The sequence below is a fragment of the Lemur catta genome, chromosome 17, assembly GCF_020740605.2.
Source record: "Lemur catta isolate mLemCat1 chromosome 17, mLemCat1.pri, whole genome shotgun sequence".
NCBI classification, from domain to species: domain Eukaryota; kingdom Metazoa; phylum Chordata; class Mammalia; order Primates; family Lemuridae; genus Lemur; species Lemur catta.
Window position 1 is genome coordinate 1,332,057 of NC_059144.1, and position 288,358 is coordinate 1,620,414.

Here is a 288,358-nt window from a genome sequence, read left to right on the forward strand (position 1 = left end):
GTCATGCTGGAGTAGGGTGGGCCCCTAATGTGACAGGTGTCCTTATAAAACAGGGAAATTTGGTCAGAGACGTGCACACAGGGAGAAAGTCATGCAAACATGCAAGCGAAGATGGAGTGTTGCTTCCCCAAGCCAAGGGGACCAAGGAGGGCCAGCAAAGCACCAGGTGGGGACAGGGGACTGGCACAGATTCTCCCTCGCAGCCCTCAAAAGGAACCAACGCGAGACACCCCGATCTCAGATTTGTAGCCTCCGCAGCTCTGGGAGCATAAATTCCTCTTTCTGAGCCACTGTGCCTATGACACTTCGTTACAGCAGCCCTGGCAGAGTAATGAGGTCACTCATGTTTGAAGGCCCCCAGTGCAATGTAGCCAGGTCCTGACATGTAATCCACACCATACCTGGGGCTGCAGATAATTCTATCTTCTTAGTTCTGAGACAAGGAAGTACAGAAAAATAAATAAAATGATCCAGTTGCAAGCATGGGGGTGTGAAGTCAGCCCCTCAGGAAAGTGCTCACTCTCTTAGCACCACCCCCCTTGGCAGTCCCCCTAATGTGGCATCAGGTAATGGGGACCTGTGGCTTCTCCATGCTGGCAGGAGTCAGGGTCCCTGGACCCCTGCTGGCACCTGCTCATGTCTGCAGCAGGGAGATCTCTCCGTGGGGCCTCTCAGTGTGCTCAGAGCTGAGGACCCCTGGTGTGGCTGCATCTTGTCCCCACCAGCTGCAGGCCCCGGAGTTACCATATCCTCCACCAGCCCCTGGCCTGTCATGACTCTGCACACTTTGATGAGCCCACCCTGTCCAGTGGGCTCCCACTTCAGCACCCACAGGGCAGCGGCACCGGGGCCCCTGCTGCTCGGTGCCAGCAGTGGACGCTGAGCCACCCCGTGAATGAAGCTGCCTGTAATTCTCAAATCCTAGAGTCCAAGTCAGTGAGGCCCAGGACAGACAAACCTGATCACTAAAGGAAGTTGGTCATTTTACTTACGGTATCTCAGATTCTCAAGTTACCAAGCGATTTTATGGGGCCCTTTGCTGCAGACTGCCTGACCACTGACTGTAGGGGGGGATGGAGAATGGAGTGTCAGCTTTGGGGAGAGACACTTCTTCCTGCTGGCTGACTTGGTGGTTTTGGTTGAGCTGCAGAGTTTTCAGACAATCTCAGCTGCGGGACTTGTACCCAGGACTTGTTCTATTGGAAGCTCGATCCACAGAGCAGAAAAAATCAAGACACGCTGGTTGGCAGAGTCCTGGGGGCCCAGCACCCTGCGTGCCTGGCCTTCATCCCTTCATCCCCCCGCCAGTCTTGGGCCCTCAGGGGGCTCCAGGAGACCCCCTGGGACTCCAAGGAGAGCAGTGAAACCAACAACCTGTGGGACAGAAGAGATTACCAGAAATAAACAATCAGTCATGGGGTTCCTGTCATTTGGGCTTCTATACATCAGCTCAGGACAGTGTCACTATTTTGTTATTTATAAAGACCTGCCTTGCTCCAAGAAGACTATAGAAATACAAATATCTTGGTATGTTTAAGGAGCCTGGGACAAAGGGAAAACAGTGGCATGTGGTGAATACAACCAGGGGTATGGTTGCTATACAGCAATGCACACCTTACTGTTACTGGTTGTCATGGGCCAAATGCTTGTGTTCCCCAAAATTCATATGGTGAAACCCTAACGCCCAGTATGGCTGTATTTGGAGATAGGTCCTTAAGGAAGTAACTAAAGTTAAATGAGGTCATAAGGGTGAGACCAAGATCCAACAGGATTAGTGCCCTTATAAGAAGAGACACCAGGAGCCAGCTTGCTCTCTCCGTGATCACATCCCAAGAAAGGGCCATGTGAGGCCGCAGCAAGAAGGTGGCCATGTCCCACAAAAATTCACGTTAAGCTTCAACTCCCAGTACCTTAGAATGTGTCCTTATTTGGAAATAGGGTCCTTCAGATATAATTAGTCAAGTTAAGATGAGGTCACACTGGAATAGGATGGACACCTAATCCAATATGATTGATGTCCTTATAAAAAGGGGAAATTTGGGCACAAATACGCAGAGAAAGAACACCATGTGAAGACTGGAGTCATGCTATCACAAGCCAAGAAGCTAGGAGAGATGCCTGGGGAAGAAGACCCTTCCCTAGTGCCTTATCTTAATCTCAGGCTTCTGGCCTCCAGAACTGTGAGAATGTCAATTTCTGTTGTTTAAGCCCCTCAGTTTGTGGTAGTTTATCAGGGCAACCCCAGCAAACGAATACACATATAATCCTGCCAATTAACACATGTGAGTTCCACCTTTGGTCATGAGATTCCTGGTGGCCAAAGCAAAGAAAGGAATTTGTTACTGGAGTCTCAGCATTTCACACAGGCTAAGCTGGCCACCTCAACAGTACTAATAGAGCCAGAGTGACTAACACGGTGCCTGACACCCAGGCAGTGCTTAAAAATAAATGTTACTTTGCATTTTTCTTGTTTTGAATTTTTTCTTATTTTTTATTAACCACAGAATTTTTTTCTCCATGAAATCATCACTTTGGAAATCAGTAGACTAGAAACTATTGAAATCTAGGTTTCCCTTCAGCCTGTGGTTTTAAGATTTTACAAACCTCTTTCAGTGGCTACTGTTGGTTTTCATCCCACTGAAATAGCTGATAAGGGAAGCCATAGGCTGTGGGCTCCAGCCAAACCACAGGGCCAGGGCCAGCCCTGTTCCCCAGGCGTGTGCTGCAGAAACCATCCCCAGTGTTGGCAGATGTGGCCGGCAAGGACAGCCACAAAGCAGGGAGACCCCCCTCCTGTGCTCTGGGCTCACTTTCCCATTTGGCTGAGAGAAGGTTCAGTGGGGACTTGTGTTCTGCCCCTTCCTGCTCTGCGGCCTTGGGGAGAGCCCGCACCCTCCCTGGGCCTTGCTTTTCTCCTTCACAGAAGACACCTCTGCTCTTCATGACCTACACTCCTGGTGACCTTGTTCTTCAGTGACAGGTTGGCTTCACGACCCTCCTTACCACTGTGCTGCTGGCAGCCATTTTTAACTAGACCAACTGCACCAAGAGGAAGATCTTTGACATCCCTGGACTAAATAACTTCAAAGGCTCCTTCAGGAGGGAATGTTCTAGAATGCCACTGTTCCTTTTATGGGCCTCCAGACCTTGGTTCTTACACCAAGAGCCAAGCTCATGGCACCATCCCTGGCTCACTCCCCCGCTTGTCGTGGGAAGATGCCCTCTGGGCCCCGGAGGTCTCAGGCAGAGACCCAGAGAAGGGGGAGCCTTTCTGTGCTCGCAGCGGAGCACGGCTCGCTCCCCTCTCATCCCGCCTGCCCTGGGCACCCTCTGGGCCTTTGCACGCAGTAAGTGCTCAGAAATATTTACTGATTTTGTCAAATAAAAAGCAAATCTGATGTCACACCCATTACAGTGGCAACTATCATAACCCCCCCCCAAAAAACTGGAAAATAACAGTGTTAGCAAAACTGTGGAAAAATCAGGACACTTGAGCACCGCTGGCGGGAATGTCAAATGGCACAGCCACTGTAGAAGATGGTGTTCCTTGAAAGGTTTTTTTTTTAATTATAAATTAATTTTAAAAATTAAAATTAAAAATTAGAAATTGAACCAGTGTGAACTATAATAAAATCTTAAGCCTCCCTAGCCAACTCAATGGACCCCCTCTTGGCCAAGGGGACCCCCCAAAAAAACCTTAAAGCTCAGTTGCCAGCCATAAGGAACAGGGAGGTCAGACACGCGTAGCTTTGCCCTGTCCCTCACGGACTTACTCTTTGTAACAATAAGCTACAAAATCGTTAATAGGCCTAAGACCGAGTAAAGCAAAGGTTAAACCACACCTGCAGGCCAACAATTTACTTAACAGGTCACTTGATTCTTCATATATGTCTGGTGGTTCGTCTCGGATTAACAGACATCCTTATCTTAAAATGTTCCAAGCCTTTAGACGAAGCTTCATTTCTTGAACCAAGTGCAAATCAAAGAATCTTTAAACCCACCTATAACCTGTAGTTCCCCACTTTGAGATGTCCTACCTTTTCAGGCCAAACCGATGTACACCTTCCACATATTGATTTATGATGTTATGTGTAGTCCCTGCCTCCCTGCAATGCATAAAGCCACACTGTAACCCAACCATGACAAGACCACTCGCTCAAGGCTTCTTGGGTGTGGCTCTCTAGGCCATGGTCACACATATTCAGCTCAGAATAAATCTCTTTAAATTATTTTACAGATTTTGGGTTCTTTTTTATTGACAGTTGAGTGTGTGAGTAGAAAGAAAAAATAGCCTTATTCTTTACAGGTCCTGTGGGGTGGGAGGTCACAACCTAGAAATTATACCCCAAGACAAGGAGCACTTGAAAAGAAATGAGATTTTGGAGCATTTCAGGACAGGACCACAAGTGCCCCCAGACCCCCACACCTCGCAGTGCTCTCCTGTCCCCCGCCCCCGCCTCCACCCCCGCACTGCAGGCAGAGTGAGCTTTCCAGCAGACAAGCCCAATCAGCTCGCTCCCATGCCACAAAACTTTCAATAGCTCCCATTGATGGCAGAATAAATCCAAGCCCACATTAGAAGGCGAGGCCCTTTCCCAGCCAGGTTACAATCCCTCGCCCCTGCCTCCCACTTTCCCCAGCCACATGCTCTCTCTCTGCCCCCAATCCACTTCCTTCTCATTTCCTCCTAGAAAACTGTTATGCATCCTTCAAAACGCAATTCAGTTGCCACCTACTCTGTGAGCCTTTTTCTAATTGCCCCCAAGTGAGTTGGAGGTTCCCTCCTCTGCTCAAATAATGTTGTTTCCTTTTTTTTTTTTTTTTTTTTTTTTCACTGTTGAGACGGTCTTGCTCTGTCACCTTGGGTAGAGTGCAATGATGTCATCATAGCTCACTGCAACCTCCAACTCCTGGGCTCAAGCGATCCTCCTTCCTCAACCTCCAGAGTAGCTGGGGCTATAGGTGCACACCACCATGCCTGGCTGATTTTTCTATTTTTAGTAGAGATGGGGTCTCACTCTTGCTCAGGTTGGTCTCGAACTCCTGAGCTTAAGCAATCCTTCCACCTTGGCCACCCAGAGTGCTGGGATGACAGGTGTGAGCCACTGCACCCGGCCTTGAATAATGTTGTATCCCCCATCCCAGGGCTCACCTGCATACACCAGGTCAACTGAAGAATCAGAAAGTTCATAAATTTGGAAAAGAAAGCTTTATTCATTATACAGAGGCAGCCTGCAGGCTGGCCTTTCAGCAGGCTGGGAAGTAGAACCTGTGGCAGAAACTGAAGGTCCAGACACTTGGAGGGAGGGAGCAATGAGACGGGAATTTAAGCTGAACAGGTTGGCCAAGTATACATATATAATAGGTTACAGGGGGAGCTATGAATATTCATGAGGGGGGGTGCATGTATGTGTAGTAAGTAAACATACGTGTTTCATGTGTCTCATGTTCACTTCGGGGTGGAGACTTAGCATTTGAATGTATAATTAATACAATTAGGTTCTGTGCTTCAGACAGGAGAACAGAGGACACAGAGCCTCTTGTGTTCAGCCTCTGTAGACGGGCCAGAGCCGGTCCCTGCTCAGCAGGTGGTTCCCGGGAAGGAAAGCTGCCCGGCCACCGTGTGGCCCGCAGTGGCGCACGGCTTCCCCAGGGCTGCTGCTGCCCAGCTCTCAGCAGGGAGAGCCTGACAGAGGTTAGTGAGGCAGGGCAGGTACGGAGGCGTGTCCACGCTCTGCCCGTCACGGCTGGGACTCAGCGTTCAAGGCTTCTCTGGAGTCCCCTTGGCCAAAGGAGCACCCTATCAGGCAGTTGGGCAGGGTTTAGGATATTATTTTTATTTCTCAGCTGTAATGATTTGTTTAGCAGCCTGTTTCCTCCAGGCAGTGAATTCATGAAATGCAGGGACAGTCCCTTCTTCACCTTGTGCTCCTAGAGCCCAGCACAGAGCCAGCCCATAATAAAGGCCCATTGGTCATTTGTTGAGCATGATTACTTGTGGCTGACCACATTCCACATGAATTTGCTCATTAGAATGACTGTCAGTGGTAGGAATTAGGATCCCTGTTCAATACATGGGGAAACTGAGGCTATTGGGCTTAAGGAATCTAGCCCAGACAGCAAGAGGCAAAGCTGGTGTTGTCTGAATCCAAATGTGTTATGTTCTTTCTACTAAACCTGCATCAGTGTCCCGTGGCTGCTATAACAAATTATCACAAACCTGGTGGCTTAAAACAGCAGAAATTTATTCTTGCACAGTTTTGGAAGCCAGAAGTCAGAAATCAAGTATTTTGCAGGGTCAAACTCCTGTGAAATTATATAATTCAAACTTAAAGTGATTCAAACTTAGAGCTGTTGGAAATTTAAATTACCCTGAGCCTTCAGTGGCATGTGGCCACGAAACCCGAGTTATGTGGCACGCAGCTGCAACTTCTGCCTTTTTTTCCCGTTAATAATGGAGAAGGGCCTGTTGTTATGACAGGGCACCTGTTCTTCGTCTGTGGCAAATGTTTTTAAAAATAAAATAAAACAAATAATACATAATTAAGAAGACCAGGGCTGGGTATGGTGGCTCACACCTGTAATCCCAGCACTTTGGGAGGCCAAGGTGGGAGGATTGCTAGAGGCCAGGAGTTCAAGGCCAGCCTGAGCAACCTAGCAAGACCGTGTTTCCACCAAAAAAAAAAAAAAAAAGACAGAAAGACAGAAAGAAAGAAGACCAAGCAGAACCAGAGATAAGACTCCCTTAGATCATTGTTCGTCCTCATGGAATAATAAATTAATCTTTCTTGGGATGTAGCAATCTGTAACCAGTCAAATTGCTGTGGTGTATGTACCCAGACTTCTATGGAAAATGTTGTAATCCTTGAATCCTTTGCGACTTCTCTGTCTCTGCCTATTTAATCGAAACCGTATCTTTTCCACTTCGGAAATGTTGACACATTCATCTGGAGTTGGTGCTTTCCTGGGTGGGCCATCCTCAAGCCTTGTGCTCCAGTAAACTCTATACTTCATCACATTTTCTGAATCTCATGATTTAAGGTTGACATTCCGGCAACCACAAAGGGACCCGAAGGGGACCTCCAATGATCCCTGTCACTCTGCCAGCAGCTGGAGCCCTGGTTCCTTGCTGGCGTCGGTGGGGGTCTCTGGCGAGGCCCCTCCCGGGAGACCCCCCGCGCCGCTGCGGAGTCAGACTTCACGGAGGCTCCACGCGCCCCTAAGGCTCTGCTGAAGGGCAGGAGTTTTGTTTCTTATTCTCCAGAGACTCTGCTGGTCTTGGGGTTGTGGTCTTCGCTTTCTCTGAGGTTAAGGTTCGGTTCGGAATTATTCCTTAGAGTTTTCTCTCGTTCAAACTTTTGTTCAGGGAGAAAACAGTTTCTCCCTAAACAGAGAAAGTGAATCTTTGTGGCTTAAGCAAAAAGAATTATAATTTTAAAAACTGGCCAGGTTGTTTAACTGACAAATCTAAACTTTCTTCTTGAACGACCAAAATTATAAAAGGCTCTATGAGGATGAGGTAAGTCCCGAGGACACCCCGGGGGCTGAGGTCTTACCCCTCAGGCTGTGGGATGTTCTCCCGGGGATCCCGAGAGACACACGCGTGGCGAGCCCTGCTCCCTCGGTCCCCCGGGCGGGCGCCGGTGACCGCCCCCCGCCCCGGCCTCGGCGCTGTGTCCTGGGATCAGCAAGACGCACAGAGGGAAGAAACGACTCCACCCCGGCGTGTCAGTCTCAGCCACTTCCCACTGTGTTTCGGGTTCTTCGGGAAGGAAAAGCTAAATGACTGGCAATTGTGCCTCTAAAACAGAGTCTTCCTCCTTAAGGAAAAATCCACCTTTAGAAACACCACCTGCATTTTGTTTAATGCTTACAGCAACTCTTCATGCCAATATTTAGAAAAATGGTCTCATGTAACTCACGGAGACCCCAAATTACAGTGGCCCAAATGGATTACCTTTGAAATACCTAAGCTAGTTTATCTGTATACTCACTTAGAGAAAGCCAGCTCTAACATAAAATAACTGGGAGAGTTATTTTCAATGGTACTTAGAAGCTTCTAAAAGAGGTTCTGACAAAGTCATTTCTTTGCAAGAGGAAAACAAAAGCTTGTCTACAACAGTTTCTGAATTGAAACAGACTGCTGAAATCCCTCCCCCTCCTTGGGCTGCCTGTTTTCCTTTGGCAAAATTGCTCGTCCCGACTTACCTGCCCTTCCTCCTCCTCCCCTTGCTGTTCTGGCCCATTTTGGGAACACCCTGTGTCAGGCAGAGGACAACCTGCCTTGGTTTATCAACCATGGTCAAAAGCAGAACTTTTAAGAATTAAAGAATTCCTGGATCCTCTTCAGGGCCCTCCCGGATTTGCTAGAGGTTCAGGTTAAACATTCAAACCTGTGCCCTTGGACGCCCCGCTTTATGTCATTTGGTTCACATGTCGGTGTCGGACAGTGAAGCCCAGGAGTGGAGCACGAAGGGAAGCTGCACGAGTGCTCTGGGGACGCCCACAACTGTCCTGGAGCAGACTGTGAACAGACCCGTGACACCGCCGGATCTTTACTAGACGACAATCCTTCAGTTTCCAAAGAGTAACGGATTGGGACAAAATACAGCGATGCCGAACAAATCTTGAGGAGCCTGTAATGCCACACTACGGATGGTTTGAAAAAAACATTTAAATACTATTCAGGCCTCTCAGAAGAAAGTTATACTAATCACCAAAATGATACTCTCCTTAACTCAAACTTTATACACAGATAAAGAATTGGCAATTATAAGCATTGGCTACCTCACGGAATCATGCCCCAGGATGATCTTGCCAGTTGTGTGTCCCACGCCCTCACCAAGGAAGAAAAGGAGAGGAAGCTAAACACAGAGGAGGAGCACCTCAGACCATGAGTTTACAACTAAAGCTATTGTGCAACCGATTTGTAACCCCTAAACAGCATAGTAAGCCCCCAAACCAACCCGCTTCCTCACTTTGCAATTATTGCAAAAAGCCTGGACATTTCAAAAGGGATTGTGGAAAGCTAAAGTGGAAAAAACAACAGCAGGCCAAGGAAAAAGAACAGGGAGGCTTTGAGGGGACCATAGGGACATTCTGTTTTCCCCTCACCGACACCTTAGTGTTCATTAAGCGAGGAATGAACTCAAGCTCCTGGTGACACTGGGGCTGCCTCATCAGTGACAAATCCCACCTATTACAAGGTCCGCTCCTCAGAGTAAGACAATAATATAGTGGGTGTAACAAATACTCCTATATCCATATAGAAATCTCAACCTACAGTTTTCCAGTATGTCTTCTGCAGGGAGCACCTGTTTTCCTCTTGCTTCTCTCAGCCCCCAGCCATTTGATTAGAAGAGACTTTTTAGAGTTACACGACATGCACATCTCTCTCAAAAGAGGGAAATGTATTTAGAATTAGAAGATGAAATAGAATTATTGGGGTCAAAAATTTTTAAAAATATGATCCTTTTAATTCACAAATTGCAATTTATATTGCCATGAAAGAAACTAAATTGTTAAATAATAAAGAATTACAAGAGCTGTTAAAAATAGTACCTGATCCCTAGCACTCTGGGAGGCCGAGGTGGGTGGATCATTTGAGCTCAGGAGTTTGAGACCAGCCTGAGCAAGAGTGAGACCCTGTCTCTACTAAAAATAGAAAGAAAATTAGCTGGACAACTAAAAAATATATAGAAAAAAAATTAGCCGGGCATGGTGGCACATGCCTGTAGTCTCAGCTACTTGGGAGGCTGAGGCAGGAGGATCGTTTGAGCCCAGGAGTTTGAGGTTGCTGTGAGCTAGGCTGACACCATGGCACTCTAGCCTGGGCAACAGAGTGAGACTCTGTCTCAAAAATAAATAAATAAATAAAGGAAGAAAGAAAGAAGAAAAAAATAGTACCTGATCAATTATGGTCAAAATTATCTGCTGATATTGGGAAAATTATCTTGGCTGTGCCAATTAAAATCCATATAGATTCATCAAAACCTCTTCTGAACTTCAAACAATACCATCTAACATCAGAGGCCGTGGAAGGGTTGAGCCCTATAATTTTGGAGTATGTAAAAAGAGGCTTGATCATTCCTCTACAAGCCCATGTAACACTCCATCCTCCCCACAGAAAAACCAAGTGGTATAGGGTGGAGCTTTGCAGAGGACCTCAGAACAGTTAATAATAACACAGTCATCCCTCAATATCTGGTAGTATTAATACCAAACCCCTGCACGCTGTAGACTGTCATCCTACCTGGAGGCGAGTTCTGTACTGTGCTGGACCTACGTAGTTCATTCTTTAACATTCCTTAGGATAAAGAGAGTCAATTTCTCTTTGCCTTCACTTGGGAAGACGCACAATACACAGGGACCTCAGGGATATACTGAGAGCCCAATTTATTTTTCACAAATATTAAAAGCAAGCCTCTTGGATGTCAACTTCCCTAAGAAATCCACCCTGATGCATCACATAGATAGATGATTTACTTCTCTGCTCAGGATGAGCAAGCCTCCGTAGAGGATGAAATGTATTTACCACAGCAATTGGCTTCAAAGGGACACAAGGTCTCAAAATAAAAACTTCAATTTTGTCAGAAACAAGTAAGATATTTAGGTCACCAATATGAAATGAAGGCCTTTTTAAAATCAATGTGCATGCAATAAAAGGAATATTGGCCTTCCCTACCCTCATAACTAAGAAACAACCAAGAGGATCTTTGAGATTGGCAGGATACTGTGGAAATTGGGTTCCAAACTTCTTAAAAACCCAATGTTTGGCCAGGCAAGGTGGCTTATACCTGTGATACCAGCACTTTGGGAGGCTGAGGGAGGAGGATCACTTGAGGCCAGGAGTGGAAGACCAGCCTAGATAACATAGCCAGACCTCATCTCTACAAAAAAGAAAAAAAAAATTTTAAAGTTGGCTGGGCACAGTGATGCATCCCTGTAGTCCTAGCTACTCAGGAGGCTGAGGCAGGAGGATCGCTTGAGCCCAGGAGTTTGGGGAGTGAACTGTGATTACCCCACTGCATGCCAGCCTGGGCAACAAAAACTTCAAATTTATATGCTTTTTAAAAACCAGATAAACCAGATCCCCTGGAATGGACAGAGGAAAAATCAGTTGACATTGGAAGAAATTAAAGAATCTTATAAGCTCCCCGGCATTAGGACATCCAAATTATAATATTTCATTTTCATTTTGTTCATGAAAATCAGGGAAAAGCCTTAGGCATTCTGACTCAAAAGCATGGAGATCAAAGCAGACCTGTAGGATACTGCGGTTAGCAGCTGGGCCCTGTGGCTAAAGGATTGCCACGGTGCGCGAGAACAGCCGCTGCTACTGCCTGTGAATCTCCCCTCGCTGCCTCCACTCCACGTTCTGCGGAAGCGCTTCCAAAGCCGCTCCACACGCAACGCTCCTCAGCTAGCAGACTGGCTCCTCGGGAAGCTCTTCTGTCTGCTCCTGTTAGAGCCGGTTCCCCTCGGCCCCGGGAACAGAAAGACAGAGTCACTGAGGCTGCAAAAGGCAAAGGAGTTTTTTTATTGACTAGCTCGAGCTAGGGTCCAAGCCCCGAGCACCAACGCAGTGGTCTCTTTTATGGGCAGGGACCCCACACAGCGGGGGTGCATGTCTTTTATATTCTTTGCTGGAGCCCGTTGCAGATAAGAGATTCCGCCCCCCTCCCCAGGGCTCCAGGAACATACGCATACGCCCTGCACAAGCTGTTCACGTGCTGATGACGCCTTGGCCTTGGTCTTTTTATCAGGAAGTTACTTGCAGTTGTGTTTTTTACATTGGAGCATGTTTTTAGCTCTTATCATAACCAAGCGTTAAGCAAGCAAGCCTTGTTTACAGAAGGGGAATTTGGCTGTTAGCTAAAAGCAAAAACAAGTCACCATCACATAAACTAAAACATTGTTTTAGTTCTGCCCTACACTCCCATATGATAATCTGCAGACGTCACACTCCCAGTCCCGCCACTCTTCTGCCGGTCTTCAGATGAAACACTGCGTGATCACGTAACCTAATTGACCAGCGTCTCTTTCCGAGAACAGACCTTCGAGAAAGCCCCCTTAATGAACGCTGGTGTTATTTGGTTTACAAATGGATCTTACTTAAAAGATGAATCTGGAATTTGTCATGCAGGTTGTGCCATGGCATCTTCGACTGAACGAGAACGTGCTTATCTTCTCGACAAGCAGAGTCAACAGCATTAATCAGAGCCTGCCAGTTGGCAAAAGGAGCAACTGCTAACACTTACACAGATAGCAGTACACTTCCTGCGTAGCTCCCACCCGAATGCCATGGTCACAAAGAGGACTGACTTTTTGCTTCTTCCCATCAGTCCATGAACAATGGATGCCGCATTTCAGAGTTACTGGAAGTCATGTTATTGCCAAATCAGTAGCCGTTATGGGATTCCAGGTCGCTCAGAGTGAGACACTACAGAGAGCAAGGGAAATCAATTAGCAGTGAGTGTAGCAAAAGGGCTGCCCTAAACATTACAAGAAAATTAACCCATTTTAGCTTTTAAGGAAGCACTTGATTTTGATATAGAATCAGTTCAATTCAAAGCTCCAAAAACAGAACAAGAAAATTGGGAAACAAAAGAGGGAATGCACTCCTCCAAGACTGGGCTCTGGTATGGACCAAATGGTCTACCCATAGTTGTAACCAAATGATTGTTATCTTCTTTTGTATGTGATTTGACCCACTGGTGCCCTGACAAGATGATTGTGTAGGGAAAACAATATTTTTGAAAGCCTTCTCCAACTACAGCTCATACAGTCTTTGCCACATCTGTGGTATTCAGCTTTCTGGGAAATGGCATCTTTTAAAGGACTCTCTCCAACCAAAGTGGAAGGGACATTATCAGGTGTTTCTAACCAATTGTACTTCTAAGCTAAGAAGAATCACTTCTAGGATACACATCACCGATTTAAAGAATGCTGCTTCACCAAATTGGACTTCATCTTAAACTGGTGATCTAAAATTGAATTCTCAGAGCCACAAAGGGTGAGAAGATGACGACATCTCAGGCAGTCAGCATTCCCAAGACACTGGATCCAGCTGTATCTAAATGAATGCTTAATATCAATAATCACTAATAGATGGGGAAGGTTTTCCTTTGCAAGTTCTCACTAAATTTCTTTCTTTTCACCCCTGGGGCACGTGTTTTACTGCTACCATCACCAGCCGTTGCCCACGAAGCAAACCTCTTCTAGCAGTGGGCTCAGGCAATGCTGATAGATTGGAGAAAATACATGCTGGGTCTGCAGCCTCGCGCCCTGGTCCGGTGGATCTGGCCTGCCATGGTGGGTGTCTCCTCGCCAAGGGCAGATTATCACAAATATATCTCAGCCATCAGTGCGTAACACTAAGGATATCGTGTGTTACTGGTTACCATTATACTTTCCAAAAAGAAGGGAAGAGCTTTATGGTTAAAGAAACCAGTTTGTTAGCTTTGACATTGGCACTATCCCAACTGAGAGATAAGAACACAATTTTGGGATGGTTTTACCCGGCTTGCCACCTACTTTGGCCGGCTTAGTCAGCTCACCCCTATGTGGGTGCTACATGGCCCAGGAGCACTAGAGGCATGGGATGGATACCCAGGGAAGAGCACATCCACACCATTATGTTACAAAGTACAGACTGGCGTTCCACTGCATGGGCCCAGCGACTGGGTATTTGTTGGCTCCAAATGAAGTGTCTTGGCTGCATGGCACCAAGCTATCCCCTGGCTGGTTAGGATGGTGCTCTTAGGGTTATGCCTGTGCACAAGGTCAAATAGTACCCTTTCAAAGCCTGCACCTCTTCCTCATTTACAGTCTTGCTGGGGTCATTCTGTATTCCATTCATATGATCATTTAGCTTCCATCTTTCTGCCACCACTGGGTATGGAGGGTATCATTTGTAATATAGAGGCCCTAAACAATTATACAAAAAGGCAGTAAATGATAGCTACATGTGTGTCTCATTATTAAACAATGAAGTTGTCTTATGAGAAAGGCTGTATTACAGAACCACATGGATCTAGACATAGACATATTCACTACAGCCTGGGGGGTGGGGAATCTGCACTATCATAAAAACTGAGTGTTGTGTCTATATCCCAGATGAATCAGATAACATCCCTAGATTAATGGCTGATATGAAAACCCAAATAACCCTTCAGATCCAATGCTGTCTCTAAACAACTGACTAAGCTGCTGGTTTGGATCTTGGGGAACTTGGTGGCAAAAGCTGTTACTCATTCTAGAAAGTATAGTCATTTGTTATGTTTTGTCCTGTTTTTGACTTCATTGCTGCTATGGCATCTGTTTGCAATAAAGTCCATGTGCAACTGAAGAAACAAAATTAATAGTTGTTTAAAGAATTGCATTAATTGAAAATGCAGCCATGTAGCCTGACCCAGTTCACAAAGTCACTTCCCTCATGTTGCTATAAATTCAGCCTGCACCACCAACTTTGTAGCCTGACAACCCCTCTCCCCGCAACGTGGGGCATGACACTCTACCAAAGAGCCTTCCTAGTGAGGCAGGACTAAGTTCCTGAGCATAAAAGGAGCCAAAACCACTTGAGTTCATCTATGACGCTTTCTTCAAAAGAGCCTGATGAAAAGGGGGAAATGTGAAATTAAATAATTCAAACTTAAAGCTGTTGGAACTTTAAATTATCCTGAGCCTTGAGAGGAATGTGGCCATGCAGCCTGAGTCCTGTGGCATACAGCTGCAACTTCTGCTTCTTTTCTTCTGTTAATAAAGAAGACCAAGCAGTGCTAAGATCCCCTTAGATCGTTGTTCCTCCACACATAGCAATAAAGGAATTGGCCTTGGAATGTCTGTAACTAATCACATCACTGTGATGTGTGCACCTGGTCTTGTGTGTAAAAGCTGTGATCCTGCTGGAACTTCTGTCTCTGCCTAAATCATCGAAACCTTAACTTCTCCACTTTGGACGTGCAGACACCGTTCATTTGGAGTCAGTGCTTTCCTGAGTGGCCATCCTCAAGCTCTGGACTCGATTAAACTCTAGACTTTATCATATTTTCTGAAGCTCATTATTTAAGGCTGACACTCCCTTCAAAGGCTCTAGATGAGAATCCTTCTTTGCCTCTTCCAACCTCTGGTAGCTCCAGGCATTTCTTGGCTTGTAGCTGCATCACTCCAATCTGCCTGCATGTCACGTGGCCTTCTGCGCTGTCTCTGTTCTGTGTGTCTCATAAGGACACTGTCACTGGATTGAGGGTCCACTTGACTAATCCAGGACAATCTCATCTCAAGATCCTCCACTTAATTACATCTGCAGGGACCTTTTTTATTCCAAATAAAGTCACATTCACAGTTTCCAGGGGTTAGGACGTGGACTTTTCTTTTTGGAGGTTATCTTTCAACTCATTACGTACACCTGTAGCCAGTGTACTTGTAATTCCTTCCAATTAATCTCAGTTCTCTTTGGTGTTTCATTTTAATCCATTTCACTCCAATCAATATTGATTTTATACCTGCCATGTACCAGGGCTGACAAGTTCCAGAGGAGACTGGCATGGTTCCCTCTCTCACCAGGTGGGCATAGTAGAGAGACAGCGACGGGGAGAAGGGGGCAGCTAACTCTCCCTGTGGGCCAGTGTGGGGTTTCCAGAAGGGGTGACACAGGGGTGCAGTGGAGGAGGAGGAGCCTGCACTTTAGGAAGCCACGGGAACACCCCGTGGACAGCTCAGCCTGTGGCCGGTCACCCTCCCCCGCGGTGGAGGATGCTGGGAGCAACGCAGACACGTGGGCCACTGGGCACGGCTCGGGAGGACCAGGGTAGATGGGCAATCCCAGGGCCTCAGAGGGTCCATGGCCAAGCCCTGTCCACCCCGACACTCCTCACCCACACACGGTGACTGTTTGGTGACAGTCCCAGGGCCTCAGGAATATGCAGAATGTGGGAGGACGCTGTCTCTCCGTACAATTAGGAAAAATGGCCGCCCAGCCTGTGGCACCAGGTTAGTGAGGTCAAAGGTGACGTTGTTAATAGGTCTCAATGGCCTGCAGTGGCCTCTACTCCCCCCGGCCCCGAGCCTTTATGGTTCAGAAATGGGCAATCTGAGCAGATGAAGGCAAAACCACAAACATCCCTCCCTGACTTTTGGGTAAGAGCTCGTTCTGCCAGGAACAATTTCCCCAAGTATAAATTGGGTCCTTCCTGGAAAGCCAAGTTCATGGCCCCACACACATACAGCCACCCCCAGTCCCACACTGAGCTCTCCAGGTCCTGGTCCCCATGCTCCCTGCCCCTCGCGGCCTTGGCCCGTCTGCTGCCCAGCGCTCTCCCAGCGCTCTGGTCTACTTGGAGCTGCAGAGACCTTTCTGACGGAGACAGGTGTGCTCTGCAGGGTGGGGCACTGTGTGGCCTTGGGCACGTTACCCTTCAGGGCCTCCGTGTGTGCACATCCACAAAATAGGGATAACAATCGATTTTATTCCATTGGGTGTTCTTAATTGAGGTAAAATGTATACAACATAAAAGTTGCCATTTTAACCATTTGAAGCGTCTGACTCGTCAGCATGCATTTCATTCACAGTGCTGTGCAATCATCATGGCTGTCTGGAAGGGGTTTTGGAGTGGCCGGCGCCAGAGAAAGAAGGACGAGCAGAGTTGAAAGGGATAAGTAAAGAGGCTTTATTGGAGCGCTCCCGGGTGGGGGTAACGCGTCCCCAAGAGAGGGACCCGGGCGAGCCTCACGGGACCCAGGAGTGGACCAGAGAAGCCGCCCCGCCCAGAGGTCTGAGTGGGCTTATATATGTTTTTAGGGCTGGGGATGGGAGTTTCTCCGCAGGGAAGGTTTCAGCTCAAAGAGTGAGGAATTTCTTTGTTTCAGCTTTGGGGCGGGTATTGAGGAATAGGAGGGGCTTCTTCTTTTTCCATTAGGGAAGGGAGGGGTACCTGCCACCAGCCCTACATTCCGGCCTTTTAGTGATAATAGGGCTCTGCGGTCTTTCTGGCTACTTCCTGCTTTTGAGGGGCGTAGTGGGGGCTATGGGCCGGAGTCGGCTGGTGGAGGGGTGACTGGAAGAGGAAAGTAGGGGTGAAGAAGTATCTGATTTACTGCCACTCTGGATAATTCCTGCAGGCGACGTTGGACAAACTGTAAAAGACAGGGGGCAAAGAGAAAGCTTAGGTAAATGATGATACGGAGTTGCCGGGCTGTATACCAGTGTGAGAGACATTAGAGTTCGGTTCCAGCAGCTGAGGCAGATATCGGTCCACATGGGCACGGAGAAGTTGCCTGAGGAGAGAGAGATATGGGAGATAGGAGGCCAAAGTTGGGGGCTGGGCTGGAAGATGATGGTCAATGAGAAAAGGCCAGCTGTACAAGAGTTTGAAATGTCTGTGAGGTGGCATATGAGTGAAATTGACCTGTCAGTCTTGTCCGGGGAGGAGACCATGTATCTGATAGGTGGACACGGGAGGTTTGAGGCCTCCTTGAGGGTTAACAGAGGCACAAATGTCACAGTCCTGTAAATGGAGGGTGGAGAAGGCATGTAAGTCCTGTCCCAGGGAGAGTTTCAGGGCCTCCCTGGTGAGAGTAGTGGCCGCAGCTAAGGCGTGGAGACAGGGTGGCCGGCCACAGACCGTGGTGTCCAGCTGTTTGGATAAGTAGGCCACTGGGGTGGAAATGGGAGTAGGTCCCAGAGGTTGGGTGAGGACACCGAGGGGCAGGCCCTGGCGCTCATCCATGTAGAGGTTAAAGGGTTTTTCAGGGGTTAAAGGGTTTTTTAGAGGGGGTGCTTGTAGGAGAGAGTCGCGAAGTTTTAGGAACACGGGACAGACAGCCTGAGGGTTTAAGAGAGGGGCCAGCAGAGGCATCATGTGCTGCCTCATAGAGGGGTTTGGCAGGGAGAGAAAAGTTGGGGGTCCAGTGTCAGAAGAAACCAACGAACCCGAGGAAGGATAGAATTTGTTTAGCAGTGGTGGGAGGCTGGAGGTCGCGGAGGGCCTGCTGGCGATCAACAGTGAGATGATGAGAAGTGGGGGTGAGACTAAGTCCAAGGTAAGTGACAGTAGGCTTGGACAGCTGAACTTTGGAGGGGGACACCTGGTAGCCCTTAGAGGCTAGGAAGTTCAGTAGAGAGGCAGTTTGTGTGCGGCTGTCGGAGTATGAGGGGCTGCAGAGTAATAAATCATCCACATATTGGAGGACAGTGCTTGGTCGTAAGGGGCATTGAAGAAGATCTTGGGCGAGAGCCTGACCAAAGAGGTGGGGGCTGTCCCTGAACCCCTGGGGCAGGACAGTCCAAGTGAGTTGTCGAGACATGTTCGTGTCAGGATCTTCCCACGTAAAGGCAAAGAGATTGTAGCTGGCTGGGTCTAGAGGAATGGTAAAGAAAGCGTCCTTGAGGTCCAGGACAGAAAAGTAGGTAGTGGAGGGCGGAATATGAGAAAGTAAAGTATAGGGATTAGGCACTACAGGGTGTATGGGGACAACCGCCTCGTTAATGAGTCTGAGGTCCTAGACTAGCCAGTAGGAACCATTTGGCTTCTTTACCAGGAGAATGGGTGTGTTATAGGGAGAGTCGGTTGCAATTAAAAGTTTTTCACGCAGAAGAAATGGGTTTTAGACCTCTGCGATGGGTTGGTGAAGTAGGGAACTGTGGCCGGGAAGGGAAGGATGAGGGGTCTTTGAGTCGAATGAGGATGGGGGTGTGGTGTGTAGCCACCACTGGGGTGGAGGTGTCCCAAACCTGGGGGTCTATGAGTTCTGGCGGGAGGGGGTACGTAGGACTCGGTAAGGTGGGAGAGGCTGTGGGTGGAGCTGAGGAATCTAGAGAGAGAGAGAGAAGAAGCAGGGCGGAAGTTCCGGAGGAAAAGTGGAGGGTGGTGCTCAGCTTGGTTAATAAGTCCCTTCCCAATAGTGGAGTGGGACAGGAGGGCATGATAAGGAAGGAATGGGTGATGGGACAGTCATCTATTAGACAAAGGGGACCGGTGGTGGGAGGTCGAGAGGGATTGCCATCAGTACCCACGACTGACACCTGGGAAGGATAAGTAGGGCCTGAAAAGGAAGGCAGGACAGAGTAGGTAGCCCCCGTGTCAACCATAAAGGACACTGCCTTACCCGCTACCTTGATTGTTACCCTGGGCTTGGTGAGGGTGATCGGGGTCACCGAGTCGAGGCCTCTTCAGTCTTCAGCAGCCAGACCCAAAGCCGCCATCGGCAGGTCTAGGGATGGAAGGACTGACCCTCCAGACTTCTGTCCCAAGGGGCAGTCACTTTTCCAGTGTTCCTCTTGACCACATGCCAGGCAAGGATTGGTGGGTGGACGTGGCTGCGGACACTGTTTGTCCCAGTGGCCTCCTTACCACACTTGAAGCAGGTGCCTGGTGGAGCGAGGCTGGTCGCCTTAGACGAGGTTGATGATTTCGCAGGTCCCGCTGGCCTCAGGGCTGCCACCAAGGCTTGGGCCTGCAGGTGTGCCTTTTGGTGGACACGGGCCTCCTCTTGGGCCTCTGCCTGCTCGTCCCAGGAATTGAAGACTTTAAATGCCATATTCACCAGGTCTCGGATAGGGGTCTGAGGGCCCTCCTCTGCCTTTTTGAGTTTCTTTCTGATGTGAGGGAAGGACTGAGTAATAAAGTGGATTGCAAGGACAGTAGTCCCCACAGGGGAGGTAGGATCTAGGCAGGTATATTGGATAAGGGCATCTGTAAGGAGGCTGAGAAAGGCCAGGGGGGTTTTCATCTGCGCTTTGAGTGATTTCCCTGAGTTTGTCATAGTTTACAGGACGGTGGGCGGCAGCCTGGAGGCCGGCAAGGACACACTGCAACATGCGGTCCTGTTGTTTCCTGCCCTCCTGGCCGGCCGGGGTGTCAGGTTGGTATTCCCACTCCGGCTCTTTTCGAGGGACAGCCTCGGCCCCCACTGGCATAGAGCGGTCTGTAAGATGGGCGTTGTCAGTATGTTCCTGGGCCGCTGTCCAGACGCGCTCCCTTTCATCAGTAGCAAGGGTAGAGGACAGTATAACAAAAATACCATGCCAGGCAAGGTCATATGCCTGTGTCAAGCAGTGGAACTCTTTGGTGTAGGCTACAGGGTCATTAGAAAACGAATCCAGGTGCTTTTCAATCTGAGAAAGGTCAGAAAGGGAGAAGGGAGCATGTACCTGCACAAGCCCTTCGGCGCCTGCCACCTCCCGGAACGGACAGAGGAGGGGCTGGTCCGAGGGGTTTGCGTGAGAGCGCGGGTGCAGACTGACTGGAGACGGCAGGGGTGAGTGGCTGGGTGGTGTGGGAGGGTGAGGGGGTGCATCCGGGTACGGTGGAGGTCCAGTGGGGGGAGGGCTGAGGGAGTCGGGTGGATCGGAGAAAGCAGAAGGGGCCTCTGAAGAGACATACAGTGGAGAGTTAGAGGGAGAAGAGGCAGAGAGGGGTGGGGGATCCAGCACAAGGAGGACTTGTGCGGGGTGGCAGGTCAGACAGAGAGAAGGACAGGAGCGCAGACAGAAAAAGGCTTGGACCTACGGGATCTCCAACCATTTGTCATTTCTGCGACAAAAGTTATCAAGGTCTTGTAGAATATTGAAACTGAAAGTCCCATTTTCAGGCCATTGGGAGCCATTGTCTAATTTATACATTGGCCAGGCAGTATTGTAGTAAAGAATGAGGCACTTGGGCTGGATGCCTAAATCCAGGGCCTTCAGATTGGCCAGCAGACACCCCAGGGGTGTCTCGCGGGGAATTTTGGAATTTTGGTTACCCACGTCACCTCAACCCGGATGGGGAAACAGCCAGGAACAGCTTCATGGCTACAGAGGCAGCAAAAGTCTGGGGGGACACCTCTGCCCGAGACTAGAGTGCCGGCATGGAAAGGGGTGAGAGGAATTCAGGCGTCCCCGAATAGCCTCAGCCCCTGGAACGGGGGAGCCTCCGATGTGGGCCCGTGGTTGAACGGACAGGGAACAGCTTCCTGGAAGGAACGGAGGCTCCCAGGGGGGGATCTGGGTTGGGAGAACACGGGGTGACTCACCCAGGCCGAGGTCGTCAATCAGGGACTCGAAGGCAGTCAGCAGAGGTCCTGGTTCGGAATGGGAGAGTTTGCGGAAGAGGGTTGTACAGCCAAGGCCCCAGAGCGGGCCGGTGCAGCCAAACACTCCTCCTGGGTTTCGGCACCAAATGTAAGGTTTTTTGGAGTGGCCGGCGCCAGAGAAAGAAAGACGAGCAGAATTGAAAGGGATAAGTAAAGAGGCTTTATTGGGGCGCTCCCGGGTGAGGGTAATGAGTCCCAAGAGAGGGACCCGGGCGAGCTTCACGGGACCCAGGAGTGGACCAGAGAAGCCGCCCCACCCAGAAGTCTGAGTGGGCTTATATATGTTTTTAGGGCTGGGGATGGGAGTTTCTCCGCAGGGAAGGTTTCAGCTCAAAGAGTGAGGAATTTCTTTGTTTCAGCTTTGGGGCGGGTATTGAGGAATAGGAGGGGCTTCTTCTTTTTCCATTAGGGAAGGGAGGGGTACCTGCCACCAGCCTTACACTATCTATTTCCAAAATTTTCATATTACCCCAAACAGAAACTCTGTGCACATGAGGCAATAACTCCCCAAGATTTCCCCGACCCCTCTAACCCTAATCTTCTTTCTGTCTGTACATATTTGACTTGTAGGTACCTCACATGAGTGGAATCATAGGCTATGTGTCCTTTGTGACTGGCTTATTTCACTTAGCAGAATGTCCTCAAGGTGCATCGATGTAGCCATGTCAGAATTCCCTTCCTTTGTTTACCCCTCCATCTGCAGATTGCCACCTGGGCTGCTTCCACCTCTTGGCTACTGTGCGTAGTGCTGCTGTGAACACGGGTGTGCAGGTGTCTGTTTGAGTCCCTGCTTGCAATTCTCTGGGGTGCACACCCAGGAGCAGAATTGCTGGAACATGTGGTAACTGTGCTTAATGCTTGATGCTTTGCCAAACTGCCAGGCTGCTTCCCACAGCAGCTGCACATGTTACCTCCGACTGCGCTGGGCTTTATGGGAGAATTGGAACTGCTGAGGAGGTCAATGCTTAGTGCGAGGAACAGGTGAGTAGACGTTAGCTACAATCACCTCATCATTTCAACGTCTGGGGGCTCCCATCGTGGGGGGGAAGCCAAGCTCCTAACCCGGAGTTCAAGGGCCCCAAAGTGATTCTGCCTCCATGAAAGAATCACAAAATGAATAGCCAGTTCAGCCCCGGGTAAGAGCAGGAACTCTGGAGCAGGCCACCTGGGTCCCCTTGCTGCCACACTGGCTGTACAACCTTGGCCAAATAACCTTCGTGTGCCTCAGTTTCTTCTCAGTAAAATGGGGATAATTGTTCTCCCTTATAGGGTATTAGAGGACTAAATGAATTGTGCAAAAATGTGGTTCAAAATCTAAGCTGTTGGAACTCTAAATTATTTTGAGCCTTAAAGGAATGTGAATTATGGAGCTTAAGTCATGGGACAGGTGGCTGTAAGATTCTCACTGTCTGAATTAAGGCTTTTGCTTCACCTGTATGCTTGGTAAAATGCTGCACAGGGTGAAGGGCCCCAGGGAAGACCCCCCCCCCTGCCACTGGCTTCCGGTATGGATCAGCCTCCTCTCACCCTTCTCACACAGACCTTGGGGCTATCACAGTGCCTTAGATGGGATGTTAAATAGACTCTTTCAAATTGGAAAGGAAATGAAAACCAGCTATAAAGAAAAGAAAACAAAACACACAGAAAAGAAAACAAACTGTAAGTAATTTGTCGTAATTTGTAGACCAGCGTTGTATAGAGAATGCTGTGATCCTGTTAAATTTCTTTGTCTTCTCCCTACATAAGCAAGAATTTAGCCTGTAACTCTGGAGCACTGCCCCATTTCTCCCAGAACGGCCATTCCCAGCTTTTTGCTTGAATAAACTCTTTAAAATTGGAATCTGACCCTTTTTAATTATTTCAGGTTGAGGGAACTAATCTTTGTAAAGTGCTCGAGGGTAGTGCTATCTCAGTGTTGCCAGATAAACCAACATGCAGGTCACTGCCTCCTGAACTGCCCCGCACCCCATGATCTTTCTTCGCTGGGACCCTCGCTGTCCCTGCGTTGGGACCTTCCACCATCCCCCCATCTGCCATCGCCCCTGGTTATTCATAATCAAGGACACTTTGTTTCACAGCTCACAGAAGCTGAGGCCTTTGCACATGACTAGAGTCCAATGCCAATTTTGTGGTTTAAAGACCCTAATTTATTGTGTGTGTGGCATTAACACTGTGGGATACTGCGGAGGGGGAGAGCCTGCTTGCAGAAACACAGGGCTCACAGCAGGGAAGAGACCCCAGCCTCAGCCTGCCGACCCACTGTGCAAAATTGACACAAATTGTAGCAGGGGGAATGGCCTGGAAACGGGTAAAAATGTTTTCTGTTTCCCTAAAACCTCCCCCACTCCTTTTGGGAATTAAGACCTGCATCCTTGCCCCAGGCCAGGGGTCAGGAGGGGCAGGGGACTGTCCCTGGTCCTTTGTGCCACGGGAGCTGGCTGCAGGGAAGGTACCAGTAGAGGGCGGAGACTGTCTTAGCTGAAGATGGGCTGAATCAGAACCATCAACTGCAGCTGAACAGCAAGAGCCTGAAGCTGAAAACCTCCCCTCTAAAACCTCTGCTTTTCTGCTCAAAGGCAGGACGTTGACACTTTTTTTTTTTTTTTTTGAGACAGAGTTTCACTCTGTTGCCCGGGGTAGAGTGCCGTGGTATCAGCCTAGCTCACAGCAACCTCAAACCCCTGGGCTCCAGTGATCCTTCTGCCTCAGCCTCCCCAGTATCTGGGACTATAGGCATGCACCACCATGCCCGGCTAATTTTTTCTATATATTTTTAGTTGTCCAGCTAATTTCTTTATATTTTTAGTAGAGACGGGGTCTCGCTCTTGCTCAGGCTGGTCTCGAACTCCTGAGCTCAAACAATCCACCCACCTCGGCCTCCCAGAGTGCTAGGATTACAGACGTGAGCCACTGCACCCGCCCAAGGACGTTGACACTTTAAGATGGGAGTTTGCCAACCTCCTCATTTGCCGGCAAATTATTACATTTCTCTCTCTTCTCCTCAAACCACTTGTTCTCATTCTTCTGAAGTGGACTTGGGGAAAAGTGCCAAGCTTTCGGTAACAAAATCATCCCCCAGGAGTGTGGATGTCCTGTGACTTTGACGCTTAATCTCAAACGTGGGCAGCATGCCCAGCCCCGCACACCTGAGCAGTCTGAACATTGGAGCTCTGTACTGTTGTCACCTTCTCCACGACAGTCTTTCCAGGCCTCTGCCCACCCCCTCCTCTCCGCCAGCATAAAGAGTAAAGGGGCATATGTTCCAAACCCGCTTTCACCATTTGCAGCTGTGTGGCCTTGGCCAAGTGATTTAGCCTCTCTGAACCATTCTCTTCTTCCTTAAAATGGGAATAAGAATACTTTTTGCAAAGGAGCACTGAGGGGATTTGGTGAGGTCAAGAGGAAACGAGGTGCTGGTTCTTGCTCTGGGAGTGGTTTCCCTCAGATTTCTCACTCACTTCTCCTGCTGTGACCACCTCTGCCTGGATTGCACTGATTCTGTGCGTGTTGCCAAAACCGCAGAGTACTTTCTATCCAGGTCCAGTTGCTCATCACGCAAAGATCCAATTATTGAGACAAGGAGGATGGCCAAGGAAGAAAGGAGTTTTTTAATATGACAGATGCCTTGTTGGGAGAAGCTGCCTCAAGTCTGTCTCCCACTAACGGAGACCATGGGCTTTTTAAGGAGGGGCCCGTGCCTTGGGGCAGGTCGTGGGGGACAGTGAGTCTTGGCGGCTGCCCAGGGGTCTTCAGCACCTTGGCTCCTTTGTCTTGCAGAAAATCCATTTCTGGAAACAACTCAAAATGTCAAGTAGTTAGTTAAGGGAGATGATTATAAAAAAACATATAAGGGTCATTGAAATTAGCTCATGGGGCCGGTTACATGCACGCCCCTCACAAGCCTAGTGCCCACGTCAGGAATCAGCCAGCCCGGGTGTTGTGTCCTCTCCAAGAGCCAGCGCGTGGGAGCTGCCCGGTCAAGGCTCTGCCAGCGAGAGATTCGTGCCCCTGTCAGCACGAGCCTTCCCACGGTGGTGGTCAGAGGCGTTTCATAGGAAGCAGTGAATGTTTTTCTTTAGACTTGTTTTATGCAGAGAAATCAAAGACGTAAGAAAAACCTTCCGGTGTCTAGTGTACGTGTGGAGAAATACCTGGAAGAGTGAGGGAGAGGCTGCTGGGTGATTTGAGGTCTGGGTCTTGCATGTGCCCACAGCCAAGTCCACACACACGTGGGCGCCTGGCAGGTGTTACAGGAGCACAGCGCAAGGCAGGTGTGAAAGCACATTCTACCCAAGCCCCAGCATTATGGCTCTGAGTGTGGGCGCAGGCGTCTGACATCCTGGGTTCAAAACCCAGCGACACCTCCTATGAGCTGTAGGGGGTTGAATGGTGGCCCCTAAAAAGATGTGTCCACATCCTAACCCTTCAGACCTGTCAGTGCCACTTTATTGGCAATAGGGTTTTTGCAGATACTATTCAGTTGAAGGAAAAGTGGTGCCATTGAGAATCTTCAGATGAGATAATCCTGTGTTATCCAGGTGGGTCCCAATACAGCGACAAGTGTCTTCATGAGAAGCGCGGTGGGGGACCTGGGAGAGAAGAGGAGAAGCCCACGTGAAGATGGAGGCAGAGACTGGAGAGAAGCCCACAAAGCAAGGGCGCCAGGATTGCCGCCACCACCGCAGGCCGGAGAGGGGAGGAGCAATTCTCTCCCGCAGCCTTCAAGGCGGGTGGCCCAGCTGACACTCTGACTCCGTCCGGACTTCTGGCCTTTGGAACTGTGGGACTGTTGAGGTATTTGTCACGCGGCCATACGTTTGTCGGGGCCCTCGTTACCTACCGCAGGTGTTTGTTATGGCAAGAAACTAACACATGAGCTTCGTGACTTTGAGTGAATTCCCAAATCGTCTAAGTTTCAGTTTCCTCACTTGTAGAGAGTACATAACATGTACAATTATTTTAAGCATTAACTGAAGGATTGAAGTCGAACCATATTAAGTTGCCGTTTTCGTAAGTCGCAGTGACTGGATGTTGGTGGCTGCGCTGGCACCGACCGCTGACCTGTGCGTGCGGCATGCGGTGCGTGAGCAGCTAGAGCCCGGAGAGCCCTTCGGCTGGTGCTGGGGCGACTGCTCGGAGGGCAGAGTGGCATTGGCACGGGGTCCCCAGGGGTGGGCGGGGGCTCTCGTGGAAGGAAATGGGCCGGGGGTGCCCACTAGAGAAAAGTGTGAGCAGCAACACGGGGCGGGGAGAGGTGGCTTTGGAAGGTGCTGGGGGCGCAAAGGAGCTTTCCTGGCCAGAGGAGGTGCAGGGGTGATGGACGCACCACTGAATATGGAGCCGCCTGTGCCCGCTCAGCCACGAGCGGGTCCCTCCTGCACCCCACTGGCACCACACTCCTGCTGGGACATGCCCGGATGCGTCACACCCAGTGTTCCCCATGTTTGTAGCTTCTGTGGTTGTGATGCTTTAGCACCTGCCCTCCACACCTGTGCTGGATGGCCCTTGTTCTGGGCAACCTGGTGACATGCCTGAGTCGCTGTGCCTGGCCTCCTGACACCCTCATCACCGCCCCGCTCCTCAGAGGACTCCTCCTCCTGGCAGATGCCCTTTTCAAATACAGACCAACCACTCCAGAGTCCACACTCGACCCACCTCCTCTATGGGGTTCTCACCCTCCGGCCATGTCGCCTACCCCGGTCACCCCAGGGCCAGGTGCCAGACAGCGCCCTGCCCTGCCTCTCCCATTCCTTCTGGCAGAGGCCGTAGTGGAAGCTCCCGCCCGCAGCTCTGCCTGCCGCCTGCTGGCGAGCCTGCGGTGGCCGGCGTGGCCCGGCTGCCTCCTTCTCTTGGGAACTGTGAGTGACAAACCACCTTTCAGTGGCACTTGTCTCCTGATCTGTTGGCCCTACTGCACCTCAGGTCTCCTATTAACACACCGTGGTTTCAAACATACCACTGCTCAGAACTTCACCGGGAGAAAGTTGAAAACTCCTTAGCCTGGGGCGTCGGTTTCCGGTGGCTGCGGGAACATGTTACCAAAGACTCAGTGGCTTAAAATAAGAGAAATGTATTGTCTTGCAGTTCTGGAGGTCAGAGACCTGTGACGAGTTCATGGGGCCCAAATCAAAGTGTCGGCAGAGTGGTGCCCCTTCCGGAGGCTGTGGGAGAGACCCCACTTCCTGCCTGCTCCAGCTCTGGGAGCTGCCCTCCTTGCATGACTCGGTGGCGACCCTTCCTCCATCCGTAAGGACAGCAGCTAAGCATCTCACTTCAGCAGTCACATAGGCGTTTTCTTCTGTGTCAAAGATCCCTTATAAGGACACCTGTGATCACATTTAGGGCCCACCTGGGGAGCCTAGAACATGCTCTCCATCTAAAGATGCTCAACTTAGTCACAGCTACAAAGTCCTTTTGTCATTAAGGTAGCATTCATAGGCCCCAGGCATTAGGACCCGGATGCCCTTGGGGGCCGAGATTCCGCCGGCCCCTCCTGGTTTGGCCTCTGCTTCCCTCGGCAGCGTTAGCTCCTCACCTTCCCGCATGCCCCACCTAGCCCTGCTCGGATGTGCCAATGACCTGCTCCTTCCAGAATGTTCTCCCTGCTCTTCCTCAAGGCTCCTTTGTCTGGAGGGTTCATGAGCAACCTCGCCTGTGACGATTCCCAAGCACCCCAGAGCACCGTGTTTGCACACCTCTCATGCAGAATCCAAATGCAGAGTCAGTCGGGACCCACACTGGGAGGGGATATTAACAAACAGGCACAGGTGCTGGTGGGGGGTTGAAGGTAAGAGGTTAGCAAGGAAGGGACAAGGTAGGTGAAAGCAGTTGGAGATTCTGAGAACGCCGAGAAAAGAGAAATGTCAGGGGCAGACGAAGCACACTTTCTAATGGGTTTCTACTAGACTAATATTTACCGTCTGGGCGTGGTGGCTCACGCCTGTAATCCTAGCACTCTGGGAGGCCAAGGTGGGTGCATCACTTGAGGTCAGGAGTTCGAGACCAGCCTGAGCAAGAGAGACACCATCTCTACCAAAAATAGAAAAAATTAGCGGGGCATGGTAGCACATGCCTGTAGTCCCAGCTACTCAGGAGGCTGAATCAGGAGGATCGCTTGAGCCCAGGAGTTTGAGGCTGCAGTGAGCTAGGCTGACGCCACGGCACTCTAGCGTGTGCTACATAGTGAGGCTCTGTCTCAACAACAACAGGAAAACAAAAAAACACTTACCTTAAAATGCATCATAAGCTTAAATGTAAAATGTAAAACTATGAAAAGGTTAGGAGAAAGCATAGGAGAAAATCCTTGTGACCTCAGGTTGAACAGTGAGCTCTTAGGTATGACACCAAATGCAATCAATAAACAAATTGAGAAATTGAACTTTATCAAAATTAAAAACTTTTGCTCTTGAAAGATCCTTTTACATAAATGAAAAAACAAACTGTAGACTGGGAGAAAATATTTGCAAATCACACATCCGACAAGGGATATGTGTCTAGAATATAAAAAACGGACTCTCAAAAATTAAAAAGAAAACAAGCAACCGAATTTCAAAAATGGGCAAAATGTTAACAGACACTTTGCCAAGGAAAATGGCAGACACCACAGAGCTCGATGCCCTTCCCCACTGGCTGCCGGGGGGCGTGGTGAGCAGGCGCCATCCGCAAGCCACGAAGAGAGCCCTCAGCAGGAACCACATCGGCCAGAACCTGATCTCGGGGTTCCAGCTTCTATGACCGTGGGAAAATCAATGTCTGTTGTTTAAGCACAGTCTGTGGCTAATGCTCTCACTGCTTCCACTTAGATGACCTCCTGGAGCAGCTAAGTCACGGGGCACGGGGTAGACCTGTGGTTGCCAAGGGGTTGGGGACAGAGAGGATTTAACTACAAGGGGCAAAGAGAGGGGCTTGTTGGAGCTGACGGTGCTGTCTCTGCATTCTGATTGTGGTGGTGGTTACACAGCTCAGAGAATGGTACCCCCTAGAAAAGTGAACTTTCTTGTATATAAATTTTAAAAGAAACAAAAGGCATGCTTTATATCACAGGAACAAAGAGCACTCGGCTGCATTCCGAGAATGGACCGCAGAGGCTGGAGTGCACACAGGTGGGCATCGCCAGCTGGGAAGCAGTGACGACCATGGCAAGGCGTGGCTGGCATGGGCCCTGTTGGGAGGCAGGGGTGACAGGACTTGCTGATGGGCTGGCTGGGCCACAGCTGAGAGAATGGAGGAGTCGAGGGTGATTCTTAGGTCTTGACTTGGACGTGCCTGGGCGGAGCAGAGGGAGAGGCGCGGGACAACTCGCTCTGCTTGGTCAGGCACAGGGCAATGCAAAATAGGGAATCAGAAGCAGACGCAATTGTCTGAACGGCCCAGGGAGCAGGAGTGACTTCAGGAACAGCACTGCTGAACTGGGCCACTGCAAAACCACTCTAGCCACAGCCTGGGAGACAGTATGGAAGATACTTGTCCAGCCAGTGGCTCCGGGAACACACTGCGCTGCAAAGCGAAGACCTCAGGAGTGTTGCCTCTTTCTCCACTGAGTCCAAACCCAGGTCTCCAGGAGGTGCATCTGGCCGACAGGGTCGGGCTGCCATAGCAAAGAACCACACACCGGGCAGCTTAAATAACAGAAATTTATTGTCTCACAGTATTGGAGACCAGAAGTCCCAAGTGGAGGCATCCACAGGGTTGGTTGCTCCTGAGGCTTCTCCCTGTGTCCTTACATGATTGTCCCTCTTTGTGTCTCTTTGTCCTAATCTCCTCTTCTTATAAGGATTCCAGTCATATTGGGTTAGGGCCCACCCTGATGACCTCATTTTACCTTAATCACCTCTTTAAAGACCGTATCTCCAAATACATTCTGAGTTGCTGGGCTACGACTTCAACACACGAATTTTGGATGGACACAATGCAGCCCCAACACTGACGGAATACAAGTCACATCTGGAACCTTAGCTGCAAGGGGCAAGTTGCCTAGATCCTGTCTCAGGCCATGCAAGGAGAGCACATGAGAAGGAGGTCGGCACAGAAGTGAGACCAGATAATCTGCTATTTTGGCCACAGGCAGGGTTGGAGTAGGGACAAGAGGGGACATCGAGAGTTCTGTCTGGACACTTGGCTTACAGTGCACATGTTGTGGGTGGAATCGTGTCGGTTCTAACATTTGGCACAGTGAATGTGACTGTGGTGTTATTATACGTATACTGGTTTTCATCCACTGCTCCTATGAGTTTTATAGCTCCCATAGTCCTTGTTATGATGTTGGGGCACTTTAGGCTTCAGGAGTTAGAAGATGAGGACGCTACACCTGCTCACCATCGGGAAGTCAGTGGATCGTGCATCTGGGGTTGAGTTCAGGCCTGTCTAATTCCCATCACGCTTCCCAGTGCCCCCAGAGGTGTATGGGGTGGCAGTCCATAGACTTCCAAGTCAGGGTCCTATTTTCTGCATAACTGCAGTCATCCAACTCATGGAAACATAAAAATCTGTGCTATTTCTACAAAATTACAGCTACTAGTAATTTTAAAAAAGCCAGTGTTCTTATGGTTTCATGCCTTACATTTAAGACTTTTAACCATCTTGAATTACTTTTTGTGAGTCGTAAGAGATAGGGGTCCTGTTTCATCCTTCTGCATGTGGCTATCCAATTTTCCCAGCACCATTTATTGAACAGGGCCTCTTTTCCCCAGTGTACATTGTTGTCTGTGTCATCAAAGATCAGTTGGCTATAGGTAGATGGTTTTATATCTAGGCTCTCTATTCTGGAAGTCATTCTATCAAAAAGACACTTGCACTCGAATGTTCATTGTACCACAATTTACAACTGCAAAGAACTGGAATCAACCCAAGTGCCCATCAATTCATGAGTGGATTAACAAAATGTGGTGTATGTATACCATGGAGGAGTACTCAGCCATAAAAAGGATGAATTAATGCCTTTTGCAACAATTTGGATGGAACTGGAGACCATTCTCCTAAGTGAAGTATCTCAAGAATGGAAAAACAAGCAGCACACGCGCTCTCTAATGAATTGGAAGTAACCAGCAGGCACAAAAGTGCACAGAGGGAAGCTAAAGTCATTGGAAATCAAGCGGGGGGGGGGGGGGGGGGCGGGGTGGGATGGGAAGGGAAAAAACCCACCCCACGGGTACCATGAACGCTATTCAGGTGATGGGCACATTTATAGCCCTGACTCAAATCGTGTAACAAAACATCTGTACCCCCTTAATAGTTTGGGGGGAAAAGCCCAGTGTGTTAGTTTGTGAGGGTGGCCGGATCACAGCACTGCAGACTGGGTGGCCCACACGACAGGAATGTTTTCTCGCAGTTCTGGAGGCTGCAAGCTCCACATCGCGCTCTGGCAGCATCCACTTCTGGTGTGGGCTCTTCCTGGCTTGCGGACGGCCACCTCCACGGTGTCCCCACATGGCAGGGAGAGTGAGCTCTGGTGTCTCTGCCTGTTTGCAGTGGCACAACCCTATCAGATCGGGGCCCAACCCTGATGACCTCATTTAACCTTTATCACTTCCCTGCAGGCTCTGTTTCCAAATACCATCACTTGGGGGGTTAGGGCTTCAACATGTGAATATGGGGGAAGGACACGAACATGTTCATAAGAGTGAGTTGTTCTGAACAATGTCCCCCCAAATATGTTTACTCCCTAACACCCAGATCCTATGAACAGCACCTCAGATGGGAAGAGGACTTTGCATATGTGATTCTGCCAAGAATCTTGGGCTGGGGAGACCATCTGGGATTGCCAGGGGGTGGGGGCTGATGTCATCACCGTGTCCTTATGAGACAGAGGCAGGAGAAACCGGCGGAGGAAAGAACACCATGATGAGGGAAACAGAAATTGGAGGGTGCGTGTGGAAGGTGGAGGGAGGGCCACAGAGTAAGGCGTGCAGGTGACCACTAGACGGTGAAAAAGCAAGAAAATTCTCCTCCCCTGAGACCCTCCGGAAGGAACCAGCAGTGCCAACACCTTGTCTTAAGCCCAGTGGAACTGATTTCAGGCTTCTGAGCCCCACAGCTGTAAAAGAATACACTGGTGTTATTGTAAGCCACTCAATTTGTGGCAATTTGTTACAGCAGCAATAGGAGACTAACATAGTTGGAATTAGGTTTGACTATGAGTGACAAAATCCCAAACAGTGGCTGAAAGAAGACAGTTGGATACAAAGTCTGGAAGTGAGTGGTCCAGGGCTGTGGAGGGAGGGGCTCTGCCCCTGTGAGTCCTCAGGGCCCAGCGCCTCCCCGCTCCCTGCCACACCGTCCGAGGCAGGCCCTTACCCTCATGGCCAAGATGCTATCCACAAAGCAGCAGGAGGGGGAGGGACAAGAAGACAGGGGTGAGGAGTGTGCACCAACTGGCCTTTTCAGAAGGTCACTAGAAGCGGTCACATACTTCTGTTCTCTTCCCTCCTGTCAGAACTAGTTACAGGGCCACACCTAGCTGCAAGGGAGGCAGGACAATGAGATTTCTATTCTGAGCAGACAGGCACCTGGAGGAAATGTTTATTACAGCAGAAGAAGGGGCGAATGGAGGTTTGGGATTGCTACACTTCACCTGTCTGAGCCAATCTCAGGAATGTGCTCAGCTTCAAGAAACAGAAATCCTGCCCTGACGGGCTTAAGCAAACAGGGCTTTACTTTTCTCACAGAGCAAGAAGTGTCTGGTTGCTGGTATAGCACAGTCAGCTCAAAGACGACCACACTTTTGAGGACTGGTTTCCATTCTCAGATTTGTAGCTTCACGGACAGAAAGCAGCTGTGGTTCCAAACGTCAGTTGTGCATTTCAGGCAGGAAGAAAGATGAAGCGTGCCACCAGACGTGCGTGTCCCTCTTCAAGAAGAAAACAAAAGCTTTGCCATAAACACCCCCAGAAGACTTACAAATAGTGCCCATCAGCCAGGATGGCATCTCCTGGAACCCCTCTCTGCAAGGGAGGCTGGAAAACCAAAAATTTAGCTTTGTAGCTTGTCTGAGATAATCGTTGAAAAGCATTATTCCCTTTGTACACTGATTTCATTTCTGGGAATTCCTATACCAACAGTTAGCATCAGATAACTGCCCAGAGATATTCATCACAGGGTTACTCATCATTGCGAAAAATCATAAACAGCCTAAATGCTCAACATGCCTTGCTGGGTCGCAGTGGACGAACCAATCACTCAGTGTCTGGCCCCAGCACCTTCGTTACTTTCCCTGGAAGACAGAAGAAAATGTGACTTACCCATTAGGATGGTGGTGAGGACCAGAGATACGAAACAGAGGTTGTGTGGCCCATAGCTGATGCTCAGTTAGGGGTCTCCAACCTTTCCTCCACCACCTGCCCCATCTTCTACCAACCAAAAAAAAGTAGGAAACTAACAAAAGTCAATGTGTTGGATGCATCTTATTAGAAGGGCGCATCTTTTATCTTTAGGATCAAGAGAGAGTGAAACTCCACCCTCTAATTCTCCAAACCCTGGGGTGAGAGTTGCCCATGCGATGGGGTGGGGACAGCATTGGCTATAGAGCAAATTGTTCTGGGTTCAAATTGGTGGTTAGAGGACTTCCTGCTCTACTGTCCTGCAGAGGTGACACCCAGCCTTCTCAGCTGCGTGATGGGCTGACAGTCCTGACCTCCAGACTGTGCTGTGAGGTTTCACACACACACCATGCTCCCCGCACAGTGTCTGGAGCCTAGTAGACCCCAAACACAGACCCTCTCACTCCTGACAGCAGATGATGGCGAAGCCCACTTCTGCCCTGACACGGAGACAGCAGCAGGGAGAACACTGCGACAGGCTGAGGGTTTCCGTTCCAACTGGAAGTTTCCTTGGCCTGAGGCATGCAAGGGCTCCTGGCTAAAAGGTGACCTAATTATTAATGAAAGCTCCAGAGAGGAAAGCTAAGACATGATCCACCCCTGAGTGGATTCAGAAGGAGTGGATAATGGGACAATAAAATTAATCTTGTAGAAAAATACAATTAGCTGTATCATTTATAAATCTCGTCTCCTTCCACATGGGGCAAAGCAGGGAGCACCATGAGCCTGAGCGTTCACAGCTCAGCCTCCCATTTCGCACGGACGGATGCATTTTTTGCTGGGAAAACATTTTCATTTCACATTTAAGGGTCATTGTTGGAGGTTTAAAAACAATCTTCGGAAGTCGAGATGACCCAGAGAACAAAATGAGCAGTGCAGCCCGTGTCCCCCCACGTCCTACACATTTCGTGTCCTCGGTGCAGTTGAGGGAACAGGTGGGGAGTGGGAGGGGGGACAGGCCCCGGGCCAGGCCTGGGGATGGGAGGACGAATGAGCCCCTTTCTGCCCTGCCAGAGTTCCCAAGCCAGACGAGAGGATGGAGCAGGGACGGGGAACTGGAGGCAGACCAACCCAACCCCAGCTCCTTTTCCCAGCTGTGCGACCTTGAGCCAGTCCTTGATCTTCCTGAGCCTCAGTTTACCTACAGGCACCATGCAGTGAATGAGGTGAGGGTGCCTCGCTCCCGCCCCCTGCTGTCGGTGCAGGCCCGGCCCAGGGCAGGCTGGGTGCTAGGGCCCAGAGGCGTCCTTGCCCTGCCCTCCTTGTCACTGGCCTTCCCCCATTGCCCACACCCCACCCTTTCCCCCCACATCATCTGTTTAAAATACTGAAATACAGTAATTCACAGGCCATAAAACAGTCACCATTTCAAAGTATCAAAGTCACTCATTTTTTAGTGCATTCAGAGTTGTGCAACTGTCACCACTATTTAATTCTAGGATACTTTCACTGTCCCCATGAGAAACCCACGTCCATTAGCCGTCACCTCCCCCCCAGCCCCTGGCAACCACTGATTTGTTTTTTGTCCCTGTGGATTTGCCTCTTCTGGACATTTCATATAAACAGAGTCACACAACATGTGGCTTTCGGTGTCTGGCTTCTTGCACTGAGCCGACGTTTCAAGGTTCGTTTGTGCTGCGGTGGGTGCCAGTGCCCCTGTCCCTTCCGTGGCTGAGTGACACTCCATCACACGGACAGGCTGCACTGGCCGATCCGTCTGACAGCGGGCAGGCATTTGGATTCTTTCCGCCTCTGGCTACCATGACGAATGCTGCTACAAATATTCACGGACACATTTTTGTGGACGTATATTTTAATCCTCTTAATTGCTGGCTTGTAGGGTGAGTCTATGTCAACTTTCTGAAGAACTGCCATGCTGTTTCCCGCAGTGGCCACCACATCTTACCTTCCCATCAACACCGTGTGTGTGCGTGTGCGCGCGCGTGTGTGTGTGTGTGTGTGCATGTGTGTGTGTGTGCGTGTGTGTGTGTGTGTGCGTGTGTGTGTGCGTGTGTGTGCGTGCACGTGTGTGTGTGTGTGTGTGCGTGCGTGTGTGTGTGCGTGTGTGTGTGTGTGTGTGTGAGAGTTCCAATCTCTCGTATCCTTGTCCACACTTGTTGTTGTCTGGTGTTTTCCACGGCTGTCCTCTGACCCTCTCTTGCGGCTCTCCCTCCTGTCCTTCTCCATGGCCTTGGCCTTGTTCCACCCTCACCTTCTCCTGCTTGGACAGTGGCCCCACCAGAGGTTCCCAATTCCAGAGCCGAGCTCCTCAGCACGGGACCCGCTGTGAGCTTCTTGTGCTTGTGCCGAGCACCTGCAAAGGCTTCCGAGCTGCCAGAATCACCGGCAGATGGTGTCGTTGCAGGGCCCCAGGAAGCTGTTCATTGCCTTGGGTCTTCCTCAGTTTCTCCTGCCTGTCAAATGAGGTATTGGACTAGATTAGGGTCTCAAACCCAAGTACCTACAGGGCCAGGCAGGTTAGGTACCCCAGGTGAGTGCAGCCCAGACCCCTCTGAGGCAGGGGTGAGGGAACAGAGGGTGTGGGAGGTGGGCAGCCATTGTCCTTGCACAACTGATTTTTGCCACATGACAATGTTTTTGTCAGATCTCTTAATTTTTTAGAAGAAAGCAGGCAATCTGGATGTTTTATGAAATCTGTGTTTTTGTTTTTTGTTTTTTCGTTTTTTTGGGGGGATAGTGTCTCACTCTGTTGCCCAGGCTACAGTACAGTGGTTCCATCATAACTCACTGTAACCTTGAACTCCTGGGCTCAAGGGATCCTCCTGCCTCAGTATCCCGAGTAGCTGGCACTACAGGCACGTGCCACAACACCGAGCTTGAAATCTGGTTTTTAAATGTTTCCAGTAAAGGGATTTTCTAAAGGGTCGCCTGGCACGCAGAATCCCAGTTTGTAAACCCAGAATCAGTGATTCTAAAACAGGATGTGCATCAGAACACCCAGAAGCCTTGTCAGAAGACAGGGTTTCTGATGCAGCAGGTCAGGATCTCTAGCCGGTCCCAGTATGGAGGTGCTGCTGGTCCCAAGACTCCGGGACCCACAGCCCTGGACTCCACCCTGGCTCTAAACGCATGTTTATGATCCTAAAACCCAAAATAGAGGTGCTCCACTCAAGGGAGAAGCTCATGTCACAGACAGAGGTCTGGGCAAGCAGACGTCAAGCCCTAATCCTGCCTTGTCCTACAAAGGCCAACAGCTTTGAGCAGGTCCCCTGTCTTCACTCTGTTGAGCTTTAATCACAGAAATTCACACTTGCAAAATACTTTGAAAAGTCTCTACAATGCCTGTGATGTCCACATATGAAATATATAAAACATAAAGTGTAAAATAACACATCAAAGAGCATCTATATTAGTTTCCTAGCGCTGTCATAGTCAATTACCATAAACTGGGAGGCTTAAAACCATAGAAATCTGTTGCCCTACAGTTCTGGAGGCTGGAAGTCCAAAATCAAGGTGGCAGCAGGGCCACACCCCCTCTGAAGGCTCCGGCTGCTGGCTCTTTCCTGGTGTCTGGCAGCTCCGGCAAGCCGGGCATTCCTGGGTTGTGGCCATGGCACTCCAGTCTCTGCCTCTCTTGTCACGCAGCCTTCTCTGTGTTTCCCTTTGTTCCTTCTTGTAAGGACACCAATTATTGGATTCAGGGCCCACGCTACATCCAGGATGATCTCCCCCCAGATCTGTACCTTTTTATATCTACAAAGACCCTATTTCTAACTAAGGTCTCACTCTGCGGTTCCAGGTGGTCAGTAGTCTGGCAGGGCACACTATTCCCCCACTACAGCATCCCTACTCCTTTTCTCCGATCTCATGCTAGTAAGTTTGGCTTTTTGGATCCTCTGCTCACAGCAGATTAGAAGCAGCAAATTGGGAAGGGCGAGGGGGTGAGTAGTGAGGATCCTGGCTGCAGCCCCCGACGGGGACAGTGGCCACAACAAAAGCAGACCTGAGCACTGCCCAAGCCCAGCAACCCGGGGACACTGAGTGCGGGCAGGAGGCCCCAGCCTCTCGCACCTGGCCCGGCTCGAAAGTAGATATGCTTAAAGCTAACCTGATTCTTCAGGAAGAGGTTAAATTTTTTCCACTGTCCTCTGTTTTGGAAGGCAGGACAATGTGCCTTGCATTTCAGAATGACTCTGGTCCAAAATGAGAAAAGCTAGAGCTAGAGCGATCAAAATTCAATCTCTGGAAAACCCGCTCCTCAGGAGCCCACCCCATGCCCCAGCTGGGCCAGAGAAAAGAGGAGAGAAAAAGTTACAAATTATGGGTGTTAAAAGAATCACACCACGGCCAGAAGTGGGAGGGCAGCCCAGGGCCTGTGGGGCAGGGCTGGCCAGGAGGCCGCATGCTAATTTCACTGCACTGCAACCACAAAAGCCTCAGCCCCAGAGTGAGACAGCCAGAAATGCCCCATTCGGTCATCGCCGGGCTGCCCGCAAGGCAGCTCAGCCGTGCGCTGTGTATCTCCAGTGCTCCGGGAGCCTGTGAATTTCAGACACTCTCCCGGGGACCTTGGCTCCACAAGGCATGAAATGAATTGCATTCATCCATCTGTGGGCTTTTTAAAATTCAATAATTAATTCAAGTGTACGGTGGTATTACTGTTATTAGAATTTGGCCTTTCTGTGGTTCTTTACTTTGGCAAAGTGCTTTTATAATCATTTGCCGGCTAAATAATTTAATAGGAGTTAGTGCTACAAGGCAGCAACCGGGACTCAGCGGGCGCTGGGGCACCCTGGGAGGCCGTGCAGTGAGCGGGGTGGGGGCGGGGGGCTGCATGGAATTCTTGGGCCCTTGGAGTTCGTTCCCCAGGTCTCGTGCTCGACCTCCATGTGCCCTCACTGACTTTGGCCCTGATGTAGCCTGGGCCTTTCTTGTCATGGTGACAGCGAGCAAAATGAAAGAGGGACTTCTGGGTGAGAGGAGAATTAAGTTATCCTTCTAGCCCAAGCCCCTCATTTTGTGGAAGGGGAAACCGAGGTGGGAGGGTGTGCTCTGCCAAGGCCACAGGGCTGGCATGACTCTCTCGCCAAGGAGGAAGGGGAGTGAAGACTGGCACAAACTCAGGGCCAGAGGGGGCTTACCGGTTTAGGGGGTCCCCCTTCCCCCTTTACTAGAGTCAAGAGGGGAGCAGAAGCACAGCCAGGCCTCCTGACAGCTGGCGTGACAGCAGCGCCAGGCCTGGGGGGTGCGGGGCTGCCTCTGCCGGGCTCGGCCCTTCCGCCGCGCTCTTGAAGGGTCTGGTTTCCTCTCTTCTGCCAACATCTCCCCAGCGTCCTCTTAACAAGCACATGTCACCCAAGCCTTGGGGGCCTCATCTGAGAGGCGGAACAACAGAACCACCCTGGAATGTGGAGTGGGGGGACTGAGAGAAGCACCTAGAAAGCACTTTGGTGCTTGTCAGGTTTCACGGAGCATTAGCTATCATTATTAATACGCTCATTTCAACCAGTTACTATTATTCCTTTAGCTGTAACATGGGTGTAACGATACCTGCTCAGAATTTTTGTGAAGCTAAAAACAAAAAGGTAACGGAGGGGACAGTACTCCGTCACGTCATCATCTAATTCTCCCCCGGAGGAGGTCAGAGAAGGGTTTCCCTCCTGGGGCTCTAGGAGCAAGAAACGTTCTCCTTGGCATTTGTATCAGTCAAGATGCCAGGAGGTCACAGGGGACAGCTGAAATTGGGTCATGCGAGGAGGTTTATTTCAAAGCGTTGTTTGCGAAGGCGTGGCCAGCGTGCCGGGGCTCAGGGGGTGTCTGGGGCCTGCGCTTGCGGTGGGGGAGGGCGTGCCAGGGTCCAGGAAGAGCTGAGGCTGCCTTGGAAGAGGAGTGAACTTCTTCAAGGAACAGAGGCAGCCTGAAGGAGCCAGGGGAGCAAAGCCTAACTGGCCAGAGGGCGTGGGAGTCCACTGCGCAGGCCACAGTCCGTACGGGTCAGCATCTGTCCCGGAGGCAGGGGCTGCGGGCCTGAGGCAGACGGGCGCACGGCACTGCTGGTGCACCCGGGTTGCCAGGTGCCCAGGGCAGGGGGCTGAGCGCCGTGGGAGGAGGTTGGCCTGGTCTGAGGGCTCCCGGGCATTGCTCACTGCGGGGAGCTGAACAGGCCACATACCCAGGACAGGCTCCAATTCCCCCTTTTTTAAAAAAATTAATTTACTTTTTAGAGACAGGATCTCACTCTGTCACCCAAGATAGAGTGTAGAGGCCCGATCATAGCTCACTGCAACCTCGAATTCCTGGGCTCAAGCCGTCGTCCTGCCTCGGCCTCCCATAGTGCGAGAGCCACGCGCCCAGCTCCGCTTCCCTTCTGAGAGCCCCAGGTAGTGTTGGCCGCGTCGGATCCCTGCGGCCCACGTGTAAACTGTGGGTGTGGAACTACGGCATTACTCGACCTCTGAAAAACCCTTGACCCACAGACAATTTTTCACTCAATCTGCACTCCACACCCTGCCCCCGAGGACTCTGTAGAGTTTTATGCTCTGAATTTGATGCCCCCTCAAGAGAGATCTTGGAGGTGCTCTCTGGTAGTACGCTCTGCTCCCTCCCGACCGGCCTATGCAGTGGGGGGGCTGCTTCTCCTGCTCCCCCCTCCCCCCTCCCTGATGGAAAATGTCAGGGTCACCGGATGTCCTTTCAGATTCCTTCTAGCTAGATAGGGAAACGCTTCTTGTCCTAAATATTTTCCTATTCTAATGGCCCTGATTTTCAGGTTGGACAGGTTTGCACACTGGAAAATAGCCTGTGTCATGAGAGAGGAAAACAGACAGGCAGCAGGAATCTGGAGCTACCAGCATCTTGGAGGTGACGATCCAACTGGAAAGAAGTCAACTTCTGCTGACTCCACGCCCGTGGGCCGCTCCAGCTGCAGCGCTCTGATTCTGAATCCAAAAATGAGAACCAAGTGAGGAGCGTTTTTAAGATCGTTTCTTACATATCAAGTCTTGGGGCAAAGAAAGAAAACCTATGTAATCATTCCTGTCAGTTTACATACGAGGAAACTGAGGTCCACAGAGGGCCACTCAGCAGAGCCCTTGGCCATCTTGTTTTCACTCACAAGCCCTCACATTCCTCCAAGGGCAAGGGCTTCACAGCCAAAGCAAAACGGATCTTAGAAATAACTTGGAGAAGGTATGAATTGCTGAGCGGTTCATGAATACCCTAGGGCAAAGCCTCAGCAACTACAAACAACCCTCCCCCAAAAACCAAAACAAAACACAGGCACGCAGTTCCATCTAAATATATAACAGGTCATCAAATGACTTTGAGTCCCATAATAGTATTTACTCAGTTTCTATGAGTATAAGCAAAGAAAAAAACACACGGTCTTTCCATTCCTTATCCATTTACTGAGCACCTCATGTGTCCAAGTGCTGGGAAGTCCAGAGAGGAGTAAGACGCTGGAGACCATTAGCGGTTGTGTTTATGATTTCATTTATATAGCGTGTATTTTAAACATTAATGTTTGGAGTTTTCCACAAATGAGCATTTTGCAGTAAACTTAAATCTAGGAGCAAGAACGTCACAATGATGTCACGGGCAACCCTGCCTTCAGTGTGAATTAGGCCATGAATTTTCTTACTACACGCTTGAACTTGGCTTTACACTTTAAATGTCTGCATGTATTGGGAGTGTGAAATAAGTGGATGCCTATGCAATGGAACAAACATCTCTTGATTATTTAGGGTATACTGGGCCCTGTTTTAGACGTGCAGGGTATAGAAATGAAGGATCACGTTGTTCTGCCTGGATTTACTCATGATCTAGAAAGAGATGTAAATCCCTGGACCCCAGGACAGAGAAGCATAAAGAAAGGCCAGGCTTCAGAGAGGAGGCGACACTGGGTCTGGGCTTTGGACGATCAATACGAGTTTGCCGAAAGGACAAGTGGCTGGGGAAGGCGGTCCAGGCAAAGGAGACGGCCGTTCACAAAGGTGGGTGCTTGGGGACCGGGGAGTTTGGATAGAGTGTGGGGCTCAGGGAGAGACAGGGATGACTCCACCCAGATGGGCTGATTCTTCATATTGCAAATGGGTTTTCCCACGTGCAGAAAGATGGAGTCTAATTTCCCTCCCTGGTCCATGTCAGTGTGCTGGTTGACTCCGTGAATTGAGAAGCAGACCAGAGAAACTCACAACCATCAGAAATGAGGATGAGTATAGAACAGACAAATCCACAGAGAGCAGATTAGGAGCTGGCAGAGACTGGGTCAGGGGAAAGTGGGGAGTGACTGTTCTTGGGTACAGGGTATCTTCATGGGGTGACGAAATGTTCTGGAATTAGTGGTGATGGTTGCAGAACTTTGTGAGTATACTAAAAACTGTGAAGTGTACACTAAAATGGTGATATTTGTGACATGTGAATCATATCTCAGGTTTTAAAATAGACATTTGGATGAAGCACATCTGGATCAACATGGCTGGCTACAGACACACGGCTGTAAAAGTCTGGCTGATTCCTGCAGTTACCACCGGATCTCCCTGTGCCGAGGGCCCTGGGTGGCCACCCACCCCGCGCGGTACTCACCTGTGCCAGGTGTTAGGCAGCTTGTGGGGAAGCCTGACTGGAGTCTGCAGCCTGTCCTGCCTCTGCGGGGAACTCTGGGGCCTGCGACTAGTCACTGGACTTCTCTGCGCTACAAAGAGGCTCACTGGACTCTGGGGAATAGAGTCACCTTTGTCACTCTGAGCACTAACCATATAACCACGAAACGTGTTGATCACCTTGCCCTGGCTCCAGTATAGGCTGCTAAGAATAGAGTACCCTGCTAAGAATTCTGTACCCTGGGGTACAGAATTAGAGGTCAAAGTAATAGTAAAAGCCAAAACAGGCACTGTTTTTGAAAAAAATATGATAATAACTCATTTGAGTTTTACAACACCACTATGATGAAGGTATTATTATCTCCATTTCATAGATGGGAAAACTGAGGCACAGAAAGGTTAAGCAATTTGCCCAAAGTCACACAGTCAAGAAGAGGGACAGAGGATTCAAAATCAGGCCATGGACCAGGCATGACAGCTCTCTGGGAGGCCGAGGCGGGAGGATCGCTGGAGGCCAGGAGTTCGAGACCAGCCTGAGCAAGAGTGAGACCCCGTCTCTACATTAAATAGAAAAATTGGCTGGGCATGGGAGTGTGTGCTTGTAGTTCCAGCTACTTGGGAGGCTGAGGCAGGAGGATTGCTTGAGCCCAGGAGTTTGAGGTTGTTGTGAGCTATGATGACGCCACGGCACTCTAGCCTGGGTGACAGAGCAAGACTCTGTCTCAAAAAAAAAAAAAATAAAAATAAAAAAAAACCCAAAAAACAAAACCAAAATCTGTCTCAAAAAAAAATCAGGCCATAGTTTAGCCACTGCGTCACATTGCCTCTTGCTGTGACAGTCTGGACTTCGACCAGTGGGACAAGAGAAGTTGCTAAAAGTCTTAGACTTTGAAATGACAGGGTTGGCCTTGCGTGTCACCAAGCAGCATCTGGCTGCCCTGTGGAGGGGAGTCAGGGCAGGAGTTACTCCAATTATCCAAGCAGTGATGGGCTTGTCCCTGCGATCTCTAACCCTGGAAGTATCCCTAAAAGAGTCATTTACAAAGAATGAATACGTGTCAAAAATCCTTTGTGACACTTGGAATCAAACTGTTGGTGTTAGGATGAAACTCGGGTCCAGTGGGGAGACCAAGTCCTGATGATTTCACTTTTTGTGCACATTTGTATTTGTGCAAATACCTGACACCTTTGTGTCCACAACCATTGTCACAGCTTCAGCCTTCCCATTTATGTGACTGTGGCCTCTTCAACCTCATCTCTGCAGCCCCCTGTCAATTACTTGGGTTCCCTGAATCACCACGCCATGGCAGCCTTAATGCCTGTAGGGAGCTGAACGGTGGCCCCCAAAAGACATGGCCATTTCCTAATCCCGGGAACCTGTTACCTTACATGGTGAAACAGTGGATGTTATCTTATATGGCAAAAATGTGATTAAGTTAAAGATTTTGAGAAAGGGATCTTATCCTGGGTTATCCAAGTAGGCTCTAAATCCAGTGATGAGAGTCCTTGTAAGAGACACAGAGACACACAGAGAAGAGAAAGAGACGATGCAGTTAGAGTAGTGTGAGGGCAGAGATCAGAGTGATGCAGCCACTAGCCAAGGAATGCCTGGGGCCACCAGAAGTGGAACGGGAAGGAACAGGCTCTCCCCTACAGCCTCTAGAGGGAGTGAGGCCCTGCTGACTCCTGATTTTGGACTTCTGGCCCCCAGAACTGTGAGAGAACACATTTCTTTTGTTTTAAGCCTCCTAGTTTGTGGTTACTTGTTCTAGCAGCGACAGGAAGCTAATACAATTTGCATGCTCTGTTCCCACACCTTTCTCAGGCCTCCCTGTGGGAGGTGCACACTGCACCCACAGCCTCCTGGTGCTCTCCCTACTAGCGGTGGCCTTTCCCTCCCAGGCCCACTGCTCGGCCCAGAGACTTGCCGTCTTATTTCCCTCAGCCCTGAGCTCCTTGCGGGTAGGCAGTGTGTCTGGTGCACTCTGCTTGCCCGTGCCCTTCCCAGGGCCCAGACATAATCAGCAGAGGAAGAAAACCACACAGAATGAAACAGCGGCGTCCCGGCGACCAGCACCAGTCAGAATCCAAGAGAGCACAAACCAGTGAGCAGGCAGAACCTGGACCTCCCACTGTCTGCCTCGCACAGCCTGGGTCCTCCTGCCTTTGTCCTCCTCAGTTGGTGGAGCCTTGAGGGAGAGGGAGAGGCCCCAGATTGCTCCTCCCTGTGTGTGTGTGTGTGTGTGTGTGTGTTGGGTTCTGGAAAATGCTCGGGTCTGAGATGGGAAAAAGCCATTCCCTTGCCTAAGCCTGCAGGGCTTCTTTCTCCTGCCCCTTCTGCAGGTCACCCGCACACCGGTGCCTGGGCAGATTTCTAACTACTCTTCTTCCCTGCTGCAGGAAGGTACCAAAGTGCCAGAGAGGTGGCTTCAGTGGTTCCCCAAGGCCTGTGGCAGGGGCCAGAGCCTGAGACAACTGCCCTCCTGGTCTCACCCAGGGTGGCCACAACCCTGGGCCCTGGCCCGGCTGACCTGCTGCCCAAAGGCGGCTTAGACCCTGCTGGGGGGGTTAAGAGGCGCTGTTCAGGCTCCTGTCAAAAGGAGCTGGCCCTCCTGAGGATTTTAAAATCAGGGCACTCATGGCAAATCCCTAGAGTGGGCCTGGGGCTGGCTCAGGCTCTGCAGCGGCTGCTCGGCTTTCTCGGCTCATTCCCCGCATTCTCCTGATTCTCAGTTGGCTGATGGAAAACGCTTGGCCTCAGTGCAAAGGGGAAACCTGCGCAAACGGTGTGACAATAACGACTTCGGAGGACGCCTCCTCTGCCCTGGCGGGGCCCAGCGCGTGGCCCAGGTGCGCGGGCAGCGTCCGCCGTCCCCGGGCGCAGGCCACGCGCGTCTCGCCTCCCTGCCACACGCCTTTCACCGGTGAGTCCTGCAGGCAGGGCGGCTTGGAGGGCCCCCAAACGGGCCCTCATCTGGGCAGCTACGACAGCGGCCGCGCTCAGCTGGTGGGTGAGGGGCGCAGGTCAGGCTAGAACGACCCGCCGCCTTTCCGGGTCCCGGTATCGCCCGAGCGATTCCCTCTGTGCTTGGGCGGCGGCCGCAGAGGGGGGGGTCTCTCCTTCTCTTCGGACCAGCCCCGAGCGCCCTGTCTGCCCCGAACGCGGCCCGCCCCCCGGGCAGCCCCTCCCGGCTCTCAGGGCGCCGCTCCCGCAGCCCGAGGAGCCCCGTCCTCCCTGTCCGCGCGGGCCCCCTCCCAGGGACGCGCCCTCCCGGCCGCGCGCCCAGGCACGCTCGGAGCCCCGCCGCCCGCTGCCTCCAGGCCGCCTGGAGGACCCCCAGGTGGGCGCGGCGCGGCTGCGGGCCGCACCTCTCTCCACTCCGCCTCGGGGGTCGCTCGGTCCCTAGGGCCCCGTTCCCGTCCCCCTGCGCCCCGTCCCTCCCCGGCCCCGCGCTCCTTTGTGCGGCCGCTGCGGCAGGGCGCAGGCGCCCCCGCTCTTTCCCCGCGCGCGGAGCCCCCGGGGGCGGCGGGAGGGAGGCTGCCACGCGGGGAGGAGGGGGCGGCCGCCCAGCCCGGCTCCCTGCCCCGCCCGGCGCCGCCTGCGCCATTGCTGCGAGCGGGAGCGGGCGGCGCGGAGGCTCGGAGCGCGCAGCCAGACCTGCCGGCGCCGGCGCGGGTGAGTGCGGCCGGCCGAGCCGCGCGGGGCCGGGGCCTTCCCGCCGGGGAGCGGGCCTGGGGGCGATGCGCATCTCCCCGAGCAGGGGCACGGGGTGGACGGGCGGGTCACCGGGGCGCAGCGGCCCCGGGACGACGGGCGCGTCTAGTCGGGCTGTGCAGGGGCGGCGCCCCCTTCCCCAGCTGCGGAGCTCCCCTGCGCCCGGGCGACGAGAGTCGTCTGCAGACCCTCTGCTTCCTCCCCCACCCATATGGCCGTGACCGCCACGTCCTCACGACCCTCCGCGGAGACTAGCTCGGGACACTGGAGGGTGTGGGGAGCCCGCCTGCGAACGCCCCGCCCGGGTCCCGCTCCCGGTGACTCCCGCCCGGCCCTCCGTCCGCAGGCTGCAGCCTCGGGTCCCCGCAACCATGGTGAAGTTGGGGAACAATTTCGCGGAGAAGGGCGCCAAGCAGCCGCTGCTGGAGGATGGCTTCGACACCATTCCTCTGATGACGCCCCTCGATGTCAATCAACTGCAGTTCCCGCCCCCAGATAAGGTAAGGGCCCCTCGTGCCTCCGCCCCTCCGGGTGCGCACCCCTAAATCTTGGACCGAAACCGCAACAAAAGGAACGCGCCGCGTGCTCTGGGGACGCGAAGTGGGGGTGCGCTCGGGCAGCAGGAGGAAGCCGGGCGAGGACAATGTGCCTGCGCGGGATTCTGGATCGGGTGACGTTGGAGGCCCCTGCCCTAGACGACAGCCTCGTCCTGACAATGGAACGCGGTGGGGAAAGGTCCCTTCTGGATTTCTGTGGGAGTCCTGTCCACGAGTGGCCCGCCCCCCAGCCCCCCGCTCCTCCCTTGCTCCGCGGCACCAGGGGCTCTGGGTCTGGGTGAGCCCGGGTGAGCCCGGGGGTGCGTAGGTGGCCCTTGGGCCTCCCCGGGGGGTGCATTTCCACCCAGTTTGCCCCACCGAGGCTGCAAGCCCCTTCCTTGGCCAGACGGGCCCTCCTTCCGGGCTCAGTTGTCCTCCCGGTCCTTTCTGCCCACCCCTGCCGACCGCGCTGGGTGCAGGAGGGTGTGGGCTCTTCCGCGGCCTCCTTCTCTTTGTTCCTTCTGCGAAATCTCCAAATAAAGCGCCTGGGCTCGCTCGGGACTACTGTGACCAGGACCAGCCATTCATCAGCCTTCCCCAAAGCGTTTTTTTTTTTTTTTGCTGGATTTAAAGAATCTCATCTTTTCTTGACTGCAGCTTCCAATCAAGTAGTTTCTATCCATTAAGAATAATATTTTCAAGAGTTAACACTTAAAACACTTAAAAAGGCAAATACATCTTTGGAAGTCTAGACAATTGTACTGTAAAACTCAGATCTCAAACCACAAACACAAAGCATCCATTCTGACCCTCTTGTTGCTCAAAAACCTTAAAAACCACCCTGGCCACGAACAAGCTCACTTTATTGCCCAAAGTGCTTTTACATCTATTGTCTCATTGGTCCCTGGTGAAGAGGTCTGAGTCAGGCTCTGTGTCCATTCTGGCAAGTTGGTGGTTGCTGGCCAGGGGCAGGGGGCAGTGAGAGGAGCCCTGCGGTGGGTCCTGTGTTCCCAGGGTGGACCCTTGAGAGGCTGGCTCAGCTCCCAACTCTATTGTCTGTGTTTTGGGTGGGAGGAGGCAGGGGAGGGAAGAGGCTGGCAGCATTTAGAGAAAGGGGGTTCAGCTGGTCACATAATGCCCCCCAGGCCTTGATGGGGTCCCTCTGGGACACTATGGTCCAGTCTGGGCTTTGCAGAAGGGGCAGGGCTGCCCGAGGCCTACCCTCCCTGTCCAGGCATAGAGACTTGTCCTGTTGGCGAGCCTGGCCCCGAGGCCCCCACCTCCCCCTCCTGCCTTGGCCCCTCAGCTTCTCAGCTGCGGAGTGTGGTGCCTGTGCCAGGAATTCTGTGTTCGGAGGTGGCACCTCTGTCAGGTGATTCCCACTGCTTGGCCTGAGCCTCCTCTTTCGTCCTCAGTCTGTTCCATTCCAGAACCGTCTGCACCGTGAGTTTATGCAAGGTGGAGGGATTTGGGCAGGTATGAAACCCTGGCCAAGCAGGGGTAGTCTAGGCAGCCCCAAAAGGTAATGAGTGTCCTGTCCCTGGAAATATTCAAACAAAGGGGCCATCCGGCAGGATGTTCCAGAGAAGGGAATTCCAGCAGGGACTGATGGTTGGGCTAGAAGGTTTCTGAGATCACAGATAAGGAAACTGAGTCTCAGAGAGTTTATGGGCCATGCCCAAGGTCACTTGGCTGAAGGTTACAGTCCACCAGGATGCAGAAGTTTCTGGCAGTGCCTCACTCCGCCCTGCTTGGAGCCAGACGTCTCTCACACAAAACATCTCAGCCTGAACAACAGCAGCGTGTTGCTAACAGCCAGGGTTCAGGGAGGAGAAGTCACCTGTCCCAGGTGGCATGGCTCCTGAGGGGTTGTAAACAGAATCCATTCTGAGAATGTGCACCAAGTGTCGAGGTGCTGGGGGCGCGACAGCAGCAGTGGTCCCAGAGCAAGCAGCAGCACCAGGGATCTCCCCTAATGTTTGGGGGTGCGTGTTTATTCTGAACCAGGAGCTTTCTAGGAGCTTTCCAGGTTTAAATTCCTTTAATTTGCTGACAACACTGAGGCAACTACCAGCATGACCCCCAGCATACAGATGTGGACATGGAGGCACAGAGAGTTGAAGGGACCTGCCAGGGCCACCCAGCCAGTTAGTGACAGATGCAGATAGAATCCATATCAACAGAATATTGACCAAGTCCCCATGCTGGGCTGAGGGTTCCAAGGCTTCCTTATCCTCACAGTAGCCCGAGGAAATAGCCTTGTTCCCACTTTGTAAGCGACTGAAGTGGCTCCAGGTGGCCAGTGTGTGCTCATTCAGCTAGTTGGGGACAGCTGGGATCTGAGGATGACAAAGTGCCACTCAAGTACTGCCTCAAGACACTGGCGCTTCGAAGGGTGGGCACCCCTCCTCCAGCATGGGCAAGCCCGTGGAAAGGATCGAGGCCAGGAGTGTGGTTACAAGGGTTCTGGCTCTTGGGACCATTTTTCAGTGACAGCTGGCATGGGCCACTCCCCCTGTTGCTGCTCCCTGAAGCTGCTGCCCGGGACTGACCATCTGAGTGTCTGGATTCCCTTTGCCTTAGAGAGCAGGTGTCCCCTCCAAACTGTGTGCACCCACTGCGGGGCATCTTCACTGGGGATGAAGAGAGTGGGGGTGGCTGGTCCTCCCCGTCCAGCAGCCCCTCTTGGCACTTACTCTGGGGAGTGGGGTTTGGGGATCAGAGCTATGTCACCCCTTAACACTGCTCTGAACACCTCCCTCTCCAGTGGGGACAGAGAAGTTAACAGTTCCTATCAATAGGGTGTGACAGGGGCACTGCCAGCGAGGCCAGGGCCAGGAGTGTCCCAGGGAGGAGGCCACACGGGCATCATGGTCCATCTGGAGCTGGTGGGGACACAGGCCTGGGGTCTGTGCGGAGCAGAGGTGAGAGTCAGTTTCCATATTGGAAAAGCAGCTCCCACCTGGCAGTGGGGGTGGGCGAGTGAGGGCAAGGAGACACTTTGGGGGCAGTTGCTGGGGCAGAGGAGAGAGGATGGGGCGTGTAGGCGAGGAGGCCAACTCCAGATCTCCTTCCTGATGGGCTGGTGGCCTGCTCCTTCAGCCAAGTCCTGCAGGGATGTGGTGGCGTGCTCCGAGCTTCTGTCCTTATGCCCATGGCAGCACATAAAGACCAAAACACAGTAGGTGTGCCTCCGACTGCCCGGGCTGCAGCTCTGCTGGGTGGAGGGAGCTCTGCTGGGTCAGGAGTCAGAGGCCACACTGAATTCAGGCCCTGCCACCCATTAGCTGTGTGACCTTGGCCAGTGAGCTTAGCTTCTCTGCCCCTCCGTTATATTTCCCTCCTGGGGCTGCTGTCAGGATTATTAATGGGTAATTTCTCCGAAAAGTCCTGGCACAGGGAGAGGAGAGCTCCAATAGGTAGGGCCTGTTCTCATTCCTTTTGTGAATTACTTCCTGGCGAAATGGTGACCTTGAACATAAGAGTGCGCGGACCCCCTCTTGGGGCAGATGTGTCCTAATGCATCTGGCTGTGCCACTGACCTTTTGCTTCTCTGTTTCCTGGGAAAGGTGGTCGTGAAAACCAAGACTGAATATGAACCTGACCGCAAGAAAGGGAAAGCGCATGCTCCCAAAATAGCTGAGTTCACCGTCAGCATCACTGAGGGTGTCACCGAGAGGTTTAAGGTGAGTGGCCGTGGGGGTGGGGGGTGAGATGCTGCTCTTGCCCCCAGGAGGGGTCCGCGGAGCTGCGGAGATGACCTACAGAAAACGGTGTGGCTGCGCTCCTCTGGGCTGACCCCAGCTGCACAAACCGGGCGGCTTCCGGCTACTCACCAAGATGTCATCCATGTGGTTTTCTAAAATTTCTTTTTTCTTTTCATCTTCCAAAATGATCACTTATTACTTATTTTTATAACAGGGAAAACCTACCCATAACCTTTCTTTTAGACAAAGGTTATAAACACTTACCAAACATTAAAATATTTACCTAGCAGTTCTAGGAAGGAAGCAGACAATGACGAAACGTTAACGCACAGCACTTGCTACTTGCTGCACAGGCTTCTGGGCCCTTTCCCTATGTGAGCTCATCCAAACAGTGCTCCCCAGGGTCGGGGGTCGGTGTGAACCATACAACCCATCTTACAGAGGGGGAAGCGGAGGCAGAGTGGTCACAGCTCTCGTGGCAGAGCCAGGACCCAGAGGTGGCCTGGCTCAGAGCCCTGTGTGCACCCCCCACCTGTCCCCTGCTGACGGGACTGCGGGGACTGCGGGAAGGGCCCTGGCTCCAGTCGGCCCCGGGTGGGGGGAGCCTTCCCCCACAGCGGGGTGGCCTCTGAGGCGGCACTGGGTGAAGAACCAGTTGGATATTCATCTTCTGGAAACTCATCCTTTGGGAAACATCAGAAAGAAGGTAAAATGGTGGCCCTCACCTAGGTTTAAAGGGGTGAGTCGAGAGACATGAGAGGGTCTCCAGGCCTCGAAGAGTGGCCCTGGCTGGCTCTCTGGTCACACTCCACTTGGATGTGCGAGCAGTTTGCTCACACCATGGTGCACGGGGGCTCTCACCCCCCCATGCCCTGCAGTTTCCAAAGCACCTTGTCTTTGTGACAACCTTGTCAGGTACAGAAGGCGGCCTGGGGACCATCCTGGTTAACAGATGAGTGGAGCGGGGGCTGAGGCCTCCATGGAGCGCCAGGGAACGTGGGGCGTAGTCTGACCCACGGTCCCTGCTCCTTCCCGCAGCGCCACGCTGCCTCTCAGGGTCTGCCTGGCACAGTGGACCCCACGAGCGTGTTGTCTTCTCTCTCTGGCGGGGTTTACTTGTGTCAGCTCATCTCATCCTCCTAGCAATGCTCCACCTCCTGCCTACTGAGAGTAGTGACTATTCGTAGTGCCCATCTTGCAGAGGGGAAGTTGAGGCACAGGGCAGTCCCTGCCCGTGGTCTCTGCTGCTTGCGAGGACACTGTGCCGAGCGCTCTGGGTGGCCGCTGGCTCAGCAGTTCACGTGTGTTTGAGGTTCACGGCCCGGACCCAGGCAGACCCCAGGTCAGCACCTCTCTTCCCCTCTGCCCAGTGGGGTCAGCGTGTGCCTCGGCTGCTGCCAGGCCTGTCCTGCCCCGTCCACGCCCTGAGATCAGCTGCTGTCCCCAGCTGAGGAAGGAGTGACCTCGATTTCAAGGTCACCCTGGCCTCCAATCTGCTGGCTGGGCACCATCTGGACGTCTGCATGTGTCTGGGTTTCTCACGCCTGCTCTGACCTTTGCTTCCCGCAGCCCTGGCATTTCAGGCCCCCACAGAGCAGGGAGCCGAGTGGTACTGGAATGGCTATTCCTTTATCTGTTGAGTGTGTGTCGTGTGCTAGGCTCTGTCCCCCACCTCTGGCAGTTTCCAAAGCACCGTGGCATCCTCCATTTGTGCTTTTCCTGCACGATCACCTCAAGCAGGTGCCCAGGTCTCTCTAAGGCTTAGATGACGCATATTTGTCACCAGGGCTTTCTGCAGCTGCAGCTGGGACCCAGACCCCAAGGGCTCAGAAGACCTCAGACACCTGTGCCTGTCCCTGTAGACTGGCTGCTGGTGGCAGTCCTGCCTTGCCTCTCCTCTGGCTGTCTGAGAGAGCAATGTATACAGTAGTTGCTCACCAGATGGTTGCCCTGGAATGCACCATTTCCCTAGTCTTGCACACAGACCTGCAGGGCGTGTGTCTGTGCTTAGTTTCCATGGCCTCCTCTGTGATTTGTGACCACCCTGAAGGGGCTGTCACTGGCCCTTTTAACAGGTGAGGCTGTTGAGTCCAAGTGGTCCCGGGGGGCTGGTTGCAAAGCCAGCACCTTCTGCCATGCCTCCTACCGTGCACATCTCCCCACACCCCTTCCCCCCCCCCCCGCAGGGCTGGCTCAGACAGAACCTCCCGGGGAAGCCTCCTGGGTCCCCCTTGGTTGTGACCAGCCTCCCCCTGGCTGCGCGTCCACTGCCCTTTGTCTCGAGGCAGTCACAGCCTCTGAGAGTCAGGGAGTGTGCCAGCCCGTTGTGCTTATTGTCTCGCTGAATCTTTGTGAACACCGCACGAGACAGGCACCGTTATTATCTATTTCCATTTTATAATCGAGGGGAAACTGAGGCAGGGAGCTTGAGCCAGGCAGCCTGCTCTTCACTGTGGCACCAGAGCAGGTTTGCACGAGGAGTCTCAGCCACAGGTGACCCACCCGCTGCTGTTGGATTGTTCTGCTCCTACAAATCCTTTCCTTCTGCTAATTCAAAACCCTTCCCAGGAACTGCCACCCTGTGGCCCTCGATCTGCTGCCTTGAGTCACTCAGAGCACGCGACACCCTCCTTCCCCATCCCACAGCCTTTGGGTACTCTGGAGCCCTGCCCCGTGTAAGCACTCTTTTCTCGTGTCTTCCATGTAAGCCCCGGTCTCTAGCCTCCGACCCCACGATGCTCTCTTCTGAGGGTCTGGGATGGCCCATGCTTCTCTTTGGGCATGAGGCCTGTGGCAGGTGTCTTGGCGAAGTCCAGTGGGGTGGCCTTTTGAAGCAAAGGCCCCTCAACCTGAGTTGGTGACCCAGGGAAGGGAACCAAGCCACGGCGACCCCCTGAGCCAAGAATGTCAGCCAAAAATGAAGGTGCAGGGACTCTTTGTGCAGACAGAGCTTACTCATGGGCTGCTCTGTGCCAGCTACGATAAGAGCTGCGTGGTGGCTTTTCCTCTCTGGTGCTCAGTGCACGCTCCGTAACAGTTCGACAAGAAAATGCATGACTAATCGTGCCGCCAGACTCCCGCGCGTGGGGGACCTGGCCAGCTTTCCTGGGTCTGCCTGTGGGTCCCTCGCTTGCTGAGCAAGGTCACTGGCGTAAGCCGTCTCTCTGGGCCACAGGTGGGTGTGAGTCCTGGACAGGTGATATTTGTCGATTCTGACTAAGGCAGGAGACCTGCCCAAGGCCACACGTCTGCGAACGGCAGAGGCAGGCTGGGAGCCAGGGCAGCCCGGCTGCAGGAGCCCATCGCCGTGGCCTGTGGGCGCCCCGGTTCAGCCGGCCAGCTCGACCAGGGCACCCACAGGCCGCACTCTTGCCACGAACAGCCGCATTCTGAGGGCGCCTCTTGCCTTCGCCTGCTCCAAGGCTCTTTGGGAAGGACATTTACCTGCTCCTGGCCCACCTGCTGTGAAGTAAGTGTGTGTGTGTGTGTGTGTGTGTGAAGGGCAGCCTCCAAAGTGCTGTTTCCCCAAGTGCCTGGGGCCACCTGAGTCAGAGTCATCCAAGTTCGATTTTAACACAGGGACCCTGGACCCTGGGAACATGCGTTTTAACAAGCTCTCCAGGGGATTCGAATGTACTCTGAGTTCCCACCCTTTCTGGGTGGGGGTGCATTCTAGCACAGTGCAGGAAGGATCAGAAGGGCTGGCGCCTTTTGGGAATGCTAAGAGTGCGTGCTCTTCTGGAATGTTCTTCCAGCCTTTTACTGCCCAGTTATGTCTGGCCCTTGAGTGCATGCACCATGAGGCGCGCCGCTGTCCTGCGACGCTTCCGCTGGTCGGGGGGCGCTCGTGGAGCAGGCTGTGCCGGGGGTGGGGGTGGGGTGGCGCGCGGAGCAGACTGTATTGGGGGGCGCGCGCGGAGCAGGCTGTGCCGGGGGGGGGGGGGGGGGGCGCGGAGCAGACTGTATTGGGGGGGCGCGCGCGGAGCAGGCTGTGCCTGGGGGGGTGGGGTGGCGCGCGGAGCAGACTGTATTGGGGGGCGCGCGCGGAGCAGGCTGTGCCGGGGGGGGGGCGCGCGGAGCAGACTGTATTGGGGGGCACGCGCGGAGCAGGCTGTGCGGGGGGGGGGGCGCGCGGAGCAGACTGTATTGGGGGCGCGCGCGGAGCAGGCTGTGCGGGGGGGGGGCGCGGAGCAGGCTGTGCCGGGGGGGCGCGCGCGGAGCAGGCTGTGCGGGGGCGCGCGAGGAGCAGACTGTATTGGGGGGCGCGCGCGGAGCAGGCTGTGCCGGGGGGGGGGGGCGCGCGCGGAGCAGGCTGTGCGGGGGGGGCGCGGAGCAGGCTGTATTGGAGGGGCCCGGAGCAGGCTGTGCTGGGGGGCGCGCGCGGAGCAGGCTGTGCGGGGGGCGCGCGCGGAGCAGACTGTATTGGGGGGCGCGCGCGGAGCAGGCTGTGCGGGGGGGGGCGCGGAGCAGACTGTATTGGGGGGGCGCGCGCGGAGCAGGCTGTGCCGGGGGGGGGGCGCGCGCGGAGCAGGCTGTGCCGGGGGGGCGCGGAGCAGGCTGTATTGAGGGGGCGCGGAGCAGGCTGTGCCGGGGGGGGCGCGGAGCAGGCTGTATTGAGGGGGCGCGGAGCAGACTGTATTGGGGGGCGCAGAGCAGGCTGAATTGGGGGGGGCGCGCGCGGAGCAGGCTGTGCCGGGGGGGGCGCGCGCGGAGCAGGCTGTGCCGGGGGGGGGGCGCGGAGCAGGCTGTATTGGGGGGGGCGCGGAGCAGGCTGTGCCGGGGGGGCGCGCGCGGAGCAGGCTGTATTGGGGGGGCGCGGAGCAGGCTGTATTGGGGGGCGCGCGCGGAGCAGGCTGTATTGGGGGGGCGCGGAGCAGGCTGTGCTGGGGGGCGCGCGCAGGGGAAGGTCAGGCGGAGGATGTGGCCTCCCTGGCCGTGCGGACCCCTCCCACCAGGGCTCAGTCACAGCTGTGGTTGGGACAGGGTCTTCCTCGTCCCGTTGGTGACTGCACAGCTTCCGAGAGGCTCCCTAGCCCAGCGTCAGCTTAGTCCTTTCCAGCCCTGCGTGTGAGTCTCAGGAATGAGCTCTCGCCTGTCATTTGTTGAAGCAGCACGTAAACAATCCGTCCCCCCGCGTCTCGTTTGAGGAGTTCAGGAGCTCCTCATCCTCATCGGCCTCTGGGTGGCTCCCCTGAAAGGAAATGTCTCTGTGGCGTTCCCTCCTGATTCCCACTCGGGGCTGATCTCTTGGCTGCCGGTTGCTAGGCTGGTTGCTAGGCGACTGCTGGCTGGGGGAGGGCTCCGGAGGGCGCGGGGACGCCGGACGCGCGGGCTTCCCGAGGGCGGCGTCGCCGGGAAAGCGGGCTGTTAGTTGACGCAGGTGTGTCGATGCCGAGAGTAGACGCGGCCGAGGCGGTTCTCAATTCACGAACCTGAACACGCCTAGGCCGCGCCCGCCCGCCGCCGTGCAGGGCCGTGTCAGCTGCGGGCGCCGCGTCCTCGCGCTGTCCTCCCCATCGGGCGGGCGGAGGGGCCACGACTAGGCCCGTGACAGGCAAGTTCCCCCAGGGCTCATTCCCGCCCTCTGTGCTTGGTGGCTACGAGGACGACGAAGCGCCGCTGAGACCTGAGGGGCCGCACGGCCTCTCTGCGCGTGCGCGGAAGGTGTGGGCTGCGCGGCCGCCGCCCCGCCTGGCTCCGAGCTGCCCCGGGGCCTGCGACGTCCGGGTCGGCCTCGCGCGTCGCTCGTGGGCGGCCCAGAGAGGGGGGACGTCTGCGGAGCAGAGACCCGAGTGGCCATTCCGGCAGGCAGTTGATACTCCAGTGGGGGGTGTCTCTTTGTGTCCTGCCTGTCGCAAACGCTCCTGAGGGTGGGTGTCTCTTTGTGTCCTGCTTGTCGCAAATACTCTTGAGGGTGGTTTGTATTTTCTTCTCACATCCTTAATGACCTTGTGCTGCCTGTGCCCGTCTGTTTTCCAGTCTCCAGTAATCTGGTGTGTTTCAATTGTTAAATATTTATGAATGGTGACACCGTGTCCTTGGCACTGGGGGGTCTTCACGCAGGGAGATGCTGGAGACCCTAGAAATGTGTCCGGACACCCCCTGTGACCTTCAGCCGCGCGAGCGTCCTGCCGGATTCCGGCGCTTCGCGGCCCAGCTGCAGGGGGGGGCTTCACCCAGAACCGGGTCCCACGTGGGCTGAGTCATCTCGGGGTCTGCGTGTCTGTGTGTGCACTTGTGTGGGGTGCCTAAAATATTTAGCGCTGTAAACGCTTTAAGATGTCAAGATTTGTCTTCTTTCTCCAAGATTTTTTTTTTACTGCATTGCTCAGCAGAAATGCTCATTTCCTTTTCCCTCCTGTTGAGGTTGGGAGGCAGGAGAGGGCCGAGGGAGAGCCACCCAGCGCCATCGACCCAGCGCCCGCTTGAGCTCCGAGCTTCCCAACTGTCATTCCTTTCACTCTCACTTACAGTCTCTGAAGGGTGACCTTACTGTCCTGATTTTGTAGGTGGCTAATTAAGGCCAGAGCAGCTAAGGAGCAGGCCAAGGTCAGCCAGATAATGAGGGGTGGAAGTGGGACGTAGAGCCACGTCCATCTGTCACAGCAAAGCCCACCACATGCTGTCCTCAGTGCCGGGGGGCAGGGGGTGACTCTCCCCTCTGCAGACATCCTGGTACTGCCACCTCCCGTCTGGGCAGTGGCCCGGGAGGACCCCGGCAGGAGAGCAGATGGGAGCACAGTGAACCCAAATGCCGCTCAGGTATTGTCTGTCAGGTGGGATTTTGCTGACCCTGTCTCATGTGAGCGGGCAGAGAACTAGTTCGTGGGCAGCTGAGCGACCATATAATTCACGGCCCCAATGGGACACTTTTGTGAGTGGCAGTGGATGGACAAAGCAGTCCGGATGCCAGGCCGTAGCCATCAGCCAGGACTGTGCTGGGCATCCTCGAGGCACGGTCCCTCCTTATGATATACCGCCCCCCTCAGGCCTGTACCCTGTTGTGCTTGTCTGTTCCTACTGTGCTTTCCAGAAAACACTCCTCAGATCCCTCTCCCCTCTCGCACAGGGCAACTCTGGCCTGGGCTCCCCATCTCTCATCAGGACCCCCCCAGTAGTCTGACACCCTATCTCCTGCCTCCCTCCTCTGGCCCATTTAAAAAAAAAATTTTTTGTTTTTATGTTTTAGAGACAGGGTCTTGCTGTGTCGTCCAGGCTGGAGTGCAGTGGCGTGATCACAGCTCAATGCAGCCTCCAACTCCTGGCCTCAGCCTCTCAGAGTGCTGGGATTACAGGCGTGAGCCACCATGCCAGGCCACTGGACCATTTTTTTAAAAAAATTGTTGTAAAATATACAAAATACAAAATTTACCATTTGAAAGTGTACAATTCAGTGCCACTTAATACATTGACCATGTTGTCCAACCATCATCACTACCTAGTTCCAGGACATTTTTATCTCCCCCAAAGAAGACTCCATACCCGTTAAGCAGTCACTCTCGTTCCCTCTTTCCTCCCCTACCCCTGGGAACCACTAATCTGTTTTCTGTCCCTGTAGATGTACCTATTCTACACATGTCCTACAAATGGAGTGATAGCATGTGTGACCTGCCTGGCTTCTTTCTTAGTGCTGATATTTCCAAGGCTTGCCTGGGTTGTAGCATGTATCAGTACTTAATTCCTTTCTATGGCTGAGTAGTATTCTGTTGTATGGCCAGACTACGTTTTGTTTATGCATTATTGGTTGATGGACATTTGTGTTGTTTCCACATTTTGGCTATTATGAGTAGCTGCTGTGAACATTCATGTACAAGTTTTTTTTGTTTTTTTTTAACACCTGTTTTAAATTCTTTTGGGTATACCCCCAGGAGTAGAATTGCTGGGTCATGTAGTAATTTTATATTTACCATATTGTGGAATCGCCAAACTGTTTTCCATAGAGATGTACCATTTTACATTCTCATCAGCAGTGTACAAGGGTTCCAATTTCTCCAAATTTTCACCAACTCTTGTTATTATTTTTTTTATTATAGCCATCTTAGTGGGTGTGAACTGGTATCTCATTGTTGTTTTGACCTGTATTTACCTAATGGCTAGTGATGTTAAACATCTTTTCATGTGCCTGTTGGCCATTTGTATATCTTCTTTAGAGAGATATCTATTCAAGTCCTTTCCCATTTTTAATTAGGTGTTTGCCTTTTTGTTGTTGAGTTGTTTGAGTTCCTTACATATTTTGGATACTAAGCCTTTATATGATTTGCAAATATTTTCTACCATTCTGTAGGTTCTCTTTTCACTTTCTGGATAGTTTCTTTGATGCACAAAAATTTAAAATTTTGGTGAAGTACCATTTAGTTTTTCTTTTGTTGCTTGTGCTTTTGGTGTCATATCTAAGACACTGTTGCCAAATCCAATGTCAAGAAGATTTTCCACTGTGTTTTCTTCTAAGAGTTTTATGGCTTAGCTTTTATATTTAGGTCTTTGATCCTTTTTGAGTTATTTTTTGTATATCATGTGAGGTAAGAGTCCAACACCATTTTTTTGCATATGGTCCCAACCACACTTATTGAAGAGACTGTTCTTGTCCCATTGAATGAATGATCTTAGTACCCTTATTGAAAATCGGTTGGCCATGGACATATAATTTTATTTCTGGACTCAGTGCTATTCCATTGATTTATATGTCTGTTCTTATGCTAGTACCACTCTATTTTGATTACTGTAGCTTTGTAGTTTTAAGTTTTAAAATTGGGAAGATGAGTCCTCTAATTTAGTCTTTGTTTTCAAGACTGTTTTGGCTCTTCAGGGTCCCTTGAAATTCCATTTCTGCAAAATAAATAAATAAATAAATAAAAATAAAAAGACTGTTAAGATTTTGATAGAGATTGTGTTTGGGAAGTATTCCCATCTTAACAATATTAACATAATATAATTACTATTTAAGTTTTCCAATCCTTGAACACAGGGTATCTTTCCCTTTATTTAGGTCTTCTTTAATTTCTTTCAGCAATGTTTTATAGTTTTCAGTGTACAAGTTCCTTCACTTTTTAACGTAGGCAATAAACTGCAGAGGTGTCAGGTGCTGCTGTACCTGCACCTGCGTTGCCCCGCAGATCACAGGCCTTTTCATATCCTGCTGAACTGGGTGCCAAGATCTTGGGGTAGTGTTTCCACTCACTGGTCCTTTGAAATCAGTATTTACAAGATTTTGTTGTTTAGTGTGTTAATAAATAAACACGTGTATATTATTACATCACAAATTTATATTTTTGCAACATTTTCATAACAGTATTTCATATAATTAGTTTGCAAGCCTACGTGTAGTGTTTTATGCACTGAAAACATCATTCTGAGGAGGATTTGTGGCTTCGCCAGGGGGTCCAGGCAGTCAATGGCACAACTATGGCAGAACCCTGCGCCAGGCTTGCCCCACCTCCAGGCCCTGGTGCACTCAGTGCCTCATGGCCCATCTCCTGCAGGACATGTGATGCTTCAGCCACGCTGGCCTAGCACACCATGTTTTTTGGCATCTCAGGCCTTTGGCACAAAGCCCTGCTCCCTGTTGGGCTCCCTATTGCCTTGCTTCCCTGATGAGCTCCTCCTCCTCGAGGGCCAGACGCCCCTCTCAGCAGCCTTCCCAAGCAAGGTTAGGGGCTGCTCTGCGTTCTCGCCCTGTGTGGTGAAGACGTGACGCCAGGGTGACGCCACAGGACCATACAACCCTACAGGCTTCTCAGCCAACTCCTGAGACGCGCCCTCCACGGGGGCCACGGTCAGATCACCTGCGAGTGTCCACTGGCCACGTGGGGGTCCCTGAGATGGAGGAAAGCAGGGCCTGTGGGCCGGGGGGCACTCGGCCTTCGTGGCCCTTTCTTCATTAAAGAGAGAATTGCGGCAGTCTTGTCTAAAGACGGATACCGTCCAGCCTGTCCTTATTACATATTCATTATCATTATAGCATTTTTTCCTTCTAATTCTGAAACAGAATTAAAATCAAAACATTTTTATGGGTTCCTGCAAGCATGGGAGGCCCAGGCACTGAGCCTGCTGTGCCTGACGGAGACACGGCCCTGGAACACAGGCCCTGCTTCCCAGGAAATACCCTCTCCCTGTCGGGACCCCCCTGGCCGGTCCCTGGCTCACAGGCCCAGCCCGGCCGGGTGGAGGGGCAGGCCCTGTCTGTCAACCTCAGCTTTCTGGGCCTGGAGCAGCGGAGGGAACAGCTGCCCTGGGTCCCACCTCCTTCCAGGCGGATTGTTTGCTTAAGAAATGGCTTTACTTAAGCAAAGCCTTCACCTAGACAGCCAGCAGCTCCTGCAGACTAACCGCCTGCTCTGTGTGACTGAGGCGTTATTCTGGGGGTGCCCAGCAGCCAGGGGTTGCGGTCGGTGCTTGTTGGGAGATGGGTTGTCTGCAACTGGATTCGCTCACTCTCGCACTCATGCACATGTGGGACGCATTTTCTTTGTGCCAGGTGTGTGACACAGCCCTGCCCGCAGTGGCCCCGTTTGAGGGGAGATGAACTTGAAAGGAGATATAAAAGTTTCTTGGGGCTTTTGTAACAAATTAGCACAGTGTGGCAGCTTAACGCAGCATGCAGCCGTCTCGCAGTTCTGCAGTCAGGGGTCCTGAACCAGTGTCACCAGGCCACAGTCAAGGTGTCTGCAGTGCCCTGCTCTGTGTGGAGGCTCTCGTGGAAGCCTTTTCTGTCTTCCAGAACTGCATTCCTTGGCTTGTGGCCCCCTTCTCCACCTCCAGATCCTACAGGGTAGCATCTTCCGGTTTCTCTCTGCTCAGGTCACCTCTCCTCTGCGGTAGAATCTCCCTCTGCCGCCCTCTTAGGACATCTAGGGCTCACCTGAACAACCCGGGACAATTTCCCCATCTCAAGACCCTTGGCTAGATCACACCTGCCAAGTCCCTTACCCAACAAGATTCCAGGGATTAGGACCTGGGTATCCTTGGGGACCATTACTCAGCCAACCACAGCCAGCTTGCCTTGGGCCAGTCATTTATATCTGAGCCTCAGCTTCCCTGTTTGTAAAATGTAGTAGTCTACCTCGCAGGTAGGTGCTGATGTAAGGAGTCCACAGAATTCATTTCAACTGCCTACCGTGGTGCAGATGATGGCAGAAGTCATAGTCAAGTTTGTCCTGAGAGTGTAGCATCTGGCTTGGTGGTTCAGTAGTGCTCAGGCTGCAGAACCTGCCGAGACGTGGGGGCCTCTGTGTACCCCTCAGTTCCAGCGTAGGCAGCACATGAGGAGCATCTGGACAGTTTTCCACAACACTGATGTCTGGATCCCAGCCCCGATATTTCAGTCCCTACTCTGGGTGGGTCCAGACCTGGGGATCTTCCGAAGCTCCCACGACCCTCACAGGCAGCCACAGTGGAGGCGTTTTGCGCCCAGGCTGGGGCCACTGCGAATGGCCGCTGCTTCTCCTCTTACTCTGGGTCACCTGGGTGTCCTGTCGGCCGACTTGAGGGCGCTGAGAAAGGTGTCGGATGGACAGTCTCCGGGCTTCTTGCCTGCTGGGAGGCGGCGCTGTGTGGGAACAGGGCTCACAGTGCCCTGCCGCCTGCCGGCCACGGGGTCTGCTGCGTGCCCCCCGCACCCCTCGCGCAGACGAGAGGGAACCGGGGCCCGGGGAGGCACACGGCCCTTCCAGGCTTGTGTGTGTGGCCGAGCAGGCCTGAACCCAGGGCTGTCTGACTCTTAGTCCCAGGCAGTGAACGGCTAATGCATCTTTTTTGACCCCAGCATTTTCGAGCTGGTTGAAAGGTGGAGCCACTGGTGGTCATGGCTCCCCCTACACTTATGGTCCTGGTGGGTCATTGTAGAGAAAGCCTAAGAGGTACTTCAAGGTTCTCAAGGAAACACACGTGTCTGCCTCAGTAATTTCACCCTGTGTTCTCAAATATTCCTAATTATCTCATGGGGTCAGGGGAGCAGACGCTCATGAGTCTCCAAACTGGGACAGACTTATTTCACTTGAATTAGGAAAAAATAGATGTTGGGTCATTTAGTGCCCACATGTGTGATTGGCGTCCAGAGAGAGGCTGGGATGTTCCAGATCCTTCCTGGAGGCCCGGGGGCTGGCCAGGGCTTTGAGGGGCAAGGAGGAGAGAAGGCAGCGCAGGCTGGCCTGCTGGGGAAGGAACAGGGACGATGGCAGACGGAGATCTTCAGTGGAGGGGAGCAGGCCCGGCCCCCCACATGTAGCCCTGGTCTTTGGGGCTGCCCAACAAAGTGCCCCAGCCGGGGACTCGCACGACAGAAATGTGTCCCACAGTTCTGGAGACCAGAAGTCCGAAGTTAAGGTGTGCAAGAAACCCGTGGGGAAGACTCCTGCCTAGTCTCTGGGGGTGGCTGGCCAGCCGTGGCGTTGCATGGCGTGTGTCACCTTCAATCTTCACGTGGCCTCCCCCTGCATGCCTGTTGGTCTCTGTGTCCAGACTTCCCCTTTGTATAAAGACACAGAGTCCCTGGATTCGATGAGGGCCCACCTCATGACCTCATCTTAACTCGATTACATTTGCAGAGACCCTGCGTCCAAATCAGGGCCCACTCACAGGTCCTGGGGGTTGGATGTCAGCATATCTTTCCGAGGGGGACAGGATTCAGGCCCCAGCAGGGTCCCAGCATGCGCGCGGCCCTCGGTCTCTGTCATTCTCCTGATAGATGCATCAGGGTGGGACGTACCGTCCCCCCACTGCAGAGAGGCCAGAGGACCTGCCCAAGGTCACACAGTCAGCAGCTTGCAGAGCCATGTTTCAACTCTTAGCCAGTTGGGGATCTTTCTAGAAAGGCCTGTGGTCACCATGGGGGGATGCCATGCCACAGAGTGGCCAAGGAGAGGCCAGGCCCGGTCTGCACCGGGCTGGGGAGAGGACAGCTGAGCCCCAGGAGTGGTCAGGGCTGTGGCTGTCAGGACAGGCCCTGCCCGGCTGTGCTCCTGGGACAGCGGCCCCTTCTTTCTCTGGCAAACTCTGTCTTCCTTCGTCATCCAGCTCCATGCTCGGCTGCCAGGTCCAGGTGCTGATGTGCTGGCCCGTGTGCTGCGGCCGCCACGGTCACCGTGGCCCTGGGAGGCAGCCCTGGCTCCATCCTGTGTCCCCACATGAGGCACAGGCTCCGTGGGCAATACAGGCTGTCCAGACAGACTGAGGAGGGTGGTGGCCTGGGAAGGGCTGGCTGCCTTGTGGAGGGGGACAATCCCAGTGAAGGGTTGCAGAGGCTGGGCCGGGGTGGGGATGGAGGCAAGGGACGTGATCGAGAAACCAGCAGGACTTAGAGACATAGGAAGCGCCTCCTCAGAGGTGGCAGGGTTGTCTGCCTGCCTGGGTGAGGGGACACAGTGGAGACAGGTGTCATTCAGGCTGCAGTGGGTATGAACTGGGGGAGGGGAGGGGAGGTCTGGAGATGGGTGTGGCAAGTGACCGGTGGTGGCTGTGCAGGGAGGCGGGAGGGAGCAGCCCGGGCTGGAGTCACTAGGTCCTGGTGCTGCCCCTCGTCCCGCCCTGGGACGCTTAGTGAGAGTGCTGGGGGACCAGCTGAGTTGGCAGCACAGTGGACAGGAAACCAATGACAGAGAGGCCACATCCCTCAGCCCTGAGCTACCCCATCCGGCTGGCCCTGTGGCCTGGGGTAGCCAAGACGCAGGCTTGGGAACAACTCTGCACTCTGCAGATGCAGAGCCCAGGAGGTGGGAGCAGGGGACTGACCAGCTGTAGTGACCACTGTGACACTTCATGGGCATTTGCAGCCACTGGGGGGTGCTGGCGCCGTTGTCCCCGTCAGTCACGGAGACAGTGGCCCCGAGAGGCTCTGGGTTTCCAGGCTGGCACGGCTGGCACAACTGGTGAGCTGCAGGCGGAACTCAGCGCCGGGCCCTGGGCTGGTGCCTGGGGCCCCCAAAGAGAAGAGTCATCCAGGGGCCTCAGCGTTCCCAGCGGTGGCCTCTGTCCTCCAGGTGACCGTGCTTTGTGGCTTGTAATGCACTTTCTCACTCCATCTTCTCCTGCCTCCCCAGGACCCGGTGCCGCTGGGGCTCTTGTTCCCCTTCACAGATGGGCCCTGAGCCCAGGGGTCCTGAGGCAGCGCCGGGCCCACCGCAGACCAGCGGGGGGGCTTCAGCCTCAGGAAGCCGCGGGGTTCTCTGTGTGGCCAGGGAGGGGGTCCCCGCTGCCCTGCGGCTCGCAGGCTGCCGGGTGGGCAGGTGGGAGCCAGCGGTTCTGCTCGTGTTCACACGCACGTGACAGAGCCCCTGCCGCACGCCGGTACCCAGTGCCCCGGGGCCTGCTTCCCTCCCACGGTCCAGGGAGCCTAGGAGCTGTCCCTCTGCTTACCTGGGCTGGGGCAGGGCCACCTGTGTGCCCTCTTAGCCTTGGGACGTGTTCTCGCCCTGCCAGCCTCCCCTGTGGCCGGGTAAGCACCTTCCAGGTCCAGAGTCAGTGTCAGCAGCTGGGGCAGGGCTCCCGCCTCTGTGCAGCGTCACACGTGCTGTCATTAGCTCCCTGGAAACACGAGCTGAGCACCTGTCAGGCGAGTCTGGCACTCGGCACGGCACAGTGAAGAAACCGCATGCCCGTCCTCCGGGACCCTGCCTCGACGCACACGCACGGGAAGCCGCAGAGGTTCTGTCTTTCCTGCTCAGCTGGTCCTGGGCACGGGCAGGCTGGTGTCTGTGTGACACTGCGTCCCGGCTCCGAGCGGGGGGCTGATGCATCACCTCGGGGACGGGCAGGGTGGCAGCCAGGCCCTGCTCCAGCCGTGCGTGCCAGTGGCCCGCGAGCCCTGGCGAGACGGAGGCTCCCTCGTGTTGCAGCCCGGGCGCTGTGAGCAGCTGGAACACTAACAATAACCAGTTTAAAATGAAGGTGAAACACGGCTATGGTGAAAAATTAAAATGATACAAAAAGTTGCCCAGTGAAAAGTGATCCCCTGGCCTCCGGTCCCCAGCTGCCCTGCCCAGGTTCTTGGTGGCTTGTCCAGAGGCAGTCTGCACATGCGGGCACGTCCGTCCCGTTGCCTTTCCTGCCGCCCCTGACGTCCCTGCTCTGCCCGCAGGTCTCCGTGCTGGTCCTCTTCGCCCTGGCCTTCCTCACCTGTGTCGTCTTCCTGGTCGTCTACAAGGTGTACAAGTATGACCGCACCTGCCCCGACGGGTTCGTCCTCAAGGTAAAGCTCCGTCTCCCTGGAGGCCCCGGGACGCTTTGCCCCTCGCTGTTCTCTCCCTGAGCGCCAGGCCGCCCCTGCCGGCTCTCCCAGCTGGCGCGGGGACAGGCGCTAGAGCAGCAGGGCCCTGTGCCCTGTGGATGGCGACGGGAGGGGCCTTGCTGGAGGCCCTGCCTGGAGAGCAGGGCGGGCAGGCAGAGGGCACGGTGGGACCAGCTGGAAGGAGACTCTCGGGCTCGACCCCTGGCACTGACCTCGGCAGCCTGGGGAGGGGCGCTGCTGGCCGAGGCCCAGCCAGGGCTGCCGTGGGAGACGCCCAGGAGCCGTTTCCCTCCCGACACCTTGCTCGGGGGAGAGGGAAGGGACCGTGTCGGCCACACGACAGAGGGCAGGACACGCTGGGGGAAGCCCTTGTCCAGGCAACACCGGGGTCTGGGAGCTGCTCGCTTGCTCACGGGGCCGCCTCCAACGCCCGCCCCGCATGGGGCTCAGCAGGATTCAAGAAAGAGAAGGAAAGGGAGGGGAGATGAGGTGGAGGGAGGGGCGCGGAGAGAGAGGACGAAGCCTGCAGGAAGCATGGTCACTGTCCCTTAGCGATGGGGACACATCTGAGGGATGCCTTGCCAGGGGCTTGCTTCCCTGTACGGCACACCTGTTGCCCTCAGCTACCTGCACAGAGGTGGCCCGCTGAGTGCTGACTGGAGACGGCTGTCATGCAGCGGCAAGTGTCTGTGCGTCTAAGCAACCCTGGACGCGACAAGGGACAGTACAAACGCCGTGTGAACGGTGCACAGTGGCGCACTGTGTAGGGCCCGGCCACGGTCAGAGCTCGGGGGACGGCGGTCGCCCCCGGGCACTGCTGCACACGCCAGAGACGCGGGACACCAAGGCCACACTCAATTTACATAAAAAATTTCCCCTCTTCAGTAAGTTAACCCTAACTGTAACTTTTCTACTTCATAAACTTTTTAATTCTTAAAAACTTGTCGTTTTGGTAATAACACTTAGCTTAAAACGCAAACACATTGTACAGCTGTACAAAAATATTTTCTTTCCTTATGTCCTTATTCTATGAGCATTTTCTATTTTCAAATTTTTTTACTTTTATTTTTTACTTTTTAAAACATTTTTAAAAAACTAAGACACAAAAACACACATCAGCCTGGACCTCCCTACGCAGAGTCAGGCTCCTCAGTGCACTGTCTTCCACCTCCACGTCTTGTCCCACTGGAAGGGCTCAGGGGCAGTGACAGGCGTGCAGCTGCCGTCCCCTGTGCTAACGAGGCCCCTGGGCCCCTGAAGCACCTGCTGGGCCGTGTTACGGATATTTTTACACAAATACAAGGAGTACACTCTAAAATACCAAGGAAAAGTATAGTATAGCAAATACATAAACCAGTGACGTAGTCACATATTGTCACTGTCAAGTACCGTGCACCGGAACTAACTGTGTAACACGTGCTAGACTCTCGTCCACCTGGAAGAGCGGTAGGTCTGTTGCATTTCCATGTGATGACGGCATCGGTGACAGGGATGTTTCAGCTCAGTTGTGATGGAGCTCCATGTGTCATGGGATCACCACTGTGCCTTCGCCTGTCGTTGACCAAAGTGTCATTGTGCAGCCCTGACAGATAACGCCCTTGCTGTGGACTCCCATTCCCTGCACTCGGTATCTGGTTCTGAACTTTCCAGAGCCAACATGAAATGGTTATTTCCAAGGTTTGGCACTAATTAAAATAAACCAGGAGCAACCAGCTGCTTCCAGCGCCGAGCACATGCACACGCCAGCTCCGCTTGTCCGTGTTGCTGGGTGGGTGGGTTTGGGCTTTGCTTTCGCCCATGTGAAGGTGCAGAGCAGAAAAGGCTGGAATTCACGTTTCCCCTCCCAGGGCCCTTCTCCTCCCGTGTCGTGCCGTCCTTCGGGGCTCTGGCGCCTCAGCCCTTCCTTCACTGGCCGGCAGCTACTTGGTGCCCCCCAAGTGCCAGGCGCCCACTGCCGTCCTTGGTGCTGGAGCACAGCCGGGGGCCACCAGGTCCAGCCCCGGCCTCGGGAGACTCCCTTGCATTCTCAGAGGCACGAAGTCAGTCGTGAACAGAAAAGAAGGCCGAGGGGAGTGGGCACGCAGCGTAGGGGCTGTTGTTTCTAGAAGGGTGGCCGGTGTTGGCGCCAAGTCTCATGGGGGGTGAGTGAGGGGGTCTGCAGGTCTCTGGGAAGGGCACCTGGCAGAGGGCAGCCCACACCCCTTCGCTGGTGCCATTTGGCAAGCCCTGTGCCTGCCCTGGGCTGGGGCTGAAGAGCTTAATTCTGTCCCAGGCAGCCAAGCGGAGGGGGAGGGCTGGGGGAGGGGAGCGGGGGAGGGGAGCGGGGGGAGGGCTGGGGGAGGGGGGAGGGGAGCGGGGGAGAGGAGCGGGGGGAGGGCTGGCCCAGACCCAGCGAGCTGGAAGCAGAGGGCGCAGATGGGGGCCGTGGCGACAGGGAGGCAGTGCACGGTGGGCCAGCTTGTGGCCAGCCTGTGGCATCCTGAGTGCCACAAAGGCCCTGCGGGAGGGAAAGTGATGCCGTCCCTTGGGCCACCTGGGGAGGCTGGAGATTGGAAGGGGGAGAGGGGGCAGTGAGATGACCTGGGAGAGAAGGTCAAAGTGCGGGGGTGGACTGGGGACCGATGTGGCAGCACGCTGGGAGGTTGATTGGATCGGGGAGGCAGGGGAGGGGCAAAGGGGAAGGACCTGGTCTAGTGTGGCGACCAAGAGAGGCTGATGTCACGGAGAGGGAGCAGAGCCACACGCAGGAGCAGTATCCTGTGTGGGGTGTGCAGAGGACAGCTACCTGGGGGCCGGGAGTCCCCTCCCAAACCGACTGCTCCCGAGTAACAGGCGCCTTCCTGGCTCTGCCCCGCTGGGCCTGGGGCGAGTTCCCTGCGTGCAGGAGGGGGCAGCTGAGTCCTGCTAAATGGCCTGGTCCCGGTGGGTGACGGCCTAGGAGGTGACCCTGGCCCCAGCCGGGCTGCAGATCATGTCTGCTGTGGAAAAGGCCCGGCGGGTGTCTGGCGCAAGCCAGCCTCGGGGGCTTAGAGTCCCGCACGGCCGTGCCGGAGTGGCGTCTCACGGGACTTGGGCATTTTCCACGAGTGTTTGGTGGGGGTCCTTCCTGAGCACGCAGCCGGCAGGGCCGGGGAGCTGCTGGGCTGTGCAGAGGGGGGAGGCGTGAGCTCACCCTGCGTCCTTCCCTGCCTCCTCCCGCGTCTCTTGCAAGGGGCTTTAGGCCAAGGGCTCCTGGCGCGCCCAGAACCCCCGGGAGGGGAGGGGACCGCTGTCCCCGTTTCCTAGCGGGCAGTGGAGCACAGCGAGGCAGGGCCCCCACTGTGCCTGCTCGGCCCGGGCTGGGAGAGGGGGCCTTGCTGGGCGGCTGCTCCTGCTGCCACCCCTGAGTGGCCCCCGGCTGAGGGGTGTCATGAAGGGATTTAAAAGGCAGACTCGGGCTGGGGAGGACACACTGAGTTTCTACCTCTGCTTTTTAAAAAAAAAAAAACAAACCACAAAGTCATTATGTATCATTGGAAAGTTTTAAACATAATGGCGGAAACTGCCCTGCCCCTCCCCCTCCCCCGCCGTGTTTTCACACTGGCCGCTCTTTCCCACGGTGGCGCCGCCCAGGGCAGGCCCTGTTGGCTTCACTGCGGGGGGCACGGAGTGAGGCCCTGAGAAGTCTGGGACCCTCCCCAAGCCCAGCATCCAGGCCCAGGTGACACGGGCTCAGGGTTAGAGTCCCTCTGAGGAAGGGCTGAGTTGGGGCCGGGTGGGAGCTGCTCAGGAAGCCTTGGCTGTCCCGCGTTCCTTCCCTCGGCAGAGCCCGTGCGTCTGTGTCACTGGGCTCCACGCGTGAGCCCTGCGGTGCCTGCGCCCTCAGCCCTCGGGACGCCTTCCCAGCACGGTCTCCTTGCAGTCACGTTGTGGTGACACACCTGTCCTGCCCCCTGGGCCGGGCACTGTGCTTCTGAGCCGTCTCCGATGCCAGCCCAGACAGGGCCGTGCTCCACAGGTGTGGCCGAACCCAGGCTCGCAGGGCCCCGTGCCGGGCACTGGGGTGGGACGGTAGCGCGTGGCCCAGCCGTGGCTGAGGGGTGGCGAGTGGCAGGCGGAGGGGGTGTGCAGGGGACGGCAGTGGGGCTGGCGGAGCTCAGCTGGCCAGGGATGTCCGTGGGAGTCTGAGTGGCCATTTGCTGTGCAGAGTGTTGGGGGCCTCCCAGCGTCCAGGCGGGGCTGGGACCAAGACGCTGGTGACTAGCGGGGGCCCTTCTGGGCTTGGCTTTTCTGCCTGATGCGCAACATCCTGGCCTCTCACCTGAGCCACCTGCGGCGCCTTCTGTCCTCGCAGCAGCCCGGCAGCCCGACTCACGTGCCCATTTACAGACGAGGGAACCGAGGTGCAGAAAGGCCCACAGGTGAGCTCAGCTGAGCGGGGGGCCTGGCTCCGACGCTGGGCTGCTCTTCAGCACCAACTCCTGAAATGCTGCGCAAGTGGCAGTGCCAGTGACAAGCACGTTCCGTTCCTTTGTCACTTCTCTTCTGAACACAGTCCTGGGCTCACAGGGGCTTTCAGGTGTTCTGCTTTCTCCACTGCAGGGCTCAGGGAGCTGGCAAGAAGGAGAACTAGTTCTCCCCGGGGCAGGTTGGCCTTGGGCTGATCCCTTTACAGCGTCACTAAGCTGGTGGCCTCGGAGGAGAGGCGGAGCTACAGCGACTCACGTGGGGACAACACCCAGGGCACCGCCTGAGCCATGGGGAACGGGCCGTGTGGATGTGCAGCCGGGGTCCACTTGTCGTCAGGCCTCGGCCAGGTCCTGGGTGCTCCATGCCACCCCAACCCGCGTCCCGCCTCCACCACTGGCCGTCTTCCCAGACCCCAGGAGTGACAGCCAGGCCGCCGTGTGTGCTGGGCGCCGGGCCACGAGCCGTCCCAGCGGTCTGCCGACACAGACAGGTCCCCGCCTCCCTCTGCAGGGACACACACGCCTGCACTTCCTGGTGCCGGCTCAGCACAAGCCCGGGTTTTCCCAGTGGAGGCCACAGACAAGGCAGGGGACAGCAGGGCCACGGACAAGGCAGGGGACAGCAGGGCCACGGACAAGGCAGGGGACAGTAGTGCCGCGTGGCCTGGGCGGGTCATGCTGTCTGGGAAGCCGTGGTGCCTCGCACGGAACCGGGACATGCTTGGGGGTAAAGCTGACAGGCAGCCCCCGCCCACCCCACCCTGGGGCGCCTTTTCCTAGACGCGGCAGGCACCATGCGAGTGGAGCGAGAGCTCGCTCAGAGAAGGAACAGACACCCCAGTCACACTCAGGCCTCTAAATCTGCTCAGACGGAAGCTTTTCTGTGGCCGAGAGCCCCTTCTCTCTCTCAGCCAACTGCCTGCTCAGCCTGTCCTCTGCTGCGGACACCGTGCAGCAGCCAGCAGCCCTGAACGAATCTGCACATCCGAGCAGCCTCTGGGTCCCGAGAGTGCGCAGGGCGCCTGGGCCCAGTAAAGAGGACCTTGCGCAGGTTGTGGCCTCAGCCCTGGTCCCGGCTGCAGCTCTGACTCGTGCTGGGCAGGTCTAAGCCCCCTGGCGCTCAGTCTCCCTCTATAAAGTGAGCCTTCGAGGGTACTGAAGGGGGGAACCCCAGGAACCCACAGTCGGAGATGGAGGTCAGGACACACTGGGGTCCGCTCCTGAGGTCCGTGTGCGCCAGAGCAGGGACTTGGTGAGCTCCGGCTGAACTGGAGACTGCCAGGGGTCGATTCTGGAAAAAGGACGATTCTGACCCATCGCCCCGTCGGCGGAGCGCCTTGCAAGGCCGTCCTTCGCTCACCTGGTCACTGGGTCGGGCGGGAAGTGTCGGATCAGGACCCTGGAGGTGGCACGGTGTAAGGTGTGCGGGGCTCGACTGCAGGCCCGGGCTGCAGCTGTGGTTCTCACCGTTGTGACCCTGGGCAGCAACTTCATCTCTCTGGGTCTCACCTCTCCACCTATAAAATGGGAGTAATGGAACTCACCTCACAGTGAGAGAATGTACCCGAAAAGCATCTTACAAACTGTTGGGTACCGTGAGAACGTTGGGGGGCGGGGGGCGTGGGTGTGGGAAAGAAGCCCGGTCCTTCCTCACTGCCAGGAAAGGGCAGACAGGCCTGGGACCCACAGGACAACCTAGGAGCAGGCCCTCAGCTGGGGCCTTTAGCTTTCAGAGACTGAGAAAAACCTGAGCTCAGGCGAGGAGGAGGAAGGGGAGGAGGAGGAGCAATTCCCTGGTGTGCCCTGGGCCAGGCCGAGTGTCCCCCAGCAGCCCCTCCACTGGTACAGCAGCCACCACGGACCATCCCAGTGACGGCCTGGGGTGCCCCAAGACGCTGAGTCATCAAAGGAAGCTTCTGTCGCTTTCCCCAGGACGGGGAAGGTGCCTGAACCCATTCAGCAGCAAGGTGCAAAGCCCCGAAGGACCGGGCGTTGGTCGGCGCACTGTGGAGTCTGCCACCCACCGGCAAGGGGCCTTGGGCGAGCTGCTGGATCCGGAGCTGAGCCTCAGGCTTACCGGGAGACACTTCACACCACCGATGACTGCAGCACAGACCTGCTCGGACTTTTAGGGGGGAGGCCCTGAGAACCTGGAGTTTTAAAACTTCCCAGGTGCTGTGATGGTGGCTAAGCCCAGAGACCCTGCCTCAACGGCAGTCTCACTTTCCTATCTGATAAAGAGACCCTGGGCCTGAGTGAAATGCTTTGGTCACTTGGCTTGGACGGGACGGCAGGTTTATTACTCTTGCACTCGAGTCCAGGCTGGAAGGCAGTGCAGGGTCCCTGAAGTCATCCTGGAGTCCTGATTCCGTGTCTCTTGTTCTCCAGCCAGCCCCCAGCATTTCGTCCTCTGCTGGTCAGAGCTGGCCAAGAAGGGGGAATGGGAAGTGGAGGGCAGGCAGCTCCCCCTTAAGGGCCCAGTCCGGAACCTGCTCCTGTTATATCCACCCGAATCCCACTGGCCAGAAATCAGCACCGGCCTCACCTGCCACAGGGCAGGCTGGGAAACGTAGTCTTCAGCTGGGCACACGTGCCCTGCTCAGCTCCAGGCAAACGGTAGTGGAAGACCATTAGCAGTCTCTGCTCCCCTTCCCGGGGGGCCGACAAGCAGGGTCTCCAAGCTGTGTGAGCACGTGGACTGCGGTGCCTGTTAGTGCTCCGCCAGCCCCAGCCGTGACTGCGGGGCAGGGGACAAGGAGCCAGGCCTGGGTGCAGGATCTTAACCTTTTTTGGGTCCTAGACTGCCATGGACTGGTCTCCCTCCAAAAAGCCCATCCAGCAGAATTTCACATGCAATCTTAGGGGTCTGTGGCCTCCCCAGGTTTTGTGGCTCCCAGCATAGCCCCCACCCACCCCTCGGGAGACCCCGCAGCAGCCCTCTGGTGCTCTGCGGGTCACGCCTCCTCCCAGGACCTCAGGGCTGTGTTGAGGCCTGGTCCCTCTGACGCCTGTGTCTTCCAGCCCTGGCATTGGGCTCCAGGTCCTGCATTCAGTCCTGCAGTCATTTTGTCGTCCTGCCCCAAGACTCCTCCACTCATCGTCCCTTTGCCTTGAGTGCTTCCCTGTCTCTCACCTAAGGCCACTGGGAACCTGGCTCGAGAAAAGACTTTCTCACCTCCTTTCCATCCTCATTTGAATTAGTTGTTTCTGGACATGTCAGAAGTGTCACTGTTTTCTAGTAGATTAAAAATAAATGACAACTAGTGCAAGATCTTTAGTGAAGGCCTGTCCTATTACAGACACCTGCTTTGAGCCCGAGTACCAGTTTGCCGTGGCATCTGTTAGGGTCTATCCTGTGAATGTTTAGTCGAGGCCAGGCTTCCCCTGGGCTGTGCACTCTGAGGGCAGGATCCACGCTGGCTTTTGCACACCACTGTGTTTGTTGCTCCAAGCTCAGGGAAGGAGCTCAGTGAGTATCTGTTGGCTGTTTGTTACTTGGAGACACAGACTGGCACCCCTCCTGCATCGATGCATGGTCTCAGTGGCTTCTTGTCTTTCAGAACACCCAGTGCATTCCAGAAGGCTTGGAGAGCTACTATGAGGAGCAAGACTCCAGTGCCAGGGAGAAATTTTACACGGTCATAAACCACTACAACCTGGCCAAGCAGAGCATCACCCGCGCAGTGTCGCCATGGATGTCGGTTCTGTCGGAAGAGAAGCTGTCTGAGCAGGAGACTGAAGCAGCTGAGAAATCAGCTTAGCAGGATGGGCAAGTTCCGTACAATGTGTCACTTGAAGGTAACAAAGGAACTTTGAGGGACATTTCATTAAATATAACTACTGGTAATTTAGAGGTTACTCATTTACGGTGCAATTGCTTCTGTTTGCTAATGCTGCTTTGCAAATAAAACTTGCTGCCGACCACCCATGGGCATAAAATGAAGTGCATATCAGCATTGCCTAAAGAGCTCTGACTCCACTTTTCATGTTAAGATCTTAATTTAGCTCCTTTACTGGGATTTATTGGATGCTGTCAAAAAAATAAATTTACACTGGATATGCCAAGGGTTTGGACTTCCGATAAATAATGCATTTTCTGGAATTGATTTTTTTAAGCCACCTTGCTGTCTGCAGACCTTACTCCATAGCTGTATCTACAGTGATCTCTTGTTCTGCTAAGAGCAGGAGGCACTTGGTGTTTCTCCCCGTCTGCCCTGGGCTGGAGCAGTGCCGACTGCCAAGGCGCCGTGCAGTGAATGGTGCTGGCGCCGTGCAGTGAATGGTGCTGCCTCCACAGTGGGAGACCCTGCGACAGGCGTGCTTGGTGTGGATGTGTTACCGCCCCCCCACGGCTCTGTCCCCTTGGGCTCTGGCGTGTTGGTAAGGGGGGCACTCCGGTGTGCAGACTGTGGTGGAGCACGAGAGGGAGGGGGCTGGGCAAGGGATGGCCCTGGGCCACGAGGCTGCAGAACTGCCTCCTCCCCAGGTAGGGAGGCTGTCTGCTCTGGGATGTGCCCAGTAGGAAAGAAGCCCCACTGGCCTTTCCTTCACTTCTGTTATGAATAAATTTGCACCGGCAGCCTTGTTAGCAAGTTAGTTTTTAAAAAAGGAGCTGCGAGGCAAAAGTGAAAATGTAATTGCTGGTAAGCCAGGGCTACTTTCGTTTTTACTGTGTGGAACAGAGCTAACTCCCTTGGGGGGAGCAGCAGGCAGGAAGGGCTGGCGTGGCCCCGTGCAAATGCCACCACGACATTGCAGTTCACAACCTTTGTACGAAAATTATGTTTCCAGTTGAATCTTGACATTGAAGTATATGTTTACAAAATTGCCAGTTAGATAAACTAAGTGTGTGAGACAATTAAATACAAAAAAGACATTCCCAGGCGTTTCTTCCATGTTATTTGAATGTGTTGTTTCTGGCCGACATGTCAGAAGTGTCACTGTTTTTTCAGCAGCTCAGAAATAAATGACAAGTGGTGCAGATTGGTTGCGAACAAGCGCGGTGATCATGGTCACCTCCACAACACGTGAGAGAGTTTATTACCAAGGGCGTTTTGAAGCCAAGACCTTGGCCTCCGCACAGTGATGGGCATCGCAGAGGCAGGCGCCACGAAGGCCGTGGCTGAGCTGTGGGAAACGCCCGAGGAGCCGTGAACAAGTGCCAGAACCTTCCCTGCCTATCTGAATACAAACAAGCGAAGGCCATGTAAGCACAGTTCACAGGCAACCCCATTTGTGTTCTCTAGTAGACATGTGCTTTACTGACTGTAAATTCATTCACATGGAACTTCTGACATGTCACTCTGTGCAAATAAAGAACACAGGGACACCTGTGTCTGTACACGCACACGTTTTGCCGGGAGCAGCGCGAACGCCCGCACAGCGGGGCGGACACCAGGGTGCTGCCGCCACCGCCGCAGGTCTCAAGCTCTCAGTCACAAACAGCCGTTCCTGCTTACACTTCCGAGGGCTCAGGTGTGCGGGCACGAGAGCAACACCCCATTCTTCTGGGGTCCCTTCTTTCTTTGAACAAAACCTGCTTGGGCCCAGTGGCAGGACACCGGGCCTCCCACAGCCCTGCCCACCCTGCGGGCTGCCCTCTCCCGGCCAGCGCCGACCCCGCACTTCTTCCCGGACCTGAGGTGGGTGGGCGCCCACTGGCTTTCTCAACTTAGACTCGCTGGCAATACGCGAAATGGCTGCAGTAGTATTTATTAGGTTAACAAGGCAAACGTGAGCTTTCTTTTCTGTGACACAATGAGTCTGTGTATTGGTTGACTCAGGCAGACAAGAAGCCACAAGGAAACAAAGTAATAATCTGTGGAGAGACATTATTAACCATGTTCTTCCCCGAGGCTGCGGGGCCAGGGAGGGCCAGTGACTTCCTCTGAGCCCTGAGATGCTGTCTCCTGGGGCGAGCCCTGCCCGGCAGCCCCGCCTCACGCCGCTCCGCAGACCTCTCTCCTCTGCCAGGGCACCCTCTGTGGGAGTGCGTGTGTCCGTCTCAGCCCCTCTTCCTCACATGGCTCCGTGATGAGATCTGGTCGCCACCACCCCCACACCGGAGACGCAGGAGAGCGCGGGCTGCGGGTGCGGCCACGCTAGCCGTCATACCAGTCGAGGAAGAGCAAGGAGAAGGAGCACATCACGAGGAAGAAGAGGATCCACACGCGGAAGCCAGCGTTGTTTTTAATGGCCTGGGCAGGGACAGAAGCACAGGTGTTTTTGTTGACAGGATTTGGGTTTTAAAAGCCCCGAAATGCTCCACTATTATCACATCCTCTCCCAGTCTAGGCTGTGGCCGTGTGTGTTGCTCAGTCCTATGCTTACATTGAATAGATGACTTCATTATTACGCAAAACCAAATGGTGGGTTTAAAATCCATCAGAAGACAAATGGGTTGTACCTCCCTTGCTGTTTAGCCGTAATTCGGAGTCCTACACAATTCTCCCAGGAAACACGACACTCCAGAAATCACTCACTTCCGTCCCAGGCTTAAAGTCTCAGCGCAGAGTACGGCCCTGGGCTTTGTGTTTTCTAGTAATGCAACGTCAGAGGACTGAGCTCTGGAAACAGAGTCCACTCAGCAGAGGGGGCCTGTGGTATCCGCCACAGATAGCAGACAGTCTCTGGCCCCTTGGTGGGGGCCAAAAAGCTTGTCCAGTGGTGCCCAGCCCTGGATTTAGGGAGCTGGCCTGACCCTTGCCGAGAGTACCCCCACTGGCCCCAAATTGCTCCCTGGAGCATGGTGAGCCTTGGCCTCTCAACAGCAGCCGGAGGTGGGCCAGGGGGTCTCAGGAACACGTGTGGCTCGGCTGGGCCTGCCCACGGCCTCAGCTGTGTGACTGGCCCTATGAGCTCTGCTGGTGAGGCTAACACTCTGCTAAAGCCCGGACACCCAGAGCGCACCCACCTCTCTGATGTCTTCATTGCCCTCCTTGATGTTCTCGGTTGCCCCTACAACTAACTGGTGGATGCTGTCAATCTCGGCCTCCTGTTGAAGAAAAGAGTGTCAGCTAAATACAGGTTGACAACCCCTTATCTGCAAATCTGAAATCCAAAATGTTCCAGTGAGCATTTCCTTTGAGGGCCGTATTGGAACTCAAAAGGTTTCAGATTTTAGAGCATTTAGGATCTCGCGTTTCCAGATTAGGGACATTCAACCTGCATAGCCACCTCCCCCCACCCCAGCATACATCAGGATACAAACAGCAGCTGCCCCTTCCTGAGAGCCAGGGCTTACCTGCACAGCACCCCGAGAAGTAGGTTTCACCCCTTTTTTATAAAAAGGAAACTTATGGCTCAGAGAAGTTTACCAACTTGCCCAAAGTCACGCAGCAACTAAGTGGCAGGACTGGGATGAGACCCCAGGGCCTGGACTCCTTCCACCCCACCTGCCATCTCTCCTGTGTCACAGGCCTGACGGCAAAAGGACAAAAACCTAAAAGTTGCTGTTTGTGGGGCAGCCACCGCATGCCAGGGGCTTTCCCTGTAGTCTCTCATTGATTCTTTCTGAAGTCCCCAGAAGGCAGCTTCAAAACCTGTGCTTCCAAACACACATGCTAGCTTCAAAAGCAGTGCTTTGTGTTTTACCATTACGTCTCTAAAAAATAGGCCAAAACTAAAAAGTACAAACAGGATTTTTTGCTTGCAGAAAATATAAGCATCTGAATCACTCCACACCCTTGGAAAGCTGCTTAAGGGCTCCGGGCCTAACACATGGACGCTGGCCGATGACCCTCACCACCCTGCAGGAGTGCGGGCCAGGCGAGCCAGCCGCAGAGGCCGGCACGGCTGTTTCTCCCTCGCTTCAGCAGTTGCAAGAGGAAGCTACGCCGTGTGCGCCGCATGTACACTGTGGCTGCCGGGCAGGTCAGGGAGAAGAACGTACACAGTGTGGGTTTTTAGAGAAACCTGACTAATACAACACTGCAGGGAGAAAAGCCACCTTTGGCCACTTGGTTCCCAGAGATCAGTATTACTGGGATGGCTCTGCTCTGTAATCACACCTTTTTAAAGAATCTCAAAGTAGGGGCTGAGTGACCACTGCCAACGTTCCCTTGAGAGAACTGATATGAACCACTATGCAAAACTGGCAGGAAAGACGAGACAGATACCCATTCCTCAGGCCTCAGAAGCTCCGGAGAAGCCAAGCAAGGCTCTGGCCTGTGCTGTGCACACCCCTTCCCAAGGCAAGCGCGGGGGTGGTCTGAGGCAGGGCAGTGACCCCAGCTGCTCTTTCCGACCCCGCTGGCCTGCTCTGTCCCAGGACTCTGCAGCAGCTACTTACAAAGCACAACCACGGAGCTAATAGCAGCCGGCCCTCCGTGGTAGCTGGGCTCACTCTAGGAACCTTAGAAATGCTACAAGTCTGACCTTTAGTGCATTTCAGTGCACGTAAGATACTCTGTGGCAACATCCCCTTTGCCCGCGGCCACTGGTCGCACTGATAAGGCAGGACACTGCCTGTGCTTGTCAACAGCAGTCCGCACACGTCAGGAGCCTGACACGGGCCAGGTGTGTGTCAGGCAACTTCCTACTCACTGGCTCTGACCACGAGGTGGGTGACTCGAGGCCTGTTTCACAGGCAGGAATGGGGCTCAGGAGCAGCAGTCCGGGTCCAACTCCACCTGGACCCCGAGCATTTGCTACCCCTGGGCCCAAGTCTGTGCTCTGAGAGGAGACGTCTGATTTAATTGTTTTCTGTGTAACGAGGCTGAACTGAGGAGCATCAGACTGAAGAGTCTACACCAAGCCAACCACCAGGCTTCTCAGTTAAGGCTCAGCTCGCGTATGCGTGAGGGATTCCTTTAAGGCGCTGTTTAAAAGGTCAACTCCTATGAGCCCGAATTTCCAGCCTGTTGTTAGACTGAGTGTGCCTCACTTACAAGGATTTTACTCCGGCTGCGTGGTTTAGGAGAGCTGCTTTGTGAGTGAAGCATCTTAAGCCAAGAAGCCCACGTGAACACGCTGGAGAAAAGTGATTTTGTCTTTCAAACCCTTCTACAGGCTTTGGGTGCTGAAAACAAAAAGGTAAATTTCTCAGGCCTTTAAAATTTTTGCCAGTCATTGGCTGGAAGAATTTCAGAACTGTAGGCAGGCAGAAATAACACGAAAATTCACAAAAGAGAACAAGCCTGTTTCCCACGAAGACGCCATACACGAGCTGGCACGGACCCGGCACTCTGAGAGGGCCGAATGTGAGCTCCGGTAGCACTACTGGCTGCAAAGCTGCGACCCAGGAACAGCGTGCCGGGCTCCGCAGCTCATCTCCGGGCCGAACCAGAATCCTGCAAGAGTCACTCCACCTCGTAGATGGGAGGCTGCATCTCAGAGGGCCTCGTGGTCACCCTGACTCCCAGGCCTGCAGTGTGCTCCCGGGTCCCGCTGTGCTCTGCCACACAGGGTGGCCACCTCCCCCTCCACCAGATGCGCAAAGGCTGCTCTGGGGTAACCGGAGGCCTCCCCTGAGGAGCCCTGCAAACGCGCACTTGCTGACAACAGTGCTCTGCTCCCAGTCAGAGATCATCAGATGCCTTCAGAAGAAATGCCCTGAGTTCTTATATATTCCCCCTTTAAGTAAAAACCCAAAACTACTTTTTTTTTTTTTTACCTGTTGCAAAACCTTTTCTGTGAATATCTCTTGGAGTCTGGAAATTTCCACCACTTTTCCTTCAATTTGCCTTCGTAAAAAGAAGAATCAGTAGATTACATATTCACTATTAGTACTTGGTAATCTGACTGGAACATTACACGCTTCTATAGAGATCACCTCTGCTAAGTGAAGGCGGGAGAGGAGCAGGGGCCGCACCGTGGCGGGTGGGGCAGAGGAGGTGGGCAGACGAAGGTGATCTACTTACTAGTTTGGCTTTTCTGCCTCCCAGCTTGGTCCAGTGCACTGGGCTTTTTGGAAATACGCTGTACCACGTAAGCGGACCCTCAGTTGCCAGAGGCGGGCGTGTACAGTGCCCCTTGCACTCTGAGTCACCGCATGAGGATCAGGGAGCACCTGGCCATGTCCCAGTTGCAAAACACAAAGTCCCCAGTAAGTCCTATGCCTCGCCTAGTAACCACAGTGATGTGGTGGGATTCAAAAGACAGCATCAGAATGCCTGATGACCGGACTCTGTTACTGCTCAACAGGTCAAAGAAAAGAGTGTGTATTTACCCCTTAAGCCAACTCCCTGTCACAAGGAAAAAACTCTGATTCAGGTTGAAAATAACACATTTGGGTTTCGTAACTGAGTGCCTGTCCAACTTGAAACACTTGAATGAGCCATCTTCCCTGTGTCAGGGCCAGCATGGCTCACCCTTGGGGGCGGGCTGGGGGCTTGCACATGTCTGGGGACAGAAGCTCGCACGGGCTGAAGTCCTGCTCTAGCGCAAACCAGCAACAGGAAGTGGCAGGAGCTTAAATGTGCCGGGGCAGTGAGCTGAGGTTCCAGGGGCGTCACGGTGGAGGTGAGGGAAGGGAGGAGGTGCCAAAAGAAAAGGAGCGCGTGTCCAGGCTTGGGGAAGGCACAGCCAGGTGGGGCTGGGCTGGTCAGAGAGAGGGCCAAGATATTCCTCTCTGAGGGCAAAATGCCAGAGCCCCTGGGGGGCTGTCACCTGCGTGGAGAAGTCTCCAGGCTGTGGGTGCATCAGGCCCTGTTTTGGGGACATGCCCACACTGCAGCAAGGCTTTGCAAAGACCCAGGCCTTATTTCCGGAATGCTCCATACATTCCCACAGAACCCGAGGCCTCTGAGTGCCTTCCCTGGGGGGCCAACAGTCGCACACGTGTGGCCAGGGCCTTGCTTTCTGCATTCCTGACTCCCTGTTGGATGAGGGAGAAGGCAGACTCCAGTGGAGCCGTCCACAGGAAGGGGTTTCCCTTCCATTCTCAGGGCCCCCCCATTTCATTTTTATTACATGTAAACAGCCCAAATGGGGGTGTTAATTGTGTCCAGGTAATTGGCAATCACTAATTGATCCTCTGGGGATGTGAGTCCCTGGGAGCCCTGCAGCTGCAGGCAGGCGGTCACTTGCCAAAGGCCCGCAAGCCAAGGGCGGTGGGGTTCAGCAGCTTCCGCGCCAAGCTGGCTCTGGTGGGCTGCATGTGGATTCCAGGCACCACGGTCAATAAATAAAGTTCCTACTTCCTGGAGAAGCTGTAAAGTAGGCTGTCAGCTCACAAGGAGCTACATACATACCTTACTTCATCAAACAAGCTGTTCATTTCGCCAATGAGTCGCTGATTTTCTTGTTCAAACTGTGAGGATGAGGAGACAAACACATTCAAGATGACATCACACTGAACTTAGGCAAGAGCTTGGCAAGAAAACTTTGATCTACCCTCCAGGAATCACTACCAAGCCCCTCGTTTCCAGCACGGGACGACATAGCATCGCTGGAAGACTGTGACCATTAGTGTGAAAAATATCCCTGCTTTAGGAAGAATAAAAACCAAAGAACAGCTGTGCTGCCTATGGCTTGCCTTTTCCATCTCACTCATTTGCACTCAAAGTATGCAGGCTGACTTCAATGACTGCAGTTGTGACAGCAGCAGAACTCGTGTCTCGGCCCCAGTTATCTATCCACGCTCTGTCCCCTGGGCTCCCACGGCCTGTCTCTGCCTCCTCCACTATTTTTTACTTTTTTTTTTTTTTTTGAGACAGAGTCTCACTCTGTTGCCCGGGCTAGAGTGCTGTGGTGTCAGCCTGGCTCACAGCAACCTCCAACTCCTGGGCTCAAGTGATCCTCCTGCCTCAGCCTCCTGAGTAGCTGGGACTACAGGCATGTGCCACCATGCCCGGCTAATTTTTTCTATGTATATTTTTAGTTGTCCAGATAATTGCTTTGTATTTTTAGTAGAGACGGGGTCTCGCTCTTGCTCAGGCTGGTCTCGAACTCCTGACCTCAAACAATCTACCCACCTCGGCCTCCCAGAGGGCTAGGATTACAGGCGGGAGCCACCGCGCCTGGCCGCCTCCATTATGTTTTAACGGGAGAAGGATGTGGTGTGGGGAGTCTGGACAGGAACGGGGACATCAGTGGCATTGCAGAGCTGGCCCTGGGACCTTTGGACTTCCTAGCCGTGCTCTCGGCCACGCCACTGCTCTACAGAGACAGAGGCTCCAGAGCCAGAGGAGTCGCTTCTCCCAGTGCTCAGGCTGAGTGAGGATGGCCCCCGTGCCACCAGGGACACCCAAGGAGCCCCTCATGGATGAGTGAACTCAGCAGAGCCAACAGCTGTTCTCCCAGCCATTCTTGCCTACTTGAATCGGCTGCAGGCAAGGAAGGACGCCTTGGAAACACCATGGAGTGCAGCCGGGAGGATCTCGTCGCCCCAACTGCAAGCCCAAGAACTCTGTCCCAGTGTGTCCACTCAACTCCGAGGGCACAGGCAGTCAGGTGTCCCCCTTCCCTTCCCCTGCATGTCCCACAGGCCTAGTCTCCCCATGAGACTGACCCTGGCCCCTGAGTTCAAGTTATTTCTCATTTTCCTATCTGTGGCCTTGCATTTTCTGAAAATATCCTAGGAGAGTCATCATTTTCTGCCTTGTAATAAACTGTGCACGGCCCAAACTCCCTGTATGACTCTGAGCTTCTTAAGGGTGGGAACTGTGTGGAACCCAACTTTGAAAAAAACATTCTATTTTTTCTTTCTCTCACATCTATTATAGCTGCCATCGAGTCCACGGATATTTTGAGGCCCTCTGTGCCAGAAACTGTGGGGGCGCAGGACAAATATACAAGCAAGCCCTTGCCTTCCAGGGGCTTTGCAATTGGTTGAATATCTGGTTTATCACCCATTTAGGAAATCAAGAATAAAGGGAAAAATAGTTATGGGAATCATGACACCATGGGCTCTGCTGGCACTTCCTGTGTACAGAATCCTGCGACACCCCACCTTGTTCCTCTTCCCCAGGGAGGAAACTGCTCCGGGGACAGGGCCTGCCCACAGCCTTCTTAGGGCTCCGGGCACCGCGCCCTCCGGGCACCACACTGGCGCTCCTCACACAGCCCTTCCCGTGGCCGCCGCTCTCGCCCACCACTGCCCACATTCCGCCCGCATCTCTCACTGCCTCCACCCCGTCCTCCACCCCTTGGTCAGAAGGATCTCGCGTGCCCGTCACGTAAGGCTGCTCACGAAGGCCTGCCCCAGCGCAGCCTCCAGACCGCGGGCGCGGCCCGGCCACCCGTCTCCCGCCTGACTCCTCCTGTGCAGGCGGGTGCTCTGCCTGGCTGGGGACCCCGAGCTGTCCCTCAGAACACAGCCTAGGCCGTTGCTTAGTGAAACGACACCCAGGGCAGACTGGACCACTTTGTCTTGTTTCCTCGCCCTTGTGAAAGCTCCCCTGTATTCCAGCCCATCTCAGCATTTCTCACACTTGCCAGGGGCCTGTCCTCCCTCCGGGGGGGCGGGGGGGGGGCTGTCTCTCTCCTCCGGACCCTGAGCCGGCACAGGGCCTCACCCTCCAGGGCACCAGCTCTCCGCACAGATGCTCGTCCCAGACCCAAACCGCAGCTGGCTGCCTTGCTGGCTGCGGACGCAGTACTGCTTATGGCCCTTTAAATTCAGCATCAACAAGGGTATTTAAGAGAATCGATATTTCACTTTTGAGTTTGAAAGTATCAGCTCTGTTAAATGTCAACTCAACAGTTACTTAAGAGTCCAGTATTTAAGGAAAACATGTAATTACTTCCATATGTAGGTGATAATTCACTCTGATTCAGGTACTACTTGGGGGGCTATTTTGGGAGAAGGGGGAGCATTTTTTTCCCTGCTATCTTCTTCCTTCAGAAGGAGGAGCATTTTTTTAAATTTTTCTCATGACAAAATATGGCCCTGCCCTTTTAAATCCACAGTCCTTTTGTGCTTTGAAACTATCCCTAAACAAAATCAACTGGTGGTTTGAGGTGATTTATTACTAGAATGTTGCTTAGGAGCGAAGGTGTTTTTGTTCCCTCCTCAGTTTGCGGGCGGGTGTACGGCGCTGCGCCTCCTCGCGGGCCTCCCTGCAGAGGCTGCTGATGGCCCCAGGCCAGCCCTTCACGCGGTCAGGAGTGGGCTGACTCTGGCTTTGCATTCCTTCTACCCACGGGTTCTTGATGCCACCCAACAAATACCCAGTCCCTAGAGGAAGAGAGAGAAACACGTGCCTCGTGGGATCAAACGCGAGAAGGGCTGAAGAGAGGTCTGCCGAAGGCCGGGGAGCTCTAATGGAGTGTTCGAAACAAAAGGCCTGTCTCCTGACAAGCGTGGCGTCCTGCCAGGGCCCAGGATGAGCAGGTAACAGCAAGCTTGCTGACAACACTGACTAGCACCAGGTGTCGGGATGGCTTCCAGTGTTGTCCAAAGGACAAACCTGTGTGCGTGCCTTCTCATCTGCTGCTGGGACGCAGGGCCAGGTGGTGGCTGTGCCAGGTGGACATAGGAGCCAGTTTCTGGGGCCTCCTGGAAAGCCTGGGGCGACCCTGGGCCAGACACTGGCTTTGGGGGGCCTGTCAATTTCTTATGGACAGATGTGGTGATTCTTATCCTTCCTGCCTGATGCTGAGGGTGCAGAGCCAGGGCTGGGCTTCCAGCTCCTTCACCTTCTAAGCAGTATGATGTTGGGCATTTAACTTAATCTGTCTTTGTCTTTGTCACTAAAATGGAGATAAAAGTACTTCAGTAGTAGGGTTGGTAGAAGGAACACCTGAGCTAAAACATGTAAGTCGTTTACCAAAGTGCACAGCACACAGTAAGCTCTCAATAAATGCTAATTATCGTGATTTAATCTCTGGGAGACTCTGGATATGCAAAATGAGTGGCTAGATGCTTTGAAGGCCCCTTCTACCTCTCAGGTCTCAAATTCCAGAAGACGGCTATGGCTCCCACCATTGTACTCTCTCAGGCGCTGGGAAATGCACAGGCAGCATCTTCTTCCAGAGCTCGCTGAGCTGCAGCAGCTGGTGTCTGTCTGTGCATGGCCGCGTCACCTCCCCACACAGACAGGGACTCTGAAAGGTGCCGTGCTGAACCAAAGGCCTGGTCTCCACAGCCAGCACAGCAGACAGGGGGTCTGTGCACCTGTGCAGACAACCCTGAACCCCATCTAAGACATACTGCACCCATCCATGTCAGTGGCTACAAAGGCAGAGGACAGGCCTAGACCACGGGTAAGGTGGGCAAGTGGGGCCCTCCAAGCATGACAGCAGCCAGCTTCTGTCTGGGCCGCCCGCCCCGGGCCATCTGCTCTGTACTGTTTAGGTCTCTCACCAAAGTACAATGCTGTCTTTCAGCCCAACCAGCCACCCCCCCCCCCCGCCCCGCCCATCGGGCCATAGTGGTACAGCATCACGTTAAAAAGTCTGGGACTTAGGACTTGGGAGCTATGTGACCTTGGGCCAGTAACTTAAGCTCTCTGTAAAATGGGGCCAGCAACAACCCCTCCCACATAGGGTTGCACAAATTATTATATGCTGAAGTGCTCAGCGTGGTACTTGACACATGCAGCGTGTTACATGTGTGTTAGGCAGTATCAGTATTTAATTGCTCTATTCCATTTAGAAGTCAGTTAGACTTTCCAATAAAGCCCTGTTAAACAGTTTCTCATCTGGTTTAAAGGATACAAATCCACATGGTGAATATACTGTTACAGAAATCCTTACTAATCTAATCCTTTTATTATAGTTTTTAAAAGAAAATCACTCTACAAAGGCCTTTGGGTATAAAATAAGGCCAGGAGAAGCATTTGCATCGCAAAGAGCCATGCACAGCCAACTGGAGCCCACAGTGGGATCGTCCTAGAAAGCAGTCTGGCCCCTGGGACTCTGGGGCCCACTGCCTGGGCCCTTTCTGGGCTCTTCCAGACATGCTTTCTCTGTGCCAAACCCCTTCACACTCCTGTGCTAGGACCCTCACCTCGATCCCCACCTGTGCCTGTGTGAACCTGGAACCTCCCCAGGGTCTGCACGCAGCTCTTCCATGTGGTGCTCAGAATCTACCAATAACTCCTGTGTTCTCGATGCGTGAGCTGTGCTTGGCCGCAGACCGCAAGCCCTGCCAGCTGGCCACCAGGCCCTTCCATGAGCCTATTTCAGGGGACAGGGCCATGACACTTTCATGTGGATTTAAGAAACAGAAGTCACATTCATGTCTTTAAAAATTATCCCAAACAATACATCAATAAACGTAGGTGGCTTTACATGAGGCAAATAAAAGGAACTTTTTGCTTAGAAAAGGAGGAATTTTCTCAATGTAACATCAGAAAACAATTTGGTTCTACTCAGCTCGACCACAAAACATCGCTAACTCAAAGGCATTAATATACCTATATCATGAGTTATAAATGGAAATTTATTGTGCAAATCATACAATACCCTGAAACAATTTTGGAATATGTAACAACTGTTCCTTTGGGTGAAATAATGAATTGAATTGCCATTATGGGGTTTAATTCATTATTTTACCCTGAGGAAAAATTCCAAAACAGTGATTATGAATTATGACCACAATTTGCCACAGTACTTTCCAATTTAAAACCAATAGTGTGGTATTTTTCTTTCTCTTTGTTTAGGGTTAAGCCTTTTAAATAAGATTTGGGTTAGTCAGACTACAAGATATAGTACTTAGCTATTATTCCCAATTAAGAAAGAAGTTAACGGAACATTAAACAGCCTGTCATTAAAGTTCTGAACATTATGGCCTTCTGCCCAAACCTCTGGCAGCGACACAGTAACAGTCAGGAAGCTCTGCTGATTCTGATTGCATTAGTCACTGATGCTACGATGCTGAAATGGCCAGTGCTACTGGGAACGGTCACGGGAGTTTTCAGACAGTGATTCAGTTAGGTCAGCGGAATGAAACGGAAGCATGGTGCATCCGCAGTCATTACGGGAAGAAGATGCTAACTCTGTGAACACTTACTTTTCTCCTGCAGTTGCTCAATCACATGCCACATGTGTGCAGGGTGTGCAGTGATGCAGAGACTCACGGCCTCTCTCTGCTGGGCAGAGCCAGCGCTTGCTGTGCCCTGCCTCCTGCCTGTGCTCTGCATCACTGCCTGCGACAGGGCTGCAGGGTACTGATTCTGACCGAGCTGAAGTCAATGAAGCTAATTTTCTCGCCACAACTTAAGACAGTAAGTGGTATAAAGAGGAATCATGGCCAACTCTGTCCAGTCCCAAAGCTCGGGTTCTTTCACCATGTCTTAGTGGCACTGTAGCATGAGGCCATCATAGACATCCTTGCTGCCACCTTCCTCTGGTCCACTTTCCGTGGCCGGTAAGTCATGTCTACAAAGGTTAATACCTTTGCTGCTAACCAGTGCCTACAGGAGAAAGGCAAAATCCTCGGACAAGCAATTGACTCTGTTATTATTCTAGCTAGTTTCTTTATGCAGAGTGGTGGAGTGCATTTAAAAAAAGCCCACCACAGAAAGGTAAATTCTCCTTAAATATAAATATATTCTTTCTTAATGAAGAGACAGGGCTACACACATTTTTATCTCTAGCAAAGAAATGGGGCAATGTTATAATATTTTGGGGAACATGATTCATCATTTCCATTAATAAAATTATTTTGTATAAACTAATGAAAAAACTGAGATTCTAAGAAACTTTTGCTATCATTTGGCTATAAGAAGGGAATATGATCCAACTGTACTTTCACCTGTCGGCTTTTCTGCCTCAGCCTGCCCTCCAGTGGGGTGTCCCCCAGGGTGGTGGGGTGTCCCCAAGGTGGAGTCCATACCCCTTTTTTCTCCCCTGTATGTGTTGTTTCTAGGGAACCTCATCCAAGCCCATGCTTTAAACACCAGACGTAAGACATCTCCTACACACGCGTCTCTAGCCCAACCCCTAGATCCCATGCCCACAGCCACCTTCCATGAATGTCCCACAGGTACCTCATCCCCTGGGATGAAATTCATCATCCCCTGTCCAGGCCTGGCCTGCCTACCTCCCTCTCTTGATTACCCAAGTCAGAAAGCTCAAGGCTCCTTGCCCCCTCGCAGCTGTCTCCAACGGACCCCAGAGTCCAGCCCACTTCCCCCAACAGAGCTCTCAACATGGCCTTCATTGCGCCCCTGGTCAAGGGCCTCTCTGTCACTCGACTGGACTGGACAGCAACGGCTGACTGGAACCCTTGCTGCCATCGACATGCCATGCACACTGGGTTTGGTGAGCACTGAATGAAAGTCAGACGGTGTGTTCTGGAACATGAAAGAGGCTAGAGAGGAAGGCAGGGGCCTCACAGCATACTTTAAAGCGTTTGAGTTACTTCCTTAGCTCAGAATTATTTTTGCCTATGAAGGACAAAGACAGCTCTGCTTATTATTCCAAAGAACTACTATAGGTACCGCAGGAGCACCCCCAAAGCAAGTCCCAGGAAAGCCACAGCTAACAGCACCATCACTGGAATCAGTTTCACATTTCAGAGGGAATAAGCGGCTGTGAAACTGTATCATGGATGAAATGCCCGTGAAATTCGGCCGAGTTCCAGCTGCCCCCTGCGTGACCTGCACGCCACAGCCTTCCCTGCGTGTGGGCAGACGCCACCCCAGAGCCCGAGCACCACTGTCTCTACTGCACAGGGAGAGGCCGTCCTGCCTCTTTGTCATAACCTGTCACCCACTAGAGGAAAGGCAGGGGAGGCCAGTCTTACAAGCACCCGTGTGTCTGGCACTGTGTTGCACGCCATTTGCTGCGCTCACTGTCATTAGTCCCACCTGTGAGGTGGCCATTTCACGGATGAGGAAATGGAAGCCGAGAGCAGTGGGAGGGCTCAGGTGACAGCCACGAGGCTGGGTGTGGGTCCCAGCTGGACAACTGCAGGGCTTGTATTCTTCCCACTAGGCTGTGCTACCTCTTGGCTTCTGGGTTTTTTGTCTTCACTTTTTCGTGCCTTTTTAGGAAAGAGAAACCTGCCTCAGTCCTTTACTTCAGGCCTGGAGAAGAAACAGTCAGTGTGGAGAGCAAGAGGATCCCAAGCCAGTCCTCTGCCCTGGGCAGCCGACACTCACGAGGGCACATGAGGACCTGGCAACCCCTGCAGGTTCTAGGCCTGCATACATGTGTTTGTCCATCCCCGCACGCTCCAGGCCTGCACACCTGTGCCTGTCCATCCCCGCAGGTTCCAGGCCTGCGCACCTGTGCCCGTCCATCCCCGCAGGTTCCAGGCCTGCGCACCTGTGCCCGTCCATCCCCGCACGCTCCAGGCCTGCGCACCTGTGCTCGTCCATCCCCGCAGGCTCCAGGCCTGCGCACCTGTGCCTGTCCATCCCCGCAGGCTCCAGGCCTGCGCACCTGTGCTCGTCCATCCCCGCAGGTTCCAGGCCTGCGCACCTGTGCTCGTCCATCCCCGCAGGCTCCAGGCCTGCGCACCTGTGCTCGTCCATCCCCGCAGGTTCCCGGCCTGCACACCTGTGCTCGTCCATCCCCGCAGGCTCCCGGCCTGCGTACCTGTGCTCGTCCATCCCCGCAGGTTCCCGGCCTGCGCACCTGTGCTTGTCCATCCCTGCAGGCTCCCAGCCTGCGCACCTGTGCTTGTCCATCCCTGCAGGTTCCAGGCCTGCACACCTGTGCTTGTCCATCCCTGCAGGTTCCAGGCCTGCGCACCTGTGCTTGTCCATCCCTGCAGGTTCCAGGCCTGCACACCTGTGCCTGCGACAACACTTCAGTGTACCTGGGTGGCTGTTTGGACTCCTTTGCAGGCTGGCCCGTGTCAGTCTGCCTCGCTGTTCCCGTGAGGCTCTGCTGACCTAGTGCACCAGCGTCAACCGGGGACACAAGTGAGCTATGACATAGCAAGAGAAGCACAGGGTCTGGAGCCAGGGCTTGTGGTACAGAGCTTGGCTCAGCTGCTCTCCCAGTTCCCTGACCTTGGGCAGGGCTTTGGAGTTTTTGTGCCTCGTTTTCTTTAACTGCATAACATGACAGCTCCTACTTCACTCGATTGTTATGAAGATTAAACAAGATAGCGTAACACAAAAGACTTGGCATACAGAAGACATTCACAAGTATAAGTAGTAATACTAATACTAACTTAACACTAGAGCATTCTGCTAGTTACTACTCATGATCCTGCTTTACCATTTAAAACCACCTTAAACTTTCCTATTGTATTCAAAGTCATTCATCCATTCAACTAGTAATTCCCAAACACTGTTCTAGGCTCTGGGAATATGGCAGTGAAAGCAAGACAAGATTCCGCTCTCAAGCCAGGCGTGGTGGCTCACGCCTGTAATCCCAGCACTCTGGGAGGCCGAGGCGGGAGGATCACTTCAGCTCAGGAGTTTGAGACCAGCCTGAGCAAGAGCGAGACCCTGTCTCTACTAAAAATAGAAAAATTAGCTGGGTGTGGTGACTCGCGCCTATAGTCCCAGCTACTCGGGAGGCTGAGGCAGGAGGATTGCTTGAGCCCAGGAGTTTGAGGTTGCTGTGAGCTAGGCTGACGCCACGGCACTCTAGTCGGGGCAACAGAGTGAGACTCTGTCTCAAAAAAAAAAAAAAATTCTGCTCTTATGGAGTTTGTGCTCTAGTGGAGGGCAAGGGAATAAAGCAGGATAATGGGACAGAGTGGCTGGGAGCCACCTCAGGTGGGGTGGCCAGGGAAGGCCTCTCTGAGGACATAACATCTGAGACCTGTGCAACATGACAGTAGGGAGAGAAAGCGCTTTCCAGGTGCAGCCATCAGCACCACCGACGCCTCCGTCCGAGGCCCAGGGCTGGGAAAAGCGGGATCCCACTCTCCCCCTGCAGAGCTGCGCGGCAGGCCCCATTGCTTATCTTCTGGAGCGGCCGTGCCCAACCCCCAGTCCCCGGGCCAGTACCAGCCTGCGGCCGGTTAGGAACCAGGCCACACACTCCACCTCCTGTGGGGTCAGCGGTGGCATTAGACTCTCAGAGGAGCGTGCCTGCGAGGGACCTGGGCTGAGCTCCTTAGGAGAATCTGATGCCTGGTGGTCTGAGGCGGAGCTGAGGCGGTGATGAGAGCTCTGGGGTGGGGGTGGGGGCTGCAAATAGATTCTCCTTAGCAGCGAGGTCTGACTGCACAGTAAATGCAACGTGCTTGAATCATCCCGAAACATCCCCCACCATCTGAGGAAAAACTGTCTTCCAGCTCCACCTGATTAGGGGGTTTTAGGCAAGATCCTTTCTTGTTTTTTTGCCAGTGTTAAGGAGATGAGATCTGATTTTACCCTGAGCGAGCAAGCGAGTGAGCAAGCAAATAAATAAATAAATAAGTAAATAAATAAAAGGAGATGGGAGTGCCCCACCACCTCTTGGTGCGATTATTAAGAAATCATGGAGAAAAGGGGTACCAAAAAGGTTTGTCAACTGTCAACGGCTGCACAAATTAAGATGCTGTCATTTGCCAGGGACAGCCGCTGCAAAGCATGCTGTGTGTGCACCGTGCTCTCCACCCTTCAGGCAGAGGACAGTGTTGATCAGGGCAGCTCTGGGAAGCACCCGCTCGGGACAGGAGTGTACTCCCTCTGGCTTCCACCACGCCGATATCCAGATGAGCTGTACACACACACTACTGGACACCAGCTGGCAGGAGCCCCTGCCAAACCTATCAGTTTCGTTTTGAAACGCACCCAGAGATGATTAACTATAGCAGTCAGCAACTAGGGGACAGGTCACTAAAAGGCAGTGATATTAGTAAAGGCGTCACTCTTTTGATTCTGCAGTCCTGACTTGCACTGTCTTCGCGTTACCATAACACTAGCTATTCAAACACTTAAAAAGCACCATAGTGGCAATTATGAAAGATCCATTTAGTCTAGGAGACTATCTTACTGCTGTTGAAAAGACAACTATTATTAGTAAAATTATTCCAAGATAGTTTCTTCTTTAATTATGCTACCTTAAATTTAAAACATGTGTAAAGCATACTACGAATTATAAAATATATATTTATAATTTTAAAAACTCAGTATAAAAATCAAGGGCTGCCTATTCAAGGAAATGATATTACAGAATCCAGTTGGAAATAAATGATCAGGCAGAAAGAGCATTACCATTTGTATTTCTTCTGGGGATAATTCATCTTCACCTTTGGCCTCTCCCCAGGTTCCCAATTCAGGTTGTGCTTCGGGTGAAATCTTTTCTGTTGAAAAAATATTGAAAATAGATAGAAGACCAAATATTCACTTTAGAATAGGTTGGATTAGGATGCAAGCACATTAAAATCACGAGATGGAACAGAATCTTACAGCTGTCCGTATTTGATTATCCATTGGCTAATATTTAGGCATTGCAAGTGTGATTCTTCCACAATGTTTAGGCCTTGAATTGCTTTTATGCATGCACATGTGTGTGCATGTGTGTGATGGGGAAGGGGACCTATGCACGGTTTCAACATCGCTCTGATGTCAGCAATGGCCGCAAACTAAATGGACATTCTTCAGAACCAGTTTAAAGTGTTTTACTTCAAGACACACATATGCTTATACTCCTCCCTCTACTTTTAACGACTGCAGAGACATGAATATTTTCATTGTAAAAATATATATAAGTATATATGAATATAAATAAATAAATACAGGAAGTGATATACCATTCCCCAAATCCTATTCCTCTCTTAGAAGTTAATTGCTTTGATGTAGCTTCATAGACTTTATTCGAGCATATTCACATACAAAGATACGCAAGTCCCTGCTCACTCCTGAAAATCAGAAATAGTACATAGTTTTGTGTGTATAATGGCTTGTTTTTCACAAAGAGCTCACTGTCTCCAACTTGTCCTCACTATGGTACCCACTACAAGCTTTTACTGTTGTTGATTTTACTAAGGATAAAAACACCAAAATTAGGAACACAGAAACCTTATTCATATCTGAACCAAGCACAGATTAACTCTGAGTTAGAACGAGAAAGTTCTGTTAGCAGAACTCATACTCTACAACATGCTCAAGTCTGTGGCCATCTGAAGCCTTCTTGACTGGTTGTTCTCAGAATCTGCTAGAAGCACAGCGCTCATCACTCCAGACTGCCAGTGCCCCGGTGCCAACACAGCCAAGTCCAGACTCTGTGGTCAGGCATTCAAGGACTTCTGTGCCCTGGCCCCGGTCCAGCTTTCCAACCTTAACCCCCTTCTCCGCCCCTTTCCTCTGCATCACCAAGCCCCAGATGTCCTCTTCCCTGACTCCATGCCAGTCTCCCTGCGTTCTGGCCTCTGGGCACTTGCCTGTGCCGCTCCCTCTGTCTAGAGCAGACTCCCTTCTCAGTGCTGCCTCCCTTGAAGTCGCCCTGACACTCTGCCTGAACTCTGAACTCTGTCCTCTCACCTCTGCTCCCCACTTAGGGCACTACTTCCTTTCTGCCAGGGGCTGGCATCTTATCCTTCTCCTCAACTGTGAGCTCTCTGAGTGCAGGAACCACGAGTCACTTGAGAAAAAAGATGATAAAGATTCACAGACAACCACACCCATCCTAGTGCTAGGGGAAATTGATGTCAGGAAACAAATTACAAATGGGTACGAGAAGATCTCATCCTGGCTGGGCAGGAATGCTGAAGACAAAGGCCTAAACATTGGATATGGACAGGAGGTCAGTTGTGACCACAGAGTTGCTTAACATTGCTAACTCAATGAAAAAAATAACAAATGTAGTGGTTTTTAAAATAGGAGTATGACAGGCAAGACAACTGTTCTCTGCCTGGAACTAAACCACTTCATCCTATGCCAAAATATATTTTGTCTAAGATACTTTGCAAGTTTCCAAAGAAAAATGAAAAACTAAAACACAAAGATAAATAAAAGAACACCGTCCACACAGCCCAGGTTAAAAACATCTTTTTGGTAACTGTAGATAAACTTAGAAAAATGTCCGTACAGGACGAAAGCACAAAGGAAAGGGCAGATACACAGCACGTTAAAGAGGTTTACCTGCCACTGCCAAGGCTGGGATGGAGAGGGAACGTCAAAGGCCTAGGAAGCAGGGCAGCGCCATGGAAGTCAGTGCAGGCCTCTCCCCTGGGGCTGGCCCTGGGCCTGCAGCTCCCTTCCTATACCTTCTTCTCAGGGGACACACCCAGGGTCACAGCTCTAAACTGCCTATTTCCAGCCTTGAGTTCTTCCTGTTCACGCCAACACTGACTCATCGTTTCCACCTGCATATCAAACAGGCGTCTCAGACCTGACAGGTGTAAGTCAGAACTGCAATTCCATTCCCTGCCCACTCCTCCCAGCTTGCTGCCAAACCTCCAGCCATCCTTGGCTCAGGCAGCGATCCCACCTTCCATCCAGTGGCTCCAGCCCCAAACCTCCCATTGTCCTTGCTTACTCTCTGCCCCACACATCTCATGGCCTACCGCTAGCTCATCTCAGGCTCCAGAGCACAAGCTGAGCTGCACACATCTACTTCCAGCTGGGCCCTGCCTCCCTCACTGCAGACGCCTCACCCCGTCTGGGCTGCTGCAGGAGGTGCCTGCCATGTCTAGCTGCCTCTCTTCCAACTCCTCACAGCAGTCACAGGGTTTTAAATGTGGACCAGACCGAGTCTCTCCCCAGCTTAAAAACCTCCAGGGGCTTTTCACTGCACTTAGGACCAGGCCTCTCCCTGCCTCCTGTCTTTTCTCATCCACCCTCCCCGTGCCCTGCCCTAACCCTTCCTCCTGAGTGTGTGTGCACAAGCGTCCGTGTGAATGTACGTGTGCTTAAATACACTGAGCTCATTTCTCCCTCCTGTGGCTTTTCACTGCCTGGAGAGCTTTCGTGTGTGTGAGGCTCTGATTTCTCCACATCTTCGCTAAGGCTTGGTATCATTGGCCCTCTTCATTCTAGCCGCCCTCGGGGTGTGAACTGGTGTTTCACTGTGGTTGTGGTTTGTAATTCCCTGATGACTAATGATGTTGAACATCTTTTCATGTGCTTATTGATCATTTGTATATCTTCCCTGGAGAAAATTTTACTTAGATCCTTTGTCCATTTGTCAATTGGTCTGTCTTTTTATCATTGAGTTACAAGTTTTTTCTATATTCTGGATATAAGTCCCTTACTAGACGATTTGTAAGTATTTTCTCCCATTCTGTGGACTTTTTACTTGCTTCATGGTGTCGTTTGAAGCAGAAGTTTTTAACCCCAATGACTACCATTTATCCTCCCCACATCCTTCAAGGTGGGTATAATCACCCCCATTTTTAAAACGGGCAAACAGGTGCTCAGAAGTGCCGGGAAGAGCTGGGGGTGGGATCCAGACAGCCCCCAAAGAGGCCCCTTCACTCTGCCACCTGCCTGCACGTGCTGGGCAGCGTAACCTGAGCACTCTCCTCAGCACCGCGTGGGCTGCTTCAGTCAGGAGATGACCTTGTGATTATAAAGTATCTAAATAATGACTTTAAGGTAAAAACGTAAGCCGCGAAGAACAACATTCCTTCACTCTGACCACTTGCTTTCTACCATCCAGAAGCAATAGGTTTCTCTAACATCAGGCAATGCTTCCACAGCAACAAAGAGCAATCAGTGATCCACACAGGGTCTCCAGTCAGTCACGTGCTTTTTCAACAAATACTGACTGAGGGCCTCCTATGTGCCAGGCATTGTTCTGGGTACCAGCACTATGGTAGTAAACAGATACAGAAATTCCTGTCCTCACGGAACTCACTTTTTAATAGGAGAGACAGATAATAAAGGTTAATTAATACAAAATTTATAAAAATTAATAAAACACATAGAAGGTTAGTGACAAGTGCCAGGGAGAAAGAGAAAGCAGGGAGACAGGAAGTATCAGGAAGGCTCAGTCCTTCTTCTTCTTTCCAGCTACCTTCACTCCTCGGGGATCTCAGCCTGTCTCAAGGGTTCTGTGCTGCCTGCAGACCCGTCTCCTGGCCGCTAGACTCCCTCGTGGATCCAACTCCCTGCTCGGCATCTCTGCCGGGTGTCTCGACATTCAGCCCCCGCACTGAGCTCTAGACCCACCTGGGCCCCAGCCTGCTCCCACAGCCTTCCGCGTCTCAGCAAAGGCTGCTCCTTCCTTCCAGCTCCCAGAGACACAGCGGCCCTCCCTGACTCTTCTCCTTCTCATCCCCCACTCAGAGAGCAAATTTTGTAGCTCTACTTTCACATGCTGTCCAGCACTCTGCCACTTCCCCCACCTCTGCTACCATGCTTGGTGCAGCCCACCATTACGCTGTTTTTGGGTGACGCTATTTCTCTCTGTGTTCCCCTAACAATCCATCTCAACAGAGCAACCCGAGGGATCCTGCTAACACGTGGTCAGGTAACAGTGCCCTGTGCACACCTGCCCATGGTTCCCATCTCACGCAGAGGGAAAGTCGCAGTCCTTCTGTGGCCTGGAGGGTCCCCAGGACCTCATGCCTGGTGCCTCCCAGCCCTGTGGCCTTCTGCTCACGCTGCTCTCCAGCCTCTGCCCCTGCCTGCAGCCTCTGCACTGCTTGCTCCCTCCGCCTGGAAACTCCTCCCCAGGTGGCCACGTGGCTCACACCCTTACTTCCCTCAAGTCTTTACTACAATATCTGGGTTACTACCTCTGTTACAGGCCAAAGCTCTCATATTACCACGAAACTCTTTCACAGCTTGTAGTATAACTGCATAGCCACCTGCAGAATCATTTAACGCGTCTCCCCAGTGGACTGTAAGCAGAGGTGCCTATTTTCTGCTTACTACTGTGTCCCTAGCACCTAGCACAGTGCTTGGCACAGTGGTATTCAGCGTGGGTGTGGGGCCCAAGCAAGCGCAGGCTGGCTAAAATATCTTCACATGCAATTTACCCTCAGCTGGGCCCAAGAATCTGTACTGGCTTCTCCCCACTCCCATCAGCCCTAATGCCGTTTCTGGAATGAATGAATGGATGCGTATGTTGTGTCTGGCATGGGTGGATTTAGTTACAATACCCTGACGTACTGTCTTCTGAGAAACAGTGCCCATTACTTTGTGGGTGATGCTGGGTGTCCCTCCGTGGGGACTGGGGACAAGAGGTGTGCCAAGCCCTGGCCTGTGGGATTGTGGCAGCTGCCACAGAGCAAGGTGCTCAGGCTCTGCAGACTGAATGCCCCACACGGAATCTCAGTGCTGTCCCTTTCTTGCTGTTGGACTTCGAACAGGTCACCTGTCTCTTCAGACCTGTTTCCTCACATACAAAATGCGGACAGATACACCTCAAAAGACTCCGCACGAATCAGATCTGTGAATGCAGCCAGGACGTGCCCAGCACAGGGGAGGGGCTCCACCAATGCACCTTTCCTTGCCAGTCAGTACTGAAGTTGCTTTGAACTACAGAAAGGGCCTCTGACATCTTTCAGGCTTATAAATACAGGTTTCAGAGTTAAACAGACCCAAGTATAAATCCTGGGTCCACCATTCATGAGCCTTTAACTTAGACAAGTTACCCAGCCTCTCTGAGCCTGCAGATGGTTCATCTACAATAAAAAAATGTCCATGAAGCCCACTTGCAGAGGGCTGCTTGTAAGGACGGTGATACAGGTCAAGCACCTCTGATCTGAGAATCCAAAATCTGAAACTTTTTGAGTACCAACATGACGCTCAAAGGAAATGCTCACTGGAGCATTTTGGATTTTGGATTTTCGGATTAGGGATGCTCAACTAGTAAGTATAATGCAAACATTCCAAAATCCAAAAAGATCAGAAATCTAAAACACTTCTGGTCCCAAGCATTTGGATAAGGGATACTCAGCCGTAATTTCTGTGACACATCCAGGGCGTGCCAGGCATCTGGAAGGAGTGAACGAGAGCTGCTATGAGACCACGGGAGGGGATGCTCAAGACGACTCTCAGGTCTCTCCTGGCTTCAGCTGTCACCCTGGGATTCAAGCAAAGCAAAGCCCCGCCCGCCACACCTCGGAGACACAGCAGGCTAAGCGGGCATCCCTACGTGGGGCAGGGCACTGGCTGGACGCACAGATCAAAGACATCCAAGACCACGTCATGCAAGTCCCCTGCACGTGCAGACTTTATGGAGATCCTGTATTTCTTCAGCGTCTACTGTGTGTCAGGAACTGTCCTAAGTCATGGGACATCTCGTATCCGTGATGACAGGAAGCACATAAATCCAGACTGGCATTTTGTTCCACTGGCTTGACTGGCTGTGGAAGGCCACTAAGATGGCCCCCGCACCTTGGAGCAGGCCTGGCGGCTCCACACGGGAGCAGTGCTGATGACACGGGCACTGCTGCCAAGGAGGACTACTCCAGCGGCAGCTCCGATATTTCCTCCTGAGTCTGGGGCTCCAGCCCCCAGGCAGCCTGTGCACAGCGCCAGCAGGCCCTTTCTTCTGGACGCTGCCAGCTCCCAGGTGACTGGAGAATCCTCCCATCCTGCCTCTGCAGCAGTCACTAAGCTCTGTGACAGAAAAAAGGCTGCCACCTCCTTACACTTCCTTTGCTTTATGCAAATACAAACACCCCAACATGCCTGGGACTGTGTTCCTTTTTCCCTACGTTGTATTCTTGCAAACACATCATAAGGAAGAAATTCAAGGCAGTATTTTTATTTTAATTCATACCTGGATATTCTTCAGTGGTAGGTTTTTCTTCAGAGTCTTTTGAAGGATTCTGTGACACTTTCTCAGAAGATGTGGATTCTCTTGTTTTTGTATTTGGTTCTGGTTCCAGCTTAGATCTAGAAATGAATAATCAGCAGTCAACTACTTTACCTCCATAACATGGATCCCTTTTTGACAACAGAAAGGAGTCAAATGTGACCCTGCACTTACGCTCTGTGCCTCTCTACAAGGGAGTAGAGTTGCTGCCTCTGGGCCCAGTGGCCACCTGGGCCCACCTCCACCGGGGCACTCACTGCAAGGTACTGGCATTGCTGCATGCAGGGCAGAGACTGTGCACCCCTCTCTGAATTCCCAGCCAGGGCACAGTGACCAGCACACAGGGGAGGGTGCAGTCAGTACGTGCTGCATACACCCCGCAGATTGACTGGACACTCCACGCAACATGCGGGCAGTGAAAGCTGACTGTCCCATGTTTAGCAAACCCAGGAAACTGGATTTACACTAATCCAGTAGTTTACACTAATGCAAAAGTACTGCTGAATATATATATACACACACACATCAATATATGCCCATACATATATATAAGCAATATGTTAAAACAATGTAACTATAAAAGCACACGTCCTTAAATAAACATCCCCCTGCCTCTTTCCCCACTGGGCTCCTTCCCATGCTATCTCTCCTTGTTCACCTATAGGGCTCGGCACAATCTCACCTACTCAGAGAAGCCTTCTCTGACTTTCCTATCCAAGAAAGGCCCCTCCCGTTCCTCCTTTACCTGTTTTCTCCACAACAGTTATCACAGTTTCTAACACCTTGTTAATTATTTGTTGACTGTCAGCCTTGCTCCACTGAGCATACATTCTGTAAGGAGGGTCTTTGCCTTTATGAGCTGTGCTTGTTGCTTAGCCCTAGATCCTGGATCAGTGCCTGGCATTCAGTGTTTAATAAATATATGTTGAATGAATTAATGCATTATAAATACTAGTAAATGGCTAATAAGAGAAAAAAATTTAGTTATGAAACAGGCCTTGTAACAGCTTTACTAGAATCTACATAACTACGAAAATTATAAACAGAGTGCTAAAAACATCTAGGATAAATTCCACATTGTTAGGCAGACAGACTATAATTAAAAGAACAATGTAAATACACATTAGATGATACTACTAGTGGCAGCTGGCATTTATTGAGGGTTTATGTACTGGACATTTTTCTAAGCACTTTATATGGATAGATTTGTTTAATTCCAAAGCATCCCCATAAGGTAGGTGCTAGTATTAAAGACCTTTTTACAAAGGAGGAAACGAGGTATGTAGAAGTTAGAAAACTTGTCCTGTTCATATTATAGTCAGCAAATGGCTGGGCTGGGACATGACCTCAGGGAATCCAGCTCTGGACCCCTCACTCTTATCAACTGCTCCATGCAGGGTATATGCTAACCATCACGTTCCATGGGAAAGGACTTCTGTGCTCAAGTAGGTCTGCGAGAATTATTTGGCTATTTCTAAGACAGAATTATTTTATATTTCCACTAGCCCTGTGTGAGAGTTCCAGTTGCTCCACACCCTCCCCAACATCTGCCATTTTTAATTTAGCTAATCTAGTAAGCGTGAACTGGTATTTTGTGGGTTTTTATTTACTTTATTGTGAAACAATCACGCAAAGTCAAGTCTATAGTACAAAGAACCCTTTTTTCCTGAACCATTGGAGAGCAAGTTGCCAACCTGATCCCCTTTACCTTCAAATATTCTCTATTCTCTAAAAATAAGAGCATTCTTGGACGTGGCAAGAATATAACCATCAAAAGCAGGAAATTTATATTCCTACAATACTTCCATCTTCTCCTCACACTCCACTCTATTTTGACCAGTTATCTCAGTAACATCCTTTATAACAGTAAGATCCAGTTCAGAATCACACATTGCATCTAATTGTTATTTTTCCTCAGTCTCCTTCATTTGGAACAATTGTTCAGTCTTCTTGAGCTTCATAGCCTGATACACAATAATGTGCCAGTTATTCGGCAAGAGGTCTCTCATGTTGAGTTTGATGTTTCTTTACTGTTGGATTCAGGTTATGCGTCTTTGGCGGAAATCACAAAAGCAATACTGCTTCCCTTTTTTGGCTGCATTCTATCAGGTTGTTTGTGATTTCACTTTCCCCATTTGACAGAGGTGGTGGCTCCCAGGCTCTCCCACGGGAAAGTTATCTTTTCCACTTTGTAATTAATAGTATGGGGGAGGGCTTTGACACTATGTATCTACTTCAAACTTTCAATTTATTTATTCATTTATTTATTCCTATCTAAACTCATAATGTCCTGTTTCAGTCAATGGATTATAATCTGCTACCATCATTTATTTTTATGCTCAGATTGTCTCCAATTTGGCTAGTAGAAGTCCCTTCAAATTGACTGCTGTGTCCTTTAGATGAGTCTCCATCATTATCATAGCCCTTCTTTACATTGCGATGTAACTAGATGTTCTAGGCTCCTTTTACATGTTCTCTGCCACAGCCTAAGATCAGCCATTTCTCCAAGAGGCCTGGGTCTCCAGGGGTGAAACTGGTATTCGGGACCCAAGACCTTGGTGGAAGTCCGCTTACTGCTATTGAGGTAGTGCTTCCAGGCCTTCGCAGTGGCCAGAGCTTCTGAATGCATGCATTTTCACACACAGACATACACACACTTACAACCATATTTATTGCTGTGTTGATCTTAGCAACTGAAAACCATGACTTCACACCAGTATCTTTCATTCCAATGCGCGACCACAGGGTTCATTCTGGCTTTTCACCTTTCACTTCTCCTATAGTGAGAAACCTGGCTTCTAGTATATTTACTACCTGCTCAGTTCCCATATATGCAACCCACTCCCCATCTCCACCAGGACTCTTCCCTGATGCCGATCCGCCCCGCTCCTTGCCTGGACTCTGCCTGCCCCTGGGAGCCCCCTTCCCCCCCAGGGCTGGGCGCTGGTGCGGTCCTGTGAGAGCGAGAGCGCTGCCCCCCACCACTGCAGATGCCTCCTCACCACCCCACCTCATGGCTGCAGGACTGAATTGTTCAGGAAAGCAGGGGGCTCAGCTGACTTTTAAATAAGGGCTCCTTTAATGTCTGTCATCCTTTGTGTCCAGACTATGCTAATGTGCCAGTTTTCAATTTAAAATGACTACAAGACTGTAGTACAGCAGGCTTAGACAAAGTTGAGTGGGTTTTTGTTTTTAAGTGATAAAAACAGACTAATTACACACAGAATGTCTACTGAAATCCTCAGAGAAATTACAAATTAGCTAGTTGAAGACAATTAGAAAAAGAGCAATTTTTTAAAACTCATCAAAAGATCTGTTTATGCCCCATGATTTATTTAAATTCATTTCTCCAACTGAAGGCTGAGCATTTCAGAACTGCAATCAACACAGTTTCTACCTGGCCAACATCTGTTTCCAGGTCCCTATTTGAAAACCCTCAGGATTCTATTCAAAATTTTAAAAGAACAGGAGATGGAAAAGAGAAGGAGAGACAGATTTTTTAGTATTGAAACAAGAAAATACGTGGGAGGTCTTTGCAAACCTTAAATGAAGTCCTATGCAAATATCAGACAGAAGTGACTATTTAAGATGTAAGTGCAGCTCTCACACAGCACACCTTGTTTTACTGCACTTGGCTTTGTTGCCTCCCAGATACTGTGTCCTTTTTTTCCTCCCAAAAAACAGATGGAAGGTTTGTGGCAGCCCTGCACTGAACAAATCCATTGGCGCCACTTTTCCAACAGCACGTGCTCACTCTGTATCTCTGTGTCACATTTTGGTAATTCTTGCAATATTTACAACTTTATTATTATTATTATTATTATATCTGTTATGGTGATCTATGATCAGTGATTTTTGATGTTACTAATGTATTTGTTTTGGGGTACCATGAACCACAACCAGACAAGACAACGAACTTAATCAAAAAATGTATGTGTTCTGACTGCTCCTCTGACTAGCTGTTATGCTCCTCCTCTGGCTGCCTTAGTCCCTGAGACATAACAGTATTAAAATTAGGCCAATTAATAACCCGACAATGGCCTTTTAGTGTTCATATGAAAGGAAGAGTCATACCCTCTCTCACTTTAAATCAAAAGCCAGAAATGATGAAACTTCTTGAGGAAAGCATGTCAAAGCTGATATGGGCTGAAAACCAGGCCTCTTGCACCAAACAGTTAGCCAGATTGTGAATCCAAAGAAAAAGTTCTTGAAGGAAATTAAAAGTGCTATTCTAGTGAGCACACGAATGATAAGAAAGCAAAACAGTCTTATTGCTGATATGGAGAAAGTATTAGTGGTCTGGATAGCAGATCAAACCACAATATTCCCTTAATCCAAAACCTAATCCAGAGCAAGGTCCTAATTCTTTTCAAATTCTGTGATGGCTGAGAGAGGGGAGGAAGCTGCAGAAGAGAACTGTGAAGCCAGCAGAGGTTGGTTCACGGGGTTTAAGAGAAGAAGCCTCTCTATAACATACAAGTGCAAGGCGAAGCAGCAAGTGCTGATGGAGAAGCTGCAGCAAGCTACCCAGAAGATCAAGCTAAGATCATTGGTGAAGGTGGCTACACCAAACAACAATTTTTCAATGGAGACAAATAACTTTATATAGGAAGAGGATGCCCTCTAGGCCTTTTATAGCTAGAGAGGAGAAGTCAGTGCCTGGTTTCCAAGCTTCAAAGGACAGGCTGACTCTCTTGTTAGGGGATAATGCAGCTGGTGTCTTCAAGTTGAAGCCAATGCCATTTATCATTCCAAAAATCCTAGGGCTCTTAAGAATGACACTAAATCTAATCTATCTGCTCTATAAATGGAACAACAAAACCTGAATGACAAAACATCTGTTTATAGCGTGGTTAATTACTGAGACTTACTGCTCAGAAAAAGATTCTTTTCAAAATATTACTGCACATGGACGATGCACCTGGTTATCCAAGAGCTCTGATTTAGACTTATAAAGAGGTTAATGTTTTCATGCCTGCTAACACAACATTCATTCTTCAGCCCATGGATCAAGGGGTAATTTTGACTTTCAGGTTTTATAATTTAAGAAATATATTTCATAAGGCTATAGCTGCCATAGATAGTAATTCCTCTGATGGATCTGGGCAAAGTAAATTAAAACTATCTGGAAAGATTCATCACCCTAGATGCCATTAAGAACATTCACAATTCATGGGAGGAGATCAAAATATCAATCTTAACAAGGGTTTGGAAGAAGTGGATTCCAAACCTCATGAATAACTTGGGGGTGGCAGGTTCAAGACTTCAGTGGAGGAAGTAACTGCATTTGTGGTAGAAATAGCAAGAGAATTAGAGTTAGAAGTGGAGCCTGAAGATGTGACTGAATTGCTGCAATCTCATGATAAAACTTGAACAGATGAGGAATTGTTTCTTATGGATGAGGCAAGAAAGTGGTTTCCTGAGACACAGTTTCCTCCTTCACTTTGGTGAAGATCCTGTGAACATTATTGAAATGACAAGAAAGGTTTAGACCATTACTTAAATTTTGTTGATAAAGTAGCATCAAGGTTTGAAAGGACTGACTGAAGTCTGAAAGAAGTTCTACTGTGGGTAAAATGCTATCAAACACCATTGCATGCTACACAGGACTCTTTCGTGAAAGGTAGAGTCAACCGCTGTGGCAAACTTTATTGTCTTATTTTATGAAATTGCCACGGCCACCCCAACCTTCAGCAACTGCTACCCTGATCTGTCAGCACCATCAACACTGAAGCAAGACCCTCCACTGGTGCAAACATTATGACTCATTAAGGCTCAGATGATTATTAGCATTTTTTAACAATAAAATATTTTTTAATTAAGGTATACACCTTGTTTTTTATAGACATAATGCTCTTGCACACTTAATAGACTATAGTATAGTGTAACACAGCCTATACATGCACTGGGAAACCAAAACATTTGTGTGACTTACTTTATTATGATATTTGCTTTATTGTGGTATCTGAAACCAAACCTGCAACACCTCTGACGTATGCCTGTACTTCTTTCATGCCCCCAACAAGGGCTCTAGGTAGAAAGAAGATATTTTTGATATATAATATCAAAGCACTATAATTTCAAAACTGCCTTTCAGACTACGGTATCCACTCAGGCACAAGTACTGTATACTGCAAAGAACAAGCAATGTCTCACACCACCTTGATTAAACCATCTTCATCATTACTCAGTCACTCATTCAACAGATATTTAATGGGGATCTACTACATACTAGTGATTTTCTAAGCCAGAGCTACTCAAAATATGGGCCATGCACTGGTACCAGACCACATACTGTTTATTATTATTGGTCTGCTTATAAGGTAAGAGCTAAAATGAAGAGTAATCATTTAGAAACATTTACAGCAATCTGACGTTGCCATCAGTGGTCTCCTCTGACTGGACAGGGCATAGACCAGCTCAGATGTTATCAGACTACTGTGGCGAGTTATCTGTGGCATAAGCTGTGAACTTGCCATGCGCTGTAGAATACACATCAGTCCATGATGGACTGTAAAAAAAACACAATAAAGAAGTGGTCCTTCAACCTCAGGGAGTCTGTTCTAAGCCAGGGGTCAACACACTTTTTCTGTAAAGGCCCAGATGCTAAATATTTTAGGCTTTGTAGACCATATATGGTCTCTGTCATATATTCTTATTCTTTTATCTTTTTTTTAAATTAACACAAATCTTTACGAGTATAACAACCATGCTTACTCAAAGGTTGTACAAAAACAGGCCAAGGGCTGGCTTTGGCTCACAGGTGACAGTTTGCTCATCCCTTTTCTTGGCAATGAACAAGACCCCTGATCCAGCCAGTGAATAAGAGAAAACCACTGCTATGGATCCAATATCACACTGTATCATTTTTCCCCTCATCTTTATCATCATCATCATCCTTAATTATTGGCAACATTTATTGAGTTCTTACTACATGCAGAATAATGGGTTAGGGGCTTAGGGTAAAAAGAGGTAAAAGATGCAATCCTACCCTCACCAAGCTTACAATCTAGTTGGGTGAGAGGACTGAATCATGCATGATAATGTAAGTGTACATTCTTCAAGTACCAAGTAAGTATGGCGACAGTATGTGTTACAAAAGAACCAATGTTTTCTTAAAGAGCAGGAAGAGAAGAAACAAAATGCAGCAAAATTTTGATCTTCCGTCCCAACGTAAGGGAATAAGGAATAACTAACTCAAGGTCACATACCTGGCCGTGGGATTAAGGCAGTACTTTCTCAAGCATGTCTGCCAGGTGTTTGAAGAGAAAGGGCTCCACAGTCAGCACGGCTGGGGACAGTCCTCCTGCTCCCTCTTGGGAAGACATGACCAAGGCATAGTGGCAATGGAAAGACTCTGAGAACCCTGAGCATTGTTTCTCAAACTGATGGACTGTTTTCATAGTACACCTTATTGAGATCACCAGGATTTCCTCAGAATATCTTAGGAAACTCTCACTTATATTACCTTTTAGAATTTACAGTAGGATGGGCTAATATTCTGGTAATAAACTGTAAGCTACACTGATAAACTGAGAAGGTGCTATGAAGTTGCCCAGCCTTATGATCTGGTTGTTTTGTAATCTACCCAATGTTAGAAGAAACCATTATCATTCAGACTAATAAATTTTATTCTTCTCACCCTCCTTCAAGACAGAGAAAAAAACAGCCCATAGTTTCTACTTCTAAGAACATCAATGTACAAGTCGAGGTGATGTGTTGGAATGATGGACCAAATCCAGCAGACTTTAAAGCAAGCTTAGCCATGGGTAGAAACAGGCTCAGATGTCACCAACCCCCCACCCCCCACACACACCAGAGAAGTAAGAAAGAGCCATTTGGAGGGAAAGGCCTTATATTGTTAGTTGGATTTGTCCCTGGGCTTCTGTCTCGTTTATTATGCCTTCGGAAAGAAAATCCTCTGAGCCCTTGGGAAACAGCATCAGAGGTTACTCCCAATTTCCAGATTCCACCTTGAACCTCTTCTCTAAGAAAAAAGCCCGTGATATACAACCTGGTCACATTCTGGAAAGGGAAAATGTTTCTGATTAATTCAGATGGTTTTTAATTAGAGTATATGCCCAGAAGGCCATCTGAGGGCTATTTCAACTTAAATCATAAACCAAATAGTAGTGCTTTAAGGTGGTCAGAAGACTAAGAGGGCATATTTCCAACCCTTTGGTGATGCCAGGGCCACTTGTGCCCAGTGTGTATCTGTTACTGGCCCAAACATTTCCAATGTATAGGTGTTCCCTATGTGGAGCTGATGAACCAGGGGTAAGCAACTGTACCTCATTCATTCTTTCCTTCATTCAAGAACCATTAATTGAGCACCTATTTTGTGGCGGACTCTGAACAACAAACTAGGACCAGAGGGATAAAAGATGCAGTGAGGGCTGGGCATGGTGGCTCATGCCTATAATCCTAGCACTTTGGGAGGCCGAGGTGGGAGGATTGCTTGAGACCAGGAGTCCCAGACCAGCCTGAGCTGGTGAAACCCTGTCTCTACAAAAAAATAGAAAATTAAGCTGGGCATGGTGGTGTGCACCTATAGTCCTAGCTACTAGGGAGGCTGAGGCAGGAAGATTGCTTGAGTCTAGGAGTTTGAAGTTGCAGTGAGCTATGATGACGCCACTGCACTCTAGCTTGGGTGACAGAGCAAGATCCTGTGTCCAAAAAAAAAAAAAAAAAAGATACAGTGGTCCCTGCTGTCAAAGGACTCCTAGTCTTATTACAAGAAAAAGAGACCTCAATAATATTTATCAACATCCCTCATATCCAGCTCGAGACAACTTGCAGCAGGTGCCAGTGTTCAAACAGTGAAATGCCTAGGAGATGGGTGAAAAGAGTTACATTTAATGAGGGTACTATCATTGTAATAAAACATAGTCACGGTAGGAAAAATGCAGAAAGGTCAGCTTAGACTATTTCCGGCTTAACGAACAAAACATTTTACCCAGTTTGGAATAAGAACCCTTTAGTGGGATCGATTAATAGGATATCATCATTCCACGAAAATAAAATCCAGCAGAGAATATCTTTATTTCTATACTGTTAAAAGATTTAAAGTAAACAATTAGGCTGCTCCTTAACTAACAAATGTTTTTCTTTCACCAAAAACAAAACAAACATGATAGTAACAACAATGTATAAAACATGAGCACTTGGGTTTCTCAAATCAGTTTGTAAGAAATACTTTTAATAATAAATCACCAACTAAAACATAGTAATACAAAAACAAATACAAAACTCACCAATCCAACCTGACAATGAATACACTCACTCCACTTACTGTCAAACTGTCTTCAGGAAACTTGCTGTTCACTCATTCAACAGTCCTTCCTGAGTGGCTCCCACAGACGGGACGGGCACTGTGCTACACGACGGGCTGGGGTGGTGTAAGGGACAACTAAGCCAATAGCAGCTGTATTAGAATATGTACGTGTCACACTTGACCATGAACAACGTGCGGGGAGCCCACTAAGAGAAGAGCCCCTGACACTGCCTGCAGGAGCTGGAAGAGACTTTACAGAGAAGCAACATGTTAACTGGGGCTGGAAACAGGAACAAGACTTAGTTTGCCAGATGAATGGGGCAAGAGTGGGGTGAGGGAAGAAGAGAAACAAGTGTGTGTGAAAGGCACTCTGGGCAGAGAAGGCAGCAAGGGTTAAGGCACAAGAGCTTCCGAGAGCAAAGCCTCTTTAGGACAAAAAGTAGTCGTGTACTGCCTGGCCAGAGCATAAGTCACTGAGAAACTAAGGCTGTGGTCCACGCATTATGGGCCTTGAATGCCATGCAATGTTTAACCGTTCTGAGACACGGGAAGAAAGGGAGTGATAAAAATGCATGTACATTTTAGGCAGATGCCTTCTGCCTAAAGGTGAGGAAAACACTAAAAGGAGAGAGCTGGACTACATTGTGAAAGGTCACATAGTTATTTCCCTTGAGACCTTTTGCTCAAAGTAATTGGCACAGGGCAGCTATTTGGCAGGAGACAAGGCTCTACTTCACTGTCTAAATGAGAACAATTCCCACCTGACTGATCTAAATTTGTATTTTAGTCAAAACCTCTGCTGAGAACCAGGAACTAAGGAAGTAGCAACAAAAGTCTCTTCTTCCTTTACTTGGGTACCTGTAAAGCCTTGAGTGTCCTAAATGAAGCATAAATTTGCATCTCTCTCCCCTCGTGAGTGTGAGGCCCAGGGACCACCAAGCCATTGTGGTGGTAAATCACACGTCATCAGAGTTCTGCCTTCTCCTCCATGACTTGCTCGGGGCAAACTGGTCCCACTGTGTCTGAGACACTCAGCTCAAACTCCTCCCTGAGCCTGGACTGTTTTCTGTCTGTCTAACCCACTTAGATATTTCTCTGTCTACAGCCAACACCAATCCCATTGCTGGAGAAATCTGCTCCGATTACACTGAGGTTCACATCTTAGCGCAGCTGTGACACTGTATGGCTAACTCAAATTTGCTGAGTCCTGATTTACTCATTTATACAATGGGATACTAATATGTATTAATAAGGTGGTTGTGAGGATTAAATGAAATAAATTAACATACTGCCTGACACAGGGTAAGTGCTTAATGGTATTCGAGATAATAGCACAAGTTATCATTTATTAACTCACTACAAGTGTTTTCAGCATTGGACTACATTGTTTGCACAAACAATTCAGGCACAGTGAGCTGCTCTTATCAGTTAGGATGGCATGAACCCTCCTGACATCGAAGTTCTCAGACGCCAGGCAAGGGTTAACCTTGCAAGCAGATCTTCTTAAAGATAGCAGTCTCAGGCCTGCTATGTGATCTCCTTCCTACACACCTGCGAAACAGATCTGAAATTATAAATGGCAACAAACAGAAGCGTTTGTGGAAGATGGTAAGTAAATCAGTCAAGTTATCTACCAGCAAATAGTTACTATTTACTAATGCACTGAGGGGTAAGTTTGAGAGAAGCACTTGATGAAGTCTCTTTTCACAGGAAGCTTGGAGACAGGCTGTGTTACTGTATAAACATGAAAAAGTAGCCACCTTAGCCAGAATATGTCAAAATCAGTGAGATCTGTAGTGAGCTCAGAGGGGAAACAGCACAATCAAGGGGCACAGCATAGTGCCTGAGAGCGCGGATGCTGCAGCCAGACAGCCTGTTTTGGAATCCTGGCTCTGCCACTTACAAGCTGTGTGACTCTGAGCAGCTTGCCTAATTTCTCTGTGCCTTAGTTTCCTTGCTTATAAAATGGGAAAATTAACAGTACCTACCTTATAGGGTGGTTGTGGGAATGAAATGAGTTGATTTATTCACTCTCCAGGTCGCTGCAAGGGAAGCGACCATGTGAACAGTCCCTGTGCTCTAGGAGCTCACATGCAGCCCCAAAAGGAAGACAGGTCAAGAGGCAGGTGCCATGGGAAATACTGAAGTCTGGCTCTGCTGCTGCCTGGCTGTGTGGTCTTGGGCGAGTCATTTAACCTGCTGGCGTGTCAGAGTCCTCACCTGTCTGCTCGAAGTGGGCGGTAGGGTTGGAGTATAGTACACACCCAGAGCACGTGGCAGCTTGCAAGTCTCTGTCCGAGTAGGGGGGCAGTGGGAGGGTAGGTAACATGCCACTGGTGACATGAGCAAAGCCTCATGGGGGCATGGTGGCTGTGCCCTCGCCCTCCCCTCAGGAATAATAAGGAAGGGTGTGGAGGGGCGAAGAGACAGAGGTAAAACAGCTCCAGTGTAGCAGCCTCACACAGTTATGAGGAAACAAAATGGGCAAGAGCACAGATGTGCTCTTGTTTTGGACCAGCAGCCTAGGCTCAAATCCCAGCACTGCTACCTCCAGACTGCGAGGCCTCATGTGAGTTATCAAACCTGTTCCTCAGCTTCCCCAGCTGTAAAATGAGGGTGTTAACAGCACGGCCTGGCACTGCAGTGCTCCGTAAGCACCAGCTATGGCATTCTGTGAAGAAATTTCAAGCATGGTACATTGCATAGGCCAAGTGTACTGTAAACTTTAGTTGCCATTATTATGATATTATTACTATTATTATAATTAAGAAACATCAATGAAGGCAATACTTACAGTCTTTTCTTATCCACCACTCTTTTAACTCGGATGGCTCTTTGTTCTGAGTAAAGTTTACACACTCCTGTGCCAGGGGAAAATACCAGAACAGAGACCATTTAAAATGGCTTCACAGGCAAAGGTATCATTAAATATAATGAGGTACCATCATCTGCACCTAGCAAAGCTAAATTCTGTATCACATCTATTGTGAAATGCCACATTTGACCTTTAAGAAGAAAATGAAATACTTTTTAAGTAATCTTCAATGAAATCCAAAACAGCCGTCCTGTGCTCCTTCACTTGCTGGGAGTGCATCTCCTTGTGGGCTGGAACAGAAAGGGACAGCGTTGAGGTCTTCTGGGCAATCATTCTGGAGCTAACAATTTATCAGCTTCCTTAGAACAGTTTCTTTATTGGAAGTATTTTTAAAAACACAGCTATAAAATGAGTCAGTGTCAAGTGAGATTTAAAGGAGTGAGATTTATTAGGCTTTACAAGAGTAAAAGATTAAAGCCATAGAAAACTATAGTCAAATACTTTATGGCTTACTACAGCACTTAGGGACAGTATTTGACGCAGCACTTCTGGAGTGCTGACCCCATCTGTAGTAACAGCATCCACCACTCAAGCTGACCTTCAAGAAGCATGTTTAAATCACAATGCAATCACACACTCCTCCCTGCCTGAGCTTGCACAGCTTTTCAGCTTGAAGGGCCCTGTCCTCTCCCCTGGGCACCAAGCCAAACTCTCCTTCTCCAGGAAACCTTCCACGACTCCTGGCCACAAGGATGCCTTTCTTCTGCGAACTATGTGTAGGCACTCTGCTAGTACTTTCTAATAATCTAAACAACAGTTCTGATTATGCCTGTTTTACACATGAAGAAACTAAGGTTCAGAGGCAATAAGTAGCCCAAGGTCACATAGTTTCATATTTAACTGCTGGCTTTATTAATGTTCTTGTGTATTTTCTAGGAATCTCGATGAACATATATGCCCCTGAAGCTGGGGGCACAATTTATGTCTTTACCATAGGACTGCTTCACCTAAGATTCATGTGAGGGATCAGGGACTCTGTGAAATTGCACATACAATTTTGCATGTGTGTACATTTTTCTGGCAAGAATGTCTACAGCTTTCATCAGACTCTCCAAGTGGTCTATCATGGTTCTAATGTAAGCTTCCCAAACAAAAGTCAGTGTCAAAGTCTGACAACTTTGAGCTCTATATACTATTTGATGTACTCTGTATCTGCCTAAGCAAATTGAAAAAGAGTCAAGAAAGAGACGAGACTTGGGAAGCCATCTCAGTGTCTCAAGGAGAACTGAGCATCAATGAAAGCAAGACGATAATAACCACCAGACATGGTTCTAAGCATGCTGTAGGAATTTCCTTTAATTCTCATAACAACCCTAAGAGATACATCCTATAATTGTCTGCATTTCACAGATGAGGAAACTGAGGTCCAGGGAGTTTAAGTGACTTGCCCAGGGCCACATGGCTAGAACATGCAGAGCAGAGCTGGGGTGCATACGTAAGCAGTCATGGCTCCAGAGCCTTCCTTCTAACCATGGCAGTTTGATATGAAAGTTTACTTTAATACTACAAGTAGAAAGCCCAGTATCCTCTTCCACCCTATCCACAAGCTACTAGTCCCCGCTCCACTAAATGCCACACAGAATGCAGACAGACAGACACACATACACACATGAACTTACAATTCTTCTCTGTCCCTGATCCCTTGGTAAATTTTTGGTTCTGTTTAGAAAGTCTCTTTTCATCTCCCTCCTCTGAACATCCCAATTGTTTAACTTGAGTAATGGCCTTTCATTACTTTTAACAGATTAGGTTAAAACTATGATCAGGAAAGGAATGATTTTAAAGTTTTAAAGCTTAACTCTAAATAAGAACATAAGAGGGAATTTTAACTGGTTGTGCCATATGATTCTTGTTTAACCACTTGATATATTCATGGTTGTCTCTTTGCATCTTTCAGAGCACTTTACCTTCTGTTCTTAGTTGTTGAATTGCTTCAGAACAGGTCCTCATGAATATCTGAGCATCTTGGTCTATCTGGTCTCGTTCTGTGTCTGTCATCCTCCCATATTCAGACACAATATGGCTAAAGAGAGAGAGAGAGAGAGAAAAGGAAGAGGCAGCAAATGACAACATAATATAGTTTGGGTGGGTGGGGAGGGAAGAAAAGGCTCCCTGATAAAATGACATTTGAGCTGATGCTTGAAGGATTCGGAAGAACTGGCCCAGCTAAGAGGCAGGAGAGCGATCTAGATAGCAGAACCAACACATATGAAGGCCCAGACGCAACTGAAGCAGGTCCAGAGTTAAGAGAGAAGGAGAGAGAGAGAAGAGAAGAGAGAGGGAGAGAGGGAGGGACCTGGAGGTGCTGTTAGAGGCTGGGCACACAAGGCTCATTAAGGACATAGGCTCTGCCTTTGAGGACAGTGGGACTGCTACTGCTGGACTCACACCACACAATGACTGAATTAGACTTACACTAGAATCTCACCCTGGGTGCTGCATGGAGAATAATGCAGGGATACAATCTGCAAGCTCTTGAGATATACGTAAGAAGCTGTTTTAGGCTGCCATTTTTCAATGTTGACAAGTAGTCTTCAAAACTCACAATAAAAGAGCTTTTAGAAACAAATTTCATTTCCCTTAATACTAAGTTAAACAACCCTAAAGTGACTGAGCTAGTAAGGGTGTTCACTTTCAGTAAGACACCACCTTAAAGCTCCAAATAGGACAGTTCTATGACCGTGCTCATCTTGATTTGAGAATCACATGCTACCAAGGCAAAAGGGACTTTACAGAACGCACAGGCTCAAACCATCCCATCTTCTCCCCCGAGCCTGGCTGGCCACCTACTCTCACTGAGAGTGAAATGCAAGGCCCTCCATGCTCCCACACACATTCCTGCCATAACCTCACTCCGGCCACACTGGCCTCCTCGCTGTCCCCCCAGTCAGCTGAGCACACTCCCACCTCAGCCGGGACTGCTCCCCCAGCAGATGTCCACTCTTCCTCTTCATTCCACCTCTGCCAGGGGCCCACTCAGGGCTGGCTTCCTCTGACTACCGCTGGCTTGCCTGGCCCCCCAGCACTTGCCCACCACTGCTTTCTAGCACCTGTGCTAGTTCGTAGGCCATCGTCTCTCCGCTCCAAAGCTGCCCCTCCCTGCTTTGTGATAGGGGAGCTGGGCCTCTCCAAATCCTACTGGTACTCTGCTACTCTCTATTCCTTAACCTGCTTTCTTTTTCTTTACAGTACTTATTATTTCCCAAATAGTAAATGTTTGCATCTATCTCCTCCCAGTAGAATGCAAACTTAATGCAAGTAGGGACTCTGTCTTGTTCATTTTTGCTTCCCAGTACCTAAAATGGTGCCGAGCCCACAGCAGGTACACTTACATTAGCTGAGCACCCAGTACATGTCAGATACTACAGAATTTCCAGCGCCTTTATGTGTATTTTATTTACTTATTTTATCCTCACAATTCATTCATTCACTCACTTATATACTGAACTCCTTCCTATATATCAGGCATAGGGCCAGGGGTTGGGGACTCATAGTTGAATAAAGCTCATTTCGGATCCCCACAGAGGGAACTGACTATAGGGGAGACTGACACAGAGACAGGAGCACAAGGAACTGGTGAATGCTGTTGGTACAAAAGTTGACAGTGGGACCCAAAGTGGTGAGTGGTCAGTTTGCACAGGGAAGGTGCGGGGCAGGCAGAGAGGAGGGCACTCCACACAGAGGACAGTGGCAGAACAGGCACAAATTCCTAACCTGTGTGTCATAGTTAGAATGACCCCATGATGTGTGGTCCACCCCAGGGGATGTCTGGGAGCGAAGGGGGAAAGGAGTCACAGGCTGGTCCCATGCACACCGAGCAGCCTGGCTGCAGCCGCTGGGGTTCACTGGAGTCCTTCAAGAGGGCAGCATGTCATGTACACACGGTCACTGTCCGCCCTGGGTTTTAAATGAATGTGGATGTCTGAGTGGAAAAAACACAAACTGCTTTTCCTCCACTCTCACCCTACCACAATGAACACTGAAGACTTCTGCTACCAAACGTGTGCGGGATTTTCCCTCACACACCAAATAAGCAAGCAGTTCTGCAGCGGACGCCCGCTGGGTGTCCTCTAATTCACATCAATCCTGACCCCACCTGCCTGAGGGCTCCCACAAGACTGTCCCCGCTTCCCCTGCCACTAATTGCAAGCCCCAGGGTGTTGCGCTTGTCTTGTGACTAACGGGCTAAAAAATCGGGAATCCCATGACCTCCTCCTCAGGTTTGATTAATGTGTTAGACTGGCTCACAGAACTCCATACATATAACTCACTTATATTTACTGGTTTGTTATAAATGATATTACAAAGGATGAAGAAGAACACAGAGCAACACACAGGGAAGGGGTGTGGAGCTCCCATGTCTTCTCCAGGCATACCATCCTCCAGAACCTCCACACGTTCAGCTATCTGGAAGTGCCTCAAACACTGTCTTTCTAGGTTTTTATGAAGGCTTCATTATTAGGCATGACAGATTACATCATTGGACATTGGTGACCAAATTTAACCTTCATCCCTTCTCCTCTCCTTGGAGGTCAGGGGTGGGGCTGAAAGTCCTAACCCTCTAATCCTGCCTGGTCTTTGGGGTGACCAGCCCCATCCTGAAGCCCTAACTCCTTAGCATACAAAAGACATCACTTTGGAGAATCCAAGGATTTTAGGAGTGGTATGCCAGGAAACTGGACTAAGACTAAATATGTGTTTCATAATATCACAGGATGGTATTATGATAAATACACATTTATCTAAAATTGTTACTGACCCTGTGATAGCTGTCTCTCCAACACCAATAGGTTTTCCAAAAATATAATGATCATACAAAATACCGGTATTTCATTATCAGTTGGAATGAGGTCCTGGCAGTAAAAAGTTGGGGATCACTGGTACAGTCAATGGGGACAGCAACTAGAGGATTTTAAACAGAGGATGCACATTCTGCCTGTGTTTCTCTGTAGTGGGTGGCCTGGGGGCAGATGGAACTAGACCCTAGGGGACTTCAACCACAGCTAAGAGACCTCTGTCAGAGTCCAGGAAGAGAAGAAGACAGCCTGGGCCAAGGCAGTGCCTGTGAGGAGGGAGGGAACATGACTGAGAGACATCTATAGGTAGCAGACTGACCAGGTGGGCAGGTAAATGAGGAGAAGCCCAGGATGAGTTTCTGGTTTACATGCGCGCACATCAAGGCACAGAACACAGAAAGTGGCATAGGTCTGAAAGGAGAGATGTTAAAACACTGGTCCAAGATGGCATGCAAAGTTTAGTGGACTATAGATGAGATGGAGCAACTGAAGAAGGGTCCAAACCCTTATTTTTCTCTGATACTTTCAGAACAGCACGAGATATATAATGGGCATTTGAAAAAGTCATTTTTGAAAAGGTTACCTATTTGGCAAATAATTAAAAAAAATCCTCATAGGACATGCATATATAAATTTATCAAATTTTATTTTTATTTCTTTTATAACATACAGAAGAATACTTTTATTACAGATTTCAATTTATCTAAATATTAGATTCAATTAAAGAAGACTATGTTAGGTATGGGTTTGGATTTGTCAATTTACTTCAGGGAGAAAGGAAAAAAAACTGAGTAGTAAAGTTTATTCACTGGTTCAGAAATACTTATTTTTATTATTTAGTTGATTAGTATATTGAGAAAGGACAAAACATTACATTCCTCTATTAATTTAATATACAACTAGATACTTGCTGAGGACAGAGAAGAGAGAGTAACAATGTTTCACATTCTGTAGTAAAGGTTACTGAGAAGGTACAGACAAAACTTACAGACTACAATCTTATCTTTGGTATAAATATTAAAGTAACAGACTGATTTCATAATGTATGCTGGGCATGTACTACGGTAAAGCACAGTACCTTGTCCACTGTGTATGCCCCACATACACTGTGCAACCCATCTGTCCAACGCACGTTTAACTGTGAATGGCCTGGGCTGCCGATACGAACAAAATACAGACCCTGGTTTCAATAACTCACATCACAGCAGGTGACACCCAAAGGCTTATGTACATGTTCATATATCATAAAACAAAGGCTAACAGCTATATAACACTTTCTGTGCATTAACACTTATCACTGTTCTAAGCATTTCATGTATATTTACCCACTTAATTCTCAAAATTCTATGAGGTAGGTAATATTATGATGCCTATTTTACACATTAAACAACTCAGGCACAGAGAGGTTAAGTAACTTGCCAAGGCCACACAGCCAATAATAAGCAAAGCTGGGATGTGAACCAAGCCAGCCTGCTCTGGAGGCCAGGCTGTTCTCCACTGCCCTAGGGCACCTCTAATTTCCTACAAGGCAGGAGGGTTCAGAAGAGGGGAGGCTTACTTCCCACAGCTGACAGGGAGGAAGGTGATCTATGAATTAAATCTTGAGAGGCAGGATGTGGCTGTGGGAGCAAGAGCAGATGCTCTCAGTAAGCAACAATGGAAACGGGAGGGGCCTGTTTGAAGAACAGTGAGCGAGCACAGCGTAAGTGGAAGGCATGAGTCTACGTGGGCCTCCAGCGCCAAAGGAGTTTTATTCTGGAGCCAAGAGAAAGGCTGAGCTGGATGGAGATAAAGGTAGCCATACCCTGTTGCATGGAACAGGGAAGGAAAGATCAGGTCCTGGGGCACTGAAATCAGGCAGAGCATCTTAGCTCGTTCACCTTTGCATTCCCCAGCACCATGTAACACGTAGATGCTCAGTAAATTTTTGTTGAGCTGAAATTTAAGAAGGGTAATGGCAGAGCTTGGATGGTGGCAGGGGAATGGAAAGAGGGGAAGGGGCTGTAAAACCATCAGGAACAGCCTTGTGTTGGAGGCAAAGCATCATCAGACCCTGGAACCTTGGCCTGGGCGAGCAAGAGGCATGAATAGAAACAAAGAACACAGAAGGAAGAGTACAAAGGACTGGAAATATGAAAGAGAGAAATCACTATTAACACTTGTCTTTATAATGCAATTTAAAAAGACAAGAAGTAATGCTCTCAAGACAAATGTTCCATGAACAACACTTTGTTTTGAAAAACAAAACCAGGGCAAATGGTCTTATAACTATTTTGTGACAAAATCTTGAGAAACTAAAAATGATCGCTTTCTGAAGTTCTACAATTTATTAAGGGCAAAGGAAAAAGTCACTGTGAAACTTAGTACAATGGCCACAACCCTGAGCTGGGCTGAGGATAGTTCCAAATGCTCACCATGGCCCAATAAAGTAAGTAAAGAATTAAATTGGGCACGATGGTGCACACCTGTAGTCCCAGCTACTCAGGAGGCTGAGGCCGGAGGATCACTCGAGCCCAGGAGTCCAGGTTGCAGTGAGCTATGATTGTGCGCCTGGGCGACAACAGAGCAAGACTCTGTCTCTAAAAAAAAAAAAAAAAAAAGAAAAGAAAAGAAAGCAAAAAATTGGTGCAGTCTAAAAATTGTAATAACAGACAGCTTTCATATATTGTCTCAAAAGTATGATTGCTTGGTTCTCACTTAATTTATCTGACTGTTTTCATCCTAATCTTCCAAGACCCACTGTTTGGCCCCTGGGAGAAGTTCAGGAGTGAGAAGCAATGAGAGAAGAACCATTTGGAGTCAGAGGCAGAGACCAGGGAGGCTGGTGGCACACCAAGAAGCAAAAACAAACAGCTCTCTATTTAGCTGAGTTTAGGATCTCGTGGGAATCATACAGATGGAGATTAAAACATCGGCTTTATCGCAGTTACTAATCGCAAGGGACCCGATGGTGCCTGGTAATGATGCCACATGTCCTGTGCACTCACTCTCCCCTTCTCCCGACAACCATTTCATACCTTCTCCACTCGCCTCAAGCTGCCAACACCTCCTTCCCCATCTTTAGCGTTAGTGAACATGTTGCTTCCTGTTTTCTGAGAACTCTGATAAGCTCTCACCTCCCCACTTCTCCACCTCTGGACACACAGACTCCACCTTCTCTCCTGCTTCTATGGAAGAACTGTCCATCTCCCAGGTACAGCCACTCCCCCTACCTGGGCACCAGACTGGCCCTGGCCATTCTCCTTTCTCTTTGCTGCACCTTAAATGAATTAATATGTGTGTATAGTGCTTAGATAGTAAACACTATATGTATTATTATTAGTTACTCATGTCAATTATTCCCACCTATTAGATCTTTCCTAACTACATAAAACCTGGTGTCATTTCTCCCAATTTAAAAAAAGAAACCAAACCTCTCAATTCTATTCCATGTCTCCTATCAGCTACTGCTCAATTTCTGCCCTTTTCAGTAACACTTCTCTCAGAAACGTTTCCACTTCGGTCTCCTTTGTCCTGATCCTTCCTGAGCTCAGACAGGCACTGATCCTCATCACTCCACTGCTGTCAGCGCTCGCCAAGGTCACCCATGACCTCCACAGGGGCTCCATCCTCACCTTAGTCACTTTCCCTACATTTGATGGAGCTGATCATTTCCCTCCTTGATTCGTTTTCTTCCCCTGTCCTGCTTGATGCCACCTCACCAGCTGGGTGTCTTCAGCCTTTCTGTTGGTCCCTCTGAGCTCCCTGACCACTTTGTGACGGACAATTCGTGGCTCAGTGTCCGAGTCTCTCTGCTGTCTACACTTGCTGGCTTGCTAAGAGACTTCATCTAGTCTCATGGCTTTAACCATCTGCTTTACACTGACAAGCCCCAGGTTTATATTTCCAGACTGGACATCTCCTTGAACTTGAGATATACATATCTACCTACCTGTTCAACATCTCCACTCAGATTAATCTGCATTGCAAATGTGTCCAAAACTGAGCTCCTGACGGCTCTCCTCACATATGTGCCTCCTGCAGCCTTCCCCATCTGTGCTGGTGGTGATTCCAATCCTGTAGTTGCTCAGGCCCCAAACCCTGGAGTCATCTGTAACTTCCTTTTCTCTTTCAGCTCACATGGAATCCATCAACAAATCTTGTTCACCCTACTTTCAAAATATTTCCAGAATCTGACCCCTTCTTGTCACAGCCACTGCCCCCACCCCCTGGCCCAGGCCAGCAGTATCTCCACCTGGACTGCAACTGTCGCCTCCTAATTGCTCTGCTGCTTCTGCCTGGCGTCTCTGCAGTCTATTCCAACACGCTAGCCACACTGACCCTAAGTGAGTCAGATCGCATCAATCCTCGCACAAGACCTTCCCATGGTTCCCAGCTAAGAGTAAAAGCCAAGGGCCTTACAAGAACTAGAAGATCCTTAATAGGAACCGTAAGACCGGTGCCCTGCTCTCTCTCTGAGTTCCTCTTCCCCTGTGCTCCTCCCTCCTGCTCCAGGCACTCTGGCTTCCTGCTGCTCCTTAAACACCCAGGCACACTCCCACCTCAGACCTGACCTGTGCTGGCTGTCTCCTCTTAGAACCTTCTTTCCCCAGACATCTGCATAAACTGACCCCTTACTTCTTTTAGGGTGTGTACTCAATGCTGCCCCCTTAACAAGGCCTTCCCTCACCCACCTTTATAAAATTACACTCTACCTGACATTTCCTCTACCCTTTCCCACTTCCCCTCCCCACAAAGATACTTACCCAACTCTAACATTCTATATATTTTACTTATTTATTTTATTTCTTGTCTGTTCCCCTCTTCAAAAATTTAAGTTTCACAAAGGCAAGGACTTTTGCCTGTCTGTTCACTGCTGTTTCCTCATCATCAAGAGCAATACCTAGCATTTAATAGGCTAATAAATCAATAAATCAATACACAAATACTTTTGAATAAACTGAATCAATGAATGACCCTGAACTGGAGAGTGTGGCTCACTGTACAGTTACAATTGTGCTCTCTAGTAAGTTCCTCCTGAAATTCTATACCCCCAGCCCCAAGACAGGCAGGCATCCCGCTTCTAGAGCCTTCTCTAGAAAGCTCAGGGCTCAGATAAACAGGGAATGCATCCATAATGAGGACAGGCCCCTCTAAAAGAGAAAAGGGATGCATTTGGCATGGGGCTTTTCTCAGCCCCAACCATCAAACACCCTCCCTTCCCTTGGTGTGGCCCCTTTCCCTTCCCCTACCCCACTTCCACATTTTCTGGGGGAGAGCTGGAAAAAGAAGGAATCCCACAGCCTCCTAGGGAATGGATGTTCTTTCCCTCAGTGGAACTTGAAGAGTAAGAGGGAAGTATTTATCTATCCCAGCACTCCTTAGCATCTTGTTCCATTAACTCATTTTGCTTAACATGGTAACTACAAGACTGAGGCAGAAGACCCAGAAATGAGACAAAGGGGCCAGGTGAGCAAGCTCAGTTCCTCCTCCCAACTGCCCAGCAGGTGAGGGCTCTGCTTCTGGGAGGAGCGAGAGCGGTAAGCATTATGCTCATCCCTGCTAGAAACCATCTCATGGGAAATAGAGGCTACAGGGGTCAGGACGGATGAGTCAGAAAGGTATTCACTGCTAAGTGAATGTGTGTCCTGCAGACAGAGCAGACCCAGAAATGACTAATCCCAAGAACATTAGATTAACATCCTCCTACTCTATATTTTGATTTAATGGAAACTCAGCTCAGTGAAATTGGAAAGGTCTAAAGGTTAATTTGATTAAACTGATTACTCAATTAAAAGGTAATGTTTGTTTAGGATACATTATATGTATACATTAATCTTCTGAATTGAAAATTGACAGTATGGTTATTCTATTAGTAACAATAAAAACAAAGAAAGTTTTTCTCCCAAGTGGTATTGTTTTGTTGCCGGGATATTATGGAAATGATACATCTATCAGAAGTAGAGACATTATTTTTATTTATTTATTTATTTATTTTTTTGAGACAGAGTCTCACTTTGTTGCCTGGGCTAGAGTGTCAGCCTAGCTCACAGCAACCTCAAATTCCTGGGCTTAAGCGATCCTCCTGCCTCAGCCTCCCGAGTAGCTGGGACTACAGGCATGCGCCACCATGCCCGGCTAATTTTTTCTATATATATTTTTAGTTGTCCAGATAATTTTTATTTCTATTTTTAGTAGAGACGGGGTCTCGCTCAAGCTGGTCTCAAACTCCTGACCTCGAGCGATCCACCCACCTCGGCCTCCCAGAGGGCTAGGATTACAGGCGTGAGCCCCCACACCCAGCCGAGACATTATTTTTAATTAAAGTCATTCAGAGATCTAGCCAGAGGCTATCTAGGTTGTATGTTGTTCTGCTCCAGTAAAATGTCATTATTAAAAAAAATTAAATGGGTCAATAAAGTCTGAGCTCTACATTCTGGAAAAAATTACAGCTTCCTAATTATGTCAAACTAACAAAGCCTCAGAGGTCTGAAGGCAATATTTCTACACATATTCTTTCAATTCCATGATCACACTGCATATAAAATGTTCCCAGAAGCGGGCTGAGGCCAGCACACTGCATCGGGAGGGAGGAGGAGTGACAAAGAAAGGCTGTGAGCAAGAGCCCACCACCTCTGAGAGGCACTACTTGATGGGAGACGATGAGCACAGCCTTCCTCCATCTGGAGAAGATGTGGGGCACTGGGGGATGCTTATTCCCGAGTCCCCGTGTTTCTACGTGAACTTACTTCCCCAGAGTGACACCTCCTGCCTCCGGGATCCTGGCAGAAGGCACGGGGCATGCATCTAGCTGACACTCCTTTCTCACTCTCTCTCTCTCTCCCTCCTGTCTTTGGGATGTGCCTACTTACAGACAGCAGAGGTTCTGCTCTGTTTCTCTCTCATACGCTGCACGCTGCCCTGCTGTCTGTGCTCCAGGGACGGTGACTGTTCAGTGGCACTAACGGCTGAGTAAGTCTGTCTAATTCAGGAGCAGAGTGTCAGCAAGGGCACTCGCCTGGAGACTTGTGCTCTGCCTGCCAACCTAGATTTTACCAATGACAAAGCTGGCAAGATGTCGGTCTTCGTGTTGATCAACTCCTGCTTCCTGAGTCTGTCTGTCTCCCTCCCCATCCCTCCCCCCTCCCTCTGGCAGGAAACAGAGGTGGGCTTTGTTTCCACCACCCCCCACCTTCCACAGCATCACAGGTCAAATCGGGTACAAGCTCAATTCACCAAGGGACTCCTGTGTGCCAGGAACTCTCCCACACATCTCATTTAGTCCTAACAAGGACATCATCCACATTTTATACAAAAGAAACCAAGTACAGTGGTTAAGTGAGTTGTACATACTTACATGACTAATACATGGCAGAACTGGAACTTAGCTGTGACTGACCCCAAAGCCCATGTTTTTTCAAAGGGACCAAAACAAAGGTAGGAGTGGAGTTCAGAGTATAGGCAACAGGTGCCATAGTTCTACCTGATGCTCAAAGAGGGGATAAGTGAGATGCTTGAGGCACACAGCTAGTAAGTGGCAGAGTGGGACTAGACCCCACGGATTCTAGTCCTTGCTCCCAGCATTTGCTGCCATCATAGCTGGGAAAGGGAAAGTTTAGGTCCTGCACCTGCTGTACTGAGAGGCAGCAGTCCGTGCTGCAGTAGTCTGGGAATGCTGAAAAGTAGTTCGCAGGACCTTGCTCCACCGTTTGAGGATAACTGCCTTAATATCACTATTACAATCAAAAACTTAAAACTATTGCAAAGTTACAGAAGGGCACCCTGATACAATTGCATTGATTTTTTGCATTGTATTTCAATTATATTGTCTTCTTCGAACCCCTAAACTACTTCCTGAGTGATTATCACTCCCGTTGTTGGCTCTGTAAACTTTTTTTGAAAAAGACCAGATAATAAGTATGTTGGACTTTGTGGGCCTTACAGTCTGTCATGGCTACTCCACTCTGCTGTTGTGGTACAAGAGCAGCCACAGGCAATATATAAATGAATAGGTGTGATTGTGTGCCCATAAAACTTCTTATGGACACTGAAATTTGAATATCATATAATTTTCACATGCGATAAATCTTTTTTCCCCCTAACATTTAAAAATGTAAATTTAAATGTACACTTAAAAATATATAAATCTGGGTGCCATGGCACGTGCCTGTAGGCCCAGCTACTCAGGAGGCTGAGGTAGGAAGCCAGCTTGGGCCCAGGAGTTTGAGGCCAGCCTGAGTAACAGAGAGAGATACTGTCTCTAAAAAAATAAAAGAAAAATTTTTTAAAAGTAAAGCAATTTTTAGCTAACAGGCTATACAAAAATAAGCAATAGGCTGGATTTGGCCCACAGGCTATAGTTTGCTGACCTCTGGTTTAGAGGCAGACACCAAGTTTCACAGATTAAATGGCTTTCTCAGATTCATATGGCTTATAAAGAATGGCTTGAACCAAACCAACATTCACAGCATTTGCCTTGCTGGATGCCTCTTCAAGGCAAATGGATGTTAACAACAGATTTCTATGAAAGATCTCTATAAGCACATCTTTAACCAAAGTTGTCAGATACCACAGAAAGGAGCTGGAAATTGATAGGTTTGTATCAGTTTTATAAACTTTTCCAAAATCACGGTAGCTTCCATTTTTACGGCCTATCAAATTAGTATTTGATACACATATAAGCCTTTAGAAATAAAATATACACTGCCATCTAGTGTTAACCAACAATTTTAACTGAGAACTTAAAAGTAAGGTTTTCTTGGTACCAAGCATCAGAATAATTATTTTAGTATATTCCAGAATAATACAAATGAAATGCACTTAAAAGTATAAAACTTCCCCCCACGTTAAGTATAAGCAGACAATGCATCAGGGATTCAGATTCACCTGGGTTTTAATTATTTTTCTCTGTTGAATAATTTATGTGAACCATTTCCATTTTTGCATATATTGACAAAGTTCTTTAAAAAGTTGAGGATTTCTTTTATATTATTAACTTTGTGAGAGGAAGGCTTCTGAAATACAAACACCCCTTATTTTATAAAGATGACATCCCAAAAAGATGCTCCTAATTTCATCTCTGTCAAATCTAACTTTCCCATTAATTTACACAATACCTTTGAAGATGAGTCCCGCAGTAAGACGCCACCTTAAAGCCAGGCGTGAACGGAGCTGCGGGAAGACCAGCAGACAAGACAGCTGGACCGCAACGCGCCTGTGTCTGGGCACAGCTGGAGTCCATTCCAGAAACCACTTTGCAAGTTTTGGTCAAAATGCTTTCTCTCTTTTTAAAAATCAAAACCTCTTTCCAAATGGTATTTTAGATGACTCAAATCATTCCTTCACCTGTTCGATAAATGTTTATGAGTGAGAAGCTGTGTTTTTCACCTCAGCATGTTTCACAGCAGGGCAGACACTGTCTGCAGGGTGTTTCAATCCTTTTGCATTTGAATTTTCTTCCTTCCTTTTTTACCTAGGTAACTCCTACTCTTTCAGATCTCAGCTCAAGTGTCACTTCTTCAAGGATACTTTCCCTGACAAGGCTGAATTCCTCAAAAGCTATTTGTACTCTATTTCTGCCGTACCTGTCACATCTGCAGTGTTACCTGTTTGCATGAATCCTTTAACAGCTCCACAAAGGCAAGGACAACCATGTTTGCCTTTGCTCACTGTTTTATACTCCACGCCTAGCATGGTGTGCAGCACATGGTAGGCACTCAATAATGTCTGCAGAATGAATGAACTGATGAGTGAATCAACTGTGAAACATGCAGAGACGAGTAAGATAGTTTCTCATTTCAAGAAACTTGATGGAACAGATTACGGACAAACTACTGTACCAGGCACATCTGAGAAATACCAAAAGAAAAGCACAGAAAAGGAGCTGTCAGAGTTCAAAGGCAGGGGAGATGGCTTTTGGATAGGAAGGTGGAGCCAGAACAGCCTCTGTGAGAAGGTGGTGGTGGGAAGTGGGTCTTTTAGAAAGGAAGCATGTGAACATGTGACATGTACAGACTGGAGTCAAGAGCAACAGGCCAAGCAGACAGTGTGATTAGAGGCCTGGAGGTGGAACAAATGTCTGTTCTGAATGCAGCTACAGGGCACGTGAAGGGCGAGAGAGGATGGAAGAGTGGATGAAGTCAGTGAAAAGTCTTGCTTATCTAGGAAGTACAGATGGGTCACATCCTGTAGTCAGAGGAGGGATCTGAGGAGGGGAAGCATGTGATCACATCCAGGGTGACAAGGACAGGGTGACAGCTGTGCCTTTAAGACAGATGGGGAGGGGGGGCAACAAGGAGCAGGGAGTTGAGAACCAGGAGATCAGGCCAGTGACAAAGACTGCATGACACACTCTCCAGGGAAGGAAGGAGTGGGCCGAGCGGTGTGTGGAGACTGTGCTGCTTGCATGCACTGAGCAGGCAGGACAGTGGCAACAGGGAACTAAGGGCACGCACTGTAGTCCATGGCACACACTGAGGAACTGTTGGCATAGTGGAGAGAGAGAACTGTGACAATGTGCCGGAGTGTGTGGTGGGGAAGGGCGTGGAGTCCGCGGTCAGACCGCCGAGCCCTGGCTCAGCAGCTCACCAGCTGTGTCTGCAGCAGGTCACTCCATCTCTACACTCCATTTCCTACTGTCACGCAGGCTTAAGAGCAGTGTCTCCCACCTGCGGCTGCTGTGAGGACCGATTAAGACAAAATATTAATTAGTGCTTATCAGAGTACCTAACGTGGAGGAGGCTTTGAGATGGACAGAGAAGGGGGTAGGTAGATAGGTAATGACGGACAGAAATTTTTTTCTAAGCAAAGTCGAGACAAATAAGACAAAAGGGCCCCAAACACAACACTGGAGTTCTTATGGGGTAGATGAAGGACAAAGAGGCAACACGAGGAGTGTGAGCGGAGCCCAGAGATGCTGTAATGGAGGTTAAGGGAGCAGGAAATTCCAAGAAACTCACGGTGATCAACAGGGCAAAGGCTGGAGCAAAGAAGAAGAACTGAGAAGGCCATGCATGTTCACCAGCATTGTCACTAGGGAAAGACAAGTGTAACACAGTGAGATACCCTTGCACACTTTCTTATCATGGTTAAAATGAAAGACTAGCCACACCAAATGCTGGCAAGGGTATGGAGCAACTGCAGGAGGATAAAACAGTAAAGCCGCTTTGGAAAATTGATTGGTAGTTTAGTTTGAAGCTAGGCACACACCTACTACTACTATATGCATGACCTGGCAATTTCACTTCTAGGTACTTATTCAAGGGAAATGAATACATATGTCCACAAAAAGACTCATAGAGATGCTACTCATAGCAGCTTTATTCGTGGTAGCCCTAAACTGGAAACAACCCAATATTCTCTATTCGATAAATGGATAAACATATGGTGGTCATTTCACACAATGGAATATTACAAATAATAGATAAAGCAATAAAAAGGAACAAACTACTGTACACACAAAAACATGGATGAACCTCAAAAAGATGTCTAGTGAAAGAAGGTAGACACACAGGAGTGTGTACCATATGATTCCACATATATTCAGGTTTGAGGAAAAGGCACCGGATTTGGTGACTGGGAAGTCGCCACAGATGAGCTCCAGGAGAAAAGTTTCAGAAGTGAAGGAACCCGAGCCAGACTTGACACTGAGTAGGCTACTGAGTAGAAACTGGACTTAGCTCCCAGGAGGAATGTCCCCATGAGTTACATTAGGGGATGAATAAAAAGATTCATCAAAAGTGCCCTAAGGGGCCAGGCACAGAGGCTCACGCCTGTAATCCTAGCACTCTGGGAGGCCGAGGTGGGAGGATCGCTTGAGCTCAGGAGTTTGAGCCCAGCCTGAGCAAGAGCAAGACCCTGTCTCTACTAAAAACAGAAAAAATTATCTGGGCATGGTGGCACATGCCCATAGTCCCAGCTACTCGGGAGGCTGAGGCAGGAGGATCACTGGAGCCCAGGAGTTTGAGGTTGCTGTGAGCTAGGCTAACGCCATGGCACTCACCTGGGCCACAGAGTGAGACTCTGTCTCAAAAAAAAAAAAAAAAAGCGCCCTAAGAAATGAAAGCCATGCCAACATGCCCAAGTGGGCTTGTGGCTGTCTCTAGCAAGTGTCAAAAGGCCCAGAAGGACAGAAAGAGATGGCCATCAGAATTAAGGACTGGGAATTGGCAAGGAAGACGTGACCTAGTGACATGAGGGTGAGGACTGAAAAATCCTCATGAGAACATCACTACAACAACAAAACTGGTGTCACAGGCTGAGACAATGAGATATAGGCAAAAATAGCTAGCAGAGCCATGAAAACTTAATTCCTCCACAAGTTCAGGTGATACAAATATATGGGTCCCTAACTTCATACACTGCTCTAGTCAGTATTCATGGAGTGAACTTCATTTGATAGGAAATAATGGTACACAGAGAGGTACAAGCAAACTAGAAGATATTGCTGCTGTGATGTCATGACTTTGAAGACACAGAGTATTCTTCCACTGCCAAACCAATCTTCCCCATTACAACTCCAAGTTATTAAGTAAAAAGTAAAGACAAAAAGCTCAGAAGAAATATAGGCATGGAACAGAACACAGCCACCAAAGTCATGGTAAAAAATGTACACTTACCTATAAGCATTAATATAATCTTTCCTGTGTTCCAGAAGAAAATCTCTCAGTTTGCCAATGTGAGATATCTAAAATTCAAAAAAAAAGCAATCAGTTTATATAGATAGATATGTTATACTCATGTGATGAATTTTAAATTAACAGAGAATGGAATGCAGGTTGCAGAAAGATTTTGAAGCTACAACTGAGCAACTTAATTTTATACTCTTGCACAGTCACCAACTTGTTAATATTGCTGGGCCTTGGTGTTATTGATGGCTCCTTCTACCTCTGATTATCCTGATCTATAACATTATGAATAGATGATCTCTAAAGAACTTAGAGATTAAATGAGATAATGCATGTCTGGTAATTACACAGGACGTGCTCAGTAAGGTCAATTCCTTTCTTTATGTGTCTTACATCAAAAATTTTACAGACAAGTTTTCCTTCTTCCACATGGTCTAGGGGACTGAGTCTAAGGCTGAAGCCATCAGCTTTATAAACACGGCACATGCAGAGCAGCAGAGTTAAAAAAAAAAAATTCAGGGAGCAACTGATTATCCCTACACAGCAAATTCCCATCTTCCCTATGGCCTGCATCCATGGATGAGCACAAAAAATCTGAAGACACAGGTACAAAGCACTGTACTTGTGATGGCTCATTCCTAGTACAATAAAACCCTACTCTAAAGCACCTTCCACGTGTTAAGTACCATACATGAAGCTAGGGATTCAAAAATAAAAAAATAAAATAAAGAGGAAGGAATAAAACCTCAGATCATAGTTAACAGGGACAAAAGTACTTCCAGAGGAGACAGTACTAACTAGCAGTGGCCTGCTCCTGTCCTCTGGCCACTGCTCCCTCTGGCTTCCTACTCGAGCCCTTTGTGCTCATTCCAAACATGTGGTGCCAGCCTTGAAAACTTTGCTGAACTTTCATCTCTTCATAAAAGTTTTTCTGTCAAGGCCAACACAGGCTGATTTTTACTCTTGCTATAAACTTAAAAGGACTTCTGCATACCACCCACTTGGCACTCAATTATTCATGTCCATGTACTCTGACTTAACTGTATTTTTTTTTTTCTTTGAGACGGAGTCTCACTATGTCACCCCAATTGGAGTGCAGTGGCGTCAGCCTAGCTCACTGCAACCTCAAATTCCTGGGCTTATGTGATCCTCCTGCCCCAGCCTCCCGAGTAGCTGAGACTACAGGCATGCGCCACCACTCCTGGCTGATTTTTTCTATTTTTAGTAGAGACGAGGTCTTGCTCTTGCTCAGGCTGGTCTCGAACTCCTGGGCTCAAGCAATCCTCCCACCTCGGCCTCCCAGAGTGCTAGGATTACAGGCGTGAGACACCGTGCCCGGCCTTGACTTAACTTTTATATACATGCTTCTTTGTCAGTGGCATTTTGAACTACGCAAGGAGGGGCTGTCCAGCTTTCCCTACAGTTCTAAGCACAGGAAGCACAAATGGTAATCAATAAACAATTGCAGAATGAGTACCTGCCTAAACACAAAATAGTGTTTATCACCAAAGAAACATTCAGGTTTGTCTGGAGATAGATCAGTAAGGGTTCAGTTAAATTTCCCACATAGTCTGGACTATTATTATAAATGCAATTCAGAAAAACACCCTAAGGCATTTTAAGAGCATAAACAAAAGAAAAAAGATTAAGTATGGCCACGATATATTTATTTAATACATAACAATAATTGAGAGTCTCCCCTATATCCCTGGCACTGGTAGGCACTTTCACATGCTCAGTCTCTTTCTCTCTCTCTCTCTCCCTGACAGCCCTGCCATGGGCATGAATTATCAGTGTTCTCAGTAACCAGCTTGGGAAAGCGAACCTTGCAGAAGCTAAGTGCCCTGTCTAAGGTTACATATTTAGTACATGAGCTCAGATTTAAGCTCAGGACTGTCTGAGTCCAAATTCAGCATGTTTCCAGTACACCACAGCTGTCTTCCTCACATTCTTGTTCCTATTTTCCACTTAACCTACATCATGAAATTGGACTTTTAAGTCTGTTGAGAAAAAAAAAATTTTTTTTGAGACAGAGTCTCACTCTTTTGCCGGGGCTAGAGTGCCGTGGCGTCAGCCAAGCTCACAGCAACCTCAAACTCCCAGGCTCAAGCGATCCTCCTGCCTCAGCCTCCCGAGTAGCTAGGACTACAGGCATACACCACCATGCCTGGCTAATTTTTTCTATATATATTTTTAGTTGTCCAGATAATTTCTTTCTATTTTTAGTAGAGACAGGGTCTCGCTCTTGCTCAGGCTGGTCTCGAACTCCTGACCTTGAGCGATCCTCCCACCTCAGCCTCCCAGAGTGCTAGGATTACAGGTGTGAGCCACCGTACCCGGCAGAGAAAAATTTTAAAAGATGTGCAAGCAAGGCGTTTATTGCATCACATACAAGATTTGATCAAGTTACTCTTCTGTTTCAAAACCTTCAATGGTTTCCATCTCCTTACCCCAACCCTTACCTACCAGGGGTCACAGACTCAGCTGCCCTTAGGGGACATGTAAACAGTATAAGCCACTAAAGCAGAGGAAGTGGATGGGTAGAATACATTTGGCTGTGGTGAATTCTGGTTTTAAAATACACTGCAGCCAAAGGAGGCAGCTTTGCAGGCTGATTTGAAAAAGGGCAGCCAATGCATCATTGCAGGATCTAACCAATGGGAATAAGTCCTAACTCCCAAATACAGCACTCAAGCTGTAGTTTGAGCTTCATAATTCAGCCCCAAAAGCCCTGCCACACTCCCCTCAGGCTTTAGGCTCCAAGTCCCAAGGCCTCCAGTCACCTGCACACTCATGGTTCTCCTTGTCCCTGGAATGTCCTACCCACCATTCCCTCCAGGTCAAATTCTTCCTTCTCATTCAAGATTCTCCTTTCCTTCTTACCCATTCCACACTCTTAGCCACAGCCAGATCCCATTCCCTCATAAAATGCTGCACATGCATCTATTTTAGCACCTACTCCTTCTTGATGACCACAAGGACTAGTTCACAGACTGATTTCCCTTCACCAGACTGCAATCCCCTAGAGGGTAGAGAGTCCTCTCTCTTTTCCCAGAGCATGGAAAGACACAGTTCCTGGTGCAAAGCAGAGCCTCACAACTTTTATTAAATATTGAATAAATAGTGGGTCTTGAATAATCCCAGAAGGATTACACTTGCTGTGGTGGGCAGAATGATGCCTTCCTCGCCCCATTCCCCCTCTGCATCTCCTGCCAGCTATCCAACTCCTAATTCCTGGAGCTTGTGAATATGTTAGGTCACATGGCAAGGGGGAATTAACGTAGCAGATGAATTAAGGTTGCTGATCAGATGACCTTAAAATAGGGAGATTATCCTGGGTTACTCAGGTCGGCCCAACATAATCACAAAGGTCCTTAAATGTAGAGGGCGGAGGCAGAAGAGAGAGTCAGGGTGACGCAGTTTGAGAAAGGCTCAGGCCAACATGGCTGGATGTGAAGGTGGAGGAAGGGAGCCGAGGAATGTGGGCAGCCTCCAGAATCTGGAGAGGGCAAGGTAATGGATCTGCCCTGGAGCCTCCAGAAGAGAACAGACCTGCCAACACCTTGATTTTTTTTTTTTTTTTTGAGACAGAGTCTCACTTTGTTGCCCGGGCTAGAGTGAGTGCCATGGCGTCAGCCTAGCTCACAGCAACCTCAAACTCCTGGGCTTAAGCGATCCTCCTGCCTCAGCCTCCCGAGTAGCTGGGTCTACAGGCATGCACCACCATGCTCGGCTAATATTTTCTATATATATTTTTAGTTGTCCAGATAATTTATTTCTATTTTTAGTAGAGACGGGGTCTCGCTCAGGCTGGTCTCAAACTCCTGACCTTGAGCGATCCACCCGCCTCGGCCTCCCAGAGGGCTAGGATTACAGGCGTGAGCCACCGCGCCCGGCCCAACACCTTGATTTTAAGCCCAGTGAGTCCCATTTTGGACACCTGACTTACAGAACTGTAAAATAATAAATCTGTGTTGCTTTAAGCCACAGGTTTGTGGTAATTTGTTACAGCAGCAAAAAGAAACTAATATTCCTTGTAAGAGCCTTAATATCCACAGCAGTTTTTTTTAGAAGTCATAAAGTTTTCCATAAAAAGTTTTTAAAAGTCCAGGGGAATCTACTACACAGGCTAGATCCAGCTGCCTACCCCCACTTTTAGCTCACGCTGTCTGTAAGGGTAGAATGGGCCTGGGGCTGAGTGCCAAGAGCAAGCAGACCCCTCAGGCAGCTCACAAGAACATAATTACAAGACTTTCCTTAAAGTCTAACAAAGGTGATCCCAACTTCACATCCCCTGTAATGGCAAATTTCTATAAAATGAGTTTATTAAAACAGAGTAAAGCCTGTTCAGGATTAAATGGAATTCTTCAGAAATTAAGAGGTGTTAATTATTGCCTTAATAAATAACAGTATAATAACTCAATACTTAACACAAGCACAATGTATAAAATCATATTTCAAATGCCAAGAATGAAAATAAAGGAATAATAAGATTTCTTTAAACATTTGAGAGTTCTGAAATTTCTATTAATTCCTAAAAAAAAATAACAAACCTATAGCAATGAAAAAAATTCAATAGGTCTGCCTATGATTTATCTAAATCGGCATACTTAAGTCTCCCAATAACATTTTATGGTAAGATTATCTTTGTGAAGAATGATGCGACAGTCAGGTGACATGACTAACCATCATCTTTATAAAGATTCTCAGCCAGGCTCTGATCTGTTTACTGTCAGGCTTAGTCTTATTTTTGTGAATAAATTGCCAAAGACAGTATATTATAGTTCATACAATTCTGGCATGCCCCTCACATTTTGAAAATTTTGAAGTTAAGTAGTCATAGGCTTTGGATTTTTAATGTTTCTATAATATATATAGTGCTAATTTTTAAAGAGTTATTTATGTGATAAAGTAGGAATATGCATATACCTACAGAGAATGAAAATGCCTCTTACTTCTAAAAAGAGAAAGGCCATTCCAGTATAAAGTTTGATTAAAAAAAAAGAGTAAAATAAGTGAATTTGCCCTTTAAGATCTAAAACTAGTTCTAATTTCTTACAGTCTTGATCCCACCAAAAGTATTGGGAAGGGGTATAGGGAAAAGGGCATGAGAGGAAGGAAGAGATCCCTGGTGAAGTCTCTGAGGGACCAGGTAGGCGACAAGACGTAACGGCTAAAAAGAGGAGTGGTTTCGGGGTCAAACGTATGTTGTGAGGCATCTCACAGGCCTGGACAGCAGAAGGGACACACCATCCTCACTGCTCCATACCTTTGTGACTGCTCTTCCTCTGCCTGGAAGCCTTTAATACACTCAAAGAAGCCCTGCTTGTCCTCCCAGGTTCTGCTTAAATGGCACTTCCTCTATGAAGCCTTCACATTATCTATAAACTCCCTCAGTACTTTATAGATACTTGTTCGCTTTTTCTGTATTACATGAGAAGTGTTTATCTGTGACCCCCACTAGACTTCTGTTAAGTTCCTTGAAGTCAGCATCTCTGTCCTATTCATTTTTGTATCTCAGTTGTGCCTGTATGTTGGAAAGGGCTAAAGTGATTGAGGGTGGGAGGGAGAAAGGAGGGAAAAGGAAATCCAACAGAAAAGGCTTCAAGATCTGATAAACCCCGATGTACTAGTTGTATCAAAAAGGTATCAAAGGCATCACACATCCTGCACTTAGGTAACTGAGTGAATAGAAAAATGAAGAAGGACAAGCCAGCTATTTGTGCAAATAAATAGTTCTCCTAGAAAAGTCAGTAAGGTACATTCAGAAGGCACAGAATCACCAAAATCTACTGAGACTGGGCAACCTAATGTGCTTCACAAGAAGATCATCTGTTCCCCACGGAGTGGATAACCTGCCTTCTGACTGATACCTGCCATGGAAAAGAGCTGCTACCAGTCAGCTATGGTTTGATCATACGGCCATATTGTCTTAATTATGTCTCTGCCAGAGAGGGTGGGTATGGATAAAGAATAGAGGATCCTATATTTCTATCATAAACTGTAGTTTAAAACAAGAATTGAACTGTAGCCAAAAGAGAAAAGGAAAAACGGAAAGGAATGCAATATTTATTTAATGTCTTCTTTGTGCTAGTAAGTGGGTTATTTTATTTAATTCTGACAACAATCTGTGGAAATAGTTATTTTTCTTAGTGGAAAGAAACCAAAGTTCTGAGAGGAGACATTACCAACAGAGCTGGAACTGGAAGCCCTAATTATGCTGAACTGGCACGGGCTCCCTCAGCACTGGTAAACTAAGGAGTACGTTCTCTAGTTTCATTTGACATTAAAGTCATTTTAATGTCCACTGTATATTATTGTTATTTTACTGGTTAGAGAATCTCCCACTTAATACTTAATGATATTAAGGAATTAAAATGAATTTTCTTAGGCATGATAATGATATTATATATTATGATTATGTTTTTTTTAAAGAATCTTTATCTTTTACAGAGATGTACTGAACAATTTACAAATGAATTATATTAATAAAATACCTGGGATTTGCTTCAAAGTAATAAAGAGGTTGGGAGGGAACAGAAGAAACAGGATTAGTCATGAGTTGATAATGGTTAAGGATGGGTATGTGCATACATGGGGGTTCCTTACATTATTCTGTATAATTTAGTATATATTTAAAATTTTCCATAATAAAAATGTGGGTTTTTTTTGTTTTTTAACAATAAACACCAAGCTTAGTTTATTACAAATGTGCCAGGCAAGGGAGACAATGACCAAATGAAATCAGTCAAATGAACCAATAAAATGTTATTTTTAAAAATCTCGGCCAGGCACATTGGCTCATGCCTATAATTCTAGCACTCTGGGAGGCCGAGGCAGGAGGATCACTTGAGGCCAGGAGTTTGAAACCAGTCTGAGCAAGAGGGAGACCCTGTCTCTACAAAAAAATTAGAAAAATTAGCCAGGCGTGGTAATGTGTGCCTGTACTCCCAGCTACTCAGGAGGCTGAGGCAGGAGGATCGCTTGAGCCCAGGAGCTTGAGGTTGCTAGCCCAGAGTGAGACATTGTCTTTAAAAAAAACCAAAGAACCTCCTCCTATTTAGTACTTTCTTCTAATAGCAGATTTTCTGCTATTAAACTGGTAATAACTCACACTTAAACCAACAACTAAATCCCAACGATCTCTGGCTACTTTGTTTCTAAGTACTTGCAATCTGCTTAAATTCCATTTTACAGGATCAATGCTGCTTAAAAAAATCAACAACAACAAAAACTTCGTTGAGAGCTTACTCTGAGCCAGGCAGAATTCCAAGAGCTACATGTGCATTGGCTCATCTATTTCTCCCAGCAACCCCTAGAATGTAGTATTAGCATGTCTGTTCTATAGATGAGAAAACTGAGTCAGAGAGAGGATAAGTAATTTCCTCAGCAACACATGGGTTGACCTGGATTAAGCTCAACCACTATAACTATGAGGCTTGAGTTCTTAACCAGCAAAGTTAAACACATCTTTCTGGCAGGTCACAATTATAGTTTTCTAGGACTAAACTCACAAGGAGGATGCCTGGAAATTGAGAAAAGCAAACCAAGTAAGCAATATCAACTATCAACCTGTCCTCTTCTTCTTGTATTATATCTATATTCAACCATGTACTACACACTTGATTTTGTCCAGTACAGATCAGTACTTACCAAGCACCAGCCACGTGTGTCCCAGGCAGTACACAACTGCTTAACATGTGCTCTGTTACTCCTACCCCCATAACAATTCTATGAATTAGACCAATGGTCCCCAAACTTTTTGCACCAGGGAATGGTTTCATGGAAGACAATTTTTCCACGGATCAGGGTGGAGGGGATGGTTTCGGTATGATTCAAGCACATTACATTTATTGTGCAGTCAAACCTCTGTACTAATGATAATCTGTATTCGCAGCTGCTCTCCAATGCTAGCATCACCACCTCAGCTCCACCTCGGATCATCAGGCATCAGATTCTCATAAGGAGCTGCAACCTAGATCCCTCCCATGCGCAGTTTACAGCAGGGTTTGTGCACTTACCAGAATCTAATGCTGCTGCTGATCCGACAGGAAGTGGTCAGGCGGTGATGCGAGCAATGAGGACCGGCTGTAAATACAGACAGAGCTTCACTCGATTGCCCACCACTCATCTCCTGCTGTGTGGCCTGGTTCCTAACAAGCCACAGACCTGTACCAGTCCTTGGCCCAGGGGTCAGAGACCACAGAATTGGACAACACCTCTCCCCCTACACAAATACACTTAAGCATGGAAACTGAGGCCTAGGCAAGGTCACAGGCTAATACATGGCAGAACTGGGACTGATCATAGACCTGTATGACTCAAAGGCTATGTTATTTATTCTACACTATACTGTCAAAAGACTAATAAACTATTAATACTAATAGTTGGCTTAACTACGTTTGAGTTTTTCTTCATAGAAATATAAGCTAGGTTTCATGTGAGAGTATTTGTGCATGTTAATTTTAAAAAAGTTTTTTAACTACCCTAGATACAGGAAGATCTGCAAGAAAGGTATGTTTTCACTGACGGTGTCTGCTCGGAAGCTGGCTGCTGTTCCCCGTGTTCGTGACACGGGAGGCTCAGAACTGGTGAGGGCAGAGGAATATTGACAGGAAGGTCCACAAACATGAGCAGGGACTAAGGATGGTTGGCAGGACTGGCAGTGTGACGGTGACCAGCTCATCCGAGTGTCAGTCGTCAAGCCACCTCAAAACATGGTTTGAACAAGTAACTAAACCAGCGTCTAGGATTAGTTTCTCCCCATCCACCCTTTAGCTTAGGATAGGGTACAGGGCAGAGGAGAAACTCTGGGCAAAAGACTGTGTGGGATTTGGGTGAACCAGCACAGACAAGAGGAAGATGGCTGAGAAACCCAGGGAGTTGGCCACAATTCTTGAGTTCTAACCCCTGCTTGGCCACTTCCTATGAAGGAAATCCTTACCCCCCACCCCTATGCCTTGACTCATATTCCTGGCCTATCTCCCAGCCTTTACTCATTCTTCTCAGAGGGGAGAAGAGTGACTTACCTGATTCGTGACTTGGAGAAGGGAATGAGCGTGCCGCCCTGTGCTCTCCTCTTTTCAGATCAGCCAGCAGAGGGCACGCTCTGACCCATGCTCCACCCATATTTGGCCATAAATCTAAAGCCAGGCTCTCCACTTGGCTTTTCCTTGCTCTGACTCCTGTATTTTTCTTTCAGGTAGTTCCAAAACTCGGCTGGGAGGAAAGAGGTATATTTTATAAGTTCCCCTAAACTTTTAACCTTTGCTAGCTGAAATTTTGAACAAGATGCTGAATCTCCCTGGGCTTTACTACAAAGGGAGGGGGATAAAAACTATTTTTAAAAAATAGTAGTAGCATAAGTTAATAGGCAACTTTTATTGAATACTACATACTATGGTACCGATCCAAATGCTATGCATCCATTTATCTCCTTTACTTTTCCTAGCAACCCTTTGGGGTAGGTACCATTATTATCCAATTTTACAGATGAGAAGACAGTAAGGTAACACATTCCATATAAACGGTTCAAAATAAATGGAAAACTGTCTGGTGTATCCCAAACCAAGCACCTGTGGGCCTTCAGCCCCCACAACTGTACCCACAAAGGTGACTCTGCTGTCTCAGCTGAGCACGTTAAGTTTCTGAGGGTCCCATTTCCCAGAAGTGTAGATGGGACATATTGAGACCTAACTTGGTCTGGTGAAAGGGACTGTCTAACAGCCACACTCCAGGATCAGTCAGGATCTCACTGCTTCACTAGGCTAATACTTAACCAAACAAGTTATTTAACTCCATTCCAGAACTACAAGCATTTATATGACTCCTCCCTTTCTTTCTGCAAAGATAAATCAAGTTTACTTTTAACTGGCTATATTTTAATAAGGCTAATTCACCAAATCACCAAGACATTGAAATTCTCCACACAACTCATCTACCATGAAAGCAAATTGATTATAAAACAGTAGCAGTGTGGTCCCTATATTAGATGCATTTGATAAGGAATAAGAAGGGTCTCTTATATTACCTGTCTTTGCACATATAAAGATTTTGCTAGGAAAGACCAAACAACAACAACAAAAAATCCCAATATGTCAACCTGTGAGATCTGGTCCTATGGGTGAATTTATACCGTTGACATGGACTCAACACCAGGGACTACTGACACGGATAGTTCTCCCACAAACACATCGTTGAATGGGGAAGAACTGAGGCAAAACCAAAGTTGCTCAAAGCATGTACATCATGATCAATTTATGTGGAACATACGAAATGCACACCTAATGCAGCACACATATACAGCAAGGAGTCTGAAAGACTGCTCATCAAAATACTGACAGTTGTCTGTGTGGTAAGATTTGGAGACTTTGCTTTCTTAACACCTTTTGCACTTTAAAAATTTTCTATAATTAGTATGTATGATCTCTGTAATCAGACAAAACATGTTTTTAAACAAACCAACAAAAAAGGGTGAATGTTCCCATATATTCCTTGGCTAAAAAACTGCACATCAACTTCCCCATGACCTCACTGCCTTCTCCAGATCCACTTCCCAATCCGAAGCATCCCCTCCTGACACACCCTGCTCAGGAGACTGCTCGGGTGTCTCACCTCCTAAAAGTCTTCTCTGAGGCTTCCAGGCCAGGTTAAGGATCCCTCTTGCACGCATATCTCTTTCAGATGTCACCGTCTTGTTTAGAATTGTTTTCATGTCTATCTGATGTAAGCTGCTCAGGCATATGCCTGATGGCCCTAGCCCAAAGTGGCTCCTCAATAATTATTTAATGCTCCAAATTGAATTGATTTTCTACCTCCTTCAAGAATTAGAAATAGGGTAAAATAAGCTCCAAACATAGTAAGGCAGCGATATACTTCCCACTGTCCACTAGACGGCAACACAAGTATTATAGCAGCAGTCATAACAGGACCTCTTTCAAAAATATCACTATTTTTTTTCCCAAGGGCTTTTAAAATTTCTCTGGTTCTTTTTGATCTGAAATCAAAGGTCTAATAAAGGTTCACTATTCTATGCAGGCTGAAGATGAAATGACATTGTTTTTAAACATACATGTGCACTTTGGATGAGACTAGGAAGATTTTAAAATACTGCACTCTGGGCAGATTCAGACACAAAGAGCGCTGGGGAGCACGGCTGCCAGCTGCCATCCCAGGCGGCAGGCCCAGCTTTCTTCTTCATGTGTCACCCACAGAACAGCCTTGCTAGCTGCTCCTTCATGGGTGTTTTGTAAATTATCAAAAGCAAGATAAACTGTAAAACAAAAACCCTGGTACAAAATGGTGGGATTCTTCTCAAAGAACGACTGCATTTTAACTGTAGGGAGAGTTCAAAGCTGTTGACAAGTGTCCTTTGCTGATCACAGCAGAGGTCTGGCTTGCAACACCCCCTCCCTTCCCAGGACTACAGAAATTCTGTTCTGCTGCACCAACACTTCCAACAAAGACCTGATTGATTATGAAACACTAAGTACCGATTTGCATAATTTGCCTCTGCAAAAAACAAGCATTGTTCAAGATTAAAGAGACTCCAGTAGGTCCCTCTGGCATATTGTAAAAAGTTCCCTGTAACACAAAATCATTATTTTTTTTCATTCAATCAGTGGACACAGCTTGCTGTTCAGTTTAGTATGCAGCCAGAGGCACAGCCAGAACAACCACTGTTGTATAAATGTTTGCCAACTACTGATAAGCTAAAATGATTTTTCACAAGGATCATGTTTCCAAGTTTAATTTAGAGCCCACTAACTAAATTCCGACTCCACTCCCTTCAGCCTGAATTAAAAAATGCATCAATACCAATTACTAAGTCTGAGCTAAAAGTTAAGAACTAACAGCTCTGGAGCGCACGGACCCTCCTGAAGTCACAGTGGGGGCTGTCTGAGTCCTGTCCCCTTGGGGGAGAAACTTCCCAGTGACTTAGTACCCACAAAAGAGCATGGCATTGCCACAGACATTGGCATTCTACTGTGCTCTGGGCCACAGCAGCAAGTTTGCTAAGGGACTACACGTATATGAACTGTTCCTTTCTTGCTTTCTTGTCTTTCAGCAATCGTTTAGGAAGCCAGTCCTAGGGGCGGGGCCTATCTCCTATGCTTTCCCCCTAATTCCTGCTGAGGGGTGGCAGTCATTGCGGGAGCCTCTGGCCACGCTCCTCTCCAGGCCTCACCAAGCTCACTTTCCCAGTCTCCTCCTGAAGCGCTAGCCTCCTGTGGCTTCCAGAACACCACTCCCTCCAGGTTCCTTCTGAAACCTCTGACAGCTTTTGTTCGCCTTTGCTCATTCCCTCTCTGCCTTTGCTACCCTTGGAAATTTATGTCTTGTAAGTTCAGCCCTTCCATGGCTCTTTTCTCCACACATTCTTGCCAGGCCCTCTCATTGCAATCACAGCTTTATTCACTATCCACATGAAATGTTCACCCCGTCCTGCCTCTCTCCTGAGTTCCTGCTGAGTGTACACAGTTGTCTCCTGGACATTGCCACTTTTTGCTAATGGCACCTCAAAAGCAACACATCCCAACAGCATCCTCACTCAGCCACTCACACTCACTCTCTGGCTCACTCCCAGTCCCTCCTGTCCCAATGGCCCCAAAGAGAAAGCTTTGATCCTCTCTCTCTGGAATCCTCAAGTTAGAAAATCTCAGCCATTTTAGACTCTTCCCTCTTTTTCACCTCACAAATGAAATCAGTCAGCCAGTCCCTGTTACCCACTGGCCACAGGAGCTGGCCCCCAGCCCCCAGCTCCTCCCTGCATTTCCTGCACGCACTGAGCACGCCAGCCTTCAGAGCCTTTCCTCAGCAAGCCTCTGCCCTGCACTTGGCACCTGCCCCTCGCAGCCTGGAATGTCTTCTTTCCCACTGGCCAACTTCCACTCAAAGGTGCTGGACCCAAGGAGGCTTTAGAGTTCGAGACCAGCCTGAGCAAGAGCGAGACCCCGTCTCTACTAAAAATAGAAAGAAATTATCTGGCCAACTAAAATATATATATAGAAAAAATTAGCCAGGCATGGTGGCGCATGCCTGTAGTCCCAGCTACTCGGGAGGCTGAGGCAGTAGGATCGCTTGAGCCCAGGAGTTTGAGGTTGCTGTGAGCTAGGCTGACGCCATGGCACTCACTCTAGCCCGGGCAACAAAGCAAGACTCTGTCTCAAAAAAAAAAACAAACAAACAAAAATACGGCATTCTGGGTTCACTTCCCGCCTTCCCTGCATGAAGCCTTCCCTGAGGCATGCTGTAAGTGTCTGATAAATGTTAGTTGGATAGATAAAGTACTCTATCCCATCTGTCTGAAAATCTCAGAAGAAAAAAATATATAAGACCATCTTGATCTAAGGAAAATTGTAATCAGTAGCTAAATAACTTGTTCTGGATTTTTGTTGAGAACCAATACCAATCTTACTGGACTATAGTTTCCAGAATTCAGTATATGTTTTTTTAAGAGAGAAAGAGAGAAAACATGCATATAAAGAGGAGATTGATTTTTCTAGTTCTGCCCTTTTAACTTCATAGTCTTGAGTAGCAGATAGCAGAGCCGGTTAAACAGGAGAACAAGGGTGATTAACACTAGATAGATGAATTTAGCAGTCTAATTTCTGATATCAGCAATCAACTTTAGAACAAGCTGAAAAGTACTGCTTCCTTTCTAATATAATGCTCCCATCCTCTTTAACGAAATTCAGAAATTAAAAAAATAAAATTGTAGATCCTTAGTGTTTAATGACACAACCAAACAACTCATGATTGAATTTCAAAAGTTGAGTAGCACTATATGGAGCTTAAGTTACTCATTAAGCTCAATGCAACTTCCATTTTAAAACAGGTCTAGGATTTTTACACCTGAAGCAAATGCCTATCGTGCACTAACTCTTCCTTCTCACTCCTTCCACCCTCAACTTTCTCTTATAGCTTTAATCTAATTAAAAAATTTAGTCCTATTCTTCTAGCTCCCCAAACTGCAAATTATTTGGTGTTACTCAATGCATTCTTTCTGTCTCCAGAGTTCTATCTACTCCTCCACTCCTAGTTTATCTGACCTTTCTCTTTCCCCAGCATACCCTAGATGGCATACAGGGTATAAAGCAAGTAAGTATCTCCCGGCCTGAATTCTCGAGACAAGCAAGAGTCTGGAAGACACCTGCTTTGCCTGAAGAGCAGCATGGTGGGGCATCCTCTGCCTTTCTCCAGCCTCACATAGCAAAGTTCTTTGCTACTCTGAATTGAGGTAAGCTGTTATGTTCCCCCATCTGAGTCTTCTCTCCTCTCTGAGCTAAACATTCCCATTCTCTCAAGAATTCTTTACGTGGAATACATCTGTGGCTCCTGGCCATACTTATTACCAGTGAATATAGCAGCTCAGGGGCCTCACAAAGCAAATGTGGTTCCCTGAATGGACTTACTACTCTGTGTGTCAGCAGGAAGTGCAGAGAGCAGAACCACTGCCTCCCTTATTCCAGACTCTGAGCTTCTAGTTACTCCATATAAGGGCATGCTTACTTTCACGTCACTGAGTCTTTTCCATGAGTGCTGCTGATAACTAGGTCTTCACTATATTCATATTTTTCCTGGCCTCTTGTTACGTGTAATTCCAATCATTCTGCCATTAAAGACATCTACGATTAAAAACCATCATGAATTTAAAAAAATGTGATGAAAATAGGACTGAGAAAAGAAGCACAGAGCTATAGTTGGTGGACAGCCAGCTCAACTAGTCATGATGCCTCAACACTCTATTTTAAAAAAGGTTTTCTCCACAAAAGTCTCATGGAGAAACTCTGCTAACTACTGCCTTCTGGAATCAAATATTCTCCTCTCCTACCTGCCTAGCAACACAATCCGAAAGTACACAATGATGCTGGGAGGACACGGTTTAGGCTTCCTGAATCTATGCTGGTTAATCATCACTGCTTTCCTTTCTGTGTGCTTGGAAACCTTTCTTTCATTTGTTCACTTGACAAATATGTAAGACCCAGTATCGGCCAGGCACATTAAGGAAGGAGGGAATGAAGAAGTGAGGAAGGGAGGAGAGGGAACAGAACAAGAAGTTCCATTCCAAGGATCTGACATGGCTCCACACTGCTTTCCAGATTCAGTCCAAACGCTGTTGAGTCTGGAGGCTGTGTGTGGCCAACGCTCCTCAGTGCTGTGCTCTTCCCAGTCTCGGCATCGCAGAGGATGGACTATAGAGTCAAACAGACCTGGGTTCAGATCCCAGCTCTGCCACTCACTAGTGATACGGCCTTGTGCCAGTTACCCTCTTTCAGCCTTCATCTCTGGGGCAGAAACTTGAGACAATAATAACTGAAGGTGACTACAAGTTGTTAATGAAAATGTCTGTAAAGAATCTGACACTGTATCTGGCACATAGTAGGTGCTCAATCATTCTAAGTTTTTTTTTCCTTCCCTTCATCACTGTCTGGCTCTCACCCATGAGGGAAGGTGCACCTTTTTTTTTTTTTTTTTGAGACAGAGTCTCACTCTCTTGCCTGGGCTAGAGTGCCGTGGCGTCAGCCTAGCTCACAGTAACCTTGAACTCCTGGGCTCAAGCAATCCACCTATCTCAGCTTCCCAGGTAGCTGGGACTACAGGCACGTGCCACCGTGCACGGCTAATTTTTTCTATTTTTAGTTGTTTGGCTAATTTCTTTCTATTTATAGTAGAGACGGGGTTTCACTCTTGCTCAGGCTGGTCTCGAAGCTCAAGCTGGTCCTGAGCTCAAGCAATCCTCCCGCCTCGGCCTCCCAGAGTGCTAGGATTACAGGTGTGAGTCACTGTGCCCGGCCACAAGGTGCACCTTAAAGCAAGCTGAACTTTAGCACATAAGGTGAAAAGCACACACAATTCAAATGACACCTAAGAAAGGCCACACTGGACTCCTACCGACTCTTATAATAAGTTCAAAGCAGCTACCCCACCCCTGCAGTGTTGGAATAGATTGCTGTTTTTTCAGTTGAGCATCAGGGGAAGTGACTGGTTTAAGTTCAGGAGACATGATGAGAGTGAAAATACATATTCTTAAACGCTAGAATCTTAGGCAGTCACTAGAAAGGGCCCTAGGGAAACAAAACCAATGAAGGGACCAGCAGACTCACAAGCCCCATCTCCCCCTCTCCCCAGAACCTGCACAGGCTGGCTAGACAAAAGGCACTGATGAAACAGGTGTTTCTTCCTGCCAAGCACACCGTTAGCCTCCTACCAGCTGGGCATCTGCAGGACGTGCCTGCGCTGTGCGGCGTGTCCCCTCCCTGCACGCCAGCGCACTCACCTATCTTTTCTGCTGCTCGCAACGCCTTCCTTTTTCTCAATACTCTCTCCCTGGAACAGTCTTTTGATTCACCACACACTTTCTGGGCCCACTGCTCATACTTGAACTCCATGGGCAATCTATATCCCTTTCGCTGTCGGAGATAGAAGGAGTAGCGGACAGTCAGCATGCAGGCCAGGAACAGGGACGCCAGCTCCAGGCACGTGGTGACCTCAGAGTCACTGCTCTGTGCCCCGATTCCTCACTTGCCTGCATGCTGTGAAGTTCAGATGAGAAGATCCCCAAGGACTTTTCTAGCTCAGAAATTTCAAGATAACTTTTTGGTGTTTGATCAACTGGAAAGATTCTATGATCAAACCCTTTCAGTTTCTTTCCACTTCTCTTTTATGCTTTCCAAAGTTTCCAGCATCATTGTAAGGCTCCAGGTACTTTGCATTCTCATTTATTAAGTTACCTGACTTAGAGCAATTCAGCCACAGGACTTTGGAAAGTCTGGTCATGAAATATTTGTAATTGTTCACATGTCAATAAGGTATAGGTAAAACAGACAATAAAAGAATTACCTTTACAATTATAATAAGCAAATTTGAATATATTGTTTTTGAGAAGTGCTAATAGCAAACACTTATTATATAGTTATTATATATTAGTAAGTACTAATATATAGTACTTACTGTATGCCAAGAAGAATTTTAAGAGCTTTCTACAGATTGGTCCATTTAATCCTCATTATAATCTTATGATATAGGTACCATTATTATTCCCATTTTACAGATGAGAGAAACAGAGTCACTGGCTCAAGGTCTCACTAGTAAGTGGCAGACCTATACTTGAAATTAGGGAAAGCTACTCTAGAGCCTGTATTCTTAACTTTTCCTTGCTCTTGAAATTCTTCAGAGCTTTGATAAGAGGAATGAGAGGAAAAAAACATTTCACTCATATTTGAGTTCCTCGAATTAAAATCTCAATTCTATCCTTAAAATTATTCATACATCTTAAATAAATAGTGTAAAATTCATATTTGAGTTTCACTTTCTGGGGGGGGTTATATTTTTAGTTTCTCAAGTGGCCTTACAGAAAGAGTCATGAACATCTAAAGTATAGTTCTTAACCTTTTTATGGGGTACAGATGCTTTTGAGACTCTGACAAAAACTATGAATCTGATCTCTTCCTTAAAAAAAACAAATGAAAATATGCACAGGCAAAAAAACCTGCCTATCGTTTCAAGCTTCAGAGGCTCTTGGCTCACTGGAGCTCAGGTTAAGAACCGCTGATCATAACTATGGTTCAAGACACACACACACACACACACACACACACACACACACACACACACACACGAGGATACACCCTTCCTGTAAACATCATCTGCCTCAGGAAGAACTTTCCAGCTCAGCACCTGCAGACAGCTGGTGGCCATCAGTGGTGGAGTGCACCTGCATGGTCACACTAACCAGTCACTAGGGGGGCTCTGGGGCCTGCAGGTGTGAAGGGTGAGACTGAACACACCCTGAGGACCACCCGTAGTCTGCCTTACAATGCAGAATAGGGGAGAGACGGACAACCACCTCCAGATCATCATCACAATAAACCACAGTGGACATTTAGTGTCTCCTACGTGTCAGGCACTGTGTTAAGCCTGTTGTACAGATTATCTCATGAATCCTCACAACAAACGGGAAAGCAAATGAGGAGACTTGTCCAAGATCATACAGCAAGTTGAAAAGCCAGGGTCCATACTCTAAACAGACTCCAGAGCCTGTGCTCCTAAATTCTTCACTCTATACCTGTGTGTGTGCGTGTGCGTGTGCGTGTGCGTGTGTGTGTGTGTGTTTGGAGCTCTCCAAGGATAAAACTTGAGCTGAAGAACCAAACCAAAGGGCAGCCTTCTACAATCTCACACACACCAAACTTATTAAAACAAACCCATCAACTTTATCAGTCTCTTAAAAAGCATTTGCTGAGTGTCTTTTAAATTCTTCTAATCCATGGCAAAAAATACTAAGCAAATAAACACATTTACACTCTATCATAGTGCGTTCTACATCCAAGGAATATGTTCATTTCCCTTTGTGGTGAAGAATTTTTTAAAAAAACTTTAAGTCCACAAAGAGCTACGTCTTATTCATTTTGGATTCCCAAAGCCTGGCATAGGTTCCTAGCTCCACAAGTATCTAGGAACATTCAAGAAATGAATGAGTGATACATTTTATCAAGAATTTGCCATTTTAAAATAAACATTAAAGAACAGCTCTACCTAAAAACTGGTAGTTATGAAGTGTTAAAGTTTTTTTTAAAATATGGAATTGTTTCACCTAATTTTTGCAACTATTTTCATATACACTAAAGGCACACAGTCCCTATAACAAGCAGCCAACAATTTATGACCTACAGTTTATGATCAGCAGCAACTCCTCCCCTTGTGAACGATTAGCAGTACAGTATAAATAAAGTTTATGGCAGCAAATAGGTTCTATCCAAAGTAATCTCCTAATATTGAACTCAGGTTTAAACAAAAGCACTTAAAAACAAGAAGTACTCCAAAGACTGAATACTGTCCCACGGTCATTTAAAAAAAATCATTTTATATGAATTACAGTGTCAGCTATAAGTAAAAGAGGTTTGTGGAAAAGGCAAGGACCAACACAAACACCTACAGCAGTAGGAAAACCACAGGTAAAACTGAAATATCACGACTGCTCTCAATCTCATTCTCCTGGAATTCTAGACCTGGGTTCAAATTATGTTTGAGAAACAACATAAAAACTCATTTCCGTGCACGCCTAAGGCAAGAGCTACACCGACACAGCCTTCTGCTCAGCGCAGCGAGTATAGGACCCGTCCCCTAGGTGGCGCTCTTCGCCCACACGTCCTCAGAGAACAGTACAGTCCATCAAAATGACAACAGCCTGGTTTTAAGATGATTTGTCTCTTGAGGATAGACATTTGGTTTAGGTTTCCACTGCAAAGTTAAGGTTCTTAAGATAGGTCATGCAGATCAATTGCTCCTGTAATCTGAAACTCCAAAGAGCAAGTAATATCTAAACACGGGGAGGGGGTGGCCCTGAGCTTACAAGGGTCTCTAAAAGCCAGGAGACAGTCAGCCTGGCTACCTCTAATCTCACCATCAAAACTGTTACCTTGTTCAGTTTCTGCTTCACATCAGCAAAGAGAATAGCAAAAGCAACTTCGAGTGGCACAAAGTGAGAATATACATTCAACTTCTATAATGCTTGATAGATACCAATAATTTACTTTGAACAGAGAACACTGCTTTGATAACATCCAAACCCGAAAAGTAGAAGTGTTTTTACTCTATTAAAACTTATTTTTTCTCTTTTAGTAAGAACAGAAGCAAAGGAAGGAATGCTCATTTTATCATGAAGCTCCGAGAAAGAGGATTCGGTAACAAGATACACAGCCTTGCCTCCAAAGTCATCTTTCAACTGAGTGAATGGGAATAAAATGCAGACTACGCTGGCCTCAACCAATAATACGGATGTCCAAATTCCAAGCAAAATCCAGGGCCTTGTTTCATCACTCCCTGTCTTCAAAAATATAGATTCTTTTCCCTCATTATGGTCTTCTTTGGAATAAATTAGGCATAAGTCAAAGTACTTCAGTACACATGCAGAAAAACCCAGAAAATGTTATCTCAAGGAATAAGTTACAAAACATTCTAACATACTCTTTGCTTGAAAACAATTAAAATGTAAAACTCAGTGGTTTCTAGAATTTTAAGGAAACTATAGAAAATTGCCAACTAAGTTTTACAAAATAAGGATCTGTTTGATAAAAATTTATTGTTACTTAAATGTTCAAAATAGCATAAAAGAACTAGTTCATGATATAACATTTGCTAGAAAAAAAAATCTGTGTGTAAAATCAACTAGAAAAATAATGGTTAGGTCATGAACAGTATATTACAGATCTTGATTTTGAGAATCAAATTATATCTTTTCATTCTACTTTTAAGAGTTATTGTTTTTCTTGGACACAGAAAATTTTAGGTCCTGTATTTGAATTCAGAGAGCTTTAAATGTAAAACCAGCATACACAATTTAAATCCCTTTTAACAGTTTTTCAGATCATTAATTAGGTAAACCATTTAAAACACCACACATAAAAATTTCCTTTCCTATCACAGCAATGAATTTCACTTAAAATCACATATTAATTTGTAAGAAAAACTGTCATCAAGATGTAACACCACTCCCCCCCAACCCAAGCAAATATACATACACTTTTAAGGGATAGACATAGTTGTGTACCAAAGGAAAGGAAAAGTTTACAATGTTCAAGAAATCCTTTGAAAGCTCTACAATACCAGTCAGTATCTGATCAGTGTTAGCTGGGCTACTATTTCAAAAGTGCCTATATGTAAGAACTGGTAAAGAGATATCTTTCTACACTTATAGTATTACTACAGTAGAAAACAGACAAATTTCCCCAAGAATTGGAGTATAAGCAACTGAACATAAAGTGCCAATTTGCAATTGTGAGGTTAATCTTACAACAATGAGATTTAAAGCGAATTTCAGATTAAAGTTTTAAAACTTTATTTATACTCTATATTGTGGTATGTTTCAGCAATAAAACAAACTAAAATTTTCTCCCTCCTATTTTTTTCTCCAAAAAAGAGAATCTCTATATGTGCTTATTTTGTTAAAAATAAAAGTTATTGGAAACTAAGCATTTTGTTTTTTAAATGAAATCTATAAATACATACATAATTTCTGTGCCCATAATTGGAAAGGAGCATTTTGGAAACTCCCACAACAATCACTAAAGATCTTAAAAACAAAAACAAAAAATCTCATCCATGTTGAAGAATTCACATTTAACCTTTATTTTAAATTACAGCCAAAGCCTTTGTTCCATATCTACATAAATCACTGTTCTTTCTGAAAATAAGTTTTTAGAGAAAACATTATTAGATGTTACATCTGACTTTAATAGAGTTTCCCATTTGTTTTTATATGTTTATTATCAAACTCTAATCATGATTTTCCCAAACTTATTTATACTTTCACACGAACTTCCAAAGTTTTCCCAACTTAAATAAAAACCCACAAAAACTGTGGGAAATGTTTCGCTTGAAAGATGAAAGCAAATTTGTCGAAATGCACATTTGCAATAATCAGTGTTTACTTTTGTTGTTCAAACATTCAGCTTATAGCACTTTGAATATCTGCATTCAACTTAATTTTTGTCTCTCAAAAAAAGAGGAGGAAAAGTAGTTTTCTTCTTTTCCCCTGTTTTGTTCTCAAAATATAAACTCATTTAATGCAAAGCATTCCTAGGATCAGGCACGTTTTAAACTACAAGCACATCTAGTCTCAACAGCATTCATATTACATACGAAATGCCATTCTTTCAAAACTTGAGTCTGAATATTTTATAAATCTAATTTCACCTTTCCTAATAAAATGAGGATGTTTTACTATGTTAAGCCCAATTAAGAATTTAGTAAATGCAAACAGTGAAAGAAATGGTACCATAATACTAATGTGAGAAAGAGGATAAGTATTAATTTCATTTACTACAAAAGTTGAGGATTTTTTTTCTTGAAGTGTCTCTACTGTAGATTTTACACTACATTTATGAAAATATGACAAACCTTTAACCTGGTAACAATTTACCAGTTAACATTATCTACTGAAAGAGGAAGTATACTTTGGGGTAAGTAAAACACTGGAAACTATTTATGCTGCCCTTGTTCAAAGCTACTTAGAAAACTGGGCTATGTATTTTTTAAAACAGTCATTAAAAACAGCCTGGAGAGTATCTGTAATATGGTTAATCCACAAGCCCAGTGATGCTGTCTAATTCTAGAGACTGAACTGTGTCCTCAAAGGGGATCTAAGGCAACCATATGAGTTAAAGGTAATGAAACTAAGAGGAAATATTTCCTAATAGAATGAACATAAAGTTTGTATGACTGACAACAGAAAAGAATTTTTTGACCATTAAAGAAAAAGTCTCCTGACAAGAGATTCTGGTTTTGAAGTATGTCACACCCCAGCTCCCCAGCCATGAATCCTAGTTCATTTTCTAAAATGAGGTCTATTTCCTGTAATTTTAGATATTTTAGAGTACAATTATTTTACATTTTTATGATGCCTTTGGGGTATCATTGTAAATATTTTTATGTGTTTAAACTTAGGAAAGTAAAATTAAGTAATAGCTTCTCTTTAAAGGAGCTGTCAACTTTCTTCTGAACAAAAATTTTTGTTTTAAAGCAATCTAGAAATTTATATCCCTAGTAACCATAGAAATTAATCTTAAGCTTTGGGAAAAAATTGCATAAAATGCTCTTTATTTAATTAAAATCAGAGCTCTGTTCTCAGAAATAAGGAACTTTTTTGAACAGAAAGAATTTTCCACAGAGTAGAATTGTTTTAATTCAAGGTGCACTCTTTGTGATAAATTAATCAAACACATTTGACTCTTGGATCTGTATGCATAGAAAGTTAAATACTTTGTTGGAAAAGATTTGCTCCAGGACGATATCCACTCAAAACTTTTCGTAAGAAAAGAAAGTGAAACACACAGCATCCAAACAGTATTTGTAGATTATCTAAGCTTGAGCAAGAAAAAAACGGCAAAGAAGAGAATTTAACAATAACAATTAGGAGAATCACAGTGGAACTCACTTTGTTTCTACTAGGAAACTGAAAATACCATTCACCGTGCCTTAATATGAAGATCCATCAACACATTATAAATCAAATCTCATTTTATGATGACTATCACCTTCTATTTCACATGCACTAAAATGGAGACACGTTCTCAACTGTGCTTATCACCAGAAGACTACGAAGTTTATTTCAGACTTAGAAACCAGGGGGACGTCTGAATCTACTGTGCTCTGCTCAGCGGCTCTCCTCCCCGTGCTCTGAAAGAATTGAAAGAATGTGCACATTTGAGGTATGGTAAAGACAAACTGCTCAAACATTTGTAAAATGTCAAAGTTTTCAAGGCTTAGGAAATTCAGAATCTGAGGAAATCTGTGTACTACCAAATCTGATTAACTTTCATGAGATTTAAAATTTGTAGCTTCAGGCTTTTCTCTTCATAATAAATAATTTAAAAAGTTAGCCACATTCTGATTCCCTGATTTTTTAAAAACTCTCATATTTAGAAACAAAGAAATTGCTGATTGTGTCATAAAATAAATATTAAATATCTGTAAAGTGCTCAGACAGCATATTGTAAACACCAAGTAAAGGCCAAACTGCAAATATTTCTGCTTTCAAACAATCAAAGTCTTTGGAGAGACCTAAAATAGGTGTTTCTCCACACAAGTGTGGGCAATTTTAAAAATGTAAGCGTTCATTTCACCTTCTCTGAGCAACGCCACTTTTTGGAAAAAGCACAGGCATTTCCTCCTCGCGCTGTCCATGGCTAGCTTCACGGTCCTACAAAGGAAAGATGTACTAAGCCTAAGAGAATGAGGACATCTTGGTATATGTAATGAGTTGCAGGATTTCGGACAGGAAGTGATGAGGAACTGTAAAGGGTGAGAATAGGTAGTTCTGTGACTCATGGCTGTCATCCCAGCACTCTGGGAGGCCAAGGTGGGAGGATCGCTCCGGTTCAGGAGTTCAAGACCAGCCAGAGCAAGAGCAAGACCCCATCTCTACTAAAAATAGAAAAATTAGCCGGACATGGTGGCACACTCCTTGTAGTCCCAGCTACTTGGGAGGCTGAGGCAGGAGGATCACTTGAGCCCAAGAGTTGGGGCTTGCAGTGAGCTATAATGATGCCACTGCACTCTAGCTGGGGCAACAGAGAGAGAGACTCTGTCTCAAAACAAACAAACAAACAAAAAAGGTAGTTCCCACTGTATTTAACTGACAGCACAGCATGTTCACGTGGTAGTCCTAAAAACTATTCCTCTATGGTCAAAAAAAAAAAAAAAAATCAAACATTTTTTTGTTGGGTTGGGAGACAGGAATCAAGAATTTTGATTCAAATGATGCATCTTATCTTCATTGTAGGCTGCACACTTTCATAGTAATTCGTCCTCAAATTAAACAATACATAAGATATGTCAATAAATTTTCACTTTTAATTCAAATTATAATAATAATGCTCAAAATCTAAAAATCTATGCCAATGCATTAATAGAAAATAATGTTAATAATGGTTTAAAAATAATCTCAAAACATAATGCCATTTGGACAATTTTACAATATGATAGTAAAAACAAAATGTTAATGTTCCCTCTGCTTCTGACCTTACACATACAAGAACTTGTGAAAGATACGGAAGCCTCATTTTCACAGGAAACAAAAGAACTAGAAAGAGGTTTGTGGGCTTTCAACCACACATGGTTTGAGTGTTTTTAACTCTTTTCCCTCTTGTGCAAGAAAAATCAATGAGGTAAATATATATTCTTTTCCTATACCTCCTTAACCCCATATCCCATGCTGGTCTTCTTTAGGATTTATCTCAAAAGCTTTACATGGGGGTCAGGTAATCTTGGCCTGCAGAGTTCTTTTGAGGGTTAAATAACATATCCATGAGTGCACTGAGGTGACAGAGAATGCAAATGCTAAGAAGTAAAATCTAATAATAATCACAGTGGTAAGTGGTATTTATTAACCATCTATTTGTACATGGTATAGAATGGGTTTCTGTATAAAGACTACATCTGGGCTCAAAGTATGCCCTTGGGCAAGTCACTTCTCTATGCTCCAATCCTTGCTTATAAAACAAAGGGATTGCATTCCCTAATCCCTAGGGTCTAGGCCAGCTCCAAGAATTCCATTGCTTCTTGCATTTTACTGAAAACTGAATGTTGTATTTTCAAGTGATTTTTCATTTCCAAGTCTTATGAATACTGTACTTCATTTACAAGGGAAAGGATTTAGCATTTATTTCTGATTACCTACTATATTACAGAGCATATGCCATATTTCAAATCTCATTTAATCTTTACAACAGTCCTCTAATATTATCACTTCTCCCATTTTATAGGTAAGAAAACTGAGGCACAGACATGCTAGCATTAGTATTCAAACCTAGATCTGTCCAGTTAACCACCCATGTTCTTTCCACACATCATGGGCTTGTCCCTGATGCAAGATAACAAGAATACATTGAATCAAGCGCCGCGCCAAGGGTACAACACCGCACTGCGCACTGGGCAGGATGCGCACAGGGAGGGAGTGCCTTCCCGTGTCCGTGGTGCCTGTCTTACAGGGCTACACCAGAGAGCTGTGTGTCTTCAACTGCCAAAGGTCATTAGGAGCCCCACATGTGCCATGAAATCAAGGAAAGGAGACTTTTGACCTTGGAAGCAGGAGAAGTGGTAACATTTGATTAATCTCATGTAGGGCCCTGTAAAATTTATTTATCTCCCCTGCCCAGCTCTAAAAGCTCCCCAGATGATTCTAATACAGTGGTCCCCGAGCTTTTTGGCACCAGGCACTGGTTTCATGGAAGACAATTTTTCCATGGCGGGGATGCAGGGCAGAGGCGCAGCTCGGGACAGGGGTTTGGGGACCACTGTTCTAATATGCAACCAGGGTTGACAACCAGTGACGTAGGTGGCAGAGGAAAGTGGCTGAGCATGGACTTTGGACTCAGACTGCCTGGATCTAACACAGGCTGATATTCATGAGCTATTTGGTATCTTTGCCTCAGTTTCCTCATTTGTAAAATGGGAGGGATAATAGTACATACCTCATCATGTATGTGAGAGTGAAAGGGCCTAGAAAAGTGACTGGCATACTCAGTAAGTACTATGCTAATGTTGAAAGGTCTCACATGCCCAGTGAAGCAATTTCTGTAAGCCAATGATATTAAAATGTTCTCTTACAAATGGTGACACAAGATGGCAGCTTTTCTTCTTTCTTTCTTTCTTTTATATTTAAATTGCACAGTTAAATGCAAAAAAAAAGAAAAGAAAAAAAGGATAATCTTATGTTAGTTCATCTCCAGACCAATTTTTTCTATTTTTTTTTTTTTTTTTTTTTGAGACAGAGTTTTGCTCTGTCACCCTGGCTAGAGTGCTCTGGTGTCATCATAGCTCACTGTAACCTCAACCCCCTGGGTTCAAGTGATCCTCCTGCCTCAGCCTCCCAGTAGCTGGGACGACAGGTGGTGCCACCATGCCTGGCTAATTTTTCTATTTTTAGTAGAGATGGTGTCTTGCTCTTGCTCAGGCTGGTCTCAAACTCCTGGTCTCAAGCGATCCTCTCACCTCGGCTTCCCACAGTGCTAGGATTACAGGCGTGAGCCACCACGGCCGGCCCCCAGACCACATTTTTAAACAGGAAAATGACATAATAAAATTCATTTTTAGGCCGGGCGTGTTGGCCTAAAAGTTAAGTTGTTTTTTTTTTTAAAGAGGTTCTTACAGTATCCTAGTGAAAAGGAATGGAATAAGTTAAAATGCACATGAGGGTTCAAAATAGAATGGCAGAGCAATGGTACTATCTGTCCATATTCATACTAAGGGTTCTAAAAATTATTCATGTCTGAAATATTGGGAAAGTAAATGAGAACATCTATGATTATCAGAGAATGCACTTTTTTATCCTATAGTTGAATTATATTTCCTTAAATAATGTACCTTCATCAAGAGATCTTTGCCATATACACTTTTGAAAACAAGATTTCTCTTTCTTCATTTATTCTTTACATTCCTAAGAGAAAGGTAAAGCAAATAATAAGATTTTCCATTTATTTTTCATTTTAATTTTTTTTAACAGATCCACCTGACCAAGCCAAGGATTTTCCACTTAAAAATGAAGAAACTGAGAGTCAGAGGGACTTGCCCCAAGGCCACCACTCAGGTGAGATAAACACTGACTGATTTCCTAAGTAGCAACCCCAGTGGTGAGGTGAGAGAAAGAGGAGAGGCCTCGGCAGCAAAATGAATCAGCCTCCAAAAATCACTACAGCCTCTTACATCCTGATAACCCCGTCTCTAAACACGGCCCAGCAAGATCCCGTGGCTACAGTGCCTGTGTCTTGGTTATGGGGACATCACTGTCTTCTCGGGCTCAGACCTCACAGTTGATCACTGCCTCCTGCCGAACCACCACAGCCAGTCCACCGTCAGGTCCTACGGAGTCCACGCCTTAAGGGCTCCTAAATCTACCCCTCTGCTATCCCAGCAGGCTCACCCTTGGATTCCTCACTTGGTGCCCCTTTCTGATCCAACATCCACCCTCCCACGCCACCCACCAAGCTTACACAACCCTTAGCACTAGGGAGGAAAAGCTGAGGCCTGGGATATTTGTGCTATTTTTAAATCAGCAGCTTCTGCATGTCATTCTCAAGCCTCAATCAGGATGCTGCCCTATCCAACTGTGGTAGAAAGACTGACACTTTCTCTTTAATCCTTTCCATGCTAAATAACTATTGCACCATGAGTTAGTGAAGAAAAAAAAACTACCACCAGTCACGTTACACCATGGTGCCATGCAGGAGACTAAAATCTTGTGAGCCTTAAGTACTTAGGATGCAAAAAAGAACAGATGCCTGAAATAGCTAGAGGAAGTGTGTGGGAAGCATTGACTTACATGCCTTTTCCAGCAGGCAGAAAGAAGGTTCTTTTATAATGTCACGATAAACTAGCCTGTATCCAAAGAGGACTTAACAAGAATGCTTAGACAATGTAAGGATTGGCTTCTGCGTGTTTTTCACAGAAATGAATTCCACAAAACCAGCATTTCAACTAGAGCAGTTTCTGAAGATGATGGCTCAGAATCTAGGCCCTAGATCGGCTGTACAAGCAGGTAATCCCTGACACTGATTTGAGAGGACATTGCCCGGACTCCCCTCAGGCTCCAGAGCCAAAGCAACTGTGAAGACAAGATGACTTCCCCAGATCCCAGTTTCTGCACAAGAAGACTCCTAGGTAGGGCTTCGGGACGACTTGACCTCCGATTTACTCTCAGACGCTCAAGCTGAATTCCCAAGATTATCAGACAATATGCCGATGAGGAGCACAAACTTCCGTTTTCTAAAATGTTTATAATGCACCATCAGTAGAGAGAGATGAGAAGAAAAAATGTCATCATTCAACTCAATAAGTACTGACTGACCAGGTCTGAGAACTATAACATGTTACTTTATTATTCTGTGATTAAAACCAAAAACATCAATGGATAAACACTTATTTGCTCATTCAACAGCATTCATGTAACACTATGCACCAGGCACGGCCTTACACTATCCTACCAATATTAACTCATTTCATTCTCATTAATGACCTTATAAGGTTGTTATTATTTTACACGTTGTTATTTTACACCCATTACCCCTATTTTACACATGAAGAAACCGAGGCTCAAAAAAGTTAAGTACTATACCCAATGTCACTTAGCTAATAAGTAGCAGAACTGGATTAAAACTCAGTTAATCTGGCTCCACAATCTTTGCTCCTAACTACTGTCTACATTGCTTATCATGCTATCACTGTCTTGAATACAAATTATAAGATCTGCCAATTAAAACATGTGTTCACTGGTCCTCAGAATCACCTTGTCAGTTCTTCCTAAGATATATCAACTATAACTAGAACAAATTTGTCCTGTTCCTGCAGAGGTAAACTAACATCAACTTTATCTTCTAAGACACAAGAATGTAAGAAAATAATATGTTTCTGCCCAGCGGTAGTATATTCACAGGTGCTAACATCTGAAGGTATACGGTATCCGTCAAAGAGAGGTATGATTACTAATGACAGTAAGTGGGTAGATGCTGTGTTTTCCTACTTACTAAAAAATACCACATAAGACTTAATAACAATATTAATCAGGAAACTCAAACTTAATCACTCTTTTCTAGAAAAGGGGAATTATTCCACAGAACCTCAGTGCATACTGTTGTTCACCAGAAATTTACAGTTTATTTACGTATGTCTTCCCTAAAGTTGGAAGTTTTTGTTTTTAGAACAATTTTTTTCTGGAGGGAAGCACTCCCAGCAAAAAGCAGCAAATAGATTTGCAGTGACTCTTCTACTTCTTTGTAAAACAGTACCAGATAACGAGGCCAATGATGAGAATGAACCCCAAATAATGACATCACTGCCAATATATCAGAAAGCTTTCCCTATTGGCCTTGCTATACCGGAAAACACCTAATCTGTGTTTTTTTTCTTTAATCCTTAGCACAATGACTGGCACATAGTGGATATTCCACAAATGTTTGTTGAATAGGTATATAAAAGTACATGTGATTGTACTATCTATATCATTGGTCCAATCCAAAATCAAACACTTCATAATCTCTTCAAAGAAAACAGTTCCATGATACCAATTTACAAGTATACAAGATCATTGTCAGAGCAAAACTGTCAGCTATTAATACAGGCAAGTCGGGATATTTAAGGAGTATAATAAAAAGTTGGATTATATCCATATAAGCATAAATTAATAGCCCAAAATATTAGGCAAATAGCAAAGAAGTTTAAGTTTTAAGAAAAAGATCTGGGTTTCCTATTAGACATGAGAGAGAGAGAGAGAGAGAAATGTGGACAGTGAAAGAGGCTAAACACTTCCTATAGGAAGACTACAGAATTTTCTTCTCTGAAGGCCTCTAAGACATCACCTGTTTCATAGAGTCTAGGATTATTTTTGCAAGAAGACAGAAAATTCACCTAGACAGCATAACCTAAGCTCTGCAATTCCTTGGTTATAGCATATGAAACAAAATATATAACTAAGCCAAAAAGCCAAATGAAGAAGCTGAAAGTGCCACTTCTTAGCAGGGGAATAACAATTTGAGGGTGCATGAATTTACAGAAGACAAACATCTCAAAAATTTATCCCAGTGCCTAACAAACTTCCCTTAAAAGATCTTTTCTTTGAAATTAAAAACAGTAGCTTTATTAATGCACAACCCATTTCAAATTTGAAACACAACTCTAAGTCATACCTTGTGGAATGGAAAGCCATAATTGTAATGTGGAACGAGACCAACTGAAATCAATATAAGAAATTTGAAGTAAGTAAATACATTTTTTTTTCTTAGGGGTAGTATAAAACATATGAAATTACAGTAGTAAGAAGTTATTAATTTGAAATTATAAAGTAGAATTGAGGATTTCAAAAACCTCATAGATTTTTCAAAGAATTCTGAAAGCAAAGAAAACCATCCTGTGCTCTGGAAAAGCTTACCTTTTAGAAAAACAGCATTTAACTGGCACAGCTGCCTGGCCGTGCTGCACTGCACAGAAACAGCAGTACGCATCCCGCCAAGCCCAACACTGATTAAAGTATTTTCAGGTTGACCAGTATGCACTTGCTGGCTTCTATACAGATATTCATTATTTAAAGCTAACCCAACTTAATTATTAAGCCTGAAACAGTGAGAACAAGAACTGTGTCAAGTTACCGATAGAACAGAATACTCTGGCAAGCATTTATGAAAATTTCAACAATCACTGGACAGAATATTACCTTCAAGTCAGAGGAACTAGTTAGTAGGCACTCTAAAATGTTTGCTAAATGAAAGAATAGGGGAAAGTTCATTCAAAAGGGGAAAATGGCTTTTCAAATTTATTTTTTTCCAAATAAAATGACTGCTGATTAAAACAGCTACTGGTGGATTCTACCCCACTGCTCAGCATCCACGTGGGTCACTGTCCCCCACACGGGGATCATCACCATGGGGGTAGGGGTGGGGCAGCTGTGTTTCACTATGTGAGCGCAGGCATCAGAGAATATGTATCTATGATCCTATTATCAATGGGATTTTAAAATGCATTTTCTATCATTTTGTGTTATGAAAAAATTTACCTCTCCAATTACATTTAAAATTTCTTTTTTATAACCTTATTTTTTGCTTCTGGTGGAAAGTTTATGAAATATGCAAAATGTAAAGGAAATAAAATCAGCTCACAATAACATCTCAAAGTAAACTTTTTATCACTGTGATGTATTACTTTCCATTTTATGTATATATAGTCAGCCCTCCACATCCACGGGTTCCGCATCTGTGCCTGTGGATACACCAACCTCAGACGGAAAACTATAAAAAGAAAATATGGATGGTTGCATCTGTACTGAACATGTACAGACATTTTTCTTGACATTATTCCTTAAACAATACAGTATAACAATTGTTTACATCGCATTTATATTGTATTAGGTATTATAAGTGATCTAGAGATGACTTACGGGAGGATGTGTAGGTTATGTGCAAATTCTACACCATTTTACATCAGGGGCTTGAGTATCTGTGGACTTTGGTATCCACAAGGAGTCCTGAGCCAATCCCTGACAGATACCGAGGAACAACAGTATATCCTTCATATAAGTGAAACCATATTATATGTGCTTTCTATATTCCACTTATTTTACTTAACACCATGATGAGTACTTCCTTGCGTAATTAAAAATTCTTCTAAAATATTGCCTTTAATGGCTATGTAACAACTCATTGTTTAAACTTACCATAATTTAACTATTTCTCTATTGTTAGACAGCTAGGTTGTTTCTTATGGTCTTTCACAAGAAAAAATTATGCTGTAATGAACATCTTTTTGCTAAACCATAACAGAGTACTTTTGTACATCAAACCTTTGTCTGATTTTGTGATTTCTTAAGATAAAGTCTTTATTATTATTTGGCCTCACATAGTCAAACACAGCTAGAAAGATAAAGTCTTAAAAGAGGAATTACAAAGTAAAAAGTTGGAAACATTGTAAAATCTTGACACATGTTGCCACATGGCTTCCTGTCTGCCTCACAGCACAGCTCCCAGCCTCCTAGGCTGGCAACCACACTCACCAACAGAGCTGCCAATCCTACCTCCCCCTCTGCCTGTTTAGAATGACTGCATTTTAAAACAATAAACAACATGATTATCCTAACACAATTAAACCCAATCCTTTCACTTCAAGTTAGTGATCTTTTTCTCTCTACAGGGCAAAACAAGACCTCCGTTTCCTCATCTGGAAAATCAGGGGAGCCAGAATAAAGGACCTCTCCGGCCGTTTCGAGTTCTTCTAGCATTTTCTGACTCTTATCTTTCACTGCGAAGACACCAAGTGTTTAGGTTCACAGGCCACTAAGAGAAGAATAAAACTGAACCTATTTACTTAAAGCTGTTCAGCTGTTATTCAATCTTGTTTCTCCAGGAGCAGATCATGAACAGTAACTCTGTAAACTAGAAATACTAAAATACAATTGCCATACTGCTTTATAAAAAGAAAGATAACATTTCACTTCTGGTATTTAAATAAATAGCCTAGTTTCTGATTCTCAATTCAGGCTCCATAAAACTAGATGAAACAGCTGGAAATTCTGATTCAAAATTATGACTTCACAGAAAACCAGATGCTATATTAAAGATAAGGTTTCCTGGAGAAGTGAAGCATTTTAAAAGGCGATCTAAAATCTGTATTCGATTTTCAGAAAGACAGAAACCTTCAGCATAGTCCTAAGCATTAAGAATCTGCACATTAACAGAAAGATGAAGCTGCCAATCTGTAGTTAATATTTCTTACCAGCAATATAACCTACTTACTGGTACACACACGAAGACCTCAATTAGGTATAATATATATATACCTAAAAGTATCTGCCAGATACCTCAAAAGCACTGTAGGCAAAAAGAAAATACATGACAACACTATTGTTTTTTAATCTTGTGAAAATAATATTAGTATGAAAAGTGCTAAAAATACCTTTAGCACTGTTTTAGCTGAGAATTTGAGCAGAACCTTATTACTTGAAAAATATAAAAGTTACTTAAAACAATGTAAATGGGAAAACAGAGAAAAAGAATTTAGGGAACGTGGCCATTATTATTAAGTTAGCAAGAAGCTGCTGAGTCAATAAAAACTTTACTTGTAAAAGAATATTTTTGTTCTTGAAAATTAACTTCATAGCATAAAAGACTATTCAAGAATAATAACATTTTCCCTTTTATATCTTTTCATAGGAAACTGAAAAGGTTCATAGATTTGGAGTCAAATTTTACACAAATTTTTCCCTGTATTCAATATCAATAAAGGAAAAAAACTTCATTGAGTTCTTACTAGTTGCCTTGAGCTGAGAAAACTGGTTGAAAAAACAAACCCACAGCTCTCTGCCCTGTTGTACATTTCGGCAGCAGCCCACACAGTGGAGGGATGGGAACCCCCAGGAAGAGGAAGCTCAGGTGCTCCAGGCACACGAAATGCTAAGGGAACGGATGTCTAGATCCTCAACTTCCACCTATCCTCTTCCCAAAGCAGATACGCATGAGAACCTGCCATGACCCACCTCTCCCTGGTTCCCTTTTCTTCACGCCCCACACAATCCCCTTCCCTACTTCAGAGAAGAAAAACAGCTCTCACCAAACCTGACTCTTCCTATGCTGCAATGTCTGGATATAAAAAGCTCTAACAAAGAGACTCTTGGAAATCCTGAGTAAGCTGAGAAACTGAGTGATTCTAATGACTGGACAACAAATCCTTTCACAAGTCAGGGGCTCTCAATTTTTTCCATTCAACAAAATTAACAGAGGATCTGAGTTGTCATCTGACAGATGACTAAAATAAAATGTTGATGACAGTTTTGTCATGTAACTCGGAGGAAGTTCTATGAACTAAGTGGAATGGCCGTGGTATAACAAAACTTCCTTTCTTATCTACTTATTTACGTAAACAAGTTTTCTTAGCTCTTACATCTATAGAAAATGAAAACTAAGAATGTAATTGATATCGAACCCGCTCACATTCTAGAAGAAGGTAATAGTCATCAACTTGCACACAACCTATATAGGATAAAAATGAACCTCTCTATTGTTTTGAGTGGGTTTTCTGATAAAATAATGTATTTTTTGTTTTAATCCATGTACACAAATAATAATTGCAAAGGTAACCTAACACAGAACAACTCAACACACAACACTTAGAATCTTATGGTCACCACTGGAAATTTTTTAAAAATTAAATTTCAACTTGCATCCCTATTTTTGTTGTATAGAAGTACGTTAGAATGACCAATAAAAGATTTCCAAGCATAAATAGAGACAGGATGTTATGTTGGGAAAGTGAAATGGAAATATGAGTTCAAGGAGAAAAAGAAAGGTTGTAAAATTCACGACTATGAAGTTTTTTCAAGGATTTTTTTCAACAAACAATGATGGACATAAAACATGGTATTCAGATTCCATGGGATACATTTAAAAGAGCAACTAAGTTTCACTTTAAAATGTCAAGTTTTGTAGTACACTGGAAATTATATCCTTTGCAACTATTTAAACTTATGATTAAAATTTATATTAATAGATGTCAGCTTGAAATACATATGTGAGAAGATAACTGGTTTTTTCAAAATTCTTTTAGAGGATACATGAACAAAAATGTTTAAAGGTCATGTGTTTACAGTCTTGATAAGAAGAAAAACACTAAACATGCATTTACATATAAAGTCTTATGAAACAAAAACAGGGATACTATGAGAGCACAAATAGAGGTGTCCAACCTAGTCTGGGGGAGGAGCCGGAGAGTTTTTGCCACTAAGCTAACCTGAAGAGGGTAAGGACTGCTTCTGTCCTGTTCATTCTTATATCCCAGGATACAGAAGACACGAATGAAGTGATGTTTGAGCTAATAAATAAATAAATAAGTTGCCCCAGCAAACAGGGTAGGGAAAAGTGTTTCAGACAGAGGGAACAGCACATATAAAGGCTATGGAGTAGGAGGAAAACATAAAATGTTCAAAGAATCTGCTATATCATACCATGTTTTATAATCTATTATATATTAGAGATTTATTTATTTTTCCTAAAGAGATAACTGGAAGGAAATGTTTTAATCAGGGAAGTGACAAAATCAGGTTTACTTTTGATATTTGTTATCTTTCAGAAAAAAAAATATGTTAACTAATCAGTAAGAAGAATTAATTCATCCATCCATCCACTAAATATTGACTAAATATCTGTTATGTGTCAGATACTCTATTAGGCACTTAGGATATAGGAGTAAATAGATAATAAATCTATGATAACAAGTTGTAACTCACCAAGAGGTATTTAAGAGTATGAAAAGATAGTCTAAATAGGAGACTAAGAAGAAATATCTGCAAATCACATATGTGACAAAGGACTTGTATACAGATTATATAAAGAAGTCTCAACTCAAAACTAAGAAAACAACTCAATTTAAAATGGTGTTCAACACCATCAGCTGTTAGAGAAATGCTAGTTAACAATGACATTAACTTATCACCTATTAAAATAGCTAAAATAAAAATTACTCACAATACAAAGTACTGGTGAGGATGTGGAGCAACTAGAACTCCCATATTGCTGTTGGGAATACAAAATGGTACACTTTGGAAAACAAGTTAGCAATTGTTATTTTTAAACAACAGCCTATTGAGATCTAATTCACATAACACACAGTTCACCGTCTAAAGTGCACAATTCCATGGTTTTTTTAGTATATTCGCAAGTTGTGTAATCATCACTCCAGTCAATTTTAGAACATTTTCATCACCCCCAAAACCCCATACCTATTAGCAGTCAGTCCCCATTTCCCCCAACCCTCCCAGAACTAGGCAACCAATCTACTTTGTGACTCTATGGATTTGCATATTCTGGACATTTCATGCACAGCTGCTCCTTGACTTACAATGGGGTTATGTCCCAATAAACCCATTGTTAAATGAAATTTTGATAAGTTGAAAATGCATTAACTGCATTTAATACAGCAGACTAAGCCTAGCCTACCTTAAATGTGCTCAGAACACTTATATTAGCCCACAGTTGGGCAAAATCATATCCAAAAAATGCTTGCAACACAGTACATCATGGAGTATAGGTTGTTTACCCCGTGATCATATGGCTGCCTGGGAGCTGATGGCCAGCACCAGGAGAGAGCATTGTACTGTGTAACACTAGCCTGGGAAAAGATCAAATTCAAAATTTGAAGTACAGTTTCTAGTGAATGCAGATCATTTTCGCAGCACTGTAAAGTTAAAAAGTTGTGCCTTGAACCTGTGTAAGCTGGAGACTATCTGTAAATGGAATCATACAATATGTGGTGCTATGTGACTGGTTTTTTTGACTTAGCATGTTTTCGAGGTTTATCCACATTGTAACAAGTATTAGTACTTCATTTCTTTTTATCGCCAGATAATATTCCATTGTAGGGATATACATTTTATTTATCCATTTATCAGTTGACAGACACAGATTATTTTCACTATTTAATTGTTATGAATAATACTGGTATTAACATTTACATATAGGCAGTTGCTTATTTTTTTTTTTTTGAGACAGAGTGTCACTTTGTTGCCCTGGCTAGAGTGAGTGCTATGGCGTCAGCCTAGCTCACAGCAACCTCAAACTCCTGGGCTTAAGCGATCCTCCTGCCTCAGCCTCCCAAGTAGCTGGGACTACAGGCATGTGCCACCATGCCCGGCTAATTTTTTCTATATATATTTTTAGTTGGCCAGTTAATTTCTTTCTATTTTTAGTAGAGACGGGGTCTCACTCAGGCTGGTCTCGAACTCCTGACCTCGAGCGATCCACCCGCCTCGGCCTCCCAGAGTGCTAGGATTACAGGCGTGAGCCACCGTGCCCAGCCAGCAGTTGCTTATAACATTAAACATACCCTTACCATATAACCTAACAATCTTACTCCTGGGTATCTTCCCTAGAGAAATGAAATTTTATGCTTACACAAAAACCTGTATACAAAAATTTGTAGCAGCTCTATTCATAATTGCCAAAAACTGGACACAACCCAAATGTCCTTCAACCAGTGACTAATAACCGTAGTACCTTCACATAATGGAATGCCACTTACTAATAAAGAAGGCCAAGATTACTGATACACATACATCATGAATGAATCTCAAAGGCATTATTCTGACTAAAAGAAGTCACTTCCAAAGGGTTACATACTATATAATTCCATTTATATGACATTCTTAAAACAAAATTATAGCAATGGAAAACAGTTTGTGGGGTCAGGGGAAAGGGTACAGCTACAAAAGGACAACATAAAGGAGTTTTTGTGAGTGATGGAACTGTTCTGTACCCTAATTGTGGAATGGTTATACACACACACACACACACACACACACAAAGTAGTCTCCTCCCTTAAGAGCAGGGAATACATTCCAAGACTCCCAGTGGATGCCTGAAACCACAGATAGTACTGAATCCTATATATACTATGCTGATTCCTATACATGTACATACCTATGATAAAGTATAATTTATAAATTAGGCACAGTAAGAGATTAACAACAATAATAATACAATAGAACTCGTTAACAATATACCATAATACAAGTTACATGAATGTGGTCTCTCTCTCAAAATATCTTACCACACTGTACTCACCCTTCTTCTTGTGATGATGTGAATGATAAAATTCAAACTACAGTTGAACAACAGGTAACTGAAACCATGGAAAACAAAACCACAGATAAGGAGAGACTACTGTACACGAAATGTTCAATTCACAGAACTGTATCCGAGAAGAAAAGACTGCTTTTGTTGTATGTCAATTTATAAATAACATTTATATTTTTTAAAAAAGCTAACTAAAAAGATGCACAATGAGTCTTCTAGCACTTTATGTTCCAGCCTAGAAAGTCAGCATTCCATAGTTAGCATGTGCTTACCAGCCACTGTGCCAAAGACCTGACCTCAGAACAAGACTTGGCCATCCTAACACAAAAGTAAAAGGTATTTTGAGTCCAAATATAGGACGTTTTTATTTAAATACTAGCTGGCCTTCCATTACCGCTCAGGAGAATTTTTAATCATCATTAAATAATGGATCATGCTGACATTCCCTCTGGTGCATAAGACACAGAAGTGCCCGTGTGAAAAACACCTGCTTTTAGGACTTTCAACTTGGGGCTCATATCTTAAAACAACTGTTATTTTGTTTTTGGTTTTTGCCTGATTGTTGTGTCTTAATTATGTCATATGGGCCTCACCATATTCCCCACTTATGCTTCTCTGGAATATAACAGCTTATCTCTTTGGACTGAAACTTCTTGCCTCCAGCTTATGCTACAGAGCCTATATTTTACTTGAGATCATCCCAAAAATTTGGTGAAAATTTTGGAGTTTTTGTGCTACCGTCAGAAACACAAAGAAATGTCACTTTAATTATTTATACACACACACACACACACACACACACACACACACACATACTCACATATATAGTCTGTTACTCTGAAGCAAAGACTGAGCCCAGAGCATAAGGAGATCAGGGTGGTAGATCCCAAAATGTCAGGATTATTCTCAAGTCAACAAGAAGGAGATGGTGTGTAACAAAAACTGAATTGAACTTGCAGTCAGAAGACTGCAATTTGAATCATCAAGACTCTGCTTACAATCTCACGAGATTCTAGATAAATAATAAACAGAAAATACATGAAATATGTTAAAAATAACATATAGTAATAAACAATAATATGTGTGTTAATAAAGTATGCTACATGGTGGTAAGTGTTATGGGAAAAAAAGCAAAAGTAGAGCAAGGTAAGGGAAATCTAGGTAGAGTGTGGAAAAAGAGGTGAATTCTAATTTTCAATAGGGTGGTCAGGATGGCCTCACTGAGAAGATGACATATACGAAAATGTTTGAAGGAAGGGATGTAAGAATTAGCCAGGCAGATATCTGGGGAAAAGCATTCCAAGAAGAGGGAAGAGTGAGTACAAAGTCCCTAAGGCAGGTGTGCACCTAGCACCTGTGACGAACAGCAAGTAGACTGTGTCTAGCAGACATCCAAGCAGAAATGTTAGGTAGGTAGACATCTGCAGATGTCTCTAAGTGTAGAGTGTGAAAGAGAAGTCTGAGCTGGAAATATAAATGTGGCAGTTACTGGACTACGGCTATTGTTAATAGAGTTATGGGGCTGGAGGAAATCACCACTCATCATTTTGTGAACATTTTCATGAGTGTCTTCAATGTGTCAACTGTATGCCAAGGAAAGAGAGAAAGAAAGAGAAACTCGGCCTCACAAAATACTCTGCTAGTTTAACCAGAGCAATGAGGGAAGGCAGGGGAAAGAAACTAAGAAATCACCCCCAGTCACAGTTTTTAAAAAATTAGTCAAAGAAAGTTAGAAAAATATAAAAGATTTTGTGTAAAATACAGATAATCTTAACTCTGGTTCTTAATCTAGGTGATTACCTGCAGGCCCCTGCTAAATGTCTCAGATCCTCATTGTCAAGTCATTGACTAACATTCTTTTCATCAATTTGTCCATCCAGAAATCCATGCCACAGTTTGAATCTGGGTTGGGAGATGAATCAAAGGTGCAATGCATTCTTGCAGCTTCAAAGAAAAGCTCTGCTTGCCCAGCCCACATTACAGCACACTTGGCAGCTCCCTGGGTCAGCAACATTTTATCAAGGCCTTGAATAAGAATATTGTTTTGTTCCATGTAGTTGAACACTTGATTTTTATCATAGTTATTCCTAAAAATGGTGTTTTCATCCCTGATATACAAGTTGAATGTAGATCTTACAAGAAGTCTTAGGAAGGGCAGCATAATTTTGACACAATTCTAGTAGCAATTTTTTTTTTTTTTTTTGAGACAGAGTCTCACGTTGTTGCCCGGGCTAGAGTGAGTGCCATGGCGTCAGCCTAGCTCACAGCAACCTCAAACTCCTGGGCTTAAGCGATCTTACTGCCTCAGCCTCCCGAGTAGCTGGGACTACAGGCATGCACCACCATGCCTGGCTAATTTTTTCTATATATATTTTTAGTTGTCCAGATAATTTATTTCTATTTTTAGTAGAGACGGGGTCTCGCTCAGGCTGGTCTCGAACTCCTGACCTCGAGCGATCCACCCGCCTCGGCCTCCCAGAGGGCTAGGATTACAGGCGTGAGCCACCGCGCCCGGCCCCTAGTAGCAATTTATGAATAGCCTTTGCTTCAAAAGTTTAGAATATGTGTTGTTTAGTTACCCAAGACAGCCTACAAATGTCTATTTTGAACCTGTATGGTGGGCAAACCAAAAGTCCCTCTAAATCTAAGTGGTGGGATATCTGTATGCTACGTCAGTTATAAGCTGAAAAGTCTTACATATGTACCAATTACCAAACAACACTCACAATTAGTTTATGTATGTATCCCTAGGTTAGTTAAGGTCCTCTTGAACAGAAACAAATTCTAGCTAGCTTTCCAAAAAAGGGGGAGGAAGTATTTGAATGGACACCAAGGTAATATATGAAGGATGGGTTAAAATTCAGTTTATCAACTTAAGCCCTATTGACATTTTAGGACAGATAATTTTTAGGGGGGTGTCTAAGGGAAAGCTGTCCTGTACATTTGAAGATATTTTGCAGCATCCCTGGCCCCCACCCACTAGATGCCAGTAGCAGCCCTCTAGCTATGACAACCAAAAATGTCTCCAAACATTGGCAAATATCTCCTGGAGGCAAAACGGCCCCCCGTTGAGAGCCACTGGCTTAAATGATCAAAACATGGGAAGGGCAAAGATACAGCTGGGCCTTTGAAACAACTGAAACCAGATATTTAAAACTCCTCTTGGAAGGTCACATGAAGGCAGAGATTGGAGTCATATAGCCAACAGAAGCTGGAAGAGTCAAGGCAGGACTGTACCCTAGAGCCTCCAGAGGAGTATGGCCCTGATAACCAGCACCTTGATTTTGAACTCCTGGCTTCCAGAAATATAAGAGAATAAGCTTCTGTTGTTTAGAAATAAAGTAAAAATAAAACTCCTCTAGAACTCCCTTAATTTCTAATCCTTATTTTCTCTGCAATTTTAGCTTTAATTCTCTCATTGCAGCTTAGCAAAGAAGACTGGCCACCAACAGCTCCTGAGTTTTGTTTGTTGAAATCCAGGCCTCTGGACAAAGAATGACTCTTTTTCCTAATTCCAATTAAAAAAAAATCCTAGGGCAGGACGCTGATTGGCCTGTTTGAGTCTGGTATCTGCCCCTGGTCTGTGACCTGCAGGGTAGATGATGTCAGGGAAACACAGCAGCTTCTGCTGAAACCACCTGCTGGAAGTCAGAGGCAGAATTCGTTTCCAAAAGGAGGAAAATGCTATTGCTGACAGAAGGGTGGTTTGGGGACAAAGAATAATAAGTATCCACAACCATTTAATACTGACTAATGAGAGAGGACCCAAAGGGTCTCTCAAGTTCCTAGTTAGGAACGTTAATCTTTCACCTCTGTGAAGATCCTAAGAAGCATTCAATAAAGTTTAATAATGACAATACTTCCAATATGGGGACAAGAAGAAGGTAAGGCACAACATACTGCAAATAGCCAGGACATTAACAGTTCTTCATAATATTGAACTGGATTTGCTTTTTTACATTTGAGGCCTGTTTGTGAGTTAGCTATTCTGAGAAGCATTTGAGTCCATTGGGAGACCACTATTAATTTTTGGATAAAGGGGCAGAGTACATATCTATGCTTGGAGGTTTTTTCACTGATGAATTTAATGTGAATTTCTAGATGACACATTTAAGCAATCCACAGATGAAATCTGGGAATATTATCACCATATATTGCTCACAGTCACATACGACAAAGGACTGACAGTTGGTATGCTTTGTGGGCTACTAATAAAATATACTTTTAACACGAGACTCTGCCTCAGTCAACCGAAGACCATAATTGAATAACCATTGCCCAATTTGTGGGCTAACAGAAAACCAAATGTTTGCCTTGAAACTCTCCAACTGGGCTCAAGAATAAAATCTAGGAATATGATAATATACATATCAAATGGACATAAATATATCCAATTCAGAATTTAAAGAAAGCAGCAATCTAATTTAAGAATTTTTAAAACTTTGCAAAGACTAAGTGGAGGTAGTAGACAGGAAATCCTTCCCTGGTTCTTTCTTTGGCAAATCCCAGAAATTATGTTTTATGTTAATTAAAGCAGCACCTGTACTTTGACCCTGGAGATCAGACAGAGGGTGAGCTTTGACCTGGATCTTAACTCTCAGCTTTGCCTCAGGCCAGCTAGAACTCACAGGCATTTCCCAACCAGGAGCAGTGGAAAGCAGACTCAAGCACCTGATTACAGCTTTATCCCAGAGGCAGCACTCCTTTATCCGGTTAGGAGCCAATCGTAATCAAAGGACGGAGAAAAATGTTTGAAGAAGTAAAGGAAAGTGGGAAAGATTTCAACCTGCACAGTCATCTCAATCTGCTTCATGGGGGGCTTGGGTTTAACGGTCATGGCCCTCACTGCTCTGTTCTTGGCCCCCATGGTGTTATGGTTGGTTTTAGGAGCCACAATCCCCAGTAAGCAACATACAGGCACAGCAATGTTTTAAAAGCCCATACGTAGATAACTTAAATGTGGCACACTGAAAATCTCTAAAATCCCAAAGTTAGTAAAAATCACATTCCTACATTTTAAACAGACACCTGACAAAAAGGAATGACCGATGAGATTCTTAATGCTAAGTAAAAAGTACTCCAGCACTCCGTTTTCACAGCAAAGCCAGAGGTCTGGGATGTCTCCTTGCTAATGCAATAATAGCTTATGAGTTGACTGCAATTAAACACCATAAACTTCAATTTTTTCTTATAAATGAAATGATGTTCCATCATTGCTTTTATTAATATAAATGACATGATTTATTTCTCTTTTAACCTCAGGGCAGGGGTGTGATAAAGACATTGAGGGCCTGGGGTGGGAGAACCATACAAATGCATTAAGAGTCAACAGTGGAGAAAAAACTATGAGACTCCACCTTCCACTGCAGCAGAGAGTCCGGCCTAAAAGGAGACATGATGACCAGTCCCACACTTCAAAATCCACAAGGCCAGGACCTGTTTGTGATGGTTTCACTGCACCAAGCAGCACCTTTAAAGCAGTAAGTGCTCAATACTGTTTGTTGATTATTTCTGCAAGGCTTCTCTATGAATCAGCAAGACTTATTGATATGCAAATCAGAGGAGTGTTTCTCAATCTCACTGGGAATGGGGAAAGCAGCTGCATAACAGTTGTCATAAATTAAGCAATCAATTTGTCCAATATAATAGATAATGTAGCTTCAATTTGTCAAATACAATAGATAATGTAGCTTCTTTATTCACAAACCTCATGAATAAAATTTACTCTATCATTGTTCTTATTTTTAAAAATTTAGAGTGAGAAATAAAAATAAAGTTCTATCTTTTAGTTATTTGGATATGGCAAGAAAAAGAGAGAGGTATGTGTTATTTAGATGAGATTTCTATTAACTTTTAAGGATCCTTCACTCCTATCTTTCAATACTAAGAATCTGTAATGGATGAGCTACTTTGATTCCGTTAAGTCAACATGGAGCAAGTGCCTGCCACAAGCTAGGCACTGTGTTTGACCCTGGAATACAATGGGAGAATATAACACCCCTCTAGCCTTTGATCTGAAGGAGATTATAGTCCAGTGGAAGTGGCATAAACAGATTAATCAACCAATATAAAAATTCAAACCATGGAAGGCGGTACCCACACATTAGATAATGAAAGCAGGAATCAGAAAGGAGCTCTGGTCTGTGAAACAGGGTAGAGAAAGAATCAAGAACACTTTCTATGGATTAGACAAGGGGGTGAATAAGAGAGGATCCAAAGGATCTCTCAAGTTCTTAGTTAGGAAGATCCTAAGAAACAACCATTGGAGGCTAATTATGATAATAGTTTCACAAAATATGGGGACAGAAAGGAGGCAAGGAAATCATATTATCCAAGTATTCTTGAGCAAATGTCTCATGGAAACATTCAACATAAAGTACTTGTAATCCTCTTTAAGTTTCATTTTCCCCATATAATTCTCAGAAAGTATATTCATGGAATCAAATAAAACTGCTTCTCCCCAACAATAGAGTCCTTAAAACTTCCAAACGATGGTGAGACCTAAATGAATACAACTTTTAAAAACAATATAACATAATAGGAATAGTTGTAAAGTTTCTAGAAAAATTCATGGTTTAATATGCAATGATTACTTTCAATAAATACCTCAAAATATTTGTTTCTAATACTAATTAGAATGTGAATGACTGTGAATACTAAATATCAGGGGAGAAAAGGTTTTGACTATTGCATAAGTGATTCTAAAAATTGTGTTAATCTTTTGTTTGCTTTGTGTTTTAAGAAAAACTTGAATTTCCAAGGTTCCTGGATAAAATTTAAATATTTTGAACTGGCTATGGCAATTCATGGTAATTATCACTTAAAGATTCATCAGATCATAAATTGACTTTACCAAGAGAAATGGTTTGAAATGGATTTTGAGTACTATACACTGTATTAATATCTTATAATAGATACCAATCTGATTAGCAAATGCAATAAAAATGTGTAAAGAGAAAAAAACTAAGACATACTTGACAAAAGAGAGAAAGGTTTGTTTCAGCAGTCTACAAGTATTTTTAAAAACATCTTATTAGGTGTACAAATCACTGAAAATCTGAAAATTAAACTATAGTTTTCTAAGTTTAAGAGGCAAATAAATTATTTTTCCCTAGTACATTAAAAAAAAAGACTTATAGTCAGCAGCAACACTTTAAAGGCTACCTTAAAAAACACTACTCATTGGTAAAATCCACGCCCTCCCCCATGCAGTCTTTTCTCCAGTGCAAATTATCGATTTTGCAGACAAGAGTAAGTATTCAGAAAACAAACATCTGATTATAGCATAAACTATAGCTGATACAAAAGCTTTCGTGATGAGAAAAGGCAAATCTCAAATCTAAGAAGGTAAAACACCAAGTAGCAAAAATGAATCCTTTAAGAACTATCAAATGAAACAAAAAATAAAATTAGATATAAATTCAAGTTTTAGACTGTGGTCAATTGAGGTCTAGACAAAACCCTATGTTTGTTCACTGCCTAGTCTCCAGTCTGCTCCAAGTTTGAAAAGGTAATTGAACACAGTCTATAATTACTGGATTAGACACAGATGGGCTCTGTACATTTCAGGGGGAAAAAAGCACTGTTTTGATTCATTTTATGATTGCCTGTAAGGTCAGACTTTTCAAAATGTACTTTCATCTGTTAAATGGTTTCTCAAATTCCCTGGGGTATATCTTCAATAACTGTGATGTTTTAAGCAATTTGGGCCTATCAGATCCTGTCTTTGAATGTAACTAGCTGCCCATTTTCTAGTATTATAAATGTGCATGTAGGTTAATTGTTACATCTCTTACATATTTTCTGAAGTTGCAGTTTGGGAAGAAAAAATTGAAAAATTATGCCTCTTTTCCAACAGGAGTTGGTAATATTGATGAAGATTTTCACGTAAGAAAAAAATTAGCTATGTAATAACAAATGATGTAGTGTCATCTAGTCCATGAAAAATATTTTCTAAATTATTTAAGTGAAAAACAGAAACATTCTGGATATAAAGTTGTAAGCAAAATAAATTTAGATATCTTGTAACTGAATAATTCATAAAACATTATAACATATTCTTTGCTAAAATCCTGTGCGTTTTTATTTAATAACTATAAATTATTTTGTCTACTAACACAAAAAAGTAAAACTATTTCACAATCTAAAAAAAGAAAAATGCTAAACACAGCATTTATACACTTTATAATAATGATGATGTCATTATATAGCAATGTATTTACATTCATAGTGGAAAATAATATCTAACTTGCAGAATTCAGTATTTGGTCCCTTCAGTGTAGTACCTATCCTATTTTCAAACTTCCTATATTAAAACAATCTATGCAATGATGTTATTCACAGAGTTTTTAATTATGAAAATTTGTGACGTACTCAATAGCATCATTAAAATGACATACAAATCGTCTTTGCTTAGTATACTTAACCGCAGAAAGGTGGTTCTCAGGCTAAAGACTTGGTCCACATCTTTAGTTCCCAACTCTATCAAACAGTCCTCCGGAGAACAGCTGTTCTGCACTAGCGGGGGTGGCCAGGATCCTCAGCACATTCTTCCTCTCATTCCCACCCACAGCATGACATTAGGTGCTTCTATTTTTTTTTAAATCTCCTTTCTAATTATAGCTTTAGAGTTTCAATTCCCAAAATTCACTTCAGTTATTTACTATACCTCAATACCAAAAAAATTAAAATAGCATAGAATAAGGAATAATTCCAAAAAGTTTTTATATTTTAGAAAGTTGGTTTTTTGTGTGTATCATGTTTTCACACATAAGGAAAAGGGGAATTTATAGTAACATAATAAAACCTAAGTTGATATTCTTCATGAAATCACACATGCGTGTAGAAAGTTATACTTTAAACAGAAAAATATTTACAGCCATGTTCAAGAAAATTTAGCAATTTTACTGGCTCTCTTTACAAGATGTAAAAATGTGATCTACTTATAACTTCTTATCACAAAACCAAGGAGTTTCTAAACCACACAAATAATCTTGTGTTTTTTAAAACACACTAATCTGAGTAGAACATTTTGCAGAGACAAATGTTTATATCACTATCTACATGAATATAGCAATCCTCATTTCCTTTATAAGTGTTCCTATAAAATGCTGTTTTGTACTAAGAAAGTAGTTTTTAAAATTAAGTCCATTATAAATGTGTTATATCTTTATGCAAAATGAACTGCCCCAATTTTATATTTCACACATATATGGATTTTCTTGTTTGCTAAACGTAAGATACACTTGTATTAAGTGACTAAAAGCACATAGTACCATGTAAATGCTGTACAAAATTATTAACAATTTCCGTCCTTGCTCTCTATAGAACTCATGCACAGTCAAGATAATATCAAAATAAGGCATTTGTATAGAAACCGTGACAGAACTTTGGCCTTGTTATTGTGCCGTTCTGTGCTTTCTTCCTGTGGTTGTACATAAACTAAGCTCAACAAGCCAACCAAAATCGTAAAACTGCTACGGGAGGGGAGTTTCTTCAGGTAAATCTATTTGTGAATTTCAATGTTTCAAAAGACTGGTTACCAAAAATTATCCCTTTATGTAGATTATAAACACACAACTACTTAAGAGAGCATAAGGTTTTTTTTAAAAAAGATATATATGCTATAAATTAATTCTTTTCTTCCTTCCTTACTCATCCCCCCTTCCCACCCTCTCTCCTTTCCTTTCTTCCTTAATTTCTTTAGTTTCATTTCCAAAGTCACAGAAAACATGTCTTAAAAGATAATAATATAATGAATTTGACATTTATTATCTGCATCAACACCCAGTTTTCGCCCAGCTGTAGCTCACATCTTTACTTATACACACATGTACTTTATGACCTTAATGCTCTAAATAAATTGTGAGCTTAAAATCACGAAACTGACTATAGAAACAAAAGAAAGGCTAGAAAGATTTCTTCTTAGCCTCTCTCAGAAAAGGTCTTTCCATTTTTAAACAATTTACATGCTGTTTTATGGTCCTTTTAGAAGAGAATTATTGTAAATAGCACTCCAAGTGGGTTGTGTGAACCCACAAACCACTCCTCATAAAACTGCTATAATTTTCTAGGACAGGGACAATAAAATATCATACATAAGCCAATGCTAAATCATGGTGTGACCACAGTAACAAACACATTATTTTCTTGAAAATTAAGCATGATAAAGATGACAAAGAGAAAAATCCTGACAGAGTTTTGTCGCTTTACTTAGCACACAAGCATTTACACAATTTTCCTCCATTTCCTAAATGACTTGAAATACAGGTGCTAATCTAGTACCCAAATTTTTATATGTAGTTCGCCTGTTTTTTATGAGATTAAGAAAATTATTAACTTCAACTGTAGCTCAAAGAACACCTTAAATAAGCCAATCAACCTACCTAAAATTATTAACATTTTTGTTTCTAATCCAATGTTAAGTTTTATGGAAGGTTCTAACGAAATTTTCAGGAAATGCATTTCCCATTTCAGACCACTAGGGACCAATAAGTGCCTTCCATTCCCAAATCAGTAACTGAATAGTTAATAGAACGAACATGAGGCAAAAATGAGCACATATTCCCTTCTCCCTAATAGAACCAAATTCATTATCTGCAAAACAGTTGAGAAGATCCAAACACTATATAGAGAAAAAGGGATGAGCAAATGAAATTTTAAAAAGACAAAAGTAGTTCAGAGGGTATAACTAACTGTTGAATCATCATCTATTCTGAAAAACTTCCTACTTTTCCTTCCCTGAGGTAACATTACTGAACAATAAAAATGAAAGGCAATACTAAAAACATGCTTTTCTAACTTGTGGGTGGAAGAAACTGCAATACCACACTGATACAGAAAATAAAGCCTGCCTAATACAATTCCCTGTAGCTGATCACAGCAGCTTATTGCTAAGTCAGGCATAATACTGAAATTAGGATCGGTGAGCCAAGCCAAAATATCTATAAAAGAATATCATTTATCTTATGATGCAGTAATAATGGTAAAATGAAACAGCATTTTCTACTTAAATCTGTTCATAATTACTAATTCTGGTTAGAGGGAACTATTTAAAATATTTGCAACACTCCTTCATGGTAAAACATCGGAATAGAACTGGAATGAAATAACATAAAGCCCTGAAAGAAGCTGACACAAACTTTAACAGGTATATTTACTGCTTTTCAGATTCTTAAGTTAAAATGGATGGCTCTTTCTAGAGTAACAAATTATGCTGAATTTACACAGTATCTTTACATAGCTCAAAGTTCCCGATTCTTTGCAAGAGGTGTTGATTAGCATCTCAAATTTCCAGAATATGGTAGCGATTCAATTAAATCTGTTAAGACATCATACACAGAAATTTGCTTTCCTTCCTTCCACACACACAAAATATAAAATAATAACAGTAATCCTAAAATAGTGAGAAAACAAAAGTTGAAGACTTGAAATGTATACTCATCAAATCCTTTCAAATAAGAATTTACTTTACATATTCTTGCTTCTAAATCAGACTTTAAGAAATAGGACACCTAAGAAACTTTTTATACTAGTAGATAAGAACAAATAGCCACATTAAAAATGAATTCATTATTCTTAAGGTTAAATATGGTTTTGTATGATAAAATACATTGTTATATCTATTCATCTAGCAGGTTTTTGTTTGTGTTTATTGAAAATGCCTTCCATATACTTAAGACCCCAAATCAAAGCTTCCTGAATGGAATCTACAGAGCAAAAAATACTGATTCCCAAAAGAAGACTGTGCAAACAGTACATAGTTGCAAGATAAATAAATCTACCCAAAGCAACAAAACTTCGTCTAGGTTAATCAACGACTCCTGCCTAGTGAAATATATCTTTCAGAAAACACAAGATGCCCACATGTCACAGACTTAAAATTGAAATGGTCTTTAGAATCTAAAAAAATTTCAACAGCTTAAACACAATGCACAATTTATCTAGTCTTGCAAAAAAAGAATTGAAGAATCTTCGAAGACACAAAATATTTTCACCTCATCCTACAAAATCCAACCTGACTTCTCCTCCATTTACCAAAGTCCACCCACCCAACCTCTACCTCACCCCACCCCACCCCACCCCACCGCCCTTATTAGACTCTGTTATTTGCCCATTAGAATGCAAAGGTCTGCCTATGGCAAAATTCTTGTAAGCAAAAAGAAAAGTTTACTGAATCTCTTTTCACTCCATGGCCTGGTTTCCTTTAGCTCCCCTCACTGACATTTCTTTGGCCCCACAGCGTGGGGTACAGGCTGATCTGCATGGCTGGCCATATAGATGTATTATGAAGCCTTTACAATTGACCACACAAACACAATACCACAATGTAGGTCAACTTGTGCGCTCAAATGCCAAAGTGAAGCTTATATGGAAGTAAACTACAGACATAAATCTGCAAGGGTAGAATTCCACCCAGTGATCCTAAAATTATTTCAAGGAATCAATTTCCAAGAATGCATCATGAAATCAGAAGAGCCCAGTTAGGCTTTAAGAAGTGGGGGTGGGAAGAAGAAAGAAAGAAAATGAAAGACTTTAGAAGAGGGAGCGAAGGTTTCACCAATCATTATTATCATTGAGAGGGCTCAAACTACAGATTAAGTTAGAATAAAGAAGATTGTAGAAAGGGCACTTAAAATTATTAACTGATCAAAAATTTGTAGTTGTCATTAAAAAAAATACAACTTAGCAATTCAGTTCAGAAAGAAGAATATCCCCAGGAACATACACATCTGTTTAATATTACAAGCCAACTGTCAACATCCTAAGTGAAGTTTTAATTTAATATTTTTTCTTTCTTGATGTTTTACCTTTAATCAATGCCTCATGAGAGTATCAACTTTCTATAAGAAACTGTTAAATATAAAGAAATGTTATTGTAGCATGTTTATAAAATCATAGTTCGAGAACTTTTTATTTTTCCAAAGCCTGACCACAACTTAATTATCTGCAGGACATTCCAGGCTCACAATTGCAAGCTCCAGTTCCCAAGCAATTTTAAACAATATCTACTGTACAGGACAGAGGGTACACAAAAGACCACAACATGGTTGTATTTCCAAAAGTCAGCATTAGGCCCTTTAGACATGGTTTTTATTTTCATTAAGCAATATTTGTTTCCTCACTAATCATTAAATGGTTTTCATCACTATTGCCTGCTTTCCTTTCACATGTCAGTTGTTAGCATCAGTGTTTGTGTTCATAATAAATAAAAAAGTGACCCACCCAGTTATTTAAAAATGAGCACACACGATGTCTGGTTCAACAAGTGTTAAGAGATTCAGCAACATACTCACATCCTGAATATTGTTCTATTTTAATCTAGACTAAAAAAAAAATTTAATGGAGTAATAGACTCTACAATAATCTCCTCAAAATCAGATTTAAGCTTCATGCCAGCTCATGTTCTTGTGGGCACACAGATCTAATCAGTGGTTCAAGACATTTACTTGGGAAAATAAAAGAGGAAGAAAAGACAGCAAGTTCATATTCCTGACCATGACGGAGAGGAGTTGAAAATATTGCCAGTTCTACAGTTGGATGAGGAAAGTAGCCTGATTAAAAGTAACGTGCCAGAAGCTGACTGAAACATACGGGAACAACTTACAGAGAATTCCAGAACTTTAGGAATGATTCTGGGAAAGTAAATTTTATATATATTATTTGATTTTATTTTATTTGAGACAGGGTCTCCCTCTGTCAGCAGGCTGGAGGGCAGTGGCGCAATCATAGCTCACTGCAGCCTTGAACTCCCCGGCTCAAGCGAACCTCTCACCTCAGCCTCCCAAGTAGCTGGGACTACAAGTGTGCACCACCACACCTGGCTAGGACAGTAAATAAAGAAAGGAAAAGAAAGCTGTATGCTATGAAATATTAGGAACAATTTAAAAATATGTGAAGTGTAGATGAAACAAAGCGTATCACAAAGTCAGAGATAAAATTAATAGTCAATAGAAAAAAACAATCAAACAAATAATCTAGGCAACCTTCCAGAAGTCAGATACTTGCACTGCTGCACTGGAACCACTAGAGTTTTCAGAAGAGCAAATTATTTAAGTCCAAATAAATTAATTGTGGGTTTCAATTAACTGGCTAGTAGGTTTGAGCACAGAGAGACAGAAATGCATAAATGCTGAGCAGGCACATGCATTTATTCATTTATGTATTTATTTATCAAAACACGTTATAGCACTTATGTGCCAAGAACTTGTAAAATGTTTTACTCATTTGAACCCTTCAAAATTAGGTATTACTTTAATCCTATTACACAGATGAGGAAATGAAGTTAGGCAACTTGCCCACAGATTACCCACCAGAAGGTGGTAGAGCCCAGAATTCACCTTCTTAACCACCATGTCACAAACCATCCTAGGTGACATTACTTTTATCAAGGTAAGAATAAGTGTTACTTGGAAGGACCCTCAGGCCTAACTTCTCCACAGTTGCCTCTTCTGGCTTCTTATCCTCTGCCAGCCTCTCAAATGCTGTCTTTCCCCAGGAATTACTGGAGGCCTCCTTTCCTTTCCAGCTGAAATGCCCCTCAGGCCACCTCACTCTTTCCTCAAGGCATCAACCTCCACACTTACACTCTGACATCTCCACTGTCTACACCCCTGGCTGAGAAACATTTCCTCCAGTCCGTTTCCATTTCTGTATTTACAACCTCCTGGTAAACATGTGTCCCTTGAGTGTTTAGCAGGCACCTCAAATAACTACAAAACTGGACTCATCTTAACCACCCACCTAGTCACCCACAATTGAAACCTCAAAGTCATCACAACCACTGATTTTCACCTCCTAGCCTGTACAAGTTCCAGTTCCTGTCAGATATATCTTGAATCCATCCTCCATCCCTATAGCCATTGGCTTAGTTCAGGCCCTCCCTGTGACTTTCTAGACCTGATTACTGCAAGAGCAACTGGTCTGCCTCCGTGCTGCCAGTCTTTCTCACCTCCACGGAACCCACCACTGGCCAGCAGAATCAATACACACCCGATCGTGTCAGTGCCCTGTTGAAAACTTTTTATGGTTTATCATGGCCTTCAGGATAATGCCATTCCTTTCCCATTCTAGGGGAATCTGTTTTTATCCTTAAAGGCTCAGTTCAAAATTCACCTCTCCTGTGATTCCCTCCCCCTTTAACTCCTCCCACTGAGTTCTTTACTTCTACCTATTCCACTTTGATAGCAGCACTTATTGCAACATCCTTAAAGTATTTGCCTACAAGTCTGTCTTTTCACTAGACTGAGTTTCTCAAAGTCAGAGATTGTCTCACTTATGTTAGCAATGCCCAATACCTAGTTGCACGCCTGGCATACAGTGGATGCTCAATAAATTGTGAGTGATTATAAGTGAATTAAGAATTCATTCTCAGAGATACTCTCAGCTCAAAGTGATATTAAGGATCTGTCTAAAGCAGAGTGAAGGGGTACAGTTTTCACTGCAAGATATATCTCTTGTTGGCCACCCACATGCATTGCTCCCCTCCTTCTGGTAACAGCTCCCCAAATTTCCTTCAGAAACCATTCTTCCCTGAGTCTCAGCCAGGCATATTGGGTGGAAGTTGGAGCAGTGTGTCACTTCCATCCAATACCTCACTTCCATCCAATACCAAGTGGACCAAGCTAAGCAGTCTATCCTTTCTCTGGAGACAGGGGTGGATTTAAGGATATGTCTTAATTTGAGCCAGTGAGAATGACTGAATCCCAAGATTTTTGGTGGGTACTACAAGGAAAGAGCCTCTCTCTTCCTCTGGATGGGGCAGTGAGGGAAAGTGGGGTCTGCAAGGCTACAGCTCTCTGGTGACATTGTTTGGTCCACTGAGCCTACCCATGAAGGAGGTTAAGTCATACCATTAGACTTTTAGTGATATAAATCAATATAGTCCTTTGATCATTTAAGCTAATTTGCTTAAATTAAGTTCTCTGTAACTTATAACCATAAGACTCCTGATCAAGCAAGTTAGTGTTTGTAGGAAGAAAATCAAGCTACACATTTTTAGAAATGCGTAGAGAAAGGAAACAAAAGGAAACAAACAGAGAGAGAGTGAGAGTGGACCACAAGTTAAATCTGACAGGATATGAAATTAAAAAAAAAAAAAAAGCAAACAGGATACTCCAAAACACAAATAGGGGAATGGGATTCCAGATGTGGAAAGAAGCCTTCCATTCCAGACAGCATCCATGAGGCCCACATACGGGTATCCTGGGGTATATTTATGAAAAGAATAAAGTTTTATAAAGAGCTAGAAAAAGAAATTAAAAAATAACGAATGATTCTTTTGAAAAGGACTTTATGAGAAAAAAGAAAAGGCTTTGGGATAATTTAATCGGGAGAAAGCAAGTCCTAGAGGCAATTTAACTTATCGAAAGGTTATTTCAAAGGAGGTGACTGAGCAGCTGTTCTCCAGTTTCACAGGGAATAGAATGAGAGGAAATTGATTTAAGTTTCAGTATGAAGCTGAAGGCAGGCAAAAGAGAAGCACTTGAGGGAGAACTATTAATGATGGAAAAATAGATTTTTATGTCTTTGAGAAGATGGAAAATCACCTATGTTGATTCTTTTAGCCTGGGGTCAAACTACTGAACAAATATTTGAGAAGCGCCTTCTATACACTCATGCAAATACCAGGTATCGAGTCTCTGCTGCGAGCCAGGTGCTATGCTAGACACTAGGAACACAAAGACAAGTAAGAGAGGGTGTCTGTCCTGTCTATGGCAGTAGAACTAGACACAAGACCCACTGTGGGAGATACAAAGCAGCATCAAAACAGAGTCCTACTTTCTCCTTTTCCATCCCCCATACCCAAAAGAAAGACCCAAAGTACACAGTATCATTTGGGAGACAACACAACAGCAGTTAGAAAGAAGCAACAGGCCAGGCGCGGTGGCTCACGCCTGTAATCCTAGCATTCTGGGAGGCCAAGGCGGGTGGATCGCTTGAGGTCAGGAGTTCGAGACCAGCCTGAGCAAGAGCGAGACCCCGTCTGTACTAAAAATAGAAAGAAATTATATGGACAGCTAAAATATATATATAGAAAAAGTTAGCCGGGCATGGTGGCACATGCCTGTAGTCCCAGCTACTCGGGAGGCTGAGGCAGGAGGATTGCTTGAGTCTGGGAGTTTCAGGTTGCTGTGAGCTAGGATGATGCCACGGCACTCTAGCCTGGACAACAGAGCGAGACTCTGTCTCAAAAAAAAAAAAAAAAGAAGCTGGTGGCTTGATCCAGAGAAGGGTGGGATGTAACACTGGAAAAGTGGGTAGGCTAGCTTTGTAAAGACCTCTGAACACCAACCAAATAACTGAGAATTCATCTCACGGGGAATGAGCAGTACTGACTGCTTCTTAGCCAAACTAATGATGAAAACAACATTTTCTGCCTAGTGGCTTTGGCTCAGACAGAGACTAAGGGCTGAACGTTACTGTGTCAGCTCAGACTCAAGATGGTGAAGGTGTGAATCCACGTGGTCACCATGGATTAGACGAGAAAGAGTCATTTCCAAAGCCCATGTGCTGAACTGTGCTCCATGCTGAAGGGAAGTGGAACATAGCTCCCGTCTTCTTGGGCCGATAAGTAACTGGATAAGGGAGTTCAGGAAAAAGGGATACAATAGCAAAAATGGCAGTCAGTGAGCAGGAGCTGTTTGGTCAGCTCTGATTCCTAGAATTTTATTTACATAAGCTGGAACAACAACAAAATGGCAAAATGTAAACAGAAAAACCAATTCTCCCAAAATATCACTTCATATTCATCATGAGAGATACTGATTTTATCACCAGCTGGGTCAACAGAAAAGTATAGAAGCAAATATGCCTGTAGTAATTGAATTATACCTATTAAATGAGTAATTAAAAAGACTTCCGAAGCCAGGCATGGCGGTGTGTGCCTGCAGTCCCAGCTACTAGGGAGGCTGTGGTGGGAGGATCGCTTGAGCCCAGGAGTTTGAGACTAGCCTGGGCAACACAGTGAGACCCTATCTCTAAAAAATAAATAAATAATACTTCTAAAAAACAGAGAAATAAGGTCTTTTTTAGGACTGAAATGTTTTCAGATTTCATCTCTTGACATAAGTGAGATATATCACAGATTTCCAGTCACTTCCCCATAGCTAAGTATTTAGAAGCTTTCAGAAAATTCATCACCTCTCCTTGGTAGCTCTTCTTTTTTCTTCCTTGTCTTAATTTAATTTTGATTTAACTTTTTCTTGTCACTGCTTGCTTACAAATCACTGCCTCTGTGTCTGGAGTCAATCAAGCCTATAAAGTACCCTCCACATCTTCATCTGGGGACCCATTTATATATATTTTCTTATTTCAAGAGGTAGAGCTAAAAGCCTATAACTCCGAAAGTTTCCAATCAACCATCACATTCTATTCTTTGGGAAAGTATGCTTCTCTCCACAGTTAAGAAGAAGATATCAAACTACATATTTTGCAAGAATATTTCCTTTCTACTTACATAAATATAAATTATGCTTTGGGAATTCACTTGCAAAAAAGGGTTGAGTATGGGTAATAAATGCTTAATAGCAATAACATTAAAAAATCTTTCTACTATTTAAAATTAAATGTAATTTCCTTATTACTTTAATGGAATCCCTTGGAGTTGAAGTATTTAACTAGTCTCTTTCACATCAAGAAATTCCCTTTTAATATTAGGTATGTAAACTATTCATTGACAGAATAAAAACATACATTTCCACTGGGAAAAAACTGGAGAAGGACAAGGCAGCTTGATTCAGAATCTGATAATGGCTTACAGATTCCATTTCAGTTCAGATTTACAGTCAACATGCCACAGAGCCATTTACCACCTCTGATCTTTCAGGTCATATTTACAAGCAAAGTATGAACTGCCACATCACTAAGGGAAAAATCTGTTTAAGCCTAAAATACTTGACTTTTCCCACTGTAATACTGAGCTAGAAAGAGGGGGAGAGAAAAAAAATCTCATATAAAAACCACCTTAAATAAAAAGGCAGAGATAAATTGCCCCAAGTTCTTGCCATGAGGAGGACCTCCCTTTGTTGCTGTCTTTCAAGGTCACTCCTGAGTGGGTTGCAGCCCCATCCACTGCTGGCTGGTACCAGTCTACTGGCTAAACTCATCCTAACTCACAGGATGTGTTTGGACATACATAGGGGAAAAATTCTAGGGCTGGTGGGCAAACACCTAACCCAAGTCACAGGCTGTGAATGCAAAGCCTCTACCCAGTTCCCAAACCAACCTTCTCTTACAGCCCTCCCACCTCCTGGAGGCTCCTGTCAACTGAACACGATCAGAAGCCAGAGGGCAGGAAAGCCCACCATGCAGTCCCTCAGGATCAGGCCCTGAAGCCAGAGCAGAGTGGAAAGGACAGAGAGTGGACCCAGAAGAGCCAAAGGGTAACACACAGCACACCCCTTATCTACTTCTCACATTGCTCCACGTAGAGCTTTTCTCAGTGGATTTTACCATGCTATGCTTTCCCACCCTTGGGGCCTCTGTCATGAATTCCTAGCCTGCCTCTCCTCTCTGCATTTTCACTTGTGGAAAATCTATGGGTCTTTAGAGGCCCATTTAAATGTCACCTCTTCCATGAAGTCTCCCTTCAACCTCACCCAGAAGTAATCTCTCCATCCTCTGAATTTTCAAAGTTCCTCTTTTGAAGGTTTCTGTAATTACTTACGAATGTGTCTTACACTTATGTGTTTACTTAGATTACTTATCACTACTTGACACAAGCATTTTTACATATCCTTGTTTACTGTAAGTTTCCCATTAGAATATAAGCTCCACAAAAGCACAGATTTTGTCTCTCCTATCTTTTCTCTTTTGACAGGGTCAAAAACAGTGTATAGCCCATAGTAGATGCTCAATAAATATTTACTGAATGAATGCCCCCTTCTAGATTGTGAGCAGATTTACGGCCGGATCAAAGTCTCATTCATCATTCCATCCCAAAGAGCAAACTAAGTGCCTTCCTTACTCATAGACTGACACTCAGTAAATCTAAGGTGGTAATAAAGTAGTTGTCATTTCATGAGTATCTATAATGTACTAGATACAATGCCAGCAGTTTCACATATACTATAACATCTTACTCAATCTGCACAACCCTAAAAGGTAGCGTGGCAGAACTGCGCCTTTGGGACTGAGGCCCTTTCACCCCAACTGCTAGGAGAACTGCCTGCTGACGGCTCACAGCTGAGTGTCTTTCAAGCAGAAGGAGCTGCCTGCCTCACCCAACGCAGGGTCCTTCCCTGGGAGAAGCCCACGTCCAATGGCTGGCCAATACAGTCTTCAAAAAGCCCTGGCCCTTTGGCTCAGCTAGGCAATTCTAAAATGCCACCTCAGCTCCAGAGCCCTTCATGGGATTGACTGTTGAATGAACAAAGGAATTTTAAAACTAGTGTCCTAACAAGGAAAAAAGGGAATTATATTTCTCCAATTTCTATAATCTGTAAATTGGGTCTCCCTCCTTTCCAATTATTTTACTAACTAAAACTACAAACCTTTTTCCCTTTTCCCCAAGGCATGACTCAACATTATCTATAAGAAATATATAGTCGTTAGATAATTATTGATGATAAAAATGTTTGGTTTGGTGGCAAAAGAAAGTTTGGTTTGGTATTTCCCCAAAAGCTAGTCAAGTACCTTCAAATATGTGATTTATGTACCAAAGTATGCTCCGAAAGACAACAGCATATGATGTGACAACACACCAAGGAGCAAATCCCCAGAGGCCTGGCCTGAGGAATGCCAAGTGGAGTGCAGCTCCACAGCCTACAACGGCACTCGCATGGCACACCTGTGCGTGCCCAAGAGCCTGGGGAGGCAGCAGGCAACCCGAGGAATGCGGTACCCATTTGTCATTACACTTATCTCACAGTGCCAGGGACATCATCTTGGGAGATGGCTTAACTTTCCGAACCTCAGTTTCTTCATGAGTAAAGGGACCTAAACTGCAAGGATAGTCAAACAAATTATAAAGCTTTCAGCACAAGGCCAGGTGGTGTAGGTGCTCAACAAGTGGTAGCTATTATTATCACCTATTATTTTTTAGAGCAACAACCAGAAAGCTAAGACATCAATGCAACATTTATAGATGATTTTCTTGTACAGGTTAAGAAAGTATGGACTGAAAATGCAGCTGAGTTACAGGAAAATTACTCCCTTCATAAAAGATTTTACCATAGACTTCCTTTAAATTGGGGCCCCCTCCATTGCACATTTAATATATAATTAGATACTGCTTACTCATAACATTTTTCTAATCAAAAGCTATTAATTCTTCTCCATTTCCTACTACAGCAAATAAAAACTCATCTGTCAGGAGTTTTACTTGTTCTGTTTTGTTTTTCATTTCAAAAGTAATATGTGCTCATTAAAGAAATTCTGGATAATATAACAGAAGCAGAAAAATATTAATATGTCACCCACAGTCCCATCACCCAGAAATAGTCATGGTTAACATTTTGGTGTATTCCCTTCTAGTCATTATTTCCATGCCTAGAGATTTTTGGTTTTGTATACATAGTTTTAGTTGTAACTGGTTTTGGTAGTTTTTTTTTTTAATCTAACATGATAATAAAAACAATTCTTCTCATGTCATGACCTACTCTTCAGTATGCCACATTTACCTAGTAACTTCTCTACACTGGGAATAATGCTACAGTGTCTCTGTGAAGCACTTGTGACAGCTGCCATCACTACCATCAAAATCGTCACCATCATCACCATTAAGACTGATGCTGCTAACTTTTAAACTCAGAAGGACCTTCCAATTCTAGAAGGTATGTCAACATTCATTTTCACCTTCTTCACTTTTGCTCTCACAATTAAATCTTTAGTTCATCTAGAAATTTAATATATGTATGGTAAGAGATAAAACCTAAAAATTCCTTTTTTTCCCCCAAAGTGCTAACCAATTATCCCTCAAACCATCACTGAATAAACCTTCCTTTTCTCACTCATATACAACGTGTCCTTTAGAATGGATAAAATTTAAATACACACTTCTGGCCTGATAGGTTTTGCTGAACAATTATACAAGCATATATTATTATATTAAAATATTTTAATATCTGATAAGGATGGTATCTTCTACTCCAACACACACACCCTTCAACTCTTTTTGAAAAATTAATTAGCTAATTTCACACATCTTTTTCTCTAGGTGAATTTCAGAAATACTTTCAGTTTCCTCTCAAAAAGGTCTGTTGCTATTTTGATCAGAATTGCATTAAATTTACTAATAATAGATGTCTTACAATACCTTTCCTTCCCTTCCAAGTATATAATACATATTTCTATTTATTCAAATCTTCTATATCTGTCTACAAAATTTTGTAGTTTTCTTCATCTGGGTCATTTACATTTCTTTTTAAGGTTATTACTATTATAGAAATGCTTTTTGTTACTACTATAAATGTTTGATCATATTTTTAATGGTCATTCATTAGAAACGGGATCACCACTGACGTCTGCCCACTTATTCTGCACAAAGGCTCTCAAGGCCTCTGTTATCAGGACACGAAGCATCTCCCAAATTTATTTCACACCAGTAGCCAAGGAGCCCTCACTGGCCTCGTTAGGCCAGTTTCCTTATCTTCACCGAGGCACACCGGGCTTATGCTTGCCACCTATCCAATTTTACTTGTCCTTCAAGGCTTGGCTCCCATGGAAAAGCTTTCCTGACTAGTCTGCCCCTAATTACATCCCCTTTTGTACTCAACCAGCACTAATAATAAGTTCTTATACATACATTTAATATTTTCAAATAATTTGGCAATAGTCTTCGTTTTATCAATATTAGGACATCCAAGTTTTTATATTTGAGAAAAGATTAAACAGAAAACAAACTCAATTTATGTTTTTTGTGTTTTTAGGAGGTTATGATAACTTTGAAACAAATTTGGTAAAAATATACTATCTGTTTAAAATAGTGATAAGCTGAAAGCAGCCTAAATAGCTTTCAATAGGGGTTCAGGTAAATCAATTATATGATATTATTTTTAATAAATATGCAGCCAAATAAACTGGTGGTAAGAGCAAAATGTACTGATATAGAATAATGTTCAAAGTATATTATTAGGTAAAAAAGGTAAGAAGGGGGTGTGGAGAGAGAGGTTACATAACAGTATTTTAGAAAAGTCCTGTTTTTAATAGGACTTTTAAAAGTCTGGAAAGTTAAACATTTTGTGTTATAATAATGGCTTTTTCTGGCCAGTAGTACTAACTGTGAACTGTTTTCTTCTTTATTCTGTTTAATGAACACTTACTACTTTGATAATCAGATTTTAAAAGTCAACTTCAAAAATGTACCCTGCTAATAGTTCATTATAAGAGTATATAATCACTATTAAATCAAATACATTTGTGAAAACATACCAAATGCCAACTTTGAAAAAAAAAACCTCATTTTTTTCATCTAGATAAAAAATTCCAAGTATGTAGGGACTTGGGGTATATGTCACAAAGCAGTAGGCAGTTATCATTGCAAAAAGCATTTAAAAATAATCCTGGGAATTTTAGAAAGAAGAGTACTGAATCATGGAACCATCCTGTTGAGAAGGTCCTTAAAGATTATCTAGCCAAAATCTTTCATTAAGCAAATAAGAAGAGTGAGATCCAGAGAGCTTAGGTGAGTTCACCAAGATCACAGAGTAAATTATTGGCAAAATCTAAAAGTATTCATAATTCAAAACTTACACCTTTTAGTTCCTTTCTCTATTTCTCTGAGTTAAGATATTCTGCAGCACGTCACTTCTACTTAAACTATAAAATTTATTGCTGGAGAAGACACCCAAGAAAAGGCAAATGTTCATTTTACCAATTTTCTTATCATTTGACTATAAATTAGAAATGTTATAACATTGTGAAATAGAAAGACTCACTCTCTTGGTTAAGTATAGCTTGTGAGTTCCATGATAAGAACATTTCGACAAACAGACATATGTTACACTGTGATAAGTAGAAGTTGGCAAACTTTAGTATTTACAGACTGAGTATCTGAAAGTCAGAAAGAAAAAAGTATTGCTGAGTTTAAAATTTAAACTGTGCTGTAAGCTTTTCATATCTGAGTTGTTGGGTTCATTTGACATATCATACTTTCATTCACTAAAAGAAAGTTAATTCACTTTCTTTTAGAGGAGTTTTGAAGGGGCCTCCTTTTAAGCCAATTTTAAACCTAATGTGTCTTAAACATAAAAAGTTTTCATACCTTAAGCCATAATTAACATTTGCAGACTTTATTGATACTTTACCCACCAGAGGGAGCACATATGGATTTTCACGTAACAAGAACTCTCAAACATCAAGTCTACATGAATTCAACAATGTTATTCGTAATACAATCAATATTACAAAATCATTTAATATTACATTTCTGTCCCCCAAAAAGAGAAAAATTAAATAAGATCAGATACATAAAGTCCTTAACAGAGTTCTTGATCTACAACAGAAGCTCAAAAAATGATTGATTTTCCAAAATTTGTATCCTCCTGCATATTAGTTACAGTGCTCAAAATAAATGAACACACTGGTATTCTGACTTACAAGACAAGTTGATGTGAGCTTGGTTGATACCTGCCGTGACAGACAGTTCTATCCTCAATATGTAGACACATCTGGTTTTTGAGCCTACGAGATGAAACCAGCCCCTGGGCAGGAAGAATTCACTAAAAATGTCACACTGAGGGGACCTGTTTCAGCAGCCCTACCCTAGGTGATATACTCAACTGTTGGTCACCTGCTAACTAGGAAGTAACAAAAGAGGGAACTCTTTGACACATTCCAGATTCTTCTCGGAATGAAGGAGAAAACCAACTGGCTATCCCTGAGGAGAACCATGCTTCTACAACATGAGATACGATCATTAGCACCAAGATGAGTTTCTTCCAAGAATAAAGAAAGCACAGCTGAGAAGAACAGGAGAGAACCTGGCATCAAACTGGGCCTCCTGAGTCTCTATCTCCTGGACTTCTTGCCACCAAAACGCCCAGCTGGTGTTGGCTGGACTTGTGAGGCAGGCTTCAATCTCCACACAGGCGGCTGGACACATGCACTAGGTATCTATTTGGTACTCGACTTTCCCCAATATGTAAATATGGCAAAGTTGAAGGACCCCACTGGCTCCAGCTATGATCTCCAATCCAGGTCCATTAGGAAGCACAGCTACTGGGGAGTTCCCCACCACTTGCTGTCTTAATAAAACTCCAGTGTCCTCTGGCTCTTTGGACCTATTGTCTGCTGCTTAGAATTGACAAGGTATGAGTAACTGGCACCCTGCTCTAACTCTGAAAAACTTATGTTATTGTGATCTACTACAGTTTTCCAACCAGCAAGCTGGGAATTATTCTATCTCTTCCTCTTTCTAACCACACTAGTTAGTTACTAAGTTATACTAAGTTTGTTGAGTCTACTGACTAAACACTAAATATCTACTTCATCTACCCTTTTTTGTCCAACCTTACTGTCACTGGCTCCTCAGCTCTCACCTGGATCCCTGCATGGACTAGCTCTCTATGCCAGTCTCACTACACTCCAAACCCATCACCAATACTGCTGCTGATTATTTTAAAACACAAATATGATCCTTTCATGCCTCTGCCTGCAAAGCCCAGAGCATAAAGTCCAAGCTCCTCAGCACTGCTGACAATACTCGAATCTAAGAGCTGGCAAACTTTTTCTCTAAAGGGCCAGACAGTAAATAGTTTAAGTTTTGCAGGCCTTTGCAGGTTATAACTCTGCTACTGTAGAATGACAGCATACTTGGCCTATATGTAAACAAACGAACACGACAGCATTTCAATAAAACTTTATTTACACAAACAGGCAGTGGGCTGGATTTGGCCCTGCTCTAACCCACTCCAGCACAGCCTCATCTCCCAACACCACCCTCACCCAGGCCTCCTCCAAAAAAGGGCTCCAGCCACACCAGTCTTGCCTCTGCTCCCCCAATCACTCTACTGCTGTGTACCACTGCCTTTGCTCACACTCTCCCCTTTGAGGGATGTGATTTTCCCTCCTCCTAGGTCTGGTGGGATGGTTTCTGTCCTTCAAGGCCCAGTTTGATGATCACTTTCTCTCTGAGCATTCTACTGAGGTTCCCACCTAAATCCCAAGGAGATTGAGTTATTCTTTCTCTGTACTTTCAAAGAGCAGGGATATATGCCTCCTAGTTTTTAATGTCCTTGCAATGCCTGACACACAACAGATGTTCAATGCTTATTGGATGATGGAATAAATCAATTACTGAATAAATATAATTTCAAAAGCTGCAGTCCTCCTAAGTCCTGGGCAAAATTCAGAAGTGCAGTCCACAGAAAGGGCTCACTATTAATCTTATGAAAAGTCTCCAGTGCTCAGTTCTGCTCACAGTATACACCTTGGTTATCGCAATCCGTAAAAACACAGCATCATGAAGCTAAAAGAGGTCTTAGAGAGCATTAATGCAGTGGTTTTTAAACTGTGTGTCTCTGAGTTCTCTAGTTGGTTCCTAAGGGCTCCTCAAGGAGAAGGGGCAAAGGTAGTAGAAGGACAGGCTGGCTAATGAACCTCTCTTCCCAACCCCCTCACCCCCAGCTTTAACCAAAACTACTCCTTATTTCATTTGCAAATAGGTTTCGGCCATATTATAATAAAAAAAATCTACATGATTCAATACACTCATGCTCTGTTGACAGCCTGTATCTTAAACTTACATTGTTTCCTGACCCTATTCCTGTATTGTTTGGCCCTGTCTCCTGTCTTTCCTACTTTTTCACTCTTTGCACCTCGTGCTGATACTGCCTCTTTGAACCATCCTCCCTCACCTGAAATCACCTGTTTAACTATGATTATACTCAATCTTTGGATAAAGTCTATTTCCAGCTACTCTGGATAATAATACAGGTGGTCCCAGTTCACCCTCTGGGTCCCAACACTGGCACACAAGTTCAACACTATCTCTCAGGAGGAAATAAAGGCGGACCAGGGGAATCAATGCTAAGAGAGATACAGTTGTCACTCACACTTGCGTTCTTGCACTACCTGTGTAGACTATGAACTCCTTGAGAGAGGAACTGAATCTTAGAAATAAAATAAAGGCTACTATTTATTGGCATATAGATGTAGTTTTAGAAGCTACAGATTCAGTGCAGACCAAACAAAGCCTTCATTCTCAGGAAGTATATCTGCCAGTAGATAAACAATAAATAAAAGGATACATGATATGCTAGGTAATGAAAAGAATAAAGCAGGGTAAGGGACAGAAAAAGGATGCTACTTTATGCAGGGCAGTCGAGGAAGGCCTCGCTGAGGCAACATTTGACCAGAGACCTAAAGGAACTGAGAGACCAAGCCATGAGGAATCTGGGAGGAAAGTGTTCCAGGCAGAAGAACAACAAACACAAAGGCCCTGCAGTAAGAGTGTGCCTAGTGAGTGTGAGAAAATCGAAGAGGCCAGGGTAGCTGAGCATAGTAAGCAATGGGAGAATGAGAGGAAGTGAGGCCAGAGAGGTAGCAAGACCACATCTTCTGGCTCTGGGGCAATCTAAGAACTTTGGATTTCAGCCAGGAATTCAAAATCATCAGTCCCGTAAAAAAAAATAAATAAATAAATGGAGTTTAGCTTTCACAAAAGTAATGCATGATAAAGAGGAACAAAATCTCATCTGCATGCCTAATCTGAAAATAGAATTGTCAATAATTCAAGATCACTATACCTTACTTAGAATCAAAACACCTTTGTTTTATAAGCCATCTCTGCAGTTATCTGGTCTAGACTCTCAGTTTTACTAAAGTGGAAAGTGAGGCCCAGAGAGACTGCGTGGCCAACCCACTGAACGGCAGACCTGAGCTAGAACACAGGCTTCCTGGTTTCCTGCCCAGTGCTGATCACTGGCCCTTGCTGCCCCTGGACACACAGCTGGGCTGCTTACAGGGGTCGTGGGTACCTGTGTGGTAGCTTCCTCTGGCCTCTGTAACCTTTATAAATCAGCAGGAGAATAGCTGCCACTTAGAGGCATTTTCAGTCCTGTCCTCACACCCAAAGCCTGTCATTACAAACTCCCACAATTCTAGTTTTCAGTCCCCACAGAGTTGAAGACAACCAGGCAGGTAAGGTGAAGGCATGCCAAGCACTGCCCCGGGCACTGTGAGGGACATTTTTGTTGGTTTTGCCTGTCCCATATCCCTTACTCCCTAACTCCCAAACACAGCACTCCCTTTTCCATGGTTGTGGTGGGCCTGCAACCACAGTATCCAAGCTACCTATCGGCCACAGGTTGAGGTGGACGTAAAATCTGACCGGCTGAAGAACGTTATCCCTCTGGCCCTAACCACTACTGCAAGAGAGAGCCCAGGATCCAAGCAGAATCAATTAGAGTCCTTTCCTGGGGTTTTATGGATAAGAGCTAGAGAAAGAAGCTCTATCCCTGGATTTCCCAGATATACCAGCTAAGACATTCCCATTTTGTTCAGGTTAGTTTACACTGGGTTACTATTACTTGCAAGCAAAAGGATTCGGACTCATGCAGACACCTGTATCCCTTTTCTTATTTCATCTGCCTAACAACTTTATAAGTTGCTATAACTCACTGTATTTTAGATGTAAGGACTGAAATCAAGTGGCTTGCTCAAGTTCATACATCAAGAGGCTTTCAAATGCAAGTCTTTCTGCCCCAAGTTCCATTCAGTGTTCAGTTTGAATTCAGTAAAAACTCAAGAAGAAGAAACTCATCACTATTCAAAAGCCAAAGAATTTTTGGTTTAAAAATTATAGGATGAATGGCTGAATGGATAAAGAAAATGTGGTGTGTGTATGTATGTATGTATATATATATATTACACACAATGGAATACCATTCAACCATAAAAAAGAATGAAATCATGTCTTTTGCAGCAACATGGGTGGAACTGGAGGTCATTATCTAAAGTGAAACAAGCCAGGCACAGAAAGTCAAACATCACATTTTCTCACCCATACATGGGTGCTAAAAAATGTGTACACGTGGATGTAGAGAGTGGAATGATAGGCAATGCAGACTCAGAAGGGTGAGCGGGTAGGAGGCGGGTGGATGATGAGAAATTAGCTAATGACACAATACATGTTATTTGGGTGATGGGTACCCTAAAAGCCCTGACTTAACCACTACACAATCTATGCATGTAACAAAATTCTATGTGTATCCCATAAGTATGTACAAATAATAGGAGGATATGGGGGGGGGAGGGCGAACAGCATTAAACTGGGTCAAAGGACCTGGCTCTATGGGTCTGCCCTATGACCTCAGCTGCTATGACTTTGGGCAGGTCATTTCATCTATTTGGGTGTTTATTTTCCCGTCTATTAACAAGAAGAACTCAAGGTCCTTTTAAGTGCTTTAAAAAAAAAACACATGGTTCTGCTTTAGGTGTAGAGATTTTATTTTTACTATATGTCAGGTAGGATCTCAAATAGATTTTAACTTGAATGTCAAGCCCAACAATTGGTAACGGCTCCTGGGGTACAATGTTACAAAGAATTCTGAGCCACAGGGATCCATAGGAAATCAGCACTGGCTTCTACAGTCACAGGGAGGAAGAGAGAGGAACAGCTATATACTTGCCACATATTTGCCATCACTGATAAAGTTTGACCTTGACACAGAAATGCTACTGTTTTTTATAAGTCCAGGCAGTACTTCTGCTCCACCATTGATGCCATCTGTACCTGCACAGGATTCCCACTTATTCCTTCATGCACTTACTCGGCTCTCCTTCATAAGCAAGGAATGAAAGTACAAACTAAGTGGTTTGGAGACTATAGCTTGGGGACACTGAAGAAATATGTCTAAATGCCCTACAGGGAAAGAGGAGAGGTAGTGAAGGGGAACAATAATCATCAGTATTGTTACTTATGTCTCATAAGATCCTAACAATTAGCTTGTGAGTTAAGCAGGGTATTACCATGTCCATTTCATAGAAATAGAAAATGAAACTCAGGTAAGAGGACCTGCCCAAGCTCACCCATTTCTAAGTAGCAGAACTCAGATTTGAATCCAAGTCCTGGTTCTCTTTCCAATCCCACGGTCCTCATTAGTCCCACACTTCAAATGAGTTAACTAATCAAGCTCCATTGCAAAGTGGCATATTCATCATTATTTGTAGTTACTCAAATAATATAAGTTCCTCCCCCCAAAATCTAAAATGTCATTACAATCAATTTGTAATGTAACCGGTAGACATGTATTATAAATTTAGCAAAATTGAGCATAAAAGTTAAATATTTAGGCCAGTTGCAGTGTCTCATGCCTATAATCCTAGCACTCGGGGAGGCTGAGGCGGGCGGGTTGTTTGAGCTCAGGAGTTCGAGACCAGCCCGAGCAAGAGCGAGACCCCGTCTCTACTAAAAATAGAAAGAAATTATATGGACAGCTAAAAATATATATAGAAAAATTAGCCAGGCATGGTGGCGCATGCCTGTAGTCCGAGCTCCTCAGGAGGCTGAGGCAGGAGGATCACTTGAGCCCAGGAGTTTGAGGTTGCTGTGAGATAGGCTGATGCCACGGCACTCTAGCCCAGGCAACAAAGTGAGACTCTGTCTCAAAAAAAAAAAAAAAAAAGTTAAATATTTAAAAGAATGATGCAGAAGAAACTAGGCCAGTGACAGGGATCTAGTTTCAACTCAATTTTATTACACTTAATATAACCTCTACAGCAATTCAGTGAGATAGAAATCTGGTATCAGGCATATATGTGAGGAATGGAATGGAAGAATGGGAATTGAGCCAGGTAAAATGCATCCTAGAAATGACAGCAAATGCTTCCAGGAAGGAACTTATCAAAAGATAAGAATGTAGAAATGTAACTTTGTACATTTCCTTGGGTCTGACAATCAGGGCTAAACACGAATTAGAATATGTGCTTCTAGTATTGACTAGATTTTTACGTACAAGAAATCCAGGCCAAACAAAGTAATGGCCAGACTTTTGACACATCTGATTATAGTAAAAGCATGGGACACCTATCACTAGCTCTTCCTCTAGTTAAATTTTCCACAACAGGAGGAATGGGGAATGATTGCAAGACAGGATATAATACACAAAGCAACTGCAACATAAAATCACAATTCCTCAAAGAATGCATGTTTTCCCTATGTCAAGGGAGGCAGGGGACCTAAACAACACAGATGGTGTCCTTACTTAATAGAACCCTCAAGTCTCCCCCCATCATTAAATAGGAGAATTGGAACTAGCTGACATGAAGTTGCACCCTCCAACAAATGCACAAAGTTCTTCTCATACATCTCTGACAAGTAGTCATTCCTCTATTTAATTACCTCCAGTGACAGGGAACTCAGCACCCCAAGGGACTGTTATTGTCCCTGAGGTTCATTAACTCAAAAGCCTAGGAGAAGCTCAAGTGATCACAGGGCTCTCCAAAGGGCTTGCCAACCCAACTATGCTTCTTGTCTCTACCATTCCCAAATCCCCTATCCCTGAGCAGGACTCAAAATTAGCAGAGCGTTTAAGAAATCAGTGATTTCAGAGTTAGAAAGGGCCCTCCAAAAGCCAAAACTGTGATCTTCACACAGTTCTAAAAAAGGAACCTCAAGAACTGCTTGTGCCAAACTAGGGGTATCGGGAGGGAGAATGTCCTGTTTCCCTTTCTCTCATTTCAACTGAGAAGCTCCCACTTTGATCTGCTATATATGGAGGATCAATGTAGTTTTTAAAAAGTCTTATGTTTGAGAAAACAAAAAGGGGAGAGGACCATTTACAGGTAAATAAACTGAGGTCATAAAACTTGCTTAAGAACATGGTATGGCTAATAGCTGCAGGGCTCCTTCTCCGGTGCTTTCTCTACCACATAACATCTAAAGGCCTGAGAGGCACGGTTCAGAGTCTGAATAGTGATACACAAGGCCCTTCAAGATCTTTCCTGTCTGCCACTCTAGTCCAAGTTTTCTCAGTGTTCCACATTCCAGTCACACTCAAATATTTATTGAACGAACTTTTTTACTATATTTTATTTTATTTATTTTTATTTCTGCATGTTACAGGGGTACAAATGTTTAGGTTACATATATTGCCTTTGCCTTACCCGATATTGAACCAACTCTTGTCAGACAGTTATCTACCTCCACACCTTTATGCATATATTCTCTTAGCCTGAGAAGCCCTTCCCCATCTTGTCTGCACTGGAACCAAATAATCCTCTTTCAAGACATGTTTCCAGTATAATCACCTTCATAAAGCCTTTCTTGACCCTCAGGTAGAACTGATCACATTCTCCTTTGTGCCCTACATACCTGCAAGGCTTTATGGTACTTGTTCATCTGTTTGTATGTCTGTCTCCTCCACTTTGCATTGTGTTACTCTAACACAGTGCTGGTCAGGAGGCAGGTGCTGAATAGGTGTTTATTGATGAACTGAACGCATTTATCTGGTCCAATCCCCCTTCTGATGCTCGAATATCCTCTGCAAACTGCCACACATTAATTCATGAATACCTACATTCATTCAAAAATATCTGAGTGTCTACACAGTGCCAGGCATTGGATTGTGTGCCAAGCAGAGGTGGATTTACTGTGAAATTAACAAAGCTTACTTAAGCTTTCAGGGTCCCTCACTTGCACCTTCCGAAGCTCTGAACCTTTTTTTTGTGATTTTCTATTTCTTAAAGAGGGCAGACAGAACTACATAAGCTTTAGGTCCCACAATAACTAGGTCTACCCTTGGTGCCAAGGATACAAAAGGGAACAAGACAAACATCTCTCCCTTTATGGAGTTTCCTGTTTAGGTGGGAAGACAGACAACCATTTGTTCATCCATTGATTCCACAAACATTTCCTATGCAGTTTCTATGAGCAATGCATTCTGAGATGAAGCCAAGGCTGCTCCTGCCCTTAAGGAAAAGGTTCCTACTCTCAGGGAGATAACAAAGGCCTGCTGTGTCCAAGGAAGAGAAAGTAGTTTAGATGACTGTCACACCCGGTGTTCGTGAAAGACTGCCCTAAACCAGTCTCACGAGGTACTGAGTCCTACTTATTGCCAGAGAAGAAGGAAGGGGAGTTCAGCTGAAGGTGGCTTTTGATCTCGACTGGGGGGGAGGAGCGGCAGCCAAGTAAGCTGACAGGCAAACGCAGCGCGGTCGGCGCTGCGACAGAGAGCAAAGGCCTGTGGGGAAGTTTCCCCCGCACTCAAGTCTGCAGCGACGGCGAAGTCATCACCGCACAAAACAGCCCGTGAACTTTGCAGACGAGAGATCTCCGAGAGCCTCCTCCCCTCTCCCCCAGAAAAAATCTGCTTCCTCGAGTTCCCCAATATGCGTCCCTTCCTCAAAACAAGGCCGTTCTTTTCCCAGGACAGCTGTCGGCTCTCCGAGGCCAGCTCCCCGGCCCCCTCTCGGGACCACTCCCTCCACGCGGCGCTCGCGGAACAGCGGCCGCTTTGGGGCCGCCCCGCCCGCTAGCCCGCCGCCGTCTCCATAGCAACCAGCTCACCACTTCGCGGGCGCGGCCGGAGAAGTCGTCCTTGGGCCGGGGGCTCCGGCGGAACAGCTCATCGCGGCTGCCATCGACCCCGCCGCCCACCGCCACTCCTAGCGCCTTGTTCCGCGTCTTCACGGTCTTGACGCTGGCCCGGAACAGCAGCGTGATGTCCACCGCCATAGCGACCCGTACCCGCGGCCCCACACCCGGCCGGCTCACGTCAGCAGCCGGCGACAGCGGCGTGACTGTTCCCGTCCGCACGCTTCCCCTCGGCAACGGCGACGCGGGAAGAAAGGTTCCGGCCTCAGCCGGCGCGCGTGGCAGCTTGGGACCCCGCGACGCGATGGGCTGGGCGCCCCTTTCTCCGGCAGAACTCGGCGGGCCCGGTCGCGCGGAGACCTCCCCGAGCTCCCGTGCGCTGGTTTGGGCGCGTGGGCCCCGGGCCGCGAGAATCGGGAAACCGGAGGGCTCGTTCCCCGCTCGCGGCTCCTCACGCGCCGAGCCGGGGAGGTGTGGCTGCGGGGGCGCGGAGCTGCACCACGCGTGACCTTTGACTCCCAGGAGTCACCTTGAGCAGGACAGAGGCCCGTGGACGGTGACCAGCTGGGTGCACTAAGTGCTAGGACAGAGCGGGTGTGCGAGGCACGCCGAGGCCGGAGGCCTTTGTTCTCCAACCTTAAGCCGCCTCTCTGTAAAGTGAAGCCAGCCGGCCCGGCTCGGCCTTTGTCGCGAGCGTTAGATGACGCGTGTGAGTGTTTTGCTTGGCTCCTAGTGAGTGGCCAGCAAATGTTAGCTACGGTTGTTAATATTATTACCACCACCGTTATTATTTATAGTAGGGAAGCGGCTATAGAGATTTGAAGCACAGAGATGTGTGCAGAGATTTGAAGGATGGGTAGGAATTTGTCAGATGGAGACAAAGGTGAAAGCTCCAAAGCTGCTGGATTCTGTTCATCCTTGATGTATAGTTTTTAAATGTTCCATCTTGCATCGTGGTTATTTAAATTGACTACAAGTCAGCCAATGAGTTTTTTTCCTGCATTTTTGGTTCATGGTTCAGTTTTAGTTCAGGATTTCATTAATTTCATCAAATTTGGGTTTTTTTCATAAAGTGGATGCATCACTAGAATGTATATTAAAACCGCGATTTTAATGGTCACCAACATAAAAAAAATTCATGATAATACTAAGATGCTATTTGCCTTTTCACTCTCATTTTCTCATAAGTTGTGTACGGTTGAGTTTTCCAGAGACTGATAATTGCAACAGACTGAATGTAGAACAGCTGTCTTCTATTAAGCCGGACTTTAAGGAGATTTGCAAAAATGCAAAAAGTTTTTGTTTTAATTTCAGATATGGTAAATATCGATAGATAAAGCCCATATAACAAAAATTGTTTAGGCCCTTAATTATTTTTAAAAGTGCAAAGGAGTTCTGAGACCAAAAGTTTGAGAACCACTATATTAAAAACGTTTATCAGAAATAGATGTCAAGAAAGTATATATTTACCAGAAAGGAGGAAGGAAAAGATTATTTAAAACCCAAACTGTAGCCATGTCATCCTTCCTGTATGAGGAAAATAAATTTCCATATAGCTTTCTTCCATCTACGGAGAGAAAGAGAAATAAAGAAATTACAAAATCTTTGCCAAAGATTCTGTCTTGCATAAATGACCCTTTGTTTTATCCAGACATTAATGAGTCTTTGGCTATGCAAAGGTAAAGGCTGGGGTGGAATATTATGCTCTGCATAATAAAGTGAGGGGGGTTGAATTAGGAGAAAGGGATGGGGGGAGCCAAAACCTAGGACCAGGAAAGTAGAAGTTAAGTAATTGGGAAGAGTTTTTGAGTGGGAAGGAGGCTAAGCTACACCAAACCTTCAGTGAGTGGTGCCTTGTGTTTGGTTGAGTTTTGGGGAGTACAAAGGTAGGTAGGGACAAAGATCTAAGTTTTCTGTCTGGATCTGCAAGAGCAGAGAAGATTGTTGGCAAAGAGCTCAAAATAATCAGTCTAAAGCCACAAGTACATAGAATTCCCAGAAAAGTCACAAAGATCTTGAAGAAGCCACTGGGCTTCCCACAGAACATGGGATAAGGGATTGCGTCTTTTTATTTTGTTTGTTTTTACTCTTTTAATCTCAGAAAGCAAAGTGATTTCAGGACAGTGGACTAATATATGGAACCCTGCAGAGCTAAGAGGGGATGTGACGAGAAAGGAGGAACAGAAATGTGGGATGATACTACAAACTGCCCTGTTGGGTGTAGTACACAAATTATGTTTTCTTTATTCATTCAGCAAACAATTCTTTGGGCCAAACACTGTTCCTAAAAATGTACAGTTGACCCATGAGCAGCACAGGTTTGACCTGCATCGGGCCACTTCTCTGTAGATTTTCTTCCTCTGCCACCCGTGAGACAGACAGCAGACCAACAACTTCTCTTCATCCTCCTCCTCGGCCTGCTCAGCATGAAGACAATAAGGATGAAGGCCTTTATGATGATCTGTCACTTCATGAATAGTAAATATAGTTTCTCTTCCTTATAATTTTCTTAACATTTTATTTGTCTGGCTTACTGTATTATAAGAATACAGCATATGATACATATAACATACGAAATATGTTAGTCAACTCTTACCAGTAAGGCTTCCAGTCACTAGTAAGCTATTAGTAATTAAGTTTTTAGAGAGTCAAAGGTTATACATGGATTTTTGGCTGCGCAGGGGATCAGCACACCTAACCCCCACATTGTTCAAGGATCAATTGTATTGAAATCTCCAAATACAGCTGCATACAACAGCAATGCCCATACAAGCAGGACAGGCATAGGCAGTTCAGAATCATTTGGGGACTCTTTCATAAAAGTCATTAAATACAGCCTCCCTCAAAAAGAGAATTAATTGCTCATCCAGATGCCCAACCCATGATGGACATGAGCTGTGAGGGAGAAATAGACCCCTGTTGTTGTCAGGCACTGAGATTTTGTCATTGTCACGTCCCTTGGAGGGGTTGGTTTTATAGCCCTACTGTCTGGGGAGGGATGGCATGAGCAGGCATTATCCGTATGGAGGGTTTCCAGTGCCTGGAAGAGAATTCTCATGGGCTGGGGGAACCAGGGCTTTCTGGATGCGTGGAGTCATGGACTCTCCACGATAATAAAGTAACTGGAGGCCCTCTGAGGTAGTGTTTATTGTTCACTCATATGCAGGGTCCCTCTCCCCAGGAGAGGATTATAGTTTCTTGACCTACTGACCACTGACTTGGCCAGGTAATTCCTTTTAGCCAATGAAAACTGACATGTAATTTCTGGGCAGCAAATTTAAGAGCTAACATGTGATCCACCCTGCTCTTGTCCCTCTGCCATGACAACCCACAATATTCCAGTGTTCCATCAGCCTGGGTCCTGGGGTTAAGATTGCATGGAACACACCCCAAGGACATGTGCTAGGAGTGAAGAGTCAACCCTCGCTGTTCTTGTCTATGGAGGTTTGTGAGGTTTTGTTAACTGTAGCATAATTAGCCTGACCTCACTGATACAACTTGTGTCCAGGTATCTGCTAAAATAAGAATATTAGATTCTTCACTTACCACCATTATAGCATTATTTATCAGTGAGTAAAGGATGGAGAGGAAGGAATGGCTATATTATGCCTAAACCTAACCAGTGGAAAAGACCTGGGTGGCAATGTCAGAGTGACAAAAACTTTGGGAGACTGTGGCCGTGCCATGGTAGAATTCATATAATGCATAAGGAAAGGCCTTCAAAAACAGATACCTTCATGTTAGGAAGTAGACTTAAGGAAATCCATTGAAAACAACTTTTTTTCCCTCAGGGACTGTAGAAAGGACCATGACTCTAGGGATGAGAGGCTCAAAGAAGAAACATTTGTTCCTAAGACGGAACCTAGCTAGAGAAATCAGGGTGAGTTTCTCCGGGGAGCTCTTCCATGAATTTAGCTTTGAAATGGATGTGCAGAAGAAAAGGGGGGAAAGGTAAGATCATCGTGGTCCAGCCTTCGAGGTGCTGCCTTTGTCCCTCCACCACCCGCTAAAGAGCACACAGAGGAGGAGCTGCCACCTCCTCATTCTCACCCGATTGTCACCTTGGGTCCTGAGCTCCTTGCCCTGGCCTTGTTTGCATTAAGGTATGTCCCAAAAGGTATATCTATATCCTGATTCCTAGAACCTGTGAATGTGACCTTACTTGGAAAAAGGGTCTTCAAAGATATAATTAAGTTAAGGGCCCTGAGATAAAGAGGTGATTTTGGATTATCCAAGTGAGCCCTAAATCCAACAGCAAGAATCCTTATAGGCGATACACAGGGAAGGCCATGTGAAGACAGAAGCAAATACTGGAGAGATGCAGCCATGAGCCCAGAGATGCTGACAGCTGCCAGAAGGGTTCTCCACTAAGCTTCTGCAGGGAGTGTGGCCCTGCCAGTCCCTTGATTTCAAATTTCTGTCCTCCAGAACTGTGAGAAATAAATTTCTGTTATTTTAAGTCACAGAGTTTGTGGTCACATGTTACTGTAACCATAGAAAACTAGTACACACCGTAACTCCGTTCCTTCCTTCATTACCTATTCTCCATTTTCTGGGCCTACCTCCTTCAGTTTGCTCCTCTCTTGGTCCCAAGGCACTGGGCACTCTTCCCTCCCAGTGAGCCGCCTTCCGCTGCCTGGGGTCTGCATCTTTCTTGAGATTGGTCAAGTCCTGCAGCCTCCTTGCCTAGCACTCTTCTCCTACTCCCCATCTCTTCTTTGATCTCCCCCCATCCTCCATCCTTAAGGAGTCACATCTAACCAGGGCCCCTTGTCCTACGAGGAAGTCTGGAGACCAGGACAAACTGAATCTGGCCAAAAAGGACACCAAAAAGGTCTCTTTTTCATCAAATTTGCAACAAAAAGGATGTCCAGTGGGCCAACATGTGGCAAAAGCTTCACTCTCAATGTATGACTCAGAGAAGGTAAAGATATTCCACTCTTGTTTCAACTTCTCTGTTAAGGAGCTATTCGAAACCAGAAGGTGAAAGAGAGCTTGTTTGGAGGTTCTGGCAGCAACTCGTAGCATCTGGAGCGTCCATGTCCAAAAAGTGGTCCTTGTCCATCTGGAGAGGCACGCCACTACGAGCAGACCCAATATGTGGAGAGAGAGAAAGGGGGCGCGTGCCCACGCAGCCGCACCAGCCCTAGGATCAGCGGACAGCAAGGTGCCACCAGAACTGGCAGTTAGGAAACAAGTCAATCCCAAGGAAACAAGGACCCACCGGACAGTAAGAGTCTCAGCATGGGGACAAAACAGGTGGCAGGTGCTCAAGGATTCTTTTGTCATCCTTGGCCCATGTTAGTAAATTCCAAGAGGCAGGGTAAGAATCAGCCAAGTTGGTAGGGCATTGTCTGTGGTTTCAACTTCTGCCAGTCATTTCTCAGGCAATCACCACGAGGAGCTTGACTTAGAAAATTGTCTTGAGACATGTCCTTGTGTTGATTTTCATGTGGGAAGACAAGGGTATATGTGTGTGTGTGTGTGTGTGTGTGTGTGTGTGTGTGTGTGTGTGTGGTGAGACACAAGGATTAACTAACTAGTTCTCAGTTTGCGTTGTTTCCCGCCATCAGCAATGGCCTTGGGACTCCCCCCCCCAACAAACACACACACTACTTTTAACCCCCCGGAGACTCCTATTGTCTCCTGCTACAAGTCTTCAGGAGTACTAGGCCCCGTGAGGGCAGGGTGCTAAGGTTGATGTTTACACAGTTTGGCACAACCCAAGAGCCCAGCTCAGAAAGCAGTGATGTCTCAGAATTAAGACCACCCTGAACTGAAGACTACCCAATTAGCACCCCTTTATTCTGACTCTGCAGGATGGCACTTGGCACCACAGAGTCCCAGCTGGAGTGGTAATTGTGACTAGCCAGCAGGCAAGGACAGAGGCCCGAGGGCTGCTATCTACCGGCGTCCACTCCCCTGCAACTACACAGATGTGGCACTAGCGAACAAAAAAGGCTTTGGAAGAAAAAAGGGGAAGTTATTGCTCTGTTAACCCTCAGACTGTATCTGGCCCGGAGGCCTCTGCAAACTGTGAGGCCTGGACCTACATCGCCAGTCTCCCACGTTCACTTCTCACCTCTCTGGACAATGAGTATTGTCTAAAGCTTTGAGCAGCCGTGAGTATTTTAATAGAGACATTTATCAGATCGCTGAGTTCTTTCTAGTTAAAACAGAAGTCCAACAGTTAGCAGAGGATGACTAATAGGAAACAAAAACCAAAATATGGGATTTAGAAATGGAAAGACTTGGGTTTGAATGCCAGCTTCCCTACTCACTGTCTGTGTGACTTTGAACATGTTACTTCACCTCTCTGAGCCTCTGGCTGAAAAATGCAGAAACACCCAGTAATCACTCCTGATTTCTGTGCACAGGGATTGGGATTCCCCTCTAAGTACCCTTAACACCCCCACGTGGAAGTCGTCTTAGTCAGCTGGTTGTTGGGCAGGTTGAAGCCGGTCTAGCAACAGTTCTGAGCCTTTGCCTTTGCCCCGAGCCCATGCGCAGCGGTGACCAGGGAGAGGAGTGTGTTCTGCAGACTCACGCTTTCCCTCGGGGCAGTGAGAAGCCAGGGCACTACCCGAATGCTCTGTCTCCTTCTGCTTCTCTGTTCCTCAATGTAATTATGATCTCCTCCAATCAGTTTTCTCTGTTTGTGTCGCTGAACACGAGCCCCCCTCAACTCCCAAGTTTCTTCCCTGGTTCAGTCAGCTGTGCTTCAGTGTCCAGAGTCACACCGATCAGCATGGCTGTCGGCTTTGGGCATATCTGTTTTCTATTGCTACTGTGACAAATTATCACAAACTTAGTGGCTTAAAATAACGCAAACTTGTTATCCTGCAGTTACAGAGGTCACTCCAGAAGTGACCAACACACAGGCGCTGACCACACGGCTGTGCCTACTCTCCCAGGAAAGCCAAGGTTTTAGCTGATGATTTCAGAAGCCTTTGAGCCAAACACTAGTTTTCATAATTGTACGTCAGAAAGGCAGGCAAGTGGCAGCAGCTGCAAGTTCAAACTCGAACGGGAAGGTGTCACCATGAGCATCAAGGGGTTCACTGGGCTGAAATCAGGGAGTTGGCAGGGCTGTGCTCCATTCTCCAGCTTTTGGAGGCTGCCCGCATTCCTGGGTCCACAGCCCCACCCTCCTTCCCCAAAGCCGGGAATGGTAGGTTGAGTTCTGCTCACACTGCATCACTCTGACACTGACTCTTCTGCCTCTTTCCTCCACATTTAATATCCCTTGTCATTACATTGGGCCCGCTCAGTGCAGGCTAATCTCCCTCTCCGAAGGCTAGCTGATCAACAGCCTGAGCTCCACCCACAACCTCAGCTCCCCGTTGCCGCGCAGCACACCTCTGCACGGTTCAGGAGAGGACGTGGACATCTTTGGGAGGACACTGTTTTGCTTGCCAGAGGGAGGGGCCCCAGCAGAAGGGGGTGATTATTTAGCAGAGAGATCTACCTCTTCTTTTCCATTGCTCAAGCAATGTTTATAGGCCTGCTTCTGGCAACACTTGGAGGATCTACAAAAATAAGGAAAGTAGAACCTCTGCCCTTAAAGGATTTAACCTAGGGAGACTTCCTGATATTCAAAGAACAAGGCAACGTTCCTCTGAAATCTAGCCCTTTCTACCTCTCTTAAGGTACTTATCCCATTTTGCTTAACCCATCTTAAAGGACTCAACTCACAACAATGCAATCAACACTCACCAAAGTTCAAGTCCCCCTCCACCCCGACCCTGGATTTGGAAATTGGTGCAACTTCTTCCCAGCGCTGACTGCGTCCACCCCAGGAGTTTCATAAATCACCTCATAAAAACTGATTTACTGGTTTCCCCAACATAATGGCAGAAATAAACTGCTGGGTACACACTTGGAAACTCCCTCCAGAAGACTGTGCATTGTTTTGTTGGCATGGCATCTTGGTTTCCAACTTGAATTTTCACCACCTTTGCTTTTTTGCAGTATCTTCCATAATTAAGATGGCTGAATCCTCTACTTTTTATTGAATTGGACAGCAAATCACAGAATAAATGCTTTCCCTTGCACTTTAAAAGGATTTAATAGGAAAATATTTTTCCTACATCCTGTTTCAAGGGGAAAATGTGATTTTAAGGGACATTTTATAGTTCACAACAGGATATTGAAGGGCATTTGGTTTTGCTTAGTTTATTATGACTGTGTTTCTCCAGCATGAAGTTGTGTTTTTTGTGATTATTTAGATAAGTCTGATTAAGGTAGCTAGATAGCCATAAAGTTATGGAAATTTAGGACTGGAAAGGGCCTTAAATATCATCCAGGCCAACATCCCTCATTTTTCAGAGGAGAAAACAAGTGACTTGTCCAAGATCACACATTAAGTCAGTGGGAAAAATGAGATTAGATTCTTCATCTGCCAACTGTTCAATGCCCCAAACCAGCTTTGTGACGGCAGTAGGGGTGGGCAGAGCGGCATTTATACAAAGAGATCCGTATGTATCTGTAAGTACTTCTGAATTTGGGAATTGGAGTAATAAATAGGTGTGGATTTGTGTGTGATTCATTCATTCATTCACCCATCCATCCCTTTAGTCAGTCGGTGAGTCATATTCTAAACACATTTCCAGTGTCTACTCAAGGTGGCCCTGTGCTAGATGCTAACAATATAAAAACAATGCCAAAGTTCTGACCTTGGAGCAGGTCAAGGGTAATGAACAGACAAATGTTTACAGAGATAATTATAATTAAACATAAGCGTGATAATGGAGTTTGTTTTTTTTGATGACACCTCTGAAGAATGAAATAGCAAATAACAAAGCTACTCTGCAGGGAAAGGAAAAGATCAGCACTCCAGACATAGAGCTGCTCTTGTGGTCTGTTTCTGACCATTTCATTATCCTTGTCTTGATGGGGCTCCAAGAAGCAGGAAGAAATCCTAGCCCGGCATTGTGGCAAGGCCTGGGCTTTGTGTCAGACAACCCTAGGTTCAAATCCCAGTCACTTACTAGCAACAAGATCTTTAGAAGTTATTTCTTCATCTATGAATTAAGGATAAAAATATATCCAACAGGGTTGTGTTCAATGAGATGATCTATATAAAGTGTACAACACAGTGTCTAGTACAGAGTTAGTAATAAAAAATCTGGCCATTGTAGCAGTGAGGATGTTGGGGATGATGGCAGGCAGATGAAACTTCAGACTGGGATGCTGGGGCAGCTGGAGGTGGTGAGGCATCTTCCTCAAGTATTGGAAGGAGGCCTGGTTTGCCTTCAGCCTCCACATCACCCAGAGGACATGTGTTGTTCAAGAATGAAGGCGGAGACAGTACTTGGAATTAAAGGGAACATTCAGAAAGTAATTGGCCATGTGATTTGGGTAAGTCTCAGAGAATGTTCCTGGGATTTGGAATATTTATTCTGGAGGAGAGAAGACTTGGAGGTTGGATGAAGTAAAGGTCCTTAAGTGTGTGAACCAGCGATGGAGAGCAGCTGTTCCCTATTTCTGTTTTGGACAGAATGAGAGGAAATGAGCTTACATTGAAGCATGAGGGATTTAGGCTAAACATTAAGAAGAATTTCCTGGACGTGGGTGTTGTTGGAGTTTGGAATGAGTTACCAAGGTGTTTGAAATAAGGACAGTGTCTCTCTGGCTACAGATCTTCAAGAGTTGAAGCGTTGGCTTCATGCAGGAATGGCTACACTCCCAAACTCTCCAAGCCAGGGAGTCCGTGACACTAACAGAATCTTCCAGCACGAGGACATGAGTGTCAGCCAACCCCACACCACTGTCCACGACCTTGATCTGTCATAAGAAATGACTGAGGTACTAGCTGGGTGATTTTCTCGGGCAATCTGCAGTTGGACATTCCACAAATACCACGGTTGCTTCTGTAGGCTATTCAGTGACCAAACACCTACCGTCTTTGAAATTTATTCAGAAATTCTCTGTAGGGCTTCTTTCACCAAAAGCACATTTAATAAGGCCTGGAATTTCTTCACAACACATTGATTTTTGTTGATATATTTTTAGGTCTTTGTTATTAGTTGTCTTCGTTGTTCTTTGCTTTGTGGCACAAGGCAGGGAGCACAGCAGAATTCCAGAAATTACCGACACACAGGCACTGACCACACAGCTGTGCCTATTCTCCCAGGAAAGCCAAGTTTTTAGCTGACAATTTCAGAAGCCTTTGAGCCAAACACTAGTTTTCATAATTGTACGTCAGAAAGGCAGGCAAGTGGCAGCAGCTGCAAGTTCAAACTCTTTGAACGGGAAGGTGTCACCATGAGCATCAAGAGGAAAAGCTGGGGTTTCTCCCACCCCAAAGTAGCCCTGCTGGGGTGAGGTTTTTGTTTTAAAATTGATTTAAAGTTGAATAGCTATCACTTGTAAGAGGCTTTAACAAAGAGGCTGTATATTGGCAGATATCAAATATGTCCCTATGTGCCCCAAATTGTTTTGTCCAAAATGTCTCATTTACCATAATTTAATTTATAAAGTCCTTAATTGTAATCAAAGGACTTTCCCATGTTGGCTGCCGCCCGTCCCACCCACAAGGTTCTGCTGGTGACCACGCCCGATCCTGGCATGGCGGGGTGACCCACTACAAAAGTCCCACTAGTGGCACTTGATTCCCACTACAAAAGGACTGGGTGACAGTTGCCATAAGCAAACAGACTTGCTCTTTTCCCGGAAATCCCTCGCAGAGTTCAGAAAAACGTGCAAGCAGATGCCCTAGGACCAGCCACCTTCCCAGCCCCATGGCCAGCGTGGAGCCTTAGTGCTGCTCTCCCCGGCACCTCTGGGGCTGCCCTTCTGGTCCACACAGAGGTCTCCCCCTTCACACCTTCCTTCTCTTCATCCCTTCTTCCTGCCTTGGTCTACTAGCCCCTGGGAGGTCCCCTGGGGTCTTACCCTCTTTGGGTTGTCATTTGTCTTTGCTTCTGCTGCTCAGACAAGGGCTGCAGGAAAGTCTGCTCTGCCCCCCAGGTACTGTCATCAAAGTGGATTGGGTCAATGACCAAATGACTTTCCATTTATGCTTCAAGTTTAAGCTCCACGAGCTCCTTCTCTAGGCTACGTCTGCCTCCTCTTTCCTCTTGAGTTTGTATTTTATGTTAGCCTTGGGGAGTGTAGGTTCCAGGAAACAGAGGATGGGAGGGTAGTGGAAAATCCATTCCCCACAGAAGATAATCTGAAATTTCTGGCTTGGGAGACTGGTGTCACGAATAGGAAAAGATGGTGATGAAGGGGACAATGATGATAGCCAATCCTCACGCAGCACTCGCCAGGTGCCGGGCACTGTGTCCAGTGCTTGAGGGAGAATAAATCACACAGTCCTGTGTGGCAGGTATTCTTACTCCCGTTTCACTGATATGCAAAATCAAGGCACAGAAAGGTTAGGGTCACACAGCTGGTAAGTAGCAGAGCAAGAGTGGAAGGCAGACGACTCAGCTCCAAAGTCTAAAGGCCTCTCTGGAAGAGTAGTCAGGCCAGAGTGTCTGTGGGTAAGCCAGGTAGAAATGTAGAGGAGCTGCAGGGACTCTGGCTTGGAGGCCGGGACAAGGTGACCTGGAGGTGGAGCTTAGGGGGCCGTCTCTCCCTTTGTGGTCCTGGCCCCACTGGGCTGCTCTTCCAGCTCCGCCTTGCTGGCCACAGCAGCATCTCCTCCCTTTGTCCATTGGCTGACTGTCTCACCCACACATCGTTCTTATTAAATGCACCCAGTCCCTCCCTGGGAGTCTCCAGACTTGGTTTCCACTTCCTGCCTTTACAGTTATTCCTGTTGCACTCGAGCCTCTGCTACAGAAGGACTCACTTCCACCTCCCCATGATTCTGCTGCCTGCCCATCCTCGAAGCTCCTGTTACACACAGCAGCCCTGAGAGGACTGTGGTTTAGCATAGAAAAACAAATGCAGTTACAACAGCTGTCTCCTTGGGAAGGAGCATTTTCACCATGCGGTTGTTTTCCTCCATCCTGCTCTGCCCCATCTCTGCTCCAGCTCATGGAGAAGGAAAATGGCATAGTGCTATTCAAAGAATATAATTTACACAAAATAGTTTCCAAATTTATTAAGGGAGCAAAGGGAAACCCGCAATTAAGGAGTTTTTGCACGCATTTGATATCTTTCCACTGGCTGAAATATCATCTTCCTGAATTAATGAGGTCTGGGCAAAAACTGCAGCACAAAAGTTGCTCCACATTCAAGACTTCAGGGCATTTAGCATCCTGGTGGGGCAGACAGTTGGGGAGGACTTGGCAGGAAAGAGATAGAGGCTGATCTGTTTTTCTAGGATGTGTGGCCAAACTGAAATGATGAGGCTGGTACCGTAGGTACAGGCAGGGGAAGGAGCCTGTGTGTGTAACCAGCTAGCCATCCACTGATGTTACTGTCCAACACCCCTCCATCCTCTACCTCATTCTTTATCCATCCATCCATCCATCCATTTAATACATATATCTGACCTTGTTCTCAAAAGCACTTGAAGCAGATGGCCAGAGATCTGGACCCAAGAACAACTAGAGGAAGAAGAGGTTGGACAGGGAGCAGAAGATGCCCAGTATGAACTTCACACAGGCCACAGCCACTTCCCCCGAGGAGTGTGTGACATGGAGAGAGGCTGGCTTTGGAGTCAGGCTGCACCCGTTTTGAATCCTGACACATTCAGCTGCCACCATTGCCTAGTACCCTCCCCTTATTCCTTTGTCTTGAAGAACAGAATCCCACTTAACCAGTGGGGTGTCACTGGATTAATTAGTAATGTCAATAATGTGCTTATTTTATGATATCTGTCATTGAGGTGGACAGTAAATATTTTATTCATTCTGTAAGTATTTACTGAGTGCCTAGCTGCAGGAACTATGATAGGGAATTGGTTAGCCCCATTCTCATTAAAATTTCTTCAAGTACTTACAGGACTTTTGCTAATTTAAACCCTCATAAAAGGCACAAGATCAATACACAATTTGTCTAAACTTTGGAGAGCAAAGCAAATAAAAGAAAGAGTACTGAGGCCCAGAATTTGATGCTCATATGATTTCATCACACACACACACCCATGGAAACAAGGTACACAAAAAGTAACAAGAGGTTGTGTTGTCTGTTTTTTGCTTTTAGGAAACATATAAGCTGTTTACAGAAGAGAAAAAGTAAATATGACCTGACGTTTCAACTTCAGGCATAATATCCCAGACATTTTTTGAAACCCACAAGGGTAGCTTTTACTTCTCTAGAATGTCTTTTTCCCGCTGTCTGGCTTCCTTTTCCCTCCAGTGGGATAACATACACACACTCTGCCTGAGAACACTGTGTGAAATACCTGCCGGCCTAGAGAACACGTCCTAACCAAGTCTGAAGACTGCAGCATTCATGCATTCATTCAACAAATGCGTGTTAACAGGAACTGTTGACCAAGCACTGTGTATTAGGGACAAAGTGGCACCAAACAGATAGACCCAGCTTCAGGAAGAGAGGGTGTGACATACAGAAACAATTGCCATGTGCCACAACGAATGCTTTGATGAAGGGACTCACAAAAGGTGAGGTCTCTCCCTGTGGGGGTGGGGAGGGGGGAAGAGCTTCAGGGGGCTCACGGCCCTTGCACTGGCCTCTCCTCCTTCCATCTCTGCCCTCTTCCTTCCTCCTTCTGTCTTTCCTTTCATCCTTCCTTCCTTCCTTCCCTTTGGAAATCACCAATAAAAGAGAAATAGATGTCTCAGAGATAGACATGGTAAGGGCTTTAGTATCTAGCCTTATGGAATAAAATATGTGAGACTCCACAGAACTTAGCATCTATTCCCAAGACTTCCTTGGGCACTTAGGTCTCTCTCCTAGAACACCACCAGCAAAGGGCTGTCTGTTTGTACTTAGATACCCCCATGGGTTAGGAACTTACTCCTTTATGGGAAAATTCTTTGTATTAAATGTGTTGGGGTACCCCAATTTGTTCACTCAGCAAATCTTTACAAAGCTTCAAACACCTCCCAGACGCTGGGAATACAGAGGCAAAGTGGGCACCACCCCTGCCCTCCAGCCACCCCTGCATTCTAGCTCCTTCGGGGCCGGGCTACCTCTTCTGCCCTGCTTTTGCACCCTGTCCCTTCTCCCGTGGCTTTTCATTTGGTCACCAGTTTGCTCATGTTTCTTTCCAGAATCGAGCCCCAGACTTCAGGTGTGGTCTGACTCCTGTACCTATCAGGTCTCTCGTCTGAAAACTGAGCTTGTTAAAGCAGCGCGGGAGCTCATTAGTGCCCTTGGCAGCCAGGCCCAGCCCTGCCGCGTGGGCGCGGGCTGCCCACCGGTGGGACACTGGCTTTCTCACACTGGGGGCTGTCATGACCCACCTCCCTCATCCTCTCCCTGTGTGGGGCACTTTTGGACAAATGCTCAGAGTCCAACACCTGCTCTTGTTAAACTTAGTCCTGTTACACTAGCCCCCTTGTTTTAACTTCTCAAACCTTTTAAATCTTGTTTCTGTTACCCAAGAAGACCTAGAAAGCTCTACATCCCCTCTTAAAGCGTGTGTGTGTGTGTGTGTGTGTGTGTGTGTTTGCATGCACACACCTGGGTGCAACTCTGAGGAGCCCTCCCATAGGTTTCTGAACATTCTTCCATGAATACAGCTCATTCATACACAAATTTACTCATCTGCAACATGTTGGTTTTCAGCACTCTTTGCCTAGGTATTACAAAGATAATTGAAGCAAACTAATCCATACGAAGGAGTGAGTGACTCGTCATCTTCACCCTCTTCATAACTATCCCTGGGTATTTGCTTCTTAAATGAATTAGTGACATATCACACAGTAATATCAGGAGTAAGTGGAGGCTTGTTTTAAATGGCATCGTTCAGCAAACTCCGAAAGAGACCTTTCCATGTGTCACCCGACCATCTCCGCTGTTGCAGCTTCTGGAGAAGGAGGCTGGCTAATGCCAGCACCCCGAGATCTTCAGAGAATCCTCAGGAAACTTTCTGCTCACCCCAGTTACACACTTGATTGACTGAGCTCAAAAACGTGGGAACCCCAGAACCCCAAGGTCTTCAACGCTTTCTTTAGCCCCAAATCACAACTTTCTCCTTGGATATCGGGAAGGGATGGAGGACCTTGGTTCAAATCTCTGTTTCTCAAGGCTATTTTTTGCTCAGACCATACCCACGTGGAGTAAAACTTCAGCTTACTGTATTGGGATAGGCATGGCTGGTCTCGGGTTTGCACCTCAGAAGTTGGGTAGAACTGGAACGGCAGAGCCCTTAGCAGATTCAACCTCTGGAAAAAATTCTAATGTGGCAATAATACCACTTTTTCATAGGATTAATAGAAAGGTTAAATGGCATAATGGCTATAAAATGCTTAACACAGTGGCAAGCTTGTAGTGTTTGTAAATGTTAGCTATTGTATAATACCCAACACAAAGCCCTCCTTATGGTAGTTTAAACAGAAAAGGAGTTATTTTCCTTACACAGTAAGATGTCCAGAAGTAGGTAGCTGCAGGCATTGGTTCAGCATCTCAAAGATGATAGGGCCAACGTCTCTGAAATTCTTCAGGCCATTCCTTCATGGATGCAACAGGGCTGTTACAACTCTAACAATTGCATCCCTGTTCAAGCCAGGAGAAAAAGGAAAGACTGTTCTAATCTCATCTGACATCTTTTATCAGGAAAACAAAAAAGGTTTTCCCAGAAATCCATGAGAAAATTTCTGTTTAAGTCTCTAGGGCTGGAACTGGGTCACTAGCTACCCAGCAGCGAAGAGGCTGGGCAAGTTGGGAACAGGATAATCATAACTGGCACACCAGGAACAAGCCATTGCCAGGAAGGAGTAAGCGGTTTAGATGCTAACAGTGATTACCACAGTGATCACTCCCAGCTCAAGTCTGACTTTCCATTCGTCTACTTCTTATTAGTGGCAAATTATCAAGTGGTCTCATGCCAGTTGTAAATATTATTCATAGTACTTACAACTTCCTGCACTGACCCAGGTTTTCTCTTAACCTCTCCTTATCCATCTGGATAAGGTTTCTGATTGGTCCTCATTCCCCAGGAAGTTTTCTGTACTAGTTGCTATTGCTGATTATGCTGTGTAACAATCCTCAAATATCAATAAACATTTCTTTCCTGTTTGCAGCCTGCAAGACAGCTGAGGTGGCTCTGGTCCAGGATATGGGTTCAGATCTGCATAGATGTCTCTCATTCCAGGACCCTGACCTAAGGAATATCAACTACCCAGTGGATGCTGTCTTCATGGTGGATTAGCAAGGCACAAAAGACCGAACCTTGTGAGCACATGTAAAGCTTCTGCTTGCATCGTGACTGGCCAAGTTCCACTAGCCACAGCAAGTCATGTGGCCAAGGCCAATGAGGAAGATTATTCTTCCCATGAGAGGGAAGGAAAAAGTGAATATTTACTTAACAAGAATCTAATTAATTACACCTTCCCAATCCAAACCTGGGGAGGAGTGTTCCTTGGGCACCCACGGTCAATAGTCCATCCTTCTGTTACAGCTGTGATCTTCCTTGTCCTTGTCCATTCAGTTGTCTCTCTTCCCAGTAGATTGCAAAAAGATTGCTGTGGCTGTGACGTGTCAGAAGTCTTTCCTGGTTTCCAGGTGAGAGGTGGTAATTGTCATTATCATGGTCAAGGCGGTCAATTATTTAATAGTTTATTAGCAGAATTTATTATTCAAAGTTACAAAGTGAGAACATAAAGAATAAATTATTTGAAAGCTATGATTAGACTCTAGTTCTGAACATTACTTAAACTTGATGTCAACATGTCATAGATAATACCATATCAATAGAACAGAGATTGGGTCTTCCATAGGCCACAGCACCATGTTTTTAAGTCCCCTCTCCACTGCTGAAGTAGCATCCAGAATTATATCCTACATTTTGAGGGATCGCTCTGTAATTTAAAAATTTAAGCTCAACAAATAACTCATTCAATAAACATTTCAGTGCCAAATGCTGAGGACACAGTGATAAATAACACATGGCCATTGTGCCCAGGTAGCTCACAATCTGAGGGGTGGATGGTGGTGGGAACAGAGTAGTTAACAGATAAAATAAAAAGTAGCACATAGAGCTCTCATTCACTGCTGGTGGGAAGGCAAAATGATACAGCCAATTTGGAAAACAGTTTGACAATTTCTTACAAAACTAAATACACTCTCACCATATGATCCAGCAAGCACTCTCCTTGGTATTTATCCAAAGGAGTTGAAAACTTACTACACAATAACCTATACACAGATGTTTATAGCAGCTTTATTCATAACTGCCAAAACATAGAGGCCACCAAGATGTCTTTCAGTAGGTGAATGGATAAACAAACTGGTGCATCTGTACAATGGATATTATTCAGCACTTTAAAAAGAAATGAGCTATCAAAACCACGAAGAGACATGGCAGAACCTTAAATGCATATTGCTAAGTTAAAGAAGCCAAAACAAAAAGTCTGCATACTATCTGATTCCTGCTATATGACATTCTGGAAAAGGCAAAACTGTGGAGACAGTAAAAAAATCAGTGGTTACCAGGGACTTTGGGGAGGGAAGGAGGAATAAATAGGTAGGACACAAGATTTTTAGGGCAGTGAAACTATTCCATATGGTATTGTAGTGGTGGATTCATGCCATTATATATTTGTCAAAGTCATAGAATGTACAATACAAAGACTGAACCCTAATGTAATCTATGAATTTATTTAATAATAATGTATCTATATTGACTCATCAATTGTAACAAATGTCCCACACTAATGCAAGATGATAATATGGTGGGGGGCTGCGGGGGAGCGTATGGCAACTTTCTGTACCTTCTACTCAATTTTTCGGAAAACCTAAAACTGCCTTCCCCAAATAAAGGCTATTAATTTAGAGGATAATATGATAAAGTACTATAAAAGGGAAATGAACAAAGTATTATGACAGCATAGAGAGAGCAATAATTAACTTTCCCTGAGTACGTTGGGAAACCTTCCAGATGCGGTGGGTTTGAACTAAATTTTGAAGGATAAGTCCAAACACCAGGTAGAGCAAGAAGAAAGGTGAACCTGGAGGAGGGCAACACTTGTGCCAGGGTGTCAATGTCAAGATCATCATCTGTGTGTCCACTGATGTATAAATGGTTCAAGTACCTAGAGTATTGCCTGCCCCAGAGAAGGTGCTTAACAAATACTTGTTGAATGGATGGATGGTAATTGGACAGGACATGGCAAGGTGGAGCTTTATGTCCTAGCTAGGCATAAGGATTATTGGAAAGAGTGATAGGTACTTATTTTATAACCTCTGCATCCTACCCATCCTTAATGTCTAAAATGGTATCAAATGTTTCCAATTGCACTTTGGCTTGAGAAAAAACATCTTCCTGATGTTGATGCTCATGCTCTAAAGGTAATTAAATGCCAGACAAGGGATTAGATTGGAGGCGATGGCATCTTTTTTACAATATACATTTATAAACAAGCAAAATCAAAACTGGAAAGTCACATTTCAAGACGGTTTTGTGTTTCCCAACATTGACCCAGCAGCCTGTAGACTAGCTCATACTCCAGTGGAACTGGCTGCCTTGGCCAAAGGAGAAAGCCTGTCTCCCAGAAGGCATGTGTGTCAGGGAGGCGGGGCCTGAGCAGAGAGGGAGAAGCACCTTCCCTTGGCTCAGTCCTCAGGAGCTGGGAACAAATCCTGGGTGCAAAACACTAATGGGACTGGCACCAACATCAAAGAGAAGATGCTTTGGAATCTAGCCTCTGTCAGTGGGGGCTCCCTCACTGGGGGCTCCCCCACCAGGCTTCAAGCAGAGACTGTGTGGTCCTTCTCCGATTTTTCACCCCTTGGAACCTCTAGTTCCTAGATTTGGTCAGACAGTGTCATAACTTGGCCAGCAACGGGTTTATCTTCCCACTTACTGAGTACTGACTGTGACCACACACTGCGCTAGGCACTTTACACATTTTAGTTTATTTAAGCCTCAAAGTGATGTGCCAGGTGGGTACTATTATTGCGATTTAGAAACTCAGGAAAGTTAAGTCACTTACTTGGTGTTGCCATCGGGGTAAGTGGCTGAGCTGAAACTGGAACTCCATCTGTCTGGCTTCAAGCTCATGCATGTTCCAGTTAAGCTTCCAGTTATGCACTGCTACCTTGTCAACTACCCAGCAGGGATCTGTGACAGCCTCTGATCAGCACTGTCAGGGAGGGGCTACAAAAGAAATAGATGACAGCTTCCTCCTTTGCCCGGAGATTTCTTTTTAAAAATAATTTGCAAAATCCTCCTGCCTGGGACTTGTCCTAGAGTTTGGAAGCTTGGGTTCTATGAATTGTGAACTCCTACGCAGTGCAAAAGTGCTCCCTGGAACACCCGCTCCACCAGCACCAGGCCATGTCTCTGAAGGTGACCCCAGTCCTAGGGTTAAGTCTCTGCTCAAGAAAACACAATGCTACCAAACCCCGAAATGTGCATTGTACCAAGCCCCCTCGCCAAGCCCTTTTCAGTAATTCTCCTTTTACCAGCTTCTGTAGATTTCCCTTTCCACAAAGCCCCCCGGCCCTTTCCTTCCTTCTTCTTCTCTTCCCCATAGTCCCTCTTGGTTCCTTCTCTCCTCTCCCTTTAAAAACCCCAGTCCCGTTTGTTTTAGCTGGGGTGGAGCTCAATCTGTCCTGGAGTCTCTCTCCCCCACTGCAGGAGTCTAAATAAAATCTGTCCTGCCACCTTTCAGGAGCCTCTGCCAGCGCTGACCTTTTTTTTTTTTTTTGACAGTTCAAATCCCACTCCCTCTGGGTATTAGCTGTGTGTCCTTGGGTGAATCATTTTACTTCCACACCTTCAAAATGGGAACCATAGGTATGCCCACCTTGCTGCGTGGTGCCGAGGGAAGGCCCTCGCCTGCTGCCTAGTGCCCTCACTCTTGGAGTAGAGGGAATAACAAAACAGGTCCTTGTCCACGGGGAGTTGATGTTCTAGTGAAGAAACGGGCAGTATACAGGGAAACCCATATTAAAGTGTCAAGTCATGAAAAGCACTATGAAGAAAGTTAACGCAGGTAAAGGGACACAGGTGACTGGCCTGGCTGAGGAGCTATTTTCAAAGGCCTCTCTGACAGGGGACATTTCAACAGAGAGCACCATATGGAAATCTGGGAGGACCACGCTCCAAGCAAAGGGAATAGCAAGTGCAAAGGCCCAGAGGGAGGAGAATGCTGGGCATGTTCCAGAAACATCCAGCAGGCCAGTGTGGCTGAAACATAGCCAGGTACAAGGGCACAGACAAGAGATGGGCCAGGTCATGTAGGACTCATGGATCAGGATCAGGACTCCGTGTATTTATTCCAAAAGCAATAGGGAAGCCTTAAGGGTCTGAGCAGTACAGTAATGTGTTCCAATTTTTACACACACATATATATTTAATCTAATCTCAAATTTGCAGGAAAGTTGAGAGTATATTACAAAGAATTTTTTTTTCCAGAATCATCTGAAAGTTGCCAGTGCGATGCCTGCCACCCCCAGAGACTGCAGTGTGTATTTCCAACAAACAGGGAAAACAGCCATAAAAATTATAAAGTTCACAACATGCATTTCTACCGTCTGGTCCTCAGACCATGTTCCTTTGTCCCAATAATGTTATGTATAACAAAAAGGTCCAGTGTAGAATCACACATCACCGTCCGATGTCAAGTCCCTTTAGATTCCTTGCATACCGAATGCCTCCTTGGTCTGTCTGCCCTCGATTTCCATGGCCTCAACTCTTTTGAAGACTGCAGGCCAGTCATTGCACAGAATGTCCCTCAGTCTGGATTTGCCTGACATTTCATCGTGTTCAGATGTAGTATGTGCATCTTTGGCAGAATATCACAGAAATGACGCTCTGCTCTCATTGAGTCCCATCAGAGGCACAAGAATTCAGTTTGTCCCATCACTGATGATATTCACTTGGATCACCTGGTTAAGGTAGCATCTGCCAGGCCCTTCCACTGTAAAGCTGCTATTTTTACTGTTTTTCCCTCTGTAGTTGATAATTATGTTTATATCAATATCTTGCTCCTCATCAAGTTTTAATTTATTCAGTGACTTATAACACTATGGACTCCTGGTTTCCTATTTTATTCTGTAGCGTATAAGTTAAAACTCTTTGTTATTTATTTATGTTAACGTTGCTCCAGAGATATCCGGATGCGGCTTCTGTGTTCCGTGGCACGTTTCCATCATTCTCTGGGCAATCACTGTTAGAACCGGTTCCCCTCGGCCCCAGGAACAGAGAGGCAGAGTCACCGAGGCTGCAAAAGGCAAAGGAGTTTACTGGCCAGCTCGAGCTAGGGTCCAAGTCCCAGAGCACCAAGGCAGTGGCCTCTCCACGACCCAGGACCCCGCCCTGGGGTAAACTAAGCTTTTATACTTTCCAGTGGGCTACATACGCTGGGCTCACCATCCCCCTCCCTCCCTCAGTTCATTTGTTCCTCCAAGACTGGCTGACCGTGTCGGCTCCTCATTGGTCGGTTCCATGGTCGCGTTAACTCCTGATTGGTCGGCTCTAAGTCTCAGGATCCTCCGGTGGTCATCGGTGTCATTTCGGGGAAGGGGAGGGCCCGGGCCGGGGAAACCGAAACTTAGGCCTACTCCAGGAAGCCTAGCAGGAGTCACGGAGTTACCTTTGCTCTTACATTACTTTCCAGGTCACGAGATGTTCTAGGCTCATCCCTGCCTCGGCCGCAGAATCACCCATCTTCTGCAAGAGTGCCTTCTTCCTTTTGGTTGAAAGTGGTATTTAGAAGCCAAACTCTGGGCAAGATGTGTACTCACTGCTTCTGGAGTGTCACTGCTCTCAGGTTCTCTCAGTAGACACAACTAAGGAACATATGTGTATATGTACACACCCACATACATATGTGTATGCGTGTTTTCCATCCATATTTATTTCTATACCTATTTTGGTATAAGTTCTTATCAATACCTCTAATTGCAATCCAACCCACAGGAGTCTTCCCAGATTTCCCTGTTTCCTTATTTGTAATTTGATTCTCCAAACAATGAAACATCTTTCTCGTTCATCTTTAACATATTTGCTTATCCGATCAATCTCCTTTATCTGATCAATTCCCTCATGTATAAATAATCCTCCATCTTCATTGCCATATCCTCCCTTACAAGCATATTACTCACTCCGTTGAGGTTCTGACAGCCATGCCAGGCCTTCTCCTTGAACGACACCCTGCTTACACTGCTCACCCTGCCTGGCCTCTGACACCTCTGTGGGGTCACCCTCCTCACCCAGGACCCAGCACCCTGCACTGAGCTACCCCTTTTGCTGCAGACCTACTTCACGTAGCCAGGGCTCTAACACTCATGCTGGCAGTCCTCTTCCATGGAAGCCTCCTCAGGTTCTGACGTGCCACTCCAGCCACCCTTGATGGATGCTGTCCCTACTCCACCTGTCCCACCTTGCCAACTGAAAAGGAAGAACATGTATCACACCTACCCAGGGGCAGCTTAGCCCCCCCCCCCACTTTATAAGGGTGTATCAATTTTCATAGTCTGTGGCTCTGCCTTTTCCAAAGGCCACAGTGAAATCTGAGCAGACAATGAAAATCATTCTATTCTTCAATACTCCATGAAATTGTTATAACATCACTTATTTTCCCCGAGTTCTTGTGTGATGTTGGAGCTCAGTGGACCCCATTCTAAGGACCCGCTTGCTTGTTTCATACCACTTTGCTTTTGCACAGCTGTCTCTTCCGCTTGGAATGCTTTCTCTGGGCTGGGTAAACCCTGCCATTTCAAATGGTTTTGACTCTGTGAAACTTTCTTTGAACTCTGAACTTGACCCCAAGTTAATCATTTTTCTCTGTGTGCTACTGTTTCCACACTTAGCTTTTTCTTTTTAATTATTTAACATGTTGCCACGTGTCCTACCAGGCTGTGAACTCCAACTCCCTGAGAAGTCATTCATTCATTCATCAAATATTTATTGAGCTCCTACTATGGTAAAGGTTGTTCCGAGCACTGAGGATGAACTGGAGAAGAGAACACACCTCCTTCCCTCAGAGAGCTTGCAGACTAGTGGGGGATTTCAATAAGTGATCAAGCAATGCTAATCCACATTGCTGGCCTGGTGTCTGATGCAGGGAAGATGTTCAATGAGTATTTATTGAAATTTATAAGACTAGCATTGCTGGAAGCACAGAATATGGTACTTGATCCCTGGCAGACTCTTTTCTCATTTTCCTTGCCCTCAAGGAGCTGGGTGTTTACTGGGAGAGGGAGACATATATTGCATATGAAAAGAGCAATAGAGTGTTTTCTGGGCCAAGATGTGGCACACCCACCGTGCTCTGCTGCAGTGGATACTGTTGGTGCTCTGCCCAGGGCCCTCCAGACACCTTGGATGCCAAGTTTATTGGCTCTGCATGCCCATCCCCCAAGCTCCTGGGCACTCTACCCTATGACTCACCCCTGCAGCCTGACACACACCTGTGGCCTTGTTCCAGGGACTACCCTGGACTACTGGAGCCACTTCTGCATTGGCAGTGACAGCCAACAGTCCCTGGAAGTCTGCGTGGCTCCTGCCCGCTCCCCAGGCTGGTAGCCAAAGACTGACAGGCAGGAGAGCAGGAGAGCCTGAGTTCCCGGCCTCCAGGCAGGTATCATGTGCCCGTGGGCAGCTGACACTGGCGCTGCTGAGGGAGGCCTGTGCTTGGCCTCTTCTTCCTTCCTGACCTGCTTTCTCCACTCACCTCCCGCCTTCCCCCGAGCGCACTTCCTCGGCGACTCCTTCACCCACTAAGTCTCCTCTGAGGCTCCGCATCTCGCATCTCGGGAACCTGGTGCAGACACTGCGGGCCCGGTGCGGGTCCCCCATCCTGCCTCGCTCACAGGGCAGGCGAGGGGTCCGGCCGGGAGTCCAGCCGGCCACGCGTGGCTCCCGAGAGCCTGAGCTCAGCCGCGGCAGGGACTGAAGGAGCCGGCAGACTTCCCGGGGGAGGGGGCTGGGCAGGGCCGCAGGGGCGGGCAGGAGTTCCGGGGGGAGGGAGCAGCGTGCGGGCCGCTGCGAGGGATGCAGGCCCCGAGGTCGGGTGGTGAGGAAAGGCGCTTGGAAGGGCAGTTCTGGAGCGCGGGCTTGGACCCCGGGGCTTTTCCTCCTACCAGCTCTCTATTCGAGAACGTTCCTCCGAGACACACACGCACTCTCCCCCCTGAAGCGGAGCCGACCCGGCCAGGCCCGAGATTCACTCCCAGCGAGTGACTCTTCCCTGTCGCCTGAGGATCCCCTTGGTCTCAGAAAGAGCCAAGGTGAGGGTGGGCGGAGGAGCTGTTTTGCTTCCGAAAACACTGAAGTTAATTACGCAGTCGGCCCGAGCCCGATGCGGACAAAAAGGGTTTCATTCTTGGTCCCCTTTGGGGAAGCCCCCCAAGCCCCCAAGGAACAGGTGGGCCGCGCGGCCGGGCCCCGCCGCCCAGCCGGCCGCCCGCGCCGGGGTCGCCTCCGAGGGGCGGGCCGCGCACGCTTTGAAGTCGCCCGCGCCCGACGGGGCCGCCCGGGCCGCGGGGTCCAGCGCCGGCGCCGCCCCGACGCCGCGGGGCGACAAAGCGCGGCGGGAGGAGCGCGCGGCCCGCGGCGCGGAGGGACAAAGGGGGAGCGCGGCGCGCGGCGGGGGCCGGGGCAGCACAGCCTGACTCCCCGCGCCCGGCGCCGCCGCCCGCCATCCCCGAAGCGACCCCCCGAGGGCGGGCACGGCCTCTTCAATGGGCAACCGGAACGCGCCCGTGCCACGCCCCGGCTCCAGCGCAATTTCGTTTCTGACGGTGTGACCTTGGTTTTTCCTGCAGAGCATACAATGTGTGATGTCCCCTCTGAGTGCAACACGGCCCTTTCCGTGCACCTTGTGCCTTTGGAGTGCTAGGACTCTTCCAAACCGCTAGCTTCCCTTAACCCATTTTCGCTGCCCAGCAACCCCCCGTGGGACGGGCAGCCCCACTGCGCAGGTAAAGGAAGCCGGGCACAGGTGATACTGCCAGGCAGCAGGGCCTCCGAGTCCCGCACGGATCATCCTGTTTTAATTTTTGGCATTTTGTTCATTTTGCGGTTTAAACAAAAACTTATTTCGATTTTTTTTAAAAAAAAAAACATTACATTAAAGTATTATTTATCTTGGTTATTGAGTTTTTTGGCACTCTCTTAAATTTTGCGTCCCAAGCGAGTGAGGCCCTGCCCAGCTCTTACCCTCACCTCTCTGCCTGGCACCGGAGGCTTTTGATCTCACAAGCTCCCGCAGCTGGGGTTAAGGACCCCCCTGGATATTTCAGAAGCGGAAAAACTGAAGCTCAGAGACGACTTGCCCAAGGATCCCCGGCTGGTTAGTCTGACACCAGCCCTGAGCGAGTTAAGGTCGCAAGTTACTAACGTGTAGCCCTCATCATAGCAAACTCTTAAGAACACATTACATGTAGCCTTTTTATTACATAATTTCTGAAAGGATTTTTTATAATTTTTATTTTGCTTTTACTTGGCTACAAGGCACTAATTTACAGTGGCTGTGATTTCACAGGAATGATTGGGTGTACTGGGAAATTCTTGCAAAGTGAGAAAATCTAAATCATTTTCACATGTAATGAGATTTTTAGGAATAATTAATTTAGCAGTTTAATGATGTTGACACGGTGCTACCTTCTGTAGACATTTAATTAAACATTTATTAGTTTTGACTTTGCAGTTTGCTTTTCTCCTGTTGGAGCCAAAAATGACTTCTCCAGGTCTCCAACATTTTTGTTGGAAAGCCCTGCCACCAGCTTGGGAGACCCACTTTGCCTGCAGTGCTCAAGACCTAGGAGGGTCAGGTCCACACAGGGGGGCCACCGCCCATCCTTCTAGTGTCCCGGCTTTCAAGTGAGCAGACTGTCCTTATCTCAGCCCCTGCCAAGCTTGAGCTTCCCCAGAGCCCAGAGTAACTGAGCCTGTCTCAATCACCCGCCTAACTCAGACAGAGTGAGATACAAGTGTATCAGAGAAAAGGTGGGAGCTCTGGTGTGTCCCAGTTAGTTCAGGCTGCTGTAACAAAATGCCATAGTCTGGGTGGCTTAGACAACAGACATTTTTTCTCACAGTCTGGAGGCTAAGGTACTATTCCATGTCTGGGGAGGGATGTCGTCCTAGCTTTCAGAGAGCTGAACTTCTTGCTGTGTCCTCACAAGGTGGGGAGGAGAGCCCTCTCTGGTTTCTTATAAAGGTAGTAATCCCATCACAAGGACCCTACCCTCATGACCTCATCCAAATCTAATTACTTGCAAAGGCCTCACCTGGAAATATTATCACCTTAAGGGTTAGGGCTTCAGCATATCAATTTTGGGGGAACACAAGCATTCAGTCCATAATATGGTGCTACTATGAATGCTGTGTGTCCCCAAGGACGTTTCTGCCCCTCTCTGACCCTTAGTTTACCCTTCTGGGAAATGAAAATGGACCAGCAGATTTCCAATCTGAAGCTCCTTTCAGCACTATTATTCTCTGACTGCTGTGGGTTCATGGAGGAAGCAGTTTGGTTTCATCCAGTTCCGTATGGTGGGACGGCAAGGCTCTAATGGTCTACTTTGGCAAATGGGGTCAAACACATGTTTCAACAGTGGATGCTTGGGATTCCCTGTGTTTTCTTCCAGGTGTAATTTCCCTGCCGCCCTCACTTTTCCTCACATCCTTAACAGATACTGCTGTGGCTTTCCTACGTCTCGTGCCATTGTAACACGTCTGAACACCAGGCATGGGGCCTGGCACATAGCAGGCGTTCAACATGTAGTTGTCAGTGAGGACTGTCTTTTGCAGATGAGGAAACTGAGACACAAAGAGGTCTGAGTCATTGCAAGCGCAACCCAACTGCTATGATGTTTCTGCACAACCTTCCCTGGAAGAGGAGAGGTTTTATGTCTGCATTTGGATGGACTTTCTCTTTACCTGTACCCCAGCCACAAGCTGAGTGAGGTCAGCGAGGGGCACTGTTTTCCCACCAGAACAGCTTTTAGGACAGCAGTTGGAGAACTTCCTCCTTACTTAAGAATCTCAGCCCCATTCCACCTCAACACATTTTAGACAAGGGCTTCTGACTGAAGGCAGCTCTCTGTCTGGGGGCCCAGCAGCCAGGGTGCCGGTTCCAGCTACGGCACAAACACAGCTGGACTCTCGGTGAGACCCTCACCCTCTCAGAGGCTTTGTTTCCTCAGCAGGAAAGTGGGAGTCTGGACTAGAGCAGAGCTTCTCAAACAGCCCGTTGGAGGACCCTGTTGGAAGGCAGAGTCTGGCTCAGGAGTTCTGGGTGGGGGCGGAGACTCTGCTTGTCTAACAAGCTCCCAGTGGATGCAGTTGCTGACTTTGAGTAGCAAGGACTGAGAGGACTTCTGAGGTCACTCTTGGCTCTGAAGGGACCGACCTTGAGCCCTGGTAGTGGGCATAAAGAGAGTGACCAAAAAAAAAAAAAAAAAGAGTTGCCAGATTTGGGTTAACTAGGCAACACAGAATGTGAAATGATTCCAGGGGGGTCTTTTCAACCAACAGATACAGAAGTCTCCGTCATCGTCATCTTCATCATCAACAAATATTTGTACAGCGATTTTTGCTGTCCAGAGCAGCTGTCACATCCTTGAACCCAGCTGACCCTTATGGTCACTCTGTGTGAGAGGGGCTCATGGATGGGGATTCATTCAGTCTCAGCAAGGGTCTGGGAGGAGCACAATAGCCCCTAAACTATTGTTTCCCAGCTGCCCTTTGATTTTCTTAGCATTTTTTTTTTTTTGGTGCCTGCTCTCTGACCCCTTCCTCCTTTGTCTCCTAATGCACCCATCCTGGTTCCTCATTCTCCCCTCCCCCAACACACACACACACACACACACACACACACACACACAGACTTCTCACTTTGGGTCCTCTCCCCTCTGATCAAACAGAACCCAGCTTCAGGACCAGAATCCTGGCTCATTTTAGGATGACCTGGGGCAACTCACTTCATCTCTTCTCATTTGTAGCAAGGTAATTTTCCTTCAGGTGACATTTGTGAAGGACTTATGTTGTCCAGGCACTATGCTCAGTGACTTCATTCTCATTTTTACCCTAAGGAGGGAGCAGGAACCCTAAATAGCTTCACTTGATCAATGGGGAAACTGAGGCTTTAAGATGTTTACCTGCCCAAGGTCACTTAGTTGGTAAGTGATGGCATCAGGATGTCACCTGACCTTGGCTGACTGACATCAAGGTCGTTGTAGACTCATGCACAGTTGTAAGAAATAATACAGAGAGCTCTCATGCACCTTTATCCAGCTTTCCCTGATGGGAACATCTTGCAAAGCTACAGTGCAATATCACAGCCAGGATATCGACGCTGACACAATCCAGCCATCGTGTTCAGATTGCCGCAGTTTACTTGTATTTGTGTGTATTTAGTTCTATGCAATTCTAACATATATGTAGGTCTGTGTACTTCATTGCAGTCAAGGCAGAGAACAGCTCCATCACCACAGGGATCCCTCATGTTGCTCTTTCATAACCACTTTTTCTTCTCCCCGCCAACATCCCTAACCCTTGTCACCACTAACTCTATTCTCCATCTCTAGAATTTTGTTGTTTAAAGAATGTCCTACAAATGGAAGCACACAGAGCATATGCTTTGGGGATCGGCTTTTTTCACTCGGCATAACTCCCTTTAGATTCACTGGAGTCGTTGCATATATGAATATCAGCAGTTTGTTCCTTTCATTACTGAGGAGTGTCCCCCAGTGTGGAGGGATTTGCTTAGCCATTCACCCACAGCAGGACGTCTGAGTTTCCAGTTTCTGGCTATCGCGAATAACGCTGCTATGAACATTCATGTACAGGTGTTTGTGTGAACATAAGTTTTCATTTTTTCTGGGACAAATGGCCAAGAGTGTAAAGTCCTTGCTTTTAACTCCAACCTTGTGTGGCCCCCCAGGCTGGTTGCAAAAATAATAAAATAAATGAGTAACATTTATTGAGGTGTTACTATATATTTGGCACCACGGTAAATACTTTTTGTGGATCAGTTCATGAATCCTCAAAACGACCCCTTAAGTTTGGGTGCTAGTATTATCCCCATTTTGCCGATGAGGAAACTGAGGTTAGAGAGGCTACATAGTCTAAGGAATCGTAGGTCATAAGTGGATGAGCCGGAATTTCAGCTTCAAAGTCTGTACTTTAACCTGCCTGTGACTTTTCTTTCTTCTTTTTTTTTTTTGGCAAACTTTTTCTGTAGTAAAACACATACATATCAATTTGCACAGCTCTTAAGAGCAAGGCTCTAAGAGTTTTTGTGAAATGATGAATATCCCCTTGAAACCACTGCTCAGATTAAGGTATGAACCATGACCAATGCCTGCAAGCAAGTCCCCTTCATATCTGCCCCTGCCATTATACCCTAATAAAGGGAACCACTATTTGAACTTCTTGTGTTGTAGATTCGTTTTGCTTGCTTTTAATTGTAAATAAACAAAACCATACTGTATGTTCTGGCTTGTGTTTGGCTTCCTTCACTCCACGTAATGCCTGAGACTCCCCATGTGGTGTGCAGAGCAGTCGTTTGTTCTTTCTTGCTGTGTCGTATTCCATTATATGGGTATACCACCGTTTGTTTATCTTTTATCCAGTTCTAGGGCATGTGGTTTGTTTCCAGTTTGGGCTATTATGATTAATGCTGCTATAAATACTTATATAAACATAAATATTTAGGATTTTCCTAGTTGCATTGTTATTGGTTTCTAGCTTAATTTCACTGTGGTCAGCAAATGTATCTGTATGATGATAATTTTTTCAAATTTGTTGAGATTTGCTTTTGGCACAGTATGTGGTTTATTTTTGTAAACATTCTGTGTGCTCTTGAAAAGAATATGTACTCCAGGCCGGGCGCGGTGGCTCATGCCTGCAATCCCAGCACTCTGGGAGGCTGAGGCAGGTGGATCGTTTGAGCTCAGGAGTTCGAGACCAGCCTGAGCAAGAGCGAGACCCCGTCTCTACTAAAAAATAGAAAGAAATTATCTGGCCAACTAAAATATATATAGAAAAAAAAATTAGCCTGGCACGGTGGCGCATGCCTGTAGTCCCAGCTACTCGGGAGGCTGAGGCAGGAGGATCGCTTGAGCCCAGGAGTGTGAGGTTGCTGTGAGCTAGGCTGACGCCACGGCACTCACTCTAGCCAGGGCAACAAAGTGACACTCTGTCTCAAAAAAAAAAAAAAAAAGAATATGTACTCTGCAGTTGTTTGCATTGCTCTGTTTCTTCTTTTCTTTTCTTTTTTTTTTTGAGACAGAATCTCATTCTATTGCTCCAGCTAGGGTGCAGCAGTGTACTCATAGCTCACTGCAACCTCCAATTCCTGGACTCATGCAATCCTCCTGCCTCAGCCTCCCAAGTAGCTGGGACTACAGGCACGTGCCACCATGCCCAGCTAATTTTTCTATTTTTTGTAAAGACGGGGTCTCGCTCTTGCTCAGGCTGGTCTCAAACTCCTGACCTCAAGTGATCCCCCTGCCTTGACTTCCCAAAGGGCTAGGATTACAGGCATATGCCACAGCACCCAGCCCTGCTCTCTATATTTTTGTTGGCTCAAGTTCATTAATTATGTTGTTCAAATCTTTTATGTCTTTACTGAGTGTCTGTCTGCTTTTTCTTTTAATAACTGAGAGAAGTATCTTAAAATCTCCACTAGGATCATAGATTTGATGATATCTCTTTTCCTCTAGCAGCTCTTTTTTGTTGTTTTTGGGCTGTTTTTCACTGCATATAAATTTAAAATTTTTATATTATCTTGTTTGATGACTCTTTAAATTATAAAGCATCTCTAGTAACAAATCTTGCCTTAAACAATGTATTGTCATTAACTATGTGTTGTTATAACTGTGTATATGTTATAATTATGTTGCTATTAAATATATGTTAATATAGTTACATCAGCTTTTCCTATTTTTTTAATTTTAGTTTTTCAGATTCCTCATATTTAAGGTACACATTCTTTATAATCACAATATAATTGGGTTTTGCTTTTTTAAATATCTGACAACTTTTTGATTAATAAACAATTTTTGAAGATTTTCCATTTTCCCCACTCTGCTGACTTGTGACTTATGCATTCGGGGGTCATGCCTGTTCCCACCAAGAGTGGGACAGTTGTCTTCGACTTGTTGCATCTCCTTTAGTTTTGGATCTTAATTTCCCGGACACGGCAAGGGACTAACAGCACAGTAAGCCCGTTTGTCCCCTTCTGATTTCTGTGCTATGTCATCCTGTATTTAATACTACATATATTTTAATTCTCTGAGTACATTGTATCTTTTGTTTTCATTAGTCAGTATTTACTTATATTTACACATATATTTACCATTCCCATTACTACTCATTTCTTTTTTTTTTTTTTTTTTGAGACAGAGTCTCGCTCTCTTGCCCTGGCTAGAGTGAGTGCCGTGGCGTCAGCCTAGCTCACAGCAACCTCAAACTCCTGGGCTCAAGCCATCCTCCTGCCTCAGCCTCCCCAGTAGCTGGGACTACAGGCATGCGCCACCATGCCCGGCTAATTTTTTCCATATATATATTTTAGTTGGCCAGATAATTTCTTTCTATTTTCAGTAGAGATGGGGTCTCACTCTTGTTGAGACTGGTTTCGAACTCCTGACCTTGAGCGATCCACCCGCCTCGGCCTCCCAGAGTGCTAGGATTACAGGCGTGAGCCACCGCGCCCTGCACTATTTATTTCTTTTTATCTCTTTGTGCTTCTGTCTTGGATCATTTCCTTTAATATTTCTTTTAGTGTTGGTCTTCTGGCAGCAAGTTTTTAAAGTTTTTGTTTGTCTAAAATATCTTTTTCTTACCTCATTGTATTTTATTTTTAATTGACAAATAAAAGTTGTATATATTTATGGGGTACAATGTGATGTTGTGATACATGTTTACATTGTAAGACAATGAAATCAAAGTAACAAATCCATCATCTCACATCCTTATTATTTTTTTGGTGAGAATATTTAAAATCTACTCTTCTAGTGATTTTGAAATATACAATGCATTGTTATCTATGATCATCACCATTCTATGCAGTAGATAATCTCTCCGCTTTCCCCATTCCCTGTCCTTCCCAACCTTCACTTTAAAAAAGATATTTTCACTGAGGGTCGAGTTCTCCTTGGCTGCTTAAAAGATGCCATTCCATTGTTTGGCTTCCACCATTTCTGTTGAGAAGTCTGTTATCAGTCTTATTGTGGCTTTTTTGAAGATAAAGTATCTTTTAAAGATTATCTTTGTCTTTAGTTTTCAGTATTGACTACAACTTGCTATGATAAGAGTCTGACTTTATAGCTTTATGTTTGATGCTAACAGCTTTCAAGACCCTCCTCTCCTTCTTCCCTTCTTGCCCCATATCTGGGCTTTACTTTCACGACTTAATCACCCCCACAGGCTTCACCCAATGCCATTGCTTTGGGGGTTAGGTTTCCACCTACGAATTTTGTAGGTGACACATTTACAACACAGCACCTAGCAGGGAGTCACTGTAATCTAGTCAAGCTGACACACAAAATTAACCATCAAATGCTCCAGTCTTTCTCTCTTCTATTCTTGAGACTCAAATTACATGTTGTTAAATATTTTCTACCTGATCCCATATGCATCTAATTTTCTGTATTTTTATTCTTTTTTCTCTCTGCTTTAGTCTGAATATTTTTATACCCCTATTTTCTGGTTCACTTGTACTCTCTTTTGATAGAAATACTAAACATACAACTGAAATTTTACTTTCTATTATATTTTTAATTTTAGGATTTCTAATTGATTATTTTTAAATAGATGCCAGTTTCTTCTAATTTTTATCTTTTCCTCTATTTTTTGGCATATTAATCATAGTTATTTTAAAGTGTATGTCTGGAAACCCCAATATCTGTTTCCTCTGGAGTCTGTTTTTACTCTGTTTTTCACTTGATTTTTAACATTTGATCATGTTGTGTGTCCTGTCTGGTAATTTTTTATTGCATACTGAAAATTACATGTGAAAAATTGTAGAGCTTATGGGTGGCATCATATTCTTTCGAAAAGGGTTTAATTTTTTTCTTCCTGGCAGATACAGTATGACCAAATCATCTTTATCTGGTTATAGCTGGGCTATTTGCATTTATTTTATTTTATTTTTTTACTTTAGCTCTTTTTTTTTTTTAATTTCAGCTCATCATGGGGGTACAAAACTCAGGTCATATACATTGTCCATGTCCCGCCCAACCCCCTGAGTCAGAGCCTCAAGCGTGTCCATTCTCCAGACAGTGCGCCTGGCACTCACCATGTAGTCATACCTCCATCCCCTCCCCCCACCCCCACCTCCCCGAGTCAGCACCTTCAAGCATGACCATTCCCCAGACGGTGCGCAATGCACTCATCATGTAGGCATACACCCATCCCCTCCCCCCACCCCCCGTCTCAGTCTGATATCCAATTGGTATCCTTCCCTGATGTGCATTTAGGTGATTATCAGGGAAACCAATTTTCTGGTGAGTATCTGTGATGCTTGTTTTTCCATTCTTTGGATACTTCACTTAATATAATGGGTTCCAACTCTCTCCAGGAGAACCAAAGAGATGTCGTATCACCGTTATTTCTTATAGCTGAGTCATACTCCATGGTATACATATACCACAGTTTACTAATCCATTTGTGGATTGATGGGCATTTGGGTTGTTTCCACATCTTTGCGATTGTGAATTGTGCTGCTATAAACATTCGGGTACAGGTGTCTTTGTTATAGAATGACTTTTGTTCCTTTGGGTAGATGCCCAATAATGGGATTGCTGGACCGAATGGTAGGTCTACTTGAATCTGTTTAAGGTATCTCCATATTGCTTTCCACAGGGGTTGCACTAGTTTGCAGTCCTACCAGCAGTGTATGAGTGTTCCTGTCTCTCCGCATCCATGCCAACATGTGTTGTTTTGGGACTTTTTGATAAAGGCCATTCTCACTGGTGTTAAGTGGTATCTCATTGTGGTTTTGATTTGCATTTCCCTGATGATTAGGGATGTTGAGCATTTTTTCATATGTTTGTTAGCCATTCTTATATCTTCTTTTGAAAAATTTCTATTTATGTTATTTGCCCACTTTTTGATAGGGTTGTTTGATTTTTTTCTTGCTGATTTTCCTGAGTTCTAAATAGATTCTTGTTATCAGTCTTTTATCTGATGTGTAGTATGCGAAAATTTTTTCCCGTTCTGTAGGCTGTCTGTTTATTTTCGTGACTGTTTCTTTGGCTGTGCAGAAGCTTTTTAATTTAATCAGGTCCCATTCGTTTATTTTTGTTGTTGCTGTGATTGCCTTAGGGGTCTTCTTCATAAATTCTTTGCCTAGACCAATGTCTGTATAAGAGTCTTTCCTACATTTTCTTCTAGAATTCTAATCATTTCCCATTTAAGGTTTAAATCTGTTATCCACCGTGATTTGATTTTTGTGAGAGGTGAAATCTGTGGGTCATGTTTCAGTCTTCTACATGTGGCTATCCAGTTTTCCCAGCACCATTTATTGAATAGGAATTCTTGTCCCCAGAGTATGTTTTTGTCTATTTTGTCAAAGATTAGATGGCTATATGAGGATGGTTTTATATTTGGATTTTCTGTTCTGTTCCACTGGTCTGTGTCCCTGCACTTGTGCCAATACCAGGCAGTTTTATTTGCATTTATTTTTATTCTTAACGTTTGTAGTGTTTTGACTGAAAGGCTGAGGTGTTTATTGGGAACCCTCATCCTTGATTTGCCCTGAACTCCAATTTTTGTTTCCCCAATCCCCTGAGACTGCCAAATTCTCTACTTGGCTTTTAGCTTCTTAGAAGTTCTTTCTAGCGGGGTTCTTTGAGTCTCTCCCTGTGATTACATATTTAGGGATGCAGCACACTTCTTGCGGAGAAGTTGAGTGCAGACTGTAGTCCTCACTTCTCTGTGGTTGCCCACTCTCTGGTATCTAGTCCCCTCAGTCATGGCTGCTTGTTATCCCTGAGCTCTAACTTTTCCAGTCTGCAGCCCAAAGGAGGGCCCGCATCAGAACCCCACCACCTTGTACCCTGATCTAAGATTTCCATCTTCCAGAACTGTGAGAAATACATTCCTGTTGTCTATGAGAGACCCAGTCTGTGATATTCTGTTGTAGCAGCCTGAAATGATGAAGACCAAAACTGGTATCCCAAAGTGGGGTGCTGCTGTAACAAATCCCTAAAAACGTGGAAGTGGATTGGGTAATGGGTGGATCTGGAAGAGTTTTGAGGTACATGCTAGAGTCAAGATTGTCATGAAAAGACTTTGAAGGTGATTCTGGGGAAGGCTCAGACAGGAAAGAGGACGGCTACAGAGAAAGCCTCTACCTTCTTAGAGAACGCACAAATAATCATTTATATAGACTGTTGGATGGTAAATACCACTCTGATTCGGCCTCCAAAGGGAATGAGGAACAGGTATTAGACAATGGTGGGGGGGGAGGCGGGGGGGCGGGCAATTCTTGTTATAAAGTGACAAAGAACTTGGCTAAATTGCCTTTCTGTTCTAGCAGTTTGTGGGTGGTAGAACTTGTGAACAATGAAATGAGACATTTAGCTGAGGAGATTTCTAAGCAAAGTGTTGGAGTGGCTTGCTTCCTCCTGAGTGCTTATAGTAAAATGTGAGAAGGGGGAAACAACTTGAAGATGGAATTGAGAAACAAAAAGGAAGTAGAACTTAAGGATTTGAAAAATTCTCAGCTTATACATTTGCAAAAAATGAGAAAGCGTGTTTGGAAAAGAACACTAAGGGTGTCACTGTGTGACCCTGTGATAAGGAGGTCAGCTGGGTGTGAGCCATGGACTTGGTCTGCCACCCCAGCAGGAAACTGTCAGTTTGAACAAAAGGGGAAGGAGATGGGACAAAGTGAAGGAAGGTTGTTAGACTTCTTGAATTTTACAGAGTGGGACCATAGAGCCACTCAGCTGTGAATGTGTGCTATTTGTAAAGACAAGGAAAGAATGATCCCAAAGGCAACGCAGAGATCATTAGGGTTGCCTCCTCAATTTTGAAAGGGGATCACTGCCTTGGGAGTGGCTCCACCCAAAGCTGTGGGGGCATGGCCACCCTGCAGACCCCTGGGGGTGTGACTCCTGCCCAGCAGAGCTGCAGGGAGAGACCAGTCCTGGGGCGGCTGTGCCCCAGTGTGTCTGGAAGGCAGGACTGATTCCCTAGCGGGCCTGCAGGAGAGAAAACACCGAGGCAAGAGGATTATCTTCATCCTTAAGATCTCAAGAGATTTGCACTGCTAGGTTTTGAACTGGCCTGGGACTTGCTACCCCTTCCTTCTTTCCTATTTCTCCCTTTTGGAATGGGAATGTCTAGCCTATGCCTGTCCTGCTACTATATTTTGAAGGTACATAACTTGTTTGGTTTCACACGTTCCCAGCTGGAGAGGAATTTTACCTTAGGATGAATTGTAGGTTAAGTCTCACTCATATCTGATTTAGATAAGATTTTGGACTCTATCTCACTCGTATCTTTAGATAAGATTTTGGACTCTAGACTTTAGAGATGCTGGGATGTGCTCAAACTTTGGGGGCTTTTGGGATGGAATGAATGTATTTTGCACGTGAGAAGGACATGAATTTTGGGAGTTTGGAGAATGCAATGGACTCATGTTTGCTCCCCCCACCCCCAATTTATATGTTGAAACCTTAATTCCAATATGATAGTATTTGGAGATATGACCCTTGGGAGGTGATTAGGTCACGGGGGTGGGGCCCTCAGGAATGGGATTGGTGCCCTTATAAGAAGAGGCCAGAGAGCCAGCTAGCTCCCTTTTCACCATACGAGGAAGCTGGTGGTCTGTAACCTGAAGAGAGCCCTCACCAGTACCCAGCCCTGCTGGCACCCTGATCTCAAATTCCAGCCTCCAGAACTGTGAGAAATAGACATGCTTTGTTTATAAGCCAGCCAGTCTATGATCTTTGTTATGGCAGCCTGAGTGGACTAGACGATCCTTCTTACCCTACTAAGACGCTGCCTTGTGCTCCAGATCACGGCTTCCAGCGGCCCCTTGGACGCACACTGTGACATCCACCCCAAGGGGTTAAACCCGCAGGGGATACAGCAGGGACCTCAGTGTGTTTCTCTGGGGTTGATCCCTCAAGTCCTGCCTGCCTGGGATATTTTTTGGTGTCTTCAAACAGCCCCTTTTAAAGAAATTTTTCAGCTTTTATAGTTGTTCTCAATGAGTATCTTAGTCTGATACCAGCTACTTATCTTGAAGCAAAAGTCTGAATTAGGTTTTGCGTGGGACTTTGTATTTAGAAAGTTTCTAGCTCAATACAGGTTCTCTCCCCTGATGAAAAAAGGCTACTGGCTTGTCTGGACCATGAAGGAAAGAACACCCTAGTGTTATTTCATTTTTCAAGACATGCACTTGTTCTAATTGCCCTGAAAGGAAGCTCCCACGTGAGAGTAGACAGGCGGAGCCTTTTGTCCCGTGTCAGCGCAGTGCGTCTTGCGCGCGACCAGGCTGGGGAAGTGTTGAGACTGAAGAGGTTCGGAGCCCAGTGGGGGGGCCAGGGACCCTCTCACGGTGTGCATTAGTGGGTGGGGAAGGCCTCTGAAACTGCAAGCAAAGACTGTGTCTACCTGCATATGTGTTTTCGTCAGACTTCTGAAACACCCTTGAGACAAAAACAAACAAACTAAGTCCAGTGACCTGCTCTGAGGAACTGAGGCAGCGCAAGACAGGAAGCTGCGTTTGTCTGCCTGGCTGAGACCACCCATGGCGTCTCCTCTGCGTGCGTGTGGAGAGAGAGTTCCCTGGTGTCTCTTCCTTTTCTTATAAGAGCACCAGTTCCACTGGGTCAGGGCCCCACACAGGACCTCACTGAACCTTAATCACCTCCTTCAGGACCCTGTCTCCAAACACAGTCACATTATGAGGTACTGAGGGTCAGAGCTTCAGCACATGGATTTTAGGGGGACACAATGCAGCCCAGAACACAAGGGCTATCCAAGGTTACAGTCAGTGACCAAACTGAGGCTGAAGAGGAGACAACCCCCCACTGCCTCCCTGAGCCCCAGGTGAGCTCCTCATTAGAAGGACGTGTTTTCTCACACCTGTGGCTTCTGTGCCTACATCGTATGTGCTTAACGCATAGCTCACGGAGTGCAGTAACCCAGGGGTTCTGGCTGGGCCCTCCTCCAAGTGCAATATAGAACTTTTCTCTTCCTTAGATATAAAGACTGAGCCCAGAGTGGGTAGATGGTTTGCCTGTGATCACATGGTGAGCTGGTGGCAGAGGGAGGACAAGAACTCAGGTCTCTTGCCCCCAAACCCAATGTACTCTTCCCTACCCCTGGGGGGCCTCCTCCACGCCCTGCTAAAATCAGAGAAAAGGGAGCAAATCTGTGAGTCAGGGAGTTAGCACCAACTCATTTCCTCTTACAGGATATTTGTGTTTAAATCTCTGTGCCAGGCTGAGGAGGAGAAATCGAAGCCATGTGTGTGCGGTGGGCCCCCAGCGGCCTGAGGGGCAGGGCAGGTCGTGGGCCTGAGGCGGCGAGACAGGGCTGCACTGAGGAGACCTGATTTGCTTGGTCTCTTGACTTTCCTATCCCCCCACCTGACTTCATTTGGGAAGCTGGTGTGTGTGTGTGCGTGTGTGTGCGTGTGTGTGCACAGAAAACTTGAAAGAATTGGACCAAGTCTCTGCAACTAACACTACAGTTTTCCAGCCTCAAATCCCAAATGTAAGAAAGACCAAAGTAGCTCATGTCTTCGTTTCTGAGTCATAATTTAGAATAAAAATTAAAGTGAAATGTTCTTAAAATGTTAAGGAAAAAAAGCATTTCTGTTTCTAGGAGTTTCTAGGAGTTCGAAACAATAAGGCCACAAAGCTAACTGCCTTCATGGAAGGAGCAGGGCCCTCTCCCCGGGTTGAAGTTGCCAGGAAGCTTCCCGAGCCTTCTGGGGCTGGGGCCACCAAGGGGCTGGCTGGGCTGCGGTTGCTCACGCGTTGGGAGTCCCCTCTCTGCCAGCTGCTTCACACACATGATAGCATCTCATTTCATGCCTCCCTGTCCTGAGTATCATGGTCCCATCTTATGGGGAGGAAGGTGGTACATGAAGGCCCCCAGCTTCCAACAACCAAGCCAGAAACACCACCAACCACTCCGACTGCAGGGTGGTCTTTGCACTCTTTGAGCAGAGAGAGCTGTGTGACCTTGAACAAAGCCTTTAACATCTGTTTCCTTGTCTGGACAGGGGACCAGGATATGCCACCCAACACCTGAGGGCTTGCTGAGCCGAAGGCAAGTAAGAAGCGGTGGATGCAGGAAAGCCCTCTGCCCTCCCTCTGCCTAAAGCAGGACAGAGAGTTACAAGGACAAACGGTGTCCTGCTCCCACCCCTCCAGGATGAACAAAGGGTAACCGCTGCAGAGGACTTCAGACCATTATCATCGCCTTTTAGGTGGCCCAAGCTCTGGCTTTGCCAACCAGCCTTTATCTTCCAGTTGGTTTGCCTCCCACCGTGTGCCGCCCCTAGAGACTCAAAGTCCTTTTCCTTTGTCTTGTCACTTTCTTAACACTTGCTGTTCTCTGTGGAAGGTGCTGTCTAAGCTGGAATTCACAGCCACCCCTCCAAGGTGGCTCATTCCCTAGGTGTCTCCCAGGCATGAAATGTACATGTTACTAAACTTCTGTTGGTTTTTCTCTTGTTAGTCTGTCTTTCGTTACAAGGGTCTGTTCCAAAGAAGAACTTATGAGGATTGAAGAAAAAATTATTTTCCTGCCCTTACAGAACCATATATTATCTACCTTAGTGGGTTGCTGTGGGAATTAAATAAATAAAGCTCGGACACTTCATTAGATGGATAAAGGCGGTGCCTGGCTCGTGAGAAGCACTGAAGTCAGCGTTAGCTACTGCCTATTCCCATCGTTTTTAACTTTGCAGTTCTAAAGGCAAGAGGTGAGGCCCTCTGGTTATCAGCAGCACACACCAGCTCTGGCCAACGTGAGCCGAAGGGCAGCTCTAGGAAGACTGTGTCGCAGCTGCTGGTGGCGGTGGACAGGCTGAGGCACCAGGCTCCAGGACAGGGCCCGGGGCCTGCAGGCTGTTGGCAAGAGAAGCAACTCAATGTTGATGCTGGTCATCGTTGGCTCCGGCTCCATTTTCCTTGTGGCCTCTTCTGCTCCAGACTGAAGACCAGGAGAGGGACAAAGTGTCTGTATGAGTTTCCTGTTGCTGATGTAATAAATTACCACACACCAGTGACTTGAAACAACATAAATGCTTTCTCTTGCAGTTCTAGGTGTTGGAAGTCTGAAGTCAGTTTCCCTGAGCTAGGGAACCCTAACCCTAACCCTTGTCAAGATGTCCACACGGCTGTGTTCCTTCTGGAGGCTGCAGGGGAGAATCTGTTACTTGCATTTTCCTTCTAGAAGCTGCTCACATTCCTTGGCTCTTGGCTCCATCCTCCATCTCCAAAGCCAGCAGTGTGGCAGCTTCTCTCTTCCCTGACCTCTGCTGCCATCCTGACACCTCTCTGACTCCGATCCTCCTGCCTTCTTGTTGTAAGCCTTGAGCTGACACTGGGCCTCGGTAGGTGGCCAGGATAATCTCCCATCTCAAGACCCTTCATACAATCACATCTGCAAAGTCCCGTTTGCCGTGTATGTTAATGTATTTGCAGGTTCCTGGGACTAGGACATGGACATCTTTGGAAGCCATTATTCTCCTGACCTCGGAGGCCACCTAGTCACTTAGATCATGTACCTATTGCTGGCACTGGCCTACTCAGGACCAGGGGGATGGCTTATTGAAACGCCGGTTGCTGGGCCCCACTCCCAGACTTTCCGATTCAGCAGGTTTGGGAAGGGGCCTGAGAATGTGCAGCTCTTATGGATTCCAAGGTGATGCTAATCCTGCTGGCCTTGGAATCATATTTTGAGACCCACTGGGCTAAGAGATGGTAGAATTCCTTGACTGGCTTTCCCACCTAGCCTACATATTTATGGGAAGCGAAATTTCCTAAAAGATCCTTGGGATACAGAAGTGTGGAGAGAGGGAATGGTTGCAAAGTGGCAGAGACACCAGTGTCTGGGTTTTTAGGGGCTCCTGCTCTGGAAGAAGTGTGGGCGGCCCTGGGGCAGGTCTGTGAGGGAGGTGTGCTCCAGCGGGGCAGGAGGGCAGAGAGGCTGCAGAGATCTTGGTGGTCGCGGAGACCCACAGGGTGTTGGGTGCTAAGTCCTGGCGAGTGCTCAGGGGTCTGGCCACCAGTGCTCCTGTGCGGATGCAGGCTCAGCGGGTACTGTGTGGTCCCGGTGGGGCCATTGTTGGGACGATTGTACCTGGATCTTGGAGCCAGAGTACAAGCCAGAGAGAGAATCTGCTTTTAATTCTCAGAAACAAGGATGCTGGATCAAATGACCTGTGGGCCCAGCTGACCTGCCCAGCCCGCCATCCTGTGCGCTCGGTCCCAAAGCTAATGATGTCGTAGCCCTGGGCTGCGTCCAATCTGTGTAGTTAGGTTGATGGGATTAATCAGCTCATGTTAACATGTTGATGATCATGAAATAAAGACGACCATTTCAATAGGATACTCGGGGCTGAGGGACTAAAGTGAAATCATTTGGACTTCTACAGAGGTCACGGTTGAATTATCACAAAACTTCCTCTACTCGAAGCAGATGCTTATTAAGATTAATTTAGTGTGAAAAGTGAACCAGACTGAGTATAAAGGACATTGTCTCCTCAATTATGTAATAAGACACCTCCTCATTGTCTTCTACTCACTGAAGATGATTGTACATTTCCTTGGGGACATTTCAGCACAGTGAGCTGAGTCGCCGTGCAATCCTTCTTTTGGGGGATGTTCAGTGAAATCTCGGCGTTCACACAAAGACAAAGTGGGCAGAGACAAAAGGGACGCCAGCTGGGAGGGGAAACGGGAACTGAAGACAGAACCCATCTTTCTGCTGAAACCACGCGTGCAGCAGTTGCCAGAGATGTCTCTTGCCTGAGGACGAGGGACAGAACTGGGGAGTGACTCGCCTTCTCGTGAGGCAGGGACGTGCCGAGTGGTGGGCTGCGGTGGAGCTGCAGAGGGACCGAGCGCGACTGGCGGGACATCTGTGGGACCCGCGCAGGACTCCACCTTCCTCTGCACCTCTGCAGTAGTGGCCGTCTCCTCCACACCTGTGTTTTTGAGCAAATACATTCTATTCCTCTTGTTTGTCTGTTACGAAATGCTCTGTTTTAAAACTATTTTCCCTTTGTTGCTGAGACCTCCATCCTGCCCTGGTCCCGTGCATTCCTTGATCTTGCTGTTCCCTGGGGCGCCAGCTTCAGCTGGAACTTTCTGCTCGCTGGAAGCGCTGTCTTCCCGGGTGGGTTCATTCCACCCACCTGGTTTCTTCTGTCACTGTGAGGCCAGAGACACCTGGGAGGCAGTGCTACCTCCCTGAATAAAACAAAACCTGGAATCTCCCAGGTTAGTGCTGAGAGGAGAATTTCCTGGTGGGAGGGGACAGCTGGCCATGGGTTCCGTGTCTGAGTTGTATTTTCTCTGAAATTCTTGCTTTCTAACTCCTCCCTCCTCTGGGGCACATCAGGAAGGACCTGCTTTCTTGCAAATGTCTGACTTACGGAGAGTGAACAAAATCCTTCCCTTTGGTTTTCCTACAGCATACTGGAGACCGGAAGAAGCTTTCTTCATATGTTGCTACATACAAAGGGACACACAAAGAGGACAGCACAGTGAGACCAGGGAAGGGGAACACTTGGCTTTGGCATGCACGGAGAGAGCCATATGCATTGTCCATTGCTGTGTGACAGGCCACCTCGAATACAGCGTATAACATAATCCTTTGTGTTACCCACAGTTCCCGTGGGTCAGGTACTCAGCACGGCCTTGGATGGGTGCTTCTCACTGGAGACCCTGACTGTTGCTGCACTCACGTGTCGACTGGGGCTGCAGCCTCATCTGAAGGTGTGACCAAGGCTGCAGGGTCCACTTCCGTGGTGGCATACTCACATGGCTGACTTATTACTGGCTGTCGGTCAGAGGCCTCAGCTCCTATGCCTACATGCCGGCCTCTCCACAGGACGGCTTGAGTCCCGGTGGCTTGGCACTTGGCTTCCCCTAGAGTCAGCAATCATTGCCGAAGCTGCAATACCTTTAATCAAACTTCAGAAGTCACACATTTCCGTTTCCTTCATTTCCGATTGGTCACAAAGGGGCAGCCCTGGTTCAGTATGGTGACGACCACACACAGCATGAACGCCGGGAGGTGAGGATCACTGGGCACCATCTTAGACATTGCTACCATGTGAGCCAACTTAGTCTCGAGGATTTGTAGGACTGTCCCACTTCATGAGGGTCCCTGGGACGTCAGGAGCTTTTCATGGACCTTTCCTTTTCGGTTTCCCCCGTGACCACAGGTCAAGCACTAGCTCGTCAAGAGCATGCGCGGCCCCACCCCTTCTCTAGTTTCATCTTGGGATATCAGAAGTGGAGAATTAATTCATCTTACTCCTCAACTCAAGGTATACTTCCATCCTTGGTCTATGTGAGGCTTCTTTCTTGCTATATTCATTGATTCTCTTCTTACCTCCATTCTATACTTGAATTCTCTTTTATACCTTCTCCCTCAGGACTGCCATAGGAGATTGCTTTGAAATGTTTGTTTGGTGGGTATCCTTGCATTTTGACGCATACTTATAAAGTGCATGGTGCTGTTTGGTCTGCTTGTAAGGCTGGCGGCGGGAACCCCCTCCCCAATAAAAAAAGAGAAGCTCTGCTAAAGGCAGATTACTCTCTGCAGTGGCAGGCAAAAGCCTGCCTCAGAGTTACATTGTGCCATTGCTAGCTGAACACCCCAGCCCGGACTCAACCACATCCTGCTTTCTGTGCCCTAGGCACTGGGCCGAAAACAGCACCTGCCGCTGTTCCCAGAAAAAGCCCTCCTCAACTCCCCCCATAAAAATCCCTGCCTCAGTCCTGGGTGGTGCGAATTCTTGAGTCCCTGGTTTCTCCCAGGACCTGGGAACCTCGCCCGGGCCCCTCCCTTGGGACCCATCACCCTCACCCGGGAGCGCTCGAATAAAGCCTCATTGCTTAACCCTTTCAACTCTGCTCATCTGTCTTTCTCTGGTGCCGACCACCCAGAAACCTTATACTGCTCATGGATTTTTAGTTTTCATAAATGTTACTGGACTAAAGAACGTGTTCTGTGTCTCATGTTGTTCATTCAGTACCGGTGCACTCCACGGTGGGCGTCTGCCATGTTTTCTCATCCATCTTCCCAGCGATGGTTGGTCACCCAGATTACCTCCAACACCCCTGCCATAAATGACGCTTCAAAGACTGTCTTGTCCCTTTAGGTCCTGAGTGAGGATTTCTCTGGAGTTTCCACCCAGGTGAGGGTCCCTGGGCAATGGGTGTGTGCATACTTCATGTGACCACATAACAGCAAGCATCTGTCCAGGGCACCCTTTCCTCCCAGTCTCCAGACCACAGAAAAAGGATGTCTGCTGATTTCCCTTTGGGCATGCCTGCTCAGGCCCAAGGTTTTAATGGAGAAATACACTGTTCCTCCAGGAAGCCAGATGCGCTGTGGCCCACACAGGGGTGAGAGTTCACCCTTACCGGTGCTCCTGCAGAGCGTAGCCCAACATGGCACCCGACATCCGCAATAGAAAGATTGCTGCTGCCATGCTTCGAGAGGTCATTTTCTCACGCTCCCAGCTGTGCGTCTCAATCCCTCACCTCTTTGCTGAGGGTCAGACCTGCGTATCTCATTGCCTGAGACACCTGACCCCTCGGATGTTCCAAGGGCCCCTCAAACTCAACTTGTCCATGTGCCAACTCTGTCCGCATGACAACTATCCTCTGCCCTCCCTGGACTGATACCCCAGTCACCTGGTTGTCATAATTGTCATGGTTCCCTCCTCTCTCTGCCTCCACTGTGTCAGGCTCTGTGAGGGTCACCACCTAAACATTTCTGGGGTCTGTTGTCTCTTCTCCATCAGACCCCATCAGTCTTACCCAGATTGTTCCAACAGTCTCCTAACCCCTCTTTCCTTACCCTGACCCACTCGAGCATTTCTTACACCACGACCTGAAAAAACTTGTAAAATGCAAACCATCTTCCCGGTGTCTGTGCTGACAGTCCAAGCTCTGAGTGAACAACTTATGGTTCATTTCTTGCAGTTTTTTCCCCCTGTTTCTTATGTTTGGGGACTCTCGCGATACAAGTTCAAAGCCAGGTCTGCCACCAGGCAGAAGGCTGAGAGGGCAGGAGCTATGCAAGATCTCAATGCTAACTGCACAGCTGGATCCCTGGGCAGGCGGTTGAAGAAACTGAATCAGAATCTGAGAGTGGGATGGGGGAAGAGAGGCTGGCACCTCTAGTTTTAACAGTATCTCAGGTGATTCTGCTGTGCAGCCCTGGCTGAGAACCACCTCCCTCATGTAGCACTTCTTGAAGTTAGCTGTGTGAATGGATCACCTGGGGATCCTGGCAAAATGCGAATTCAGGAGGTCCGGGGCAGGGTTTCTGGGATTCTGCATTTCTAACAAGCACCCAGGTGATGCTGATGCTGTTGGTCCCCAGATCCCACTTTGATGGACACAGTTCTAGTTTATCACAGTGTCCAGCCCACTGCAAGGTGCATGGCAGATGCTCAAGAAATGCTTGTGGAATACGTGAATGAGCGAGTGAGGGAGTGACAGACACTTGTGCACATCATGTCATTTTATGTTCAAATCACGCTGGAGTGGCTATCGTTTTTCATTGCACTCGTTTATAGCTGGTACCTGGGAGGCAGCAGTAGCATGTGACCTGTGTGCTTGAGTTGAGTGATGGGGGTGGGGGTTTACTCTCTGAGTCTCAATATTAATTATGGAAGAGAGACAAGAACAGTCCTGCTATGATGGTTAATTTTATGTGTCAACTGGCTGGGCCATGCGGCGTCCAGATGTTTGGTCAAATATTTCTAGGTAAGCCTGTGGGGGTACTTTTGGAAGAGAGTGAGGAATGGGAGAGGCTCAGGGCTCAGAACGCAGGCTGTGCACAGATGGAGGCTGCCCCAGTCCTCTCTGATTGGCTGGTGGTGGGGTGGAGCTGGGGAAGGTGGGCTTGCGAAAAGAAGGGCTGCCACAGCTTGCAGGGTACTTCTGTAAGAATTAGGAAAAGGAGACGGCTCTGGGCTGATGCACCCTTACCCAGGACACATGGCTCGGGAACAGGATATGAGCTGGATTTTAGTCCCCTGAATGGTTCCTGTTGTGCAGTGCACAGCCTGTTCAACCACACTTGGGTAGCCTTGACTAAGAGGCTTTGGTTCAGCCAGGTGCTTTTCTCATCGTTGTCTAACTCCTGACTTCCCGACACTCCCCCAGGCAAAGCAGCCCCAATTTGCCTCTACTGCTGTGGCGAGGGGGCGGGGAGCAAAATCAGAGCTGGCATTGCAAATGCTGCCTGTTATTTTTTAATTAAGATAAAATTCACTTAATGTAAAATTAACTATTTTAAAGGATACAATTCAGTGGCATTCAATTCATTCACAGTGTTATACAACCACCACCTCTATTCAGTTCCAACACATTTTGTTATCAAGAGAAACTTTGTACCCTTTAGGCAGTCACTCCCATCCTCTCTCCTCCAGCACCTGGAAGCCACTCATTTGTTGTCTTCTTCTATGGATTTGTCCATTCTGGACATTTTATGTAAATGGATGGAATCCTGCCAGATGTTACCTTTTGCATCTTGCTTTCTCTCAGCACGATGTGTTCGAGACTCACCCGCGTCGCAGCACACAGCAGTGCTTTGTTCCTTTTTGTGGCTGAGTAATACTCCAGTGTCCTCACACACCACCTTTTGTTTACCTGTTCGTCTGTTGATGGACACGTGGGCTCTTTCCGTCTTTTGGCGATTGTGAATCGTGCCGCTATAAACATGCATATACAAGTTTTTGTTTGAACACCTGTTTTCAGTTCTTTTGTGTGTACAGCTAGAAGTGGAATTGCTGAGTCATACAGTAATTCAGTGTTCAGCTTTTTGAGGATCCACCAAACTGTTTTCCACAGCAGCTGCACCATTCTACTTTGCTGTCAACAACGTAGGAGGGTTTCAATTTCTCCACATCCTTGCCAACACTTGGTATTTTCCATTGTTTAAAAAGTCATAGCCATCCTAGTTGGTGTGAAGTGGAACCTCACTGTGGGTTTTCATTTGCATTTCCCTGATGACTGGGGACGTTACATATTTTCATGTGTCTTGGCCAGTTGTGTACCTTCTTCAGGGAAACATCTATTCACATCCCTTGCTCATTTTAAATTGGGTTTTGTCTTTTTGTTGTTGAGTTGTAAGAGCTCTTGGTAAAGTGCATAGAATGGTGCAGGTGTGCAAGGTAAGGGTCCCGTAAGGGTCAGCTATGCTGTTGCCGTCACTGTGGCAAACGAGTCCAACCGTGCTCACTGGCATCCTCGCTTTAAGTCCTAGAGTCGGGCAGAGGTAAGGGAAATGACCCCATTTGCGAGTCCTATGATCTTCCAAGCATTTTCCTTATACTTTTTAGATTTCTCATGATCACATCCCTTTGAAATAGATAAAATGATAAAATGATGTTCATTTAAGAAACTGGGCTCAGAGAGGTTGGGTGACCTGCCCAAGATCCACAGCTCGTATGTAAAAGCGGGATGGACATGATGAGCTGCCCAGACCCCTTCCTGCCTGGTGAAGGCCTGTGGCCCTGGCTGCTGTCAGCGCCTTCCAGAGAGATAGCCACCTGCCCTGAGGTCACACCGCTTCCCAGGGCAGCCTGCTTCAGACAGAGCAAGGGGAGGGTGTCCAGGCCCTGCTGGCATGGCTCAAAGAAGGACAACGCTGAGGGGCCATCCCAGCTCCAGAAGCAGCCCCCAGGGTCACCCAAGGCCATGGTTGCACCTGCCTTGCCCTTGAGCTTCTCCCGCTGCCCAGCCCTGATCCCATCTCCTCTCTGTGATAAGCTTCCTACGTGTGGGCTGGACTGACAGCTTTCCCGGGACCCAGGACTTCAGTGCCAAAACTGGGAACGTCCTGGGCCAGGTGGAATAAGTTGGTCACCTGTGCACACTAAACTTCTCAGGGACCTCCTATGACTGGGGCTCAAAGCCAGCTCAGGTGGTGCCAAAGGTCAGGCTGTGTCTGCCACACACCCCAGAGGAGCTACACAAGGACAGGAGGTCCTGGGTGCTGCTGTCCACTCTGCCACCTGATGCTGCCCGACTTGGGCCAAGACTCAGTGCTTTGGCCGACTGAGGCGACAGTTGTCAAGACTCTAGAGGGTGCGGTTCCGAAGCCAAGGGCTGTGCTGTCACCGCACTGTTCCCAGCTCCTGGCTGCTCCCCTGGCCCAGCGGAGGTGGAGCCCGGCGCAGCCCCGCCTGTCGCCTGTGCCGGCAGCCAAGGCTGTCCAGAGGATCCGACAAACAGCTGACTCGGTTTTCTGCTGCCCCCAATCTGTCTGCATGGGCCCGGATTGCTGGGGTCAACTTCTTTGTCAGAAGTCAGCTGGTCAGTTTATCCCAAAAATGTGTAAACAAGACTCGCTATTTCCAGATTGTCTGTAGGTCCTCCAGTTTTTTCTCTTTTAGATCCTGTTTTTTTGTTTTGGTTTGGTTTTTAGGTTTTTTGCATTTGTTTGCAGTGGTCTATGGCAGCGGTCCTCAACTTTTTGGCACCAGGAACCAGTTTCATGGAAGACAGTTTTTCCACGGACCACGGACTGGGTGTCGTGGGCGGGGGAGGTGGTGCGGAGCTCAGGTGGTGACAAGCAGCCCGTTTCCCAGCAGGCCACAGACCTGCACTGGGCTGTACCTAGGGCTTGGGGACCGCAGGTCTACGGCTGTCTTCCTCACGCGTGAGTGATCAGTCAGATTTCTCCGGAGAAACAGCACCAACGGCATATGCACAATGCATATCCCGATGGACAGGATTCTTCTGTTATATATTTTATATCCTGTGGTCCTAGCATATACGATATCCTACATATTTCCCTATGAAAGAAGGCATCGGCTCATGTGTGACTGTGGGATTGGGAGGTCCCGACCCAGGAGAGCCAGCGCTGTATTTCGGTCCAAATCTGAAGGCTGGGAGCCAGCAGAGCCCATGGTGTAAGTTCCAGTCTGAGTCAGGTCGAAGGCCAGAGAAGACAGCCAGACAGAGAGAAAGGATTCTCCCGTACTCAGCCTTTTGTTCTCGTTAGGCCTTTAAGTGGCTGGACGCGGCCCCCACGTTGGGGAGTGCGGCCGGCTTCCCTCAGGCTACTGACTCCAACGCTGGCCTCCCCCACGACACCCTCGCACGCTCACCCAGAGGTCACGGTTGACTAGACATCTGGGCATCCAGGGCCTAGTCAAGTTGGCACATAAAATTAGCCATCAGAGTGAGTAAATGGGCTTGCAGATGTCTCATCTTAATGCCACTGGGTTGTTCTATGGCCGTGCTCAATAAATGGTTATTAAGCAGTTACTCAGAGGGACACGGTTAGGATGTGGGATTTGGGATAGACAGTCTCAGGGTGGGCCAAGAATAGCCAAGGTCTCAGAAACCCGGGTGTGTCTCTGGGTGAAATAGTGTACCCTAAAAATTCAGGTCCCAGAACCTGAATGGGGTCTTGGCGGATGTAATTAAGATGAGGTCATACTGGAATAGGGTGGGGCCCCACAGCCAGTGGTGGTGTCCTTATGAGGAGACACAGGTGTACAGAGAGAGGCAGTCGCACAGGGACAGAGACAGCAATGGGAGTGATGCAGCCACAGCCAAGGAATGCCAGGCGCTGCCAGGAGCTGGAAGAGACAGGAACTGATTCTCCTCTGGAGTCTTTAGAGCCGTGTGGCCCTTCGGACACCCTGGTGTCAGACATCTGGCCTTCTGAACCATGAGAGAATGAATGTCTGTTGTTTCAAGCCCCCGGCTGGTGGCCATTTGTTGCAGCAGCCCCAGGAAGGCAGCACAGTCTCCTTCTTGGCTGGGCGCACGCGAGGTCTTCTCGCCCTGCAAGGGCGACACTGTTTCCCTTCTGGAGCACTCCAGCAGTTTAGCGAGAATCCTCTCTCGTGGGCTTTAACTGTAAATGCTCAGTCCCCAGTACTTCGCTCAGCTGGACTTTAGTAGATATTTAAATTTTTTTTTTCACTTTCCTGTTGCTTATCAGGGCAGGAGGTTCAGATTAACTCCGAGGAACTTATTTGCATTTTAGAAAGGAGAGGATGCTGACTTCAGAAGGTGCGGGAGCCAAGGGGGAGCTGAAGTCAGATCCAGTCTGAGCCATTGAAACTCTTAAGAGAAGTTTTTCTTGCACGGGGGCACTGCTAGGCGACACGCCGCAAGCTGAGGAGGCTCCTGGTGTCCCTGTTGCAGAAGCAGAAGTCACACGTGATGCGCAGGCTTTTGCAGTCTTCCCCTCCCTCCCTGAAGGTAAAGAACTGGTATTTTTTCTTATTACAAAGTAAATGCATATTCCTTGGAAACGACTCAGACAATAAGCATAAAGGGGCAAAAATGACCCTTACTGTCTTCAAACCTAACCATTATTAACATTGTGTCAACTTTTTCCCATTTTGTCCTGTGTGCTCGTCCACACCCGTATATGCCCTTTTTGTTTACTTTTATATTAAGAGTGATGTGCACGAAACATACCATCTTGTAACCTGCATTTTCACTTATCATGAATGGTGCATCTCTTTCCCTGTTCATAATCACGAGCTGATGTCAACTGTTGAAATTGCTACATAGGAGTCTCTTGTTGCTGGCCGTCCTTCCCTGGACACGCCCTGCCCTGGGTGTGCAGGTAGGAGGAGAGAGACTCACCCCCTGAGCACAAAGGGCAGAGTTCCAGCTTTTTCTTATGACCTTGTTTTCTTGATACTAAATGTGCGCGAGGACCTGCAGAAAGGAGGGAGGGGAGCTGCTGGGTGGTTAGAAACAGGCCTGTGGTATGAATTAAAAGTCCTCAAGTGGATTTTTTTGTTGTGGCTTTTTGGTGTTTTTTTTTTTTTCCATTTGTTACTGTAAGACCTTAGGAAAATATGAGGAGATGAAGTTGTTTGGGAGCGTATTGTTCATTGTTGAGCAGGTCCGAATGTCTGCTTTTGTTCTCTCCCCTGGTGGGTGGGTGGGGGGCTCTGGGCCCTGGACCCCCGGCCTGTGTGCGAGTCTCAGCACTGCCGGCTGGCCGAGGAACCAAGGAGCTCATCTGACCCTGGTTTGCCTTGGTTTCCCCGTTGAATTAGTGCCCGGTGGCTGCTCTAACAAATTACAACCTGGAGGGCTTGAAACAGCAGCAATTCACTCTCCCACGGCTCTGGGGGACAGAAATTCAAAACCAAGACATCAGCAGGGATGTGTTCCAGGGAAGGATTCTTCCCTGCCTCTGCCGGCGGCCGTGGTTGCTGGCATCCTTGGCGTCCTTTGGCTTGTAGCTGCGTCTCTCCAGCCTCTGCCTCTGCTGTCACTTGGCCTTCTTCCCTCCGTGTGTCCCTGTGCCCAAATCTCCTCCTCCTTTCTTTTATAAAGACACCAGCCACTGGATTTAGGGCCCACCCTAGACTAGTGTGACTTCGTCTTCCCTTGATTACATCTACCAAGACACATTTCCAAGTAAGGTCACATTCTGAGGTCTGAGTGGCCATACACTTGGGGACACTGACTTATTCACCCACTGCAGCCATCCTTTAGAAGGAGAGGCCATTTGCTGAGTGGTTAATACACACAGAACGCAGAACAGCGGCTGGCAGGATGAAGCCCTCAGAAGCGGTGGCCATGGTGTCGTTAGAGACACCACAGACGCTCAGGGAAGAGCGAGTGTGAGTGCGAGTGGAGAGCCCCCCCCCCCCCCGCCCACAGCCCCCCCCGCCCCCCCAACCCCTCCCTAACGCCCCCCACGCCGCCCCCATCCCGCACGCCCCCCCACCCCCCACACTCCCCGTCCCCCCTCGCACGCCCCCCCCAACCCCTCCCCCGCCCAAATACCCCCCCCACGCCAACCCCCCCCAACGCCCCCCACGCCGCCCCCGGCCCGCACGCCCCCCCCACCCCTCCCCCCGGCCCGCACGCGCCACCACCCCCCCCCGCCAACCCCTCCCCCCGGCCCGCACGCCCCCCCCACCCCCACACCCCCCGCCCCCCCTCGCAGGCGCCCCCCCCCCGCCAACCCCTCCCCCCGGCCCGCACGCCCCCCCACGCCCCCCCCCCCACGGCTTCAGTCTTTATGTCTCACGCTCCAGGATATCAAGTCTTCCTCTTGCAGCCCTTCCCTGAAAGAATGGTTTATCCGGCCATTTGTTTATGTGTGGAAAATGCATAAAAATTTATAAAATAAACCCATTTACTTCCAGACAAAAGTTAGCATTTTGCCTGGAGTAAATTTTTGTGGCTGAGTTATAAAATTCCAAAAATAAGTGTTGCTAATGAAACTGCGCTACCCTTTAATGAATATCACCGCCCTCGCTGCAATAAAGAATGTACAATATTTGGCATGATGCACTCTGGAAAAATTGCCTAATATGTAATATGAGTGATCGCTCTCTTTGTGAGCCAAGCTCTGTTTCCATTTTGTGGGGGGAATTCAGCTCAACAAATATTTACTGAGCGCCTACTGAGTCCCAGTCACCGGGCTGGGCAGTGCGGATGAGCACACGAAGTGAGCGGGGGTGGCGTTTTGTAAACAGCAATGAGCTCTCGCAGGGGTGCACGGGGCGGGGGGGGCACTGTTCCAAGTGCCGTGTGCACAGTAACCCACATCGTCCTAACAGGGTCCCGTGAGAGAGGCCCCTGTGTGTGTCACCGTGTATGGATGGGGCACAGGAGCTCAAAGAAATTTGCCCACCATCGTGCAGCTAGAAAGTAGAAAGTCGGGGTTCAAATCCAGGCAGTGGGGTTTCTGAGTTTGTGTTTCTAGCCGCTGTCCTGGACAGCCGAATCAGAGTGCCAGTGCAGTGCAGTAAGTTCAACGCTACGGGCCGGCGCTGGGGCTGCGGAAGCCCACGGCAGGGGCACCTGCTGCTCACAGTCTGGGGGCCTCAGAGCAGGCTTCTTGGGGGTGTGTCCTTATGGGGGACTGGAGCTGGGGCTGCTGAAGGAGAGAAGGGAAACAGAGTGTGTGTGTGTGCGTGTGTGCATATGTGTGTGCGTGTGTGCACGCGCGCGTGTGTTGGGTGCGGCTGGGTCCTGCAGCATGGGGGGGGAGGGCACAGGGGACAGGCTGGAGCACTGGGCAGGGCCCGGCCTGAGGCACACGCGGAGGAAGGCCTGAATCAGGCCTGAATCAGGGCTTCCAGGAGGAGCAGGAATTTGAGAATTTCAGGACCTGTCACCAGGTGGTTCATCACAGGGATAGGGAGAAAAAAAATGTAGGTTATTATTGCAAATTCCAATCAGCCTGCTTTCTTCCTCTCTCATTAGATCTATTTGTACCCATTTCACCTTTCAGGCCCCCCAAATCTGAGTTTTTTCCCTGTTTTTTTCTTTTTGCTGAGGGTGGGATTTTCCTGCTGATATAATAATACCAACTAACATCTCCAAATGCTTCTTATGGGCCAAACACTGTTGCAAATATCTCATTCAGTCCTCCCCAGGACTCTTCGAGGCAGGTGCCATTGGTATCCTCATTTTTAGATGGGAAAATCTGAGGCACAGAGAGGTCCCCCAGCATCACCATGCTGGAAGAAGAGGCTGAGTCAGGATTTGAAGCCCACAAATGGCTTCTTCATCCAGCTCCACCACCCCTCTCCTATCGGCATTTTCCTGCAGGCAAGCCAGATCTCGCCCAGGTGCTACCAGTGGGCTTCAGGTGTGCTTGGGCTGGGCAGCCTCCCCCCAATTCATATGCTGCAGCTCTAAGCCCCAGTGTGGTGGTGTTTGGAGGTGGGACCTCAGCAGGTGGTTAGGTTTTAGATGAGGTTCTGAGGGTGGGGCCCTAGTGACGGGATTAGTGCCCTTACAAGGGGAGATACCAGAGAGCTTACGCTCTCCCCACGCTGTGTGAAGACACAGTGGGAAGGTGACCACCTACAGGCCAGGAAAAGATCCCTCACTAGGACCTGACCATGCTGGCACCCTGACCTTGGACTTCCAGCCTCCAGAATGATGAGAAAATAAATTCCTATTGTTTGAGCCACCAAGTTTGTGGTATTTTATGGCAACCAGAGCAAACTGGGACAAGGTGTTTCAAGATACGAAGTCTAACAGCTGTTCTCGTGGGTGGAGACGCGTGTCTGCCAGTTGCTTCTGCTGGAGCAGCCTCAGTCGTGGCCCCAGGGAGCCGCCTGATACGGCTGATCTGTGTGTCTGTGAGGAGGAAGGCAGAGCCTCACCATGTCCTGCTTTAGAACAAAGGGCATCGTTAAAACCAGTGAAACGTGGTACTTACTGCTGGAGGTGTGTACCTTGGGACAGATATGCAGGGGCCAAGATCCAGCTCTGCCCCTCTTGGGCTCTGCATAAACTTGGGTGCATTTAATCTCTCTGGACTTTGGTCTTATCTCCTGTAAAATGGGCGTAATAATACTTAGCTCTCAGCATTGATGTGACACTTACATGAGATACTCTAGGTAAAGCACCCAGCACCTAGTGAATGCTTAATAATGGTGGATATTCACCATTATTCACGTTAATATCATAACATTCACCTTTGATGCCCAGCTCAGGAGTCCCCTCATCTGAAAAGCACCTGCTGGCGCCCCGCCCCCGTCCCCACTGGGCCTCACACATGTGATGGTGGCTCCATCTCACATCAGGTTCTGGGTGACTCGCTGCTGTGCCCACCTGTCCACCTCTCCGCCCAGACACACAGACGAATCCTTTCCCATAAACTGCTTAGGGAGGTCGCAGAGGGACAGGAGAAGCGCTGTAGCAGTGCACAAGGCCAAGGGAGGAAGGTCATTTCGCAACGAGGTGCAGACTTGAGCCAGGCCTGGGTGGCTGGGAGAAGGGGCAATGCTGTGGGCAGGGACGCTGGCCGTGTGGGGATGGCTGGTTCTTGGACAAGCAGGGGCAGGGGAGCAGGGCTTTGTCCCGAGAGCACACATGCACCCCTGCGGGGGTGAAAGCAGGGAGCAGCCTGTTCAGCTCGGCTGGAATCCAGACCGGAGCCCTGACTGCAGTGTCAGTCTGGGGGCGGGAGGCCAGGCAGGCTGGGGGTGACTCGAGAGAGAGAGACAAGGGCCTGCCCCGCAGGGCAGTCAGCGCCCTGGGACGTGGGAGCACAGCTGTCCGGCTGGCGCAGAAGGCTCACGTAGAGGGTTAGGGTTAGTACCCGGCCCTCACAGGCAGGTGCAGGGGTCTCCAACCCCTCTCCAGGGGACCCGGCCCTTCTCTCCCCATGCCCAAAGGTGTGACGGGGGAGCCGGGCTGGAGTTCGGAGGCTTTCTTCCGTTTTCTGTCCCGTGATCATTAGTGGGGCTGATAAGTGGGGCTTATTAATTAAAGGGATAAAGCGTGTGCTTCCGAGGGTGATCACCATTACTATAAATCAGACTTAATGGCTGCAGAAATTCATTAGGGATTCATTTCCTAATGATAACGAATTGGTTTGAGCAGATGTCAGGCGCAGCCGTGACTGTAATTCTAATTCCAGGCTCAAGCAGTGAAAAGTGTCATCCCTCCCTGAGCCTGGGGCTGGCACTGAGGAATCACAGCACCTGCTCGGAGCTTTGGGCCTCAGCCACGCATCCAGTGCTGGGGTGGCCGCTAGGAACGGGTTTGTCCTGAGGAAGTCCCGGCCCTCGGTCGTGCTGTGCCTTCCTCTAGGAGCGACCAGCCTGCTGCCTCTTCCCTGGAACCTCACTGCCCTTAGAAGTCTTCCCGGACTGCTCCCGGGCCGGGCCGGGCGTCTGTCTGGGCTGGCATTGCGGTGGCACGGTCTTCCCCGCTCTGGACGTCGCTGGAGGTGGCGTGGGCTTCACCCTGTCCCCGTGTCCCAGCGCCCAGCACACGGCGGTGCGAGCAGACGGGCGTGCACGGACGCTTTGCTGCAGGCACCTGGCTGGCCTGAGCCTGCCCAGCAAACTGGCTCTGTCTGCAATCTGGGAGCCAGCGAGGGCAGACTGGGACAGACACGTTGGGCCCTCGGGTTGCTTGGGCCGCTGGGCCCCGCTTCGGTCTGTCCTCCCCAGGGGGACGAAGGTGAGCCCAGGTTCTTCCCACAGGCACGCAGACGCCGGCACTAGGCAGGTCCTGGGCTCGTGAGAGTCACAGGAGATTGACCCAGACAGCAGGAGCTAAAGGACACAAGCCAGCTGCCAAGCCTCAGTTTCCTCACCCATAAAAGGGGATCTCAACGGTTAGTGTGAGGTGTAGACGAATTAATACACGTTAAGAGCTAGCACAGTGCCTGGCACACGGTAAATGTTCAGCAGACATTAGCCACTGTTATTATCATTATCATTATTAATATTATTATTATCTTGCTGCCCTGAAGAGATGGACTCGCCAACTCTGTGGGCAGGAGGAGAGTGGGTGAGGACCCTGGCTCGGGATGACAGCCCAGGCTTTGGAAGGGTGCGGGGGGTGTGGGTGGGAGGGAAAAGGGGGGAGGAGCAAGTGCGCCCCAACCCAACAAGGGCCTCGTGGAAAGGGCAGGGTGTGCCCAGCCAGAGCGGAAGGAAGGACACACCTGCGGGGCCCAGCCCCCTGCCCAGCCCTTCCAGCGCCACGTGGCCGAAGCCGCCCCAAGCTGCGCCTCCACGGCCCCCAGAGCAGTGTGGTCAGGAAGGTGAGTGACATCGGTGCCGTTTCCCTCCCAGCAGGTGGGACAGGTGCCCAACGTGCCACGTGCCCTCCCGGGTCTGCTCACTCCAGCCAAGTGCTTGAGAAGTGATTTGGGCCGGGTTTGGGTCCTTCCGTGGACAAGGACCCAGGCTCAGTGAGGTTGAGTGACCTGCCCCTAGCCACTTGGCAGAGACCCCTCAACCCCTGCGTGCTCCACACTGTCTGCAAACCCGACCATCTGGGTTCAAAGGAGAAGGGCCCCTCTCCAGACGTCCGGCTGGTTTTGTGATTACCGAAGGGAGGAAAGTCCTTTCTGATACCGTATTGCATTTGCGGGACCAGGACTTAATGTTTGGGTCCTTAGGAATTGCCAAAACCTCTTGAAAATGTAATCTGTGAGTATCTATTAACCTTCAGAAATACACATGCCCTTTGGCCCAGCAATCCCACTTCTGGGAATCTATCCCACAGAAATGAAAACCCCAGAACATACAGACACAGGAACAGGATGTTTATTGCTGTACTGTTCATGATGGCAAAAACCTGGAAGTAATCTGAAAGTCCGTTGGGACTGGAAAGGTTGAATAAGTTATCATACATACATTTTTGGAATATTAATCTTTTAGCAATTAGATTTCTCTATAACTATCTAGAGGGCTCTTCCTGACATGTTATTAAGTAAAACAAACAGAAATCAAACAAATAACCCCCCCCAAGTTGGCCAGTAAGATGAACTATACAATGCCATTGTTTAAAAAGAAGAGTTCTGTGTGTGTATTATATTTTTATTTGTGTGTATAAAAAGGAGTGAATTAATACCTCCCATTTTGTTCTTATTTCTTAAAATTGCTTTTGCTAAACGGGGTCTTCTCTGGTTTCATACAAAGCATAAAATTATTTTTTCTGTATCTGTGAAAAATGATGTTGGTAATTTAATAGGGATTACATTGAATCTGTAGATCACTTTGGGTAGTATAGACATCTTAACAATGTTGATTCTTCTGATCCACAAGCATGGTATGGATTTCCATCTGTTTACATGCTCTGCAATTTCCTTCCTCAGTGTTTCACGATTCTCCCTGTAGAGGTCTTTTACCTCCTTAGTTAAATATATTCCTAGGTATTTTATTTTCTTTGTTGCTATTGTGAAGGGTATTGAGTCCTTAATTTGGTTCTCCGTTTGACTGTTATTGGCATATATTAATGCCTCTGATTTGTGTGTATTAATTTTGTATCCTGAGACTTTACTGAATTCATTTATCAATTCTAGGAGTCTCTTGGTTGAATCCTTGGGGTTTTCTAGATATAATATCACATCATCAGCAAAGAGTGAGAGTTTGATCTCTTCTGTCCCAATTTGGACACCTTTCCCTACAGAATGGGAAAAAATTTTCACATGCTACACATCTGATAGAGGATTGATAACTAGAATCTATTTAGAACTCAGGAAAATCAGCAAGAAAAAAATCAAACAACCCTATCAAAAAGTGGGCAAAGGACATGAATAGAAATTTTTCAAAAGAAGATAGAAAAATGGCCAACAAACATATGAAAAAATGCTCAGCATCTCTAATCATCAGGGAAATGCAAATCAAAACCACAATGAGATATCACTTATCTCCAGTGAGAATGGCCTTTATCAAAAAGTCCCAAAACAATAAATGTTGGCATGGATCGGGAGAGATAGGAACATTCATACACTGCTGGTGGGACTGCAAACTAGTAAAACCTCTGTGGAAAGCAATATGGAGATACCTTAAAGAGCTACAAGTAGAACTACCATTTGATCCAGCAATCCCATTATTGGGCATCTACCCAAAAGAACAAAAGACATTCTATAAAAAAGACGTCTAGGCTGGGCGCGGTGGCTCACGCCTGTAATCCTAGCACTCTGGGAGGCCGAGGAGGGTGGATTGCTTGAGTTCAGGAGTTTGAGACCAGCCTGAGCAAGAGCGAGACCCTGTCTCTACTAAAAATAGAAAGAAATTATCTGGCCAACTAAAATATACATATAGAAAAAATTAGCGGGGCATGGTGGCGCATGCCTGTAGTCCCAGCTACTTGGGAGGCTGAGGCAGGAGGATCACTTGAGCCCAGGAGTTTCAGGTTGCTGTGAGCTAGGCAGATGCCACGGCACTCACTCTAGCCCAGGCAACAAAGCGAGACTCTGTCTCAAAAATAAAATAAAATAAAATAAAAAGACGTCTGCACCCAAATGTTTATAGCAGCACAATTCACAATCACAAAAATGTGGAAACAACCCAAGTGCCCATCAATATATGAGTGGATTAGTAAACTGTGGTATATGTATTCCATGGAGTATTACTCAGCTATAAGAAATAACGGTGATACAACATCTCTTTGGTTCTCCTGGAGAGAATTGGAACCCATTCTACTAAGTGAAGTATCCCAAGAATGGAAAAACAAGCACCACATGTACTCACCAGCAAATTGGTTTCACTGATCGTCACCTAAGAGCACATTTGGGAGTAACATTAATCGGGTGTTGGGCAGATGTGGGGGGGAGGGGATGGGTGTATACCTACATAATGAGTGCGCTGCGCACCGTCTGGGGAATGGACATGCTTGAAGCTCTGACTCGGGGGGGTGTTGGGGGACAAGGGCAATATACGTAACCTAAAATTTTGTACCCTCATAATATGCTGAAATAAAAAAATAAATAAAAAGGAGTGAAAGATATTTACAAACTGTCACAGCTGCTCGACTGAGGGGAAATGACACAGAGTGGCTCCCACCGACATGCATACCACAGTTCCAGCGCTGACCACCATGAGTGCCAGGACTTTGTCCTTCCACTACTTCATGACTGTCAGCATTTGTAAACATCTTAGCCTCACAGAACCTCAGCTCCAATATCTGTAACATGGAGCTAATCACTTGCCCACCTCATAGACACTCCCAATGCCCATGTTTCCATGAGAAATTTTATGACTGCATCTGTTCATTGTTCTCTAAGCTCTGACAGAGCGGCCACATGTCCTGGCCCTGGGAATAGCCAGGGAGGTTCAGAGGTGACTAAGATTCAGCCTGTGCCCACTAGAAATTTGCAGATTGCCTTCACTAACCATAGAATGGAAAGAGAGAGGGAAGCTATTGACTTTGAAATCAGGGAGGCCTTCCTGGAGGAGGTGATGCTTAAGTGGGGCTTTAAGGAGGAGGGAGATTTCACCAGGTAGAATGTGATACCGATGTATAATCTGAATGAAGGGAACAGTTGAGCAGGAATGGGGATCCTTGAAACTGCTTGGTGTCACTAGATTTTGGGTGACTGTACATGGCTGGAAATGATTAGGGAATGAGATGATAGGGGACTAGGGCCAGGTTGTGTGGGGCCTTACACTAGAAACTCAGACTGGGAGAGAGAACACATAGGTCACTATTGAAGGGCCTTCTACTTTTTACCTCAACGAGTTCTCACAACAGTTTGATGAACTAGAATTATCCCCATTGTACAGATGAGGAAGTTGAGGCACAGAAAGGTTAAATGAGTTGCCAAAGGTTAATTGGCCAGCTAGTTGTAGAATGAGAATTCCAACCCGGGCAGCCATGCTCCAGAGGCTCTTTGTCCGTAACACCCAACTGTCTCTGCACTGCGGAGCCTGCGCTGTTCTCACGGGTGAACTTGACCTGAGATTTTAAACTCCATGACCGCAGCTGCTATGTCTGTGTTTCTGGTGGCAAACCTGGCATCTCCAGCTGAGCCTGACATCTGGCAGAGACTTGCCCTATTCTTCAGACTTAGAAGAATAAATAAACTTTTTAGGACAGAAAGGAAGTACTATGCCCATTTAACAGATGAGAAAAACTGAGGCTTTGGATGATTAATCACCTGCCCAAGGCCACCCAGGGTGAATCCATGCCTAGGATTTCTTAGGTCCCACGGCAACACGCTAACGTGAAAGCCATTTGCCCTTTCAGAATGGGAAAACCAAGGGCCTGAGAAGTTAGGAGCCTGCCTGACCTCTCACAGTTGGGTGGAAGGAGAGAAACGCTCTAGTTTGGTGAGGTTGGGCCTGGCCTAATTCTTCAGTCACATTGTTCTCAAGACACATCTGGGTCTGGTTGGAAGGCCCCTCGTGTGAAGGGTTTTGTTTCTGAGTGCCTTTTTCTAGACTTGTAATGAAATTCTCTTGCGCCTTGCAGATCCCCACTTGCTGCTTCAAAGGTAATTTCTTCTCCAACTGGAGGACAGAGGCTTTCTGTTTGTTTTCGTAACAGCAGTAGAGACAGGTGTACCTCTCTTGGACATCTCCATTGCTGTTTGAAAACAAGTCTTTACGTAGCTGGGGGCAGGAAATAACAGTTGTAATGGGATAAACATTGTGCTGTGTGCTTTAGCTGTGATCTCATTTAACACTCCTGACATCGCTGCTGGATAGGTATTACTATCCCCATTGGACAGAAGAGGAGACTGAGGTTCAGAGAGGGCATGGTTCCTGCCCAAGAGCAGCTGCCAAGTCAGCACTAGGGGCAGGCAGGGCTTGCTGTTTGAATGTATCTTAGCTGTTTCCCGCAGGGCTGCTGCCGGGCTCCTTGCCATCTGTCCTCCGGACCATTTCACGTTCTAGTTTCTGTGCCTCAAATCTTGACCTCCGCCCAGAGCCTTCACCTTGCACCTCCAGATTTCCCTAGACCACAAACCTCCGCCATTCCCCTCCTTAAAATGCCAACGTATCTGCATGCTTGGGAGAAAATCCAGGTCTTCTCTCCTCCATTTGAACTCTTTTAAAAATGGGTTTTCACAGGAGTCGTCCTTTTGGCCAGAGGACTTTATGACCGAACAGATGATAAGACGGAACAATGAAAACAAGAAGGCAATAAGGTACAACAGGAATAAGTGGAACGGCATCACGGAGTCATGCCCACTCCTCGGACGCACAGAGACATCGGGGCGTCCGCGTTTTCCGCGCTGCGGGGCGGCGGCGGCGGTGGCGAGGGGACAGGCGCGTGTCGTGGGACGCGGCTGAGCGACGTCTCTGGCGGGAAGGCGCGGGCACTTGCAGGTTCTCCTGCTGCGCGAGGGGCGGCCGGGCTGGGGCGGACACGGGCAGCACCGGGGCTGGCGGGTCCCCGAGCCGGTCCTGGGTCCTCTCGGCCCCGCTCTGGCGCGTCCGCGTGGTGTGACCGGGTCCCTGGGCCTGTGCGTGTGGTCCTGTGAGGGGCAGCTGGGTCCCCCTGCCTCCTGGGCCTCATCCGGACGCTCACTGCAAATGGCCTTGGCCGGTTACTTCTGCCTCAAAGTCCCTGCATTCTGTGGCTCCGTCTATCCAACGTGGCCCCGCCGGCACCCGGGCCTCTCTCTCCTCGCCAGGGCTTTTGGGGACCCGCGTCTAGGCGTGCCCCGTGCGCGCCGCGCAGCTCCCGGCCGCCCTGGGACGTCGCCCCAAGCGCAAGGCGCGGCCCCTGGACCGGCAGATCGTGCGCCGGACGCCGTCCGGTTCTCCCGACATTATTCAGGTACTTTGACCTCAAGGTCATGGGCCTGTCCCTTCTCTGTCCTCCCTCCTTCTCCCTCCTCTTGGAGGGCGAGACGGGTTGGATCTTGCCCTCCTTCCTGTCCGGCGAGGACGTCTGGGGCTCGAGCTCTTCCTGCCCTGCGTCCCGAGCCGCACACAGACCGGGTCACAGGCTGGTCCCCAGGGCGCAGAGGGCGGAAGGCGCGTCTCCCAACGCTGCAACGCTGTTCGTGCCATAGCAGATGAAAGGGACCCTTGAACTTCTCAGCAGCCTGCAGAGCTTAAAGATGAGGGAACAGGGGCTCGTAGAGCTCAGGTGATTTCTCAAAGTCACACAGAGATTGGGGAAAGTCTGAATTCAACCCGGGAACGCTGACTTCCGGGTTAGTGCGTGTTCCACTAGACAATGACAAGGAGAGTGGCAGGGAAGCGTGGGCTTTGGAGTCAGACATGCCTGGGTGAGAATTCTGGTTCCCTCAATTCTGGTAAATGACCTTGGAGCAGTTACTTAACTTCACTAAACCTGTTTCTTCAGCCAAAAATTGGTGGCATTAATACTTATATCTCAGGACTGTTGTCACAAATAAATAGAATGATATGAAGTACATACTACATGAATCAGGATGCATTAAGCCACAAGTAAGAGAATACCCCTCCTCAACTGGCTTAGCCAATAATTAACTACTGTCTCACATAAAAAGGAGTCTGGAGGTAGTGATGTCCCCTGCTTGGCTAATCCAGCAGCTCACCCATGTTATCACAGACCAGGTTCTCTCCACTTTGCCTCTGTGCCACTCCTGGTGTTTTCACTGGCTCGCCTCATGGCACAAGATGGCCGCTGCGGCTCCAGACGTCAGCTTCTCACATACCTATGTTTAGAGGCAAAGAAAGGACATTTCTTCTGAAGAAGATGGGCCCTATCAGTCTTCCCCTTAAGTTATTTGCTAGAACAGATCATACATTGTTCTGAGTACCTGTAGCTGTGTCATAACAAGTCATCCCAAATTTAGTGACTTATAACCACAGCAATCAATTACTTTGCTTATAAATTTGCACTTTGGTTAGGGCTCAACAAGGACAGCTTGATTTTGCTTCATGCATAAGCTTGGGTGGCTCAGTTGGGAGCTGGAGGGTCTAGTTTCAAGACAGCTCATTTGCACGGCTGACAAGTTTGGTGCTGGCTCTTGGCTGGGAGCTCAGTTGGGGCTGTGGGCCAAGGACTTGGTTCTTCTCTGTGCGTACCTCTCCATGGGCACCTGGATGTCCGCGCAGTACGGAGGCTGTGTTCCGAGGACAGGTGTCCCAAGAGGACCAGGTGGAAACTGGATTACCTTTGATGACCTAGCTTTAGAAGTCACATTGAATTCTGCCTCCATACACACAAACCCACCCAAACTCAAAGGGAGGCAACCAGACCCCCACCTCACCATGGGAGCTGTGTCTCGTGGGCTACACACTGGTCCAACCACTCTCGGAAAACACAGTCTGCCACACGTGCCACACACGCTTACCTCTTAGCAAACCTGTGACAAGGAGGATGGGGCTGCCACGTTCAGCCCAGACCTTCCTGGGTTTAGCAGAGTGCTGACGGGTAGGGCCTCAGAAGAGAGGGGAGCGGCAGTTAGGCAACCCAAAGAATTTTCCTTGAGAGCTGTACGACAAATGACAAATGCTGCTATCACTGGCCATCTAGTTCTAAGATCAGGTGAATACATATTGAGAACCCTGTGTGCAGCCAGATAGGGCAGAAATGTCTTCCAGAAAGAGTTTCTTGAGGACAGCTGTGCAAGCAAAGCTAACTTGACTCCCGAAGTTCCCTGCGGCATTACGAGCTGTGCTGATGGCTTGACCTTCCCTCTTGCTTGGGGCCAACATTTTATTGGTGTGGAACATTCCAGCAGGACAAGTTAGTGGCCGGTTGAACCTTTTCTGAGGCAACTGTTGCCATTGTTCCTTGATGTCTATTTTTCTTGTAGCTGTTTTTGGGTGTTAGAAAATTGGATTAAGGTTCAATCTCATTTCCCCCTAAACACAAAAGTCCAAAATTAGTAGCACATTTCTAACAGACCTCACTTAAAGCCACATCAAATTCAATAGGGCCATTTTAAAATGGGCCCTCCTGTATATGTGGTGTGGCGTGAATTGTATAGGTTTATGAAGTGAGGTATGTTTCTAAATGCTGGAAAGATCAAAATTGTTTTGACCTTGTGATATTTGAACCATATTCTTGTAAATTGTATTCAGCTTGGAATTGGCATCCTGTGGATTTACAGCCCTTATCCCCTCTCTATGTTGCTTTGGAATTTTATTACAAGCTCGTTTGATGAGGATTTGTTTTTATAAACCTTGATGTTACCTGAGCTTGCATAGGATCAAAGGATATTGAGGGTAGAAGTCTCCTTTGAGAGCTCCTATTCAGCCCTCACAACCCTTTCATCTTAGAGATGGACAAACTGAGGCTCAAGGAGGTGAAATCAATTTATTTAAGCCACGTAGAGTGGGGGTGTCTCTGCTGGAAGTTGAACCAAGGCTTCTGAAAGCAGAATGGGGGACTAGAACGAAAGCATGCTTTGAAAGGACAGAGCAGACCTGAACTCCATGCCAAGCTGCTTCCATTCCTACCTATGTGGCCTTGATATGTTGCTGATCTCTCTGAGCCTCCATTCCTCTGCTCCTGTGAAGTGGGGACAAGTGTCCTTATCTCAAGGTAGTTGCAAGGATAAATGAGATAACAAGTATGAAGCACAGAACCTGGGGCCTGGCTCCTACAAGGTGACTATTCTAGTCTATTTGGGCTGCTATAATGAAAATACTGCAGATTTATAAACCAGAAAAATTTATTTCTCACAGATCTGGGGGCTGAGAAGTCTAAGATCAAGGTGCTGGCAGATTTGGTGCCTGGTGAGGGCCTACTTCCTGGTTCATAGACAGCACCTTCTTGCTGGGTCTCACATGGCGAAAGGGACAGGGCAGCTCTCTGGAGCCTCTTTCATAAGGGCACTGATTTCATTCATGAGGGCTCCCTGCTCATGATCTAATCACCCCAAAGGCCCCCACCTCCTGATACCATCACCTTGGGGGTTAGGATTTCAACACAGAAATGGGGGGCACACACATTCAGACCATAGCAGTGCCCCAATTCTTGCTCCATTCCTTCTAACAACTCCTTGTCTAGTACACAGTTGCTAAAATAGGCTTGGGGAGAGGAGAAGAGGTGGGAGTGAACCCAGCAGCAGTGGGTGTGGGGGCATTGAGTGGGAGAAGGTGATGGTTTACTTAGTTGGACAAAGTCCAGGTTCTAAGTCTCAGGTGCCTGAGAAGAGTGCGGGGTCCTAGAAGGTGGGTGTCACACAGTGACTCAGTGAGAATGAGAGAGTGCCCCTCTGTGCCTTTGCCCATGGGAAATCTTTTGTCTCTACTCATCTTTCAAGACTTGACTCAAACTCCACTTCCCTATGAGGTCCTTTCATCCTTTCTCCTTTGTGCACCTTGAACACTGCACACTGAGTTAGGGACTGTGGTTGCCTGCATGAAACAGAAATGTCACTAGAGGTTCTTAACCAAGTATATGTCTTTTCATATAACAAGAAGTCTAGAAACGGGCAGTTCTGACTAGTATAGTGGCTCCATCCTGCTCCCAGAGATGCAGGCTCCCTCTGTCTTTCTGCTCCACCATCTTTAGTATGTGGCAACCATTAACGCAGTTGCTTCCTGGTTACCAGATGGGTGTCCCACCCCATGTCTCCCATTTGAGTTCTAGGACTCAAGGAAGCAACAGTAAAGAAGAATGTGAAAGCTTTCCTAGGGCTCCCCGGAAGCTCTATTTACATGTAATGGTAGATTAAAGGTGGCCACTGCCCTCATTAAGGAGTAAGGCTTATGTCTTCTCCTCTTGAATATGGGTGAGCTCTGTGACTACTTGACAAATAGAATACAGCAAAAGTGATGCTATGCTAGTTTCTAGGTCCAGGCTTTAAAAAAGTGGCAGTTTCCATTGCCTGTCTCTTGGAATCCCTGCTTTTAGAAACTCCCCACAACACTGTGAGGAAGCCCAAGTCACCCTGTGGAGAAGCCCATATGGAGAGGAACTTAAGCCCCCAGACTGTCTACCCCACAGCCAGCCATAGGAGTGAACTATCTTGGAAATGGATCCTCCAGCCCCAGCTGAGCTGCTCCAGCTGATGCCATTGTAGAGCCAAGATGAACCATACCTGCTGAGCCCTGCCCATATTCAGATTTGTAAAGAAAATAAATATTAAGTCACTAGGTTTTGGGTTGGTTCTTTGCATTGTAATGGATAACCAAGTGTGCCATATGGTAATGTCTAACAGCAAAAGAGGCTGGGGAATATAGAATTTTAGCAGACACATTGACACCCAGAAAGAAAAATCAGTGCTATTTTAGTAAAGAAGAAAAAAACAGACAGAGAGTAGATAGCTAGCATTGCTCAACTGGGACCTATAACTTGTTATCTACATTATTGACATGCCTTTCATCCTCTTTTGCTCTTGGTTCCATTTAAAGAATGGTTTACCCCATAAAGATATTTAGCATGCACTCCATACATTTATCTCTATATTATATATATATAATAGGTGCTAATATAATATGAATGTTATAAACCTTACACAAAATAGAAATTATAAAAAGAATTTTTAAAAATACTAAAACATATTTAAAAAAATTATTCATTCACAGTATTATAATAAAACAAAAATTATTAATAATATTTTTGGTGCTTAAAAATATCTTCATATAATTTTTTATATCTCCAGGCACAATGATATTTATGGACAGGATTTCTGTTAATGATATTGGGTATGAACCTATATTTAGCTCCTTTTCCTGATGAATTCTCTCTCTCTCTCTCTGACTTCGATTGCTTCTGATCAGATTGCCAACATTTTTACCTAAGGGATCACAATAAGCTCATACTTGGAGAAGGAGAAATACCAAATCTGCTGTTTTCTCATCCTCTCCAGCTTCCATATTTAGTATTGTCTTCAATCCATGGTCTCTTTGCAGGAATTTTGTTCAGCTGTGGGTCCACTTGAGCATCCATGTAACTAACTAGATAATATAAAGTTGCACATGCACCTCACGAGGACACAACACTGAGCAGGCTGGTAGGTGAGCCTCCATCATCCCCCCAACATCCCCAGCCTGGGTGTGGCGTGTTCTTTCTTCCTGCCAGATGCCTACATGAATCCACCAGACACACGATGGGCTCCTGGGACCAGCATCAATGCTCTTATTCAATACAGCGTGGCTTGCTTTCCTGGCTCTTGCTACCCATCAGCTACAAATAAGCATACGCAGAGGTTCTTGAACATTTCCCACACCCCAGTGCATCATCTTGCGTGTCCCCTGGAATGCATTTCCCTTCACCCCCCACCCCACCCCCGCCCTTGGAGATCATTGGCCTCTTAGATTACGAGCTTCTTGTGGGCAAAATGTAATTGTGCTCATCTTTGAGTCCCCAGTGTCTGGGCTGTTCTGGTACTGAGAAGTGGCTCGCTCAGTGTTTGCTAAGAGAGTGAATGGAGGAATGAATGAGCAGGATCAGTCCATGAGGACAAGAACCCCAAGCTCTAGGGTGGGGCCTAGGGGTGAAATTCTGGAACCAGAGCTGGACCAGCTGTATATGGGGAACTGGGGGCTTGTGAGATCCAGGGACGTGGAGTTTACCCACCCACTTAATCTCCCTCCCACCCAGTGTCTTCATCTGTAAACAGTCTTCATAATAATAGGTACCACACTTGCTGTCCAGAGGCGTTCAGAGGACAGTGCATGAGAGAGTGAGGAGTCTTCCAGGCTCTGACACCATATGCAAACCTTTGCTCTTTCTCCTAAAAAAACGAAATAAAACAGAGTGGGAAGGCCAGTGCCTGGAGGCAGCCGGGGTGTCTGGCTTAGTTTCCTGTGGCTGCTGTAACAGAGTACCCCAAACTTATAGGCTTAAAACAGCATGAATTCATTACCTTACAGTACAGGGAGGCAGGAGTCTGGTGTGGGTCTCACTGGGCCACAGTCAGACTGTGGGCAGGGCCGGTTCCTTCTGGAGACCCCGGGGAGAACGCGTTCCTCACCTTCCCAGCCTCTGGAGACCGGCTGGGCTCCTTCCTCCAGCTTCAAAGCCACAGCTGTATCACTGCAACCTCCACCTCCGCGTCGCATGTCCTTCTCCTGGCTTTGACCCTCTCGTCCCCCTCTTATGAGGGGCTTTGCGATGACACTGGGCTCACCCAGACAATCCGGGATAATCCCTCGCTCACGATTCTTGATCTAATCACATCTGCAAAGTTCCTTTTGCCATTCATAGGTTCTGGGGATTAGGACAGGACGTCTTTGGGGGCGGAGGCAGGGCGGTGTGCTATTAATCAGCCCGTCACAGGGAGCAGCCAGCCCAGCGTGCCTGGGGCTGCCGGTCTCAGCGCCGGCAGCCCCGTCAGTCCCAGGCACACGGGACCGCGGTTTGTACTTGCAGGCGGCGCAGCATTAGTGCTCGATGGAAGGGGCTGTAGAATTAGACAGACCTGGGTTGGAATCTCCCTTCACCCACTTACTGGACGTGGTACCTGGTGCAAATTGCTTAGCCTTAGTTTTTTTATATGAAAAGTGGGAATAATAATAGCACCAACCTTAGAGGGTTGATGGGAGAATGACATAAGAAAATGTGTGCAATGGTGACACACACGAAAGTGGCAGCTGTCACTGTTTGTATCTGGCGAGGTCTGCGTGGGGTGGAATGGCACCGAGGAGCCACACCACCCACAGTGCTAACCAACACCTCAGGTCTGAGTCTTCCTTCCCCTCGGGCCCCAGCCCAGCCCAGCACAGCCCTGGCTCCCTTGTGGGCCCTGTCCCCATGGGGGCCCTGTGCTCAGTGAGGGCTGGTCACTACGTGAGCAGGGCCAGATTCTGGTGGCCTGAACGTCCGGCTGCACTGGGTGGCCCAGAAGACTCCTGGGAGGAGGGAACGGCCCACGCAGGTGATTGTGCTCCTTGTGCCGAGCTCGGCCCTGCTCCTGCGGTGCGTGGGTGGGGGCTGGGGGCTTCCTGAGCTGTGAGCCCACCAGGCCCCTCAGCCAGCAGTTCTGGGCGTGAACAGCGGCTTTGACAAAGCATCCAGCAAGCAGGGACCTTCCTGGGCCTCCTCTCCACCTCCCTCTGAAAGGAAGCATCCACGCCCCCAAACACGGCAGCTTCCTTACGTTTGTCTTGAGGTCAGCGTACTTAACTTTGGGCTGTTTTTTGCTGATTGATGTTTGCTTAGGCGGCAAATGTGTTCTGCATGAACAAGTCAGGGATATTTCGCCCCCTGATTGGCTCAACAGGAGGTGGCTGCAGAATCTGAGGACTGGGGATCTTGACCTCGGAGGGGCAGTGGCTTGATTTAGAGAATTCTGCATCTACCTTGTTCTTGCATCCCATTAGAATTTCACTTCCTGCCTGTATATAGGAAGTGCTGAGAGGGTCCAGGGCTGGCTCCCTGCAGCAGAGACCCTGTGCTGTCAGGCCTTAGGAATGAGAGTCCACCTCCATGCAGCCAACGGCCTTAAAGATGCGCCAACATAGCCAGACCTGCAGCGCGGGCACCCAGCTCCACTGGGGGCTAGGAGAGCCCAAAGAGCATCTAGGCCGACAGGCAGCCTAAGTTTTCCAGGCTCCCTGCCGGCCTGCACTGGGCTGGCTGCTGGGCCAAAGGTGGGGAACAGACAGACCCCAGACTGCTCTCCTGAAGCTGACGGTCCAGCAGAAAGACCCCCTGACTGCAGAGCTACACAATAATTAAATAAAAATCACAAGCATGTAAAAGCTTCCAGCAAGAGGTTAGGCCTGGGCCGGATGATGTGTCCCTGGTCTCTGCAGTGGGGCAGCTCCCTCCCTGCCCTCTGGCGCTCTGGCCACACCCTCCCTCCCCACCCTCCCCCGCCATGCTGGGTAGCTGCTTCTGGGAACATACGTCTCTGCTTAGGTCGTTCCCACCGCCTGATAAACTCCTACTCATCCTTCAAAATGCAACCCAAATGTCACCTGCTTCAGGAAGCTTCCCTGCCCTCTGGCTGGCTCTACCCTTTAGTTGGCTCTTCCCCTGAGTGACCTGCCAGCGCCCCAATCACACTGTATCACAATTTCCCACATTTGTTTTTAGAATAAACTTCATTGTGATATAATTCACACACACAAAAATTCACCATTTTACAGTAAACAATTCAGTTGTTTTTAGTCTATTCACCACGCTGTATTATCATCGTCAGTAATTCAGAACATTTCCATTGCTTCCCCAAAGCCCCCATGTCTATTAGCAGTCCCTCCCAATTCCCCCTCCCCAGCCCTGGCTAACACTAATCCGCGTCTGTCTCTGTAGATTCGCCTACTCTGGACATTCCGCATAAATGGAATCATGCAATGTGTGCTCCTTTGTGTCTGGCTTCTTTCATTTCACAGGATGTTTTCAAGGTTCATCCATGTTGGAGCAAGTGTCAGATTTTCATTCCTTTTTGTGGCTGAATAATATTCCATTGTATGGCTGTATCACGTCTTATTTACTTTTTCATCCATTGATGGATGTTTAGGTTGCTTCCACTTTTTGGCTATTACGGATAATGTTGCTATGAATATTTACATAGAGGCTTTTGCATGAATACACACGTTCAGTTTTCTTGGGTATAGACCGAGAAGTGGAATGGCTGGGTCACATGGTTACTCTTATGTTTAACTTTTTGAGGAACTGCCCAGTGGTTTACCAAAGCAGTTGCACCATTTTACATTCCCAGCAGTAATGCATGGGGGTCCAGTTTCTCCACACCCTCACCAGTGCTTGTTAGTGTCTGTCTTTGTGATTATAGCCACCCTCCCACTGGGTATGAAGTGTTATTGCATCATGGTTTTGATTTGCATTTCCCTTATGAGTCGTGATGCTGAGCATCTTTTCTTGTGCTTATTTACACAATCCACTTGCATATCCTTTTTGAAGAACTGTCTAATCAAATCCTTTGCCTATTATTATATAAGTATAATAAAAAGTGTTTTTTATTGTTGAGTTGTAAGAGTTCTTTATGTGCTCTGGATACTAGACCCTCATCAGTAGATAATTTGCAAATATTTTCGCCCATTCTGTGAGTTTTCTGTTCACTTTCTGGTTAGTGTCCTTTGATGCAGAAAAGTTTTAAATTTGGGGGAAGTACAGTTTATCTTTTTTTTTCTTTAATTTAGAGATGGAGTCTCACTCTGTCACTCAGGCTGGGGTATAGCAGCACAATCATAGCTCACTACAGGCTTGAACTCCTGGGCTCACGTGATCCTCCTGCCAGCTTCCTGAGTAGCTGGGACTACAGGCACATACCACCACCATTGGCTAATTTTTCTTATTTTTTAGAGATGGGGTCTCATTGTGTTGCCCAGTCTGGTCTCAAACTCCTGGCCTCAAGCAATCTTCCCACTTCAGCTTCCTGAGTTGCTGGGATTATGGGCATGAGCTACTGAGCCCAGCTATTTTTTTCTTTGGTTGCTAGTGTTTTAGGTGTCATATCAAAGAAAGCATTGTCTAATCCAAGTCATAAGATTTATACCTATGTTTTCTTCTAAGAATTTTATAGTTTTACCTCTTACATTTAGGTCTTTGTTTGTTTGAGTTAATTTTTGTTTATGGTGTGAGGTAGGGGTCCAAATTCATTCTTTCACATGTGGATATACGATTTCACCAACACTACTTGTTGAAAAGACCATTCTTTCCCCCAATCAATGGTTTTGGGATCCTTATTGAAAATGAATTGACCATAAATGTAAGAATTCATTTCTGGACTCTAAATTTTATTCTGTTGATCTATATATCTATCCTTATATTAGTACCCTATAGTCATGATTACTGTAGTTTTTTCTCTCTTTTTTTGATTTATTTGTTTTAAATTGTGGTAGAATATATATAACATAAAACTTACTCTCTTAACCATTTTTACATGTACAGTCCAGTGGCATTAAGTACGTTCACATGTTATGTGGCCATCACCACCATTCATTTTCAAAACTCTTTTAATCTTGCAAAACAGAAATGCTCTGTTCATTAAATAATACCTCCTCATTCCTCACTCCCCCAGCCCCTGGCAACCACCATTCTTCTTTCTGTTTCTATGAATTTGACTACTCTAGATACCTCATATTGATTACTGTAGTTTTGTAGTAATTTTGAAATTGGCAAGTGTGAGTTCTCTTTGTGTTCTTAAAGTTTGTTTTGGCTAGTCTGGGTCCTTCACATTTCCATATGAATTTTAGTATTCACTTCTGCAAAAAAGGCAGTTGGGATTTTGATAGGCATTAATTAACTGGCAAATATTGCCATCTTAACATTAAGTCTTCTAATCCATGAACGTTGAATATCTTTTTATTTATTTAGGTTGTCTTTCATTTCTGTCAACTATGTTTTGTAGTTTCAGTGCACAAGTGTTGCACTTCTTCAGTTAAAGTTGTTCCTAGGTGTTTTATTCTTTTTTGATGGTATTGAGAATGGAATTGATTTCCCCTTTTCCCTTTCCTTCTGCAGCGAAGCAAATGTCTGTTGAGTGAATTAATTTATTCCAACACTGCCTAGAGTATAAGAAAGCAATATTTTGTGAAAGTGTCAAAAAGGCGAAATCTGCAGATGATAACAACCATTCTTCCATTTGCAAAAATCACTTAGATGGAGTTTAAAAATTGCTTTTGCTCTGTTTTATCATTTGATCCCCACACTGTCCCTATGAAGTAGGTACAGCAGCTACTCCATTTGAGTAGTGAGAACATTGAGGTCCAGGAACATGAAGTGGCCCAAAATGGTCCCAGGCAAGTGGACCCAGGCCCATGTCTCATCTGCCACCTTCCTCTGTCTTGAGCAGCAGAGGTCACACTAAGATGGGGGTCACACTAAGTGGCTTCACCCCCTGATATTGCATATACTGTTTCCTCAGCCCAGAGCACCTTTCTTCCCTTGGCTGACTTCTCCTCCACCCACACAATTCAGCTCATGACTCCCACCTCCAGGAAGCCTTCCTGGCCGCTCCTTCCCCTCTGAGATTGTGGGAGCTGCCATCTCAGAGGCCATGCAGAGCTTCCTGTGTCAGAAGCATTACCAGAGTAGATAAGAGTGTGGGCTCCAGGATGGACTTTCAGGATTTGAATAGTGACTTCAAGTGCTTCAAGTGACTTCGCCTTCCTCAGCTGCCAGATGGAGATGGTCCTAATAGGATCTAGTTTGCCAATTTGTCATGAGGATTAAACAGGTGGGCACACGTGCAGGACTTGGAGCAGTGCTCAGCAAATGGTAGCTCTTCTCTCTCCTATCACATTGCCAGGGTCCGTGTATGTATCTTTCCTATAACTAGCCTGTGGCTCCTTGAGGCACGGACATGGCACATAGTAGGTGCTCAGTAAACACCAGTCAAATTGAATTAATAACTGCAAAATGAGCACATGTATCTCCTCTCTGGCTCACCTCTTTGTTGTGTGCGGGTTCCATGCAGGAATGGAGGAGAGAGCTCTGTGCTGCTGTTCAAGTCCTGCAGAAGCGCAGGTGGGTTGTGATTATGAGGACAAGTTTGTATCGGTGTGCCATTGCTAATGGAGCCTTGTCCCTTGGCTTAGTTTAAGTAGCAACCTTCTATACTCAACGGCACTCATGGAAACGATCTTCTCAAAGTCAGAAATGGAAGTAGAGACCCAATACTTTGATTCAGCGTTGGTTAAAATGAAAAGAAACGAAGTCACTACTTAACTGGGTACACCTGGGACAGAAGACTGAGCTCATAATGAGCACTTCGCAGTTGCGAGTGTCTTGCTGGGAGGGTGAGCCTGTGTACATTCCACGGCCACGGGAGCCCGGGGCGCAGAGGGGCTTTTCTCAGACAGGAGGGGGTGGTTCACACTGAATTTTACAGAGGGCTTTTGTCCACGTTTTCTGAGAGGGGCAGAAACTTCCTGGAGAAACAGTAACTACCAGTTCCTTCTGGATTCTCATTCATTGTTAAATACAGAATTCCTGCTACATTCCTCTCTAGAATGTCACCATCAGTCTCGAAGCATGTATATCATTGCACATCAAGCTATTACATATTTTATTTGCACATTAAGGTACTAGGTATTTTCGTAGGAGATGTAGCTTGTTCACTTATGCTGCAAATAGACTCACCAGCCTCAAATCAATTGCTGCACCATGGCTTAAGCTCTTCTCAGAAAATCTCAGACCCCTGCATCTAATAGTTTTTCTCCTTTCAAGCTGCAGATAATGTAAAACAACGCCTCTAGCGTAGTCAAGTCCAAACAAAATGCCTACCTAGTTTCTTTGACAGAGGGGACCTCTTGGCACTTTGGGGAGTTGTTTTTATGCTGTGGGAGACGGGAATCAAGCAGCTCAGTTGGGTGTAAGGTATCGACTGTACCCAGAACCCAAGCGCACCACCAGAGGCAATGGGGCAGAGTCTGCCAGGAGGCCCAGTGCGTTCACCACACACAGAGAGAAGGAAATGCTGGTTTTCTTTCAAGAGGAGACCAGCTCGAGCTGAGCCAACTCAGCTTCTCTGTCTCACTGCTCACCGGGGAAGGCAGCTCGGAACCTGCCTAATGACAAGAGCCTTTCTCAGTTGGCTCACTCAGTCGTTATTTCATTTATTCACTCACTTGGAAAATGTTTACTGAATGTCTGCCACATGTCGGGTGCTGTTTTGTATGTTAGGGAAATGGCAGTGAATGTAGGAGACTAAAAATCTCTCTTCTGAAGGTGCTTATTTTGAAATGGCAGGAAAAGGAAGCAGAAAGTTAACCAAACTGCAATGACTCTAACACACACAATGGTGATAAGTGCTATGAAGACAAACACGCAGAGCCAGGGAGCGGGCTTGCCTTTTAGACAGGGAAGTCCACCTCTCTGGAAGATGACATTTGAGCAGGGCCAGGTATGAAGTGAGAGGGCAAGCCCTGAGGTCATCTGGGAGAAGAGCATTCCAGGCAGGGGGCACAGCAAGTGCCCTGCGGTGGGCGTGTGCCTGGAATATTAGAGGAGGAGCAAGGAGGCGGACATGCTGGAGTGCAGGGAATGGGATGAAGTCAAAGGTAGCCAGGGCAAGGGGTTCAACAAACATTCCCAAGACCTTCCTTTGAGCTATATACTGGGGGAGATGTTGGAGGCACAGAGACCCCTCATCCCTGTCACCTGGAAGCAGGAGCGTTGGGCTTGGACCTCTGCTTCTTCCTTTATTAACTGTCATCAGGGCTGAGTGATTGGACCTTTCTGAGCCAGAGTTTCTTTGTATGAAATAGAGACCATCACAGCTACTTTTAACTAACGGGGCACAGATTGTTTTCTTCATTCCTGAGGGAAAAGCTTCTCTTGCTCCTTAACACTTGGTTCTAGTTCCCACACTCTGAGCTGGGAGGCAGCTGAGACATAAAATTACAGAACTTCAGAATTTACAGAACTGTACACATCTTGGCTGGGTGCAGTGGCTTACGCTGGTAATCCTAGCACCCTGGAGGCCGGGGCAGGAGGATCACTTGGGGTCAGGAGTTCAAGACCAGAACTGTACACATCTCATTCAGTTCTTCCAGTAAACAGAGAGCGGTGTGTTATATATGTATTATTGGTAATTATTAGTTTCCTGTTTTACAAATGAGGAAACTGAGGCCCAGGGACTTGGCATGAGTTGCACAGGTGGTTCAGGGAAGAATTCAACCCAGATATGTGTGACTCCAAAACCCAAATATTTGGGTGGATTTTTCTCCTTCTGGTTTGTCACTTGAACTTGCCTTTCCCTAGCGTTGTAACCTCTGAACTCTGGCTCACTCCTGTCCCTGTGCCCGAACCTTTGCTTTGCTTGTCAGCCTCCCCCATTAGGACTATGAAGTGCTTGGGGACAGGGAAGGTGTCAGCAGTCTTCACAGCCCATTGCACAGATTGGCTAACGCCGAGAGAGGTGGTGTGCTGCAAAGAGCACTGGGCTGGGAGGCTGGCACCTGCTGGCACCTTCTTAGCAGACATTACTCATTTGTGGAGCAGCTGCATTAGTCAGGAGAGGCTAGGCTGTGCCAAGGTGACAAATTAACCAGAAACCTCAGGGACTTGACACACTGAAGGTTTATTCCTCATTTGTGTCACATGGCGGTGCTCTCCTGCAAGTGGTAATTTGGGGTCCCGGCTTCTTCCATCTTGGGACATCATTATCCTAAACATGTGGCTGCCAAGTTCACCTTGGAAGGGAAGGGGAAGGCAGGGCTTAGCAAGGAGGCCTCGTGAGGACCAGGGCTGAGTGGCTTACCCTCGCCCTGCCGGATTCCATGGGCCGTAACTCAGACCTACACCCTCCACCTAACTGCAAGCCAGGCTGGGAAGTGTGGGCCTGGTGTGCCAGGAAGAAGAAGTGAGTGGTGGAGCCACACCCTTTCTATGCCACAGCCCCTATAGCTTTCAAATCTCACGTCTGGACCAGAGTCCAGCAAAGCTAGCTATCCTCTGGAGAGAATAGGGCAGGACTTTGCAGTTGGTATCTCAGGACATACCATTGCTGGAATCCCTGAGGCAATTCCATTTCCACTTTTGACACTTAATTTTTTCATTAATGGGGGGGGGCAAAAAAAAAAAAAGAAAAGAAAAAAGAAAAAAAGGAAAAAAAGAATTTTTCCATTAATAAAATAGGAAAATAGGTGGTTGTTCCCAATCTGTAGGAGTCTTAGGATTCCAGTACCAGGCTAGCCCTGTTGTGGATGGAGTGAGTGTAGATGCTGTGAGTACTAAGTAGAAACATGTTTATTTTAAAACCTCACTGTTTTTGTTATAGATACTCTCAATTAACATAAACGTGAAAATATAATTTCTATCAGGCGAAGCTATGTGAAATACTTTATGTAGAAGGTCTTCATAACGAAAAATGTCTGAAGCCACAGAATTAGCTTATTTCCATCAACACGAGAGTCTTGCATGTGCCAAACACTGTGCTTAGTCAATGAACTAGAAAATGTAATCCCCTATCGCAAAGAACTCCAAGTTCAGTGGCATATATGTGTCTTGGTGGGAGGGACACACATGTAAACAGACAATTGTAAAACACTTGGGTAAGTCCTGTGATTGAGGAAAGCCCCTCACCCATGGCAACACAAGAGGAAGGGCACCTATCCAAGTCTGGGGCTATCAGAGAAGGCTTCCTGGAGAAGGTGGCATTTAAAGTGAGACTTGAAGGTAAACAGGAGTTAGTCCAGCTAATAGGTGAAGGCTGAGTATTTCAAGATGAGAGAACAGGTAAAAACTTTGAGGCAAGAATGATTAAGGAGCACAGGCAACAAAAGAAAAAATAGATAAATTGGATTACATCAAAATGAAAAACTTTCGTACATCAAAGAACACTGTCAATGGAGTGAAAAGACAGCCCCCAGAATGGAAGAAAATATTTGTAAATCATGTATCTGATAAGGATCTAGTATCCGGAATATATAAAGAACTTTTAGAAGTTAACAACAAAAAAATAAACAACCCAATTAAAAAATGGGCAAAGGACTTGAATAGACATTTCTCCAAAGAAAATATACAAATGACCAATAAGTACATGAAAAGTTGTTCAACATCACTAATCATCAGGGAAATCATGATGAGATACCACTTCCCACTCATTAGGATGGGTAGTATCAAAAAACCAGAAAATAACAAGTGTTGATGAGGATCAGAGAAATTGGAAGCTTTGTGCATTGCTGGTGGAAATGTAAAATGGTGCAGTCACCGTGGAAAATAATACTGCGCTTCCTCAAGAAATTACAACTGGAATTATCACAAGTTGCAGCAATTCCACTTGTGCTGTGCACTGAAGGGGACCGACAGCAAACCCGCAGGTGTGCGCTCACCGTGTTCGCAGCAGCATCATCTACACTCGCCCAAAGGTGGAAGCAGCTCAGTGTCCGACAAACGGATGAGCACCATGTGGTCTGTCTATACATACAGCGGAATATTATCCAGCCTTAAAAAGGAAGGAAATTCTGACACATGCTACAACGTGGATGAACCTTGGGGACATCACGCTAAGTGAAATAAGCCAGTCACCAAAGGACAAATACGGTATGACATCCCCAGAATGGGCAAATCCATAGAGACAGAGAATAGTATGGGGGGTGCCAGGGGCTGGGGGAGGGGGAATGGGGAGCTAGTGTTTAATAGGGACAGAATTTCAGTTTGGGAAGATGAGAAAGTTCTGGATAGGGACAGTGCTGATGGTTGCATTCACATTAAGTACATGTGATGTACTTAATGCCACCAAACAGTGCACTTAATATGGTTAAAACGGCAAGTCCTATGTTATGTATACATTACCACCTCAACAGAAAAAAGTGTGTTGGGAAGAGCAGAATGGCTAAGCTTCAGGGAGGGCGGAGCGCTTGGCTGGGAGTGGGACTAGGGGAGGGAGGTGGCAGGGCTCCCGCAGCTGCAGCCTCTGGCTCTGGGGGCTGGCACGGGCTCTGTCTCCCACTGGCTCCTGCTGAGGGATCAGGGAGGCCTGGCCCGGCCTCTGTCTCAAAGGCATTTCTGAAATGCCTCACTCGGGAGGGCACCGCTTCCTGCCACGGTGACATGGGGGCTGGTCTGGGGACCCATCCCGGCTAACTGACCTCTCTGCCTGGCCCGCTCTGGTGCCAGGCGTCATCTGGAACCTCTAAAGAGTTCACTTCCCACAAAGGCAGAGGCTGTGACATTCAGGGTCTGCCCCTTAATGGGAAACCAAACTGCCCTTTAGAAAAATAATTAATTCAAATAAGTCCCCCAGATCACAGATCATTAACAGACATGTTCCCAAAATGTCCAAATAATTGCAACTTCGGGGGCTTCTGAAAACCTCTCTACTGTAAACGAATGAAATGCTTGGGATGAAAGGCGGGAAAAGCTCCAGTAAAGATTCCAGCTTCCCGTGTGAACTGGATCTTTCTTTTTAAGCATAGAAGAGGTGTCTTGTAGGAATTCTGTTTCATTTTCCTTTTTGTATCTTCTTGCTCCAGAGGGGGTGGCAAGAGGTTAAAACCCCGCGAGGGCTTTTGACCTGGTGATTTTGCAGTCTGTTGGGAACAGAGAGACACCAGGACTCTGTAGGTGCGTGTGGCAGGGCTTGGCAGGGGCCACCCAGGGCCTGCGGAGGAGAGCGAAGTGCCGAGGGGGCCAGCCCTCTGCGACGGTGTCCTGGCCTCCGGACGAGCTGTCTGCTGATGTCCCTGTTTCCTGGCAAGAAACGCTGGAGCCAGAACATGCTGGAGTTCAATCCTGGAGCCTCCCAGGACGCGAAGTTCCTTCGCTTCCCAAACTTACGCTGTGGTGACCAGGGCCCCTGGCCCAGGAATGCCTCTGGCTGAGGACTGTGGCTCTCTGGGAGGTTTTGCTGTTTCTCAGCCCTCCATCCCTGCCCCTCCCTCCAGAACAGCCAGTGCACCTTTAACCCGTTTCTTTAAAACCAGAGATGATATTTCAGCTTCAGAGGGAGAGGCAAAGTCGGGGGCCCTTTATGAATCTGTGACCCCTGAGCCTTTGAGAGGCGCACACCAGTCCTCCCTCCCCCCAGCCGCTGCCACGCAGCTCCTTCAAAGGCCGGCTGGGTGCCACACAGCAATTTCCGCTGCCTGATCCGACAGTGACAGTTCACCAGGGCCCTTCTCTCTTTCTGTCTGTGCTCCGTGCGGGGCCTTCTCGACTTTAAGGCTGATAGGCTCTTGTCACAAAGTCTGGCTGGAATAGGCTGAAGGGAGACAGAAACTGATAAATTTTCTTTTGATCTTGAAGTTGCAAAGCAACTCAGAAAAAATAAATCACAACAGTGGGCCCACTGGGGTCGGTCAGAGCCGGGACAGAAAAGATTCCTCCTGGAGCTCAGGGTCCCTCATCCCCCTGGCACGTGACATATCAGAAGGAGGGGTGGCAGCTGGGGAGGGGATCCTCTGCTCAGAACAAGGCAAGGAACCTAATTAGGTGAAAATCATTTAAATGGTTTTCAAGGCATCACTTGATTTAAGGCATTTATCACCACCTAACGCATAATTAACAGCAGGACAAACGACTGAACAAAGGGCGCTCTTCTACTCAGAGGGATTATGTTAATTTTCATTAATCTTATATATTACCATCTCTCTCCGAATGAATGTTATCTTAAAGGCCCAAATGCCTCCTTTGATCTTGGGGAAAAGAAAAGAGAGAGAGAGAAGAAAATTGTAACCTGTGTTTGTTTCAAAAACACATTTTAACAGTGGGCTCAAAGGACGGGATCTGAAGTTTTCGGTGCTGGGGAGTTAATCTCACCAGGGAAGGGCAGAGACCGGGTGGAAGCGCCGAGATGCTGCCCTGTGCTGGCAGCACACGCGGATCGGGCGGGCTGGGTTGTTTGAGGTCGTCTGCAGTTTGGTGGGTTATTAGTGTTCTAATAAAACATACTCAGATTCCGTGATAACCTTCCACGATTCCCTTATACTCTGTTGTAATTTGACATGTCTGCCACCCTTGCTGTCCTAGCTAGCCCAGAGGGTCTCCTACAATAATTTTACTTAAAAAAAATCAGTTAAGACCAAGCCACTAACTAGTAATAGCAACTGGCTCAACATTAACGAAAACCACACACTTCCTGCGCTGTTAGTGTACCAACCGCCCAACCTGTATTTGTCGCTGAACCCTTACCAGTCCTTACCAGGGTCATGGCCTGTCATTCTTGACCGCTGAGCTGCACTCGGGCCCGCGTGGTCAAGAAGCTCACTGCAGTCGTCCGCCTGGGCTCTGTCCAGCTGGGCCCCAACTGGGGGTGTGATCTTGGACAAGTATCTTTGCTCCTCAGGCCTCTGTGTCTCCACTGTAACTTCCGGCATGTTGGTCTCAGTGCTGCACTAACAGCTTCCGTTTATGGAACACTTTGTTGAGGGGTGGGTGCTGTTATTTTCCCATTTTACAGATGAGGAAACCGAGGCCCTGCCCGGGGTCACACAGTTGTGAACTGTAGAGCAGGGATTTGGACCCAGGTCAGCAGATCTCTGGGCCCTTCTTAACTTATGTGCTGTGTTGACTCATAAACTTAAACAAGAGGCCTTTCTAGCTTTCAAAAGGTCAGATTCCGCACAAGGGGCTCTTGTGTTAGAACCATTCAGTGTCTTAACTGTGGTGGTAGAAACACAACCCTGCACAGATAGGGAAATTGTATAGAATTTAATACACACACAAATGTACAAATAAAACTGGGGAGATCTTAATAAGATTGGGATGTTGAATCAGCGCCAGTATTGGTCACGATAGAGCTTTGTACAGCGTGCCCACGGACACACATGAGCAAAGGATACAAGGGGTCTTTCTGCATTATTTCTTACAACTTCACATGAATCCACAATGATCTCCATAAAAATATCAGTTAAAAAAATAGAAACAAATATAAAAAATTATAGGATTCCGTCTACAAACACATTAAGTAGCGTCATTGTGTATACAAGGAATGTTCGGAATAAATGAATTATAAGACCTGGCTCTTGCCCTAGAGGAATGCACTGAATTAATAATAGTAATACTAGTAATAATTTAAAAATTCCTCATAGAACAATGTACTGAATTAATAATAATAATAGTAATAATTAATAATGGTAATAAAAATAATGATAGTAACAAAAAGTAACTACCATTTATTAAGTGCCTATGTGTCAGGCACAGTACACAAGCACTGTATTAATCTCTGCAGCAATCTGTTCATCACTTCTTTACAGTGAAAGAGGCTGAGCAACAGAGAGGTTAATGAACTTGCCCAAGGTCACCCAGCATGTGAGCAGTAATGGTGGTGGCCATGGGTTTTGAACCAAGCCGAACCCTGGATCCCACTCTGCCATACGCTCTTCAGCTGAGCGGGGCTCCCTGAGCACTACTGTGCCAGCACTTGCCATAAAACCGTCTCATCCAACCCTGGCACGGTTTGGCGAGGCAGGGACCATCAGCCTCACTTGCGGGCCAGCAGACCAGGCGAAGAGCAGGAAGGAAGAGTCTGGAATCCAGCTGCCTCTTCCTACAGGAGACGGCGCCTGGCGCCCGAGTGCGGGTCTCCCAGCCCTATGGGCAGCGCAGGATGTGCCTCAGAGCAGGGGTGTCAGGTCAGCCCGGGTGCGGGCAGGGCGGGCAGGACCCAGATAAGGGGTTTCAAGAGCTGGGAGCAGGGGGCGAGTGGAGCCCGGAGCTGTTTACTCAGCTTTAGGGGAGAGATTTCGTGGGCCCTGCGTGATGATAAGCCTCTCTGTTTTCAAACCAAACACGGCCCTTCCCTGGAGGACTGGGAAATCAGGGGGAAAGATACTGCGGGTCTCTCGTGTGGATCTTTCCGGCCACGTCACCAGCCAAACATCTCACTGGACTCCCGGGGGAAGTTGCAATGAACGCCCAGCGAGATTCAGACCGCTGCGGGTACCTTCAAAGACTGCCCATCCCGGGAATTTTCAGAGCCCGTGACAGTCCTTTAAAGAAGATGCCTGGACACACACCGCTGCCCGGCGCAGTGGGCCCTGACCCTGACCGAATGCCCACGGGGCTGCAAAACGCAGCGGGCGGGGCTGGCTCTAATTCGGCCCCGGGACGCAGGGCCGAGGAGAAGCCCCTGTGGCGCCTGCGCCAGGCCCTAGGAACTCTGTGTGTTCTCCCACCTTAAGACTCATAAATAACAGCCCTGGGTAGGAAGAAGTCTCCCCTCTTGTCACAAATTCAGAACATAAGGGGAAGAGGCAAGAAGGGTCTCATTCAAGGTCACCCGGCTGGGAAGTGGTAGATCTGGGATTTGTTTGACTCCAAAGCACAGAGCTGTATTGGCCTGGGTGGTCATGGACCCTGATGATGATGATGACGATGGCACCTACTGCTACTTATTATGACGATGTGTGGCAGCTAGTATTTTCTGCAGATGGCTGCAACAGTATCTCCTGTTCCACAGGTTCTTCTTATAATGAGGCTTCGACGCCCTGCCACGGGGGGGTGGGGTCTGTACTCCCTCCCTTTGAACCCGGGCAGGCTCGTGACTGTGGCAGAGGCGATACTATGACTTTCGAGGCGAGATTAACTCATAAAATGCTGCGGACGTCTGCCTTGCTCCCTCGGCTTGTGCTCACCTGGACCTGCCACCGTGCCTTGGGGAGCCCGATCCAGCCCACACGGACAGGCCACGTGTTCCCACCCACAGCCCAGGTGAGGGCCCAGCGGACAGGCAGCGTCAACCGCCAACCATGGGAGGGAAGACACCTAGAATGACCCCGGCCGCTGCAGAGCCCCCAGCCATCTGAGTCTCCGAGCCGAGTCCCAGATGCTGGGGAACAGACAAACCCACCCAGACTCCTGACCCACAGGACCACAAGTGTAATAAAATGGCTGTGTAATGCCTCTACATTTTAGGGTTCATTTGTTACTCAGCAACGGTAGGTGCAGTAAATCCAACCACCATTGTAATACAGCTAACATTTACTGAGCACCTGCTGCGTGCTCAGCACTGTTAAGAGTTTATAAGAAGTAGAGGGACATTAGGCAAGTGATCCAGTGATTCACAATCCTGGAGAGATTAAAAATGTAGGTGACCAGGCCCAGGAGAAGGGTGGGGCCAATTTGATTCAATTTAACCCAGGGAATATTCCCGATCGGCCCTACCATATGCTGGGTGCTCGGACGTCAGAACACTCACAGAGCTGTAGATAGAATCCAGGGATGTGGGTGACAACGCCAATGAGAAGAGAATGACAACGACTGTCTGTCAGGCTTGTACTAGGCACTTTCCTGGTACTCTACACACAGACTCTGTTCTAGCACCTTCTCACAACTGCTGCCCCCCGCCCCGACTGCCCTTTTAATTTTTAAGACACAGAGATTGAAAGCTTAAGTAACTTTCCTAAATCATCCAGCTGGAAAGGGGCTAAGCTGGATCTAAACCTGAGTCTGTCTGACCCCAAAGCCTGTGTGTTTCATTCTACCTGCGGCCTCCTGGAGTGAGAGCTCCGTGTTACGGGAGGTGCTTGTGAGATGCATCAGAAGAAGGTGCTGTTATTTCTAGTTGTGGAGGGCTGGGATTTCTCCCAGCGTCCACTCTCCCTTCCTTCTTAGTAATGGGCACATCACTACAATCCCCCGCCTCTTTGGAGCCAGGTGACCAACTGAACAAGTTCTGGCTAATGAGAGCAAGCAGACGACTTGTGCAGTATTTCTGGGAAGCCGCCTGAAAGACAGAGCATACACTCTGCTTTCCATCTCACTCAAAAACCTTCAGACAGGAATGTGGATGTGATGTCCAGAGCTCTGGCAACCCCATTAGACCCTGAGGGTAAGTGTACACTCTAGGAATGGCAGAGAGGAAAGCCAGAAGCAGCCTGGGTCCCCAGTGACTGAAGAGCTGCCACATAAGCCCCTGGATTATGTATCTATCTCTGATGATTTTTTATGCATGAGAGAATGAGCCTCTATCTTGTTCGGGTCACAGTGATATTGGGTCTTGTTTCCTCCCAGTTGACTCTGATCCTAAGTGCTATAATGGGGCAGCAGAGAGGACTTTGAGGAAAAGAATGAACTTGGGTTGGGTTTTGAAAGATGAATATGATTGAGATATGTAGATATGGGGGAAGAAGTTCCTCATAAGTTCTGGAGACAGCAAGAGTGACAAGGGTCTTCCAGGTGGTGTGTGGAGTATGACAAGGAGATGTAGGAACTAAGTAGGGGTGGAACACCATTTTATAAACAGCTTTGGCTGCTGGGGAAAGAAGATACAATTTTAACTCTTAGCACTGGGGAGCCACTGATGGTGTTTGGGTGCAAGAGTGATGTGTTTGGAACTAGATTTTACCTTGATGAAGATCTGTAGGCAGAACTGGAGAGAGGTAAACTTGGGCCAGAACTGGGGGGCTGAGGGTGGGAATTGGTTGGAAAGGAAGTATGGAGCCTGTATTTTCCGATGGTCAGTGAATAGCTGATGGATTAAACAATGGTGTGCTAATATCACGGATGACTTGGCAGCCACTGAAAGGATGACACACAAGAAAGTGTGGTAACATGTAAAGGTGCTCTTCGTATGTTGTTATATGACGTAGCATGTTCTCACTCGTATGTGAGAGCCAAAAAAGTGGATCTCATGAAGACAGAGAGTCGAATGTTGTCACCAGAGGCCAGGAAGGGTAGGAGGGAAAGGGGAGGGGGGTGAAGGGAAGGAAAGAGTGTAAATGTATTTATTACCACTGAACTGTACACTTAAAGCTGTTAAAGATCGTAAATTGTATGTGTATATTTTATCTCAATAAAAAATAAAATGAAAGACGAAACAAAACAAAACAAAAAACCCAGATTCTCTCAGTTTGTATATGATCAGTTCCTGAAAATTAAAAAATATATTAGCTCCATGCATTTATTAAATATTAAAAGCCAAGAAGGTTATTCTCCCATTGTTAATAATAGTTACAGCTGGGTGGGATTTTTAGGGTGATTTTTACTTCTTCTTTTGTTGCTATTTTCTAAATTCTTGGTACTAATAGCAGTAACAGCAGCTGAGCGCCCCTGCAGACCAGCAGAGCTCTCTGCCAGCCGCGTTCTCAGCACTGCTTCATGCTTTAGCTTTTTAAATTCTCCTTGCACCCCATGAGAGAGGAACTTTATTTTTCTTCTTTTCATATTTGAGGAAACCAAGGCTCAAAGAGCAGGAGCCTCCTTCAAGGGGGGGCAACCAGTGCAAAGAGAGGTGGCCCAGGGTGTGAGGAGAGTCCCCGCAGGGAGGTTTCAGGGAGGGAGCAGGGACGGCCCGTCTCAGTAGTCCAGGAGGACGTCTGCCCGGGCCTGTGCCCACCACGGGCACCCTCTCCCGGCCACGCGCCTGTCAGGAATGATGATTGCCTTTTTAAGGGAAAGGAAACAGAGGCTCGGGAAGGTTACGCAACTGGCTCCAGATACCAAAGTAGGGGAGTCAGGATTTAAACCCGGAGCTCTCCGCCTGGCTCCACAGCCCTTTCTCCGCCTCGCCCACCCACAAAGGGGGCTAGTCTCAGCATATGCCGGAAATCTGTCCACTGGGCCTTCCCCGCTCCCTTAAGCAACAGACTCTGCACAAGCAGCGAGAACCATTTAAAAACAGGCCTCCGAGCCCTGCCTTTTGGCCAAGTCTCAGTCTTGAACTGTTCGCCCGACCTGTCCGCAACTTCCTGGCCGACCCTGGCCTGATTTCGCCTGCAGGGTCATGGCCCAACCTCACTCCTCGAGCCCCACCGTCCTTCCTGCTTCCTGAGCCGCCTCCCTGACCCAGTCCCAGCTGCGCGGCCCTCCCGAGGTGAGGCCTCCACACCCCGCCCCGGCACCTGCTCTCCGCATCCTCTGCGCCCCCTGCTCGGCCAGCGCGTCCTAAGCCCACCAAGGGAGAGGCTGGGAACACCCCGTCCTCCTGCCAGACAGTTCCCTAATTCCCACTACTTAATCTTTTGCTGTTTCAGTTTATCACAAATGATTTTCCAAGCCAGTGGATTTAATTACATTACACTTAGGGAAATTGGTGCCATTTCTTAATTACTTTTATAGTTGAAAAGCAATTACTTAGCAATCACGTGAAGAGATTCTCGTATTTCCTGGAGCTCTGCAGAGAACCAGACCTGGCTTTGAAGAGGTTGGGGTTGCCCCTGGGGTAATTGGAACTGGGGTCATTGCTTCTGGGGAGAAAGATAAGTTTTGTGGTATAGAACTGGATAAAGATTTGTTTTAATTATGATCCACTCAGTTGCTTAAGCCCAAACCTGACAGACACCCTAACATCTCCCTCTTCCTTAATTCTCTGTACCTCCTCCTTAGCGAAGTGCTAGGATCCCACCCCCTGGGCTCCCCGTGTCCATGCCATGCCGTGGGTTGAAGGGTGGTCCCCAAAGAACACCTGTGAAGGTAAACTTGTTTGGAAAAAGGGACTTTGCAGATGTAATTAAGTGAAGGATCTTGAGATGAGAACATTCTGGATTACCGGGGTGGGCCCCAAGCCAATGAAAAGTGTCCTTCTACGAGCAGGGAAGGGACACAGAGGGATGTGAAGACAGAGGCTGAGACTGGACTCATGCATCTACAAGCCAGGGAATGCCAGGGTTGCTGGAAGTCACCAGAAGCCAGGAGGTTGGGAAGAACCCTTCCCGAGAGCCCCAGAAGGGACAGCCCTGCCATTGCCTCAGTGTTGGGCTGCTGGCTTCTAGAAAGGTGAGGGAGTAAGTGTGGGTTGTTTGAAGCCACCCAGTTTGTGGTCATTTGTTAGGGCAGCTTCAAGAAATGCATCCAGTCCCCTCAGTCAGTTTCCAACACTCCTCACTCCAGTGCTCAATGTCAGCAGCTCTCATTGGCTTAGAATACAGCCCCGTCCCTGCCACGGCCTGGGGTGGGTTTAGGTCCGGCCCCTCTGTGCTCAGCCCCTGCCATTCTGCTTTGGCCGCCTCGACCTCTTTGTTCTTCCTCAAACACAGAGAACCCGCTCTTGCCTCAGGGCCTTTGCACCTGCTGTCCCAGCTACCTGGAATGGTCACTCCCAGAGACCCCTGGGAGTGGGCCACAGGTCAGAGGAGCCTTCTGGGCCCCGCCCATCTCACCCCTCTGTGGTCCGCGTGCTCCCGTCTGCTGCCCGCCCTCCTCCAGCCTGGCAGCCGCCCAGAGGACAGGGCATGGTCTCACCTTGCAGGCGCCACACCTAAAACAGCACCTAGAAAGATAATCAAGAAACATTTGCTGTATGAAAAACATGTGTTGTTGGGTGTGGAGCACCTAAAGGATCCTCGGAATGGGTGTGAGCTGAGAGTGGACTCGTGTGACCTGAGGTCTCCCGTCTGTCCCCTTCCCTGCGCACCTCGCACAGAGGAAGAGCGTGAGAAGGGCCGAATGTTTGGACGGGGAGCACCCGCTGAGGCAGGGGCCACACAGACTCACCTGCCGCGGAACGTGGGCAAATTATTTTCTCTCTCCCTGAGCCTCCACATCTCATCTGTAAAATGGAGCTAATAAAACTGTACTGCTTTGCGCCGTGGTGTGACAACGCGGGCTGCTGACGGCCAGACTGCGTCCCAGTCCTTTGCCCCAGGCCGCGGTGGGAAAGGGGGTGCCGGGTGCTCACTGCCCACATCCTTCCAGCCTTGTCACTTCTTAAGTACAGAAAAGGCTCAGGGGAAATGAATGACTGGAAAGGACATTGAAGAGAAGCCCTGCGCCCACAACCTCGGTGCCCCGTAAGGTTCATTGTCCTTTCCTTATCTGTCTTCCTCCTTGCGCAAACTTAAGTCTTCAGGACTTGTGAGCCTGTTGTACAAGCAGGGTTCTTTTTTTACTTACAAAAAGCCTTTTAATTGAAATACACACACGGAAAGGTGCACATGCCGTAAGTGTGCAGTGTGCTGACTTTTCACTAACTGAACTCACCCACCCCAGAGCCCCCCACGGTCTCTCCGGCGGGCAGTGTCCTGCCACCCCAAAGGGCGGCCGCTGTCCCCACCTCCAGCTGCGGGGGTTTGCTTTGCCCACTTCTCTGTTTCGTGTCCATGGAGTTGTGCAGAACGCTCTCTTCCAGGCCAGGCTTCTCTCACTGGGCGTTGTTCTGCGAGATTTATCCCCCTGTTGTTTTGTGCAGTTGTAGATCACTCACTCTTCTTGTTGCGTAGAATTCCATTGTGTGGACATCTTCGTCACTCTGTTGATGACATCTGGGTACTTTCTAGTGGGGGCTGCTACAAATACTGCTTCTGTGAATGTTCTATCTAGTACACAATTTTGGGCAAACAGACATATATATATATGTTGGATATAGAACTAACAGTAGGGTTGTCAGTTTTAGCAAATTAAACTTGGGACATACTTACACTAAAAAGATTATTCGTTGTTTATCTGAAATTTCAATTTGACTGGGTGTGTTGTATTTTATCTGGCAACCGCACGAAGGAGTGGCGTTGCGGAGCCGTGGAGTACGTGCTCGTTCGCCTTTGGCAGGTGCCTCCCAGCGTTTCCTCGGAGGGGCTGCAGCTGTTTCCACGTCCACCGGCCGCTGTGCGAGAGGCTCGTTCGGCACCCGCACCCGCAGCCGGCGCCGTGCCTGCTTTCCGTCTCAGCCGGGCTGCCGGGATGGGACGGCATCAGGCTGTGGTTTCAGTCGCGTGTTCCTGCTGACTACTGCAGAGTCGAGTGCCTTGTCGTGTCCACTGACCATTTGCATACCCCCTTTTGTGTAACTCTTGAAGTCTTTTGACCATTTAAATAATTGGGTTGTTCATCTTTTTTTTATTTGCTTATGGGCGTTCTTTACATATTCTGCCTACCACTCCTTTGTTGGGTGTGCGTATCGTGAATGTCTTCTCCCATGCTGTCGGCTGCCTACACACTCTCTTAATGCTGATTTTGGAGAGGCAGAGTTCTTAATTTTAATATATCCCATTTTATCAGTTTTTTTCCTTAAAGTTAGCGCCTTTTGTGTCCTGTCTAGGAAATACTCTGAGATCAT

At 47.1% G+C, this 288,358-nt stretch overlaps 2 protein-coding genes across 5 annotated transcripts; one reads left to right on the top strand and one right to left on the bottom strand.

Annotated features, from left to right (window-relative positions):
• The first annotated feature begins 45,235 nt into the window (after nt 1-45,235).
• Nucleotides 45,236-74,452, top strand: NSG1 (neuronal vesicle trafficking associated 1). Of its 3 annotated transcripts, none has more exons than XM_045529059.1 (5): nt 45,236-45,291; nt 46,012-46,165; nt 49,771-49,887; nt 64,979-65,089; nt 73,137-74,452. In XM_045529059.1, the coding sequence occupies exons 2-5, from the start codon at nt 46,037-46,039 to the stop codon at nt 73,335-73,337; spliced, it is 558 nt and encodes a 185-aa protein (XP_045385015.1). In that variant the 5' UTR covers nt 45,236-45,291; nt 46,012-46,036; the 3' UTR covers nt 73,338-74,452. The 3 variants fall into 3 exon arrangements, with proteins under 3 accessions (XP_045385015.1, XP_045385017.1, XP_045385014.1); XM_045529058.1 differs by lacking the exon at nt 45,236-45,291 and adding an exon at nt 45,471-45,626; XM_045529061.1 differs by lacking the exon at nt 64,979-65,089.
• An 820-nt stretch (nt 74,453-75,272) lies between these two features.
• On the bottom strand, nt 75,273-198,914 carry STX18 (syntaxin 18). 2 transcript variants are annotated; one of them, XM_045529062.1, is made up of 11 exons: nt 198,673-198,914; nt 127,612-127,679; nt 112,127-112,242; nt 110,372-110,449; nt 110,139-110,205; nt 98,035-98,150; nt 91,572-91,660; nt 80,769-80,827; nt 79,190-79,259; nt 76,490-76,570; nt 75,273-75,773 (listed from the first exon to the last, which is right to left on the bottom strand). In XM_045529062.1, exons 1-11 carry the CDS (start codon nt 198,838-198,840, stop codon nt 75,678-75,680), a joined length of 1,008 nt encoding a protein of 335 aa, XP_045385018.1. In that variant the 5' UTR covers nt 198,841-198,914; the 3' UTR covers nt 75,273-75,677. The 2 variants fall into 2 exon arrangements, with proteins under 2 accessions (XP_045385018.1, XP_045385019.1); XM_045529063.1 differs by lacking the exon at nt 80,769-80,827 and adding an exon at nt 104,048-104,100.
• Between the last annotated feature and the right edge of the window lie 89,444 nt (nt 198,915-288,358).

Coding starts and splice junctions, on each gene's coding strand:
- NSG1 (XM_045529059.1), top strand. CDS start 46,037: ATGGTGAAGTTGGGGAACAATTTCGCGGAGAAGGGCGCCAAGCAGCCG. Junction 46,166..49,770: donor AGTTCCCGCCCCCAGATAAG/GTAAGGGCCCCT, acceptor TTCCTGGGAAAG/GTGGTCGTGAAAACCAAGAC. Junction 65,090..73,136: donor CCGACGGGTTCGTCCTCAAG/GTAAAGCTCCGT, acceptor CTTGTCTTTCAG/AACACCCAGTGCATTCCAGA.
- STX18 (XM_045529062.1), bottom strand. CDS start 198,840: ATGGCGGTGGACATCACGCTGCTGTTCCGGGCCAGCGTCAAGACCGTG. Junction 110,450..112,126: donor TCAACAACTAAGAACAGAAG/GTAAAGTGCTCT, acceptor TTTCTGTTCCAG/CCCACAAGGAGATGCACTCC. Junction 76,571..79,189: donor CAGAAAAGGTTTTGCAACAG/GTAAAAAAAAAA, acceptor TTTCTTCAACAG/GAGGCCGAGATTGACAGCAT.